This window comes from Mustela nigripes, chromosome 1, assembly GCF_022355385.1.
Source record: "Mustela nigripes isolate SB6536 chromosome 1, MUSNIG.SB6536, whole genome shotgun sequence".
NCBI classification, from domain to species: Eukaryota; Metazoa; Chordata; class Mammalia; order Carnivora; family Mustelidae; genus Mustela; species Mustela nigripes.
Genome location: NC_081557.1, coordinates 60,552,661 through 60,829,416, shown reverse-complemented (window position 1 = coordinate 60,829,416; position 276,756 = coordinate 60,552,661). Strand labels below are relative to the sequence as shown.

At 40.3% G+C, this 276,756-nt stretch overlaps 7 protein-coding genes across 25 annotated transcripts in view; 3 read left to right on the top strand and 4 right to left on the bottom strand.

Moving 5' to 3' along the window:
* CCDC83 (coiled-coil domain containing 83) overlaps window positions 1-26,391 on the bottom strand; it is a 54,834-nt gene extending 28,443 nt beyond the window's left edge. The window contains exons 1-5 of one of the 3 annotated variants that reach the window (XM_059391549.1): window positions 26,310-26,391; window positions 20,249-20,371; window positions 12,000-12,084; window positions 5,932-6,094; window positions 2,613-2,780 (exon numbers count right to left, since the gene is read on the bottom strand). In XM_059391549.1, the coding sequence (XP_059247532.1) occupies window positions 2,613-2,780; window positions 5,932-6,094; window positions 12,000-12,084; window positions 20,249-20,343 (511 nt within the window). In that variant the 5' untranslated portion in view covers window positions 20,344-20,371; window positions 26,310-26,391. Of the gene's footprint in view, window positions 1-2,612; window positions 2,781-5,931; window positions 6,095-11,999; window positions 12,085-20,248; window positions 20,372-25,956; window positions 26,043-26,309 lie in introns of those variants that run through there. The other 2 variants (XM_059391530.1, XM_059391539.1) reach the window with 2 other exon arrangements.
* Window positions 26,392-62,363: 35,972 nt separating this feature from the next.
* SYTL2 (synaptotagmin like 2) lies at window positions 62,364-182,484 on the top strand. 11 transcript variants are annotated; one of them, XM_059412192.1, is made up of 20 exons: window positions 62,364-62,493; window positions 112,321-112,844; window positions 130,148-130,299; window positions 131,935-132,067; window positions 143,107-143,188; window positions 144,086-144,200; window positions 145,796-146,599; window positions 151,437-151,505; window positions 158,226-158,327; window positions 160,374-160,427; window positions 161,689-161,736; window positions 164,674-164,768; window positions 168,094-168,213; window positions 169,677-169,846; window positions 170,941-171,043; window positions 173,125-173,295; window positions 175,534-175,612; window positions 178,620-178,719; window positions 180,346-180,551; window positions 181,418-182,484. In XM_059412192.1, the coding sequence occupies exons 2-20, from the start codon at window positions 112,732-112,734 to the stop codon at window positions 181,561-181,563; spliced, it is 2,862 nt and encodes a 953-aa protein (XP_059268175.1). In that variant the 5' UTR covers window positions 62,364-62,493; window positions 112,321-112,731; the 3' UTR covers window positions 181,564-182,484. The 11 variants fall into 11 exon arrangements, with proteins under 11 accessions (XP_059268175.1, XP_059268167.1, XP_059268179.1 ...); XM_059412184.1 differs by having other exon boundaries at window positions 158,226-158,339; XM_059412196.1 differs by lacking the exon at window positions 161,689-161,736.
* LOC132012031 (heterogeneous nuclear ribonucleoprotein D-like) lies at window positions 114,747-115,958 on the bottom strand. Its single transcript, XM_059391504.1, is given in 1 exon segment — window positions 114,747-115,958. A coding segment is annotated over 1 exon segment (897 nt). The 5' UTR covers window positions 115,944-115,958; the 3' UTR covers window positions 114,747-115,046.
* A 4,553-nt stretch (window positions 182,485-187,037) lies between the features above and the next one.
* CCDC89 (coiled-coil domain containing 89) lies at window positions 187,038-189,606 on the top strand. The gene has a single exon (XM_059391490.1). It carries the CDS (start codon window positions 187,162-187,164, stop codon window positions 188,272-188,274), a length of 1,113 nt encoding a protein of 370 aa, XP_059247473.1. The 5' UTR covers window positions 187,038-187,161; the 3' UTR covers window positions 188,275-189,606.
* Window positions 189,607-205,032: 15,426 nt separating this feature from the next.
* Window positions 205,033-210,315, top strand: CREBZF (CREB/ATF bZIP transcription factor). 7 transcript variants are annotated; one of them, XM_059412148.1, is made up of 4 exons: window positions 205,033-206,195; window positions 206,404-206,481; window positions 207,551-207,619; window positions 209,397-210,315. In XM_059412148.1, the coding sequence occupies exons 1-2, from the start codon at window positions 205,117-205,119 to the stop codon at window positions 206,417-206,419; spliced, it is 1,095 nt and encodes a 364-aa protein (XP_059268131.1). In that variant the 5' UTR covers window positions 205,033-205,116; the 3' UTR covers window positions 206,420-206,481; window positions 207,551-207,619; window positions 209,397-210,315. The 7 variants fall into 7 exon arrangements, with proteins under 7 accessions (XP_059268131.1, XP_059268120.1, XP_059268113.1 ...); XM_059412137.1 differs by having other exon boundaries at window positions 208,245-210,315; XM_059412130.1 differs by having other exon boundaries at window positions 207,551-208,359; window positions 209,397-209,999.
* A 3,644-nt stretch (window positions 210,316-213,959) lies between these two features.
* Window positions 213,960-222,541, bottom strand: TMEM126A (transmembrane protein 126A). The gene is made up of 5 exons (XM_059412119.1): window positions 222,402-222,541; window positions 220,152-220,277; window positions 216,698-216,891; window positions 214,830-214,944; window positions 213,960-214,216 (listed from the first exon to the last, which is right to left on the bottom strand). The coding sequence occupies exons 2-5, from the start codon at window positions 220,241-220,243 to the stop codon at window positions 214,024-214,026; spliced, it is 594 nt and encodes a 197-aa protein (XP_059268102.1). The 5' UTR covers window positions 220,244-220,277; window positions 222,402-222,541; the 3' UTR covers window positions 213,960-214,023.
* A 17,615-nt stretch (window positions 222,542-240,156) lies between these two features.
* On the bottom strand, window positions 240,157-247,049 carry TMEM126B (transmembrane protein 126B). Its single transcript, XM_059391477.1, is given in 6 exon segments — window positions 240,157-240,335; window positions 240,337-240,492; window positions 240,937-241,048; window positions 242,102-242,295; window positions 243,304-243,425; window positions 246,910-247,049. Coding segments are annotated over 6 exon segments (690 nt in total). The 5' UTR covers window positions 246,991-247,049; the 3' UTR covers window positions 240,157-240,310.
* Window positions 247,050-276,756: the final 29,707 nt, after the last annotated feature.

The window sequence follows — 276,756 nt, the reverse complement described above, 5'->3', positions numbered from 1 at the left end:
CATAAAGATCAGAGCAGAAATCAATGAAATAGAAACCAAAAAAACAATAGAACAAATCAACGAAAGTAGGAGCTGGTTCTTTGAAAGAATTAATAAAATTGATAAACCCCTGGCCAGACTTATCAAAAAGAAAAGAGAAAGGACCCAAATAAATAAAATCATGAATGAAAGAGGAGAGATCACAACTAACACCAAAGAAATACAAACTATTATAAGAACATACTATGAGCAACTCTACGGCAATAAATTTGACAATCTGGAAGAAATGGATGCATTCCTAGAAACATATAAACTACCACAACTGAACCAGGAAGAAATAGAAAGCCTGAACAGACCCATAACCAGTAAGGAGATTGAAACAGTCATTAAAAATCTCCAAACAAACAAAAGCCCAGGGCCAGACGGCTTCCCGGGGGAATTCTACCAAACATTTAAAGAAGAACTAATTCCTATTCTCCTGAAACTGTTCCAAAAAATAGAAATGGAAGGAAAACTTCCAAACTCATTTTATGAGGCCAGCATCACCTTGATCCCAAAACCAGACAAGGATCCCACCAAAAAAGAGAGCTATAGACCGATATCCTTGATGAACACAGATGCGAAAATACTCAACAAAATACTAGCCAATAGGATTCAACAGTACATTAAAAAGATTATTCACCACGACCAAGTGGGATTTATTCCAGGGCTGCAAGGTTGGTTCAACATCCGCAAATCAGTCAAAGTGATACAACACATCAATAAAAGTAAGAACAAGAACCATATGATACTCTCAATAGATGCTGAAAAAGCATTTGACAAAGTACAGCATCCCTTCCTGATCAAAACTCTTCAAAGTGTAGGGATAGAGGGCACATACCTCAATATCATCAAAGCTATCTATGAAAAACCCACCGCAATTATCATTCTCAATGGAGAAAAACTGAAAGCTTTTCTGCTAAGGTCAGGAACACGGCAGGGATGTCCATTATCACCACTGCTATTCAACATAGTACTAGAGGTCCTAGCCTCAGCAATCAGACAACAAAAGGAAATTAAAGGCATCCAAATCGGCAAAGAAGAAGTCAAATTATCACTCTTCGCAGATGATATGATACTATATGTGGAAAACCCAAAAGACTCCACTCCAAAACTGCTAGAACTTATACAGGAATTCAGTAAAGTGTCAGGATATAAAATCAATGCACAGAAATCAGTTGCATTTCTCTACACCAACAGCAAGACAGAAGAAAGGGAAATTAAGGAGTCAATCCCATTTACAATTGCACCCAAAACCACAAGATACCTAGGAATAAACCTAACCAAAGAGACACAGAATCTATACTCAGAAAACTATAAAGTACTCATGAAAGAAATTGAGGAAGACACAAAGAAATGGAAAAATGTTCCATGCTCCTGGATTGGAAGAATAAATATTGTGAAAATGTCTATGCTACCTAAAGCAATCTACACATTTAATGCAATTCCTATCAAAGTACCATCCATCTTTTTCAAAGAAATGGAACAAATAATTCTAAAATTTATATGGAACCAGAAAAGACCTCGAATAGCTAAAGGGATATTGAAAAAGAAAGCCAACGTTGGTGGCATCACAATCCCGGACTTCAAGCTCTATTACAAAGCTGTCATCATCAAGACAGCATGGTACTGGCACAAAAACAGACCCATAGATCAATGGAACAGAATAGAGAGCCCAGAAATATTCTCTACTTTTTTTCTGGGGAGGAAAATATTTTGAAAAATTGGAACTCTAAACTCAGACTCATTTGGAACCAAATGTACATTGTCATTGTGGTGCAGAAGCCCTGAGCTGAGAAACTTACAGAATTCTTGGTCCAGTAGTGGAGCATCCCATGACAGGACCCCTGCAGAGAATCATGGAAATGACCCCACATGAATACCTCCACTACTCAGGGCACCATCACCAGCTGTCATCTGGCCAGCGTTCTTCTGAGAAATCCGATTTCTCCATTTATTCTACTCTATGACTTTCCTTTCTCTGGGTCTCTGATTTTTTTTTAAGCCATTGTGCTTAGCCACAATGACAGATAGGTGGCCTCATGGTTCTCAGAACTAGTCCTGGTAAGCTTCATCACCCCTGATGCCATCACACTCCACACTCTCTCCATTTTCCGTCTTGTGTTTGTGTTTCAGTTCTTTCTCACCATAACCTAGCATTTACTTGGGTGTTTCTCTACAATGATTCTGGTTTTATAGCATGGTTAAGTTGTTTTAAGCTTGGTTCACGTAAATTTCTTTTCCATATAACCCTGTCCCTGGACCTTCCTACCTCAGTTGAATTGCCCCAGACCTAGAATAGAAACATGCAGACACCATCCACTGAATGAAGCTTCATTCCCCAAGGCAGTTGGTCTCAGGGATTCTCCACTCCCTACCCACTGCCCCCCCCCCCCCAACACCAGTCCTTCTTCTCCTCAGTTCCATTGGTGGTCCTGGGAGAGTTTCTGCACTTCCTCTCTCCACCTTAGGTTCATAGCTGCTTGTGCTGATAGTAAAGAATGATCCAGGAAGTACACATTATTTTCCATCTACCAAAGGGCTGCTCTCCAAAGATTTTCTATTGAATTTGAACTAGCTTTGTTGCAACTGACCTGACATTTTCTCCGCATTTTCTTTAACTCTACTGATGTCATTCTGCAAGGAGGTGATGAGTTTAGCATGCTGTTCACTGCCTACATTCTTATATTCTTCCCAGTATTCCTTTTCACTGAGTTTCTCAAGAAATAGTTTCTCAGCATTACTTATTTGCATGCGCATATCTGTTGAGAGAAAATCAAGGCACCAAGTTGTTTCCATTGTTCTTACAGCCATGATACATTGCAATTTGATTTTATGAAGTTAAGGCCTGAAAGGTCTGCTACTAAAATGCTGTTAACTCATAAATGCAAATTTTTATCTACAGTGAGAGTGAATCTAAACTATTTCAACTATTGTTTCTCCTCATGATGCATAATCCAAGTAAAATTAAACCTCCAATTATAAAATAGATATGTGGTTTTAGGCTGTGACAGGTAAGTTAATAGACTACCTATATGGGGTAGGAATATGCCTAGGAATGCAGAAGCTTAATTAATCCCATGATAGCTTGATAAGTGTACTATTTTGTACATTATATCACATAGAATTTTTATTAATAAGTTGTCACTTTTCTGACCATTGTGCCTCTGGGCAAAGTGAGCTCAACTTTTATCCTGTGCTGTCCCTGACAACCATTTTTGTAAACAAATAGTTTGCTTCCATCTAAAGTTCAGTGTTTGGGCTTCCCTTGTGTGAGATGACACCATAGGACAGTAATCTCAACATGTCTTCCCTGGGCCCCACTTACAAAGGCCTTCAGAGTGAAAGATAAATTCTCTAGTAAGATACGTACAAACACTGAGCTGTGTTACCCATATAAACCTTCAATTTGTCCTGGTGCACTTGCTAAACATGATATTCTACTCCATCTTTAGGCTGGGTCTCATGCTTCTCAATATTTTAGAACTGGAAGTATTACAAATAGCAGAGTATAAGGAATTTAGGGGCCATTTGGCTCAGTGCCACACACCATCTTGTTTGAGAGCTCCCTAAAGGTAAGACCATATCTTATTCTTCTCTACAAAAGCAGCACTTATCATGGAGTCTGGCAATTAGTTGCTGTTCAATAAATGTTTATGGAATGACCAAAGCATTACAATCAGGACAGAGGGACGTTCTTCAATACAGAGGGCCAGAAGGACTCCAGACATGTCTTTTTCCAAGACAGTAAATAAGATCATATATTTTTAAATCCCTTGATAAATGGCCCTTGTTATTGCCACTGAACAGTGAATACCGCTATAATATGCATGACGAGCTGTCCTCCTGTTTGCTTCGTCGGCTGCTGTCTCAGCCCTGTCCCACAGCCAGCCTTTGAGTGGAGGGTTGGGCAAGGTCACTGAAGACTGAAAGGGAGGTGGAGGGAGCGGCGGCTGTTCTACTTTGCCAGAGCCCGTGTCCCTCCCCTCCTCCCACCCCTTGTCAAACAAGAGGGCCGGTTACAGTGGCCCCTTCTCCTGGCCAGAAGGATTCCCTCGAACTGAGGGAAAACATGTCTCTTTTGTCTCCATTTGAAGGTTAAGAGGATGTATGGTGAGAAGTGTCCATGGTCAGAGTTCCAGCTTCATGGGGACAACGGCCTCAGCAAAAGGAGCCAACTTTCGGGAGTGAGACAGAGGAAGAAGAAGGGTAAAAGACAGGGGTGGGGAGAAAGAAAGAAGGAGAGGCAGAAGAGGTTAAAGAAAAAAGAGAGAGAGAAAAGCTGAGATCAGACAGCCTGTTTTCCGTTTGGTTTTATGAAAAAATTAACACCCTCTTTATGCTTAGGGTAGTTTGGGTTAACTTTTTATCCATGCAACTGAAGAGTCCTAACTAAAAGGTGAAAAACAGGGGTTACATCAGTTCTTCTCGAACCTTCCTGTGCATGGGAGTGCCCCTGGATCTCGTGGCAGTGCAGATTCTAAGTCAGGAGACTGGAATGGGCCTGAGACTCTGCACTGCAACAAGCTGCCAGATGAAGCTGTCGCCGCCGCTCCCCAAACCCAGTCAGGTTACAGTGACTCCCAGGGACACAAGAGAACTGCCTCACAAAGGCTTTTCCCATCCGTCTGTCCTCCTGCTTTCCCTCCCTCCCTCGGCATCTGCGGGCTCCCTTGGTCCTTGGACTGCCTCTGCTGTGCTCAGTCACCCGGTGTCGCCCCAGTCACTCATGATACACGAGTGCTAGCACTCAGCCGAAACTGTAACCAGGACACCAGGGCTAGCTGCGAAGGCACTTTAGTGAGCACATCTAAGTATCGTTTGTGGTCTCACTCCCATCTCAAGGGACTTATTCAAGTCCTCCTTCCGAACAGAAACAGAAGTCTCCTGGAGAGGCACCCTGGGAAATACAGTATCTATTTCCTCGTGAAATCCCCCCTGCCCTCCAAGGGACGGGCAGAACAGGCTTGTGGGAACAGTTGTGGAGACCCCTAAAAATGAAGTTTGCTGGTTGATGGCTGGTCTTGGAAATCATCTCATTCAGAACCACAGCTGTTGACAGATGGTGTGCTTGCTGTGCGTAGAGTGCTTGGGTCAGTGGGCTCTCTGATCTTGGAGATGTTCAGGGGATCACATCCTTGTTTTGCCTTCCAGCTGCTAGGACTGCTTCCTGAGAATACTCACATCTCTCCCTAAGTTTTCCAGCTTCCTAGATGTGATGGTTTATATAGAGGTTCTGGCAGAAGTGGTTTGGGAAATCTTAGCAGAAAGTTTAGGATAAAGGAATACAATTTTTCTTTAAAAAAAAAAAATGCACGTGTTAGAATGATGTATGTCTCACCCACTGACCCATGGTGTTTCCTAAAGTCCATGCAAGAGTAGGCCATGCTCTACCATCTTCTGCACCTAGAATTCTTTCTTTCCACGTCCTCCAACCTTCCCCCTAGCCAACTCTTGTTCCTCTTTTCCCACCAAAATGGGGGGCTTAGCTCCCTTAGTGATACTGGTGCGGGGTGGGGGGCAGCTTCATGGCAATATTCACCCTGTTCCCTAGTCTGAACTGAGCTGGAAGCCAAAGAACGTGTCAGACAAGAGAATTTCCCCGAGGAAAGAACAAATTCACCCTGTGAGGACTTCAGGGTAGCAGCTAACAGGCTCTTGTCCTCTGTTGAGAGCCAGGTGGTTTTCCTCTGCCTTTGTTTTTGGTCAGTGCCCTTCTTCCTCCTCCCACTCCTCCTCCTCACTTGGCTTCAGTAGCTCTGCCCACTCTTACTTCCCTCTCCGGCCCATTTACCCACACGTGTGTGTGCTTGCGGTGCTAATACTCTCATCTGGACATGTTCGCAACACTTTGAACATATTAGGAGACAAAAGCGTGAACACATTCAAGAAATACCTAAGTTCCTAAGTCACCTTTCAAGTTTTCCTCCTGATCTCTTTCAAACTTCCATTTCTCCTTCATTGCATTTTCAACATCTTCTCTTGTTACAACTGGTAACCCGTCTGACTTCTCTTCACTCAGCTCCTTTAGTAGGTTCCGTATGTGCCAAGTCTGTTCGTCCTTCAAGTGTTTGTTCTGCCGTGAAAATCAACAGTGGGTAACTACATCTGCTCGAGTATTTACATTGATTTGCCTCAAAATGGAGTCACATGCTGAGGCTTGCAAAGTGAGAATAAAATATCTAATGAAATAAATTTATATAGTATGTCTAAGAGCTTCTGGAACATGGGAGGTGCAAAGTAAAATTAAACCCATCAACACAGCAACTATTGAATAGAAGGTTACATTTAAAAAATTATTGGGGCACCTGGGTCACTCAGCGGTTAGGCGTCTGCCTTCTGCTCAGGTGGTGATCCTAGCATCCAGGCATCAAGCCCCATGTCCAGCTCCCAGTTCAGTGGGGAGTCTGCTTCTCCCTCTGCCCCTGTCCCTGCTTATGCTCTCTCTCTCTTTCTCTCCCTCTCAAATAAATAAATAAAATCTTTTTAAAAAATTTACAAATTGTGTTATTAACCTACCAGTCTATCACCCTAGCATAGGATCAGTGACATTAAAGTTAGACCTCGGAGGCCAATTTCTTCAGTCTCCCACTAAAACCTTCTTCTCCAGCGATCATCATTCATCTGGTCAGTATTTATGAAGCATCTGCCAGGTGGTCTTCTAGACACTGGGAATATATGAGTGAATGTGATATGCAAAACACAGTGGCCCCTTCTCTTAGCCATAGGGTTTGTCCCGGTAAACCATGTGTCTCAAGCTAAGGACATGCTTAGAGTCCTTCCCTGGAAATACTTATGCTGAAACTAGTGAAAAACATGTCTCTCTTATCTCCATTTTGTGGTTAAAAGGATGTAAGGTGAGAGGTGTTCATGGTCAGAGTCCCAGCCTCATGGGGACAACAACCTTAGAAAATGGATGCTTCCATTGCAAAGATAAAATTTAACCCAAAGTAGCCTAAGTGTGAAGAGAAGTTAATTTTTTCACATAACCGAACAGAAAAAAGCAGGGAGCTACACCTGGACCAAGGCTCACGTGCTGTCAGAGCTCAGCTTTTCCAAATTTTTGAAAATCTGCTCAACCCCTCCTTCTCTCTCCTCCCCTCTCCTCCTCTGCTTCCTTATCCTAACCACCCCCATCCCTCTTCCCTCTCTGCCTTTCCCCATGAATGCTGGCTCCTTTGTAAAACGGTACAGCTACGCTGTTAAAAAGAATGCCAGTTTCTTATAAAACTAAACATTTGCTTACCATACAACTGAGCTCTTAAGCATTCATCTCAGAGAAATGAAAGCTTATATTCACCCAAAAACCCGTACACAAATGTTTCTAAAAGATGTATTTATCATAGCCAAATACAGGAAATAACTCACATGTCTTTCAATAGGTAAATGGTTAAATAAATTGTGGTGCATCCATATCACAAAATAAAAATAAAGAAAAGGAACCAGCTCATGATACATGCAGTTAACTGAGTCTCTAGAAAATTATGCTGAATGAAAAAGTCAGTCTCCAAAGATGACTTACAAAGATTAATTACTAGTAAGTAATTTATATAACATTCTTAGGATAACAAAATTATAAGTCTGGAGAACAGATTAATGGTTTCTAGGAGTTGATGAAGGGGTGGAATCGGGAGGGAGGGAGAGTCTATAAAAGGACAATGTGAGAGATGTTCATGTTGATGGAAACTTTCTGTGTCTTGACTGTATCCATGTCAGTATTGTTAATATTAATATCCTACTTGTGATATTATACTACAGTCCTGTACTGCATTATAGGAAACCACGTTATGGTTATACAGGATCTCTCTGTATTATTCCTTGTAACTGCATGCCAATCTATAATTATTTTTAAAAAGTTTAATTTAAAAATGGAGGTCAATCAGTATTAACAACTGATAAACAATATATTGCTCTTTCATCAATTCCCAAATGTTCCATTTTCTTGAAGGAAATGGATTCATGTTTTGTCTTCTTATAAATAAATTGAATTACTTTGGCTTGACATGAGTTATTTGAAAATGAAATATCTGTAGAAACTTGAATAATACCAGTGGAACTGTCTCTTGCCAAACTATTGCACTGCTAATACTTTTTCCAAATACGGACTTTTCCACTTATTTTTGTTAGAAGTGGAAAATTCCTTTATCAAGTATAATCTGAATACTAAATAAATCTTCACCTGATTTTATTTGTTAGCTAATTTTAGTAAGGCAACAATCACTTCAAAATCAATTCCAACTCGGGTGCCTGAGTGGCTCAGTGGGTTAAGCCTCTGCCTTCGGCTCAGGTCATGATCTCAGGGTCCTGGGATCAAGTCCTATATTGGGCTCTCTGCTCGGCGGGGAGCCTGCTTCCCCCTCTCTCTCTGCCTGCCTCTCTGCCTACTTGTGATCTCTCTGTGTCAAATAAATAAAATCTTTTAAAAAAACTCTATAAAAAAAATCAATTCCAACTCTATAACAGGCAAAAACCCCCAAAGACAGTGATCATTTAAAAACCACTGCATATAATTCATAAAAATAATGTGTAATCAATCAACAGATTTTGCTCTTACTTTCCCTACTTAGCACAATACTTGTCAAAGTGAATGCAGTCTTCTTAGATCAAATTTTTAACACTATGACTATTCTTTTCAAACATATGATATTTTCATTTATAAATTAAAATAGCATCATATGTCCTAAAATGTGAATAATGTTGCATAAATATGACTAAATCACATTTGGCTTTATATGTAAATATATTACAATTTATTAAATATATTTGAATTAAATTAAAATATTAAATATATTTAATAACATCCATATTAAACTTCCCAAATCCCATAGTGAATTTCAAATGGATGGCAAATGTGTCTGGAAACATGTTACAAAATTCACTATATCTGAAAAATTATTTTGAGTGATATACTGAAATACAATTTAGTTAGACATATTCACCAATGTGTTAAAAAAAAAGACCTTTATCCTACGAAGTAGACAACTGTTATTCAAGGTAAGAATAATTGTCACACTATAAAATAGAAGAAAGGAGATTCAATAAATAAACTACAAAGGACTGGTTTGTTTTGTTATAAGGCCATCTCATGGGTTTTACCTTTCTAAGTCTTTAAGATTCATGGGAGCAAGAGCAGAAGTTGCCAAGATAGTACACAGATTTCTCTCTTACTACTTCCCTGCTTTCCCCAACGATGACATCCCATATAACCAGAGCACGTGATCAAACTGGAGAAATGGACATTACAATGTTATTAAGTAAATTAGAGACTTTATTTGGATTTCATCAGTTTTTACATGTGCTCATTTTAATTTCTTTGTGTGGGTATAAGTATTATGAAAATTTGTCACATATACATATGAAAATTCTCACTTATAGATGGCATTTGAAGTTGTGGTATTAAGTAAGATCTTTAGAGTTAAAGAGAAGAGTTGAGATCAGAACCCTGGAAAATACGTTAGGGGTGGGTCCAGGAAAAGAGCAATGAATGAAAACAAGAAATTGTTGGTAAATAGGGGGATATTTAGGGAGAATGATGTCCTGGCAGCCATAGAAAGAGAGTTTCAAGGTGACAGGGACGGCTGCTGAAGGCACAAGGGGTAAAGTGAGGACTACAAAGAGGCCATTGGACCTGGTTACTTGGTCATTAATATCTTCTGCCCTAGCAGTCATGGTGGAATAGAACGAACCAGAGGTAAGGAAGTGGACACAGGGAACTATGAGATGTCTAATGAGGAGCAGTGAATGCAAACGAGAGAAATGGAAGATAATAAATGAAGTAAGAATCCAAACAAAACACACACAAAGGAAGAGATGACGTGTAGGAAGGAGGAGGGCTGTTCCTGATTTTGACCTAACTGAAGAGAAAAGTATGTCTTGCTAATGAGTCATGTTTAACTTAGCAACTAAACATCCATGACCTCAAAAATTTTCCTTTCACAGTTGTTAGTGTGAATCAACTCAATAAATATTTATTGAACACCTATGCACGCTGGGTCCTTCCAGAGAAACAAAGGCAAGTAAGATTTAACTGCTGCTGCCTAACAAGCTTTCAATTTAATAATGGAGTTTTCAGTTTAATATTAGCATTTGTATGCTGCATTCCACCTTAGTTTGGGGGAATGAAAAGGAGCTAGCCAACAGAAGCACATTCCCAGAAGATGAAAGAGTCTGTGTAAAGTACAGTAATGTGCGAGACTGGGTTTTCCAAGTTTTAAAAGAAGCAGTGGTGAACAAAGGGTGGACGAACTAGAGGTGAGTTTGGAGAGGTGAGCAGAGGATACGTTTTGTAGGGCCTCAAAGACTATAGTAAAGCATGGATTTAATTTTCTGTACAATAGGAAGCCACCATAGGGTTTTAAGCACTGAAAAGTTTACAGTGTTTGAAAGGTTGGCCCTTGGAAAAGGTACTGAATTGAAGAAGGATGGCTAAGAGACGGTGGCAGCTTAAATTGGGGCAGTAGCAGCATAAATGGAAAGAAAAAGACACATAGAGTTGGAGCTAGAGTCTGTCTCTCCATGTTCCTCACTGCTGGGTCCACTGATGACCTATCCCATTCTTGGGTGAATCCTCATGAAAATAAGAATTTTGTTTCTGGCTTCAAATAAGGGTCTATGGGAAAATGATTCCTCAGTCCTGATCTGTTCTTTCCACAATCAAATGGAAGTCCAAGGCTGACCCAGGAGTCCCATTGGTGACCCCTGGGGAGTGTGCATTGGTCCCTTGATGGCAGCTCACTCCTCTCCCATGCTGTGGATCTCATCATGTAGAACTGCACCCCAACACCTAGACCAAAGTTCCTGTTCCCATTCTCATCCACAGACCTGAGTTTCTGGTTGAGTCTGATAAACAGATGTTAGTGACCGATTCTGGAGAATCATGACAATGTCAGGGTCACAGTTACGACACCACTGTGGCATGTCTGGCCCTATAAATGTTGCTGAATTAATGGCTAAATTAGCTGTATTTGGAAGACAGGAATTGCCATGTCATAGGAGGGAAATTGATACTCCTACCAGTTTGGGCCAGAATGATACCAGTGCTAAGTGGTACAGTCAGGATGCAAACTCGGGTCTCTGACCCCAGACTCCATGAAAACTTGTATATATAGTCAACTAGACAAAAGCCAAATAAAAACAATTAAATGTGGAAGTTTTAGAGTTCATATGAATGCTTTAATAGGGAATTGTCTCAGTATTTACTCACTTATGAGCTACCTTAAGAGATAAGTTGTGTTAATAATCACTTACTGCTTCCAGACTGTATTTCTGCCAGTCTTTAGTCATGACAGTATACAACATGGCTTTGATACTCATTTTAATCTGATTTTATAAAAACAATATATCATCTTAAACATTAAATGAATCACTTTAACAGTTGAGATTGTACTTTTCAAATAATATTTAACATCTGTACCATCTGAAAATCTAAAAGCAAAAATATAGAAATTAAAAACAGAGGACCAGTGTTCTATCCTTTGGCTAAATAAATTAACAGATAAATGTGGTTTCAGAATTTTAAAATTTTGAGTGTGAGATTCAGGGTCATGATGAACGAAATAACACAGCTCAAGCTGACTTCCTTTGACATGGTAATTAATATAATAGAAACAGCAGTGCCCTCTTGCCTTAAATGTACCGAAAACTGAGATTGTAATTTAATCAATTTCAGGCACTAAGGAGATGATTTCCTGGAATACATGTCATCATAATTTATAATTTTTAAGGCATTTGTGTAAATGTTTAATAACTAGATATAAACTTGATTTTTTAATTTTTTAAAGATTTTATTTATTTGTCAGAGAGAGAGAGAGAGCATAAGCTGGGGAAGGGGGGGGAGGAAGAAGCAGGCTCCCCATGAGCAGAGAGCCTCATGCGGGACTCAATTCCAGGACCCTGGGATCATGACCTAAACTGAAGGCAGATGTTTAACTGACTGAACCACCCAGGTGCCCCTAGATATAAGCTCTAAATGTTATACTTACTCTTTCTTGATACTTTTGGTTCTTTTCTCTAAGTCTTCTTATTTGAGCCATAAATCGTTCTACTGCATTTTCCTTTATTTGACAGCTGATAATAAACAAAGATGTGTTACAATTATTTATCAAGGAAAATTAATGAGACAAATTTAAAAATTAAACTATTTAGAATGAAATAAAGTATTGAATATATTAAAAAAAAAAACCCATTGAGCGATCCGATACCTTCTTAAGTGGATTTTTCTGTTTGCACTTCTGAGTATATTTGACTCACTAAAATATATATTGGAGAGACAACTTCAAGTTTTTTTCCTAAATCACTCCCCATTTGTATTTCACAATCATAATTTTTATACTTTCTAAACATCTATAAATAACTCAGCTTAGAGGGAACCTAGGGAAGGGCATACAGAAAACATGCTTTCTAGAATTCTAAAAAAAAATTCAGACAAAAATGACAAAACACAGGCTTATAAGGGCAGGCACATCTTCTTGAAATAGTAAGATAAATGAGGCACACCTAGGGTTCAAATTCTTTAGTGTGTCGTATCTTCTATGAATAATAAAAGCTTTCCTGACACAAACATATTTCTTTAATATGCAGCAAGCACCTGTTGAGTATCTGTGAGGTACAAAGGAGAGATGGGACAGTGCAGAAAGACTTTGGTGTAGGCCATTTGACAGCTATTTGAAGGGCTAAGTATATCTCTATTACCCAGCAAATCTTGTAACTTTAAATCTGAGACCAAAGTAACATGATGGAAGCAGCTTTGTGTAAACACCCTGCCTCAATTAAAACAGCAAAAATAAAAACACAGCACCCCTGTGGTATAGTGAATAGAGAGGTCATTACAGAATGAGAAACATCGTGTCTCTGTCACCACTCACCTGGATGACCTCAGGCAAGTCACTTCCCAGAGCATCAATTTCCAAGCCATCAGTGGTGAGAACAATACCTAACTCTAATCCTTTGAGGATTAAAATGAGAAATTGCCTGCGAATGTTTCTAGCATAAAGTGAGTGTGGAGTGCTTAGTAAATTTCAGTTGAACTTGAATTTGAATTTGAATCTTAGCTTCTTGGCCCTTCCTCCAAAATACCATTTACATGTGTGACAGCGTGTATTCAGTAGAGAGAAAATGAGGCTCCTTCTTTCCCAGTGATGAGAAAATGCAACATAAAAACAAAACAAGCAATTCCTTTAGTGGCAAAAGTGCTCTGTTGGATGCTATCAAACTTGGACTTCAGTCCTGCTTCTCCACCAACAGCCTAAGGACTCTCAACCTAGTTAGGCCTTGGCTTACTCCTCTGTAGGTAAGAGTATTAAAGAGAATTGAAGGTGAAGACTCTACACTGTTTCAGTTCTCCAGTTCTGCAATTTACATCGATCATCGTTCCCTTTCATGCAGTCACACGGACAACACATACAGCAAATGGGGGATTTAAAGAGCTGCTGCTCCGTGCCCAGTATTGTTTATGGCATTATGGAGATAGGGTTGAACAAGACCTCCATGATCCTTGCCCCCAAGGAGCTTCCGTTTTACTAGGCAATAAAGAAGTAAACACCCAAACATATTACTTACCCATTGTTATGGGGGAAATAACAGGCCATGTTTGACAAGTGACTACTATACACAAGGTGGTTTCCACACAGTAGGAGGTATAAACCTTTTTACTTCTCACCTAAAGTTTCCGGGTGGGGGCACCTGGATGGCTCAGTCAGTTAAATGTCTGCCTTCAGCTCAGGGTCATGATGCCAGGGTTCCAGGGTTGAGCCCCGTGTCAGGCTCCCTGCCCAATGGGGAATCTGCTTTTCCTTCTCCCTCTGCTGTCCCCCCTGCTTGTGCTCTCTCTCTCTCTCCCTCTCTGTGAAATAGATAAATAAAATCTTTTAAAAAAAAATAAAGCTTAGATGTGCAAAAATTCTGAAGGGGTGCCTCCTCTATCTCCCATTTTTAAGGAGAAAAATTAAAGTATTGTAAATGAGAATTATCTGAGAAAGCCCTATGCAAATGTATACAAATTATGCAAGTTCTACAATTATAAATACGGCAAACTAATTCATTCCCTGCATGGGCAAAGCAGGCAAATGAATCTCAAGTATATGGTGGCCCCCCGCTGACACCGAGTCTTTGGGTGGTCTAGTTAATAGACTGCTTCCTGGCTTTGGCTGAGAGGCTTCCTTGGTGAAGACTGAGCATGCAAAAATGGGTCTGGAGACTCCATCCAGCCCCAACCCCAGATACTGCATGGCACACACTTATACTAAAAAAATATTTCTCATTTATTTGAAATTCAAATTTAACCTGGCATTGTGTACCTTTATTTGCTGTATCTGGCAACTTGACACTTAAGTCGACCACCTCTCTGTTCAGAGCAGTTAGGAGCCAGTGACCTGGGGCTTTGTCTCGTGTTCCTTGTGAGCAGTTCAGAAAGATTTTAGTGACACCAGCAGGCCTCGGGGGCAATTCTGAGGGGCCCTAAAGGTTTTGGTGGCTCCATTGCCCCAGTTGTGGCTCACGTGGTAGTTGTAGGTCTAAGTTAGCTGAGCTTTTTCTTGGAATTTACTTCAACCTCCATGCGTCTCATGAAGATGAAACTGAACTTCAGAACTCAACACTATTAGCCACTATGAGAATTCAAGCTTCACTGTTCTCTGTATATTTTTTCCTTTTCAGAACTCCCTCAGAACCCATCGTACATACATGTCACACTAAATACTGAAGCAAGTAGGATGATAAGCCAATGAGGTAATATATATTAAAGTGGTTTGAAAAGGATACACACTATTCTAAAACTCAGTGATGTGAAATGGTTAGTAATACAACAGGTCACATTTCCCCTTCCCTCTCTGTATTATTAAGATGTTACTAATGTGTCAGTTTTCTCCCTTCAGGCAATTTCATTGAAAATTCTGAGAAGGAAAACAAATATATCTGGATTTCTTTCTTTTTTTTTTTTTTTTTTAAGAAAGAGAGAGTGAGAGCTTGGGGTGGGAGGGGCAGAAGGAGAGGGAGAGAGAATTCCAAGCAGACTTGAGCACGGAGCCCGATGTGAGGCTCCATCTCATGACCTGAGTTGAAAGCAAGAGATGGACACTTAACCAACTGTGCCACCCAGGTGCCCCTAAATCTGAATTTAAAAAAAAAAACTATGTTCTTATCTATAAGAACATATCCTATAATCATATCCACCTCTATCTCTATAGCTATGTTCATATTCATTGTAGAAAACTGGGGGAAAAACAAGTATAAGGGACAAAATTAACACCACTGTTACCTAGAGATGGTGATCACCTCAGATTTAGCATTGGTGGTCTCAGCTCTTCAAAAACAACCCCAGAGGTTCATGACTTTATTTTGGGGGGGATAGATAAAAAATGTTTAGTTGGTCAGAAATCACTGACTACCTACTATGTGCTTCTAGCTCTTTATTAGATGAGAACAATCTCATAAGAGAATTATAAGATGCTGCCAGGGGATCCTTGGGCAGTCCTTTCTCAGAAAGTGAGGGGGCTGTTTTGGCTCTTCATCATGTGATAAAATTTCCATCACCTGGGAACACATGGAATGGGTCACGTGTCACTTAGCAGGGCATGGTGCAGCAAGGCTTTTACTCTTGCAGTCCCTGAGATTATTTGTTTATTCTTAACAAAGAGAGAACAAAAGCACGAGATGTTCAATTTATATCTTGCATTAAATCGTGAGAATTTTAAATGTTTGTCTCTTTGTAAACCTCTGTTAAAGAACAGAAATACTGGCCTCTGACTGACCTAGAAGAGAAAGAGACAATTGTATGTGGATGTCATCAACGTAAACCGTAGGCGCAGACTAGAGACCAGGTTGTGTTCGCAGAGCCCGACTTTTTGTCCCCCTCTCCAAAGATGAGATGAGGGAAGTTTCCGTTACGCTGACAAATGAGTGCAAGTGACTTCTGGTTATAACTTAATGTCTCAAGTGGAAAATAAAAGAGAACTTTGTTAAAAGTCCCTTCCTATGGGTGTTTCTCTCTTAGTGTTCTGGCCCGTTCACTCCCTGTCCTCTAAAAAGAACAGACAGATTTGAGAGACTCAAGAAGGAGATGGATTTTCTTTGAATGTTGTTAAAAAACAAATCTCTGGAAGGCCAGTGTCACAGACTGGTCACCAGCATTCCGGGCTCCATCCTTGTTCCCCTCCAGTAAGTAGTTCCCAGTCCCGAATCCCACGTGCTTCACAGGGCGTGGCTTATCTCACCCTTGCTGATAATGCCAGTCTGCTCTTAACCTCTTCTCCCACTCTCTGCCTTCTCTCCGTTCCTAGACTCTGAAAAGCTCTCCCTGACACCAGTGTCTTTCCCATAAGCCTTTGTCTCCAAAACACCTGCTCCTCTGCTGGATATCAGCTTCAACGTCACTCCCTCCAACAAGCTTTTCCTGACCCCTCTGACCATTATCAAGTCCTTTAGTTAAACCATTACACAGGACCATATACTTTTTTTCATAGCAACTTAATGGTAGCTATGCAATTTTTTTAAAAAAGATTTTATTTATTTATTGGACAGAGAGAGAGATCACAAGTAGGCAGAGAGGCAGGCAGAGAGAGAGGAGGAAGCAGGCTTCCCGCTGAGCAGAGAGCCCGATGTGGGGCTCCATCCCAGCACCCTGGGATCATGACCTGAGCCGAAGGCAGAGGCTTAACCCACTGAGCTACCCAGGATCCCCTAGCTATGCAATTAAAAAAAAAAAAAAACTTGAAGTAGTTATCTAATGTCTGTCTCCCATGCCTCATCTGGGTAGGAACTGGATGGTCTGTTTGCTGATGTCCTCTAGCACTTGCCTTGGACTAGGTAAACATTCAAGTACTTGTTCAGTAGATGCAAGAAGTACATGTCTTTTTTTTTAAAAATTTAATTCCAGTATAGTTGGCATACAATATTATATCAGTTTCAGGTGTACAATATGGTGGTTCAGCAATTCTATACATTATTCAGTACTCATCATGGTAAGTGTGCCCTTAATTCCCCACACCTATTTCTCCAATACCCAACTCCCCACCTTCCCTCCGGTAACCATCCTTTTGTTCTCTGTAGTTAAGCGTCTGTTTTGGGCTTGTCTTTCTTTTTTTCTTTATTCATTTGTTTTGTTTCTTAAATTCCACATATTTGTGAAATCATATGGTATTTGTCTTTCTCTGACTGACATTTCACTTAGCATTGTGCTCTGTGGATCTATCCATGTTGTTGCAAATGCTAAGATTTCATTCTTTTTTATGGCTGAGTACTATTTCATTAATTTATATATATATTTATATATCATATTATTTATATTTATAATAATCATTATAGTTATAGTATATAATTATATAATTTTATAAATATACAATTATATATTATATATAATAAAATATGTGTGTATATATATATATATATGATATATATTTATATATTCCACTCATCTATCAGTGGACACCTGGGCTCTTCCATAGTTTGGCTATTGCAAAGAATGCTGCAATAAACATAAAGGTGCATGTATCCCTTTGAATTACTGTTTTTATATTTTTTAGGTAGTGCAATTACTGAATTACAAGGTAGTTCTATTTTTAGTTTTTTGGGGAACCCCCATACTGTTTTCTGTGTGGGGAGATTATTTGCATTCCTACCCACATTTGACGAGGTTCCTTTTTCTTCCTTGTCATCCTCGTCAACACTTAGTCTCTTGTATTTTTTATGTTAGCCACTCTGACGGATGTGAAGTGATATCTTTCTTTTCTTTCTTTTTTTTTTTTAAAGATTTTATTTATTTATTTGACAGAGAGAGATCACAAGTAGGCAGAGAGGCAGAGAGAGAGAGAGGAGGAAGCAGGCTCCCCGCTGAGCAGAGAGCCCCATGCGGGACTCGATTCCAGGACCCCGGGATCATGACCTGAGCCGAAGGCAGCAGCTTAACCCACTGAGCCACCCAGGCACCCGTGAGGTGATATCTTATTATAGTTTTGATTTGCATTTCTCTGCTGATGAGTGATGTTGAGCACCTTTTCGTGTCTTCTGGCCATCTGGGTATCTTCTTTGGAGAAATGTCTGCTCATGTCTTCTGCCAGTTTTCAATTAGATGTGTGTGTGTGTGTGGACTAAGTTGTATCAGTTCTTTATATATCTTGGATACTAACTCCTTTTGGATATGTAATTTGTGAATATCTTCTCACATTTAGTAGGTTGTCTTTTAGTTTTGTTCATTGTTCTTTTGCTGTGAAAGCTTTTTATTTTGATGTAGTCCCAATAGTTTATTTTTGCTTCTGCTTCCTTTGCTTCAGGAGACATATCCAGAAAAATGTTGCTATCACTGATGTCAGAAAAATTACTGTCTCTGCTCTCTTTTAGGATTTTTATGATTTCAGTGTCACCTTAAGTTCCTTAGTCCATTTTGAGTTTACTTTTGTGTATGGTATGAGAAGGTGGCCCAGTTTCCTTCTTTTGCATGTGACTGTGCAGTTTTCTCAACACCATTTATTGAAGAGACTACTTTTTTTTTTCATTGCATATTCTTGCCTCCTTTGTCAAAGATTGGTTGACCTTATAAGCATGGGTTTATTTCTGGGCTTTCCATTCTGTTCTGATGATCTCCATGTCTGTTTTTGTGCCAGTTTCATATTGTTTTGATTACTACTGCTTTGTAGTATATCTTAAAATCTGGGATTGTCATACCTCCAGTGTGGTTCTTTTTCAAGATTGCTTTGGCTCTTTGGGGTCTTTTGTGGTTCCATACAAATTTTAGGATTATTTGTTCTAGTTCTGTGAAAAATGCTATTGGTATTTCGATAGGGATTGCATTAAATATATAGATTGCTTTAGCTGGTATGGACATTTTAACAATATTTGTTCTTCTAATCCATGAGCATTGTTTGTATCACCTACAGTTTCCTTCCTCAGTGTTTTATAGTTTCCTGAGTACAGGTCTTTTACCTCCTTGGTTAAGTGTTATGCCCAGCTATTTAATTCTTTTTGGTGAAATGGGATTGTTTTCTTAATTTTTCTTTCTGCTACTTCATTATTAGTGTGTAGAAATGCAACAGATTTGTGTATATTGATTTCGTATCCTGCAACATTCTTGATTTCATGTATCGGTTCTAGTAGGTTTTTGGTGGAGTCTTTTAGATTTTCCTTTTTTTTTTTCTTTAAGATTTTATCTATTTATTTGACAGACAGAGATCACAAGCAGGCAGAGAAGCAGGCAGAGAGAGAGAGAGAGAGAGAGAGGAGCAGGCTCCCTACTGAGCAGAGAGCCAGACGAGGGGCTTGATCCTGGGACCCTGAGATCATGACCTGAGCCGAAGGCAGAGGTCCAACCCTCTGAGCCACCCAGGTACCCTTGGATTTTCTATAATGGTGTCATCTCATATGCAAATAGTGAAAATTTTACTTCTTCCTTATGAATATAGATGGCTTTTATTTCTTTTTCTTGTCTGATTGTTGTGGCTAGAACTATGTGGAGTAAAACTGGTGAGTGTGGGCATCCTTGCCTTATTGCTGACCTTAGGGGAAAAGCTCTCGGTTTTTCCCCACTGAGTATGATGTTAGCTGCACAGTTTTCATATATGGCCTTTATGACATTGAGGTATATTCCTTCTAAAACTACGTTGTTGAGGGTTATGAAATAAATTCTTATGTGGAAAGGACTGAAATGAACTCATTCACTCCCTAAGAATTACACATTAAGACACTTACCCTCTGCCAAAAGCTGAGGTTCAAAATCTCCTCAGGGATTTGCTATCTATGAATTGGATACATCGTAAACATAGAATAGGTATTACCTCTAGTTTTGTCTCCAGCTCCTGGGAGTAAGACACTGGGGAATATTTTTATTAAAAATAATTGCACAATTTGGATTTGATTTCTATTATCTCTGGAGATATTACTCATTGGAACATCTAGAAATGAAAAATCTCTTACTCTTCTATAAATGTACATGAACTATTCTATGTTGTGCTTTAAGAGGTTAAGTCAGCCAGCTGTTATATACAAATTATATATACAGTATGTGGGAGAGTGACAAATAATACATCAGAGGGAGAGAAGGAGCCAAAACCACATTATTGAATGTTGTTTCATTGCTACTACTTGGAATATGTTATAGTCAAATTTCAAAACTTTGAAAAGTATGCACATGGCTAGCTCTCTTGACAGGTTTTGAGTGTATCACTTTCCATTTGGAATTATAGAAATCTTAACAGTGATTTCCATTTACAGATGGGAACATTTAGATTCCATAATCTAAGCTTACTGGTAGTTGAGAAGTGCTTCACTGGTAGGCAATTTGACTTCTTTGTGTGGCCCATATTGAATATCCTTCTTATTTGCTTTCGCTGTGCTATCCATTGGGTTGCTTAGTTAGTAAGAAGCATACCTGTTTAGAAAAGAAATAGGAGAAGTAAGTAAATTCTGTCCTTGCCCCCTACCTGTACTTATTCAAGATGAAGAACTTCTGGGACTTAATTTAAAACTGTTTTTTCCACTCAGGTTTCGATGTCCCCAGACCTATTATCCACTGCAGTGCTGGGGCATCATGAATTAGTGGGTTCCTGAGTCTGATAAGTTCCATGTTTGGCCAGGTATAGCACTTCCCCACCCAAAACTTTCTAAGAGACTCATCCTCTGTGTTATCCGTCTACATCTGTTGTCCCTATCAAACTTTTTTAAAAACAAGGACTAAACTTTTTCAGTTATTTTATTTCTCCACAGTGTTTGGCAACGTGCACTGCCCATAGTAGCAGATCAGGAAATGTCTGTTAATTTTTTAAAAAATTAAGATAAGACAAAAGCACAATTTTCTATGAGCACCAAGAAACTGGAATTGAAAAGACTTAGGTTTTGCCAGGGTTGTTATAAAGAGCAAATAAAAGCATATTCAAATGGTTTTTTAAATGGCTAAGAGGTTTACAAATGCAAAATAATAGTAATAATAACTTTTATTAATAGTAACTATTCATCAGCTATTAATTGCTTTTTAAATCAGTAATAAAAATTATAAAAAATAACATATTTTAAAAGAAAAAAATCAGGTCACTGTTCAAACATTTTTATAGTAAACAGGAATACCTCATGGATAGATTTTTTTGGTATAGGTACTAAAGTACTTCTTTTCAGATTATATGGTCTTCTGTTACATATTTTTATCTTTTAATTTCAATTAATCTCAAAAAAATGAGTGCCTAAACTTCAATCGGTGTATTAGTAGTTGAGTGTGGTAGAAAGAATTTAGCCTTTGTAATTATTTATTTAAAAGACTGGAAACTCCATGAGAGTGGGAATGATATAATTCTTCTGCATTAATCTATTTCCCAGTAGATTACAGATGGGAACATTTAGATTCCATAATCTAAGCTTACAAGTAGATGTACAAGAAATCCTCATCAGAAGAAAGAAATGGATGGATGAATTAGGCAGACATGTTTTAATCCCAGATCCACCACCTGTTGTCTATGTGACCTTGAGAAGGTACTTAATCTTTCTGAGCTTCAGTTTCATCATCTGTAAAGTGAGAGCAAAAATATTACTCTAAAAGCCATTGTAAGGATTAAATATGGCCATTTGCTTAAAGCTCCAGATCATGCTTCTTCAAACTCCAGGTAACTGTAAAGAAGAGGATGTCTGCTTGCTGCCAAGTATGATGATATGTGGAAAAACTAATGCATGCGGTTTGCTATTGTCAACCCTCATCACTGACTTGGGTCCCTGAACTGGCATCCACATAGATCACTGAGATCCACAGTGGAAAATCTCGCTGAGATGAAACATGTTTTCCTAGACCTCCAGCTCAGTCTTTGTGTCTGAGACTTTTCCAGCCGACTGTGTTCATTTCTCTACATTAACAGATTCGAGTATACCTCAATGCAAACATTCTCTGATACCTTCCAGCTGAAAAGCACACAGATTACACAACAGAAAGATTTAGCACATTAGGACAGAATAATATATTCAGTGGTATCATCTCAGAGGTGAAAGTTTTGTGAACAGTTTCATAAACGACACACTAAAATATGTCATTGTACCATCATGGTTCACAGAAATGTACCAGCTGAAAATAAGTGCTTTCGTTTCAGATGCAGAGTTGAATTTTAATATTATTTTCTATTTTAGAATTGGAATTTTTACCTTGACTATTGCATGAAAAGATAACATGCTGGTCAGTGTTTCATTTTGCAACAGTAGGTTACTATTTAACAGTGATTTTTACTATAAATATTTCATTTATAGTTAAAACAAATGGTAGCCTTGATCTCTCATTTTCTTTCTGAGTCATATGGAAGAGATCAAATGTTAGTGTTTCCACCTACAGTACCCATCTGGTGCTGGGGGGAAAATGACCTCATCTTGTTCAATTACTTCAGTTACCTGGCTCTGAGGTTTTCAACTCTTCTGCCTAAAGTATAATTAGTTACGTAACTGCAGCTCATGGCAAAGGGCTTTAATAAAATATGAGCGAAAATGTGGGTCCATGAAGCACAAATGATTTATGCATAAACTCTATTAATATTCATTGTTTCACTTTCCAGAAAATTAGTAAGCATTGGCTTGCCCTCTTATTAGATGCATTTTTGCAATGAGCTAATAACCTTACTTCAGAAAGTACTTCTACACTTGATAATGTCCCATAAGCAGTGGGGATTTTCATAAACATTTACAAGGATTTACAGTTCCTGACCATCTAGGGGATTTCTAACTCAGCAAAGGGTGAGAATCATGGAAAAAAATTTTCACAAAGTAACATAATCTTTCAGGAAGTTTTTGCATAGACTATTCCTGACAGAGGGACATCTAATCTGTTTATCAGGAACTGAAACTATCTAGTCAGCACTGGCTCTGTGAATGGCTTTACCTGGCCCTTAATTATAAAATAGGGAAAAGACAAGATCTCTACTCAGACAGATGGGAAGAAAGAAGCATACTCCAGCAGAACTTTAAAAAAATAATGAGCAACTTTAAAAGACTAGCAAGATCGTGCAGGTGATGAAGGCTCCAGAGATCTCTGCCCACAGTTCGACCTTTTCTGCATGTTTTTCCTTTCCCAGCGCTGTTGGGGCTTTTAGTAACATAAGCCATGGAGGGAGGGCTGGCGAGGAAGCACGGAGGCTCTATTTGAAAAACTCAGCTCTTTTCAGAGCGCACTCCATAACCACTTTCCATCAGAAAATGTTTCAAAATATATTCTCTGAATGCTTCTCAGTGAAAAGTAAAAAAAATCTGTTTGGGTAAAATGGCTATATAATGTTGTCTGTTTGGCTATATAATAGCCATCTTCTTCAAATGTACTGTTACCCCTTAATGCTTTACTCGGCCCTGCAAAATTACCCAAAAAACAAAGAGTGCATTCTCAGGATCCTGGCTCAATATGTAGAAAGTTCCTAATGACTTTTCTCATGACTTTGCGGAGCCATGAATATCCAGAAGCCTCCTAATGATTCTTTTCAAATTTTGTGGAGGCTGGGAGGGATGGCAGTTCTGCCCCGATACCTTTCTGGGCATTTGGAATGAATTCTGATATTTGTTAGCCAATGTTTTTATATAAATGTAGATTAAAATGGAAGATATTTACTTAATAGCATTAGTAATGGCAAAAGTTCTGAATAAGATTCCCTCAGAGGTTGAGAACAGAGGTTTAGTTAAAAGATCTCTATATGGGTGTTGGAAGTCTTGAGGTCTAGCTATTCCTGGCTCTGCCATGAACTAGCTATAAATACACAAATCTAATAAATAATAATAATGATGTCTACTCTCTCAATATAGTGTTAATTGCAGTATATATTTGAAAACATTTGTGGCATTCATCCTCATCAAAACACAACTCCTTTAATACTGAATAACAACTAATCACTTCAACAAACCATCTTTGGGTTTTCAAAAATATATTTTGGCCCATAGGCCAGCATCTCCCATAGATGCAAACTAGATGTTTAATAAATGTCTAATTTGAATGACCTAGAAATAATGTGTACTCACTTTCTTTACCAATGGCACTATTTACTTGCTCATAATATTGTATATACCCTTAATTTAGAAAGTAAATCTTATTTAAGTAGGCTCTGCGCCCAGCATGGAGCCCAGTGTGGGGCTCAAACCCACAACCCTGAAGTCAAGACCCAAGCCAAGATCAAGAGTTGGATGCTCAACTGACTGAGCCACCCAGGGGCCCTGAAAGTAAATCACCTTTAAATTCAAATTCTCACTTACGGTAAAATATATTTTTAATACTTTTTTAACGTTTTAGAAATACTCTTTAGTATATCATAAAAAGCCCTGAATTCATTTAAAGCCTTTTAGTAGTGAGACTATCACCTAAGAGTTAGCTTAAAACAAATTCATCCTTGCTTTTTTAATCAATTACGTATATACAGCACAAAACAGCTTTAAGCTATAAAACACAGCCAGTCTGGAGATGTGTTAAACCACTATATATTCAAATTGAGGTATTTAAAAAATATCTGGATAGAGGGGGCTGGTTGGCTCAGTCTCTGGATTGTGAGTTCAAGCTCCATGTTGGGTATGGAGCCCACTTAAAAAAAAAAAAAAGTAATAAAGTTAACTATTATTAATGTACCTGATATTTAAAAAATAAATAAAAATCTGGATAAATGATGTTTTTGACTTTCACTTGCCTAATTGATGATTTATATTACATTACCACATATTTTCTTCACCAACACAAATCCTTTGGTCAGTGGCACATTTCTGAACAGCAGTTCTCAAATTATGCTGGACTCTTACGTTAAAAATCAGTCTATCTTCTCCTCCAGAATTGTTCATGACATAGTTTGAAGAGCACTATATTATACTAACTTTTCTAGCAACCAGAACTACATTTCTACCCCCCAACTCCTGGTATCCTTCAAACTTAAAAATGCCACAGAAGAACAGAAACCTGGGCGCCTGGGTGGCTCAGTGGGTTAAGCCGCTGCCTTCGGCTCAGGTCATGATCTCAGGGTCCTGGGATCGAGTCCCGCATCAGGCTCTCTGCTCAGCAGGGAGCCTGCTTCCTCCTCTCTCTCTGCCTGCCTCTCTGCCTACTTGTGATCTCTCTCTGTCAAATAAATAAAATCTTAAAAAAAAAAAAAAAAGAACAGAAACCTAATCATGAAAAAAATATTGTAAGGATAAGGGAAATACATGTAGTATTTTCATCCTCGGGTGGCTCGGGTGGTGGAAGAGAACAAAAAGGCTTCTAGCTTCAAAGAACAGTGGTGAATATGAATCTACTGGAACCAGGTCTTGGGGTGGGGTGGGGAGCGGGATTCAAGGAAATCCATGAACTGTTATCAGACACACAATGATAAATGCCCAATCTTATCACTTTCCTTCTCTGCCTTCACAGAAATATATATGTGTATATATTTCTTTCTTCAGTGGGACATCTTTCCTCTCCCAGCCACTCCTCAACTCTCTCTTGCCAGCACAGAATTAATCATGGAGTCAGAAGGGGAGTGAAGAAGCAAGGTACTATACAAATCTAACAAATTAATCAAAGAAAGAAACTAAGTGTCCTCTTCAGAAGGATGTTTGCAGCCTCCAGCGCCAGGAGCGGAAGCCAGTCTGCGGACCGGGAGGGTGAGGAAGAGACCAGAAACGACACTCAGGGCACTCAGGGAGCACCCCGGCAGGAGGGCTCTGCGCGGGGCCCGAGAAGGATGCAGGCTGTGGGAGCCCTCACTCAAAAGGCATTCACAGAACTGGGAGTGCGGTGAGAAGAGCACTAAGCAGATGGAGACTTGAGTCCCAGCTCCTCCACTAGTGAGTTTTATAACCTCGAACACGCCGCTGAACCCCCTCTGACCCTGGGCGCTCTCCCATCTTTCCTGCCTCCGGTCAGGGTTACAAAGGAAGCTCAAACGCTTTGGGAATACTGTTGAGCCTCAAACTCCATACGAATGGAAGGATTCGTTTCCTGAGCAGGTACGGTGTGCTAGAGGCTGTGAGCGCACCGCGAGAGTTACAAACCTGAATTATATTTAGATGCTGCCCTCCAGGAACAGAAGATCTAGAAGAGAAATTAGCAACGCATCCGGGGGTGCTACTGCAAGGAGGAAAGAGAGAGCAGTGTTTTGAACAGATCAAAAGATCTCCTTCCCTTACTATCTCCTGCGTGAGCAGGGGCGGGCCCATGAGGACCCCTCCTGGCGGTTTTCCAACGGTCCAGGAGCAAGGAGATCGCCAGGAGGACGCGACCCCGGGCCCCTGTGGGCTCGGAGCCAGCTCCGAGGGCTGGTGGGGGTGGGGCGGAGATGTCAAGTCTTAAGTGTCAGACTGGAAGGAGTCAGGGGCCGAGCGAGGAGCCCTGCCAGTCTCCCTACCTCCCCTTGACGGCTTCCAGGTGCGGATGCACTGCAGTGGATTCGCTAGTAGCGCGAGCAACCCGCCCGCGGACCAGGCCCACCCACACCGCGCCCGCAGCAGCGCCTTCCGTTTCCAAGGCGATGCACGCGCGAGGGCGTCCCCCTCCCGCACCCCCTCCCCGCGCAGACGCTACCCGCGGGCCAGGCGCGCCACCTGGTGGCCGCAAGGGGGAAGAGTCGGGGCGAAGGGCCCGCACCGCCCCTGGCGCCGCGGAGATGCGGCCCTCCCGCCTTCTTCCTGAGCGATTCTCACCGCCACGGCTCACCCTGCTGATTGCACAAAACGCCAGCCGCCTCCCTGCCTCCCCCCAGTGGCAAACCCATAAGTAGTGAGTTGTGTGGAGACGTGACATCCGGCTCTGCGCTGTGACCGTGAGACACACTTGGATCTGCGTGTCTGTTTCTTCAGTTTAAAGTGAGACACAGAGGCTGCTCCGTCGATTTCCAGGGGCTCGCAGCGCGGGGTGGGCCGGGGAAGGGGTGTGTGCGCACGCGCGGGTCCTGCCCCACTTGCCCAGGCTTCGCTGCTCTCTTCTCTGTTTTAAGAGTTCCTTTGGGTTTGACTCTAAACAGAACTGCAACCCCCTGGACTAAGTGTTTATATGATCACGTCCAGCTCTGAAAGACCCTTGATCCTAGTTTGCTTCTCGCTTTATTTTTTGCTCCTAAACCTCAAGAAAACCAACACAGATTTTGATTCCATCTTTCCCCTTCTTTCTACTTTTTGCAGCTCCGTCCTAATTCGAGGGGAAAATAGATCACAAGCCTACGACCTTGGAAGTTTCCCTTTTTTCTCCTGCATCTCCCCCTCATTCTCTGCCTCAAGATAGTTTCTTGCATCCTGGCAGCACCTACTTAGGCTAGTAACCCCCGAGTCAAACCGTTCTCTCTCTGTCGGGGAACGGAAGTGAGGCCCTCGCTTGAACAGCCACTCTTCGTAAATCGCCTGTTTGGCATTCTTGAGTTTGATTAACAAAGAATAGATTATCAGGTCGCCTGGGTGGCTCAGTTGGTTAAGCACCTGCCTTTGGCTCAGGTCATGATCCCAGGGTTCTGGGATGGAGCCCCATGTTGGGCTCCTCCTCTGGGAGTCTTCTCCTTCTCCCTCTGTCTCTCCACTGCTTGTGCTCTGTGTGTGTGTGTGTGTCTTGCAAATAAATAAATAAAATATTCTTAAAATTTAAAACATGAAATATTAAAAATACATTATCATGTTTTCTAATTAGATCTGTGTTATATTAATAAACAAATTGAGAACTTTAAAAAATATATATATTTTTTAATTTTTAATTTTTTATAAACATATATTTTTATCCCCAGGGGTACAGGTCTGTGAATCACCAGGTTTACACACTTCACAGCACTCACCAAAGCACATACCCTCCCCAATGTCCATAACCCCACCCCCTTCTCCCAAACCCCCTCCCCCCAGCAACCCTCAGTTTGTTTTGTGAGATTAAGAGTCACTTATGGTTTGTCTCCCTCCCAATCCCATCTTGTTTCATTGATTCTTCTCCTACCCACTTAAGCGCCCATGTTGCATCACCACTTCCTCATATCAGGGAGATCATATGATAGTTGTCTTTCTCTGCTTGACTTATTTCGCTAAGCAACAAATTGAGAACTTCTTAAAAGAAAGGAATGGAAACCATTAATACATATATTAGCTTTTGCTTGAGGGAGTTTTTCTCATCAGTAAAAAGCCATCCAAAAAAAAAAAAAAAAACCAGTTTGAGATAATTTATGTGTTCTACCTCATTTGAAACTTCCTTTATTCCATCAGTGTTATGTATTTGTTAAATGCCTACAGTTTGCTGTGATCCACACATCTGATAACGGATTTTTAGGTACTTTAGTCTTTCTTAGAATAACAACACTGGGATTGTGGGGTAAAATTATTAAATAGACTACAGATGCAGGAGGGGGGAAAAAAGCTACCAACAAAAATTTTTAAGTGTGGGGATTATTTCTGTTAAATGGAAAAACAATTTTGTGATTATTCAGCACTTTGAAATCATTCCCAAATCCTTTCCTATAAATCTTAGACCTGCTTCTCTTATGAGGGCCTGGGCCCTGGGTCAAAAATGTACTTTTACCCTATCATTTATCTCCCGTGCAGTTTTTCTTAAGGTATTTGCCAGTTGGTGGTTAAACAGTGAAGCCAGATAAGCATTTGCCAGGTTTCCGTATTTGATTTTGATTTTCTGTTAGCCTTACCATGTTGAGTGATGTAGAAATACAGGCAGGAGAGGGGCGCCTGGGTGGCTCAGTCAGTTAAGATTCTGACTCTTGATTTTGTCTTGGGTCATGATCTCAGGGTCGTGAGATCCAGCCCAGCCCAGGCTCCACTCTGGGCGCAGAACCTACTTAAGATGGCTCTCTTCCTCTCCCTTTGCCAATCCCTGTCACCCCCCTCTCCCATGCCCAAGAAATGGAGATAGAAGAATTTCTGTGGTAGGAAAAGCTAAATATAATTGTCTGATTTGGCAAAATGCCAAATAACCTGTTTGGAATGCACACTCAACATTTTATACTTTTTTCAAACTTTTCACCTGTTTTCGTTGAGGATCACTATTTCTGCAGATAGACCCTAAAGCAGTCAACTAAACATAATAATATTAAATGTCAGTAATTTTTAGAGACCTGAGCTACTGATTAACCTGTTGACTTCACCAACCACTTCAAATTTCTAGTAAATCAGAAAGTTTACTGACAACCAAGTTGTTTTGAGGAACAGAAAAGCCCTGCTATGACTTCTTATCCAAAAACTTTGTTCTTGACCAATAGGAAACAGTTAAATAGGTGTTTTGGGGGAGAATAAAGGCATGAAGTAAAATATTCTCTTGAGAGGGACAGTTTACATTACCTCTAAGCAGACGCTCTAACATCCATTTGCATGTTTCAATATTATAAAATGGGATTGTTTCCCACTTTATTTTTAAGGGCTACAACTTTTTCTTTTAGGCTGGAGACATGGCTCTGCTGTCTAACCCATCTCTCCATCTCTCCATCTCTTGAAACCAAGTTTAACTTGAATGACCAGAACTCTGGCAAAAAGAAATCACATCACTTTTCCCCCCACATATCTCCTCCTCCTCCTAACTAATTTTTGAAATTACTTTTATGATCTCTTTGTTCTCCCTGAGGGAGAGGAGCCCAGAATGATAACTGGAGCCAGAGTGTCATCTCCCAGAAGCCTGAGCCAGCGCATAAGGACTGTGCCTGAGGGCGTTAGTGTCTGACATCATGGGAGCAGTTCCACGCCAGGAGTTGCTACATGCTTTTGGCAGTTTTAAAATATGACTACATAAGAGAAACATACAGATCAATAGAACGTGACAAAAACATCCAGACATAGATATGTAAAAACATAATACTTATATATTTATGTATATTTGACTGTCATATTTTATTTTATATGTATATACACACAAACATATATAGAGGATTTCTTCAGACAGAAGTGCCAAGATAAATAAATGAGGAAAGGATACTATTTTCAATCAATGCTACTGTAACTATTGCATATGCCTTGTAAAAATGAACCTTGACCTGATTATATACCTATAAAAAATTGACTCAAAGTTAATCATAAATCTGAACATAAAAGCTAAAACTATAAAACTTCTAGAGTAAAACATAAGGGAAAATCATCATGATCTTGGGTAGGTAGGCGAAGATTTTTTTTAGTAGGACACCAAGAGCATGAATTTTTTAAAAAAGAAAATAATAGTTTGAACTTCATAAAAATCAAAAACTTCTGCTCTTTAGTTAGTTTTAAGAAGATAAGAGGTGGGATGCCTGGGTGGCTCTGTTGGTTGGACGACTGCCTTCGGCTCAGGTCATGATCCTGGAGTCCCGGGATCGAGTCCTACATCAGGCTCCTGGCTCCATGGGGAGTCTGCTTCTCCCTCTGACCTCCTCGCTCATGCTCTCTCTCAAATAAATAAATAAAATCTTCAAAAAAAAAAAAAAAAGAAGATAAAAGGCAAGTCATAGTCAGGGGGAAAATATTTCAATATTTTAATTAGTATCCATAATTTATAAACAAATAAAGCTCAATCATGAGAAAATAAAACAACCAATTACAAATGCCCAAAGATTTAATAGACACTCCACAAAAGAAGACATATTAGTGGCCAATTGGTACATGAAAATACGCTCAACAACATTAGTCATCAGGGAAATGCAAATTAAGGCCCAAAGGAGTACCACTACACACCCATTAGAGGGGCTAAGCTTAAAAAGACTGACAATACCGTGTATTAGCAAGAGTGGGGAGCAATGAGGACTTTCCTATGTTGTTGCTGGGAAAGTAAGATGGCACAACCATTTTGGAAAACGATTGAGTGGTCTATTATAAAGTTAAACATATATCTCTTGTATCACCAACTCAGCAACCCCACTCCTAGATACTGTTCAAGAGAGGTGAAAATGACTGTTCATAGACCTTTATCATAATAATCTAAACCTGGAAACAACCCAGATGTCCATCAACAGCTGCCTGCTATAGCCATACAGTAACAACTATTTAGCAATAAAAAAGAAATGAACTATTGATACATGGAACAAACAACATGACGGGTCTCAAAAGAATTTAGCTAACTGAAAAAGCTAAATGTCAAAAGCTATATACTGTATCATACAAAATTCTAGAAGAGCCCGAAAGCAGATGAGTGGTTGCTAAGCACTGAGAGGGAAAGGTCAGGGGCCTGACTGCAAGGAGGCAGAAGGAACTTTGCGAGGAAGGAAATGCTCTGTAACTTCGTGGCGGTAGTGGTTTGAGGGTACAGGCATTTGTTAGAACTTGCCAAAGTACATACTTAAATGGGTGCATTTTATTGCATGCAAATTATACCTTAATAATCAGTTGAGTTTTTTAAAAAAATTACTATAAACTCTCTGATACCCCTCCCATCAAGAGGTGGGGTCTCTCTTTCCTCCTCTTGCGTCTAGGTGGTCTTATGATTCTTTTAACCAAGAGAGTAGAACAGAAATGACTGTATGTTGTTTCCAAGGCTAGGTCATTAAAAAGTCATGCAACTTCTTCTGGGTTTTTTGGGGATACTTGTTCTGAGGGAAGCCAGCTTCCATGTAAAAAGTCCGTCTGCTTTGAGATAGCCATGCCGGAGAGTCCAAATGTAGGCCCTATGGTCATCTGTTCCAGCTAAGTCTACCTTCTACCTCAAAAAGTGCCTGCCATGTGAGTGAAGCTATCTTGGATCTGCCCAACAAACCCACCCATCAGCTGAGTACTGTTGAGTTGTGTCACAGTTGATACCAGAAGGAAAAAGATTGTCAATTACTACCCTGCAGAATCTGGGATATGGTTGTTTAAAGCCACTAAGTTTTGATAGTGTGTTAGTTATCCATTACTACATAACAAATCACTCCAAAATTTAGTGATTCAAGACAATAGCAATCACTTACTGTCTCACAGAATCTATGGATCAGGAGGTTTGGGAGCAAATTGATTGGGAAGTTCTAACTTGGGGTATCTCCTGAGGTCAGATGTTCGGCAGATTCTCTCTCTGCCTGAAGGAGCTTTCAGTATAGGGGGAGTGAGGAGCAGACAAGTTAGTAGGCAGTCACAACACAGTTGGATAACCCAGAGAATAGGGGTAAAAACCACTGGGAAGGGAAAACCTAACCCAATCTTGAGGGTTAGGGAAAGATTCCTAGAGGAATTGAGGTCTGAACTGCAACTTGAGTAGGCATTAGTTTGAAGCGTTGAAAGGGGCTGGAACAGAGGGATAGGCATGGACAAAGGCCTACAGGTAAAAATGAAAATGATGAGTTTCTTGCGGAGCTGAAAGAAATTTACTAATGTTCAGAGAACTGGGTCGCAGAGAGAGGAGAGGAGGAAACCAGTAGGCTAGAGAGAAACGAGCAGAGACAGATCATGATGGGTCTTCTGAATCATCTTTCATGACAAAAGTTCACTCTGGCTTCAGTACGGAGGTGTTGGGAGAGGTCCAGATGGGGACAGGGTCCAGAATGAACTCCACTGGTCACACTTTCCATCTTCTTCTGCCTAAGGGCTTCTCACATAGGTTTAGTTTCTGTCCGGGAAACATGTCACCGCCTCTGCCTTTTGCAAGATTGCAATGGTTGGCAAAATGAATGACCTCATCTCCCTGGCTCAAGTTATCAGCTTGCCCAATCTCTGGAACTTTCTATGACTCAGGTGAGATGTCCACCCCCACACCAGGAAGTAGTCTGTGAAACTCTGCAACAAACATATTAAAGAACTCTCCAACAAACATATTAAAGAATTAGAACATAGGGAGTGACACTACCTCACATCTGGAGAATGACGCAGTAGAGATTCCTACTTCCATCTTTTAAGAACTGTGTTTGTATAATTGTTTTCTGATTGAATTTTTTTTTTTTGACTGTGGTAAGAACATAACATGTGATCTACCCTCTCACAGAGTAAGTGTATATTTTTGTTAACTATAGGCACTGGATTAAATAGTGGAGCTCTACAACATTTATTTATTTATTTTATTTGTTTTGAACATATAATGATCTCTACAATTTATGCATCTGATGTAACTGAAACTTTGTACCTGTTCAGCAGCAATTCCTCATTCTCCCTCCCCGAGCCCCTGGCAACCACCAATCTACCCTCTGCTTCTATGAGTTTGACTGTTTTAGACACCTCGTATACCTGGAATTATGCAGAATTTGTCCTTTTATGACTGGCTTATTTCTCTTATATAATGTCCTCCAGCCTCACCTGTATGGTGGCAAATGGCAGGATTTTCTTCTTTTTCTAAAACTAAATAATATCCACTGTATGAATATACCATGTTTTCTTTATCCATTTATCCATCAATGGACCTTATGGTTGCTTCAATATCGCGGTTATTGTAAATAATGCTGCAGTGAATGTGGGAGTGTAGATATCTCTTTGAGGTCCTGATTTCCATTCTTTTGGATTAAATACTCCAAAATGGGACTGCTGGATCATATGGCAGTCCTGTTTTTTTTTTTTTTTAATCTTTTGAAAAGCCTTAATACTGTTTTCCAAAATGTTTGTATACAATTCAACAGCTTTGTCATCTATCAGAAATAAGGATTTAGGGCGCCTGGGTGGCTCAGTGGGTTAAGCCGCTGCCTTCGGCTCAGGTCATGATCTCAGGGTCCTGGGATCGAGTCCCACGTCGGGCTCTCTGCTCGGCAGGGAGCCTGTTTCCTCCTCCTCTCTCTCTGCCTGCCTTTCTACCTACTTGTGATCTCTCTCTGTCAAATAAATAAATAAAATCTTTAAAAAAAAAAAAGAAAGAAAGAAATAAGGATTTAGAATAGACCGTGTACACAGTTCAACAGCTTTGTCATCTATCAGAAGTAAGGATTTAGAATAGACCGTGAGGAAATGTGCCATATAAAAAGAACACCAGAAAAGACTTTAATATAGATAGTATATGTTCAAAACCTTAATAATATTTTTTTTCAAGTTCTTGAAACTTTTGACTTAACAGACTGGATTGGAAAGGAAATACTATGTGCCTAGAATAGAAAATATATAACATTGAATAATGTCAGTGTTAATCTTTCCAAGTAAATGTATAAATTTAATGAACATTTGCCAAAAAATAACTCTTTGCCGAAGGAAAAATAAGCAAGGCATTTTCAGGACTGTGTATCAGTATTAACTAATCAAAGATGATGTGCTATATTTTTAAATAAAAAGAAATAAGGATGTTTTGGGTGTTGAGGAAATACTAAATATTTTACTTTTTATTCATCACATTAGCTGAGAAAAGGATAGCAAAAGACCACCTTCTATAATCCCATTTAAATGATATGTTCAAAAAAAGCAAATCTACAGAGACAGAAATTGAGAGAAAACTTCCATTGGGACTATACCACAAGAAGTTCATCGGGAGGGGGACCACTTGGAAAGAGAGTTGTCCAAATGAGGGACTTTGGGAATTGCTCATTGTGGAGTCCGGTGAGACTAAGACTCACAGGATATGGTCTGTGCTTTGAGGATGCTTAGTTAACCAAAATTTGGACTTCTTGACCAGCTGTGAACTTGGATACATGACTTCTCCTTTCTGTACCTCAATTTCCTCATCTGTAAATGGAGGTAATATTGCATACCTCTTGGAGCTCTTCTGAAGAATAAACACTTGGTTCAATCGCTGGCAAAGAGTAGGTTCTCGGTAAATATTAATTCTCCTTCATACTCCTTCTAAAATATTATTTTGAGAGTAGGAAAATGTGGACCTCTTCTGGTTACATTTCCCATGTGGCTGGAGAAGGCTTGCTGACTCAGTATCTGTATCTGGTGGGACCCAAGTATGTGTCTCTGACCTAGGTTCAAACCTATATACTCAGCATCAATTAGATGTCTCACAGGTACATCAGGCCCACAACTCATTCTCTCCCACCCCTCCAGCTTCCTGATCCTCAAGGCTATGATCCATACTCAGTAAATAGCACCAACATCCACCTACCTGTTAAAGTCCAAAGACTGGGATTGTTCTTGACTCTCTCTTTTTCCTCAAATCCCAGACATAATCAGTTGTCAAGTTCTGTCAGTCTATCTAGAGGTTTGGTACATAAAACCCATTCATTAATTTTCATCCAAAAATATTTGTTGAGCAGTGACTACAGGCAAGACAGGCACCATGTCTGTCTCTGTCTTTACTGCCTCCTCCTTAGCACAGATCAGTCTTCTCCTGATGTGACTGAAGAAATAGCTTCCCAGTAGTTGCCCTGAATCAGCATTTTACTTCTTTGAATCCTTTCTCCACATGGACTCATTCCTTTGCTTAAGACCTTAAGCGCTTTTCCACCGAGCCCTTAGGAAAGAGCTCCTGACAGAGCTGGTAAGGCTAACATCCAGACCCTCCGGATACAAGTCAGGTCGCTGTTATGGGCTCCAGTCATTGGTGGGGTTCCCTGAGATTGGGATTTGAGTACAAGTGGTTTATTTGGGAGGTAGTCTCAGAAAGCTGTGGTAGGAAGATGGAGGCATGAGGAGGGAAGAAAAAGAAACCCATTGGGAGTGCCCTAGTGAATGGGCTACTGGGAGATGCTACTGGGAGATACCTAACATGTTTAGTCTCACTGGGGAACTCTGGAAGACAGTATATTCCATAGCCTGATTTGTGTTTCCCCAAAATTCATATGTTGAAGCCTATCCCTCAATATGACTTGGAGTTGGGGATAATGAGTAGGTCACTAAAAGTTAAGGAGGCCCTATAATGAGATCGTAAGGGTGGGGCCTTGATACCGTAGGGTTCGTGTATTTATAGGAATTCTTTCTTTCTCTCTCTGAGTGAGCACATATAGAAGAGTCATGTGAGCGTACAGTGATGTGGTGGCGGCCCACAAGCCAGGAACAGAGGCTTCACGAGAAACTACCATCCTGGCATCCTGATCTCAGCCATCCAACCTCTGGAACTGTGAGAAAATACATTTCTGTTGTTTAAGTCACTCAGTGGATGGCATTTTGTTATGGCAGCGCAGGATAAGATGGCGGAGAACACCCCCCAGAGCTGCCCCACCCACAGGGTGAGGAAGCTGGGTGTTTAACTCTCCCTTCTCCCCACCTTTGGTTGAGCACGGTTCCTGAGGGCGTTGCTGATTCCTCAGCACTGTTGGCCTGCACCATGTGGGGGTTGAACATGCTCCTGCCCGCTGTGGGCCAGAGAAGTCTGACAGAGACTCAGCCTGACAGTCTCCTGCAGGAAGAAGCCTTCCGCTTGCCTGGTGAGCGCTGAGGGGATGTGAGCAGGGCGGTGGTGTCCACCACAGCTCCCTCTTTACCTTCCTTCTGTAGTTTTGCTTACTTTCGAAATGACTCATTCAGCTGAGGTGTTAGCTCTGTAAGGTTATAGACAATATCTCTGCTTCACCAATAAGCCGCCAATGCCCAGCACAGCGCCTGACGTGTGAGAGGTGCTCAAGAGATATTTAATGAATGTTTGGATAAAGGAATAAGTGGTGATTCTTTTCAGAAAGTAACCCAGGTATGTCATGCTCTGTATTGGAGAAATAAGTGACATGTGTAGCATAAAATCTCTAAGTTACAATAACACCTAAATCTCCACATTCACAGAAATCACTGAGATTTCTTTACAGTAGCTGATTAAAAGACTTACTAGGCTTTCTAAATAAAGCGTAAGGTGTAAATTTATCCATTTGCAACAAGTACAGTCCTAACACCAGGTTTCTAGACCCAGGCCATTCCACATGCTGTGCTGGGGTCAGGAAAGGTGAAACAGACCCAGCCCAGCCTGGGCGACAGCAGGCCCCGTGACTGTCTGGAGATGGCTCCCGGCTGCCCACGGTAGGAAGCAAACAGGTGGAGCCTGTGAAGATGAAGGTGGCATCAGGGAACTCAGACCTTATCTTGTGAGCCCTGGGGAGCTGTGGAAGGTTTACCAGCACTAATGCAAGACTTCAGAACGGTTAATTAACAGGCACATTTAGGTGGGAATGGAACGGGGAGAGACTGGAGGCTGGGAGACCAGGTGGGAAGGAGAAGCCCTGACTGAGACAACACGGCTGACAGAACCTGTGGGCTGTGTGACACTTTTCTCTCAGTGGTCAGTGGCCTGGGTGGAGACAGAGGAATCGCTGCCGGGAATGAATCAAAGTATAAACAGTACGCAAATGTAGTTTAGGTTTGAATCTAACTCCCTTATAAGCTCTCTTCTGTTACCTTATCTTTGAAGTTATTTTCTAAGGCACCAAAGGGATATATGTTAAAAAAAAATTAAAAAAAGGTCAGAAGCCATCACAAATATCCCTGTAAGTTATCAAGAATGCAAGTTCTCACACCTGTGTAACTTGAAGAGGGAGGTTAAAGGGCATTAAGTTTTGTGCGTTCGTGGGATGATGCTTGAATGTTGTGTGCATACAGCAAACGGCTTTCTCTGAAACGAGGAAAGTGTGTGTTTCCCTTAAGTCTTTGCTTAAGTTTAAAATACTCCTTTTCACATGTTCTGTGTCTTGACGGTAGTGGTGATTACATGATGATATTCATTTATCAAAACTTCTCAAACCCTGCATTTAAAACTGGTTACTTTAATACCTCAAGAAAACTGATTTTTAAAAATTGAATAAAGGTCCAATCTATCCAGAGAGGAATCCAGACAAATAAGAATGCCTATGTGTAATTGCACTTAGAGAAAACTGTCAAAAATGCAAACTAATCCATAGTGACAAAGCAGACCAGTGGTTGCTTCACTGAGGTTAGGGTTCTGTGGAGCTCATAGTGCTATGTCTACACACATACGTGGCACCATGAGGTCGAGAGACTTCCAGTTAGATACAGCTGAGTTTATCTCCTCCTACGGAAACATCACTAAATAGGGAGAGAGGGGGTGGTGTAGGGTTGTAGGGACTTTAAGTCTACAAAGACTGAGAAAATTGGAAGGGAGGTGTGAACAAATGAGAAATTTTCAGGAAAAATTTTTGAAAGGTCGAAAATGAGTGGAGGAGCAAAAGATGAGCTCCAGCAGGGGTGGCTGCTACTGAGAGTCCCCAGAGGATGCAGGACTTGGGGTGATACTGGGTACACAGAAGGTAGGTGAGGTGCAGGAATTGGTTGAAGTTTTTATGTAGATATTCAAGCCAAAGGTTTTCTTCCCCATTCTTTGAAGTCTTTGGAGCTACCTTCCACAGGCAGCCAGAGACATATGCAGATGAGGTGGGGTTGGGCTCCTGGTAGGAGACTGAAACATGCTGATATAAACAGTGGGATCCCCAGACTTCTTTCTTAGATTTCCTCCTACCAAGACCCTTCTCCAGGCGTATGTCCCCTGGCAGGAGACCGGAGGCTGCTTCCCTAGAGACAAAACACCTCCACATACTGACATTTGAAGGATCTGGTGGGGGAAAGCACTAAAGGAAATTCCAGCTGACAGCTGTACCATAAGCCTAGAACATACTTAGCCCAGATAAAGCAGGAGAACTTGAGATTTCTGAGGGAGAGATTGCGGGGGGGGGGGGGGGGGGGGGGTGGGGGGGGGGGGGGGGGGGGGGGGGGGGGGAAGAGAGATTATTTGATGTTTTAGTGTCTGGGAAATCATAACAATAGGTGTTTGACAGGTCCAATCAAGCATTTGAATAGATTCCTTGGAAGCTTTGCAACTGAAAATAACAAAAAGATTGTTAATTCCTAGAAAAACAAAAAGTTGTTCAAGAAAGGAAACATAATCATAGTAATCACCTGCCTCATCAGTATAACATTTGCATGCTTTTTTATTATACAAAAAGGGACTGATGATTTAACCCGAAGTTGGAAGGATGGGGGGAGAGTAAGTAAGGTCAGAAGTCGTAAGAGGGAGCGCCTGGGTGGCTCAGTGGGTTTGGCCTCTGCCTACGGCTCAGGTCATGATCTCGGGGTCCTGGGATCAAGCCCGCATCCGGCTCTCTGCTCAGTGGGGAGCCTGCTTCCCCTTCTCTCTCTGCCTACTTGTGATCTCTGTCTGTCAAATAAATAAATAAAATCTTAAAAAAAAAGTCGTAAGAGAACTAAATTCTCACTGACTTGAACAAGAAATTGATTTATATTAAAAGTGGTATTTCACATTAGTGAGAGAGAAAAATCTATTTCAGAAAGCATCAGAATTTCCAAATGTAATCTGTTAAAAATAATATTAAAATTATATGTGTTAATATAAAATCCAAATTAAAATGAATTAATAAACATTAAAAAATAAGGGTTCTTAAAGTAAGTTTGGAGTAGGAAGCAGGAGGCAAACTGCAAAAGACATAAAGGCAAATGATGGACAGATTTGACCTTGAAACAACAAAGAATATAGATGTGAGTGACAAGGATCTCCACAAATTAAGTTAAACAGAAGCAACAAACCTGGAAGAAAATAGGGAAAATAGGCACAACATATTTAAAAGAGAAAGGATTAATGCTGTCTATCTACATATATAATTTCTAGTAGTTCTCTGTTTTTTTTTTTAATCTATTTGATTAGTCAGTTTGTAAATACCTTTTTTGTTTTGTTTTGTTTTCAGAGGTAGAATTTAGTGATTCATTAGTTGTATATAATGCCCAGTGCTCATTCCGTCATGTGCTGTCCTTAATGCCCATCACCTAATTATCCCATTCCCCCACTCCTTCCCCTCCAGCAGCCCTGTTTGTATCCTAGGGTTAAGAGTCTCTTAGGGTTTGTCTCCCTCTATGATTTCATCAGACTTTATTTTTCCGTCCCTTCCCTGATGATCCTCTGTTTTGTTTCTCAAATTCCAGATATGAATGAAATCATATGTAAAATATCTTGCTTCTTAATTATACTTTTGATGTTCTCATTTCTTTTTTGTTGTTGTTGTTGTTAAAGATTTTATTTATTTATCTGACAGAGAGAGGGAGAGACAGCGAGAGAAGGAACACAAGCTTGGGGAGTGGGAAAAGGAGAAGCAGGCTTCTCAGCAAGCAGGGAGCTCACTGCAGGACTCGATCCCAGGACCCTGAGATCATGACCTGAGCTGAAGGCAGATGCTTAACGACTGAGCCACCTGGGTACCCAATGTTCTTATCTATTTAAATATATCAAAGGAACTTATTTTATATTTTGAATCTGATAGTTCTAACCCTACCTGCCATCTCTGCAATTCTAACTTCGGTACACTTCATTGTTTCTTCCAGTGCCCACTCATGGAAGCTTGTTTCATGTCCGTGGGGTTTTGATTGTGAGTTCATGTTCATTGAAAGCTTATATGGGTGAACTTTTAATTTTTAAAGTTTTTAAAAAGATTTTATTTATCTATTTGACAGAGATCACAAATAGGTGTAGAGGCAGGCAGAGAGAGAGAGAAAGAGAGAGAGAGAGAGGAGGAAGCAGGTTCCCTGCTGAGCAGAGAGCCCAATGCGGGGCTCGATCCCAGGACTCTGAGATCATGACCTGAGCTAAAGGCAGAGGCTTTAACCCACTGAGCCACCTAGGCACCCCTGGGTGAGCTTTTTAAAAGATGGTTTAAAGGTGATTTTTAAAAAAAATTTTCCTGGAAGTTTGCTTTTACTAACCTAAATGCCCGAGAGCATTAAGTAACCCTGAGCCACTTTGGAAAATATTTAGATATGATGAGGTGTTCTTATGCTACCCAGGCAAGTAGGTTCTGGTTCCAACCCTGCCTGAGGATTGAGCTCGCAGTTGCCTCAAGAAAGACATTTCTCCCCCCTTCACTTCCCACTACTGTGTGAGTGGCTTTCCCATAAGTACTCCTGCAAATCTGATCATGTCACTTCCCCTTCTTAAAAAACCATAGATCCACTCAAACTAGAGCAGGACCCCAGTTCATGCTCTTACAGCACCTCCTACTTCTCTCCATAGGCATTCATAAGAATTATAATTGATTATTTGTGTAATATATCAATGAAATAGTAAATTTCTTCATCACTGGCTCTAACTATGATGTTGGGAACCATACCAATCACCTCTACTGTTGCATCTTCAGCATTTAACTTAGGGTCTGGTGTGTATTTGTTGAATAAATAAAAAAATAAACAAACGAACAGTTTGGGAATATTACCTAGTGGAGCAAATCTAGTTCCCAGCTCCATCATGTTCTAATACATCTCGAAGTCTCAGTTGCTCAACAGTAAAATAGAATTGATAACACCTCGTGGGATTGTTGTATGTGTTACAAATGGTATATCTAAAGAACTACAAAATGGCCCTTGGCAATGATACTCATTAAGTGGTAGCTTTTATTATTATTTGTCAGTTATTCCTAAGTTCTAGGGAATTCTGCCAATCCGTTATTTTCAGCATACTATAGCCACTTCAAATAAGGAGTAATGTAAAGAACTTTTAGCCCACAATGAATCACTGGATCAATATGATAATTAATGGGTTATTCAATGGGAATATCCAATGGGAATTTGGATTTCAAAATAATATACTTAAAACTCAATAATATTGCTTTCAAAAGTAAGTCAGCATGATGGTTTCATGGGTGCATATATATGTCAAAATTTATTAAGTTGTACACTGCATTTTTTAAAATATTTTATTTATTTATTTAGAGACCACATAAACAGGGAGAGAGGCAGAGGGAGAGGGAGAAGCAGGCTCCCCGCTGAGCAGGGAGCTGGACGTGGGGCTTGATCCCAGGACCCTGAGATCATGACCTGAACCAAAGGCAGACTTAACCGATTGAGCCACCCAGGTTTCCCTTAAGTTGTACACTTTAGATATGTCAATTATCCCACAATAGGACTATTTTTTAAATAAAAAAATTAAGCCATCAGCAATGAGTGGAATGAAATGCATGTAATAGCTCTATTATTTAGGATGGAGTTTGATTCATTTCACTGTTTATTTAACCAAGGATCTGTCTTTTTTTTTTTTTTTTTTTACTAAATTTAAGAACAACTTAATTGTTTCTCACGTAGTCCTTTTTTTTTCATTGAGAGTTCCACTACAGTTTGACAAATGTCAATGCCATATTTGCTGAAGGTTAATTTTGCTTTAACCGTAGAAAAGGAAATTAACCTCCATTTCAGAATGAACTGTTTTTAAAATATTTATATTTATAGTAATGCCCTGAAAAATATGCATAATGCCACTTTTTTTTAAAGCTGGCATCCTTCACAGATCTGACTGATGAACTTGGGCCTCTTTCTGAAGAGTAACTACTTCAGTATACAGTTAATGAAGGGTGAGTGTCCACACATTCAACCGTGTATATCTGTTCTGCTAAGACAGCAAGAGTCAGTATATCATTTGCTTATTAACACCTATCTAGTACAACCTAACTTTGTGTCATTGGTGTTATTGAAAGACCTGTGGACAAAATCCTGGGGCCTAGATCTGTAAGGTGAGCAGGAACAGGTGTGGGTCAGCTAGGAGGAGATGCTTCTGTGAAGTTGGTGAGAGAGGTGTCTTGGTTTGAGATAGAATGTCTTGGTGTGTGTTTCCCCAAAAGCAGACCTTAAGACAAGAACGTGGGTTGCAGGTAGTTTATATAGGAAGTGATCTCAGGAAGCACAAATGAGGAAGTGGTGGAAGTGGATGGGAAAGGGAGAAATGCCAGGAAAGGGTGATGAATGAGTGAGTTCCTGCTATGTAAAGCTGGGGCACAGTCTCACTAGGGACCGTCTGAGGAGACACTTGAGCAAGCTCCAAAATTATCCCACCAACGGATAGCTTGAGCTGGAGTATATATATCTGCAGATTCATGTCCTCATTGTTTGAAGGATGACTTGAAAATGGGCATTAATTACACACACACACACACACACACACACACACACACACGAGCTGAACAAGCTCCTGTTGGCTAAAGAAAAGTCCTCAGACAGAGATACCAAAGAGAGGCAACCCATTGAGATAGAAAGCTGGTTGGGCGCATGGAAACTGCCTACTGTAGGAGCCAGTGAGCTCAGAGATTGGATGAGGGCGTATGAGCCGGTACATCAACGTCATCTTCTACACAGAGGTTTTGGGATCTTGATGTGATAGAATAGCAACACGAGGTGTTCATGAATGTGTAGCAGCAGCATGGTGAAAGCCACGGGTTTATAAATTCTGGAGGAGAAATTTCCCTTCACCGCTTTTTTTCCAGACTGAAATAAAATTGAGGAAATGCACAATTAACTGGTCAATTCAGTAGACTCTTCAGTTGTTTTGTATCCTGTAGATAGGTGGTTCAGCTATATTAGCATGATCTGGAAATCTGTTAGGAGTACAAATTCCCAGGCCCCAACTCAACTCTATTGAATCAGAACCTCTGGAGGCGGGACCCAGAAATCTGCGACAAGTCCTCTAGGTGATCCTGATACATACTCAGCTTGGGGAACTTCAGCTGGAGACAACCATATGCTGTCTGATCTTAGTTGGGCATGTAGCTGGACAAATTATGTCATCTTTTTTTTTTTAAAAGATTTTATTTATTTATTTGACAGACAGAGATCACAAGTAGGCAGAGAGGCAGGAAGAGAGAGGGAGAGGAGGAAGCAGGATCCCTGCAGAGCAGAGAGCCCGATGTGGGACTCGATCCCAGGACCCTGAGATCATGACCTGAGCTGAAGGCAGCAGCTCAACCCACTGAGCCACCCAGACGCCCAAATTATGTCATCTTTATGGGTCTTTTCCAATATATAAAATGAGAAGTTTGGAGTAGTATACTGGAGTTTCAAAAAAAAATTTTAAACAGAGGAATACTTTTTTCCAAAGAAATTTTACTTGGAACATAAGTATATGAGACAGGAAAACAGAGCTCCTTTTTTAGAGAAGATGTTATTTATCTATTTGAGAGAGAGTGTGTGTGTGTGTGTGAGAGAGAGAGAGAAGGAGAAGGGGAATGGGCAGAAGGGGAGGGAGAAACAGAGTCTCCGCTGAGCAGGGAGCCCTACATGGGGCTCGATCCCAGAACTCCTGGATCATGACCTGAGCCAAAGGCAGAGACTTAACCGACTGAGCCACCCAGGGGCACAACAAAGCTCCTTGACTGGGTTATGAGCCCAGGATCCTGTCTTCTCATTCTCCCTATGGTGGCTTCCTAAGCATCACTATGGATTTGTGGGGCTCTAAGAAGTGTAGTTTGAGAACCACAGCAACAAGAAGACCTTCAAGGGGTCTCTACAATATGATCTAAGACATCAGGCAGACTTAATCACAGTTACCTGCTGATGATAGCTCTGAGATAGTCCCGTGATCACAAACCTTAGATTCAAAGCCCGGCCAAACCCCTCCTAGTTGGGTGACCATGAGCAAGTCTCAAAGATCCCATGGCTTCCATGGCATCCTCATTTCTAAACTGAAGTTAACGCTAGTTCTTGTCATATCTGCCATACAGGGCTGTTGACAGGAACAAATGAAATCTTGTATGGGAATATACTTTATCAGTTGCTAAGTCCTGTATAACTGGAAGGAATTATTGTGGGAGAAATTATCCTTCTAGGTAGTTTTCCTTTGTAACTGGTGCCAAAGATAAGAAGAGATAGAGAGTGTAGATAATGAAATAGTCTGTAGTTTCTCCTGTATCTTCGAGGGATGCAAATGTAATTTTCCTTTTTAATTAAAACCTGTTTACCAGGAAGTGTCATTTTAAATAAAATGATGCTTAAGCAGGGAGTTAGTTGAGTTACCCTGTTGACTCATTCTATAAAACTCGTAAAAATGATGTTTGGGTTAATACTATCTGAAGAGATAATTAGGGGTGCCTGGGTGGCTCAGTCAGTTAAGCATCTGCCTTCAGCTCAGGTCATGCTTCAGGGTCTTGGGATCAAGCCCCGCATCAGGCTTCCTGCTCAGTGGGGAGTCTGTTTCTCCCTCCCTCTGCCTACTGCTCCCCTGCTTGTGCTCTCTCTCTCTGTCAAATAAATAAATTTTTAATAAATAAATAGATAGATAGATAATTAGTTCTTCTTAACAGTTTACTGCTCACATACTAATAGGGAGAGCCAATTTTGGAATATGTTGACTTAGCATTTGTAGCTGCTTGCACACTCAGAAAAATTTTAGTGCATCATTATCTCATATTTATTTGGCTTTTAAAAAAAATCATCAAATGGGTGTTGCAGGAGAGATTCATGCATCTACAACAGAAACACCCGAGATACACCAGGTAGCATGTTTTATGGCTGTAGTTTGTCATCAGCGAAGTTGTGAATAATTTCTTCTTTTTTATTAAAATGTAATGTATTATTTGTTTCAGGGGTATGGGTCTGCGACTCGTCAGTCTTACACAACTCACAGCACTCACCACAGCACATAACCTCCTCAATGTCCGTCACCCAGCCACCCTATCCCTACCATACCCAGCCCTTCCTGCAGCCCTCAGCTTGTTTCCTGAGATTAAGAGTTTCTTATGGTTTGTCTATGGAACTTTTAGAAGATTATCTACTAGTAATGTCAAATACGGTTCCCAGTGTTAGAAGGTAGTCTGATTTAAGATGTTTTATTATTCTTGTTTTTTTCTAAACCTCCAAGGTGGCAGGTCAGGATGGTATCTGAAAACTGTCATCATAAGAAACAGATTTCTGCCATTAACTTGGCAGAAATTAACTTGGCCATTTGGAAGGCTACTATCCCGTGGACCTACCAGTATTTTCTAACTGTGTCTCACTTTGCACTTCCTTCACATTTTTCCCATTCCTAGGATCTTCAGCCTCACTCTGTTGTACACCAGTCAGAACTCCCCGAGGAGAAATGGATGAGGATATGAGGATTTGCTCTCAGCCACCCTGTGTTGGGATGGAGGGTCTGTCAGCATTCCTGCCTCTTCGAGCTGTTTTAATGTTGGGGATCTAACGGTGTTAGCAAATGGGGTTCCATGGATTAAAAAGTGATTGAAAACTACCAAGTCCCCTCTAGCTCTGATATCCTCTGATAGTAAGATTCTGGGCTGCTCCCCTTGAGAGGAGGCTATCCAGGTTACTAGAGGTGTGGGCGTATTGTTTCTTGAGGAGTGGCCCATTCCTTACTGAAAACACACAAGACTGTGGTGTGGGCAAAAAGTTCTGGGATTTCCTGTTCACTGTTTCACAGAACTTTCCAAAACAGTCCCTGAAATTTCCACTTTCCCACAGTGACTGATGTCTCTGTGTTGACAGGTCAGAGGAACTTTCCAGCAAGCGTCTTATCTGCCTTCCCAAGAAGCAAGTGCTTTGTATTTCTGAATCTCCCTCAGCTATAAGTGGCACCATAAGTACGGGTCGAATAGTTTGCTTTTTCTTCCAGACTCTTATTCTTTAGACTCTTATTCTGTAGACCAGCATCACCCTTTTTTTTTTTTTTAAAGATTATTTATTTATTTATTTGACAGACACAGAATACAAGTAAGCAGAGAGGCAGGCAGAGAAAGAGGAGGAAGCAGGCTCCCAGCTGAGCAGAGAGCCCGATGTGGGGCTCGATCCCAGGATCTGGGATCATGACCTGAGCCGAAGGCAGGGGCCTTAACCCACTGAGCCACCCAGGTGCCCCAGCATCACCCATTTTAACTTCTCACTTGCCTGAGTCCCCTGGGCTTGGCTTCTTGCCTCCTTGACTTCTTTTTCAAGTCTAGGCAGAGGCTCTGAAAGTCAACCTTTGCTCATACATCGATGGAATCTGTACCCTATCCCTGCCCAGCCAGCCTGGGGTCCCCGCTCCTCTGAAGCAGAACAGCCTGGCCCTCTGCTCAAACCCCGAGAGAAGGTGGTTACAGTTTAAAGAATCACTTTGAATACTTGCTGGGGGTCCTGCCCTCCCGGGCCCCTCCCAGCTGGAGCCTGGAGAAGCCATTGGCTGGAAGACTCAGACTTCCTCATTCCTCCAGTCAATCTGGACTGAGCAGTACTTCTTAAAGTTTAACGCGCAGACAACTCACCTGGGAACCAGGCCAAAGTGGAAATCTGGTATTTGGGTCTGAGTGGGGTCAGAGAGCCTACATGTCTGAGAAATTCCCAGGTCATGTCAGTGGTTCATGGGCTTCACTTGGAGTCGCAGAATGAGATGGTGTAGACTAGCAACCTCAGTCTCACCTGGACATAACATCTGGAATGCAAATATCCCCCCATTTGTTAGCAAGCATTTATTGAACACATTCTCTCTTTGTGGTCCTTGCTGTGCTGCTAAGATCCTTTCTTTGCTTTCAAGAACAGACTAAAAGCCTATATATTTGGGGCCTCTATACTTTATCAAATTTAATCCTCACCACGTCCTTGTAATGTTCATGTCTTACACCTGAGGAACCTGCATCTTAGAGAAGTTAAGAAGCTTCTTAAAGGCTGCGCTCATAGGAAACGACAGCCCGGATCCCAGCTCACTTCTCTGGCTCTGAGCTTTCATGCTTTCTGGGATATCTCAAGCATCTCTTCCTTAATCTTCTTGTGTTGCCAAAATCCATACAGTTGGGCATCTGCCTCTGCTTCCTTACCTAACACTTGAGTTTCTGGCTTGGGTTGAGTCCTGCTCCAAACCCCGGCCAGCTTGACTAGTGATCACCCATCCCAGCTCTTTCCAGTCCCTCCTCACCTGCCATCTCCTAGTTGGGATTTGGCTACAGATAGTCCAGTTGCCTGGAAACACAAAGCATTGCTCCATGTTGTAAAACAGCTTCTAGGAACTAGAATGTTTTCTTTGCTCTATAACTCACCCTCATGGTGGTTGGAAGTTTCACACCCAGCATAAGCCCTTCAGAAAGTAAATAAGCTACAAAAGAGACACAGTGAAGAAAGGAGAAAGTGGCACTCATTTATGCAAATTTCATTTTCTGACCTCTTAAGCCCAGGGCCGTATTCCTAATGGTCCCAGCATCCTTCTAGAGATAGTTGTAGCAGCTGGTAGAGCTCATGATTTGACCTGTCCCAAACCCTGTCTCTGCTCTGCTGAGGCTCTAGGGCAAGCAGAAAGAGTGGGGAGTTGTCTGCACGGAATGGATGTTACATTGACCACAGAAACTCTGGCCTGTGGTCATGGCTTTGACTTCTCCTAGGGTTCCCCACTCCCTCCCCACCGGCCCCTTTGAGCTGGGCCAGCTTTAAGCAAGGAGCTGACTTCATATTGGCTCATTTACTCCCATTTAATTATCCCGTGCAGGGGAAGGGGAAACGTGCTATGGCTTCAACTGCTTCATCTTTCTTAGAGTGGCAGAATCTAGTAAGAATTAGAAACTGAGGGACGCCTGGGTGGCTCAGTTGGTTAAGTGGCTGCCTTCAGCTCAGGTCATGATCCCAGCGTCCTGGGATCGAGTCCCACATCGGGCTCCTTGCTTGGCGGGGAGCCTGCTTCTCCCTCTGCCTCTGCCTGCCACTCTGTCTGCCTGTGCTTGCTCTCGCTTCTCTCTCTATGACAAATAAATAAATAAAAACTTAAAAAAAAAAAAAGAATTAGAAACTGAAAAGTGTCACGGTCCATTCTCACTGACCCATGCAGTGTTTCTCTCTTTGTTACTCAGTGAAACCCATTCTACCCCAAGCCACTGTGACTTTTAGTGAAAAGTCTTTAACAGCATTTTGTAAACTATTCCCCGTGCTCAGACTGATGCTTTCGATGATCACACACCAGAATTTAGGCAATCTTCTGCCAGCCCTATATCATTTTAAGTGACATCTGTTACTTGTTTACGTGTTCCTTCCCTCTGCCCACATACCCAGCCAATGGCAGTTCCTACCCAACCCAAGCCCAAGATTGTCATGGGGTTTCTGACCCTCTGACTGCGTGTGGGTCCCCTGATGCATATTCCCGGTGCTCTTCCCCTCCACACTGTGTGGCAACTTTAACCACCTCCTGCAGCAGCTCTGTCAGTCACCAAACCCCTCCTGCCCCGCCCCTGGTCAGATGAAATGTAAACATGTTCCTGGTCAGCGGTGTGGTGACTTGTGGTTTCCTTTAATTCAAAGTTCGAGTCCCCCTCAGGGTTTGCCACGGTTTCTGTGCAAGTCCCAGAACTGTTTTTTTGTTTACTCTGAGCATGTGGACGGCAGACGGAGCTCGGCAGGACTAACCACAGTATCCTGCAGTCAGCATGGAGAGTTTACATGCATCTTGAAAACTTTGAGTGCTATTTGATCCAGTGCCCTAAGAAGTATGCCAAAGGAAAATTTCAAAGCTTTGCATCAATATTTTCCTTTTGGCTCTAGAAATTGTGTGATCAAACGCCATTTTTTTTTTTTTTTTTTTTTTTTTTTACCTCCAATGGTGACTGTGTAATTTTTGGCAATCTTCAGGCGTTCTTTGTTGCAAATTCTTTTGAAACCAGTGGCAAATGCTTAGTAATATTGAGAGTAGTGACCAAAAACTAGTTTGGAAATTTAATAAAAGGAAAACATGAATTAGTTAATGTTCTACAACCTGACTTAGCTGTATTTTTACCTTAAGTCTACATGCTCTTTCTTGCCTTAGAAAGTTTTAAATGATCTTAGCATAAGGTATGTCTGATTACAAACTTGACATGCGGACAGTGAAAGCCTGTTTTGTTGTTGGAAAATACAAGCAGACAGCATGTGCCTGGCGCTCTATCTGAGGTTACTGCTGCAACTTGAAAGATGCTTTAGGACACTAAACATTTTTTTTTAATCATTTATCAGTTATTCATTCATTCATCTCATATATATCTAGTGCTTACTATGTGACAAAAATTGTTCTGGATTTTAGATCTTAAAATGATGAAAAAGATAGATAGCACTTTTGCCTCCAAGGAGCTCATATCCTAGTGGGGGCTCGAATGTTTTTTAATCAAGTAAATGAATGAATGTGGGTGCAGTGAGGGCAGAGGCTGGGGTTGGACTGGGTGGTGTTCGGGGCACCTAGCAATCCTGGTAGTGCCCGAGGGCTTAGAGAGAGCCAGGGGGAGGTTGGTGCCAGGTGTGAACCAGCGTTGTGACCTCGCCCATCCTCTCCCTACTCATAGACCCTGTAAGAAGTCCTGCCCCATATTCAGGTGCTTGGGAAGTCGGTGCTGCCAGCACCTCTATCTTTTCTTCTCCACCCACTTGCTCCTTACTGTTGGCTCTAGTGACAGCCTTCTTCCCTGTTGGCTTGTTCCCCTCCTCTGCCAGCTTCCTCTGGATTGATGGTTTTGGGCCCAGATGTTGGTTCTGCTCCTTGCCTTGCTTCCTAGTTTCTCTCCTCAGATTCCTACTTATCTCCACATGCCAAACTATGGGCCAGCTGTACCTCAATCTGAGCCTAGCTCTAGTTTCTAAGTGGGAGCCTTAGACACCCACTGACCTAGCTGGCAAATGGGACCTCAGGGATTTCAAGCGTAGCAGCAGGAATTTTCAGACAGGGCTGGTGCTCAAACCAGGCAGGCAACAAGGCTGGGGGTGCAGAATTTATCTACTTCAGATAAGGACCATGATTGGGGGAAGAGACTGGAGGGAGAAGGTCAAGTGGTTAGGGATTTGGGGTAGGCGCTCTTTGTGGCAGAGTAACTGAAGTGCAAAGCAAAGAATTAAGGAAATTTCCAGTCTTACAGAAAGGCAAGTATGTTCTTGACAGAGGGTTAGGGACAAGCCTGTAATGTGGTGTGCACAGACTCTATATCTGGGGGTCAGAAACATGGATCTGCAGTAGGGTTAGGGGCAAGACTCATAGAGAATATGGGTTCAAAGAGCAGACCTTGAGAGAAGACAGAAGAGGGTATGAATCCCAACTCTGCTACTTACTAACTCTGTGACCTCGGGCAAATTGCCTTACCCCTGAGCCCTCATCTCCTTACTTGTAAAATGGGCTTGGGAGCAGCTACTTCACCTGGATGTGGCGAGGATTAAATGATGACTTTGGGAGGACTTCGTGCCTTCTTCAAAAAGAAGACAAGTCTTTGAGCAGCTGGGGCTCTCCATGAGGCCGAAGGGGTGAGGGGATGACGGTCAGCAGCCCAGCACTGGTGCGGCCGGCTCTGGGGACACAGTAGTCATTCAGGTTTGGCAGCTCAGGAGCAATAATATCCAGGGGGTGTGCTCACCCCTTAGGTCTGGGGGAGTGGTGGGGCGTTGGCTCATTCACCTCTGCCACATGCTCATGTGTGTGTGGTTCTTGTACTTGTTGTGGCTCTGCCAGGAGCTCATCAACTCTGAGTCCTGAGTCAGGGCATCTCCTTCCTTCAAGCTCAAGCAGTGGTGACCAAAAATTGGAAAAAAAAAAAAAAAACCAAACATATAGATAGATAGAGATATAGATAGATAGAGATATAGATCTATCTCCCCTGTTGCTAAGTCCATTTCACATATCAACTTTGGACTTAACCTTTCATTCTTCTGCTCAGAAATCTTTCATCACACCTTTTTTTTTTTTTAAATAAAGATTTTATTTATTTATTTGACAGAGAGAGACAGTGAGAGAGGGAACACAAGCAAGGGTAGAGGGAGAGGGAGAAGCAGGCTTCCCCCTGACCAGGGAGCCCAACACGGGGCTCAATCTCAGGACCCTGTGATCATGACCTGAGCCGAAGGGAGACGCTTCACAACTGAGCCACCCAGGCGCTCCTGCTCCTTACTTTTAACTGCATCATTTGCTTAATTTTCTGGGCTTTTTATAATCTGATTTCAAGTTACTAGCCACTCAGCTCCCTTGCTTCCTAACACCCCCTTCTCTGTCCTACGCAGGCCTGTGCCTTTCAGTTACAGGTTCTTCTTCCCTTTGGAAGCTCCACCTCCACTTGGTCTGTTGTTCCTCCTCTCTTAACATCCGACTCTTTCTCCCACGTGGCTCAGGTCTCACCGTACCCTTGAAGCCCTGTTTGACCCTTGGAATGCTTACAGATCTCCATATCCCTGAATATGGAGAGGAATATGTTTAGAATATGTCAAATTTCACAAACTCTTAAGAGGCCATCGACGGAAGATGCACCATCATTTTATGTACCATTAAGACCCTTCTAATAAAACTGGCAACCATGGAATGTAAGATACATCCTTATTTTGGAAAGATTCAGCTCTGAAAAAGTTTGCCTTGGGCTTGGTGAAATGTCACAGTTATTTGGTCATAGTTCCAATGGACATTACCACTGTTTTATAATCACCTGTTTATTTTCTGAGTCCTCCACTAGAATGTGTACTTCATGAGGACAGATTTCACACCTGGCTCATTCACTGTTGCAGCCCTAACCATCCAGAACACTGTTTGGTCCTTAAGAAATGACCAAAAAAACAGACTCCTAAACCTGAATGGGAAGTTTCTCAAAGGCAGGGATTATGTATTACATGCTTATGTATAGTTATTTTTTATTTATTTTTTAAAAAGATTTTATTTATTTGCTAGAGAGAGAGATCACAAGTAGGCAGAGAGGCAGGCAGAGAGAGAGGGAGAAGCAGGCTCCCTGCAGAGCAGAGAGCCCGATGCAGGCCTTGATCCCAGGACCCTGAGATTATGACCTGAGCCAAAGGCAGAGGCTTAACCCACTGAGCTACCCAGGCGCCCACGTATAGTTATTTTTAAAATTAACATGTAACATACATATCATAAAGTGCGCTAATATTAAGGGTTCAGACTAAAGTCTTTTTTTTTTTTTTTAAGAAATTTTTTCCCCAAGATTTTATTTATTTATTTGACAGGGAGAGACACGAAGAGGGAACACAAGCAGAGAGAGAGGGAGAAGCAGGCTTTCTGCCGAGCAGGGAGCCTGATGTGGGGCTCGATCCCAGGACCCTGAGATCATAACCTGAGCTAAAGGCAGGGGCCCCTGAAGTCTTTTTATCTATGTATATCACTGGATATACATATGTATATGGATATACATATACATACTGGATATACATTGGAATCACTGAAATTAGGATACAAAGCATCTTCCTATAGGACTTTTCTCAGTGCTGAGGAAATTGGAGACATCCATCAGCATTTATCTATACTCACTGACTGGTGAAATGGTTTCCAGCTACACTGTATATAGCTCAGTTCCAATTCACTCTTGTTTATCTCGGTTCAGTGGTTCTCAAATTCTCTCCTGCATCAGAATCACCTACAAAGCTTGTAGAAACACAGATTACTGGGCCCCACCCCTGGACTTCCTGATTTACAAGGTCTGTGGTAGAGCCTGAGAGTTTGCTTTTCAAACAAGATATGTTAATGTGGCTCTAGTGAGGTGGGGAGGGAGGGTCTTCCCACGACTATTAAATGTCTCATTCTAATCAGGGGTTCTTTCCCTTTTCATTCCAAAAGACAGCCTCGATAATGTGGTAAAGCCCATGTACTCCTCAGAAGAATATTTCTCAATGGAATAAAATAGAATACCTAGGACTACAAAGAAAACCAATTATCTTAAAATGGATTGTTCGAACTATTTTAAGGTTATTTTATTTTGTTTTTAAAGATTTTATTTATTTATTTGACAGACAGAGATCACAAGTAGGCAGAGAGGCAGGCACAGAGAGAGGAGGAAGCAGGCTCCCTGCTGAGCAGAGAGCCTGATGTGGGGCTCTATCCCAGGACCCTGGGATCATGACCTGAGGCGAAGGCAGAGGCTTTAACCCACCCAGCCACCCAGGCACCCCTTAAAGTTATTTTATAATTGTAATATTTACAATATCTGCATGGCATCTGTATTGTGATATGAAAAGTTTGTGGTTTCCATCGGTGGTAAGCTCACACATCTACTGGTAACACTGCTGTGGTCGCTGCTTACATTTATAACCGGAGGAAATGACAAATTGCTGGTAGAAGTTAGTGAAAATAAAGAGCCTAGGTTAGGAATCCTTGCCCTAGTGCAGTCTGAAATGAGATGCTCTACTTCTGGCCCTGGCTGGAGTTTCAAAGAATTCAAGTCTCTGTCTTTCACTGTTATTAACTAAATGCCTTCTATGTGGATACGTGTGATGGATGTTTGATATTCGGAGAGGACTAAGACTCCTTCTCTTCCTTTACTCAATGTCCCATTCGGAGAAGGGAAGATCGAAATAGAAACTGATAATTAAAGTAGAGTGTGCCACATGCAGAAAGGGAAGGACATACAAAGCACAGAAGAAAAGAATGGAATGACACTTGCAGGAGCACGAGACAAGGGGGTGAGCTCTCTGCTGACTAGAACTCAGTTGAATAAAAGTTGTGGCGCTAGACTGTGACACTGGTGGTCCCCAGTGACACATGCCTCAGGGTCCCCCATATTGACTCTGAACTTGGCCACGAAGCTTGCTTTGGCCAAAGGCACAATAGCCAGCTTGGCACGAATGTTTGCACCTTGGGGTTTGCCTCTTGTCATGCCTGGGTTTCAGCAGCTTTGGAAGGAGTCCGGGCTTGATTGCCAAATGCAGGGAGGTCACGTGGACCACAGCCCTGGAGGATGAGGGGCCATCTCCGATGTTCCCGCCTCAGCTGAGCACTCAACTGAATGCAGCGGCATAAGGAGCCCCAGCCAGTGAGTGAGAAGCAGCAGAACCACCAACCCACAGAATCATGAGAAGTAATAAATTGTTGTTTTCAACACTGTGTTTTAGAGTGGTTTGCTACCCACCAAACAGTTGTTTTCATTTCTTTACATTTTTTTACTCTTCTATTTGGTTTTTTAATGCAGAGGGCAAAACACCCTATGAAATAAGCTAATGCAGAAATTCTTCTGCAAACAAATAAGCATGATTCCCAGAGAAGCTTCCCGTGTTCCATACACTTAAATCTTTTAAGATCTATGGCTAGAAAATGGTTATAATTATGACTCTTGTAAACTGAAATCTCTGATCTTCAGAGAATGATTACTTTAAAATCATAAACTCCTAAAACCTGGAATTTTCAGCTGGAAGAGATCTTGGAATCTATGTACCCTAACCACTTAACTTCATTTTATTTTTAAGTTTACTTACCTTTTTTTTTTAAGATTTTATTTATTTATTTGACAGAGAGAGATCACAAGTAGGCAGAGAGGCAGGCAGAGAGAGAGAGAGGAGGAAGCAGGCTCCCTGCCGAGCAGAGAGCCCGATGCGGGACTCGATCCCAGGACCCTGAGATCATGACCTGAGCCGAAGGCAGCGGCTTAACCCACTGAGCCACCCAGGTGCCCTACTTACCTTTTTTTAAATAATCTCTACACCCAGCGTGGGGCTCAAACTCATTACTCTGAGGTCAAGAGTCCCATGCTCTTCTGACTAAGCCAACCAGGTGCCCCAACCTCAATTTTAGAGATTAGGACACCAAAGCATGAGAGGTTAAAGCTACAGTGTATTTTGTCAGTAGGGTCCAAAAGGGAAACCAAATCTTCTGGCTTCTGATACAGTGTCATCTAATAAGTCAGAAATAGCATTTTGTAGATTATTATTTCCATTATTTTATTTTTGCAGTATGCAAAGTAGATATTTTTATCCTTTCTAATTTTGTGAGCAAGTTACATTAGAAAAGACTTGCTTATTTCACAAAACTTATAAAACCAGGACTAGACTGTGGGTCTTATGTCCCCTGGGCCAGGGGGCATAGTTTTCATTATATTAGGCTGCCTGTGATGTCAGCATAAAAAACAAGGAAATAAACTAATACACTTTTGAAAGAGAATCAGCAGTGGACACTAATCTGGTTCATCTCTGAATTTCTCATAGCCGTGTACCATGTACATAATGTGTCACTCAATAAATATTTGTAAATAGAATGAATACATGAATGAATAACTGAATAAATAAGGGATAGAACAAGATTATGTTTTATTTTTACCAGGCATTCCATTCCATTCTTTTTTTTTTTTTTTAAAGATTTTATTTATTTATTTGACAGACAGAGATCACAAGCAGGTAGAGAGGCAGGCAGAGAGAGAGAGAGAGAGGAAGAAGCAGGTTCCCTGCTGAGCAGAGACCCCGATGCGGGACTCGATCCCAGGACCCTGAGATCATGACCTGAGCTGAAGGCAGAGGCTTAACCAACCCTCTAAGCCACCCAGGCGCCCCAGGCATTCCATTCTTGAAGTGTATGTTTAATCAAGATTCCTCTGTACCTGAAAAAGGAATAGGGTATAAAAATGCCACTCGGGGCACCTGGATCAGCTCAGGTCATGATCTCGGGGTCCTGGAATTGAGCCTCACATCGGGCTCTCTGCTCAACAGGGAGCCTCCTTCCTCCTCCCTCTGCCTGCCTCTCTGCCTACTTGTGATCTCTCTTTCTGTCAAATAAATAAATAAAATTTTTTAAAAATGCCACTCAGTAGTACTGAAAACATTTTGCAATTTCTGTGCTTTGAAAACGAGTGATGAATACAAAGGCAGGGTCTATCCATATGTGTCTCCTCTCCTGAATGTAGTAACTCAAAAGTTATCTGCTCCTTCTTCCAAGGGGGAACTGTGGTAAAGAAAGGGACTCAGGCAGCCTTGAGCAGCCTTGTCCTGTAGAAATATAATGAGAGCCACATATTTAATTTAAAATGTTCTAGTAGCCACACTAAAAGAGGGTAAAAAGAAATAGATGAAATTAATTTTGATACTATATTGTACTTAATTATGTCCAAAATATTATCTTTCAACATGTAATAATACAGAAATTGTTGATGAGATATTTTAATTTCCTTTTTTCCCCCTTTCTTTCTTTTTTTAGTGGGTGTTTCACACTCATAGTACATCTCAATCCAGACGAGCTACATTTCTAGTGCTCAACAGCCACATGTGGCTAGTGGCTTCCATTTTGGACAGCACATAGAACACCATAATTCTGTAAAGAGAAGGTAACAATAATTACAGCCCAGAGGAAGTAGTAGTGTTTCAAGGATTACTTGAGGAAACTTCCCTGCATAATGAAGACCACTGTACCTTATGGGGGATTCTGTTACACCCTGGGAAGTCAGTTCCAGAGTTTGGACAGCTTTTTGGGAAGATGTAAGTAACTAGTCTTCATATAACTTGGTTTCCCATCTGTTACCATTTAGAGCTGTCCCACGATTATAGGAAATAATAGGAAAAAGCATTTGGTCAATACAGCAGGTAGTAGGCACTTAACTAATAGGAACTCTGATAATCTACTGGGATCTCATGCTATCACACAAAACTTAACCCCATTTTGGATTTTTTAAAAAAAGTTGGGGGACATCTGGGTGGCTCAGTCGGTTAAGCAGCTGCTTTTGTCTCAAGTCATGATCCCAGGGTTCTGGGATCAAGTCCCACTTAGGGCTCCTTGCTCAGTGGGGAGCCTGCTTCTCTCTCTGCCTCTGCCTGCCGCTCTGCCTGCTTGGGCACTCTCTCTCTCTCTTTTTCTGACAAATAAATAAAATCTAAAAAAAAAAAAAAAAAAAAAAGGTTGGTAGGACTCCCTCCAGACCACTATCTTTTCTTCCAAGCAAGTGTAAAGGGGTTCTTAGGTATGGTTAATTTCTGAAAGACAAAGTAAAACAAAAAAGGCCATGAGTTACATTATAACTAGCCTTTTTCTGCTAGAGGGAATCTTATTAATAAAACCAGATGGTCTTCTACTTTTTTTTTTTTTTTACAAGATTATATATTTATTTGTCAGAGAGAGAGAGCACAAGTAGAGGGAGAAGCAGGCAGAGGGAAAAGCAGGCTCCCCACTGAGCAGGGAAACAGATGTAGGACTTGATTCCAGGAAGCTGGGATCATGACCTGAGCAGAAGGTAGACAGTTAACTGGTTAACCCACTGAGCCCCACTGAGCCTCACAGGCATCCCTACACTTTTACTGTGGTAAAGTAGTCACAACATAAGATTTTCCACTTTAACCATTTTGAAATGTGCTGTTCTGTGTCATTAAGTGCATTCACATTGTTCTGCAACCATCCCTATCATACAACTCCAGGACTTTTCCAACATCCCACAGTGAAACTCTGTACCCAGTAACTCCCCCATTAACCCCATCACCCCCTTTCTGCAGCCCCTGGTAAACCCTACTTTCTGTCTCTTTGTTTTTGACTATTCTAGGAATCTCATGTAAATAGAGGTCTTCTGTTTTTGGAAGTAACCTTTGTTCTTTCTTTAAACATTACAATAAGAAAATTTGTTTAAAAATACTGACAGTAGGGGCGCCTGGGTGGCTCAGTGGGTTAAGCCGCTGCCTTCAGCTCAGGTCATGATCTCAGGGTCCTGGGATCGAGGCCCGCATCGGGCTCTCTGCTCAGCAGGGGGCCTGCTTCCCTTCCTCTCTCTCTGTGATCTCTTCCCTTCTTCTCTCCTACTGTGATCTCTCTCTGTCAAATAAATAAATAAAATCTTTAAAAAAAAATACTGACAGTAAACCTAGAGGTTTTTTAAAAAGAATAATTAATGTTGGAATGCATATTGATATGTGCAGATGAAAGGCACTGAAGAAATAAATCACAATTATTACACATAGGTATCTGAGGGAGATGATCACTACAAAGGTTTTTCCTCACTTTGTAAAAGGTTCTCTGCATGAATATATATATATATATGTCAATATAAATGAAGATGTGTCTTCATAAGATTACTGCTCCTAAAGGCCATAAATAATGATGTCAAAATTTTTCATGGATATCAGAAATCTCGCTGATTTAGTACATCCTTGAGTTTGTCCTCGCTTGCCATTTGGCCTGGACTTAGTGCCTGATCCTCTCAAGCCCCTCCTGTCTTCATCGGTAAAATGCAGATTCTAATAAAAGCAGCTCTTCCTACATCATAGAGTTGATGGGAAGATCAAACAAGATAATTAAAGTGAAAGGGTTTTGAAAAATACAAAGCCTTGTGGAAAGGCAGGGCATTATTAAAGACTGTGGAGAGATTGCTAACACAATTTGATTAAAGGCCAAAGTTTTGTACTTCCAAAAGTTAAAAAGATATTCAGTATCTGCAAATTATTTAGAAAACCAAATTCCTGCTTTGGTGACCCAGTACCATGACTGAATTGTGTTCTAAATGCCGTACATTTGATACCTACTGCTCTAGTTAGATGTGGTCATCTAACCACATTACCACACTAGATGTAATTGTACAGCATTTCAGCAGTATCTTCAGTTTTTGGTGGATAAGAAGTTATGAATCCACATAGTTTAAGGATAAAGTCATGTCTCCACAGGAAGTTGTTTTTGTTTTTGTTTTTTGACTTTTCCATGGTGGCAACAGTGCTGCTCTCTGTAAGTTATCTTCTATGGGAAACCGACGCACAATGTGATTGAACAAGCATTTACTGAGTGCCGGTAGTGTGCAAGGCATTTGTGGTAGAGAGGGTTGCCAGGGCAAGGATGGAGGTAGTAAGAAAAAATACAGAGAGAAAAGGGGTAGCCCTGGATTGGGTGAGTTTTAAAGCTGGTGGTGAGTGGCATCCTGTGACAAATAACTAGAAAGAAAATGAAATCAACGCCAAGAAAAGTCTCAAGGACTATACCAGGGGAGTTCCAAAGGATTAATGCATTCAACTTAGGAAGGCAGAATATGACATTTGTCCTACGCCCTGATGCAAGAGAAGGATCCTTGGTTCTCAAATAGAGGGGAGGATATTTCAAGCCCGAGGGAACCACATTTAGTGTCCCACAAATAAATACTTACCTGCTAACTGGCTGGTAAAACCAAAAGACTTGGGTGATGTGCCCGAGACTCTACAAAGTCACAGCTGGGGGGTACTAGAGGTTAAATCCCAGAGTCTCAAGTGAAAGCACCAATCTAATGGGTTTTCACTGTTCCATGAGTGAGCAGTCATACACACCCTGGCAAACAGCACTCTTTTTTAGTTCAGGTCGATAGAGTTGAAAAATTAACAAGATCAGGGTTCCAGATTTAAACACCCCCTGTCCAGCTAGACAACTCTTCCAGACCAGTGTTCCACCTGCATGTTTCTAAGCTCACTTCTACTTCTGTCCCAGTTTTCACAGATCCAGCATCAATCTTTCCATTCAGGTTTTGTTTTTTTCTGGGATTACATTTTCCCCTTCCAGTGCATTACTATTAGATTATTTCCCCCTTTCCCAAGTGTATAAGACCATTCTTTTAACTATGATCCTACTGTTAGCTGACATTATTGAGGTCTTACCTTGGGCCAGGCAATGTGTTTTGTATATTGCAGCATGTCCCTTACATGGGGTGGGTAATATGACTATAGTTGACCAGTTGACCCTTGAACGACTCCGGGATTAAGGCACTTATATTCCCCACTCCTCTCTGCAGAGTAAAAAATCCACCTGTAACTTTTGACTCCTCCCAGGCTTAATTACAAATAGCTCTATTGACTGAAAGCCTTTCCAATAACATAAATGGTGGTTTCACACACATTTCGTACATGTATTGTATACTGTATTCTTACTGTAAAGTAAGCTAGAGAAAAGAAAATGTTAATGGGAAAATTGTAAGGAAGAGAAAATACATTTATCTATACTAATACTGTATTAATAAAAATAAAATCCATGTATTAGTGAACCTGTGCAGTTCAAACCCATGATGTTCAAAGACCAACTATATTTCCATTTTATTAAGAGGAACAGAGGCCTACAGAGTTCAAGTGACTTGTCCCAAGTCAACTGGCTAGTTTAGCGGTGGAGTCCAGGCTTAAGAGTACGGGCACACAGCATCTGTACACTAAACCCTGTACTGCATTATCCCTATGCCCTTGGTTTTCTCCTTCAATATCAACAGAGAATTTTTGTGAAATTTGCATGTCACTTACATGCAAACTATTTTGAAGAATGACAATCTACTCAACGGGTTAAGAGAAACAAGCTTCTGGGGTGCCTGGATGGCTCAGTGGGTTAAGCTTCTGCCTTCTGCTCAGGTCATGATCTCAGGGCGCTCAGATTGAGCCCCGCATCTGGCTCTCCACTCAGCAGGGAGCCTGCTTTCGCGCTGTCTCTCAGCCTACTTGTGATCTCTCTCAGTCTGTCAAATAAATAAAATCTTAAAAAAAAAAAAAAAAAGAAAGAAACAAGGTCCCACTGACTTGATAGGATCATGTTAGCTAAGATTTATTCAGTACTTCCTCTGTGTAAGGAACTCGGCTGTGTATACATGCACTTTCTCATTTTAACCTACACAGTACCTCAGAGAGGAGAATTGTCACCATCTCTTTTACAAATGAACCAAGTGAGGCATAGAGAGGTTAAGCTACTGGCTGAAGGTCCTGTTAGGAAGTGGGGAGAGGGGCAGTATTAGAATTTTTGCCATCTAATGTCCGGGCTCTCGTTTTTAACCTCTGAGCTTTCTGACTTTTGCAATGAGGGGCCCAGCAAGATTCTCCCTCAAAATTTCTCCCCCACCTGTCTTGTGCAGATCCTGAAGGGAGACTCCCTACCCCCTCCCTAGCAGGCGCTGCTGTTTCTCTTCTGGGAGGGGTGACGCTTGGAATAGGGAGAACTGTGTTCCTTTAAAGCCTTATACCAAGAACACAGGGCCCTCAAAAGTCTGCAGATCCAGGGCCTGCCTTCCCCATTGGAGATGGGCAGGAAGGAGATAACCAAGGCAGACACAAACAACGCTGAAAGCCAGGTATCGGACAAATGAGGTCAGACTACTCCGCTGCGTAAAATCCTTCATCCACCGCCTTCACCAACAGCACCGTCCTGCTTCTGCGTCTAACCTCTTTAGCCGCCTCTCTGCCTCACCGTCACACACCCTGTGCAACATAGGACAGGCATCTGTATGTGCTTGCCTGCTTCTCTGCAGCCCTTCCATCTAATTTACAGCCTTCCTTCAAGACTTACTTGCTCACATCTGTATTTAAACTTGCCCTCCTCCCCCAAGGTTTGTGACGCTACAACACTCGGCACACCTATTCTAGCTCTTATTATACTAAATTGAAATTATTTGCAAATATGTCTCCTCAAAGGCACGAGGAGTGGCTATTCCTCTTTTGCATCCCCAGTGCCGCCCCCCACCCCCCCACCCCACCCCGGCACAGGGGCAGAGGAGGCTCTCCAAGCTTGGCTGAAAGCCAGAATACACACATGAGGCAGCGCAAGGATTCCCCGGCCAGGTGAGCATCCCAGCACCCAGCACCGAATGAAGTCCTTGGGGATCAGCACTTGCAAGTTTGAGAGAAGGAAGATTTTTGGAAGCACAGAAGGCGAACCTGGGCCACCCTCAGTTGGCTGGGCAACACAAACGGGAGAGATGAGAAGAAAAAAGAAGGCCTTAAGGTTTGCCTCTTCCAGAAGTTTGATTGAGCTGGCCCCACCATCGGTAACTTTTTAAAACTGACCCTGATGTAATGCCTTCCAGCACCTTCCCGGAGCGAACCTGTCCTCATTGCACACCCATGGGGTGGCTCAGGCAGGAAACAGGGCTCACAACTTATCTAGGTATTATGGGCTACTTTTAAAGCACCACTTCAATTAGTCTTCTTAACAACTTGTGAAGTATTTTACAAGTTTTACCTATTTTACACATTCGAGCGGTTAAAGCATCTTGATCCCACCCCCTTTCGCGGTGGCTGACCTCGTTCTCTGAACGGAGGGTTCCTTGCCCGCCACCTTTTTGGGGTTCAGGGACGCCTAACGCACAGTGGTCAAAAAGTAAGTGCTGAACTCTTTCTCTGCACGGTGAAAAAAGTTGAGGGCAAGGTGCACTTGAGGAGGCCCGGGCGGGGTGGGCCAAGGCGGGAGCGAAGAAACAGGAGGGGCGCAGGGCAGTGCGAGAAGGGCTGGGGAGCCGGCCGGAGCGCCCGGGCGCCGGGAGCGGGGCGGGGCGAGGCACTGGCGCCACGCCATTGGTCCGCGCTCCCGGGAACCGCCCCTGCGTGCCCGCCCGCGGCCCGCAGAGGGGAGCCTGCGGCCGCAGCCGCGGGCGGGCAGCGGTGGAGCAACACCTGGACCGGTGCGGGCTGCAGCGTCCCGCGCGCTTTCTGGGGAGAGGAGGCTCGCCGAGCCGCGTCTGGAGGAAGGTAACGCGCCGCGCCGCGAGTTTCGGGGTTTGCACCACTCCGCTGGGTCTGCGGAGCTGGGGACGCGGGAGGTGGCGAGAAGCTCTCCCTGCCCGGCTGCGACGGACAGCGGCGGGGTTCCAGTCTCGATTTCTCTGCCCGCTCGGCCAACTTTCTTGCCCTCTCCGGGTCTCTCGTAAATGAGGAAGGTGTTGCTGTTGACGATGCTTTGTAGTGTTCTGAGTTCTAAAACGCGAGGAGCGTTTCGGCACCCGGCAAGCTCCCTCCTTCAAAACCCCGCCTGTAAGCCCGCGGAGCCGAGGCTTCAGGAAACCGAGGTACCGGGTAGGCGGGGGTTCTCCTGCTCTGTCGCGTTTCTTGGGGCTTTTGAGGACTGACCTTGGGCTTTGGGCTGGCTGTTGGAGGGACCTGGCCGCAGAGGTACTACCCCCAGATTGCTCAGGTGAAGTCAAGTACGGCGTTAGGACCTATCTACAGGTGGGGTGTTGGGAAGGGGAACTTGGGGACTGATGATTTTTACTTGAAAGCAAGCAGTTTTTGTTTTGGAATTATGTTCCCGCACCCAGACCTGGTCCCGTCGTGAGTTCTAAATCACAGGATTTATCATCCTCCAGGATCAGCAACCAGGGCTCCATCCGCAGTGGGCCTCTCTCTCCGCACCCATCCTGTTTCCTCCCTTTTCCCTTTCCCCCCTCCCGCCTTTATAAATCCCCTTGGACTTCGAGGGGCTCCATTTTCTGTCCGAATGCGAAGTCCTTATTTTCATTTAGTGCTGGTTTGTGACCAGCGGCCTTTAGAGTTTTGGGCTCTGGGTTGAGATGGAAGCCTGGAAGAACAGAGGGTCAGCCTCCTGACCCATACAGCCTGGCAGGGATGTGCGGAGGAAGCCCAGTGGGCTGGACACAGACAGACATGGGAAGGTGGGATGGATTCAAATTGCTGTCCAGCTTCCCTTCTTGGCAGTCATTCTCAGTGAGGGAATGGTGGCCCAGCTGTCAGTTGGATGCAGCAGCCAAACAGAAGATGATTGAAAGGAGGTGACGTCTTTGATAGGGTGTGTGTGTGTGTGGGGGGGTACTATGGAAGGTCTCCGGGTGCTCCCTCCCCTCCCTTTACCCCTGTAGTGCTTCTGTCCCCTTAGCGTGGTGTCTGGATGAAATCAGATGCCAGGACCTGCCCAGAGTGGTAGGGAAGGAGGCAGGGCAGTGACAATACTGACTGTCTTTTTGGGGCATTTATGGGCCATTCTTCTTTGCATATCATATGTCTAGTTCTCACAAAGCCACATGAGGAGAGATATACTGACATTTACCCCATTTTACAAATGAGAAATGGAGGCTCAGAAAGTTTGCTTCCCTTAGTCACATAGCTAGTAAGCAACATAGCTGGGATTCAAATCTAGTCTCTCTGATTCTAAAACCTGTGTTTTTTCCCACCTTTTCTGGTGCTGCTTGAGTAAGGGCAAGTTGGAATTGTAACAGCAAAAATGACTATTACTGAGCTCTTAGTAGGTGCCAGACACTGTTTAAAGCATTTTAGAGGAGTCACGCCATTTATAGTGCAGGAGTTACAGTCATTCTGGTGGGAATAAGTGACTGCCTTAGCCTCTCTCAAACAGCAGTTCTTTTCCAGAATGCCTGCCTGATTCCCCCCAGCTGCTAGTAAGTGAGTGGGGCAGGAGCCCTGTTTGCTTTATCCTAGAAGTGGTTTGAGGTCTAATAAAAGATTGATTGTCCACATCTGATCCGTTAGACATGACCGTTGGCTTGTGAATGATCCCACTGTCCCCTAAGAGGCCTTTCTCAGGCTTTGCTCAATAAACATTTGTGGAATGAATGAATTAGCACCTTGTGCAGAGTGGTCTGCTGTCCTGTCGAAATGGGGCAGCCTGGGCCTCACCATCCTCAGAACCAAGGGTGCCAAGCCAGGCAGTTCTCCCCTCTAGGCAAGGGAGGCAGAGTGAGCTATGCCCCTGTGGCCTTCCAGATTTGCCTGGTAATGTGTTTTCTGCCACCTGTTTTATAAAGAATTTGAAAGTTATTATAGATGAAAAAAAAAAAGATTTTTTTTTTTTTTTGGACTGACAGGTCTCTCCCAAAAAAGAAGGTAGATAAGATGGTAGTGTTTGCCTTAAGGCTTCCCAAACATCTCTGTAGAAGAATCTCCAATAATGAAACTGACAAGGGGTTAGAGTATAGTTCTGATTGATCCCAGCAAGCTTGAAAATTATTTTAAGAATTTATGTGATTTTTTTCCATGCAATTTCATATGTTGAACTTGGTTTCAATATATAAAACAAGTTTTTCCCCTAAAATATTTATGAAAATTGGTGTCCTGACATATTGTTTTCTATTCTTGGGAGCTGACAGTATCCAAATGGAGAAGTAGGGAAAAGATACTGGTCTGGGGGTTTGGATACTATTTACATTTTTTTATGCACATAGTTTTCTGTAATAGAGCTTCCCAACCCCTTGTGGAGACAACCCTTTTCCTATTTATCCAAATGAAGAGTGTGTTTTAAAAATAAAAAGTTCTTTATTGTTTGATCCCCCCACCAGCTTTATTAAGATATAAGTGGAATATAACATTTTACAAGTCCATGATGGTTTCATATGTATATATACTGCTACTATTTTTTTTTGCAATGAGAACATTTAAAAGTTACTCTCTTAGCAAATTTCAAATATATATATATTATATATATATATATAATAGAAAACATGGTGACTGTTTTTAGCAACACTATATATATATGTGTTGCTAAAGTGTATGTGCTATTATATCTTCAGAACTTAAGTCATCTTTTAACTGGAAGTTTGTACCCTTTGACCAACATCTCCCCATTTCTCCCACTCCCTGGTCTCTGGAAACCACCATTCTATTCCCTGGTTCTGTGAGTTCATCTCTTTTTAGATTACACATACAAGTGATGAGATCATTATTTGTTTTCTTATTACCAGTGGGGTGTGTGTGTATGTATGTATATATATATATATATATATATATATATAAATATATTTTCATTGTAGATAAAGACAAAATACAGAATAATAATAATAATAATAGATCCATACTCAGAAACACCCAAGGCAAACCTTGGGAGCTAGCCTTCCAGATCTTTTTCTCTGTATCTATATGAATACAATAATAAAAAAAAAATGAACTAATGATGGGGCACCTGACTGGCTCAGTCAGAAGAGCAGGTAACTCTTGATCTTGGGGTTGTGAGGTTGAGCCCTATGTTGGGTGTAGAGATTGCTAATAAATAAATAAATAAATAAACTTAAAAAAAAAAAAAAAGTCATCTCAAACTCCCTGCGTGTGCCACCATTACTCGTGGCTCAGCGGGGAACCTGCTTCTCCCTTTGCCTGCCTCCTCCTGCTTGTGCTCTTTCTCTCTTTCTGACAAATAAATAAAATGTTTAAAAAAGAACTTATAAAAAATATTTAAAGTCATCATAAGGTTAATATTGTTTGTGAACCCCAAAGTCTACCCTGCCCCATAGTTAATTCCCTGGTGTCATAGAGTTTCCAGCAGAGGGAAGTGCCTGCTGGCAGGTGGCGGGGGAAATGTTACTGGCCTTCAGGATCAAGCTGTGTTTCTTGTGAAATGACTCATGTGCCTCAAGTGTCTTAAAGGTCTCAAATGTAACCAAAAAGGTAGCTCTTCAGTGTTGTTGAAGTGCAAAATGTGAGCAGAAAACTCTAAAAGTAAACTGTGCAAGAAGGAGCCTTCGATAAAGTCATTGCTTCCACAATGCATTTTATTACCCGTGTGACTTCGGGTAACACAGGTAGCTTCTCTGAACCGGTTTTCCCTTCTGTAAATGGGGGATAATGACACCTGCTCTATCTTCCCCTACCAGAGTCACTTTCGAGGACCAAGGGTCGGGTGTGATTATTACTTGAATTGTGTGCAAGTGTATGTGCTATTAAAAAAAAAAAAAGATGTTTAAATGTAGAAAGATCAAAAGGATTAGAGGTCTTTATAAAATGCTGGAATCCAGCTCATGGGTTAACATTTCCGTAGGACTTAACTACAGTGCAAATGCTCTATTGGATTCCTACTCTAAGTTTTCTTCAAAGAATATGATACCTTAATGGCTAGCATCTCGTTGATCATCATCACAGTTCTAAACTGAAGAAAATGACAGGAAATAGTCCCATCTCACAGAATAAAAGGTAGGCTTGCCATTCATGAGAGCTCTTCATTGGCACAGAGAATCCTAGAGTCCCAGGGCTGTCTCTGGTTGCCTTAAGCAGGGGCAGAGGTGTACAAGGAAGAAACAGGGAGAGTAACTGGAAAGGCGGGGTGCCTGTAGGGGCGTGGCTGAACACGGAAGCCACTGCCTCAAGGGCTGCTCCTGGCATGCAAGCACTCAGCTCCTGGCAGTTCTGGAAGGGTCCCTGTATTGGGTGGCAGGCTTCTCGGCTTCTTTTCCTGCCCCAAAGACAAGCTGTGTATTCTTAGTTATGCCTTCTCCTTGAACCTTGGTTTCTTTGTAAAGTAAGGGATTAGGACCAGGGGAGGGAACTTTGAGTCTTAAAAATCTATGATCCTGGTTGTTTTTTCATCTATATCTGCCCACATGGAACTTTGGTAGAGAATTACCGCATCAGATAAATCACATGTGGGGAAAATGTTTCCAATTCCTGTTGCTTCCAGCTTTTAATGCCCCTTATAATATTCTAAGCGTCTCCCCCGTTGACACCCTCACCCAGAACACATGATCCATAGATCAGTGAGAGAAGAATTGTTTCTGCTCATCTCTTTATTACTATTAATCTAGAACCTTCTTAGATTTGGGGGAGGGAGAACTGCTTTCGGGAACTTTGGGGAAGATTGGTTGACAGAAGTGTATAGTAAAAGGTTATTTCTGGTTATGAGGCTCTATGTGTCACTATGTACTGGGTACTTGGCCTTGTGCTGTGACTTCTGCAGAATGTGGGAGAAGCACACTCTTGAATGTCTCAGAACTCAAGGAGAGGGAGATACAGGGAAGGAGGAGGGAGAGGGAGAGAGACAGGAGAGAGCAGAGAGTACCGGGTGGGGCTGGAATATGATGGAGATGAAAAGACCAATTTGGGAAAAGACTGAGCTCCCACAGACTTGGACGGGCTGGTTTCATTCTGCATCTACATTACCTAACACTCAATGGGAACTTAGTAAAGTATTTTTAATGAATTACTAAATGAACAAATGAAAGAATGAATGATTCTTCTGAAATGAAATTTTTGCCGAAATATGGTACGATGACTGTCCGGTAGTTGCACTGATGTCTTTATGTATGTGAAATGCATACTTTAACTTACAAAAACACTTTCCTATGCACTATCCTGCATAATAACAAGATTTTTTTTAAAGGCCAAAATAAAGCCTTTCCTCATGCCACACTTTTTAGACACTTCACAGCTACTACTAATAGAAATGGACTTGGTTTATTATTTTTACATAAGTCCTCTTTCTGTAAAAGCACCAAGAAATACTTGAGGGGTAGGAATATAAGAACCAGTAAACAGTTCCACAAATTTGCATTCCAAGTCAGAGGGAGAAAGACTGGCATTGTTAAACTTCTGGGTGACTAGACATTTCTTTTTTCCCTTGCAGAAGCATTCTTTAACCCTAAGTATTGACAGAACAGATGCCATCAGCTTCTGATTAGACAGATGTGTTTTGTGCCACCATTACTCATGGCCACAGGCGCCTGGGCTCTCCTGCCACTGACTGAGTCAGCTGATTAAAACACAGGGCTTCGGGGTTGAGGGCAGGGGATGGATCGCAGGCCAAGCCATGTGGCTCAGTCAGATCTGTGCCTGCCCCACTCCCACCCCTTCTACCAGCAATCTGCCCTGGGAGAAAGGCTGGACTTTGGCATGTTAGATTTATTAGGGAAGATTCTTTACCATTGCTTGTTTTAGACTAGTCATTGAGTTTTAGGAGTTAAGAGTCTGGGTTTTCAGTTTAATTTTTGGACTCTCGTTAGAGTGGTTCTCCGGTTGTTTCAGGCTTCCCATCTTGGCACGTGATCACAGTGTGCATCCTGAGACCTTTGCTACCCCAAGTCTGCGACTGTCGCCATGGCATTTCATTTCTCCAGTGTGTCTTTAAAATGGGAATGATCATACCTGCCTCATTAAGTTGCTCTGAACATTAAATGAGGTCACATTGAATCAATGAAACCAGCAAAAATGTCTTGAGATATTGTTGCTGGGTGTTTGGTCAAAGACTCTTCAATTAAGGACTCACCTGTCTGGTGCCATATTTGATATAACTACAGTTTCTCTGTGTCATGTATTTGAGGTGCCTTGTGAATAGTTGAAACCTCAAGCATTCAGGGGCAAATGTTACTTGTCTACTGTACTGAAGCCCCTGGGGTCAGTAATGGGTTAGGTAGGACTCATCTTCCTCAAAAGTCATTTCAAAAGTATTTTTGGCATGTTCAAAATTCTGGTATGTCCTTTGTTGCTAATATAATATTTCATTATCGCTCTTTGCTTCAGATTGCTTTTTTAAACCCTGTTAGGCAAGTAAATGATGATGATGATGTCTGCGCCATCACTATGTACTAGGCAGTGTTCTAAGTACTGTACCTATGTCCATTTATTTAATCCTCAGAGTAGTCTCTTATCGATACTATTTTGAGTACTGTTGTTTTCCCCCTTTGATGATGATGAAATTAAGGCACAGATAAGTTGAATAAGTTATCCAAGATGACGTAGCTAGTAAGAAGGCGACTAGGGATTTGAACCCTGGTAGTCTGACTCTAGAGTCCATGCTTTCGATCCTCAGAGAATAATCTTTCCAAACAAAAATGTCACTTTCATTGTAAAATATAAGGACTTCACATTCACCCACAGGGTGTCTGCCTGTACCCTCGTAGCATTCCACTCTGTCGTTCATGGAAGGAAGACGCTGAAAACAGTTCTATATGCAGAATGAGGATACGTAGCTTGGCAGATGCTTTGACCGTACAAGATAATACTTGAAAATGAGCCTGTTGCATGGTATTCAGGAAATTTTATTACCTAGAGACAGTGGTAATTAAGTTGAAGTCTTGCAGGAAATATCTGGGGGTGAGACTAAGTTACAAAGTGATGAGTCAGCAACTTAACGCCCCATTTCAGTATCAGTACTGGGCTGTAATATAGTAGCTGAAGTGCTATGTCTTAGGAAGTAAAGTAGTAGCTCTGTTTCCATCAGGTAGATCACAGCATTTATGGTCTTTGCTTATAAGTGTGAAATTGGGGGTGCCTGGGTGGCTTAGAGGGTTAAAGCCTCTGCCTTCAGCTCAGGTCATGATCCCAGGGTCCTGGGATTGAGCCCTGCATCAGGCTCTCTCCTCGGCAGGGAGCCTGCTTCCTCCTTTCTCTCCGCCTGCCTCTCTGCCTACTTGTGATCTCTGTCTGTCAAATAAATAAATAAAATCTTTAAAAAAATAAAGTGCAAAATTGTATCTTTCTTTTCCATTCCTTTTAGGGATGTTATGAATAGCAAGAATATGGTGATAAAAAGAATGTTTACTGTCAGCTGAGTATGTCCTATGTGTCAGTCCCTTGCCAGGCCTTTGCTCATCTAATTGGAAGGACAGGTCTCTGAACTAGAAGATGATTACCCATTTTACTGATGAGGAAATAGAAGCACGGAAGTTAAGTACATTGCCCAAGGTCAACAGTTAGTGAATGGCAAAACAAACACTTGAATTTTGGTTACTTACCTTCACTGGAAGCCCAAGCTCTGTCCCCTAGTACTGCCTCTTTTGGGGGACTTCTGTAGAGTGAGGATGTTAGATCCACATTTACTCAATGCTGGGTTGAAGCAAATTGCTTGGCATGAGGCTCATAACAGATTATTATATTTGAAATTGGGACTGTTCTAGGAAACTGGGAACATTTCTGTTATCATAGAAGCAGTAATGATGGACTTGATATAAGTCTTTCAGGAGAAAAATCTGGTTTTCCCATCATACCATAGCCTAAGGGGTCAGGTGCCTACCTGGCAATTACAAAGCAGGATTGCCCGGGACAAGAAATATGATCTAGAGAACTGGCAAGTAATTACTTCTTTATGCTTAATTTCTGGAAGACCCCAATTACATTTTATTTGGGGGTATTACAACTTGATAAATGAGAAGGAATATGTGAAGAACGGGAGTAAAAACAAAGTTGGTCCTTGTGTTGTAGAGATTTATGACAGAATTCTTTGTACCAGTAACCCTACTCAGACCACTTGAATATGATACTTTTTTTTACTCTGATAGCATGCACCTGTAGGTGTTTTTCAACTAGCATAATACCCCACCTTTCTGCAAATATAATCCCTATGTTCTTGCTAGAATCCTGCGGATATGTTGCCCTCTGATGGTTAGTAACAGATGGTTGTGAGGTGCAGTCACAGGTGGAGCGTCAGATGCTAGAATCTTGTGAAGCATAGTGGCTGGCAGGGTGGTAGGGGAGGGGCTATTGTGAGGCAAGTGTTTCTGGATTGTGTCCTTGGGCAAGTGTGAGTCTGGAAGTGCATGTTCCCTAGGGAGGCCACAGTAGTGGAATCAAGTTGGCTTTGCAGTCAGACAGCTGTGAGTCTAAACCTCGGATCCATTTATTAATTGTGTGATTGAACAAATAACTTACCCCCTCGGAATCTGAGTTTTCTATTCTGAAAAAATTGCATCTGTCTTCCATTTCTCACAAAGTGGCTCTGAGGAATCCATGAGATAATGGATATATTAAAGTGTCTTACATGGTGTCTTGCACAGGATGGCTGTTGAGCACCCGTTTCCTTCCCTCTCTCTTCTCCTCCTCCTTTCTTCTTGGTTGCCTCTGTTGGCTCATGCTCATGAGAATTCCTGTTGTACAGGAATTCTCATGAGTTTGCCATCATCCAACTGTATTTCATCAAATCCTTTAATTTTACAGATGCTTCCATTTCCCTAGAGAAAATAGGAGCCGATGATATTTGCCCCACTCTTTTAGAGGGTTTTTATCTCATCATTAAGTTGACAACTAGATTCTGTGGATTAAAAAAAGAACAAGAAAATGCCCATGATAAGGCAACAAAGGTAAAGAGTACTTACAGTTCAGTGGAAATGTTCTGGTGGAGATACACACAGCTCATTGTGCAGAAAGCACTGCCTGGGAACGTTGTGGGCAACAGAGGAGGTGGAACCATGGCCCAGGAGGAGTTTGCTAGATTGAGAAGGGGATGGGGTAGAAAGGACAGGTTCAAGGACTTTCATGTTCGATGGCACCGAGGCAGGAAGGGTGTGGGATACCAGGGGAGAAACCATGGTGTTGGCGTATAGGGCCGAGAAGTTGTGGCTGGAGGGACTGCTCAGGTGGTGGGTGGAAGCCCAACAGTGAAACCAGGCCATAAACCTGCCCTTTGCCCTGCAGGCTTCAAGGAACTAATGAAAGTGTCTCAATCTTGTGAATGAGATAACTGGATTTCTTTTTAGGATGAACAGCCTAAATTATGGAAATGATTAACACTGCCCAAGCTATGGAAGATGGATTGACTGACAGCACATTTCTTTGGACTTAGGGGTAGAGATAAAATATATTTTAAGGCTTTCTGCAAAAAATGCTTGTAGAGATGGGGCCACTATTTATTTCAAGACTTCAATAGGAAGGTATATATGTATAGGAAAATAGTGACTCCTATACTAATCTATGGGCTGGACCACTTGGAGCCATATTATTCCAAGAGAATAAATACGCCCTGCTTTGGAGCTAAGCATATTAACCATTTTTCAGTAAAGGACCAGATATGCTTTTGGCAAATGATTGAGGCTTAGATCCAGAAAGATATTAATATATATTTTTTCGAATCTCTGGAATTGACTTTAAGATGCAAGGAGTAGATGACACCGAGTGCATGCTGAATTTGGGTAGTGGTTTATTCAATGTCTTGTGCTCAGCAAGTGCCGCTGCAGTTAGCAGTCCCTGGTTTTCCTCAGTGGACGAGCAGATTGTTTTGCGCCACAAAACAATCATTTATGGGCAAATTGCAAGAAACTGGGTGGCCTTTTACCTTCAGTAGTCAGGTCAAACACAAGTATGTACAACTGTGTTTGTGTGTTTCTAGGTCTGTATTTATGTTTTCCTGAGTGTTGTCTGCTTTATCCATACCAGAGGGAAAACCTGATATATGCCCAGAGTTCCTTGGGGAGAGCCCTTGGGGAGGTTCATCTTGGTTGCTAGAGATACCTAGATGTAGAGAAGACACTTGCTTCCCCACATGATCTGGGCAGTGGCTGGGAACCAAGGGTGTGGGGAGATGTGGCTCCAGCTGCCAGATTCTGCGGGGACACATGTGACCTTACCATGGAGCTGAGCACCAGGGTTTGCTTGGTGTTTGAGGAAGTAAGGCTGGAGTGGATGAGCTTGCTTTTTCCTTCTCTGTTAAGTTTTCCCCAGGATCACTCTCTGAGAAGTCAAGAACTGGAAGCAAGTTTTGGGCTGACATATGGTGCTCAGGGAGCAATATGTAACCAAAAACTCCTGAAGACATCCCTCCTGGGAGTGTTAGCTATAAGTCTTTGAACCTGTCTTCTTCTTCGGCCAGGTGCAGGTCCTTCTCACTGGATTAATGGAGCCTAGGCAGAATCCTTTGATAGATTTGGGATTAGTCTCTTTCCTTTGTGACCAAAGGCACAAGGACTGAGGAACTGTGGGTGGGAGGGGTCAGGTCTTTGAATGGTGTATTTGTGTGTTTCCCTATTTCTAGTTACAGAGACCTAGTGTTAGTTTTAATATTTAAATACTGTATGATTGGTTGGTTTTTGTTTCTCCTCTTTTTAGACTATTACTAAATAGTGAACATTTGTTAATGAAAGGTGAGGTATGCTCTAGTGGGAAAAATATCAGATTTTGAGGCGAGAGTTCATTAGACAAACACATGCTGATTGTTTATCATATGCCAGAAATTGTTTTAGGCTCCGAAATCAGTGGGGAGGGCAGACCTCTGTGATTACCATGCAATGTGATGTTAATAGATACAAGCACAGAGGAAGGAGGTGGGGTCATGAGGGAAGGGGAATCCAGTGCCAAGGGCTCCCTGGAAGAGGCAGCACTTGAGAGGAGATTGATGGCTGACCAAGGATTAGAAAGTTAAGAAGGGCAGGAAATTGTGTGGTGGGCACAATTTTATGTTCAAAACAAGACTTGAAGGAGCTGAGGCCAGAGAGATGTAGTAAGCTGATCAAAGAGAGCTTTGTGTAACTTGTTGAGGAGACTTTTTAAGATCCTGCCTTGTGTCCTGTTCTGTGTGAAAATTATTCATGTTATTTCTTCTCTGAGCCTCAGTGTCCTTGTTAGTAATAAGATATATTAATGATTACCTAGCTTTACTTCATGGAATTATAGTGAGACTCAAATGAGATAGAACAGCTAACGGTTATTGAAAACTTACACAAATTAGCTCATTTAATCCTCACCATGACTTTAGGAGATAGGTACTATTGCTAAGCCCATTTTATAGGTGAGAAAGCACAGAGGTTAAGTGATGTCTCAGATCATAAAGCTAGTAAGTGGAAGAGTCAGGATTTGAACTGAAGTAGTCTATCTAAAGAGAACTTCTCAGTGTGTGTGTGTCTATGTGTTTATAGTGCTCTTTGTCAAGCTCGAGAGCCAAGTTCTGTTGGCTTGAGGTAAAAGAGATGCATAGCTGTGGACTTGCCATGTATAGTCTTTGGCTTTTCCAAAATGCTGATTACCAGTGGGTCTGTGTGTTGGGTGAAAAATATTGTGCCTGCTGCTGGATACCCAACAGGTAAGCTTCTAACAGAAGAGAGGATCACTTTTCCCCAAGAGGAACATTTAGTGACTGGCAAATGATTAATTCTGGAGTGAAATGAACCATCTGCCTCTGATAGGGAGGTTTTTCTGTTGACACATGTGTTACTGAAAATGGAGTCTCCACCACTTTCACACCAGTGTCCCATTGGAAGATCCAGGGCAGTTCTGCCCTTTGAGTCCCCCTTCATTCTGCCATTATCCACTGTGGCTGGCTGAGGAAGTGGCTGCTTTGCACAATCATCACTGTCCTTTTGGACTGTGAGGAGCACCTTTGACTATCCCTGAGCATCTCCTTTCTGCCCATTGGAGGAGAAGGAGCAGGCAGCCACTCCTAGCATCATAGCCAAAGGCACTGTTGTTCAAACATCATGTCTCCACAGTCATCTCTTCTTTCTACTACTCTCTTTCCCCTTTCTACTATTTTCTCTAGTCTCCAGAGCTTCATCTCACCTTCTTTTTCACAGGGACAAGAGGCTTTAGCTCTCACACAGTTTTCTGTGGGACAATTTTCTGTTCCTCCCTGTCTTTGATTGGCAAAGGTCCCTGGTGACATGCCCATTGCCAAGTCTAGGGCTATTTTCTCTGCTCCACTCTGTCTCTGCTCCTTGCGGGACTTGGCTAGGTGGACAGCTCCCTCTTCCCTGAAACTCTTTCCCCAGCTTTGTGACATACTACTGTCTTGTTTTTCCAACCTGACTGCTCTTTCTCTTTTCACTCGACAAGTACAATATCATCTGCTTTCCTCTCTGTGCTCCCCCCCCACCACTTCTCTGTGCTTTTTCATTGCATTCTTTCCCTTGCTGAGTTCAACCATACCCAGCTGAGACTCTAGGTTGGCAACTGCCATGTTTCTAGTTCCAGCCACAGCCTCTCTCCTGAGTACTGGTTCCTCATCTCCCTCTGAGTTCTAGGTATGTCCTCTGAATTGTCTGCTGTGTTATTAGTTTTTGCCTTTAACTTGCCTATCTTTCTGAGCATTCTTGGTTTGGTGCACAAATTAACTCTGTTGAAGAACTCTTTTTTTTTTTTTTTTCCTTTTTAAAGATTTTATTTATTTATTTGACAGACAGAGATCACAAGTAGGCAGAGAGGCAGGCAGAGAGAGAGGAGGAAGCAGGTTCCCCACTGAGCAGAGAGCCTGATGCGGGGCTGGATCCCAGAACCCTGAGATCATGACCTGAGCTGAAGGCAGAGGCCCTAACCCACTGAGCCACCCAGGCGCCCCTGTTGAAGAACTCTTGAGTCTTTTTTGATTCATGCATGTTGCCTGAGGCAAGTTGTTACTGCTTCCTTCCCTGTGTTCTTCCCAAATGATATTTATATTTCACCTCATCTGCTTCTTCCAGCCTTCGTTGGCTATTGCCAAGTTTACTGAAAAAGTCTTGGCCCTATGGCTTATAGTCACTAACCATGCTAAATTTGCATGATTGAAAAAGTAAACACACACACACAACACGTGCTTCCCATTACATATCACATAAAGGACAGACTCAGTCTGACATTTGAGACCTTCACCGATCTGATACCAGCCTTTGTTTTTATTTATTTTTTATTTTTTTTTAAGATTTTGAGAGACAGCAAAATCCAGCACATGAGCAGGGGAAGACATAGGAGGAGAGGAAGAATCTTTTTTTTTTTTTTTTTTTTAGATTTTTATTTATTTATTTGACAGAGAAATCACAAGTAGGCAGAGAGGCAGGCAGAGAGAAAAGGGGAAGCAGGCTCCCTGCTGAGCAGAGAGCCCAATGTGGGGCTCAATCCCAGGACCCTGGGATCATGACCTGGGCCGAAGACAGAGGCTTAACCCACTGAGCCACCGAGGCACCCCCCCTTTTTACAAAAAGATTTTATTTATTTTTTTGAGAGAGAGAGAATACAAGTTTGGGGGAGGACAGAGGGAGAAGACTCCCTGCTGAGCAAGGAGCTTGATATGGGGCTCATTCCCAGGACCCTGACATCATGGCCTGAGTCAAAGGCAGATGCTTAGCTAACTGAGCCACACAGGTGCCCAGGAGAGGGAGAATCTTAAGCAGACTCCCCACCCATTGTGGAACCTGGTGGGGCTCGATCTCACAACACTGTGATCATGATCCAAGCCAAAAACCAAGCCTAATGCTTAACTGACTGTGTCACCCAGTCCCCTCCAGCCTCCGCTTTTAATTCTTATCTTCTGTTACCTCTTTCAATGAACTCTGTCTTCTATTCAAATCATAGCCTCCTTTCTCTCTAGCTGTACTTTTTCCATGTAGCTTCCTGTACCTGGAGTAATACAATCCCCACCCCCGTTGAGTCCTACTCGCCTGTCACTTCCTCCCACATCCTACCTGTCCTTAAAACTGCAGCTCAGTGGCAAGAGATTCTTACCAGAATCTTCCTGGTTCATCATACAGGAAATTTCCTCTCCCTTCTCTACCGGGCCCAGTTTCTACCTCTTTTGCGGCCATCAGCTCATGCCAACTTGTGCTATTACTCTTTACCTACTCCTCTTATCTTCCCTCTTGGTCTGAAAGTTCTTAAAGGAAGGAGACTAAGAGACTTGTTATTTCCTTAATGCCTGGGGTACAGCGGGCTGACACAGTACAAATAATGCTGAATGAATATATTTTGAAGCACCGAATTACGTTCACTATTTTGTTTTTGAAGGATTTCAATACATCAGTTGCTTCTGAGAATTTAGTAGTCAGTGGATGGCTCTTAGATAGATATTTGGAGATTTGTTCCCCTGTGTGCCAGAAAGAATTCACACCACAAGCCCGAGACTGCTTATCCTTAGACAGGCCTGCTTGCAAGCTTGGTCCTTTACTGGGAACTTGGATTTGAGAAGGGTTCATACCACTCTAAATGATAAGAATAACTCACCCGACCTAAATGGTTTGTGCAAACCATGCAGTTGATGCCGAACACCTGCTTTCCTTCTGGGGGTCTGGAATTTGGTTACATGCCAGGTGGGGAGTGTTTACCTGACTAGTCTCCAGTAAAAATCCTGGGCGCTGAATCTCTAATGAGATCCCTCGTTGGTAACATTTCACACATGTTGTCGGAACTTGTGTTCCTGGGTGACTCTTTTGGGAGAGGACTCTTAGAAGTTTATGCTTGGTTCTCTCCAGACTTCACCTCATCTGCCCTTTTTCTTTGCTGATTATGCTTTGTATCCTTTCAGTGTAACAAATTGTAGCTGTGAGGATGGCTGTATGCTGCCTTATGAGTCCTCTTAGTAAAGAGCAAAACCTGGGACTGCTCTTAGGGATCCCCTCAACACACTATGAAATTATTACAGGATTTTTGTTCCCTTAGTGCCTGGGTCCTTGGCCGTGCTCCTTTGAAGAATGAAGAGGTAGACCAGATGAAGAGTGGTGGGCAGCAGCAAAGCAAAGTTTACTGAGCAAGAGTACAAGGCTCCCAGAGAGGGAGGAGGGCCCGAGTGGGTTGCCCCCGGAGTTTCTAAGTTTGGGGGTTTTCATGAGCTCTTTGGCAGAACTTTCTTAAGCAATCAGGGAGTGCAGAGTCGTGCCAATCAGGGCTTTGGTCACGTATCTGTCTACCTATTGGGTTAATGTCCATGTGCTGATGGTTTTTTCTTGTTGACATCTGGGGGCTTAGGTCTTGCCTGCCCCTTGCCCATGATAGTAACAAATGCTTTTGGGGTGAATTGTCTTATTTTAGGATGTTTTGCAGAAGTCATTTCTGCAAAGGCTGCAAAGCAGAATGTTGTTTCAGTCCTGTCTAAGCTGAAAAACGAGAGGTCAGTGCTGTTTTATCTTAGCTGTCCTGACTCTGTGTTTTCTTGTTGGGGACGCCGACCCTGACTACCTAACTGTCAAACTCCCCAAAGATGCTACAGATACAGAACCAATCCATCCATCCATTCTTTCTTTCTTTCTTTCTTTCTTTCTTTCTCTCTCTCTCTCTCTCTCTCTCTCTCTCTTTCTTTCTTTGCTGAGACGTCAGAGATATGAAAGAGTCAGAGAGTCTTATTTTTTACATAAGAGAATCCCGGTTCGTAAGACCAGTGTGTACATGGCCTTGTGAATGCATATGGTGCTCAGAAGAATAGAGCTGAAAGCTTCCTGATGGCCCACTGTAAAATTTGGGCGAGAAAGAGCTATTCAGAAGATTTTGTTGAGTTTTTGTTTTTAATAGCTGTCAGAGTCCCAAAAATTTCAGTTATCAGAACTAGGCTCTTAAAAAATTCTGAGCAATATTTGCCTGGGATCCATTCTCATTACTCCTGTAAATCAAGAGTCGAGTTCCTTGGGACATTTTTTCCTGCCTGAAAATAAAGGGTGGGCGGAGTGTCCATCGTGTTGGGTTTCTAGTGTGTCAGACATCAGCTAGGTGTGTGGTGCAAATCCCTTTAATCCCCACAAAGACCCTCAAAGGCAGGAATTTTGACCCATATACTATAGATAAGGAAAGGAAACTTAGGGAAGTTACTGTTTTCCCAGAGTCACACAGCTATGAAATAGCCCTGGAGCGTCTGACTCCCAAAGGAGTGTTTTGTTTTTGTTTTTGTTTTTTCATCTGTGTGCTGCCTGACCACATGGTGTGACTTTATAAGGTGATAATTAATAATCAAATCATTTCATCATCCTATCACATTTACAAGTGGCTCAATCTTAACTGGGCCTCTGTCAGGGTTAAAATTTGAGAAGCGTTCACCGCTAGTGCCCAGCAGGTAGTTTGAGAGGAAGGTAGCTTTCGCGCATGCACCATACAGGTGTGTGCCCTTCCTACCCAGTCCTGGGGTCTCGGGGCCCAGCCTTCTTGCCTCTGTTCATGTGCCTGCCAAGGAAGGCCAGGGAGGGTCTGCTCCGTCGTTTTGCCAAGTCTGCCTCCTCGACAGATTTTGGGCAAAGATTTATCTGGGAACATTTGGCTTTGTTAGAGTTGAAAGTAAATAGAGTTGGTTTTTCTTTAAATTATTATTAATAGGACTACAGGAAGGAAAATAGAAATAGGTGCGGGCCTCTTGTATTCTTGTTAATTTCATTCTGGGAAATGCTTTTATACAACATTTCTTTCTGATGATTAGCGCACTTCAATAAGGAAACAAGGGCTTGGGTTCCAGAGACGGCCTTGCCAGGTGCTGAACGTGAGCAAATAAAATCAGCATCTTGTACGATGCTTGGTGCAGAAAAGGTACACGGTTAACGTTTGCTGAGTGAATGTGATTGGGCGTAAGTAGCTTCCTTCTCTTGCTGTCCAAAGGACAGTTCCCACGAGTGTGTTCTGGCTGAGGAAGAGAATATTCAATCAGATGTTGAATCTGGGGCCATGCCATCCACCAACTTTCAGAGAATGAAATGCAAATGATGTGTTCATCATAGGACACAATTTTATTTAGATTATGGAGAATAGATTTAGTGGTGGTGATAGTAACAACAGTGAATATGTAGTGTGTAGTCCTCTAGGCTAAGTACTTTATACAAGCAAACTCATCTCATCCTCACCTCACAAGTTCAAGGAGATATTTTGCCAATGAGAAAGCTGACTCGAAGAGAGTCTAAGTCACTTGCCCAAGGACACAGAGTGGGTGGTAATTTGGGAACATGAATATGGATACCTGACAGCCACTTGACCTCTCCCTAGTGGTATTATAAGGAAATAGGAATGTAGGCATTTTCCCCATTTTTCTTAAATTTTGGTAAAATACACATAAAATTTCCCATTGTAACATTTTCTGCCTACACAGTGGCATCACATTCAAAGTGTTGTGTAGCCATCGTCACCATCCCATTTCTATAACTCTGTCACCGGTTAGTCCCCAAGACCTGACCTTACCGCCCACCTGCTTGTACTCACTAAACTTTGTTTTAAGGTTTATCCTAAAACTTTTCTTTCCAGTTGTCCTCTTACCTCAGGCAAATGAAGCCTGAAAACACCTTCAGGTGATGCCAACTGCCTTGATGACACCTGCTAGCTCAGACCTTTGGAGCTAAACCCCTGACTCTGGTGGAGTGACCCCTGGAATGACCAGCAGTTGCCTTCACCTCATTGTAATACTAAACTCTCTGCCCAAAGAGGATCCCTGATCTCATTTACATAATATGAAATATATGTATAGGCATGTTTCCTTAAGGGACAGGTACACCCATATGCCCGCCTCTGCATATGATGACAGAGCTTCCCTTATCTGAATATTCATCCTAACCCTAAACAAAGGTACCCATTCTCTCTCTCTCTCTCTCCTCTCTCTCTCTCTGAGTTATGGCTTTGGAAGCTATTCCAGGTGATCTTCTCATTTGCTGCAAATAAAGTTTTTTCCTTTGTGTGACAACTCACCTTGTGTAGTTTCACCAAGGAGGGAACTCACATTGGTTCAGTTACACTTGCACTGAAATTCTATAGCCACTAAATAATAATTCCCTGTTTTCTTCCTACACCCAGCCCCTGGCAACTATCCTTCTACTTTCTCCTTCTCTGATTTGACGAAGTACCTCATAGAAGTGGAGTCATACAGTATTTCTGCTTTTGTGACTGGCTTATTTCTCTTAGTACAATGTCTTCAAATTCATCTATGTTGTAGCATATACCAAAATTTCCTTCCTTTTTAAGGTTCAATAATATTCAGTTGTATGTATATACCACATTTTGCTTATCCGTTCATCCATCAGTGGACACTTGAGTTGCTTTCGTGTGTTAGCTCTTGTGAATAATATTATGAACAGGAGTGTACACATATGTCTTTGAGACCCTGCTTTCAATTCTTTTGGGTATGTACCTGGAAATGAGACTGCTGGGTCATATGGTACTTCAGTTTTTAATTTTTTTGATAATCTGCCTTTCTGTGTTCCACAGTAGCTCTACCATTTTAGACCCACCAAAGTGCTGAAACAGTGCTGAAACTGAAACAAGGGTTTCAGTTTCTCTATATTCTTGCTATTTGTTATTTTCTGTTTTTTTGTTTTGTTTTGTTTTTTGTTTTTAATAGTAGCCATTCAAATGGATGTGAGGTGGGTAGTCACCCTTTCTGATGGCTGAATAATAGTCCATTATGCACATGGACCACATCTTTTTTGTCCATTCGTCTGTTGAAGGGCATCTTGGCTCCTTCCACAGTTTGGCTATTGTGGACTTCCTTGCTATGATCCTGGGAAACAAACTGAAGGTTTCAAATGTCAGAGGGGTTGGGGGATTGGGTAACAAGATGATGGGTATTAAGGAGGGCATGTGTTGTGATGAGCACTGGGTGTTATATATAATTAATGAAACATTGAATACTATATCAAAAACTAAAGATGTACTATTATACAGTGGCTAACTGAACATAATAAAAAAATTAAAAAAAAACACAAATGGATGTGAGGTGATATCTCACTTGATTTCTCAAGTGATTAGTAATGTTGAGTATCTTTTCATGTGCTTATTGGCCATTTGTAGGTCTCGTTTAGAGAAATGTCCCTTCAAGTACTTTGCTCACTTTGAATCAGGATTTGTTGTTGTTGTTGAATTTTAGGAGTTATCTTTATATCCTAGATAGTAATCCCCTATCAGATACATGATTTTCAGTATTTTCTCCCATTCTGTGGGTTGCCTTTTTACTTTGTTGGTAGTGGGTAGCGTCTTTTGGTACACAAAATCTTTTACTTTCATGAAATCCAATTTGTCTGTTTTTTTTTTTTTTTTTTCTTTTGTTGCTTGTCCTTTGGTGTCATAGCCAAGAGATCATTGGCAAATCCAATATTATGAAGCTTTTCCCCTGTGTTTTCTTCTAAGAGTTTTTTAGTTTTAGGTCTTATATTTAGGCCTTTGATTCATTTTGAGTTAATTTTTGTATATGGTGTTAGGTAAGGGCCCAACTTCATTCTTTTGCATGTGGATATCCTGTTTTCTCAAGACATTTGTTGAAAAGTCTGTCCTTTCCCCACTGAATGGTCTTGGTACTCATGTCAAATATCATTAGAGGGAATCTAGGCATTTTAAAAGGCCATCTATTTCTTGGTATTTCTTGATTTTATTTATTAAAAGGAAAGTGCAGATGAAGGACTCTACTTTTCATGAGTTCCGGAGCAATTTCTGGAAATTCTGCTTTTTTCTTTTGCCTCTATGTAAATCTCAAATAATTATTTAAATTTTTATAGAAAGAAATGGGAATTCATGACTGTGTCTTGTCCTCTCCACTAATAGTATGTTTTTTTTCTTTTCCTAAAATTATGAAATTGTAGAACTCAAGCCCACATAAATAGGTTAGACTTTGTAAACTTAAGTTCCCTCATTGAGGAACCAGTTCATGGAGATCCATGATGCCTGTTTGGGAATTTGGATTCTTCTGAGTTTGGAGCTATGGAAGTCCACTCTGTGACCCTGAGGAAGTAGAAGGTTTACTGCTTGTTCTATTGTCCTTCAGAGTTTAAATCTGTACTTTTGAGTCATTGGAGCAGGGGGATTGAGAAACTGTGAGCTCTTTTCTCTAATGAGTTGTAAAGCACCATCACTTAAAGATGGCAAAGCATTAACTTCTCATTTTGACATGTTTCCAGTTGTGCTGGATGTGTCTTTTAGACCACATAGTTATTTTTAATTAAATATTTTGCAGGGTTCATATTTGTTTTTTTTTTTTTTTTAAAGATTTTATTTATTTATTTGAGAGAGAGACAGTGAGAGAGAGCATGAGCAAGGAGAAGGTCAGAGAGAGAAGCAGACTCCCCATGGAGCTGGGAGCCTGATGTGGGACTCGATCCTGGGACTCCAGGATCATGACCTGAGCCGAAGGCAGTCGTCCAACCAACTGAGCAACCCAGGCGTCCCTGCAGGGTTCATATTTGTATCGAGGAAGCGTATTGAATAAAACAATGTGAAAATGCAATTACTTGCCAACTTCCAGCCACAGATTCTTCAGGCTTTTTTTGGTAATAGGATTTTTCATTTGTGCAGAACTAAATAATCTGACAGCTGTGAGCCCTTAGCCATGGAAATGCCTATTTATTTGCCCATTGGAACACTTTCCATGACAGAAAATGTTGGGAACATGCCCTTGATTTTTAAGGACAAGTTTATAAAACACTGGTTATGAGATATATCAGTTTACATTTCATGGATGTTATCAAACTTTGAGGAGACTGATACTTTTCTCCATGTCTGTATATTAGAGAAGGTTTTTAATTCAGTCTCAAGAGAAAAGAACTCATCTCAAAAACATTGACTTTGATTAATAACAATTCTCAAATGACTTCCTTCCTTACAAAGTATTTATATTTTGTAATGAAGAGGAAAGGTAAAAACAAACTCTGAAACTAAGAATCTGGGTGTGGGGAGATACAGTTTATTAACAAACAGTTCTCTTTTATGATTACTTTTCTTGTGAAATCATTTTGTCTTTTTGATTTACTTTTCTAAAAGGTATTTGAAGAGGAAAAAAAAATCCTTTTGGAGACTTTTCATAGGAGACATTTCATAGGAGCCCCATTTAAAGATGGTTTGGATTAAATGGACTAGAAAATTAAGCTACAGTTTAAGAGAGAAATGAGTAACCCTGAGTTGGACTAGAAGACAGAAAGGCATAGACCATTTGGCTGTCAGCTGCCTCCACTGCTCTGTGAGATAGCTGACTCTGAACTATGCCAGAAGAGTGGATTTGGGGGAGTTCTACTGGCAGAGCCTGGGGTCACAGCTAATTTGAAAACCACTCCCCACTAGAGGCTGGGTTGATGTCACGGTTTCCCTGGCAAGTTAAGTCTTTTTTTTTATGATTCAGAGAGTTTAATCTTCTACAGAACAATAGGCTTTCCCTGGAACAGACTGTACCCCTCATCTGACCTTGTTCAGCTGACCTACTTTGACTCTTACTGGGTATACACCTAAATTGAGTGCATAATAATAATCTGTCCTATAGAATTCCCCAGTTACATACTGTGTGTACATTTGATCTCAGCTAGACTGTTAGCATGGCAGGGTTATTAATCCCCTTCTCTTCTACATGCAGCTTTTGTATTCCTATAACAGTTGGTAGAACTCCCAGGGAATGAGGTTGAGAGTGTTGGGTCTCAGTTTGAAGAAGCTGAGAAAGCAAACAGTTTTTGCTGCATGTATTCTCTTCCTTATGAGCTCAAAAGTTTAGGCATGTGACCCCACACGAGTTACTCTCAATATCTTGCTAACCCTACTTCATCCAGGACTTTGATTTAGGCCAGAGGTGAGACAATGAAGTGGGCACTCGTAAGAGTATTCAAGTGTGTTTTTGAAGAGCTATTGTAGGCGTGGTGGAAAACAGCTGTTTGCTGTGTCCACAGTGGACAGTACAAAGGGAGCAGATGGCAGATTAGATGGTAAAAACATTGATAAAGGGCTGGTCAACCTTTAGAATAGGAAAGATGTGAGGAGATCATTTATCCTGATCTTTCCTCTGCAGATGAGGAAACTGAGGTAGAGGCAAGTTGAATGATAAGCAGAGGCTAGTAGGTAGCACAGCTAGGTATGGAGTCAGCCCCCAGGCCTGCAGTGGCTATTTCTGAAACCCTCCACTCCCAGTCCTCAGTCACTGCAAAGGTTGGAACTAGGTGCTTCAATGCTCCATCCAGCAAAGCTGAGGGCTCTTCCTTTCTGGAGTTTTTGTTTGCTTGATTTTTTTTTTGGGGGGGGGGATTTTATTTAATTATTTGACACAGAGAGAGAGAGATCACAAGTAGGCAGAGAGGCAGGCAGAGAGGGGGGGGGGAAGTAGGCTCCCTGCTGAGCAGAGAGTCCAATGTGGGGTTCAATCCCAGGACCCTGAGATCATGACCTGAGCCGAAGGTAGAGGCTTAACCCATGAGCCATCCAGGTGCCCCTTGTCTGCTCTTTTTAGGTTTTAAACCTAAATTTAATTTAAACTTAAACTTAAATGTCTTCCTGAAAAGGTGCAAGTCAAGTTCCAAAAGGAGTGGAATTTTTAAAAAAATTTTATTTATTTATTTGACAGAGAGGCAGGCAGAGAGAGAGGGGGAAGCAGGCTCCCTGCTGAGCAGAGACCCCCCATTGTGGGGCTCGGTCCTGGACCCTGGGATCATGACCTGAGCCAAGGAGTGGAATATTTTTCAGAAGTTCCTTTGAGCCAGAGTATTTACTGAGTGTTTTTTGCCTTGGAAGATACGCATTTGCTCACATGTCCCATTTCTTCTACATCATACTTCATCTCTCTATCCTAAAGCGATTTCTAGGTCCTTTGGTTTTCTCTTATGCTGTGGAAGTGTGATGGGGCAGGAGCTGCCAACACCACAGGGCACACCTCAGTTTCCCTAAATAGCAGACTAGCAAGGATCGTCAAACTTTTCTTTCTCTCTAACATGTGGGAACCCAGGGATCAGAGGAACCTGCTGGGAGACTGTTCTTGCAATGTAGATGAATTTAGAAAGAGAAAGCACAGTGTTAGACAGGCAGTAGTCATTTAATAAACAATTGTTGGACTGATGGATTACGGTGCTTCTCTCCCTTCTTCCTCTGTAATTATAGAACAGAAAGGGACTAAAGATGCACTCAGCTCAATCTCCTCATTTTATGTGGTCAAGCAAGTGAAGACCACAAATCTTAAATGATTTGCCTAAAGTCCTACAGCTAGTTAGGGTCTGTGCTGGTGCTAGGCACATGCCATTCTGCGTGTTCATTTTATATTAGGTTGAACCAAGTGAAATTGCCAATTCTTTGGGACAGAACATTTGTATATCAACAGTTTGTGCGGTGCAACCTAAATATGTTTGAAAGATCAATACTGTATGCTTTCTTAGTTCAGTAATAGCAATAATAACATTGGCCTTCTCTAAAACAAGCAAGCATATAGTAGTGGAGCTTATTGTAAAGGTCAAGAATACTGGTTCTGAATCAGGTGATTCTGGTTTTATATCCTTGGTTTTTGTAAGCTGAAGTTTCCTTGTCTGCAAAACAGGAAAAGTGTGAAGTATATCACTTTTGATTGTTTTAAAAGTTGAAAGAGCTGATTCTTTGAAGGGCTTAGTATAGTGCCTGGCACATAGTAATTACTTAGTAAGTTTATGCTATCATTCATTGTATAAATAAGGAAAAGAATAAAAATCAGAAAGTTAAAAAATGTATAATCCTTCTGAACCATTGTTTAAGATGGACATACCTTTATATACATACCTTTACATTCTATTTCATGTAGAGAATGTGCTTCGAATGACTTTCAGTTTTTAAGACCTTTGCTTTCACAAAATGTGCTGTCGTGTCATGTGAGATCATTATGGTAGAAGTTAAGCAAACACGTGTGAATATGCAGACTCAGGCACAAGCTCCATAAAGGAAGGGGACCTTTTCTGTCACAGTCATACATGACTCTTCCTCAGTTTTTAGCAGAGGCCAAGTATTTGCTCGAGGCTCAAAATGTTGTTGACTGACCAATTGAGCTAGTATATTCTTTTAAAACCTGGACCCTGGAACCATATTCAGTGTTTGTCCATCTCTGCCTCATGGATCAGCAAATATCTTTACTGCCTGGGCTTGGAGACACCCATGTGTAAAGTATTTCTCAGAGAACTCCTCCTGACCCAATGACACATCCAGAACAAATACACTTTCAGACAGCTGCACACTTAGGGTAAAAGTTATTACCCTCAGGGTAAGACTGGACCAAGGCACTCCCAGCCCTGAGAAGGAAGCGGTAGACTTACCCTGAAAACAAATATTTCCCCAGCAGAGAAAATAAACATAGGTAGTCCCTCCTTCCTTTCAGGACCACTAGCCTACCATTCTTGCGTCTGTAGGTGCTGTGGGTGTCTTCCCCAAGTATCTAAGCTGCCTTTGGGCAGGATCACTGCGTGGAACCATTGGGGAGGGGAACCAGCCCAAGACAAGCCTTCTGTAGTGATTTACAGGGAGAGGGCCTTGTGCTACACTGACAGCTGCCCATACCTGCCCTGATTAGCTTCCACTCAAACTGGCCTCTTCCCATTTAGTGCCCCCTTTGGCTCCATTTACTTTGTCCACGTGCCTTCTGCCCTTGTAAATGGAAGCAAAGTCTGATCTTCAGAGAAAGGTGTGACATGAAGGGAACACTGCTTACTTATTTAAAAAGACATAAACTTACTCAGAATTGGCTACCATTTTGAAGTATGAGGTGAACACCAGTGTGTAGAAGTATCTGTGGAAGAATGTAAACATTTCTTGAATTTCTACGTAGGTTGACATTGAGCTCGGCTGTTGATGTACGACATGTCTCAGTCACATAGCCGCCTTGTAAAAAGAAGTATTATCCTCCATTTTCCTAATGGGAAAACTGAGGTTTAGAGAAATGAGCTGCCACTAGATCATACAGAAAATAATCAGTGCAGCTCTGACAAAAGCTATGTATGTATTAGCTACTATTGTCACCCAGCTGCAGATGACCTTTAATTTTGCGAGGCCTCTAAGGTAGTGGGCACAGCTGTCCCTGACCTCATAATGTTCAGAAAATTGGAGCAGAAGTATTGTGAATTTCTAGTTTGTCCAGCTTGACTATGGGGAGTAGAAAATGTATACATTCTTTCGTTCATTTACTCATTTATTAAAAACCCTTCTATTCAGTCTCTAGGCTCAGCATCGTGCTAGGCACTGAGAGGGTATCACAAAAGGTTTAGGACATGGGCCCTATCTCAGGAGCTTTTAAGTACGGTGAGAAGAGAAGAGTGCTGAAATAGTTACCCGTAATGTAAGAGCAGGTATTAGATTCGGTGATAAAAAAACAGTTGGTACGTTGGGAGTTTAGAGGTGGAGAAATCTGTGTAGGTGGTTAGGAAAGGTTTCATGTGTTACCCCCCCCACACACACACACATACACACAGTTTCAAATTAGTGGTGCTGGTGGTCGCAGAGGAGAGATTGCTTGAAGATTTTTTTTAATTAAACTTTTTATTTTGAGATAACTGTAGATTCCCATGCTGTTATAACAAATTCCTCAGTGGTATAACATGATGCGCAGCTATAGTACAGTAATCACATCCAGGATATTGACGCCCATATCATGTGTGTACCTGTGCCCCTGTGTGTTCTCTTCTGTATAATTTTATCACAGGTATCCAGTGCTATTACCAAGATAATTATCGGTTCCATCCCCACAGGGATTACTCCCATTTTTCTTTTATAACCATATCCATCTCCTGCTTACTCCCCTTTCTGCATCCTTAACCCCTGGCAATGACTTATCTGTTCTTCATTTCTGTAATTTTGCTATTTTAAGAATGTCCTATAGATGGAACAATACAGTCTGTTACCTTTGAGGACTGGCTTTTTACATTCAGCATAACTCCACTGAGATTCACCCAAATTGTACAATTTGTTCCTTTTTATTGCTTAGTAGTAGTATCCAATGATATGGATATCCCACAGTTTCACTCTTCACCTGTTGAAGGACATCAGGGTTATTTTCAGTTTCTGGCTATTATAAACCAAGCTGATATTAATGGGATTTTTTTCTTGCTATTTAGACAGCATGGTTGGGTCCAACATTAGGCCTCAAGGCAATTTTATTTTTTCATTTAGCCCTCCTCATTCAGTGGGTACCTTTTGAGTTAGGCATTGTCTGCTTATATTCTACTAAGAAATAGGTAGATGAAAATTACCTTTGGCTCTTAGACTTCAGTGGCCTAGAGCTCTTAGTATATAACCTATTTGGAGAAAAACTAGAAGTCCAGATCTCATTTAAGCTCCTGTGGCCTCTGATACACCTCACAAATTAAATTTCGGACGTTTTACTCTCTTTAATTCTCCTGGACCAATTTGGGCTTTCTGTAACTTTGCATGATCATTAAAAATCTCATTTATAATCTTAGAAATCAGGGAAATCTGGGTGGCTCAGTTGGTTAAGTGTCTGACTCTTAATCTCAGATCAGGTCTTGATCTCAGCTCAGGTCCTGATCTCACAAGCTCCTTACTGGGCTCCATGCTGGGTGTGGATCCTACTTCATAAAAAATGATCTTAAAAAACAGTCTTTTGCATTATTTCAGAAACAGAAGAATAGAAGAAGTTTCTGCAAAAATTATTTAAGGATCTGCTTTTCTTTTTATAAAAATGGTAGACAAGGACTTTTATGCCTAGGAGGATATTCAACATTTGCCAGATGATACCCATTTAAGGAAGAAATGAAATCCCACTTTTCCTTCTATTTTCTTTCCCTAAAGCGGGTTTTTATTTCTAGCTGCACTCCAACAAACTGTGTTGTTTGCTTGAGCTCATAGTGAAACTCTGTCCTGTCTACTCTGGTATTTAGTAAATATCTTCTTGTTTTCATCTTGTTTCAAATTACAAAAACCTCTATCCTCAGTTGAGATGGAGTCCCACAGAGTAGACCTTCCTGGTGTTTTGTCTTCCAGCTTTCAGGGACACTCTGTGCTTTTCACTGCGTGGGGGAGCCTGCAGAGACTGCAGTGTGGAGTGGGTGTGGGATTTCTCCTGGCTTCAGTGGCCCTTTCCTCACCTCCCCCTTCTTCCCAACCTACCTTGACTTCTGGTTGGCTCAAATGAGAAGTACATGTTACGGCAGGCAGAGGGCTGTGGTATGAGTAACTTCTCATTCCCACGGCTGATGGAAACTGGTTTATAAACCCAGATGATGGAAACATGGTTTTCTTCACCAGCTCTGTAGGATGACAGGAAGAAATGAAAAAGGAAGATTTAAGATGATGGAGTTTTCTTGGGTAGTTCTTTTCTTTTTATTTATTTTTTAATTAATTAATTTTTAAAAAAAGATTTAATTTTTTATTTGAGAGAGAGATTACAAGTACACAGAGAGGTAGGCAGAGAGAGAAATGGGGGAAGCAGGCTCCCCACTGAGCAGAGAGCCTGATGCAGGGCTTGATCCCAGGACCCTGAGACCATGATCTGAGCCAAAGGCAGCGGCTTAACCCGCTGAGCCATCCTGGTGCTCCAGTTCTTTTCTTTTTCTTTTTATTTATTTATTTATTTAGTTAGTTCTTTTCTTTTTAAATGAATGTTGGAGTCTGGTTAATTTTCTGTGCTTCTGATGTGCATAAATTTAATAAAATGAACATGTAATAAAGTTAAGCTTCACGATGGTATCATTTATTTCCCTTGTATCTCAGCCTAGGTAGTAGTGGCATATGAAAGCCATTAATTTTGGGGGGGGGGTAATATAATTATGGGCCCAGTATTGGAAATGAAAAACCATTGCTGGCTGATGAGTTTTCCTTGATCTTCTTGGTATTCTCTTTCACTCCCCCCACCCCCGCCGCCCGCCCCTCGCCTTTCTCTTGTATCTAAGATGAAAAAAAAATGAGCAAGGCAGAGAATATATTTTTAGAGAAGATTTTTGTCTTCACATTTCTGTTGATTTACTTACTCCTTTTTTCAATACATTTGTGAGGTTCACCACACTCTTCTTTTTCCTTTTGGTGGCTTTGGCCTTCCTAATGGAAGAAGAAGGCAGGAGGAAATTGAGGGTTAGCGGTTAAGCAGCTCACCAAGCCTGAGCTCCTATTTTCAGACCACTGTGTTGCACCATCTCTGCCATTAAACTTTTACAAAAGCCTAATCTTAATCTATCTGACTTCATCAAATGCTTTTCTTGGGCAAATGTTTCTTCTTTGGCTGGGTCAGGCTTTCCCTGGATTTAAGAAAGACGATCCCTTTACTTTGCAGGGGGTTGATTGTAGGACATTGTCTCAGGCCACACCAAGAAGTTTGCCCAGGGTCACATGGCTGTTGAGGCTGAGGAATGACCATCTGGAGCTGGAGGAGGCTGGAAGAGACTGGAGGAGGCTTCCACTGCCTCATCTCTTTGGGCTGTTGTGGAGCTGTTCAGAAGAAATCTGTGGGCTGAATCTGCCAGAGATTAGAAAATGAGCCAAGCCAGAGGGTTTGAGAGGATCAAAGAGAAAGAAGCAGGAAGAGTCACAGACTTAAAAATAAAGCTACCTCTGAGACCATCTAGAGAATGACTCTGTGCTTTGTGACGCCATTATCCAAGAGAGATGGGGGGTGTGGAGGGCCAAAGTGTGGACCCTGGAGCTGGGCTGCCTTTGTAGAGTCCTGCACTGCCACTTACTAATTATTTCATTTCTCTATACCTGTTTCCTAAGCTGTAAAATCCTTGTCATGTTGTGAGAAAACATTGAGTGAATGATGTAAAGTGCTTAGAACAATGCCTAGCATATATATAGTAAATGCTTTTGTAGTAATTTTTCAATATTGTTACGATTAACTAATAATAACTGATTTCTCTCAGTTTGCTATTTACTGTCAAGAATGGGGGTACTTAATTTAATTGTACAATACCACACTCTTTAGAGGAGTTTGCATACTACAGAAGGGCTGGCTCTGTTAACTTGCTCCTGCCTGGTTGGGATGGAATTATCCAGGCTTTGAGGTGAAACGAAAGTAGCACTCATGAGGTACTGGGCTGTGGTCCCCATAGCCCAGTAGACATGGTTCATTGTAGCCAAATTCTGCCGTGGTCTGAATTTTGCTCTTTCACCAATATGAACCTGAGCATTGTATTATTGGCAGGGGTCTTTGAGAAAGCTCATCTTCTTGACCCTCATTTTTCAAATGATAACAAAGCTCTAGAAGTTAAGTGATTTACCCCAAATCATAGCGAGGGAGCAACTGAACTGGGAGTAAAATGGACCCTGCCTAAGCTCCAGGATGTTCTTTCTCCGACCCACACGAGTTTTCCACCATCATGGCCCGGTGCAGTGTGAGGCACCTGATGGGTCTCTCTCACCCAGAATGTCTTTAGGAGATATTTATGGTGGATTTTTGTTGATTAAAAATTTGAGAGTGTATCTTCTTCTGACATCAAAATTATGGATAAAGTGTTTTGTCTAAATATTTTCAGTTTTCTGTTATAGATTTACCTCCACTAGGAGGAAAAAAAAGAAAGAATAATGAGATTTTATGAGTATTACCTGACCTATCCGTTTTTAGTTTTCTAAATGAAAACTTGAATTCTGTTATCTCAGTTTGTAATTGATATCTATAATATAGAGATGTACACAAACATGACATAGTATTTAAGAAGACAGACAGGGGTAAAGTTACTCCACTTCTCTGACCGCAGTTCCTCTCCTATAAAGAAGAATGATAATGGCACCTTCCTTCCAATGTGGACCAGAGGGTTTTATGTGGTATCTATGGAAACCTTCCAGCCTGGCAGATCTGCGTAGAGATGACAGCAATAGCAGTGACTTTGCATATAATCCTGCTAGTCCCTCCCAATAAACAACTACATCTGAACCAAAATAAGCCTTTTTAGGACATCTTTTTTGGGAGAGGGTGCCTGGTTTTACCTACTACTTGGGCACCAGAGTCCTGGTTTTACAGTCACTCACTTAGCAACCACCCTGCTTAGCTTTCTCTATGTAAACTTTAGAGCAAAAATTCTCAGGATTTCACAAATTGATTGCAAATGACTGGAAACTCAATATATCTTATCTGTATTATTACATATATCTCTGTATGTATATGTATCTATATCCATCTTCAGTGTTCAGAATATATGTAGTGACAGGTAGAGTCTCTGTGTGTCTTTCCTGTTCCTCTTCAAGTACTTAGTCATCATTAGGCCCTTGCCTAAGGACAAGTCTTCAAATATCCATTGGTGGATGTCTATGGAAGGCTTTGCTGCCTCCTGATGAGGGCCTCAAGATGCCAGAAAATCTGAAAAGATGTTGGAAAAGGTTCTGCACTCTGACTTGGTAGCTCGTTTCTCTTTGGTCATTATATTTGTTCTGCAAATAGCACTAGATTCTGATGTGATGGAAGAGGAGGTTTAAATTCCCTTTGGTGGGGGTGCTGGGATGGTTCAGTCAGTTAAGTGTCTGCCTTCGGCTCAGGTCCTCATCTCAGGGTCTTGGGATCAAACCCCACGTGTTTCTCCCTCTCCTTCTGCCCCTGCCCCTGCTCATGTGACTTCTCTCTCTCTCTTTCCCCCTCCTTCTCTCAAATAAATAAATAAAATCTTAAAAAAAAAAATTCCCTTTGGTGGAATCACTCCCAGCTTCGAGTCCAACCTACAACCCCTTCTTGGGCACTACCATCAATAGTCCCTGCTTTCACCTCCTCACTACTGCTTGTCAGTTACCTGAGTTTGGGGGTAGAGACAGGATTGTTATTCTCATCCTATCCTGTATCCTGTGAATTTCATCTCAGAACCTTTGATGAAATAGATATTATTTGAAATGTTGCCTATTTAAAAAAAAAAAAAAATGGAACCAGAATTCTCTAGGGTTGACTGAAGTCTCATTAGTCAGACCTATAATTCTGCCAGGAGTAACCCTTAGAATCCCACAGACCTGCAGGTCTGTGGTTTAACTTATATCTCACTCTTCTTTGTGCCTGAGGCTTCCCCTCTCAAGGACATCAGCCTAATCTCCCCAGTTCCTGTTTTTTTGGCTCAAATCCCATTCTGTATGAGGTACAGAGCTTGGGCCTGCTTTATTAAGCCCTTCTGTAATTTTAAGGCTCCATCATCACCTTGAAATCTTTCCCAGCCATTTTCTTCTTCTCTTCCCACCTTAGGAACAGGTCCAGGTTGGTCATTAATTACATTCTTGAGCCTTGGTAGCAATGAATGCAGTCTGGGAAGGCCGGCTTGCTGTACAAGCATGTGATTAGTCACACCCACAGAGAAAAATACTTGACTGAGGCCAGTTAGCTCAGGTAGCTAGAGTAATGGTCAAGAGTGCCAAGGTCAGGGATTTTCACCCTAGCTCAGTGGGTACAGATCACATATCCTTAGCACCATGTGGCCCTCTCCGTGCTCCCCACAATGAGTGCCAAAGGACAAGGCCCAGAGCCACTCATTCCCACTCCTGGGAAAAAGTACTCAGAGCACACACATGCTGATTACTGATGACAGCTAAAGAATGTCTACTTCTTAAATGAAAGACAATGTGCTTCTGTGTGTGTATAAATAGAGACATCCTTATGTTTTTCTGCACTCCACCCTCTAAAGTAGTCCTGTGTTGTCTTCTGCATTGAAACCAGTGAGCACAGGGTGTGAACGGTCTAAATCTTCCCTCATTTTCAAAGCTCACCGTAAGTCTTGCTTCTTCCCGGTTCTTGCTCTGATCTCTTCAATTCCCCACTTACCACATGATTGATGTTGAAGTATGCCCCCTGTGTCTGTAGTCTTTTTCCACTTTTGGAAATGTATTCTCTTCCCAGCTCTGTGACTCAGCAGCTGCATGACCTTAGACAAGCCACTTGACCTTGTGGAACCTCAGTTTTCATGTTAGTGAGGGGGTTTATGAGGATGCTTCCTCTTAGCCGCGTTCCCCACCCACCAAGGTTGTTGTGAAGAGTACATGTGCCCTGCGTATAGTGTAAACTCCCAGTGTGGGACACATGGGAGCCATTATTATTGCTATGAGCCAAAGTCTTCTTGACAACACAAGACAGGTCTTACTCCCTAATAGCTGTCTCAGTAGTGCCTAGCCCAGTCCCTGAAACAGGAGATACTCTCAGTGACAAAGGAAGGGAAGGAGGGAGCAACAGAAAGAAGGGGAGAAACACTTTTTTCAGTTTTTGTATTTTATTTTCCTCCATTAACATACCTCTATCTTTCAAAATGTTGAGTTTCTAAAAGGAATTTGCTCTGGACAGCAGAATAACTTTTTTTTCCTCCAGTTGTCCTCCTCTGTGTCTCCTTCCCCCTCAGCTAGCTTGGTTGTGGTGTTGGAATTCATTCTGGCTCTTTGCTTTTATGCTCATGAGGAAAAAATTTATACATTTGGAAGATGTCTGAGTGATTAGAGACCACAGGCTTTGTTTCACAGGTGAGGGCACTGTAAAAGATGAGTGACACCAAAGGGTTTCAGTCACTTGTGGCAGAGCAAGGACCTGCATGAGGTCTTCAGCTGTTCCTCCAGGCAGGGCACAGGCTGACCCCAACTAACAATGTGTTGATGATCATCTTTTAGCTTTGGCTAATCCTCTAAAGCTCTTTCTTAGATCAGTGCAAGGATTTTTTGTTGCTCATGAGGGTTTAGGAAAATAGATTTGCTGATGCTACACCATCATATCTCTGCCTGCTCTACACAATTCAGGAGTTTGTTGTATGCTGATAAATTGGGATCAATATAGAGAATAAAAATCCCTTTGTAACTGGTTGCTTCACACATCAAATTTCATAGCATTCTGTACTGCCAAGCTCAGTGTTTTGTGTGTAGGGGTTGGAGGGGAAATCCTAGCTCCTCTTTGCATCTTTGGATTCCTTCTCAGGGCACTGTGTGCATGGCCCTTCCTTTCTTCACTTTTACCAGAGCTCTTCATGGTGTGTTGGCTAGAACTCAGAGCTAGGCAGCCCTGGTTCAAATGCCAACTCTGCAGCTTAGAGACAAGTCCCCTAACCTCCAGGAACTTCAACTCCCTCATCTGCAAAACACAGATGACATTGCCTACTCTTCTGGTTTCCTAATGCTCTAAAAAGAACGTGTATAAAGATGCAAGAAGGTATTGGAGGAAGATAAAATGTCTGTTTCATCTACTCTTCCATCAAGTCTAACTCCTGCCTCTTAATTTCATTAATTAACTGTTTTTAAATCTTCTATAATACATGCACATATGTGTGCCTTTTAATGTTATTAGTGGTTAATAAGGCATTTTGCTTTTCTGATACAGGATCACATTCTTTCTTGCTGCTTTTCTTTTCTGCTGATTTCCCAGAGCTTGGCTGAGAATTTTGAGAAAGCTTAGTGTATAATTTATCCCTTTGAAAATTTTCCTTCCTTTTGGTAAACACACACACACACAAAACCCCAAAACCCACCAAGCTGCACATCATTTCTAAATTTGAATCTCCTTTTTTTTTTTTTTTAATTGTGGTTCAGATGGTTAAAAGAGAATTTTCTCAGGGAAAATGTAATGTATATTTTTCTACTCTGCAGAGATGATATCACAGTTCCTAACAGCTGTATATGTTTTTTCCTAATAAGGCAAGGGTTTAGAGATAGTTTATTTTCTTGCCTTTTGAATAGAGAAAACAGTACTTAAAAAATCAATTTCTGGTCTTTTGGACTAACACTGTAAAATCACGTGGTACTCTGGTGGAATGCAGTACAGTATCAGCAAGGAGACCGCACAGGGTCAGAGAGTGGGAATATGGAGAAGAACATGTAGTCTCTACTTTCAAGAGGCACTGAGGCTTGTAAGGCTGGTAGATAAGTAAATAGACAATTGTTACAGAATACAGAGCTCGGTGAGACCACAGAGTCCAAGACTGTAACCCAGTTTCTGAGGAAAGGGCTAGACTTACCTTCCCAGAGGAGGTGATACCTGGACTGATTTGAAAGAGAACTAGAAGTTTATGAAGTTGGGGAAAAGCTGTATAGGCAGAGAGGGGTCCATATTCTGAAGATACAAAGGTAAATTTAAGCAACATCTAGGTATAGTGTAGGAGGAAACGGAGAGGAAGCAGGGGGCAGATCTGTGGGGGCCTATGGAACAATGAGGGGTGTGAATGAGGAGCCATGGAATGTACCTTCCAGGGAGTCTTACACCAGGAAAAGGCCTTAGAGGTCAGAACCCAACATTTTATTTCACAGATTTGGAAACTGAGGCTAAGGAAGGGCAAGTGTCCCACTTTTGGCCACAGAGGTAGTTAGTGGCTAATAGTGTTCATCTTTATACAGACTCGGTGGTACCTGGGAAGTGGGACAGGGGGAGCCTTGACTATGAAATTTCAGTGCAGACTTGTAAAGCAGATTCTCATAGGAACATTTGGCCAAGGATCTATCATGGGGACTGTATGGTTTAGGCTAATGACCCCAGCATGCCTTTTTGCATATTATGTCCTTTAAAGGAAAGCCCATCATCAGTAGCTAGAAATGCTCTTTGGCTATTTTTAGGCTGTGTGGTAGGGGGAATTAGTGGAATTCCTAAGGTCAGCTCCAGCTGTTTTTCTCCAAAAGACCAGCTGAATTTTTCATGAGATTTGCTCATTAGAGTTTTTATCCTTCTGTGAGGCATTGCACTGAGTCTGAGTCAGGCTGTCTTTGGAAATAAGTAAAGGGACTAGAGTTTGGGGAAGACTAACCTGGGATTAGGAGAGTTGCTGTCCTTTTTAATGTTAAGTGCTTTCTAAGATGTGGTTGGTCATCTCTCACACCTTCTCAATCATAGTGAAAGTCCTCCTGGATTACAGCAACAAGCTTTAAAGGATGGCTGGATTTTGAAGATTTTAAGGATTTAGGGATGCCATATATGTAAAGAGTCTGGCATGATGCCTGGGCAGAGGTGATATTGACTATATGATAGTTACACTAAATAGCACCTCCCATTCAGCAATGTCAACTCAAAACACTTAATGAATATCAAGACAGATATTCCTTAGAACTCCTATGAGAGGAGCTTACCTTATTTTATTCTCCTGTAGTTATTTGGCATCTAGTTATAATACTACTGTCTGTTGTGTCTCAGGGCAGGTGAAGTGTCTATATGAAGGCAGGCTGAGTGAATACATTCTTCATTTCTTCTAGACTGCACTATGCCCCCTTTCCTCTTTAGTCTGATGGGGTCTGATGGTGCTCATGCTGTGTTAGACAGTGAGTGGATAAATACAATTGTACAGCATTTTGCAGTTCATAAAATGTCTTTCTGTATATGTTGTCATTGGCCCTCTGTAGGGATTTAGTGAGGGAGATGGGCAGTTGTTAGTCTCAATTTGAGAAATGAGGAAACTATGACTCAAGTAAGTGCCACGTTTATGGCCACCAAGCTATTAAGTAGGTAACTAGATTTCAAACCAGTTCTTAAGACTTTAAATCTCACGTTCTTTCTCCTTCATGATGCTGCCAACTGAATTGAGAAATAAAGGACCAAGTTTCCCCTCCATAAAAGGGGTTTACGGGATGCCTTTAAAGGAACGTGATTCTGTTGTGTACCTGACTGAGGAAGGAAGGAGCATCTCCATCATGAGGAATCTGAACATGATGGAGTAAACATGGGCTCTGTCTCACTAGCTCTGGAACAACTGCTGTTTTCTGAGCTAGAGTTCAAGGACATTAAAATAACAATGTGTAACTTATGCTACTGCAAACAATGCTTCCTCTGCTTGTGTTCTGTCTCTCTTGGTCAAATAAATAAAAATCTTAAAAAAAAAAGAAAAGAAAAGAATGCTTTTTGAGTGTTGTTAGTTGGGATGAATAGTAGTTTAGAGGCATTAAATAAAGAGAGTGGGCCTTGCAAAGTTTCCATCTTAAGAAGTCTAACACTGATAATGGTTCTCTCTCAAATGGAAAAAAAAAAAATGAGGCTGTCCTTACTATCCCCAGAACAGGAAGACTGCAGAGATGCTCCTAACATTTTAGTGACTTACTCAGTATTTGAAAGTTTCTTCACTGCTACACGCAAGGTACTATGTGGCTACAAAAGGAAGTAGACGTACATATTTCTCTTAAAGAGATGATGGGAATTTAATATGTGTATAAATTACTATAGTGTTGATGTAATTATTGAATACTTAGTGTGCTGGGTACCTAGATACAAATTTTAATCTCAACAACCCAGTGAGATAGGTAGGACACCCATTAACTGAGGCTCAGTGAAATTAATAACTTGCACAAGAGGGTCACACTGTACCACGGTCTATCTCACTTTAGAGCCTGTGCTCTTTCTAACTTCAGATGGGAGATGTACAAGTAAGTGTCATAAAAGCTCAGTGAGAGAAGTAATTATTGCCAGTATGTGGAAGGGATATTGGTGAGGTAGAAGGAGGCTGCAGGAACAGCTTCATGGAGGAGGAAGTATCATTTAAGCTGGGACTTAGGTGAGGGCTAAGGTTTGGATATATGCAGGTGTAAAGGTGGTAGACCAGAAGGAACAGAGGTGTGGTGGTGTCGAGATGCTATTGAGTAATGCTTTGGCTGGGATTCATGTGGGAGGAAAGGCTCCATGTGAAATTAGGTTGATAGGGAGCTGGGAATGAGAAGAAATTTGGACTTACTCTGCCATTGGGGAAGAGCTGGGAAAAGTTTTTAAATTGTGGTATGGCATGCTCAAAGTAGGGCTTTGGACTATAAATCTAGCTGGATTGTGCGTAGTAATAGACCCAAGTGAGGGAGAACCAGGAATGAGAGAAGCTGTGTTTGGAGACCATTGCAGCCTTCTCAGTGAATGATAGAAAAGGAAAGAAAGGGTCAATCCAGAGGCTGCCTTTGTTCCTTGGTTTATGGCCCCTGCCTCCACCTTCAAAGCACATCACTTCAACCTGTCTTCATTCTCAAGACTGCCCCCTTTCCTCCTGATCATTCTGCTTCCTCCTCTTGAGGATTTTGTGTGTGCACTGGGTCTGCTTAAATGATTCAGGATCATCTCCATATCACAGGATCCTTCACTTAAACACATCCATGAAGTCCCTTTCACCGTGTACCCTATTCATGTGTTCCAGGAAATAAGATGTAAATATCTTTGGAGACCATGATTTTTTTTTTTATTATGTTCAGTTAACCACTGTATAGTACATAATTAGTCCTTGATGCAGTGTTCAGTGATTCAGTAGTTAAGTATAACACCCAGTGTTCATCACAGCATGTGACCTCCTCAATACACATCATCCTGTTACCCCCTCCCCCACCCTCCTCCTCTCTGAAACTCCCAGATTGTTTCTCCGGGTCTGTAGCTTCTAGTGGTTCATCTCCCTCCCTGATTTCTCTCTCTTTGGATTTCCCTCCTTTCCTATTGCTTATGTTCCACATATGAGTAAAAGCATATAATTGTCTTTCTCTGCTTGACTTACTTCACTTAACATAATCCCCTCTAATTCTATCCATGTCAATGCAGATGGTGGGTATTCATTGTTTCTGATAGCAGAATAACATTCCATTGTGTATATGGACCACATCTTCTTTATCCATTCATCTATTGAAGGGCATCTCAGCTCCTTCCACAGTTTGGCTGTGGACATTGTGGACATTGCAGCTATGAACATTGGGGTGCATGTGGCCCTTCTTTTCACTAATCTGTATCTTTGGGGTAAATACTCAGTAGTGCAATTGCTGGGTTGTAGGGTAGCTCTATTCTTAACATCTTAAGGAACCTCCATACTGTTTTCCAAAGTGGCTGTACTAACTTGCTTTCCCAGCAACAGTGCAAGAGGATCCCCCTTTCTCCACATCCTCACCAACATTTGTTGTTTCCTGTCTTGTTAATTCTTGCCATTCTAACTGGTGTAAGGTGGTATCTCATTGTGGTTTAGATTTGTATTTCTTTGATGGTTAGTGATGTAGAACATTTTTTCATGTTTCTGTTAGCCATTTGTATGTCTTTTTTAAAGAAGTGTCTATTCATGTCTTTTTGCCCATTTTGGGCTTTTAGTTTTTTTGAGTGTTAAGTTTGAGAAATTCTTTATAGATCTTGGATATTAGCTCATTTTCTGTAATGTCATTTGCAAACATCTTCCATTTTGTGGACTGCCTCTTAGTGTTTTGACTGTTTCCTTTGCTGTGCAGAAGCTTTTTATCTTGATGAAGTCCCAAAAGTTCATTTTTGCTTTTGTTTCACTTGCCTTTGGAGATATCTCTTGAAAGAAGTTATTGTGGCTGATGTCAAAGAGGTAACTGCTTATGTTCTCCTCTAGGATTTTGAGGGATGGAGGATGATGATTTTGCCAACCTCAGAGAGTTGACAAATAGATCCATAAAAGATAACTTGTCATAGTTTTGTTGTGCCACTCTTGTAAACTTTCTTGGCTTTTTCTCTATGCTGTTAATTGTCTTGCTTTTCTTTCCTAACACCTTTCTTCTTTTCTTCATCCACAAAATGGGGCACCTGTTGTGTGCCAGGCACCATGCTAGGTGCTGGTGCACAGGGATGCCTCTGTCTGCCACCAGAGGAAGCAGAATTAGATGAGGGATGTTAATGCAGACCCAGAGACCAAGATGTCAGACTGTTGACTTTTGGTTTTCTAAAGCTGAGGTCCAGACCTAAGATGAGAAGATTCAGAAGAATTTTTGGTAATTGAAAAATGAGATCCTCCCATCTACCTTCCCTCCCGCCAACCCCCCATCCCAAATTTAGATTTTTTATTTCCTTTGGGGCCCCCTCAGAGGGAGGTTTCCTTTGGAAACCAGGAGTTTGATTCCTTAACATGGGGTGGGAAGTTAGAAGATGGGAAACAGTCTAATGAGGAAAAGAGAAAAACAGCAGTAGTCACACTCTACCTCAAGTGAGCATGGGAAGGTGGCTGAGTTGGTGAAACATGGTTATTGTCAATAGGTATTTATGGAGCATGTACTGTGTCTCAGACCGTTTCACTTATAGCCCAATGTCGTACTTGCTGTGACCCCATAAGGTGGATCTTGCTGCCGCGTAGTACAGAGCAAGCAACAGTATAGACAGAGTCCTCAGGGAGCTGCCAAGGAGCTAATCAAAGGTCAGTTCCCTTCCAGGCATCTTCTGATGCCCAGACCAGTGGGTTCCACTCCATCACAGCAGCATCTGGTATTGGGCAAACTGACTTCCGTAGTCAATGGATATGGTAGACATTATTCACAGTTTCAAAATAAGTGTCTTTGTAGAGGATGGAGAGGAGTGAGGAAGACCTTGTATGTGGTGGGAACTTGATGTATCTTTGATGAGATAACTAATGGCCCGACCAGAGGGATCTGAACAGGCCCCGGGACTGGGGTGAGGTGCCCAGGGCACACATCTGTGGGCCTATGGACATGAGATTATGAAAGTACTGACCCTAGATGTGTGGGCCCTGAGAGTGAGTGTCTTCTTGCAGTTTGTGCCCTCAGTGCCTCACTTGATAAGGAGACCTCTCTCGGGAGGCTGCAGCGGTGGAGTGCTGAGCTCACACAACCATGCCTCCTTGAATTTTGTGCCCTGAACCTCTTGTTTGCCTCTCCCCAAGGTCTTGGAGTTGAGCGGGGGCCAGAGAGATGGAGGACATGTTAGTTCGAGGATCTCATCTCTGGCTGCACCTTACAATCACCTGGGTGGCTGGGGACTGACCCCAGACCAGTTACATCAGTGTCATAAGGGGAGTTAGAGAAGGAAGAGACCTGGGCATGGCTAATTCTTTTTTTTTTTTTTTTTAAGTTTTTCAGGTTGATGCTACTGTATAGTCAGTTTTGGGAATCCCTGAGTTAGTACACTTGCAGAGAACCCCCCACTTTCCCAAGTAGGAATGTACATGATTGTACAGGAGGTGAGGCTTTATGTCTTCCTTCTTCAAGTCTGAGTTGCTGATTGCTCCAGTTCAGTTAACTTTACGATCCTGGTTTAACTCCAGCCTAGTTAATAAATCAGCTTGTTGCTGTACTACCTTCCTCTGAATTTGAAACCTAGAAAATTATTAAATCTGGAATTTACCTGGAGTGCCTGCTGTTATCTGTGTGCCGGTTGAAGGGGCACTCTGAACTGGGGCTCAATCCAATTCTTAGTCCATTTGCAAGGTCTTATTCAGGTGGAAGATGCCCCTGTCCTGGAGGATAGAGGAGGCCCACTTGGGGGTGTCGCTGCTCTCACAATGGGTAGCTGTGTGACCATAGGCTGTTGGTCTGACCTCTTCTGCTCAGCTTCCTCATCTGTACAGAGAACTTGTGATGACTATATTCAGCTATTACTTCCATTTTCAGGTTTGCTGTTGTCACACCCGGAAAACAACTGATATACAATGAACATGTTTCACTTTGACTAGATGCTGTGCTCTTTAACCAGTCATAAGTGGTTTCTGACCTTCGGGAGTCCTTCAAGCTGTGATTCCCAGACCTGGCCAAGCATCTGGCAGCATGTGGGAACATTCTAGAAAATGCAGATTCCTGGGTCTCACCCCTGATTTTGATTCTGTAGGTCTTGAGCAAAGTCTGGGAATCTGCTACTCCTCAACTTACATTTGGATACAGACGATGATGAATTTAATTAAAGTGACTGATCTCCCAAATTTAGAGGTCACTATAGAGCTTAAAGTTGATAGAGGTTGTGTTTCTTCATGGAGGCTTTCCCCAGCCCTCAAAACTACATTAAGCCCCCTGGTTAAGAGTTTTATAGCTTCCTGCTCTTCTGCATTGTAGACATCTCCAGCTTGTTCAACATCTACCCTCCTTTCCAGAACATCGATGCTCTGAGGGCAGGGACTGGGTATACTATCAGAACTTTCAGAGCATACAATTTACCCTTTCCCAGAAGTGATAACTTGGATTGTGGAGGGTGCTGCCCTTTTGAGGGGAGAGAGTGTTTCTCTAGCATTTTGAACTTAGATGAGCCTCGTGGTGCTTCCCAAGCTGGATAATCAATAAAAACCCATGGATATGTTGGCTTTTACCGCAGGTCTGTGCAACATCAGATGAAGCTTGTTCTACTGTGTCTTTTTATGATTATTATTATTATTTTAATTGTGTTATGTTAGTCACCATACAATACATCATTAGTTCTTGATATAGTGTTCTAGGATTCATTGTTCACGTATAACACCCAGTGCTCCATGCAATCCATATCTTAATGCTTCCTATTGATAGCTTGTCAAAGGTAAATCATCCCTTTTGTAGAATGCCATCCTGTTTTAAAGACTTGAGTTTTCTGCCCAAATATGAAGTTTATTTTTTAAAAGATTTTATTCATTTATTTATTTGAGAGAGAGAGAGCGAGAGAAAGCACAAGTAGGGGAGAGAGGGGTAGAGGGAGAAGCAAGGAGTCCAACGTGGGGCTCACCAGGATTATGACCTAAGCTGAAAGCAGATGCAACTGACTGAACCACCCACATGCCCCCAGATATGAAGTTTAAAATGAATTTCAGCTACCCATTTCCCCAGCTCCTTTCTTTCTTCACTGTTTTCATCTTTTGGAATCCTGCTATACAAAGAAAATACAGATTTAGCGGGTGGTTCTGGCCCACTTATCAAGACTGGAAAATGTAAAAAATTCAGGTTCAAATTTCTCTTCCCTGACATTTCAGGCTCTGTGGGGTCTGACCCCAGGTACTGTTTCCCTGTTCATACCCTATACTCTGGTTACCAGCCTTCTTTTTGAGTCACTTCATGGTTTTGTGGCCCAGCACACTGGCCCAGAATTCCTACTCTCCTCTCTAATTCAGCCTTCAAGGCTCACCTCACTTTATTTCCTTCCTAAAGCCCTTGGTTTGGGCCTCCTTTATTAGTACTTCACATGGTACTTGGAGGACGGTTAGTTGGGTGTGACCTTGTCTTCCTCACATGGCTTGTTATCTTGTCTTTGGTTGGGGCTTGATGAAAATATTTTGTTCCTGTGGATACAAGTCCAAACTTTCCTAGGAGTGGCAGAAGTGGGTTTTCAGAAATATGGGGACATTATCATTAGGTTTGAGTGTGAGATTAAGGGGTGGGGGAGTTGTCACATATAAGGAGTCATTCCTTCTCTCTGTCTCTTTCATTCTTAATTTGAGATCACCAAGTTAGTCTGTGGGAAACATGAGCTGTCAGCCACATCAGCCTGGAGCTGGAGGAGAAGAACAAACTACAAAAAATGGCGTCCACCTTTAGAATAATCCTCATGATAGCAAAAGCTTTGTATGTTGAAGATGTCTATCAATTTTGATCTTTCGGTTGTTCCTCTAAGAAAAAACAAAACACATTTGTGATTTGGATAACAAGCTAACATATTCTTTCTTATTCCATCTGTATCATTTGCTCTTTTACTCAGAGGCTCATTTCATTTAATTGTTTTATTTATTCATTCAATTTACATTTTAAAAAAAAGATTTTATTTATTTATTTGTCAGAAGGAGAAAGAGAGCACAAGCAGGGGGAACAGCAGAGGCAGAGGGAGAAGCAGGCTCCTCGATGGGCAAGGAACCTGATGCAGGGCTCAAACCCAGGACCCTGGGATCATGACCTGAACCAAAGGCAGATGCTTAAGCAACTCTACCAACTAGGCATCCCTCAATTTACATTTTTGAGCAGTTACCATGAATCAGTCATAAGACAATAAATTATGCTTTCCCTTTAAGAAGCCCAATTTAGGCAACATATTGGGTTGAGTAATTTGCATATTTTTAAATAGCATGATGAAGGCCCTGACCACACAAAAAAAATATTCATGTAGCATTGTTTCTAGAAAGTGCTGTGGACAGTTTGCTTTTCATGGAAACACATCTCTATGTAAGTATAGGAGAAGGCATTCTGATTGAGTTTAAACACATAAAGGTAGGTTCTGTTAGTAACAATGTCTGGTTCCTAGGGTCTCTACCATTCTAAGGGACTGAGGGCCATGTTATAAATACCTGCATGTTGACACAGGTGCGTTTCTCCCTCCTTCCTATGCTTTTGCCCCTTTCCGTGTCTGTGCATAAAACAAATTGAAAGGGCTCAGTCATTTTCCTGTTCTTACAAGTTGTTCTTAGAGGAGCCTGCCCTGCTTTGAGGGCCAATGCATGTTGCTCATAGCAGATGACAAAGAAGAAAATAGAGCATGTGTGGAAATAGAACAGCAAGGTGAAAACAGACCTGGACTGGGGATCAGGAAACTGGGGTCTAGTCTCATCTTTGTCCCTGACTAGCTTTGTGATCTTTCTGGGAATAAGGGGGTGGTTAGGTAGTGAAAGACGAAAAACAATGTCTTTGGAACCTTCCAGCTCTGGCATCATATCACATTCTGCTTGAGTGACTATAAACAAGTGATTTAACTCCTTGAGCCCAATGTTATCTGCATGAGGTAGAGAATCCCTGCCTTGCTGGGTGGGCAGAGAGATTTGTTGGGATCTTGGAGGTAAAACACGTAGCACCACCTGCTCATTTTTCAGTTCAGAGAAAAAAGAACAAGATCATAAAAAGCTTAGACGACGACATGTGAGGAACAGCTGAGGGAGGAAGGAAGCTCATCTTCCCCTCAGCGAAGGAAACTCAGGAAGAACAAGAAAGCTGCTGTTCTTTTAAATGGCTCTTTGAAAAGGAGAGTGAGGGATGCTCAGTGGGTTAAGCATCTGCCTTAAGTGGGGCTGAAGGGTCTGGGGATCGAGCCCCAAATCAGGTGCCCTGCTCAGTGGGTAACATGCTTCTCCCTCTCCCTCTGCTCCTCCCCACTGCTTGTGCTCTATCTCACTATCTCTGTTGCTATCTTTGTCTCAAATAAATAAATAAAATCTTAAAAAGAATCTTAAAAGATTTTAAGAGATCGAGCACACTTACTTGTGAAGCATAAGGAATAATGTGGAGGACATTGGGAGAGGGAGAGCAAAAATGAGTTGGGGGAAATCGGAGGGGGAGTCAAACCATGAGACACTGTGGACTCTGAGAAACAAACTGAGGGTTTTGGAGGGGAGGGAGATGAGGGGATGGGTGAGCCTAGTGAGTATTATGGAGGGCATGTATTGCATGGAGCACTGGGTGTGGTGCATAAACAATGAATTTTGGAACACTGAAAATAAAATAAAATAAAATAAAATTTTTAAAAAAGAATCTTAAAATCTTAAAAAAATTTTTTAGAAAGCAAGAAAGCAAGCAAACAAGAAAGAAAGAAAGAAAAAGAGAAAAGAAGAAAGAAAGGGTGAGCTGAAGGGGCCAGGGCTAATTGAAGGCAAAGGGTAAAAATTATGGGCAAGTTCAACCATAGGGCCAACTAAGCCTGAGAAGTGGAGCAGCCCCGCTGGGGAATTAGGACTTTGGGCATGGGTGCCCTGGTACAGTGGATTGCGGGTCTGATGACACCAGTGTGGTATGCAGCTAGGAGATCTTCGCGCTGCGCAGGAGGTGAGCAAAGGTTCTCTGATTGTTCCACTCCACTTGTTCCACTCCACTTGTTCCTTCCTAGGCATCCTCTGAGCAATATGTGGGTTATTCCATCTATCCCTTGATGCCACTAGGATCTAGCTTACAGAATACTTGGTTTGATGCATGATGGTTTGTCCCTGCTGGGAGTGAGTCCCTTCATTGATCAAGGCTGTTTCTGTCCAACGTTGTTTTCCCCAACCCCACCCCGGACTCTGGCATATTTATGCCTGCTCTCCTTCTGCCTCCCAGATTTTTCTTTCCAGCCTTCATTCTAGATATCATGGGACTGTCAGGACAATTTGTTTCTATTCTCAAAACCTCATCATGTGAGAGTCACTACTTACTTGAGGTTTCCTCCCCTCGCTTGGGGTCTGCAGGCTTTGGTACAAACAACAACACTCATCTGGGGAAGGAAGAGGTGTTCTGTGGGCCTGCCCTTGCACCAGAGCACAGTGGGGGAACAGGCTCTAAGTAGGGTTTGGCCAGGCACCATGATTGGGATTAGGCCTATATGTCTAGCTCTTCTAGTTGTGATCACCAGCAGGCGCCAACTGTTTGGAACCTTGGTTTTCATCTCTTGCTTAACTTTGGACACTTGACAAGGAGAAGAGTATTGGCTTTCGTAGATGTGGCATAATAGGGCTGACACATGGAAAGCTTGAATTCAGCACTATCTGCACTTGGAGCCCGTAAATTTCCCTCTCATGCTGCTGTTCCCACAGCTGCTCACTCCTTATTTTTTCTCCACAGTGTCCTACCTTCTCACCATAGCTTCAAATAATCTCTGTAAGAAAAGGGAAAGCAGGAGTAATTATATCCATCACATAGTTGAGAAAACTGAGACTTGGGGAAGTCATAAGAAAGATCTGGAGCTGGAACTCCTTGAATCGTTTGGACCTGGTTTTTCAGTCTGGCCCCAGAGCCAGCTTCATGTGAAAGGAGAAGTGGAAGCTCAGGCCTCTTCCATCTGTGTTCATGTATTAAGTATGTGAGTGCCTAGGAGATGCGAGGCACAGTGCAAGGTACTGGGGTCCCAGAGCTCTCAGGTGCCCAGGCCTTGCTCATAAGCGAGTGGAAAATAAGCATGAGTAGATACGGATTCAAGACAGTGTGATGAATATCCTGACTCAGGAAGTCAGGTGCTAATGAACACACCAGAGTGATGCCTAACCTGACCTTGAGAAGTTAGGAAAGACTTCTATTCAGAAAGTGACATCTAACCTGAGGTCCAAGAGGTGTCAACCCAGGAAAAGTATGCCAAGAGGAAGGAATAGCATATACAAAGGCCTGGGGGGCCAAAGGAACTGAAGAGTTGTGTGTGGGGAGCCTCAGGCGAAGCACTTGGGGAAGAAAGCTGGTGCCAGTTCATGTGAGTCCCACAGGCCATGGTAAAGAGCTTGAGCGTTAGCCAATGGGCAATGGGAAGTAGTGGAAGGTTTTAAACCTGGGAATATGGCTTAGTCAGATCTCACTTTTAGAAAGTCACTCAGTAGCATGATGAGAATGGGTGGGAGGGAAGCTGAAGCTTAGAACTTTTTGCTCACCCTGGAAGCTACTCCTTCTGTGAACACGTCGGGAATCCTCGCGGCCAAAATTTATCCCTCCCAATTTTTCCATAGAAATTGCCCTGATTGCTGACTGCCAACTGTGGGCCACTAGTTTTTCTATGCGTAAGCAGAGAATGAAGGTCCATAGTCAGAAGAATTTTGTTCTGCTTCCCAGTTTGAGGAATCTGTGGATGGGAGAATCAAAGGACAGGTCAGCACTGGGGTGGATTAAACTGACAAAACTCCTGGAAGGGGGCGCTTGGGTGGCTCAGTCAGCTAAGCATCTGCTTTGGCTCAGGTCATGATGTCAGGATCCTGGGATGGAGCCCTAGGTCCGACTTCCTGCTCAGCAGGGAGTCTGCTTCTCCCTCTGACCTTCCCAGTTTGTGTGCACTCACTCTCTCTCTCTCTCTCTCTCTCACTCACTCTCTCAAATAAATAAAATCTTAAAAAAGGTGGGGGCTGAGTGTTTCAGTGGGTTAAGCCTCTGCCTTCGGCTCAGGTCATGATCCCAGGGTCCTGGGATTGAGTCCTGAGTTGGGCTCTTTGCTCAGCAGGGAACCTGCTCCCCCCCCCCCCATCTGTCTCTCTGCCTACTTGTGATCTCTCTCTCTCTGTCAAATAAATAAATAAAATCTTTAAAAAGAAAAAAAAAGAAAAGCTACTGGCAAATATCAGCCCTACCACACAAGGGTAGTGGTTGACACTTCCCTGAGCCCTACTCTCCTCATTTGAAAAACACAGATCATAAAATGCTTGCCTTAGATCTCTGTGAGGAGCCCATGAAATGATGTTAAGTGCCAGGCATATAGGACATACCCAGTAAATATTTACTTCCTTCTCTTTTTTCCTGTCTTTCCTTAATGCTGCCCCATCTCAGAGTAAAAGCTGGAAATCGTACAGCACTAATGTAAGGCCTAATATGGATGATCTACTTCTTTCTGACCTGCTCTCTCCTATCCTCTTCCTGGCACACTCTGTTGTCCCAGCCTTGACTTCTTTGATGTTCTTCAAACACGTCAGACCTGCTTCCACCTCTGGACCCCCGATAACAGTGTGGCTTGTTTCCTCACCTCTGTAAAGTTTTTGTTTCCGTGTCATCTTCTCAACAAGACCAACCCTAACCACTCTCTCTAAAACTCCCAACTCCCCCACTCCTTCCCTTCTATGCTCTGTTATATCACCTTCTGGCAAGTTATATAATTTAATTATTTAGGCATTTTAAAATTATTATTTAACTTGATGTCTCCTCTGAGGGTCATGTAGGCTCCACAAAGACAGGACTTTTTCTCTGTCCTATGTATTGCTGTGTCTCCAGTGCTTGCAACAGTGCCAGACGTATACTAAGCTCTCAGTAAATGTTTGCGGAATGAAGTGCGTGATTAGCTTCCATGACCGATAACATCCAGAGTATTGGGAACTGGGAAAGCAGCTGGTATTGAAGAGTCTTGACTGCCATCCAAGGGCTCTGCTGCTCTCTCTCACAATTAGGAGTCAGAGGTTTCGGCCCTTCCCTCCTTCCTCTGTAAAATGAAGACATTGCCCTTTGTCTCACTGATTTTGGGGAAAAACCTTTAACTCTTGGAAGCTCTTATGCAGAAGCACTGGTTAGCTTGTGGTTGTACATGAAGGTGTAGAAACCAGCATTTCCTCCTTCAGCAATGCTCCTAGTTACCACCGCTGGACAACCTGAGTTGTTTCTCTCCTTTTATCTCTTCCTGTCCTGCACTTGTTGACTTTAAAAACAGTCTCTCACTGAACTGTATGTCATCATCCATGGTTCTCCAAAAGTGGCCTAAATTCAGGTCCTTACCGGCCTCTGAGGTCGAAGGAAGTTACTATGCATCAAAGAAGCTATTCTGCAGGAAAGAATAGCCGTCCACTGGTGAACTTGTATACTTGGATGAGGTTCATTCATTTACTTACATTCAGAGACTCCCAGTCAAATGGGAGTGACTGAAGGAAGATAAATAATTATAGCGGTGGAGGTGGGTATATGGAGAAGAAAGTGTTTATGTTGGTCAGGCTCCCACAACAGAAGTATTATAGAACAATCCCAAACTTCAGCGGCTTCCAACAACAAATATTTATTTCTTCCCATAATCTCCAGGTCCACTGGGTTGGCCTTATATACTCTGCATGGCTCAGGTTCTGGTCTGACCTTACATCTCCTTTGCTGGGACTCAGACTAGAAAGGCAGGAGCTACGTGGGGCAGGCTCTTCTTGGAGCCGGTGGCAGGAGTATAAGCAGCCAAGCCAACCCACACAAACCTATGCTTGTATCACATTTGTAGCATTCCATTGACCAAAGTCACAAATCAAGCTCAACAACAGGAAGGTAGGGATGAATAATCTGCTTACTCTCGTGGCATCATGGTTGCATGGCTATTTCAGAGAGGGAGTTAGGAGGAATAAGTGAATCTACTTTTAATTCTAGCTGAGGTAGTTAAGGAAGGCTTCCTGGAGATGGTAACTTTCATCTTTGAAGGGTGAGTATTTTTCAAGATGAACAAACAGGCACTGACTTATATAAATGTATGTACATTTTAGTACATTCTTAATATTTGAGTAGTCAGTGTGAGCTACATGCAGAGAGCCTCAGGAATACAAAACAAAGGTCATCAGAGTACCTGTTTTTGAAGTCTATACTTCATGGGGGTGATTGAAGAGAAATATAACACAAAAGAGAAAAGGGAATGCCATGACCAAGTACACTCTTATTTGGGGGGATAGATCAAAAGTGTGAACTCAGAAAGGAAGCTAGAATATATTTTTAGTTGTTATTTTTGGTAGAGGATGCAAGATATGTGCTGTTTGATTTTCATTATTTCACCTCATCTTTACAATCTGTGAGGGACATCCTACTGGCAGGCAAGTGGGAATGAGAAAACTGAGCCTCAGAGTGGGGGGGGTCACTTGCTAATGTGACCGAGGGGATATTTCCCAGGGGTTCTATTTTGCCAAAGTCCTTCATAAAAAGGACTCAGTGGTACACGTACTGTTTTATTCTTAAATGAGACTGCCTAAAACTTACTGAATACTTGATTCTTAGTGTCTGCTGTCTGTGAAGCACTGTGTTTGTTAAAGCGCCCCCATCCTGGAGTAGGGGACCTCTGAAGCCCCAAATAGCTGTGAAATTCTGCATGTCACCTTCTCATTGCATATAGGTTTGAGTGGCCTCAAAGGAAATAGGATTCTTGCCCAAAGTCCTACTTAAAATTCTCACTTTGGTTGGGGGAGGTTGCCTCTCTTTCCCCCAGTTTGTTTACCCGTACCAGTAAGTGTTTTTCGTCCTCAGAAATGAAGGGAGCAATCTTGGGGAGTTGCTCTAGATCCAGCAAGGGTGAGAGGTGGGACCAGGTGAAGAATAACAGTCCGCCCTTTGTGCACATTACCTTTAGGTGATACCAGCTCATGACCTGTCATTACAGAGCCCAGATATGTTCCCGTGCAACATTCCTACTCACGGAGATGTGAGTGCTTGTGAATTTTTATTTCTAGTGTCTTACCCATGATCCACTTGACAGCTGGAATCACGTCTTCCTGGTCATACTGACCTTGAGTGTGACTTTTTAGCCTAATATCTCATGATTTTGGAGAGCGAGAACTAGCTCTTTTTTGCAGCCATTGCTTTCCCCAGTGAGTTGTCAAACATCAATAGGCATTTTGTGCGCTCTCCATCTTGGCATTCTAGAATTGAGTAGAAGTGTGTTTCATGACCTGTTTTCTCAAGAAGCTGACCAAACTGGTTTCCTTGATCTCAGAGACCATCTCACTGGTCATCTTCTTTCCCCAGGCACGTTTTAAATCTTGTAAAAATGAGCAATGCTTACAGAACTGCCTCGCACTGTCTCACATTCACTGTCTCCTGATTCCCCAGGTATCACGTGATGCTCAGATGTTACTGCTCTCCTCGAGTTGATGACCCGGATGCAAGAAGAATGAACTGAGTCTGATAATAAACTGAGTCTAAGACTGGTCCAGAGTGGGAGTGTGAGTAGGAATGCCACTGTGGGAACAAGTGACCTGGCTGGTAAGGAATGCAACGTCCTTCTGAGAGCCTCCTCTCCACGTCGTCCCACAGACCACTGCTTCCTCACTGGAAAGGGTGTGGAGGACTTTGCAATCAGGCACCTAAAATTTGGCGGAGCCAACATAAGACTTTTGCTGCAGAACTGAACAAGACATTACTTCATTTAATTTTTTTTTGCATCTTCTAATCATTGAGCAACAGGCATAGTCGTTTTGCTTTGAGAACTGTAAGCCAGATTCATTGCTCTTCATTTTGTGTATGATTTTCAAAATGATTGACTTGAGCTTCCTGACAGAGGAGGAGCAAGAAGCCATCATGAAGGTGCTGCAGCGGGATGCTGCCCTGAAGAGAGTTGAAGAGGAGAGAGTCAGGTAAGGGGCTGGTAGGTCCCCTGGCATGGGGGAAGGAGGGACAGTCTGTCAGAAGATGGGACACGTTCTCTTCTCAGCCATAAGTGGAAATTCTGACTTGGAGCTTGAACTTACAGGTTTTAGGTTTTAGGTTATTCCCTGGATGGGGAGTTCTTTCCTTGTTAGTGTCTCTTAATTAATCCCTTAGGACTCCTGCCAGAAATAGTCTTTTTTTTTTTTAAAGATTTTGTTTATTTATTTGACAGACAGAGATCACAAGTAGGCAGAGAGGCAGGCAGAGAGAGAGAGGGGGGAAAGCAGGCTCCCCACTGAGCAGAGAGCCCGATATGGGGCTCGACCCCAGGACCCTGAGATCATGGCCTGAGCCGAAGGCAGAGGCTTTAACCCACTGAGCCATCCAGGTGCCCCTGAAAAATTTTTTTAATTTCTAAGATTTTTAAAAGAAAATAAATCAGGAAGTAGCTCCCATTTCTGCATACTTTGAGAAATGTTTGAATTGGTTTCAACAGCAATTGAAATTGGCTCTGACTGAGCCACTCTTTCATCTGTGTCTCACAAGAAGGAGTGGCAGCTTCGACACGTGCTTGCTGAGAGGAGCCCACATGTTCCATGTCAACATTCCCTCCACTTTCCACTCACCCACAGGGTTGGTAGAAGGAGAGTGAGAGCAGGATGCCAAAGGAGTGGGCTTGAGCCCAGGCCCTGCCATCTGTTACCTGTGTAACCTCGGGCTTTAAAGACCTTGAATGGCTTCTGGAATGTGAGTTGGTGTATTAACTGCATAATCCCCATCCCAGGAGTTATCTGAAAGAAGCATAAGCCATGTTCCTATTTCCTGGGAAACAGGGCCATGAGTAATGGATCTATTGGCACCATTTCCCATATTTTGACCCTAATCAAACATGCTGAAATTCACTCTAAGCCCTTCAGAGCATCTATTTATGGCTAATAATAGCTCGTAGAGACAGTGCTTAACAAACTAATGATTCACAAATGACAGCAATGAACAGAATTGCAAAGGGCATTTTTCTGAGCTCAAACACACTTGTGCAGTTGGTAGGGGCTCAGGGTGGGATATAATTATCCCTCCTTGATGTGTGAGGAAGTTGACTTTGAGACAGGTCAGGTGACTTGCTCAAGCTCATACAACCCATAGGTGTCAGGATTGAGAGTTACATTCTGGTCTTCAGGTCCTCATGCACTAACTCTGCCACTTTTTTTCTGAGAAAACAGTAGCAGACCGGCCATCCTGGCACCTGGCCATGGAGAACGGGGCGGCTGCTTGGTATGAGGTAGGACGCTGAACTGTGATGGTGACAGGTGCTGGAGAGCCTGAGAATGGGACTCTTTACTAGTCATGCACCTCCCTACAAGCTGCCTGTAGTCCTCTATACACCGGGATATTTGGGGGGGGGGGGGTGGCTGTTCTCCATTTTTAGCAAGTGTGGTGTCTTGAGTATGTTTATCCATGAGGGGCAAAATTTACCCTAATCCTCCCTCAGAACCTTTTGGTAACACTGATCCTTTACTGAAATACAGTTTATAAAGCCCTTTCATGAATGATGTCCTACGTTTCCTCACAACCATGCTGAGAGTTGGTGAGGCAGAACTGTTACACCCATTTTAAAAAATAAGGAGTGAGGACAGCACAGAGACAATACTAGCTGATTCTTAAAGCATGGTGGGAATTCCTTTATCCTCTCAGGAGACAAGACAGGGAGACTTGGAAAGAAAGTGGTGGAGCAAAGATGGCCCTGGGCCCCTCTTCCTATGACGTCAGGATGTGCGGACTGTAACTACTGGGTTGCTGAATTCCTTTGATTCCTCCAGTGATCAGTTGTCATGTGTGGTCTGCAACTCTGTGTCCCTCTGGGTTAGGGAGAGAGCTTTGTCTTCCCCCTCTTTTTTTTTTTTTTTTTTTCACATAAGGAAGCATTTACTTGAGGTTTATCATGAAATCATACAAATAAAATTTGTATAAACACAAATCCACATCGAGTCATAACACAGATAGCAAAAGACAAAGTAAAAACAAAGAAAACTAATTGGCGGCTATATACAGTTGGACACAATTGTGTCTTGTACACTAGAAAGTCTTTTACAAAATAATCATCTTAGATCAACAGAAGACCAATCTTCAATGTCATCCTGCAAGATGGGTTAACTTTAGCAATTTCCTCCTGTTTTCTCCAATGTCCTCCTTTAGTATGGCTGGTAATTGTTTTGGTGATTGCCACCCCCTCGAGATGCCTTGCCGTAAGTGCTCTGTTGGCCACTGTAGTCTGCATATCCCTGTCCATATCCATAGTTCCCATAGTTATACCCAGTATAATCATAGCCGCCATAGCCACTATAGTTTTGATCACCACCATAGGCACTATTGTAATTTCCATATCCTTGATCATAATAGTTATTAAATCCTTGGTTCCAGTTTTGGCCCTGACCTCATCCACGACCCCTAGTGCCACCTCGTCCACCAGCTGCAGCACCTCTTCCTCCTTTTTGTTGCTGCTGTTGCTGCCTGTATACCTCTTTGGGTTGTGCAACTTTGATTTCACACTTCCCAGAACCGATTTGATGATATCTGCTTTCTAATAATTTCTTTACTGGCTCTTCATCTGTATATGTGATAAAACAAAATCCTCTTCTTTCATTTGTTTTTGTATCCATGGGAAGTTCAATATTTTCAATCTCTCCAAAGGCTCCAAAATATTCTTTAATTTGTTCTTCCGAAGTATCTGGGCTCAATCCACCCACAAACACCTTTTTGGGCGGTTCTTTCCCTTTTAAAGCTTTGGCCCTTTTGGGGTCTATCAATTTGCCATCCAGTTTGTGTTCCTTCAGTTCCAACACCTTGTCGACACTAGCCGTGTCTTTGAAAAGCACGAATCCGAATCCTCTCGATCTTCCGGTCACCGGGTCCGTCTTAATCGTGCAGTCCACCACTTCCCCAAACCGGGACAGATACTGGGTCACATCTTTCTTGCTCGTATCCCAGCTTAAGCCTCCAATAAACATTTTACCGTCATCCTGCTGGTTCTTGCTCGCGTTGATCTTGGATCCCTCTGCGAACTCCTCTATGTTGCTGAACTCGTTCATGTCCTCCACGGCGGCGGAGCTGTCGGCCGGGGGGTGCTGGCACGCAGTCCGGGTCGCGTTGTATGGAGCTGGATTTAAAATGGCGGCGGAAGAGGTGTCTTCCCCTCTTTTAAATGCACTTAGCCCTAGGGACTGCAGGCTACTGAGTCTTCCCTGGAGTTGTGTGTTTGAGTGGAGGTGTTTTATAGGCATCTGCGTGGCTGATAGAAAAATCCTCCAGAAATGCCAAATTCTGGCAGGAACTTTGTAAGGGGTGTAAGCATATAGCCTCTGGTACCAGCTGTCAGCAGCCCCAGTGACAGGGAGTCCCTTAGTTAAAGCAGTGGGTTTGCAGATTCCCCTTCTGTTCACTGTTTCTCAGGGTGCCCCAGCAGCTGCTGCTGCTGCCTTTTTTTTTTTTTTTTTTTTTTTTTTTTTTTAGGATTATTTATTTATTTATTTATTTGAGAGAGAGTGAGAGAGCATGAGAGCGGAGCGGACTCGATCCTAGGACTCCAGGATCATGACCTGAGCTGAAGGCAGTCACTTAACCAACTGAGCCACCTAGGTGCCCCACAGCTGATGCTTCTGTAAACTGATAGCGAGAAGTCTTGGGATGGCAAAAAAAAAAAAAAAAAATCAAGTGTGAGTCAAGCCCTGTGTACTACCACCACGCTGGGGAAGGCATCAAGCACCTGATGTAGACTCAGCCACAGATAGGTTTAGGACTCTGGTCCTGGGGAGGAGTGATGGTGCATGGTGGATGGGGAATGGGGCGGCCGGTGAGTGTGAAGCCCATAGCGGGTGGACACAAAGAGGTGTAGCCTGTGGCCTGGCCTGCTTCACATAAAGAGGATGGCGCTCTGACCCCTCTTTGATTTAGGACTGAAGGGACTTGTGGTTATAGGTCTGAGGCTTTCTGCCCCTAGGCTGGTGGAACTGGATCTCTGGTCTTTGAAAATACTGTTCCGTAGGCTTTTGCTTGCAGCCCCTTTGCCAGCCTCTGGCTGGTTGTCTTTGACTATGGATTAGCTTTCCCTATAGCCTGACAGCTCTGGAAAGATTTTTTGGTCCCTATCAGTGATTTTACAGAGGAAGAAGGTAAAGCCCAGAGAGGGAAAGTGACTAGCCCAGGGCTAAATAATCCCTGCCAGAGCCGTGGTAAGACAAAGCTCTCATTCTGGTGCTATTCCCTCCACCCCATGCTGCTATTACTGCCCTTTGCAGTTTGGGAAGCTGCAAGCTGTCTTTGTTAATCATTTGTTAATTTGTGAAGCACTGTCTAGGAGGTATTATTAGTAGCCATAATCAGACACTCCAGGGTGCTTGAAGTGAATCTCAGTGGGTTCACAAAGCATCATGTTCAGTTAGGGTCAAAATCATTGGTATTCTTTCTTCACAAGATTAGGGAAGAAGTCCCCTGCTTAGCCTTGGAGTCAAAAGTGACATGAGTCTGAATCCTCTACTCACCACTGATCAATTGTGGTTCACTGGACAAATAACTTAACCTCTCTGAGCCTTAACCCAGAGACTGAGAATGACTGTTAACACCAAACCCAAAGGATTAGAGTGAGGATGAAGTAAGATAATTCTTTATCTTAGCATGTAAGAAGTGATAAACATATTTCCATTCCCTTATTCCCCACTTCACCTCTGCTTCTAAAAAAGGGCAGAATTCTATGCTTGATAATCTGACTTCTTAGGAGGAAATTACTCCCCAAACTCTCCATTATTTAATGCAGTGAAGTTTAATCGAGCATCTACTAAGTACAGGGAACTTCTTTGGACAATGATATGAAGAGAATTCTATGGTAATTAAAATATGGTTCCTGCCCTCAAGGAAACTGACCTTTATCAATAAATTATTCATTATCAATAAACTATTTATTATATATTTATATATAGTATATAAATATTATCAACAAATTATTTATTATCAATAAGTTGATAATCCACTTTGCACATTTAAAATCTCAGCTTTGTTTCCTTAACACGATTTTACAGTTTCCCAATACTTCTCCCTAGCTGGTGTGTGGTTTTAGAAACACAAATCATAATTCTGATATTGGCCTAAGCAAAACATCATTAGAAAGGCAAACCTGCCACTATAAATCAGTCTGATCTTTCGAATGCTAATTTTTTATGGACTGTGGAGTATGATTCTCCTGCAGCTCTGAAAGGATCTCACTAATGCAGTGAAGCACTATTGCCCACTAAGACCAGGTGCTGCCTCCCAGTGCTTTTCGGCCCGGCTCTAGGTGAGATTTCACGTTCACGCTGAAATCTGTTTGCCTTTCCTGACATATCCAGGGCTTCCAGTTGTTCACAACCATGCTCATCTGAGACATTGTGCAGATGACTTCATCTCTGTGTTACCTCCGGTCTGATTTCATGAATGAGAAAGAGGAGTGTCACCCAGGGGAAGTAAACTGTTCGGTTCCCAAATCATTCTACCTGTTTGTGGTAGAACGTGGACTCAACCCAAGGGAACAGCCACTGTGGTGTCTCAAGAGGCAGCTGGAAGATACCCGTCCCAGGTCACGGCCACCCCACAGTTGTGTTTCCCGCTGCCTCTCTGTGCACACTCTTTACCATGCATGGATATTCAGCTTACTCCCTAACTGCTGGAGACATTCCACAGACCAGCTGTGAGGCAGATATCGGGTTAGATTCTTTCTCTCTTCCTACCGCTTCTTCTTTTTAAGAAACACCATACTGCATACACATATGTAATTTTAGTCTTTTATGGTTTGAAAATGAGACACTCTAAAGGTGGTGTTTCCTGTGCTTGGCGTCATACTGTCAGCAGGATATCCCAGCACCACGCCTCCCACCCCCGTGCACACAGAGCCACATCGCCAGGACGGGCATTCTTACCATAGATAGCATCTCAACTATGACCACATCTTATAATTCTTAGCTGTTCCCCTAAGACCTAGTTTTTTATTTTTATTTTTTTCCTAAGTAAAGGCAGTTGGCATTGAAGAACTGCTTCCCAGGACCTCTGGGTCCTGGGTAGAGGAACCAACATTTGTCGAGAAACCATATTGTATACAGAGCTCCACATGCATTTGCCCCTTTCATCTGCATAGCAGTAGTAGCTGAACCTGCTTAACACTGAGGAAGTGAGGTAGAAGAGGTCAAGCTCCCTGCATGATTGAAGCCTTGTGCCTCACACTGCAATGCCTGTGCTTTCCACTTGCTGTGCTGCCTCTCAAGCAGATGGTAGGATTGACGATGTGTCCACAACACAAGGGACACGTGTCCTCCCATCTTCCACTGTGAGGAACATATGCAATTTATTTCATTCTCACATGTGTTGGTTTTCAGATTCTCTTTCAAAGGTTAATTCCTTTGTAGAGTGAAGTGTGATGGTCATCTTAGACACCAACATTATGTTTGGCTCACTCAGGATGGAGTAGCAGAAACAGCCTTGACCAGGAGCCTGCATGGCTTTTGGTCCTGGCTCTGTGTGACTTTGGGCAAACCTCCTAACTTCTTTGGCCCCAGACTACTTTCAATTCACACAGTGTAACCATCTAGTCTAGAATATACTGAGGGGTTTAAAAAAAAAATAAAAATAAAAAAGGCTGGGGAATGGGCCAGTTAGCCTCTCTGGACAGCCTGCTGGTTCTTATCTAGTTGACGAGATGACATCAACCAGATAGGCCTTTGCCAAATCATGATGAGTAGCTGAAAGCTGGGGTGTGTTGTGTAAATAAAAAGGGGGGAAAAGAGGATAGGCTGAGGGAAAACTGTTGAGGCCAGCCTGGAGGGTGTCCCTGCTTTTCTGGCTTTCCTCTGGAAGTGTTCACACTCTCTCTCTGCAACACAGGAATTGAGACAGGCATTGGGCTGTCTAAAATGTTGAATTTTTTAAAAAAGATTTTATTTATTTATTTGACAGAGGTTATGAGTAGGCAGGGAGGTAGGCAGAGAGAGAGGAGGAAGCAGGCTCCCCGCCAAGCAGAAAGCCCGATGTGGGGCTTGATCCCAGGACCCTGGGATCATGACCCAAGCTGAAGGCAGAGGCCTTAACCCACTGAGCCACCCAGGCTCCCCTGAAATGTTGAATTTTTTATGCACAATTCTGAGAATATGGCTGGTATTAGTGGGGATTAATGAACTGTGAGCTATGAACTATAAAGGGGATTAATGAACTAATGAACAAATGAACAGATATGGCCTTTAGCATAAGGAGGAGACAAGATGGCTGTCTTTTACAATTGACTAAATTCTTCGTATGTGATGGTGAGATTGTGGGTATTAAATGAGATGATGCATGTTAGGTGACTTGCACAGGGCTAGTACAAAACATGCTTTGTGTGTATTAGCCAAAAAGAATGGAGGCGTGTCCTGCCTGCAGGGCCAGCAGGACCCTGTCCTGTCTGAGCCGAGGGCTCTTCCTCTAGCTTCACTTAAGCCCACCAGCCTGTGGGTGTTAAGTGGTCTCTTCTCCAGCCTCAGCTCTCTCCTATGCTCCGTGTGCCTACTTGCATAGGATGGTAAGGGATGAAAACTGGGATCTTAAGAAACACCTTTTTCTCACTTCAACTAAGTGGTATAAGAATTAGAGAATCAAATGCCATTTTTTATTGGTACAATTAGAGTTGATGAAAAATGAGACATCAACCCGGGCTGATGGAGAAGATTGTAAGAGCACCATCTAGATGGTGGGATTTTTTTTTTTTTTATGATCCTATATCTTTATAAAACCTGAGTTTTCATGTCACACATACATATTCATCTATGAAATATTCCAAATGACTAAGATAAAAAAAGCAATTGATTGATTAAACCTAGCAGGGATTATCATGTGAGGAAAGACATAAATGGCACTTAGTGAATTGGAGTAGTTTCTTATTCTTTTGCCACTTCAGTGATAAGCTAGAAACCCCCTCCGAATTCCTAATGGCTCCCAGCCTTCCAAGGGACTGCGTGTTTCTGCGGACCTGTCTCAGCCAGCGTGTGCTCACAGTGCACTGAGAGCTTAGCATGGTCAGGGCTTCCAGACAATTGTTTGGGGAGGAGCAGGTCCAAAGTAGCACAGGGGCACCTACAAAATGCCTCTCAGCCAAACACCAAAAATAAGTAAATAAACAGCCTCCTGAAGAGGAATTGAGAGCTGTTAGGTTAGGAAGGTTTGTGATTTCTTTCAACAAGAGGATGGCTGATGCTCGATTTCATGTTTGTGCCTATTCTTCCGAGAGTGAGGTGCCCTGCCTTGTCCGGAGAAGTCACTGCCATTGTGACGGGTATGGTTCACTTAACCCCAGCAGTGGCAGGATCACTCTTATCTCTTGCCTGACTCAGACTGGGGTGGCCATGGAGCATTTATGTGTTCTTTAATTTACCCAAACAATTGTTGGGTATCAGCTCTGCGCCAGGCTCGGAGCTGGGTGCTGGCCCGACAAAGGTGATTAAGACGTAGTCCTCACCTTCAGGGAATTTGCAGAGTTGACAGATTAGTGGGTGAGACAGATGTGCAAATAGATCATTGGAATATTGGTGTGGTCAGTGCTGGGAGTACATGGGGAAGGGCAAGCCGTTGCCCTCTGCCTTGGCAGGGAAGGCTTCCCCCTGGCGGTGGCATATGAGCTGGGTCTGAAGCAATGTGCTGTCCAGTGAAGTGAGGACAGAGATCCTGAGAGACTTCAGGATATAGTGGCCTCCTACCAAGATGGAGACACTGCTAGGGGCTTTTAGGTAAACACCTATTTAATCACCTCAGAAGTCCTGTCAAGTAGGTCATATTTCCCCCTGTCTTTACAAAGAACTGAAGCTTCGAGAGGTGCACTAACCTGCCCAGGTAGCATATAGGAAGGACCTGTTTGAAAGAGTCTAAAGCTCATAGTCTTTCTGCCAGGCCATTCTGTTTCTAATGTTTAGGGAGGTCAGAAAGAGCAATTTGGAAAATAGTAAGAAGTCTAGAGTACTGGCAAGTAGAGTCTGAGGGTAAGTGCTGGAAAATGAACCTGAAAAGACAGCCTGAAGCCAGGCGGTCAGGGGCCTCATATGAAATGCATTCACTCCACAAGTACTAAATAAAATCCCACTATTTTCCAGAGATGACAAGCAAAGATATATGGAGTACAGGCTGCGCTGCTGGGGCTCATTTTCTAATCAGGGAACATGGGAAGGACTTCTCTCTTCTGGAACTGAACTCAAACTTGGTCCTTTGGTTGGAGAAGGCAAAAGCTCCATCAGCAGCCCATAGGGGATTGTTTGCCCCATGGAAAGCCATAGGCAATTAGAAACCATTAGAAATGTTTAGTAATAACCAGGACCTCTCTGGTGATTCCAAATCATGAAGTGATGACTCTCTTTGTCAGGGTTTGGAGATGACAATGTGTGTCCAAGTGTTGTGATTGGGTGTGTTTGGAATGGAGTCACTTCTACCCAGGTAACTGGGAGAGGAGAGAAGGTTCCAGCAGAGAGTTGAACTCTGGGTAAAAAGACACTCCTCAGGCACACTTAGGAGAGAGGAAATGTACTTGCTAGAATCCCTCCTTTTGCCCCACTCCCAGGTATGTCAGTGTGCAGTGCTCACACACGGCCCTGATGTCACCTTGGTGTGGCCATAAAACATGTTCTCTAGCTAAGACACATAGATTTGCTACTTTAGGAAGGGTGCATATTAGCTTGAATGACAATCATGAAACCTTCTTGGACTTCATAGTATAGTACCTTCCAGAAGTTCAAAGTCAGCTTAAGGCTTTTATACCCCTTTATTCTATGACTATGTTCTAGAGTTTGTGATTCTCATTTTATTGAGATGGATGGAGAGATGTGGAGTTTAAAAGACTTGTCAAGTAGAGGGCTGGCTGAGAAGATTGCAGAGTAGGAGGACCCTAAGCCTGCCTCTTCCCAAGGAAACAAGTAGATAACACTCCCATCTGAAGACTGGCAGAACAAATTCCACAACTAAATGGTGAAGAGGCCAGCTCAAAGAAGGTAGAAAGGGCCAAAACCTGGTCTCAGAGTGAAGTGGACTGGGTCCATCTGCAGTACAGAGGGAGCTGGTGGCACAGAAAAGGGTGAAAAACAGACTTTCACACTGGAGAACCCACAAACTGGAGGATGAATCCCCATAATATTTGCCTTTGAAAGTGAGAGGAGCTGAATTTGTGAGTTCTTCAAGTCAGTGGGATTTAAAGCCTGGAATGTTAGAAATCAGGGGCTTCGCTTGGGGGAGAGCCTGGAGGGCATTAGGAAGCCGAGGCCCCAGCATTAAAGAAACAGCACACAAACAGCTAAAACATACAGCTAGAACCAGCAGTTTGAAAAATACCAAAGGAAGACAAGAGGGAGTGATTTGCTCATCTCAGAGCGTGGCTTGTGGCTCCAAGAGACAAGAATCCTGGGGCAACCCCTCCAGGAACAAAGGAGCTGGCAGGTGCCATTTACCTCCCCTGCTCCCCAGCATAAACAACAGCCACCTGCAGGAACCAGCCTGGCTCTGACACTTGTTTACCTAACTTGTTTAAACCAAGACACACCACCCTGCACTTTGCTGGATCCTCCCTTTTCAGTCACACTTGCCGTGGTTTCAGCACTCTGGGCCCCTCCCCAGGAAGACCAGTGCAAATCTGGCCAACAATACATCTCCCCACCCAGGCATTGTGTGGGACATCTTTTCCAGCTACAGAGGGAGCAGATCTCATTATGCAAACAGACAACCACACACTTTGTTAAAATGTGCCCCACTCCTGCTGGGGACCAAACACTGCCCATGATAAGCAAAGAGAGCCTCTGCAGACAACTGGACTAAAGGAAAAAGAGGTCAAGACTCAATAGCAGAGGATACCAACACACCTAGGAAACATTCCCTTTGCCAGGCCCTGGGGAATAGGACATGCAGTGCGGGTCAGACAGGATCTCTTCTTTATAAGGCTACTATTATTAAGAGCAAGAGACGTAGGGGCGCCTGGGTGGCTCAGTGGGTTAAGTCGCTGCCTTTGGCTCATCCTGGGATCGAGCTCCACATCTGGCTCTTTGCTCAGCGGGGAGCCTGCTTCCTCCTCTCTCTCTGCCTGCCTCTGATCTCTCTCTGTCAAATAAATAAATAAAATCTTAAAAAAAAGAGCAAGAGAAGTAGCTGACATATCTAACACAGAAACAGACACAGAAAATCAGTCAAAATGAAGCAGAGAGATATCTTTCAAATGAAAGAAGAGGACCAAACCATAGCAAGAGATGAGTGTGAAATGGGTAAAAGTAATATGCCTGATAGAGAATTTAAATTAATTATTATAAAGATATTTACTGGAGAAAAAGAGCGGGGGACATCAGTGAAACTCTTAACAGAGAGCTAAAGAATCAGATCGAGAACACAATAAATGAAATTAAAAATACATTTGATGGAATAAATAACATGCTAGATGAAGCAGAGGAATAAATTAATGACCCGTAGACAGAGTAATGGTAATTCACCAAGCAGAGCAAAGGAGACGAGAGAAAATTATGCAAATCGAGAACAATCTTAGGGACCTCAATGATTCCATGAACTATAATAACATTCACATGGTAAGGATCTCAGAAGAAGAAGAGAGAGAGAAGGAGGCAGAAAATTTATTTGAAGAAATATCTGAAACTTCCCTAATCTGGTGAGGGAAAGAGAGATCCAGGTCTGGGAGGCACAGAAATCCCCCCAAAATTTCAACTCAAGGAGGTCCACACCAAGGCACATAGTAATTAAAATGGCAAAAAATAGCTATTAAAAAAATGTTAAAAACAGAGAAAAGATGACAGACAGTTACATACAAGGGGAAATCCCATAAAGCTGTCAGTGGATTTTTCAGCAGAAACTTTGCAGGCCAGAAGAGAGAGGCAGGATGTATTCAAAGTGCTGAAAGGGAAAAATCTGCAGCCAAGAATACTCTATCAAGCAAGGCTGGCATTCAGAATAGAAGGAGAGATAAAGAGTTTCTTAGACCAAGAAACTAAAGGGGTTCATGATCATTAAACCAGCCCTGTGAGAAATATTAAAGGGGGCTCTTTGAGTGGAAAGGAAGGACCATAAGTGAGAGTATGAAAAGTAAAAAAAACCACAAAAGTGGTAAAAATAAATATTTCTTTAAAAATTAGACAAAGGATTCATAAAAGGATGTAAAATATAATACCATATACCTAAAACATGGCAGAGAGAGGCGCAAAAAATGGGCTTAAGCTTAAGTGCGTATCAACTTAATATAGATTGCTGTATGAAGAAGATGTATACAAAACAGTAACCACAAATCAAAAACCAGTAATAGATATACAAGAAATAAAGAGAGAGGAATCCAAATATATCACCAAGGAAAGCAACAAGCCATGAGAGAGAACAAGAGAAGAGAAATCAGACAAAGTCTGTAGAAACAACCACAAAACCCCTAACAAAATGGCAATAGATACATATCTATCAATAATTACTCTGAATATAAATGAACACCCAACAAAACACAGGGTGACAGAATGGATAGAAAAACAAGACCCATCTCTATGCTACCTACTGGTGACTTGTTTCCGACTAAAACCATAAGAAAAAAAAAATCTGGAAAGAGCAGAAATACATGAAGGTTAAATAACATGCTACTAAAAAAAATAATAATAATAATAACAAATAACATATGACTAAAGAATGAATGGGTCAACCAAGAAATCAAAGAAGAAATAAAAAATAACATGGAGACAAATGAGAATGAAAACACAATAGTCTAAAATCTTTGGGATGCAACAAAAGTGGGAGTAAGAGGAAAGTTTATAGCAAAACAGGCCTACCTCCAGAAGCAAAAAAAAAAATCTCAAACAACCTAACTTTATACCAAAAGGGGCTAGAAAAAGAACAAATAAAACACAAACTCACCAAATGGAAGGAAATAATAAAGACTAGAGCAGAAACAAATGACATAGAAACTAAAAAAAAAAAAAAAAAAACAAAACAACAACAACAAAAAAAAAAAACAAAAAACCCACCTCAGTAGAACTGATCAATGAAACCAGGTGGTTTTAGTTCTTTGAAAAGATTAAAACAAAATTGATAAACCTCTAGCCAGACTTAAAAAAAAAAAAAAAGTACCCAAAGAAACAAAATCACTAATGAAAAAGGAGAAATAACAATCAACACAACAGAAGTACAAACAAATGTAAAAGAATATTATGAAAACTTGGGGTGCCTGGGTGGCTCAGTTAGTTAAGCATTTGACTCTTGATTACGGCTCAGGTCATGATCTCAGATTTGTATGGTTGAGCCAGGAGTTGGGCTTCACGCTGGGCCTGGAACATGCTTAAGATTCTCTCTCTCCCTTTCCCCTGCCCTCTGCTTGCTCATTCTCTTTCTCTCCCTCAAACAACAACAACAAAAAGAGTATTATGAAAACCTATATGACAATGAATTGGATAACTTAGAAGAAATGGATAATTCCTAGAAACATATAACCAACCAAAACTAAAGCAGGAAGAAATAGAAAAGAGACCAATTACCAGCAGCAGAATTGAATCAGTAATAAAAAAGCTCCCAGCAAAGAGGAGTCCAGGACCAGATGGCTTCACAAGTGAATTCTACCAAACATTCAAAGAAGAGTTAGAGCCGATTCTTCTCAAACTATTCCAAAACATAGAAGAGGAAGGGAAATTTCTACATGTATTCTTTGAGGCCAGTATCACCCTCTTATCAAAGCCAGATAAGAACACCACAAAAAGTGGTGCCCAGGAGGCTCAGTCTGTTAAGCAGCTGCCGTCTGCTCAGGTCATGATCTCAGGGTCCTGGGATTGAGCCCCACATTGGGCTGCCAGCTCAGTGGGGAGTCTGCTTCTCCCTCTGCCTCTGCCCCCTACTTTTTCCTCTCTCTCTGTCTCTCAAATAAATAAAATCTTTAAAAAAAAAAAATCAGAACACCACAAAAAAGAGAACTACAGGCCAATATTTCTCATTAATATAAGTGCAAAAATCCCCAACAAAATAGTAACAAACAAAATGCAACAATACGGGATGCCTGGGTGGCTCAGTTGGTTAAGCCGCTGCCTTCGGCTCAGGTCATGATCCCAGGGTCCTGGGATCGAGTCCCGCATTGGGCTCCTTGCTCAGCGGGGAGCCTGCCTCTCTCTCCGCCTCTGCCTGCCTCTCTGCTTGCTTGTGTGCTTTCTCTCTCTCTCTTTATGACAAATATATAAATAAAATCTTTAAAAAAAAATGCAACAATACATTAAAAAATCATGCACCATAATCAAACGGAATTTTTCCTGGGATACAAGCATGATTCACTATTCACAAAACAATCAACGTGATATGTCACACCAATAAGAGGCAAGGATAAAAACCATATAATTTCAATAGATGCAGGAAAAGCACTGGACAAAGTATAATATCCATTCATGATAAAAACTTACTGTAATGTAGGTCTAGAGGGAACATACCTCAACATAATAAAGATCTTATATGAAAAACCCACATCCAACATCATACTCAATGGTGAAAACCTGAGAACTTTTCCTGTAAGGTCAGGAACAAGACAAGCATGTCCATTATCAGCATTTGTTATTTAACATAATACTGGAAGTCCTAACCACAGCAATTAGACAACATAAAGGCATCCACATTGTTAAGGAGGAAGTAAAACTCTTCACTATTTGCAAATGACATGATACTGTATATACGAAACTGTAGAATTGATAAATGAATTCAGTAGAGTCACAGGATACTAAATGTGCAGAAATCTGTTGCTTTCCTATACACTAATGATGAAGCAGCAGAAATAGCACTTTTCACAGAACTAAAACAAACAATCCTAAAATTTGTATGGAACCACAAATGACCACAACTAGCTAAAGCAGCCTTGGGAAAAAAACAAAAACAAATAAAACAGAACTGGAGGTATCACAAATTCCAGATTTCAAGTTATATTACAAAGCAGTAATAATTTAAACAGTATGATATTGTCATAAAAATAGACACGTAGATCAGTAGAATAGAACAGAAATCTAAAAACCACAGTTTGCTCAATTAATCTTCAACAAAGGAGGAATGAATATCCAATGAGAAAAAGACTTTTCAGCAAATTGTGTTGTGAAAACTAGACAACCACATGCAAAGTAATGAAACTGGACCACTTCTTACACCATACACAAAAATAAACTCAAAATGGATTAAAAGGTCTAAATGTGAGACATGGAATCATAAAAATCCTTGAAGAGAGCACAGGTAGTAATATCTCTGATACTGGCCATAGCAGCATTTTTCTAGGTATGTCTCCAGAGGCAAAAGAAATAAAAGCAAAAATAAACTGTTGGGACTACATTAAAAGAAAAAGAAAAAAGTTTCTGCACAGTGAAGGAAACAATGAAACTAAAAGGCAATCTATGAAATGAGAGAAGATATTTGCAAATGACATAAATGGTTAGTATCCAAAATATATAAAGAACTGATACAACTCAACACCTCAAAAAACAAACAAAAAAAATGGGCAGAAGACATGATTTAAATTTAAAAATGGGCAGAAGACATGAACAGACATTTCTCCAAAGAAGACATACAGAAGGGCATCGGACGCATGAAAAGATGCTCAACATCATTCATCATCAGGGAAATGCAAATCAAAACTACAATGAGATATCACCTCACATCTACGGCCATACCACCCTGAACACGCCCGAACTCGTCTGATCTTGGAAGCTAAGCAGGGTCGGGCCTGGTTAGTACTTGGATGGGAGATATCACCTCACACCTGTCAGAATGGTGAAAATTGAAACGCAAGAAACATCAAGTATTGGTGAGGATGTGGAGGAAAAAGAAATCCTCTTGCACTGTTGGTGGGAATGCAATTAGAACTGCCTCTGTGGAAAACAGTATGGAGCTTCCTCAAAAAATGAAAAATAGAACTACCCTACAACCCAGTAATTGCTTTACTTAGTATTTACCCAAAAAGTACAAAACACTCAGTCAAAAGGATACATGCATCCCTATGTTTGTTACAGTGTTATTTACAATAGCCAAGCTCTGGAAGGAGTCAGGTATCCATTGGTAGCTGAATGGATACAGAACAAGTAGTAAATATATACAATGGAATATTATTCAGTCATAAAAAGAATGAAATATTGCCATTTACAACAACAGGTATAGAGCTAGAGAATATAATACTGAACAGATTAAGTCAGAGAAAAAAATGCCATATGATCTCACCCACATGTGGAATATCTATACAAAAGAAATGAGCAAAGAAAAAAAAGAGATAGAGGGAAAAAAAAAAAAAAAGAAAGAAAGAAACCAAGACACAGACTCTTAACTACAGAGAACAAATTGGTGGTTACCAGAGGGGATGTGGGAAGGATGGGGAAATTAGGGGATGTGGATTAAAGAGTACACGTATCATGACGGGGAGAAAAACAACAAAAATAATGACAACACTTGTCAAGTAGAACACTTTTTTTTTAAAAAGCAAGTGTAGATTAAGGAGATTTAAGGCTATATTTGTTGGTCCTACAGGTGTTAGCTTTTCAGTGAGCATGAATGATTGTGGAAACCTTGAAAGCAAGTAATTGCACAATCGGAATTTGCCTCTGCCTCTATACCTCCCATCCCCCTACTTCCATAAATTTGATCTTGCCTGCCTCTAGCCTACTTTTTCAGTATTCATTTACCTGGCATTAAGAATCAGGGACATCATTCACCATCCCACCCCCGCCTCCTTCTCCCTCCCACTTCCCCTACCACCATCCCCCCTCCTACCAGCATGTCTCTGATATACTCATTTCACTAAAACGGAAAGGATTGATAAGCTGATAACTCCTCCACCAGGTATTCATTGGGTATTAGGTGCCAGGCATTGGCAAAGGGCAGTTTTGCGTGCATTTAGCTAATTTAATCCTCAAAGCAATCCCATGAAGTAAATCAGTATGATGAACCTCTTTTTATAGATACAGGGACGAAGGCTTAGAGACACTTAATATACCATCTTTCTCTTGGGTATTTGCATTTAAACAGTAGACACAGAAGACTGCAGCCAAAAAGTGAACTGGAAAATTCCAAGCATCATGTGGAGGTCATGGGTGAATTCTTTGATTTTTAAAAAGTGTTAGTCTTCCATCAAAGAGGAATATAAATATTTCTTGGTCTTCTAGGAGATGTGTGATGTCTTCTAAAATATTGAGAGCTTTATTTGCGTGTTTACAGATTTCTTAATGCACTGTCTCAGTGAACTCATTTATTTACTGTAGGCTCTCAGCAAAGTAAAGCTCTTTTCCTTTTGTAGACATTTGCCTGAAAAAATTAAGGATGACCAAGAGTTGAAGAACATGAGTGGCCAATGGTTTTATGAAGCCAAGGCAAAAAGGCACAGAGACAGAATTCATGGTGCAGATATCATCAGAGCATCCATGAGAAAGAAGAAACCTCAGGTAGCAGGTGAGTTGATTTGGCTAGGACATTTTGAGCCAGCATTTGTTTGGGAAGTCATTGTCAGGAGTTGGGAAGGGTGTTAGAATCATTACTGAAATCTGCTGAGGGAAGTCATTTAGGGGTATGCTTTGCATATGATTAGTCCTCCAGCTCAATACCTTCTTGCCCTGGATTCAGATGGATGAAGGCAGGGCCAAGGGATTCAGGGTAATATAGAAAAACATCGGAAGTCCTTTAGACACTGTGTTGAGTTGTAGTGGTATAGACAGATGGGTTTATAAGGCATTCCTTTGCTTTTAACTCTGAAGATTTAGAACCATTTCCTCTGAGTAGGATGACAGGAAGAGATTAGCTTCCCTTTCAACAACTTTGACATCTGGTACATCTTTAATCAGCCAAGTGTATCATTTAAGGGACTGTAAAGACAGTATTTTGAGAGCTTCTTTAGAGTTCTGTTGGGTTTTTAAAATAGGTATGGTATGCCCTCTCTTTTACTCTGAGCTAGGCTGTCTCAACTTCTGTCCCTGGGAAGAGCCCCTGTTTATATCTAGTCTGTACCCAATGAGGAAAATAGCTGTCACCTTTTGAACATTTGATACATGATAGGAATTTGCTCTCTATTATTTGTTAACTATAGCAGCTATCTTAAAAAGTAGGTAGCATTGCTCGCATCCCTCTTCATTTTCAAGACCATCCAGGCCTTCAGAAATCTCAGGAGGTAAAGGTTAGTATTGTGGATTCTATTATGTGACAGAAGAAAGTAGACTTCTGTGTAAAGAGACCTGTGGGGAATACCACCCTGGAATGTGAATATTTGGGAGTCGGGAGCCCTCGTATTGCTTCATCTTAACATCAATGTAAAAGCATTCCCGGCACTTACAAGCACTGGGGTCAAAAGCAAGTTTCCTGAGCCTCAGTTTCCAAATCTGTAAACTTGGAAAATAGCAACTTCCTCACAAGGTAGTGCAGGCACAAGAAAATGCTGTGCCTGGCACTTAGCATAATTAATTAATGCTGATTATTTGAAAGGTGCTGGTAAAGAGTCCTGGATGTTCAGAGGCAAGAAGAAGTCACTTCCTGAAGAGGGAGCATGGAGGTTTTATTGGGAAGGCCTTGGCTGGGTATTGAGGAGTATGTAGAATTAGAGACTGGGGGAAGGAAGAGACAGTGGAGAAGAACATTCCAGGCTAGAAACAGTTGTTCCGCTCTGCATTCCAGAGCCCAGCTGCAAGTTGGACACATTGTTGACATCCAGTGAATGCTTGGTAATGATGGTATCTCTGTCCCAAAGAGGACTAGCTGCCCTGAGCATCCCCTGGCCATACATGTTTAGTCCTGACCCCAATTCAGGTGAAATTCACCTAGTGGTGGTCACTCTTTTGCTGGAGTGGTCTCTGGAGTTACCTGCACATGTAAAGGTCCACTCTTAGTCTCAGGAGATTCTGCTTGGGGGAAGCCAAAATCAGGTATAATTTTGCAGTTATAATTCTGACCCTGAGGATTCAGACTCATGAGTGATTGCCTTGTCACTGCAGGAAGACCTGAAGTTCAGGTTTGAGCCTCAGCGATAAGAGCTTTAAGAGTGTTATAGGTCATGGAGGTGAGAGATGACCTTCCTGTCTTCGCTGTTTCTTCTTTCAGCCGAGCAGAGTAAGGAGAGAGCAAATGAGGCAAAGGAAAGTTGGGTAAATAACGTCAACAAGGATGCTTTCCTCCCTCCAGAGCTAACTGGTGCTGTGGGAGAGCCAGAAGATGTAGCCCCAGCAAGCCCAAGGTAAGACCGAGCTCACAAGGACAGTCACTGCATGTGGGATTCATGGCTCAGTGTGCTATGAGCACCAACACCAGACGATTCTCACAGGTACTGTGAAGTACATATGAGAGAAATCTGGGCCTTAACATGGATAAAGCGGAGTACTACTCTTTCCCAGCTTCCAGAATTTCTAATAAATCGGAACATTAAGCAAAACTAAAATGTTGAGGGGGGATTTCTTCTAGCACCAACGATAGCTGGTTTTCCTTTGTATTAATGATTTTACCTTAGAGTAGAATGAAGAGGTACTTCAAAATAAATATAGTCACTTCAGAGAAGAGGTGAGTTATGATCAAATTGTCATAACATGGTGTGATGGCAAAAGCTCAAACACGGGAACCAGACGTGAATTCAAATCCTAAATATGCCATTTATTAGCCATTTAATGATGGGCAAGTCATTTAACCTCTCTTTTCTTAGCTATGGATAGGAATGATAATATAAACCAGGAAAGGCTGTAGTAAGAATTAGTGGTAACATATGTAGAATACCTGACACATAGTAGGTGCTAAGTAAATGGCTCTTCAGGATGCAGGTTGTCCTCAATATTTCAGTCTGATCGTGTTGGTGTTTTCCATACCTGTTACCATCTGCCCGGTCAAAGGGTACATTTGAACCTGATCGTGGAGCTACATTGCCACAGATGTTTTGATGATTTGCTTTCAGGTATGTAGAGATCTTCCCATTAGTGTTCATCCCTTGGGACTGTGGTTGTTATCCTTTGGTGGGAAGACAGATGCATTTTCTCTGTAGCTCCTCAGTGGAGATGATTCAATTCAGAGTCTCCAGCACTGCTGAAGCCCACAATTTTCCTGATGGTACAGCCACCGAGTCAAGTGCCAAGTCTGAGGCACCTGGGGAACAGAGGTGTTCCCAACATAGTTTACAGGTGAGGGAGAGGGTCTGTAATATAGGCATCAATAGACATTTCAGAGCTGAATATGACTAAAGTTACATCACATAGAAAGGGAATACTGATTCTATTAAGGCACCCGTTGTCTATTTCCCTGTTGGAGAGGACTCACTTTGTTTTCCATGGGTGGTAGACTGGACTGCTCCCCCTCTGGGCTGATTTGTAATGTTCTGTTATGTCTGTAGAGGCCATGTTGGCTAGAAGTTAAACAGTAAGTAGCCACTATTTAGCCACTTACTAAAGAGTAAGTAGTCACTATTTTGTGACCTTGTACTAGAAGTGACTTAACTTCTTGAGCCTTTGGTTCCTCAACTGTAAGATGGGATGATAATGATTTGCCAGCAGGATTATTGAGAATTTAATTAGCTAGTAAATGTAGAATTCCTAACATGGTCCACAGCACATAGTAGGCATTCAGTGAATGGAAGTAGGGGCTCTCACAGAGAGTGAGAGCCTATCCCTACCACCTCCCTTTGGTGACTCCCCATTCACCAGCAGTCCCCCAGTGGGATAAAGGATATCCTTCCATAGGGAAAGATGAGACCTGAAGTATTAGAAACTCCAGGAGTGAGAATGAGAGCACAGTCATTTAGAATCACCATCAAGGAGCTGACAGAAGCTCCTAAGAGCCAGTTTGATAGGGGACAAGGATATCAGAACACTGACTGACTAGGTGAGGTGGATACAAGTCCCATAGAAGGAGGAAAGAGATTTGGGGATATCAGAAGACCAACTTAGCTCACTGAACAGTTTTGTGTGGGTCAGACTTCCTGTCCTTCTCCCAAGAACTCATTTCTACCAAAGATCCTGGGGGACAGAGGCACCACTAGCCCAGCTCATTTTCTTCATGACCTCAGGCAGTCTGGTGGGCGTATCTACCCTCTTCCTCAGTTTGAAGCTACTAATACAGCTCCTGCAATTCATGTCTCCAGTATTTCCTGCATTCCTTGTGTGACCTCAGACAAGTCTTTCTGGTCTCATCTATAAATCAGAGCAGAGCTGCCTCACCAGGATATTATGAGATTAAATGAAATGAGATGTAGGAACGACTTAGCATTTCACAGGAAGAAAGAAAATTGGCAATTTCCAGTGGCTTTATAATTATGTGATTGTAACATAGATGAGGTATGGTCGAGAAGGCAAGAATAAAAATGTCAGATGCATCTAGTTTGCTTCCCTCATTACATGACCTGGGTGGTAATCATCCAGAACTGTGGAAGGGGCTGATGTATGCTTCCTCCTTCCCATGTCAGAAACTACTACTTGACTCAGTGTCAGGTCCTTGCGGTGTTTCTCACTTATACTTTAACCTTTGGGAACTGGGTGTGTTAAGTGTATTTTGGGGCTTGTGCTTTTAGAGGAATTGAACTTCAATAGAATGACTCAGTACCTGTCAATATTTTCTTAGCTAGGAGTCAGGTGTCCGGGAGTGTTGTGAGGCAACAGTGACTAGAAATTGAAGTTTCTGAAGGAGTCTTCCTTTTTCTTTCTTTCTTTCTTTTTCTTTCTTTCTTTCTCTTTCTTTCTTTCTTTCTTCCTTTCTTTCTTTCTTTTTTAATTTAAATTCAATTAGCCAATATATAGTACATGTAGTGTTCAATAATTCATCAGTTGCATGTAACACCCAGTGCTCATTAGATCACATGCCCTCCTTAATGCCCATCATCTAGTTACCCCTCCCCCCGACTCACCTCCCCTGCAGCAACGCCCAGTTTGTTTCCCATCATTAAGAGTCTCTCATGGTTTTTCTCCCCTCTCTCATGACTTCCCATTCAGTTTTCCTCCCCTCCCTTATGATCCTCTGCTCTGAAACTAAAAGGTAGTATGCTGAGTGAAATAAGTCAATTGGAAAAAGGCAATTATCATATGGTTTCACTCATATGTGGAATATATGAAGGAGTTTTTCTAATAGACTCTGTGGCAAGATTCCTTCTTTCTATGAGCACAATTCTGTGTGGTCCTGCCTGGGAAGAACTGAATCACTGTGGGTGCCCAGCATGAACTCAACTACCATCCCATACCTGTGTTTTTCACAACTCATCTTTGTTTGCACCTGTCACATGAGGAAGCAGAGAGAGGCTTAATGAACAAAGGATCAGAGAGTGCGGTTTTCTTTAGATTGGCAAAGGAAAGACTCCAAATGCTTACAGTTCCAATGCTGGTTGCTGAATTTTAAGGGCAGTGTTGGTGCCAACTGTGGTAAAAGGCTAGTGAATTCATTTCCTAAAAAGTTTGTATTTCTAGTCATCACAGATCAGTACCTTTTATAAAATATAACAAAAAAAATACAGAAAGCAACAAAGGCATGCAAAATATAAACCCTTGATCATGTGCTAGGATGTCTCAGCAAATTGCTATAAATGATTCTAAATGAATACTCTCAATTTCTGTATTTAGCTCATTGTGAACCAGTAACAATTCTCAGACTGGCACTGGTCCATGAACCACACCTTATATACATGTCCTTTCCATAATAGTCCACAGGGCATGGCTGAGCCAAAGTGGGGAGTACACCATAAAGATGTGAGAAGCTCTTCCCATGGGGTCAGGACCCTACCATAAAGAAGGTATAACATGTCTTGACTATGGAGGGAGACCTGCTCTGGAATGAGAAGACCTTCTTTTGCTACATATTCTATGAAACAAGGTTGGGTGCCCTGAGCAACACTGAAAGTCTAGTAGCATCTCTACTGACAAGGACCATGGATGTTTCTACTGTTGGTGCTTCTTTGGTCTGAAGAAACCTGGAAATGGACTGGTCTTATAGTTTCTGACTCTCTTTAACCTCCTCCTTGAAGATAGTCTCTGTGAAGACTGGAATAGTTTATATTGTCTTAGCTCTGTGGCCTCACATGGGGCCAGTACTCTAAAAAGAAAAAAAAAAAAAAAAGATCGTTTCTCAAGTGTGTCCCAAGCTTCCCAATTCTTTCTTCCTTCTGATTCCTCTTCCCACGCCCTTCCCCTCCCACATCCCTCAGTTGCCTGGTAGCCTCTCCTTTCTCCTCTAAAGGGATACATTCCACTTAAAGGAATACTTGACTTTGTAATAACTTAAGCCTGTGTGGATGGAAATGTTGAGCTTCTTGTCTTTTCTCAGTAGTCACCCTACTGAAACATGAGTCTGAGCATGTTTGTGGCATCCTAACACACAGACCAAGTCGTTCTTATCATGTGTATAATGCAGATGAGGGCATTTCATTGAAAGGAAGCAGAGGTCTGTCATGTAACTGTCTCCAACACTATGTGGATTTTCTGCTGGGAGGACTTCCAGTTCCTCGGGGTTTCTGAAGTTTAAAGAATTACCTTTTGAATACAGAAAGGTCAGAGGCTTCAACCAGGGGAAGCAAGGTGTTAGATGCTGAGAAGACTATGTTAGGGGCTGTGGGCATCTGAGCCAGGGAAGCTTCTAGAAGCTGCTTCTGTAGGGCAGCTCTTGGAAGATGAGAAGGATTATGGCAGGTAGGCATGGGCAAAGAACAATAAAGGCAGACAGGTTGATGTGGGGGTCTGGCATGTTGGAAACGTGGAAAGGGTCTAGTCTGATGGGTCTGCTGTGTGAGTGGTGGGCAGTCAGGCTGGAGGAAGAGGCTGGGCCCAGATTGTCAAGAGCCCTGTGTTGGCCAAAAGGCTGGACTTTTTCCTTAAGTCACAAGAAGCCATTAAATGACTTTTTGATCAAGTTTACTTTTTAGAGTGATCACTCTGGTAACTCTGTGGAAGATGGGGTTAGAAAGTTCAATTAGAACATTGTAACAGAAGGGGTGCCTGGGTCGCTCAGTGGGTTAAGCTTCTACCTTCAGCTCCGGTCATGGTCTCAGAGTCCTGGGATCAAGCCCACATCCGGCTCTCTGCTCAGCAGGGAGTCTGCTTCCCCCTCTCTGCCTGCTTCTCTGCCTACTTGTGATCTCTCTCTGTCAAATAAATAAATAAAATCTTAAAGAGAAAAAAGAACATTATAACAGAAGCTTAGGTGACAGATGGTAAGAACCTAATGAAGGGAATGGAGAAAAGAGCAAAGGTATGGTGAAGCTTTAGAAATGAAATTAGAAGAAATTTGAAGGGTTGGTCGGTTACAGGTATCTGATAATCTATAAAGGATATGTGGGTCATTTGATGAGAAGTTCTCAACTCGGACCTGTAGATCAGAACTGCTCAAGGAACTTTTAAAAATCCAGATACCAAAGGCTGAGTGTCCCTGCATTTCTTTCAGGGCTGAGGACATAGGTACTCTTTACTACCATGTCCCAAGCATCTAACACGTGGTACGTACTTATGAATAAGTACCTGTAGAATGAATGAATGAATGAATGCCAGCACCCTCTCTTACTGTCCTTCAGCACACTTCTCACTACCTGACTTCGTGTTATATATTTATTGTGTGTATGTATTTTCCCTTCCCCCCAGATCCTTGAGGAAAAGGACCTTTTGTTTATTGCTGATTGTTTCACTACACTATTCCTAGCACCTAACAGTGCCCAACAAGTGTCTTGTGGAATGAGTGAATGAATGAATGAAGAATAGTGAGAGTCCAACCAACTAAATGAAAATAGTTGATGAGATAATTATGAAATAAAGAATAATGGTGAATGAGGGTTAACGAACAAATGAATGATTCGATGAAGCAATTTGCAGCTCAGGAAGTGAGTCGAAAGAGGAAAAGGGAAAAAGTTAAACTCCAAGAGCGGGACTGACAGCCTCCAGTCTTCATTGCTGTGCGTTACTGAGAATCTCTCAGTTCAGTGGGCTCTGGTGGTTATACCATGATGATATACCGTGAGCTCCGGTGATTATAAAAGATGGAAGAGATTGGGAGGAGTATTCTCACGTTTGGACGACTACAAGAAAGGGAAGGGCATTCGGGATAGAGAACTGGAAGGCACGGAGGCAGGAGGGAGCTTGGCTGCTCCAGAGATTTGTCATGTCCATTAATCAAAAACATCTTTAGAGAATGAATATCTCCAAAATGAGTTCAGGTAGAACAAGGCAAAGCCTTCCCTGGGGTATTTCTCTCCATGACATTAGCACTTCCCTGTGACGTGGAGAAAGCAATGAGTTTTCTTACAAGGGAAGCTGCGCGTCCTCACATCACTTTGTTTTTGGTGGAATTAAAACACTGTTTTGTTGAACGTTGTAATGAATAAAAAGGCTAGTCTTTAAGCTTCACTGCCCGTGCTTCAGTAATAATTCTGCCACCGATCTCCCTCTTCTCTTCTGCTGAATGGGAACCAGGCAAATTCAAACCATGTCTTAGTTCTGAAATAGTATTTTTTTTTTCTACTAATGTTCTTTTCCCTGGAAGGCTTTTGTTTTATCTCTCTCTCAATCTCAATCTCTGTCTTTCTCCCTCTTCCCGCATTTCTTTCTTACAGAAGGATTAGCTATTTACCTCCATCACCTCAATAACAAGATCAATGTGAGCCTCTTGCTCCCAGGGGCAAGGTAGAGGTGAGCCGATCTATGGACAGCGCATTTGATCTTTTGTTCTTGGATGCACTGCATATCCAGGGAGTGACCGTGGTTCTGCCTCACAGAACCACTTCTATGGAGCTCTTTAAAACAATCTTTCTTCATCCTGTAGGATCTTGGATTTACTCAAATCACTTTTGGTGGAAATAGTTGCACTGTGACATCCGTGTGAGAGCAATGTGTAGCGTGCAGTGTGGTGGCCCCACACAAGTCATGTTTTACTTCAGGAACTATCGACTTGAAAGGCTTGGCCCAGCATATTTTCTAATTTACTTCTCTCCATTTATCCCCAAGCCATTTCTTTTGTTTATTTACGTGATGGGGCTTCACTGAGTGTCACTTGGCCAGCATGGCGCTGGGCGCAGGGGGTGTGACACAGCATTTGCTTCCAAGTTTCTCATCGTCCAAAGGGAGAGGTCAACAACAATGATGACGACACATGACAAAAATCACTTGCAGAATTTGCTTCTGGTTCAATACTGTTAATATGTAAGCTGCAAAATGCCTCAAAAGAAGGCATAAGATGTCGGCTGTAATTTTTAACTTTTTTTTTTTTTTTTTTTTTTTTTTAGAGGGAAAGGTCAGTTAAGGTTCAAAAGCTCTTAAAAGTTGCTTTCATGGGGTGCGTGGGTGGCTCAGAGGGCTAAGCCCCTGCCTTCGGCTCAGGTCATTGTCTCAGGGTCCTGGGATCGAACCCTGCATCAGGCTCCCTACTCAGTGGGGGGCCTGCTTCTCCCTCTCTCTCTGCCTTTCTGCCTACTTGTGATCTCTCTCTCTCTATCTCTGTCAAATAAATAAATAAATAAAATCTTAAAAAAAATTTGCTTTCATGTGCTTTGAAGCACTTTAGGGCTGGACAGAGAAGCAGATGGGGTATCTAGCTGCCTAAGTGGTGTGATCGAAAACCCCACCTCTTTCCCCAGCGTCCCTGCCACAGTACCGAACATGATTATTCTGTAGAGCTGAGTCTTCAGAGACTCGTGTTAAAAAAGCAGATACTTTGAACCTTAATGCCAATATCACAATTTAATACTTTAATAGTTCTCCCCACAAAGTGAGCACATTTTGTCTAAGTGTTCCTTCTGGTATTGCAGATAGTTTTTGAAGGGTGCCTGAGGGAAGAATTACAAGCACAAGGTGTGGAATTTGGCTTGCTCTGGTTTAAAAAGCTCATCTTGTGGAATGTATTGGATATCTTTTATATGCAGGATACAGTCTCCTGCCTCTGAGAGGGATTCCAAGAAACAAAGACACATTATCTGGCTATAAAGCGACTATACTCTCTTAGGATAAACTATGGATCCTTTATGTGAATATCTGATCACATGATAACAAATAGCGCCAGGCAGAGAGCACATTCCTGATCCAAAGTACCAAGGAAATGTGCTGCAAGATTGGAGACAAGGGTACCCACTTCCAGTTGGGCTGATAGAGGAACATCGCATGAGGGTGAAATTTGGCCTGGGCTTGGAGATAACAGCAAGGATTTGGGCGGAAAGCCTAGCAAATACACAAGGGCAGGGCTAGGGGATAGGCTGAGTGCAGATAGCAACCAGGCAAGGAAATTTTGGGGATAATGAGTAGACAGACAACTTCATTTGGCATGAAGGGTCAACAGGAAAGAAGAGGGGGAAAGTACGTTGGGTAGATGGCAGAACATCTCCCGTTGCTTCCGGACAAATTCAGACTTCATTCCACAGGCCTTGGGGATCCAGGGATAGGTAAGGAGCAGTAGAGGGACATGGTGGTCAAAGTTGTGTTTGAGACCATCCCAGCTTAGTGGCAGAATGCTGAGTAGGTTAGAAAAACAGGACTTCAGTATCAGGAGGTCAGATGTGAACCTAATCGAATCAACAGAAATACAGGAGGTGACAGTAGAAGTGGAAAGGAAGTGATGGATGTGAGAGTCACTGGGAAGGAAGAATCACCTGGACCCCAGTCCCCTTGCTATGAACCATTGCTTTATTAATGTGAGAAGTCAGAGGCAGGATAGCCTAGCCATGACAATGTGTGTCTTTGGGGTCACAGTCAGATACCTGCCTCAAATCCCCAGCTCTTCATTAATACATTTTGTGACATTGAACAGATTCCTTAGCTTCCCCAAGCCTCAGTTTTCTCTATGAGTAAAACTCATAGAGGTGTTGCAGAAAGCAGTTGAAAATTCTATGTTTGCTGTAATGGTTCTTGCCAAATAGTAGGCAGGCATGCAAAACATTGCTGTATTCCTCAAGAGAAGCAAAGCCAGACCTTAATCTAAGAAGTTGCTGTATTTTCACAGACAAACTTGGAGGTCTAAGACTCTTATTTTCATTTTTTCAAAGTAAGCAGACTAACCAAGTAGCTAACCCTGTGTCCCACCCCCATTTCACTTTCCCCTCTCCCAGCCACACAGTAACATAGCAAATGCTGTGTGTTTCTGTATTTAGTGACTGGCCCTGTGCTCTGAATGTGTCATTTCTTCCTCTTTTGCTTTCTAAGCAAATACAAACAAAGGCATTTTTTAAAAAAAATCTAAATAATATGCCTCCTTGTTGCTTGGCAAATAACATGAATTTTAAAAGGAAGAGTCATGGTTACGTATCGGCTGCTGCCTTCCCTGGTGCTGGCTCAGTGGCCTTCATCTTTTCAGTCGGTCACTGTAGTTTTGCACGAGCTGCTCTACACAGCATCGCAGGGGGTTATAAAGATGGTCAAGATGGTACTCCTGGAGGATCTCCTGTTTCCTGGGAGAGATGATACGTACACACAGAATGAGGTTGCACAGTAGACATGAGGCACATGGCTGGGTGGAGTCTAGTAAGAGAGAGACTGGTTTCATGTCTGGTTTTATGAGGTGAAATATACACATTCAGAGCTGAGGCCCGGGAGGCCCAGGAACTGGGTTTCCAAGGAGCAGAGAGGGCAAAGCGTCGCGTCCCTGCTTATCCTTTGTTCTTGCTGAGTGGGAGGAGAATGGAGGACCGTGGTAGGAGAAGATGGGTGTTCCATGGACTGCCCCAACCAGCAACACTGGGCTCAGGTCCTCTGATCATGTGATTGCTTTATGTAAATTGTTCTGAGACAGCCTGCCATGTGCTATAAAGTTCCTCATGTCCCTCCATGGTTCCTGAAAATGGCAGTCAAGAGAAATTGCTTTCTAGTCCTGGGCTCTTGGCTGTGCATTCTCTTACTGACCAGGTCTTTTTTTTTTTTTTTTTTTTTAAACATTGGATGACTTGATAGAAATGTGTGCCCACCTGTTGTGAGAATTGCCTTCTGTAATGTGTTTTTCTATTAGTCTTAATTCTGGCTCCACTGTAAATCCCCATTCTTCTTCCCTGCCCTTCCCCTCCCCATCCATTTCCCCTCTTATTCACACCCATGTGATCAAGATGTATCTTACACACATCTGCCTCAGCTGCTGTAATTCTTTTCTGGAACAATGAGGAAGGTAATGAAAGGAAGAACGACTCCTTCTGAAGTTCACCCTCTTCCCGGGATTAAGTCTGTGCAAAAAGAACAACTGAAGCGCAGAAGGAAGGAAGGGAAACAAAGCCGCAGGGAAGTGGAGCTCACGACTGCAGCCACCATATTCTTGGGCCCGGCTCTGTGGCCTGGGGGCAGATGGTTTCCTCCCCAAACTCCAGTTCCTTTGCTGCATGGTGGAAAGCCAGTGCCTTCCTGGGTATTTTCCAAGTTGTTGACTCTGTGATGTCACTAAGAGAACAGGTCTAAGTGGGCACAGTGGTTTCAGCCAATAGTGACTTCACCTGTCATGCCTGAGGCAAGGCCACTGGAGCAGGACGTGGAGCAGGTGCTTCTCCTCCCCCTCTAGAGCCCCTCTGACTCTCCTTGTCCCTTCTTCCTCGGTAGCCATGGGAGTGTCAGCTCAGGAGGGAGCCCTGTGAAACTCACTTTTCTCCATTTACTCTCACCCTGCTCTCATCCTAGGGCTTGGATAGAGACTCTTCTTGCTTCTTCTGAGCCAGCGGCTGCAGTGCTTGGCCTTATCCCTCTTGTGTGTGGACAAGAACTTGCTGGCCAGCCTGGAGGGTGGGGTTGAGAGTCCTCAGCAAGTTGTCGGCCCGCACCAGGCTCCCTGCACGGCATCCCTTAGATCTGCTGTCAAGTTACTGGTCTCACCTGAATCTTTTCTTCAGTCACTTCCTCCTGAGTTAGAGTAAGCACTGCCATTCTGTGAAATCATGCCATAAAAGTCTTTGGGGCTTTATTTAAACAGCAGTGTCTGCCGCTGCACCACCCCCAAACACCTCCCCCACCCCCACCCCTGCCTTGAGATGAGTTCCTCCCTGTCATCCACATCTGATTAGATTCTGACTTGGAGATGAGCCATTTCTACAAATTTACACTGTGCACCTCTTGTGTGCTTGGTACCGTGATAAAAACTGGACAGCTTCTGCTGGATGGTTTTGCTTGTCTCATGCCTGTCTTTTCTTTCTGCTCTGCCCCTGCCTTTGCTTTGCTGCTTACTCATCTCTAGGCCCCAACTCCCTCTCCCTTCCTGGTGTTTGATTTTACAGATTTTCTCTGCTGTCCTGTATTAAGAGCTTTCAGCTTCAGTGGCACAATTTACTCTTTCTCAAAGGCTGAGGGTTTATTCTCTGAATTGTTTCTTTTGCAGTGCTAGCGTGGTCAGTCCAGCCTCAACCGTGATGGATACATTACAGGAAAACAGGAGGAAGTCAGCTGTGTCTCCGGCTAAGGTAGACTGAGCTCAGACTCCGAAGCTCTCATCTTTGGCAAGAATGACATTTTTCTCACTTTAGCAAAGCACCATGAAATAAAGGGGATTTTTTTTTTTTTTTGCACCAAAATCAGATGATTTTTACTATTTAATGTAAGAAGACTCTCTTGTGGTGGAAAAGTTGATGAATACCATGTTTCTGCATTGCTGAAGACTCTAATTTCTTGCCCAGGAGAATAAAAAGTCTCAAGCTACTGGGGGGTGTTTCTTTTTAAGCATTCCGTGACTTGTTAGTCCCATATCAATCCAAATTCTTCCTCTTGACTTCCTGAATCTCTGTTAGAGGTCTGCTTGTGGAAGTGGATTGCCAATTTATGAAACTCTGGACAGCAAACATTGATACTCAGTTTTATATTAATAAAAAATTCTATTTACTGATCCCCTTTCTGTCATTGGAATTGATGATCATAATAGTGATAATGAAACACTTCAAATACTTTGATAAGTGTCTTTTAATTCTTTATAGGAAAGGTCATTTACAATTATATTTAGTTCAGCTTCAGTCTAGCACAGCAAGAGTCTCATGTGGTAAAAAGAGCATACATGAGGCAGGGCGGGGGTGGGGTATGGGGATTCTGCCCTGATTAGTCTCAGATTTACCCTAACCTTGATGATTCTATATTTTGTCTAACTTTATAAGACTCTGGATTATGAGTATATTTTATATAGTTTAATTTTTCTCTGGCATCTATGGTAACTCTTAGCTAGCCACATTAACCAGGACAGTAATTTTTCAAACAGGCCAGGTAGAGTTTACTGGATAAAACTATCAATACTGGTGATAATAAGCATTTGCTAACACTGAGTTGCTGCTATGACATTTAAAATGAGTTTAATAAGCAATCTTTTTCCCCAGCAAAGGAAGAATCCATTTAATAGCTCCAAGTTGCCAGAAGATCAGTTATCTCAACAAACCAAAAGTGAGCCGTCAACAGATGGAAAGGCTGATTTCTTTCAGACTCCAAAAGAAGGTAAATATTATTTTTATGGACTAGATATTTTTATCTTTGTTATCTGTGGACTAAGGGAAATTCTTAGAGTTCCTTTAACTAAAATAACTTCCGAGGGAAAGTGAAAAGTCCTGATGGTTTTCTTATTTTACTATGCCCATTGGTTCCCTGCCTGAGGGAAGGAAGCAGAAATTTTAGAAACTGGAAGTTCATGCATTCCAGTCTTAGAACTGACACTTGTTGTTTGACCTCTGGGCCTTGGGTTCCCCCTCAGTAAACAAGGCAATTTTTGACCAGAGGCATTCAGTCATTCATTTCATGGCACATATTGGATATCTCCCACATGCAGACACACTTCGTGTGAAATTAAGACTTTGCCTCAAGAAAAAAAAAGCCACTTGATAACGTTGTGATTCTCTGATCTGTAATTATCAGCCTGGTCTCTGAGGAGGCATTTGGTCAGGTTTGTGGCTTAATTGATTTAAGTCTGTGTCTTATGGAATTTTACCATTATCCTATGCCATTATGAAGAAATACTAGAAAATTCAGTCTCTTCCAAAGCAACTGTAAAAAGATTCCACAGGCATTAAATATTGGACAAGGGGTAGAAAATTAACATTGAGTAGTGGAGTTGGAGTTGGAGTTATCCTGTTTTAATATTAGCATTTTTCCTTCTCTATTGGATACATATTATGTTATATAGAATATTTTACAGAAAAAAAGGGCACTGGAACATGCTACCTATTTTTTTTAACTTTCTGAAAAAATTAATTTTTGTTTTTATTTTAAATATTTACTTATTTTGAGAGAGAGAGAGAGAAAGAAAGCAGGAAGGTGGGGGTGGAGGGAAAGGAGAGAGAGTCTCAAGCAGACTCCATGCAGAGCACAGAGCCTGACTTGGGGCTTGATCTCACCACCCAGAGATCATGACCAGAGCTGAAACCAAGAGTCAGACACTTCTAACCAACTGCACCACCCAGAGTCCCTGAAAAATTAATTTTTTGTTTTAGAGATTTTCTTTTTAAAAATATTAATTTTTTTTTTTTTTTTTTTTTAGAAAATTAAGTTCCTTAGGGTGCCCGGGTGGCTCAGTCAGTTAAGCATCTGCCTTTAGCTCAGGTCATGATCCGGGGGTCCTGGGATTGAGCCCCGCATTGGCTCCCTGATCAGCAGGGAACCTGCTTCTCCTTCCCCCTCTTGGCATCCCTATGCCCTCTATCTCTCTTTCTCTCAAAAAAATAAATAAAATCTTAAAAAAAAAAAAAGAAAATTAAGTTCCTTTTTCTGGTTTCCATATATAAATTTTTTAAAGTGCCTTCTATGTTTTTCCTTAGCCTCCTTAAGGAGTTTTAAAAATCTTTTCTAAAATTATTTTATTGAATATAAAAATACCACAAAGTATGTATGTAAAGCACAGTAATCTTAAATGTATGGTTCAATGAAGTTTGTGCCTGAATTTTTAAATGTTTTTTAATTAGGTCTGCACTTATGATAATACTTTATTGTCTTTAATATTTTACTACTTTTGCTATATGTAGACTAAGTTTATGTTAGGTGTTTTAAATTATATAGCTATTCTCCATTTGACATGTCAACTAATGTGTTTTAATTTACAGGTGAATTGTCAGAGTCCAAAGAAGACTCATCTATCCCAGAAACTTCAAGCCAAAATTCAGAGAAAACAAAACAGACATTTCCAGGCCCCGAGAACAGATCTCAGGTCAAAGCTCCAATCCCCAAAGCCAGGAAAATGCTCCCCAAATCACATGAGTTAAAGCTCAATGATAACCAGTCTTTTCCCCGACAAAGGACAGACTCCCTGAGCACAAGGGCGCCTCCCAGAGGGATCCTGAAACGCAACTCCAGTTCCAGCAGCACAGACTCAGAAACAGTGCGTTTTCATCAGAACTTGGAACCCAAAACCAAAATGGTGGCCCCTGGCCTCACCATCCATGAGAGAATTTCTGAGAAGGAGCATTCTTTAGAAGGTGACTCCTCCTCAAACTCCCTGGAGCCATTAAAGCATGTGAGATTCTCTGCAGTGAAGGATGAACTCCCCCAGAGACCAGGGCTAAGCCGTGGCCGGGAAGTAGGAGAATTCAGTGTTTTAGAATCTGACAGGTTAAAGAATGGAACAGAAGATGATGTGGATGTCGATGAGTTTTGCAATGACCCTCAGCCTTCTCAATACAGGAAGCCTTTGCCTTTACATCAGTCAGCCTCAAACCTGACAGCATCCAAAAATGAAAAACATCAGCCAATGGCTTCTGGTTCTTTTCCAGTTAATGGACATCATTCTCCCTCAGAAGTTTTAGCTGCAAGACCAGAGTCCATTGAAAATTCATCCACCATCAATGAACACAAAGCTAAACCATCAGAATTATCACAACTTGAATCAGAATTGTCCAAAAGCCCTGCTGGTAAGAAACTTGTTATTACTAGACTATAAAAACCAACCCATGGGCTTAGAATGGCCAGGCCAGGCCTGTAGAAGCCCTGTTTGACCTCCTAGACATTCCAGCTACAGTTCAGACAGGTGCCACTGGGGAATGATTATAGTACCTCTTTTTTTTTTTTTTTTTTAAGATTTTATTTATTTGTGTGAGAGAGAAAGCATGTGCCCAAGCAGGGGGAGTGGCAGGCAGAGGGAGAAGCAAGCTTCCTGGTGAGCAAGAAGCCTAATGTGGGACTCAGTCCTATGACCCTGGGGATCATGACCTGAGCTGAAGGCAGAGGCTTAACTGACTGAGCCTCCCACGCATCCTGATTATACTATCTATTAATGGGTTTGGAAGTTTTCCTCAATCATCAATAGCTAAAGGGCTAACTAAAACAAAAACCAGGATAGCATAGTTTCTGCCTATTATACTTTTCCCTAAAAAATGTAACTATAAATTATTTAACCAAATTACAGTGTTTTGAATTAAATCAAGGTATGTATATAGAGTAAGAATTAAATATATACTAATACCTTTGTACAAAATATATTATCCACCTAATGCATATTTATTAATTACCATTCAATTAAACTTTGGGCTTTTTGAAAGATGTTAAGTAATCGCTACATCCAATGTGAGGCTGGGATTCACAACCCCAAGATCCAGAGTTGCACACCCCACTGGTAGGCCAACTGGGCTCCCCAGTTTTTTTAGTCTCAGAAAAACCTTCTTTTTTTTTTAAAATTTGAGAGAGAGACAGAGCGTGAGTAGGGGGAGGAGCAGAGGGAAAGGGACAAGTAGCCTCCTTGATGAGCACAGAGCCCAGTGCTGGGCTCAATCCAAGGACCCTGAGATCATGACCTGAGCCAGAATCAGATGCTTAACCAACTGAGCCATGCCGGTGCCCCAAACCTTCATTTTCTTAGCCATTTATTCTTAGATGTTAAAAGTGCTGAAGGAACTTTCTCCTTCAGCTGCTGTGAACTGAGAGGCAAAGAGAATACTGCTTTTCCCTGCTGCCTAGCTCACTAGGTCTTGAAGATCTTACACCTCTCAAGGGATGAGACACTGTTTTCCCATACAATAATTCATATGTTTTAAAAAACAAACAATGAAAGAAATCATGCTGTGTTTTCTCTCCCATCTTCAATAAGTGTTCCTCCGGCCCTGTGATAATTTCTTTATAGTCAGGAGAATTTACAGTGGCCGCAGTCCCATGTCCGATGTACTTGTTCTCCCCCTTCCTTACTAGTCAGCAGGAAGTGAACCCTGCGTCACTTTGCTTGGCCCGACAGTTCTATACTTGTTCAGATCAATCCTCTTCTTCAAGAGCAAAGCACTTTCAATTACCCATCCCTGCACTCCAGACATTTTAATCATTTGAACACAAAGGAATTTTTTTTTAATTAAAAATGAGTAGGTGCTTGTTCAATGAAAAAAAACCCTTCATATTAAAGGAACTTACTGAAGTTTGACGAACATGGACAAATAACTGGATGGTGCTCACTTAAGTGCTTATTCAAAAGATGAAAAAAATTCTTTAATGTTTTCCTTTACTATCATCCACAGAAAAAATTTGGTAAACCTTTCCTGTTTTTTGAACTGCACCTGCTTTCCCATGGACTACAGACTATCTTTATACTTTTATATTAACTACTTATTTATGCTTTCTGATTTTTATTTTCAAAGATTTATTTATTTTAGGGGTACCTGGGTGGCTCAGTGGGTTAAAGCCTCTGCCTTTGGCTCAGGTCATGATCTCAAGGTCCTTGGATCGAGCCCTGCATCGGGCTCTCTGCTCAGTGAGGAGCCTGCTTCCTCCTCTCTCTTTATCTGCCTGCCTCTCTGCCTACTTGTGATCTCTGTCTGTCAAATAAATATATAAAATCTTTAAAAAAAAAGATTTATCTATTTTAGAGAGGGAGAGTGAGCACATGAGTGGGGGAGGGGCAGAGAGAGAGGGAGAGAATCTCAGGCAAACTCCTCACTGAGTGCTGAACCCAAAATGGGGTTCAGATTCCGTGACCCTGAGATCATGACCGGCGTGGAAATCAAGAGTGGGAATTTAACCACCTGAGCCATCCAGGCATCCCTGTGCTTTCTGATTTTTAAGTCCCAGTTGACCATGAAATTTGGGAGGAAGGCATCATCAGCTACACGTATTTTTTTTCCTTCTTTGCGGGAGAGAAAGAGCAGGGGCAGAGGGAAAAGCAGACACCTGCTGAGCTGGGAGACCCCCCCACCCGAACATGGGGATTGATCCCAGGACCCCAGGATCACAACCAGATCCCAAGGTTGAGGCTCAACTGACTGAGCCACACAGGCATCCCCAGCTACACCTGTTTTGATTGACAGGACTCCTGGCCTTAGAGCTTATGCACAAAGTTCTGCTTACTTATTAATGCCCTGCTTACCACAAAAATATATACAAGTAAATAATGAAGCATAAAAAGAAAATCAGGCCCCAAAAGTGGTAAATGCAAAGTATGTGAATTATAAGGGTTTGACGTTAGCTCTGATCTCCAGGACAGTCAATATCACATTCATTACTGCACCGCAGAATACAGAAGAATTCCTCAGAGAAAATGGAACACTACCTTGCATCAAATCTTTAAAATAACTCTTCTTATTTTAAAAGAAATACGCTTTTGTTGTAAAACATTATAAAAGAAGAAATGGATATGGAATGAAACAAATACCGTCTGTGTTGTCATCATGCAGCACTAATTACAGTATTGATAACATTTAATTGTAGAGCTTTTCAATAATTTTCAATATAATCTTAAATTATGTTTATACTGCCAGAAGTTTTTTTACTAGTAGTATATTATAATCATTTTTTCATCATTGTCTTCTGTTAAACAAATGAACACAGACTTCTTCAAGATTTCTCAAAAGAACTTTGCAGTTATTGACATCTATTCAGTAGTAAAATGTGTAGTTAAGTGAATCAAGATCTATCACATGCCCATTACTGTATAACCCTTTGTTTTTTTCACACTTAGCCAGAGTTGATGTTTAAAATTAAAGACCATAGAATTTTATTAACTGAATTGTCCTCTAGTGCATTGAAATGTAGCTGACTTCCTAAAAATTCAGCTGACATAATTTTCAGCAACATGCATTGTACAGCTTAGCATCTGTAAGGAAGGAGGAATGCAGAAACACCTGGTGTTAACTTAAGGGGCAGGTGCCTGAGCTCCCTTATCTAAGTCTCCCATGTGCCCTTTGATTAAGGCTCAGAAAGGATTCTTTGCTTTCTTTTTTATTTTTTTAAATAATTTCTTTAAAATATTTTATTTATTTATTTGACAGATCACAAGTAGACAGAGAGGCAGGCAGAGAGAGGGGCGAGAAAAGCAGGCTCCCTGTTGAGCAGAGAGCCCGATGTGGGGCTGGATCCCAGGACCCCGAGATCATGACCTGAGCCGAAGGCAGAGGCTTAACCCACTGAGCCACCCAGGCGCCCCAGATTCTCTGCTTTCTTGATAGTTTACAGCTTAAATAATCTTGTTTAGGTTCTTAGCCATTGGTCAGCCAACATCAGGGAATGGGTGGAGATCACATAATGCATCAGTTTGTTTAGTTTATTTGACTCACAGAAACTACTTCGAAACTCACAGACTGTAGAGGGGAAGTGGGGAATAACAGAGGAGCCCCTTGAGATCATGGTCCTCAAACTGCAGTATGCAGATCAATCACTGATAGTTGTTAGTAAAGATTCCTGGGCCCCTCTTCAGAGATTCTGGTTTAATCTGTTAAGAGGAAGGCCCAGAAATACACATACCATCATTGTACCATTCTAATGTTCCGGAAGGAACTCCAGAAGGTTGTTTTCCCTACTCCTGAAATTCTCCTTGGTCTGTGTTCCTCAAACTTGGTATAAGCCCGTCTAGTGTTTATTAGTATGCCAGTGGGTAGGTGGAGTCATAAAATCAACATGGTGTATCTTCCTACAGTGTAAAGTTCTATGCATAGATTTGAGAGTAGAAGGGAAGTAATACTTAAAATGTAATATGGATCACAGGTGCCTGGGTGGCTCAGTTGGTTAAGGGTCCAACTCTTGGTTTCTGCTGAGGTCGTGATCTCAGGATCATAAGATCCAGTCCCACGTTGGGCTCCATGCTCAGCAGAGAGTCTCTCTCTTTCCCTCTGCTCCTCCTCCCATTATTGCGCACCTGTGTGTACTCTCTCTCTCAAATAAATAAAATCTTTTTAAAAAATGCAACATGGATCAGAATACAAAATCCACATGAGTTTTTTTTAAGTAAGCTCTACACCCCATGTGGGGCTTGAACTCTTGACCCTGAGATCAAATGTTGCATGCTCTACTGACCAAGCCAGCTAGGTGCCCCCATATGAATTTTCAGGATAAATCAGAGACTTCAGAAAAATTTCTCAATTAGGTCCATACCCCATACCTCAGAAGTCTATACTTACCTTCCTTTACTGTCAGAGCAATTCTAGTAGAATATCTTAATTAGGATGGTTTATGTTATAGCCTCTGAAAAATGCTGATAGAAACAGTTAATGGTATGGAAGGTATAAATACAAAGTGCCTATTTAAAAGATAATGTGAGTGATTATAATAATTTTTCTTAAAATTATTTATTTATTTATTTATTTGACAAACAGCAAGAGAGGGAACACAAGCAAGGGGAGTGGGAGAGGGAGAAGTAGGCTTCCTGCTCAGCGGGGGCTCTATCCTATGACCGGAGCCCAAGGCAGAGGCTTAATGGCTGAGCCACTCAGATGCCCGTGAATAATAATTCCTTGAGCATTCTCTTTCCTTATTTAGAAAAGCATTTCTGTGTTGCAGACGGACTGTCTTGTGTTGAGCCTGAGCCATTTCAGGTGCCAGATCACAGTTCTAGAGACCGTCAGCAAGGTAAGCCCCCTCTTCTCAAGGCCCTACAAACTAGGACGTCCTCCCACTCTGGTCCATTTGCCACTGAGATAAGGAAGACAACTGACGATTCCATATCTAAAGTTTTAGACTGGTTTAATCGAAGTTCTCATTCAGAAGACATTAAGTCACCTCTCCAACATCCCCAGAGAATAGAGCTGAAGGAAGAGACAGACTCAGAATCACCGATTGCTACTGCCTTGATGAGAGATGACACCATTCTAAAAGAAAATGGCTCGAAGCCTCTATTACACACCAAAGTTAAACTGAGGTCTATGGAATCTGATTCACCATTCCAGGGAAAGGGAAATACATTGCCTTCAAGAACTTGCCAAAATAATAATGTGAATATCAATCCCAAATCCATTACTTTATCCCAACAAGGCAAGGAAGATCCAGGCATATTGAAACCATGTGAAATCTATGGCCCACATCAAGGGAATAAAACTATGTATTCTAGCCATGGTTCAAAAAACAGAGGAGAAGGAAACTGGGCACTTTCCCCAATCAGTAACTATCCCTACAGTGCTCTCAAAGGACCTGAGAGAGAAGACCAGGTTCCATGCAACATTAAGAATGTTGGCAGCTTAAGTGAAGAAGAGCCTAAGCTTCGTGTTTATGAAAAAAATAGAAGAAACTCAGAAGTAAATTTTGACTCTTCAACACTTGTCAAAGAACCAAGTTTGAAAGAGAACATGAAGGCAGAGCGAGAGAGCAAAGAAGGAGATCCATGCATCCTGAAAACTCCTTTAGAGACAGAGAATATTGAGTCACTACATGGGGCTACCAAAAACAAGTATTCGAAGAAGCCTGAGGTCCAGTTACAAGAAACTACTGAGGTTCCCAAGAACCAAGTGCTAAGAGAAAAATACAAAAGAGTAAGTGAAAGAATATCTTTTTGGGAAGGCGAGAAAACTGCTGCTAAGTTAACTCATAAAGAACCCACATCGTCATGCTGTGAAAGGAAACCTCCTGCTAAAGAATATCAGCCTGTGAAGTCCGTGGACAGTTTATCTACAGGCCAGAGTGAACGTAATCAAGCCACTAGCAGACAAGTGGTCCTAGATGAGAATGGCCACACAGCCCATCTCTCCAGTTTTTATTCCTCAAATAAGCCTGAAGAGACCAGACCCCAGATATCAGGTCCATCCAAAAACTATCCTTCTGTTGACCAATCAGGTGAAGTGTCTCCATTTCAGAATAAGATAAATGAACATATAAAAAGATCGCCAGTGGCAGAGAGTTGCCATTATGAAAGGGACAGTACTTTACCGGCTTGGCAACATTCTTTGAATACTGGGAGTGCAGTACATTTGCCTTTGGAGAAAGACAAACCTCTAATCAGTGAATCAAATCCCAACTTTAAAGTTATGTCCCTAAAACAGAGAATGGATGAACCCAATACAGAACAGGTCTATAATCACTCTCAATTTGAGAATTTAAGAAAGTTTTGGGACTTAGGAGCCAATCCAAACAGTCAAGAAAATGTTGGGAAGAATACTAACACAGTAAGCCAAAAATATGTGGAGCCTTTTTATAGCCAGAAACACAAACAATTCAGTGACATTAAATCATCAGGAAAGCATATCCACGAAATAGGGATGCTTCCAGGTAAAAAAAAAATTCTGGCAAGAGAGGAAATAGAGAAATTAAATTCAAAGCATACACTCCAGGTGTTACCAGATGAAACCACATTTCCATTGGGACCATCCAGAAAGTCTACTCATCATTTGCCAGGAAACGAGTCATCAAAGGAAAATGTGGGAAAGAATATGAAATTGTTTGTTACACCAGTGTTCAAGGAGGAAAAGGATTACTCCGACCAAGAGGTTCAAGAATCCATAGTTAAAACAAGTGCTTTGTCTAAAGACTACAAAGACACTTTTAATGACAGCTTACAGAAGCTACTTTCAGAAGCTTCATCACTAGCCATGCATCCTTTGGGTGGAAAAGTTCATGGAAAACAAAAGTCTGAACCAGATATTTCTGGAAATAAAACATGGCCTCAAGATACAGGTTTTGCTGAGACTGAGGGAGAAGACAAAGGACATAAGGAGAGCATTTATGAGCATGTAGACAAAACAGTAGCTCCTCCAAAGGTTAAGCCGAACACTTTGACTGCTAGTCTAGACAAACTCCTAAAGGAAGCTACTGGAACTTCACCCTGTGCCTTGCCAAGTGTGTTGGAACCTGTTACCACTAGGATCAGCTCTGAACCTGAAGAGGGTAGAGTTTATGAAAAAGGGATAGAAGGGACAGAATGGAGTCACAGCACATCAGCCTATCAGAAAGAGCTAATAGCTCCTTTTCCAAAGGGAAGCGAAACTTTGGTAAATACAGCTCTTTCCCAGAAATCTGGAAGTGGCGAATGCCAGCCAAGCACGGAGGATGGGTGTCAGGTAGCTGCGGAAAGTTCTCACCCATCGGGTCCACCTTCCCATCTTTACAGAAAAGATTCTTTTGGGAATGTGGCCAACTCTCCCCAAGAGAGGCCTTCTTCCAGAGATGCTCATCTTGCTCCCCAGGATGAGGCATTACCTTCACAAAGGGAAATTTCAGAGACTGTAGAAAAAGTCATTCTTTCACCTAAACCTGCCTTGAATGATATAAATGTTGTATTACAAAAGCTACTGAGAGAAGCTTGCTATCCAGTGGGGAGGGAAGTAGTGCCTGGGGAAGTAAAAGCAGAATTTCCTAAAGGAGTCCAGGCAGCAGGTAGCCCACCAAATTCTACACCAGGGGCTACAATGGATGTTACAGTTCCAGACAAAGATGATTTTTGTTCCTTCAATGTCGTCCCTGATAAAACTCACAACGCTGGATCTTATTTAGCTGCTCGAGTGCCTCCATCAGAGCAAACCCGTCACTTATGTGATTCCCCTGTTACTCAGTGTGGCAAAGAGTTACCTCAGGAAGTGGCAGAAATTGTGAGGGAAACAGTTATTCAACCTAAATCAGAGTTCCTAGAATTCAGTGCTGGCTTAGAAAAACTATTGAAGGAAGCAACTGAACCCCCCTCCTCAAAATACGAAAGTGACCCAGGAACTCTTTCTCCATCAAATGTAACAGGTAGGACCGAGGTGTCTAGGCAAGCTGCTTCCGAATTCCATCCTGAGGAAATCAGAGAAACAGTAAAAAAGTCTGAGGCTCCATCAAGAACGGAGAGTGCTTTTGAAATTGGTTTTGAGAAACTTTTTAGAGAAACAACTGAAGCTCCTCCTTACCAGCTCCAGGTGTCAGTGAAGGAAGAAACTCCTGAGAAGGAGGCTTCCCAGTCAGAGCAGGCCAGTTTCTTGAGGACAGTAACCCGTCTTGACTGGACAGCCTCAGAAGCCTCTGAAATGAAGTTTAAGAGTAATGTTTTCCAATCACAAGTCAACCAGTGTGATGAAGTGCTGGGAGGTAACAAAGGTGTAACTGATTTATCAGTAGATCTTTGTGGTTCTGAAAGTTGGGTTGAGATCCCTGGAACCCCGCAGTTCTGTGTGGAATGTAAAATAGGGATCACTAAAACTATAAACCCCATAGAGGACAGGGAGGTTGCAGAGGTTCAAGAAAAGTTTTCTGGGGAGCCTGGCTTGGAAGAGGCTCCTAAAGCAATTAGTGTATCCAGATGTAGGCAACCCATTCCTCTCCTGACAAACAGAGAAAACCCTCCAGAAACAAGTATTGTTGAATTGATTCTGGCATCGCCATGTAAGAGAATAGAGAAAGAAGAAGAAAAAGGAGGTTTCTCTGACTCTGATTTTTCAGGTAGAGACTTGAGTTCCAATGCAGACAGCTGGAGAAAAACCTCCAGGGAGCATTCTGAATTTTTTAACTCATTGGTTTAATGAAATGATTTAGGGAATGCTGATGTAAAAGATGATATGGTTTTTAAAACTGGGAATAATTTGACACACGGAAATAGTGGTAAATTCTTATCATTTTAGGTCTTCCTAGCCTTTCTTAATAAAAAGCTACATTTCCTTTTATGTTCTTTAGTCAATGCATTACATAGAGAAGTTTTACCCATGAGGGAATGTTTCAGAATCTGACTTTATTCTCAGTAACAGAATTGTTAGGTTTTAAGAGTTGTGTTTTTTTTTTTTTTTTAATTTGGGGTTTAGAAAGCACTTCTGAAACATTCAAGCCAGTTTTCCTCCTAGAAATAATTTATCCTGGAAATAATTTTTTTTTCTTAATTGACAATGCACACAGAAGTCTCTAGTAAGATTTGTGGCAAGAAAGTGCCACACACAAATGGGCACAAATTTCCCTTTTAGGATGAATATTTTACCACAGTAGTGGCTAAATTCCAGAAACAGAGGGCAAGACTGGAACCGTCTTTCCTCAGAAAACTTGTGCTGTGGTGTTTTGTTGCCATCCTTTTCCTCTTGTTTTCAATTATCTGCAGAAATCTGCAGAATCTTCTCTAGAGTATGACTTTGGTCAGATGATTTCATCTGACACCACCTGAGGGCATCGCCTGGCTGGCTACATTTCTTTGGCTCCAGCCTTGGCTAGGTGAATGAAGAACTTACTCGATTACCACATTCATCTAAGTGGGCTTCGCGTTGTTGGTTTCAGCCAGGCTGGGAGCTACAGACCTTGTCTCAGTTTGCTATGGTAATCAACATGGGCATTTTAGCAGAGAAACCCAGAAGCAAATAGGAATGCACAACTCCCCGATTATAGGGATGAATGATAATAGATGCCTTCTGGCTGGGACACTTTAACCACAGTTGCAAAACAGCTGGTGTCGGTCATTCTCCTAGCAGTTTAGAAAATTTGTCATTTTCTAGCACCCCTCAGCATTGAGGAGAATTAATAAGCTTTCCTGAGTGGATGACTCGGGAGGTTTGGTTTCCTTTGCAAGTAACTATAGGGTGTCTTCTTGAAAATGAACCGAAGGATCCAACTTTAATCCTGGTTAATCGAATTGAAGCCCCTGTTACAAAGGTTGCTGGTTAGAGGAGGAAAAGTGGAGTATCAGTCTCTGAAACAGGAGTATACATCACCATGTTCAACTTCCTGAAGTAGACTTTCACTAAACCAGCCTGTGAGTGAGGAGGGTAGACTGACCCATAGGAGAGCTTGTACATTTGTCCTTACTCTGGAGACTTACCCCTGATGTATATAGCTTTGTTTATAGGGTATCAGCATAACTGATTGAATAGTAAAAAGCCTGTCTAAAAATGAAATCGTCAGTATTAAATAACCACCCAGTCAGAGCTCAGAGAAGATATTTAAAAGTTACAAGCCAATAAGAGGTACAAAATGGTACAACTGTAGTTTTATATACTCTGACCTAAATTTTTATTTTTAAACAATTGGCTGGTGGTGGACTGGAGGAGGGAGGAATTTGCTTACAATGTACCACAATTTTGGTGAGCAACCTAACATATTTCACTTGGGCTGAGCTCTTATTCAACCAATACCTCAATATGTTCCTTAAAAATTAAAAAAAAAAAATGCTCCATTGTCAAGTACTTAATGTGCTGGGAAATTATGCACATTATTAGCATATTAATGTCTCCAAGAAGATCTATAGTAAGAAACCTTTAAATTGAAACACAGAGCATTCCAAATCCAATTCATCTTAGAATCCATTTGCTCTAGAATGCCTATTAACATTGGGGAGAACTGGGATGCATTTCAGGAAAGTATTGTGTATAGAAGTGGTTCCCAAATTCATTGACTCATTAATGGAATCATTCATTGATTTAGCAACTTCTTTTTTTTTTTTTTTTTTTTTTAAGTAGGCTCCATGCCCAACATGGGGCTTGAACTCATGACCCTGAGATCAAGAGTCACATGCTGTATCAGCTGAGCCAGCCAGGCACCCCTAGCAAACGTTTTTGAAGTGCCTATTGCCAGCCACTGTTCTAGGCACTAATAATGTAACAGTGATGAATGATCATATTCAGACCAGAGCTAATCCATGATGGAGTTTTAACTGTCAAAATGAAAAAGTTAAGATATCTAGAGATTTTTTTTTTGTAACATTAGATATATTTAATTTAAAAAACTGTTCTTATTTTGAGGATATGCCCCCCCTTCTTTTTTCCTTTGGTCCTAACATGCCTTTTTTTCCCCCCTAACATGCCTTTAAAAAAATATGTAGTTATTAGTACATGATATAACCCCCTACACACTTTAAAATGACATAATAAAATAAAAAGTTGACTACCTCATGTCATTTCCCAACATTTTGTTGGAAATTTTACTAGCTCATGAATCCCCAAGGGCCTGCAATCGTTGATTTGGAGAATTCGCCCATCTGTGTACCTGATTATACACAGATGTTAAACATCTGAATCCTGCCTTCTATGGTTTTCAGCTAATTGTTTTAATGCTCCTAAAACCACTTTGTGGTTGTCTTCAAAAGCTAGAAGTGAAGTGGAAAGATTCAAAGTCTGGCATAGAACAAATCATGGGCCTAAAATAGAGGTGTGGATGGCTCAGAGATCACTTTTCTATTCATGTGGTTATCTTGTTCCTTTATGATTTATGCTTGCAAATACTTCTTGACTAGGAAAATGGTTTTTAAAGGATCTGCAAAGAGTGGAGAAATTTTGCTTTTTTTTCTGAGAAGTGTTTCATAGTACAGAGGCTTCTGACTCTCCACCTACAACACCAACGTCCATTGGTTCTTAAGAGTTAGGATTTGGGGGATCTTTTTTGTATTGCGCAGTGTTCAACAATTTTGTCTCGTAACAGGTTCAGAAGAAGAACCCAGTCCTGTCTTGAAAACTTTGGAAAGGAGTGCTGCTAGGAAAATGCCTTCCAAAAGTCTAGAAGACATTTCGTCAGATTCACCAAGTGAGAATAAAGGTTGCCCCATTGTTCACGCCCCCCGTCTAAGCTTTAAAATGCTCATGTGCTTTTCTGTGGCCTCACTGCATGCTTTCGTGCACTGAAGCCCCTGAGGCGGGGGTTAACAGATGACTGTAACCTTTCCAGAGTGAGCAGAAGAAGCTCATCCTACAGTGACTGGAACCTTCAACATAGTGCCTGAGGTTTGGTTACTAGAGCACTAGGTTTCCTTGGATTGAAGAATCCCAGCTCAAGCGTTTCAAGTCCAGTGAGTTTTAAATGACTGGGGTAGCTGGTGGTTCTAGTAAGAATAGCTAACCTTTATTGAGCACTGTGTGCCAAGACGTGGCTAAGTATTTCACATGCATTATTTCATGTAACTGGCATACAGAACCCTGTGAGAGATGATGGTTATTCCCATTTTACAGATGAGGCAAATGAAGCTCAGAGAGGTAAAGTACCTTGTTTAGTGTCACGCAGCAGAGCTGTGAATCCGAATCAATAGTCTGCTATCAAGAACATTTATGAGGTGATCGTCTTATATATGACAGTGTTGGATGTCTGACGAGTTTTGCATGATATGGAGATGAGTTGGTCCCTAGCTTCAAGGACTGTCCTTTCTCTTTTATCCCTTCTCTTCACACATTTCTTTTGGATACTGGAACTAGAAGCCCAAAGACTACCTGGCCTGCAACACATTAGGCACACTGTATGCCCCAGCTGTTGCTGTAATTGGTGAAGGACTTCTTGAGTACTAACATAAAGCATTATACACACACACACACACACACACACACACACACACACACACGACTTGCAAGTTGACTTAGAAATCCTGACTTTTAGAGGGTTTGCTCTTAATCATTTTTAAGCTAAGAGGCACCCCTGGGAGTGCAGAGGGTCATGAGAAAAGTTACTGAATGAAAGTTAGTCATTGCCACACTCATATGCTGGAAAGTTGAACATTGTCATGTTTAGTATATGCTTCGGCTATCTGCATTTGAAACTAAAAAGTCAGAATTTTAAAAGAAAGGGGGGAAAGCCACTCTATTAAATAATTCCTAAAAATCAGAGATTTTCAGGGCTCTGAGGACAGTATTCCCATTTTGGAATGCAGTTCTATCCCTACCAGAGATCTTGGAATCTCAGGGTTGGAAGTGACCTTGAAGATCATCCATTTTAAACATCCCCCAATGCAGGAATTCCCTATAAAGCCTCCTCAACAGGTGGCGAACCTCCCCACATCCGCCTGAATGCTCCCACAGAAAGCGAATCCTGCCCTTTGTTGGACCGCCCTAATTGTTCTTCCTGATGTTGGTGATGGGTCCCCCGGGGGGGGGGGGGGGGGATACCCAAAAAACAAAAAACTCAGCAAAAACTGTCCAGTTTGGCAAACCTCTTGCCTGTGAGGCATGGGGCTATTTCCATGGTGCAGCTTTAAAATACTCAGGAATGTGCAGAGTTAAAAAAAAAAAAAAAAAAAAAAAAAACACCATCAGCTGACGAGTATTCCTGCACGCTCCTTTCCAAATACCGATACCCACTCTCACACTAGCCTGCCAAGATTCCACTTAGCAGCTGGTCCCCAGTTACATCTCTTCAGTTGACTTCCCAAGCAAGGCTCCCAGAGGCATACACAAACGATGATGCATGCACAGAAATATTTGCTAATGACCATGGGTTTGAGAAGGTGTTAGTCATGGCTAGCATCTTACCCTTTCCAGAAGAATAGAGAGGCTGTTGTTGCCGCCCTGTGTTTTCTCCTGCTGCTGGCCGATTGCTTGCTCTTAGCTAACCCTCTAACCCTGGGGAGTCCGTGTGCAGCAGTGTGCTGATGTAAGCTGCATCGGGGCTGAAATGGGAGCTCCCGCTATGGCACTGGTTCAAGTAGCTAATCTAAAGAGAAAGTATTTTGGGGAAGACATCTTGGTTGCACCCCTCACTGCATCTTGACTAATTGCTTCCAACTCCGTGGGCTTCCAGGGACAGTCTCATTGTTCTCTCTCGCCAAGGGTCAGCCGTGTTAACCATTTGTTAATTTCTCCTGAACAGATCAAGCAAAAGTAGATAATCTGCCAGAAGAATTAGTACGTAGTGCTGAAGATGGTAAATATCTTTATGTATTTGCATGTCTGTCTGTGTATTAGGTTCTGGGGCGGTTTGGGCAGTCACTGGGACGCAGCTGTTGGATAAATAGAAGAACGTCATTTGCCACTATGTGATGAATGGTGCCTAAGTTATTATAAAATGGTTCTGACTCAATGCATTTAATACTGTTTATATTCTCAAGTCTTCTGCTGGTGATACTGTTGTAAGGATCGCATCAGAGACCTTTGGAAAGCGAGGGTTTCTATAAATAGGAAATTGTATTTCTATAGGTATGAGCTGATTTTTGCTCTGACTTGCAGAACTCCTTGTGAGGGCAGGAAGCATCGGGTGGGTTCTGGGTTAAGTTATTCCTATATTTTTCTCATGTCTCAGCATTTGGAGCTATCTGGGCATAGCTGATAAAGCTTTAACTTCAAAGGGAAGAGTCCCAGAACCAGAGTCAGGATCCTGCCTTGGCTCATTTAAATAGCTAAATATAGACTGAGGTAAAATTAACTGGTTCAGAATATTAAGGAGCCCAGAAGATCTTGAAGTTTGTCAGTGGATTGAGTATTATGTGGTTCACTTACAAAATATACAGGGTAATAGTGGTATAGTGGGGGAAGGGATGGAAATGAGTCTGATTTTTATAGTTGAGCATTTATGCAAATGTGTAATTTATATTTGTACACCGGAATTGTGTTTTCTAAATTCCCTTTACTATAATAATAAAAAATGTCTATGAACTAAGCTTCCCCCATAAAATGTGGCATTAGCACTCCTCAAAGGTCATTGCTTACTTTTGTGTGATAGTTTTGTCTTTCTCATTTTATGCTTGCAACAACTTCGTGGAAGTGGGTGGGGCAGGGATTTTCATTTGCAGATAAGAAAAGCTCAGAGAAATGAGGTGACTTGTCCAAGATCCTATAGCCAGTAGGTCAGTGGGGGCAGGGGGGTTGAGGGGGTGGTAGCAACTAGAAGTGCAGGTTTGTTACTCCTAATGCAGTGCTCCTTCCATCCCCCAAGCTATGTGGGCTCAGTGACTTAGTAGAAAGATGCCAGACATCTCCTATACTGGATGTTGGATTTTTAGTTGAATAGAAGACCCCTAAAGGAGGTAATGAAGAGTCACTCTGGGGAATAGATAAAAGCACGCTGAAAACCTGTCAGATGTATTCTGCAGACTCTGTTGTGAAACTGACATGTGAGCCTTACTTTCATGTCTCTTTAATCCTTCTTGTAAAATGGTATTTATTCTCAATGTTGCTTTTCTGAGTAGATCAAAAAACAGATCAGGAACCAGACACAAATGAGTGCATACCAGGAAGTGAGTAGCAGGATCTTTCTCACAAATGACTAAATGTTGCCACTTTACATGGTGTTAAATATACTGAAATAACTAACACTATTAATCATGCAGTATTTGTTATTGGTACTAAAACTCTTGCAGCTTACAAAACTATTTCATTCTGACAGGGGTTTTATGAAAAAACATTTTCCTGCCACCAGTGTTGAAAGATTAATCTGTGGTTTCGCTATGGGGGAGTTACATATTTTAACATTTTTTTTGCAGACATATATATGTACTATATAAATGTGTAATTGCTGGATAGTATTATACTTCTGTAAGGCTCTCTGCCCTTTGAGTCTTTTCTTAAAATGAAGTTGGCACCTTCTGTTATCACTTGGCTTTATGTTGCAGTCTGGTCTCAAGTACTCGATTTCTTGTGGCCTTTACATAAGACTGTAGACATAAAACAATTTATAATGTATTTGGACCTAAGAAAGAATTGTGCTTTTACAGTTAGTGAGCATTATGGTTGTATATGCCTCTTTCCCTACCTATGGAAGCAAATTGTATCATGTCCAGGGTTTAAGCTCTGAGGTTCAAAGCAGGATTCAGTCTATATTCAATCTATAAAGCAAGTGAACATCTGAATCTTAAGAAATAAGTATATACTTGTGGTGGCTAATGTCCGTCCACTAATTTATATTCACGACCAGCCAAAGATAATGATTGTTTACTCTTTTCTGTTCAATCTTAAGATTGCTGTACTTAACACTGACTTCTGTCTCTGGGACAAATAGCACATTAAGAATGTATCTGTGGGGCCCAGCAAAGCATGCAGATATGCGTATGTGTCTTCTTAGCTTCCAAGTTTCAGCCCAGTTGCATAATGCTGGGCGCTGGAGGTATGAAGATAATGATACACATGTCTGCCCTTAGGAGATCACGAGATTTATATTAATAGTTGCCCAGTAGTCCGGATGTGCTAATACATCTTAATGAGAAGAGCAGCTAAATGAGGGAGCCATTTGATAGAGAAACAAGGTGCTTTTGCTAGAAGGCCATGACATCCAGCCTGAAATCTGAAACTTTGCTCAAGAGGTCTGCCTGCCAGAGGTGAAGGTGCTGAGCTTTGGCCCATGACCTGAGCAGTTCTGAAGAAGTACATAGGCAAAAAGACAATCCAGGTTTCGGCCCCTGTTGCATGTTCTCTGCCCAGCTGCTGCAGAGGAGCCAAGACTTGTGTCCCTCGGGGCTGTTGGGTACAGAGGTTTCTCCAGTTGCTTTTGAACTGGCAGATACTCAAGTTCGATCATCTTGTTTTTATCTTGTTAGGTTTTGTTCAACATTTAGCCCGAGGAGTGAAAACAATGCATGGGCATGGACATATATGCCAATGTATCTGTGTCTTTGCTCATGACCAAGCTTAGTTAGGTCAGGCCACAAAGGCTATCATGTAGTGAATTCTGGGTGGATTAATTTCTCTCTCTTTTTTTTATGGTATTTTCCAAGATGACTCTTAATGTATGGGCTGAGATTTTTTCTTTCCTCTACTGAAGAGTGTATTTTTACCATAAAACAAAATTGAAATACATGATCAAGACATAAATTACTAGAGCCTAATATTTGTAAAACTGGCTACATTTGAGTAGCAGATATACATTTTGAAAATAATAGGCAGCAGTACTATGATAAAAAGTTTTTGCATTCTTATTGGGCTCTACTGTGTCCTCATGGGACCTAACCTTATACTACTGCAGTGCAAGTCACCCAAATATACCCACATACACATTACTGTTTAATGGGTTGTGATTAAAGTAGGTATCATCTTGTGAGTCACTGTAAATGGATTTTGATACATTTGAGAGCCAAAGGCTAGAGGCGAACTACTATGTGAATAAACAAATATTTATTATGTATAGTTCAATTTTCAGTTTTTCTTCATTAATTTTCTTTTAACTGAAGATGAATTTAGCTAATGCTTAGGGCTTAATTTGAGCCTCTTGAGTTATATATAGAAATATAATTTTATTTTTATTTATTTTTCTGGTATCTGTTTCACTGGTAAAAACCAAGACAGTATATTTGTATCACATCGAAAAGGTAACTTAAACATTATCAGATAATATTAATTTTTAGCACATAATTATATAGAGCATGCTCTGTGCTGGGCACTGTTCTTAGGGCCTTGAAACATACTAACTCATTCAGTATGCAAGCTCTGATTCACCATAAGAAAAGCTTAGACACCAATTTTTAGATAAAGGAGATAGGTTTCTAACTAGAGTTATGCAAATGAGGAATAGAATTCATCATCTCATTGTGACTTCCACACATATCCTTACTGTATCAAAAGGTACCTAAATAAGGTGTCTGATACCTTTCTATCACTAAAGTATCTAAATAATCTGTTTTCAAAAGATAAATAGTTTGAGCTCATAGTCTTTCATAATTCTGAGTGAGAAACATTATCAGAGAAGTAATCCCCACAATCACAGAACAAACAAGCCTTCCCTTCCATACTCAATAGCCAGGACACTGTTATGATTGAGTTGTGTCCAGAGATCCTTGCTGTCCAATGAAATAGTTTTCCAGCCTGTGGCATGTTTTAAAAATACATCCCAAGGAGATGAACCAATAAATCACACATCTTGTGGTTCCAATCTCTGGTGTGGGAAATAAGTGAGTGCCCATTCACAATGGCAGTATGTTTTAATATAATTCAAATCCAGCTCTGGATTAATGAAACTAACAGTCTTGATTGTTACTTTCCATTGGTTCAACTCCTTGCCAGTTCTCTGTATAATTTATGAAAACTGCATGTTGCTTATCTTATCCTGTGCATGTAAACTATTGTACCTTTAATCTTTTTGCAAAAATATCTCGTTCATAGAAGAAACAAAAGTGTTTTCAACTTATGCTTTATGTTTGTTTGATAATGTGAGGATAATTTTGAATGGAAATGCTGCTGTTTAGTTTCCACAGTGCCTTCACCACCTGATAATCCATTTTCCCACCCTGACAAACTCAAAAGGATGAGCAAGTCCGTTCCAGCATTTCTCCAAGATGAGGCAAGTCTGTCTTCTGTAATTTCAGAAAAATAGAACCAAATAGGTGCATTTGCTATGCCAAGGTTGGTGTGTTTGTATTCAGCGGTGGCAGAGACCAAAGAGGTCAGCAGGACTGACCCCTGCCTTTCCTATCAATAGAGGCAGTGTTGTTGATCCTGGAACAGGCAAGGCATGTCTCATTTGACTCAAACAGTAAGTCATTTTGGTGGTGAAGTCAAATTGCATTGATTTTTGGAATGTGACTTTTGTTTCAAAGTGGGTACAAAATAAGAAATCCAGGCAGAAATATGTTGGCGTGAGCTAACCACTCTGTAGTTTCCAGTAGAGCTGATCTGTGAGAGCTTCATCTAGGTAGCATGAATAGCTTGGAAGCATTTGTTAAACTGGTAAAGTGACAAGGACATAACAGACTTTAAGGATATCTGTTGGGTGTAGGTCGTTGACGTACATTATCTCATTTCATCATCCACCATGCCTGGAAGGTAGGCCCCATCATTGTTACCAGGTATTACAGATAAGGAGGTACTGCGAGAGGTGAGTAAACTTACTCGGCTAGAAAGGGGTTGAACCACGATGGAGTCTGCATCTGATTGCCGTGGTTAGCCATTATACCTGCTGTCTCAGGCTGGAGCAGGACTATTATCTTGCTATTCACTCAGTACTTTGTAAACACCAGACACTTAATATTCCTTCTGACTTCTAACTCTCACCAACTAAACGTGGTTGGTACAATTTTCTCCATTTTTTATAAGTGGGAAGTGCTTGCGAGAGCTTTCCCCCACTTTCTCCCAAATCCAACAGCTGCTAAGAAGTAGATCTAGGACTTCAACTCAGGTCCTTTGACTTAATTAAGATTCCGTGTTATGGGTGGAGGGATGGGGAAGGAGTGCACTTGTAATGAGTCCCGGGTGATGTATGGAATTGTTGAATCACTATATTGAACACCCGAAACTAATATAGCACTGGATGTTAACTAATCAGAATTAAATAAAAACTTAAAAAGCAAAAAAAAAAAAAAAATTTTTTTTTAAATTCCATGTTCTAGCCAGAGTAGTTAGGATCTTGGAGTCAGACATTCCTAGCACTGGCTGTGCTACTAATTTGGTGTGTGTGACTCCAGGCGAGTTCCTTAATGTCCCTGAGTCTGGTTTCCTAGTCCTGTCTCATTAGGCTATGAGGAGTCAGCAAGATAATGTGGGGGAAACATACAGCAGAGTGCCTGACACAGGGTGAATACCAGTAAATCCTAGCTGTTACTCTTTGCAGTTTGGGTCTGATTTTTGAGGGTGAAGTAAAAAGCATTATCCTCAAACATTCTCTTAGTAGATGAAAGGTGAAGAAAGTTCTAGACAACACACAAATTAGGTACCACCTCCCTGACCTCCCGGGCAACCCTCTGTCTATTCTTGGGCCTTAGAGGAGCTATATCTGCAAATGCATAGCCTTCCATATGCTTACCAGCCCAGGTTACAGTTCCTTTGAAAGGAATCCCTCATTCTTTGAAACTAAATCCTTAGTTGGAAGCCAACAGTAGGCAGCCTCAATGAGTTCCTGCTTTCACACCTTTGTAAATAGGCTTTGGTCTTGGTTGGCCATATGAATGAGGTGTGTAATTACTTAAAAGGCAAGCGACCCCAGTTCCTGGTCTTCCATTTTTCTCCTCTTTCAGTTTTAATGTGCCACCTCATCACTCTACACAATAGAGAGTCCAAATTGAGTTTGTGTATCAAAGATGCCAAATGAAGCTGTAGAATTTTACCTTTCAAAGCACGTGGGTCAGACTGAATGTTAAAGGAAATGGTCATGAAGCCAGGCCTTGCTCCTCCGTCCACTCTTTCTTCGAGGCTTAGCATCAGTCACGTTCCTTGAATTCCTGCTACGTGGATATCGGCGTTCCAGTTCAACAAGACAGGATCCCATCCCTCAGCAATTTACTCGTGTCCTGATACACTAGATAGAGCATAGTACATGCTGAAATAGAGGGAAACAGTACATGCTGCCAGCATGTGGGGAGAGAAGGTCATAATGGACACATGGTGGTGTGGGGTTTTTTTAATCCTTGAGGGAGGGTTTCTTATCCATATAAGTGATAAATTTTATTTTTCTTTAACTCCTTCCTTAATCTGCATTAGAATTGGCATCTGTTTTATGATACATAATTGCATGGCCCTGGGAGACGTTGGCATGTACTAACTCCTCCATAAAGGTATTTCCCTAACTCCACTGAACTGCTCCAAAAACCCTCTAACCCCCAAAGGAGCTCATTCTGAATCATAGATTTTTAAAGCTACCATCTAGTAAACTTTAGCTCTAAAGATAATTAAATGTATTATTGCCCCCCCCTTTTTTAAAGATTTTATTTATTTATTTGACAGAGAGAGATCACAAGTAGGCAGAGAGGCAGGCAGAGAGAGAGGAGGAAGCAGGCTCCCTGCTGAGCAGAGAGGCCTATTCGGGGCTTGATCCCAGGACCCTGAGATCATGACCTGAGCCAAAGGCAGAGGCTTTAACCCACTGAGCCACCCAGGCGCCCCATCCCCCCTTTTTTTTTTGAACTAGGAAAATATTTCCTGGGACATATTTAAAATAAGTATCTTTGGGTTTTTTTGGGGTTTTTTTTGTTTTTTTCAAAAAATGTATTAAAATCTACTGTGGGTAGAATTGAATATACTTGAATAAATATAATTTAGTATATACTTCCTTATAGCATTAAAAATATAAACACAATAGCACTATAGAATTACATTAGAGGTGGTTTAAAATTTTTAAAATTTGTGTGTATATAACTTTTAGTTTAAACAGGTCAGTCACACTAACATTTATTTTTTTCTAGTTTAATAGTGTCTCCAGTAAAAGATTTGATTTTTAGGGATGTTAAGGCTGTGTTAATAACAAGAGGAATTAAGCATGACATTTTATATTTTGACAGTAAATCTTAGACCGTTTGTTTTCTGGGTAAAGTTAATTTCTCATATATATCAATAAAGTTCTCCGCGTAACAGAAATGCACAATATTAAAAGAGTGACAAGAAAGCTCACAGCAGTGCTGACTTCTGTAGCGTCCTGGGCCCACTTTGGAGGTAAAAAAACAAATCACTTTGTTCTTTGCATAGCAAAGCCCTGCTGTCCTCCTTTGGTGAGGTCCATGATAGACCATCACTTCATCCCGACTCCCATTTCCTGGTGATTAGCACCAGAGTCCTTTGAGCTTCAGAAATGTTCACAGATCTCTGGGATACCAAGGTATCATGTTTTTCCAAGGAGAGATGCTGACCTTTGCTCATTCTGAATTTAAATTTTGTGTATCTTATATGATGTTTTGTAGAGTGATGACAGAGAAACAGATACAGCCTCAGAGAGCAGTTACCAGTTCAGCAGACACAAGAAGAGCCCGAGCTCTTTAACCAATCTTAGCAGCTCCTCTGGCATGACGTCCCTGTCTTCTGTATGTAAACAAAGCCTCTATGTTAATATCTCTCTGCTTCTCTGAACCTTGCTCTGCGGTGCTCCATGCTTGCTATAAAGTAGCCTCCTGTTGTATTTCCCAGATATCAAGGGCACAAGTTTTTTCTCTAACCTGCAATTAGCTTTTGGCTAGCTAAATCTTTTTCTTTTTTTAAGCACAAAAAGAGTTCATATCCTTAGAAATGAATTTTTTTATGTAAGTACTTAAAAAATAAACCCAAATTTCTAACAAGATGAACAGCTACATTGTTCCGTGCAACAAATGGGGTAACTTGTGTAAAGTCTACTTGTATCAGATATGTTTTATATTTGTTTGCAGGTATAGAATTGTGCCTGTCTTTTGGCAAACCTGATGAATAAAAGCACTGATTCACATAAGAATAGAAGTGATTCTTTGCCTTATGGAAGGATTCAGAACAGGATTTGTATTTTTATTAATATTTTTAAGATTTGTATCTATTGATTTGACAAAGAAAGACACAGCGAGAGAAGAAACACAAGCAGGGAGAGTGAGAGAGGGAGAAGCAGGCTTCCCACCGAGCAGGTCCCAGGACCCTGGGATCATGACCTGAGCCAGAGGCAGACGCTTAACTACTGAGCCACCCAGGCGCCCCTCACAAAAGGATTTTAAAAGGAAAGCTCCTTAACTATAGTTGTTCAGGTTCAATGTAGAAAATTTGACTTTACCTGGAACTTCTTTCATAACATGAGGTCATTGTGTGCATGGAGTATGTGTGTAGAAATATATCCACATACACTTATCCAGATAGTTCTCTGATATACACACCATCTCACAAGGTATGCTAACCAAATGATAAAGCTGCCCTAAAATTTTACTAGCCTGCCGTTTTTCAAACTTAAAAAAAAAAAAAAATCTGTTTAAACTGAATTTCTGCTGATGATACTTAAATGTATGGCCTTGGGAAGGCTTTCAACTGTCTTCATCAATCATCCATTCTTTACCCTTCCTGACCTCTAAAGGCGTATGGTCCACTAAGCATTTTCCTAGATTCAGTGGATGGGTAACATAGTAAGATTCCTTTTTAGTGCCTTGGAAATTTGATAGAGCAATGTGTCACTGTGATTTGTGTCCCTGGGGTTTCTCACATCCTCTTTCTTTACGATCTTAAATACTAAGCATGCCTAAAAATGGAACTCTGAATGCCCCCTACCATAAAATCCCCTGCTTTGGAAATGAGCCAGCATCTAAATAACTTTGCATTTTCACTTGTCATCTGTATCTTTTACAGGCAACTTTTTCTTAAAACATTAGTCGTGTCATATATCACGTCAGGTTGTTGGTTTTGGTCTATCTTTATGCCCTATCACCTGCTTTAAATGTAAACTAGAGAAATAGTAGCAAGCCCACATCATATTTGTGATTCTTGCACTGGGTCCATGAACAAGATAGGAAAAAACACTGCATGTTTCTAATGCCTTCAGGTAAGCGGCAGTGTGATGAGTGTTTACAGTGGAGACTTTGGCAATCTGGAAGTGAAAGGAAATATTCAGTTTGCCATCGACTATGTGGACTCACTGAAGGAGTTACACGTCTTTGTGGCCCAGTGTAAAGACTTAGCAGCAGCAGATGTTAAAAAACAGCGCTCAGACCCGTAAGTACAATTTGGAGTCACTGTTTTCTCTCAGTTATTTGTAATCTTGTAGAAATTGAGAAAGAAAGAAATTAAAGAGTGGATATGTGTGGGACTGTGCCAAAAAGAAATGTTTGAGAAGAAAAATTGGGGGAAATGATGTTTTATTTACTCTATAAATATGCCAAACTTAATAAGCTATAAAAATGTCAGAGAAGCAGAAAATATTTCAAGTGGAGGGGACCTTTGAGGCCATCTTGTCCCATTCATTCTTCTAACAGATAAGGAAACCAGGGCCAGAGAAGATAAATGACCTATTTATATAAATTCAGAGAGTCAGCTTCAAAATGGAGAATGAGGTCTTGAACCCCAATCTCTTTCCATGACTCTCAAACTTCTCTAAAATTAGAGACATGTCAGGCCATACTTGAAAATGTTCAGTGGTGTGGAAACAGTTAAGATTCTAGAATGAGGTAGTTTCTAAATTTAAATTACATTTTACAGAAGAACTTTAGGGGGAATTACCAGCTCATCTTTTAGATCATAGACTTAATTGAATTTCAGTTTATTTGCAAAAGTTAAATGGTATTCTTTGCTTTCCCTGTGCAGAAGTCAGATTCTTAGTTATTTTGCTAGCATAGGCCCAATCCTTTATGCTTTTATTATCAAAACAGCTGGGGTCAGTATCCTTTTCTTCCCCACTGAATATGGCTTGCTTATGTGTGTGCTGAGATCAATTTTTGTTTTCAAAAATCAGTAACAATACTTTTTAAATAAGTTCTTCAAGCACCAAAGCCTTTTCTCAATAGGAAACAAGCCGGTATAATTAAGCACCACATTAGAGGTCTGTCCGCCACACCCCCTACGTCAGGTAAGGCCAAAGGAAGAAAGGGTTCAGGAAATAGTCTTTAAAATTTTTCAAAACAGTATAAAATGACCAGTTCTGTTGCATGTGTTTATAATTTTAAGTATAAAAGGTGTTGCCTTACTTAACTGCTCTTCTTACTGTCATGAAATAATTATTTCTGTCAATTACCAATGCATATTTCAAGGCAGAGATGGAAACATCACTTTTATTTTCTCTGACCTTCTTGTCTGTCTACTTCTCATTTTAGATATGTGAAGACCTATTTGTTACCAGACAAGGGCAAAATGGGCAAGAAGAAAACACTTGTAGTGAAGAAGACTTTGAATCCTGTGTATAACGAGATACTGAGGGTATTTATGAACTGTCTGTCTAGGAAAATCCTAAATGATGAGCTGTCACTGTGATTTTCATGTCGATAGCTGTGTCTTCTTGGGTAGTATCTCTACAGATGAAGTCAGTCATGGAGAGAGAAGAAGGGAAAGGATAAACGTGTTCTGAGACACTGCTTTGCATGAGACCATACACCATGAACATTGGATGCCTTCTCTCCCTCACTCCCTCCATACCCACCAGGAGGGTATATTACCTGCCCCTCACACATGAGACTTAGAGAAACAAAGGAGTTTGCTCGAAGATACATAACTGAAAACATGGACCACTATAACTAAAAGAGCTAGCAGAATTGTAATTCTGATCATGTTATTGCTCTGCCCACAGTCTTTTAGGATTTCCATTGCCCTTAGAAGCATGTCCCACTTTACCGTGCCACCAGTCCCTTCACAACCCAAGCTCTGGCCTCCTCTTTCCATTTTCAGAGTCTCAGTTCAGGTCACCCTGATTGCTTTCTGTTCTTTGGAGGAACGAAGCACATTTTCTCACACTCCTGGACCTGGCGTTCTATCAGACTGGAGAACTCTTTCCCACATTCTATCCTGAACTACCTCCTCCAGCCTTAAATGCCTCTTCCTGTGAGAGGCTGTCCTTAACCCCTCCTCAGGCACCTTGTTTTATATAAGGCTTTGTTAACACTCCACACTTTAACTACTGGCTTCGTTGTCTGTTTTCCCTTTAAACTGTAAGTTCCAGGCAGGCGGACAGGGACCAGCTCCATGTCATTTAACAGCTGTGTGCTTTTGGGCAAATGACTTAACCTGTCTGTTCCTCAGATCTGCCAAAAGCAGGTAATATTAGTACCTGCCTCTGTGCTTCAGTAGTTGTGAACATTAAGAGTTAATAGGTGGAAAGTGATTAGGATACATTAAACACATGAACATTGACCTTTAGTATAGTGTCTAGATAGATACTCAAAAAATGTTTCTTGGAAGAAGAGATGGATGGACAGATGCATAGAAAGTGTGCCTGGCTCAAATACCCATATTCCTTTTTCCCCCAGACTGCTTAAGGCTGCCTTAGTCATGATAATGTAAAACTACAAATATACGAAGTGGTCCTCATTTCCCCTGTCTGAAAAGTCTGTCCCACTATTGGATTATCCTCTGAGAAAAGAGTCAGAATTAAATTAATTTTCAGTCCTTCATGGGTCAGTTTTTTATGGATTTCCTTTAGCCACTTTTTAATTACAGTTTGACTATGATATACCTCAGTACCCTAGCTATTTCTGGGTCAGCTACTTCAACCCTATACTCAGGAAAAGCCAGCTAATTTAACTGGTAAACTCAGAGAAAGGCAAGCCCGCTACAACCAAAATGGATATTCAAGTAGTACATCATAAAGCCAAATAGAGATTATTTTTAGATTAGAAGTACTATTATCCCTTCCATAATTATATATAATCTGGGATTGACTGTATTTTAGATAAAAACTGTAAGGATGCCAAATATTTTCCACTTAACCATATGAAGCAGGAAAAAACAAATATATCTTCTCTTTAAAAAAATACCTTGTTGCAGGATATCTATAGTGGGAGATGTTGTGTGTAAATGGGAGCAAGTGGCATATGGGAATTCTCTGTACTTTCTGTTTAATTTTGCTGTAAATCTAAAACTGTTCTAAAAAATAGAGTCTGTTAGAAAAAATACCTTGTCCTTCGGTAGAAAACAGACCACAGGATTAAGCTTCATTAGTGTTTTTAGGCTGAATTGGGTTTATGTTATATCTAGTTTGAACTAAAAACATCCAGCAAAAATGAATAATTGGCTTTTGTTTTCAGAGACCTATTACTGGCTATGATATTTGAACTGTGGTTTGCTTTTCCAGAAGCAGAAAGAAAATCAGCTTTTGTGAAAGATGGATTTAGCTCTTTGAAACAAGATACTTAGAATAAGATGACTTTGCAATGTTTTTGAGACTTGAAACCTAACAAATGAGAAAACCTGATCTGCGCAGATGATTTTTCTCTTCATCTCTGTGTCATAACTTCGGTTATAAAATAATAACATTCACCACTTTAATTTCCTTCTTTGATCTGCAGTATAAAATCGAAAAACAAATCTTAAAAACACAAAAGTTGAACCTCTCCGTTTGGCATCGGGATACATTTAAGCGCAATAGTTTTCTAGGGGAAGTGGAACTTGACTTGGAAACTTGGGACTGGGACAACAAACAAAATAAACAACTGAAATGGTACCCTCTGAAGCGAAAGGTATGTGCAGACTTGGTTGGTTGGCTGGTTGGCTGGTTGGCTGGTTGGGAATCTAATGTATAAGAGAAAGCTACTATAATTGCATTTAATTCACAATGGTTATCCATAGTTTGGTTTAATTGTATCTTTTCACTTTGTACCATATGTCTCTCTTTTTATTTTATTGTTTTTTTAAAGAGAGGGAGCCTGTGCAAGTGTGTGGAGCTAAGAGGGATAGGGGAGAGAGAGAATCTTAAGCGGGTTTCACGCTCAGTGTGGAACCCTACACAGGACTCAGTCTCACAGCCCTGAGATCATGACCTGAGCCAAAATCTAGAGTGGGATGTTTAGCTGACTGAGCCACCCAGACAACCCTGTACCATATGTCTGTTATGCTCTTTCCAATATTTTCTATTCTTTTTCTTTTTTCCTCTCTAGATTTCAGGCTAGATTTCCTCTCTAGATTTCTAGATTTTTGCTAACTTATCTTTCAGTTTAATAATTTTCTTATCTGCTATGTCTAAAACACCCATCTTACAAGTTCTCAACATTATATTTTACAGCTTTATATTTTCATTTGATTTTTTATAGACTTCTTCTCTGCTAAAATTCTCCATCTTTATATTAATCAAAGTTATTTAAGGTATATTTCTGAAAACCCAGTATCTTAAACATTTGCAAGTTTCTTTTATCTAATTTTTTTATCTTAGTTTGGTCATTTGGTCCTTTATCCTGGTATGCCTGTTTATTTTTTATTGCACACTAGACATTGTATATTAAAAACTTTAGAGTTTTTAAAAATCCTTTTGAGAGGATTTTCTTTTGTTTCTGACACACAGAGTAGGGATAGACAATCTAATCTGAGAATAAACTGACTGGAAGCTGGTGTTCAGTTTTCATGTGGTCCAATGTAGTTTTTGCTTGCCCATATTCCTAGGCTACAACCCTTTGGAACTTCTAAGTGAAAGCCTAGAGAAGTAGTTCTCAAATTTTACCATCCGTCCAGTTCTACTGAAGGACTTACTAGAGCACAGATTTTCAGGTCCTATTCCCAAGGTGTCTGAGCTGATAAGACTGGGGCCCAAGAACATGCATTTCCAAGAAGTTCCTAGGCATTGCTGATTGCTGAGGTAGAGTATGGCCTGGAGACCATACGTTGAGAGCGGCTGATCAGGGGTATTTTCTAAGACTATTCCTTGCTGGCTGCGGACTCCAATTTTTGTCTCCCCAGCCCTACAAGACAGGCAAAAACTCTGCTTGAGCTTCTTCGTCTCTTTCATTAGGCTTTTTTCTAGTTTGGCACTACTTAAAAATAGCTGATGCCTCAACATGAAAAGCAGAGAATGTCAGGCTCAAATATTTTGTCCACTTGAGTCCTGTCTATATTAATAATTCTTCAGCTCCTTCCAATAAATTTGTTTAATCCAGTTTTAAAAAATACTCTTAGTGTGAGGGTGAGTTTGAGCCTAGCTAAAAGTCATAAATAGCAACAATACAAATCATTGTTTAGTATCTACATAATATAGCGCCTTGACTTAAGAAATGGCTCCCAAATATTGCATCAAAAATCACCTGAAGCACTTATTTCTAGTCTTACCCAAGACTCACTGGGTGTGAATTCCTTAGAAGATGTCAAGACCTTTTCCTTTTAAACTAATGTCAGTTGCATTTCTGATTCATGACCATGCTTTGACAATAAGGCTCTAAAGAACCAGAATCTGAAAATAAAACCATCTCTCTTATACTCAAAAACAATAGACATAAGTTTTTAAAATTATTGTCCAGTCTTTGTTATTTTTAGAGACCTCACATCATGTGATCTGAAATAATCAGGTTAATGCAGCTTTGAAAATGTAATGTTTGGCTTTTCTTCACCCTACTTTCCCACATTCATCTTACTCAAAGAGAATAATACAAATAAATAGTTTTATGTGCTGGCTGGGTGACCAATAGAAAAATGTGTGTTTTTATAAAAAGCAAAGCATCCCAGAACATTTCTCTTCTCCCTAAGAAAGCCATTCTGATTTCTCTACTATCTGTGAGACTAAAGGCTAAGAGCTGTTTTTTCAAGATACACAACATAGCTTTCCCAGATATAAAAGCAACAGTTTAGCTCTGTTGGGGAAGGAAATTTTAATCCAGGGCACTCATGGTTAATACATAGTTGCAGAATTGGGGCAGTTATGCTCTCATAACAGAACATCAACAAACAGTAAAGTCGTTTGTGTCTCACACCTACTAACAGCCTTCATTTTCCAGACAGCACCGATTGCCCTTGAAGCGGAAAACAGAGGTGAAATGAAGTTAGCTCTCCAGTACGTCCCAGAGCCAATTCCTGGTATGTAATGACTTTCATCCAGGTTTGTGCCCCTTCCTGATTCTTTCCCTCTCCAAGGATTTCTTTGGACTCTGTGATATTTTCAAAGGTGAAACCCTAAGCAAATTTGTTAACTTAGTAATACTGTGGACCAAATGAGTTAATTTACAGTAGACAAATTCATATTTTTTTATTGTGGCAAAAACACAAAACATAAAATTTGCCATCTAAGCCATTTTTAAGTGTACCCTTTGTGGTCAACAACAATGTGTTACGTATATTCACATTGCTATGAAGCAGAGCTCTAGAAATTTTTCACCTTGCATCTCTGAAACTCTGTACCCATTAAACTATACCCTCACCTTGTCCTTCTCCCAACCCCCTCCCAACTACTATTCTACCTTCTGTTTCCATGAAAAAAAAATCCTCATCTTACAAAATTCTCTAGTTTACAGATCTTGTTTTAATTTTCACCTCACTCTCCAAAAAGTTGGTAACTGCACAAAGTGAGTGGCCTTTTCCATATTCAGAATTTGGACCTATTGGTAGTGTTAGCGTAAGAATGGACACTGAGTGTTTTTTACAGGTGAGAATTAGAAAGATTCTTACAGAGCCCCTAGGAAATTGGAACTCATTGGTTCTCTGTTCTCAAGGCCTCAGTAGGGCAGAAATCTTTTTCCTCAAGGTTACCAATTGTACCTTAATGTAAGGGCCTTGGGTCTACAGCTCCATTAAAGAGCAAGAGACTGGAAAGAAATGCATGCCAGCCCCCTCTCACTTTCCAAGAAGTTCTACAAGTTTTTCTCCTTAAGAATCTATATGAATGGGGTGCCTGGGTGACTCAGATGGTTAAACATCTGCCTTTGGCTCAGGTTGTGATCCCAGGGTCCTGGGATCCCCAGGCTCCTGCTCAGCGGAAAGCCTGGTTTCCCTCTTCCACTCTCCGTGCTTGTGTTCCTGCTCTCACTGTCTCTCTCTCTCTGTCAAATAAATAAATAAAATCTTAAAAAAAAAAAAAAAAAGAATCTATATGAACGTTATGACTGAAATCAGAGGTTGCAACTCATATGTTTTTAGTAACCAAGCAGTGAAACTTGTAGGATGAAAGAAATAATGGATGGTAACGGCAGTGATTGAACTGGAGAAAGGCATTCTAATTCGGTTAAAAAAAAAAAAGAATTGGCTGGTAAGCAAAACCTATCTTTAGGCCCATATGGCTGCCAAACCACCTTGTTGTTACTTCTGGATCTTCCTAAAAGGCAGATTTCCTTAATATATATAATTTGTATCCTATCATTTATGGTCCACGTGCATAGAAATTCTGCCAATATCTTTTCCTCTACTATCATTTCTTGGTTGGGGAGAGGGCAAAGGGGACCATGTGTTGTGATGGGCTCTACCTTGTCTGACCTTTTGCTCATGAGGATTTTCTACCCTGGAATGGCTTCCTTTTCTCCAGATCTTTGGAGAGCTTGAGAAGAAGTCCCATCTTTTCCATAAAGCTTTTCCTGGCTATATCCTTTCACCCTCACTGACTGCATCATTATTTAGAATATTACAGTGAGGGGCGCCTGGGTGGCTCAGTGGGTTAAAGCCTCTGCCTTTGGATCAGGTCATGATCCCAGGGTTCTGGGATTGAGCCCTGCATCGGGCTCTCTGCTCGGCAGGGAGCCTGCTTCCCCCTCTCTCTCTGCCTCCCTCTCTGCCTACTTGTCATCTCTGTCAAATAAATAAATAAAATCTTTAAAAAACAAAAAACATTACAGTGAGAACTTGGCATTTCATTCTGTATTACATTTTTGTAGTTTTTATATGAATTACTCTGTTTAGTAATTTGATGAGACATAGATTTCTCATATCTCTTGTATATCCAATGACATTCCTAGCATAGGCCTGAGTACATCAGAGATACTCATTAAATACTGATTGGTCGACCAGGTTAAACTATTCAGAAAACTATGGCAGTGGCCCTCTGTCCATGTGCACCCATTCTAGTCAACAAGTGAAGAGTAAGCCAACTGCTCAGGAATTCATTATCATTAGTTGCTATTTGTATGTATACAATGTTCCCGTAAAGTATGTAACCACATTTAACAAGAGTGGTACCTTAGCTAGTACTTATTTTGATTACTTTATATTCAGTAGGTTTCAAATGCCTCCCATTAACAGCAATTGAAATTAGTATTAATATTTGAAAGGGAGATGCATTTCATTGAGATGTATTGAATATGACTATAACTGGATGATTTACATACCTGATATCTTTAATTTGTCCTGAAACAAGCCAAACCCAGAAAGAATGATACAGTATTCTGTACTTAGAATCGGTATGATTTTTTCTTTTTTTTTTTTAATTTTTAAAAGATTGTATTTATTTATTTAGAGAGCAAGCATGAGCCGGGGGAGGGGCAGAGTTGGAGAGAAAGAATCTCAAGCAGACTCCACACTGAGCAGGGACCCCAGTGCCATGACTCTGAGATCATGACCTAAGCTGAAATCAGGAGTCAGATCCTAATCCAAGTGAGCCACCCAGGCACCTCTGGGCTGGCTTTAAGTACTGTATGATACAGGAGTTCAAATGATATCCCTTAAACCTTCTTCCTTTCTCTCTCTCTCTCTCCATTTCTCAATTCACTTCCTTTGGGTTTTTACCATTCTTTTTTTTAAGGGTTTATTTATTTATTTGACAGAGAGCACAAGCAAGGGGAGTGGGAGAAAGAGAAGCAGGCTCCCCACTGAGCAGGGAGCCCAATGTGGATCATGACCTGAGCCAAAAGCAAGTGCTTAACCAACTGAGGCTCCGATCTTCCCCAATGTAAATTATTTTCATAGAACTCTCTGAGCACAATGTAGCCAGACTAGGGAGGATTTAGGTAAGAATGTATAGATTTAACCAATTAGGATCATATCCTCAAGCTCTAGCTAGTATCACTGTGCCAGACCATTTTTAGATTGGCATTTTTGGATGTAGTATTGCCAAGAGAAGAATGGCAGTGAAATTTTATTTTCTGTGCTTTTCCCATTACAGGTAAAAAGCTTCCGACAACGGGAGAGGTGCACATCTGGGTGAAGGAATGTCTTGATCTACCACAGCTAAGGGGCAGCCATCTAAATTCTTTTGTTAAATGGTAACACCATCTGTAACTCTGCTTCTCTCAGTTCTACCAGATCCTGGTCTTTGCTCATTGTTTTAGGTCTCAATATCTGTGATGCTGAAACTCATCATTCATGGTTTAAATGACATAACTCGAGACAGTAGTGACATGAACTAGAGGAATCTTTGACATGAACCCCTAAGCATTTGCTTAGTTTTAAAACCATAAAGAGGGCATACATACAAATGAAACTGGGACCATGTACTCAGATATGGAATGTCTTCTAGGAGATATATTTGCTGGTGGATAATAGTCAGTATAAAAAAACTCATCAGATTTCTAATGGTGAGATGCCATGCCCCTGACTCCTTTGTGGTGCAGGTGAATTCTTCCTTCTGTCCCTTGTCCCACCTTTGTGAACTATTTGCAGAAGTTCTTGTGCCTCATCCTGCAAATATGTAGAAAATGACTTGCTAAACAGACCCTTACTAATAGTTTGTCATAGGACCTTAAGACAATTTGAGTTTAAAGTGGCAAACTTTTTTTCTCTGTTCTATATATAAATGCCTGGCATCTGTCAGTTGTAACTCAACAGATATTAGTGCATGTTCTCTTAGCTCCCCCTGACTAATTTCATCTACATAGATTCTCCCAGAAGATCAGCTAGAGCTGTTTAGATTTTTATGGCAGTATTTGTGATTTTCGCTATACGAATTATTCATAGATGTCAACTGGCATGATTTTTCAGCTCAGGTCAGTCTCTCATTCTGAGACTGCTCACAGACCTTCTTGTGTTTATAAGAGATATCATGGGTTAAAAGCAGAAAATAGATAATCAAGAATGTTTCCAAATGCTAAAGGAATCCTCAAGCAATTGCTACCATATTAAGCATTTACTAAATGAAAGCACTAAACTAAGTTGTTTGCTTCATATGTAATTCTAATATTAACCTTATGAAATAGGCATCAGCATTCTCATTTTAAAGATGAAGAAGCAAGAGTCTGAGAAATTATGTGACTTCCCCTGTAATACACAGCCAATGAGTAACAGAGTCAGGATTCAAAGCAAGTCTGGTCCACTGTAATACAGAGTCTCTCCAGCAGGATGCCGCTGTTAATCACCACGGTCACTGCCATTATCACCACCACCAACACATCAACATCATCACAACCGTTACCACCATCATCACTACTGCCACCACCACTGCCATCACCACAACCATCATTACCACCATTGCTGCCATTATCACCAACACCGTCGCCACCACTGCCACCAGCATATCAATATCACCATCACTGCCATCATCACTACCACCACCACCTGTGCCACCATCACCACCATTGCCGCTGCCACCACTATCAAGGCTGCCACCCCTGCCGCCATCACCACCACCACCACCACAGTCACCACCACCATCAACATCACCATTACTATTACCGCCATCATCACTACCACCATCACCGCTGCCGCTGCCACCCCCACCACCATCATCTCCACCACCATCACCACCCCACCAACACCACCACCACTACTGCTTCTCTATACTCTACACTTCCATTTCCTTCGGCCAGTCTTCAGTAGTTGTATTGAAATTCAATGAAAGCACAAATGTTCACCATCTTATTAAAATGCTTTCACAATAATGATTCCTTTTATAGTATCATCCTTCCAGATACAAGTAGGAAAAGTCGTCAAAAAACCAGAGCTGTAGGGAAAACCACCAATCCTGTCTTCAACCACACCATGGTGTATGACGGGTTCAGGCCTGAAGATCTGACAGAAGCCTGTGTAGAGCTTACTGTCTGGGACCATTACAAATTAACCAACCAGTTTTTGGGAGGTCTTCGGATTGGCTTTGGAACAGGTAATATTTGTTACACTTTTAATCCTTTACGAGCCAAGTGCTTCTGGGGATGCTTGGAGTTTGTCTGTTTTTTCCTAATGAAAACAGATACTCTATTTCTATTAGTATAATGAAATGAATGAGTGAAGGAATGTCAGGCTGTATGCCAAAGGCTCTAGATATGAAGATTAACAGGATGTAGTATCTGTCCACACAGAACTTAAGTTATTGTGTGTGGGAGGCACAAAAAAGCCTTCTTCACTACTCTTCCCTGAAAAAACATTTATATCTTTTCATGACTAAAAGTGTGCTTTAAATAATCATAGTAAATAGTATTTATGGGGCACTAGTCACTGTACTGAGTGCTTCACTTATATTATTTTGTTGAATCCTCACAGAAATCTTGTGAGTAATTACTGATGTTATCCCCAGAGGAACTGATGTTCCAAGAAATGATGTAACAGAACTCATCAGTATGAGGGCCAAGATTCAAAGTTGAGTCTGTTAGACACTAAACCCCAAACTACACTTTCTTAGAGATCATCTGGTGTTACTTCCCACCCAATGCCAGGCTTTACCCCTACTACCTCACTGTGTCCCTGACAGATTGTCAGCCAGCTTTTCTATGAACACGAAGAGAGATCATTACTCTCTGAGTAGAGGGAATAGTCCCAATTATGGACTCCTTTGTTAACAGACATTTCAGGTGATTAAACAATTCTTTCTTATAATGAGCCCCACATATGCCCTTCTGGTGATATTAAAACTATCCCTTGCTGTCTTCCATTGATGATTGTAATTAGGGGATGATCCATTTTTTCCCTCCAATGAACTATTCCTTTCTAACTGCAAAGCTTCCTTTTTTTTTTTTTTTTCCCCTTTTGCAGGTAAAAGCTATGGTACTGAAGTGGATTGGATGGACTCTACTTCAGAGGAAGTTGCTCTCTGGGAAAAGATGGTAAATTCCCCCAACACTTGGATTGAAGCAACTCTGCCTCTCAGAATGCTGCTGATTGCCAAGATTTCAAAATGAACCCAAATTCGACTGGCTCCCACTGAAAACTACTAAGCAGGTGGAATCTGATCTTGCAAATCTAACTGTGCAGACAGATTTTCATCTGCTGCCTCTTGCCACTAACGGAGGCTACACAGCATGTTAAAGTCAACCTGCATATGGTTCTTTGGTTAGAAGTCCCAAGAGATTTAAGCAAGAATAACGTGTGTAACTTATGACTTCGGCATGAGAGAAGATATTTGAGAAAGTTAGGAAAATCAAACAGTTGCTGCTGCTTCAGAGAAAAAGCCATCAAAAAATATTAAATGTGGGGTGTTTCTACCCAGTAAAATATTCTAGTTTGCTGTCCCGTGTTTCACACCACATGCCATGCAGTTAGAAGGGCCTGCTTGCTACTCAGTGGTTGAAAACCCTCGCAGGAACTGAAAATATGCAGTTTTTGGAAGAGAGGGACAGGAAAAAAACTCCTAGAAGGGGGCTAAAGGCAGAATATCTGTGATAGTAAAGAACTGACCATAGGAAAACTATTTACTCTGTAATCTCTGTTAAAATACGGAATTCCGGGTTAGGCCCGGAAGACTCAATCTACTGCATGTATTCCTGCCTTTGAAAGTGCTTTCCCCTGTCCCACTGTCAAAGTCTCCTTTGTGCTTTGGTGCCACCCACTGGCTCATCGGTGGAATTCAGCTTTTGGCTTAATTGTCTCCTAAGATCTCAAGCCTGTATTTTGTAATAGACTGTGTAAAACTAAACCAAAAACAAAAACCTTGCATATATAAGATTCTGTCGTTCCTGTAACTCTATGAAATTAGCATGAGAGTGTTCACAGAGAAGCTTTGCAATGAAGTTTTAATTAGAATGTAAACTGTACTTCCTATGTATGTAAAATTTCATAAAGTATTTTGTAAAAACCCTTACAGTAAATTACTATATGATTTAGTTGTGTTGTCCAATTAATCTGACTTCTTATTTTGAATGAAATACTTTATGGTAGGAATCCTCAGATTTAAATTTCCTAGCAAGGCTAAAGAACTGCTTAGCTAATATTTCTCAAGTCTTTACTGGAACTCTGGACATCATTTCCTCTAAGTGGGAAGCTCTGACTATGTTATTGAAACTGGAATTTTTATTTTTAAGAAATAGTTGAAAAGCATTGAAGGGAAGTAAACATTTATTTTTGGAAAGTTTCCCATGGAGGCATTTTTGGGCTTATTTTAATATATAAAGCATTACATCCTCCTTAGGACCCAACTTGCTTGCCTTCCTCAAAACAAGCAGTGATTTTAATGTAGGTTAGGGGGAGCCTGGATGGTCAGGAGTGTGAGACCTTACAATAGGTGTCTATCAAATATCACTGAAAATGACCAGTCTGCTTGCTTCCTCTAAAGATGTTAGAATCTTCTACCCATTTGCCAGTAAGAGTGGCTAACCTAGAACAATGTCCTTCCCATTGTCTCGCAAGGTCTTTTAGGAAGACGTGCAGTCCAGCTCTATGCCCCAATTCTGTTCTGGCCACAGAGGAGGAACAAGATTAGCTGAGTGGAGACACACCTCCTAGGTCGGCCAGGGATAGTAGCCAAAGTCCAAATCTTGTTCCAGCTCCTTCACATCAAGGTACAAGCTCCTTTCTCAGCCCTTCTTTCAGTTACCTGCTCTGCCACCTTCCAACATCCAGCCAGCTATGAAACAGTGCGATTGGTTCTAGTATCTCCCTCTGGGATTGCCTGCCTCCTCCTGTTCTCAAATCCCTGGCATTTGGAACACCAGAGTGAACAACAGAACCACCTTTGGTATCAAAATGATTTGGGTTTGAGTTCTGGCTCTATCACTCTCTGGGTGACATGGGATAACTTGCTTAACTGCTCTGTGCCTTGGGTTCTTTGTTCCCTATAAAGTATAAAATGTAGATAACAATGCCTACCTTTCAAGACTATTGTTAGAGTTAAATGACAGAAGATGTAGAAATGCCTAGTCCTGCTGTATAGACAAACTCTGTAAGTAGTAGCTTCAAAGAAAGAGACATCAAAAGACTCAACAAAGGCAAGTAGGGGGGACTCGGGTCATCACTAGGGAGAGCATCGGCCCAGTTTTATGCCTCAGACGCCTGGGGAGGAAGTATACTGGATATTTTCAGATTCAATAGTAGGTGGGGGAAAATGATAGAACAAGAAAAACAACCATGCAGAGAGGAGCCCAAAGTCTTTATTACTAAACTGAAAATTCTCTAAGACAGATGTTATTTAACTTATTTGTTAGCATCTTACACCACATTATACATAGTAACTGTTTGTTGAGTAAATCAGTGAATGTATATTGATTAGGGTCTTGGGAGATTAGAGTCAGAGATTCTTAGATTTGACAAGTAATCTATGGACTTACTTATTTAAAATAATTTTAACATTTAGGGGTGTCTGGGTGGCTCAGTGGGCTAGGCCTCTGCCATCAGCTCAGGTCATGATCTCAGAGTCCTGTGATCGAGCCCTGAATTGGGCTCTCTGTTCAGCAGGGAGCCTGCTTCCTCCTCTTTCTCTGCCTGCCTCTCTGCCTACTTGTGATCTCTCTCTCTCTCTCTCGCTCTCTCTCTCTCTCTCTGTGTCAAATAAATAAATAAAATATTTAAATAAAATAAAATAATTTTAACATTTAATGTAAAATATTTTTAGTGTGGAAAATCTGTTTAATCAACAAGTATCATCGAGCATCCACCACGCGTAAAGGACATAGAAAGGTGGAGAGAGAGGAGAAAACATCCAGAAGCTCATCCCTCAAGAAACAACTGCTGTTAACACTTTCAGTACTTTTCCTGTTATCTTTTTCTTTTCTTAGGAAATATGCTCTGTGAATTCACTTTAGCACATCAGACAACCGTACGTGGTAATCAGCAAATAATACATTCAATATATGTGAGACCCTTTATGCTTAAATGAAGAGGACTGTTCTAATTTTATAGTCACTTGTCTCTTCTTTACAAGTTTCATTTTAGTATATGAGCTTGAAATTTTTTTTTTTAAAGATTTTATTTATTTTATTTGACAGACAGAGATCACAAGTAGGCAGAGAGGCAGGCAGAGAGAGAGAGAGAGAGGAGGAAGCAGGCTCCCCGCTAAGCAGAGAGCCCGATGTGGGACTCGATCCCAGGACCCTGAGATCATGACCCGAGCCGAAGGCAGCGGCTTAACCTACTGAGCCACCCAGGTGCCCCTATGAGCTTGAAATTTAAGGAAAAGAAGAGAAATGAGGGGAAAATACAGGTAAGTTTAATCATATTTTTGAAGTCTTTGGAATCCACTTTCATAAAACTTCAATACCCTATAATTTCAGAAGTTATTAAAATTTAAGTTCAAAAAATTTCCCCAGTCTTCCAACATCACTTTCCTTTTGTAGACATGAGACCCTGATCTTTGAGACCAAAGCGAAAACCCGAAACTTCTTTCTGATCTGTTTTGCTTCCAGTGAAATCTGAGGCATTGAAAATCCACCCAACATCTGTAATGACACCCAGACTTCTTCCTTTTCATCATGACTTGAGAGACTAAGTCTGAACATCAGAAACAGTGCCTGTGGGAACAGTCAACTTTTCATTCTGTGCTTAAGTTTTCCCAGCATTTAAGATCATTCTGAATTTTAAATTTTTTACCTTTTTTCAGTTCTCTTTTCAGCATAAAATTACATTCCATTGCCATTAAATTCCTTATAAACATGATAATGTTTAGCAGCTGCATAATATTCTAAGAAAATATAATTTCTTAACATTGTCTCTTTTTTGGACATTTAGATTTCCAGCTTTTAGTTGTTATAAACCAAAGTGCCATGAAAAGCTTTGAGCAACATTTTTTCTTTTGGATTATTTCCTAAACAAAACTCTTCCCCAAAAGGGCAACCATTAGTTCAAAAGGCATAAACATGTTTCAAGTCCTGAATACCTACTGTCAACTCACTTTCACTAAGTATGAGAGAGCACCTATTTTGTTGTACCGTCGTCAGTCCTGGGTAGTTTTAAAATAGGGGAAAATTTTTGACTGGACTGGTAGATGAAATATCTAATTTTAACTTCTATTTCTCCGATCACTGATAGCACTCAATACTTGGCCATTTCCATCCTCTTACCTGTGAACTTAATTGTTCATTTCTCTTTTACGATGTTAATGCTTTATGGATTTGTTCAGGCTCTCTACAAAAATATAAATCTATTGTCTGTTATCTTTATGGTGGGTATTTTTCCCAGTTTGAAATTCAGCACATGTTTAAAGTGCCAGGCACTGGTCAAGAATCCAGGATGGCCCAGACGCAGCTCCTGCCCTTAATGATCTCAGGGCTTAATAAAGGGAGGCAGGCAGGTGACCACGGAGTACAATAAGGCTTTTCCAGTTTCCATTAAAAATGTGAGCAGTCTACAGCAGATGCACCCAAAGTGAGTGGTCAGTTCTCATGTAAATGCAGGGAAAGGCTTTACAGAGAAGATGATTCTGAGTATTGATGCTAAGTAAATTAGTGCAGCAACAAGGGACAAGGGGGGGGAAAGGCATTCCAGGCAGAGAGAATGCCTCGGAGGAGAGAGCGCTGGTCCCTTCGGGGAACTTCAGTAGTTGGGTTGGACTAAGGCGTAAAATGTCAGGTCCTGAGACATAAGAGGCTGGAGAGACGTCAGAGCTCACAATTTCAAAAAGTGAAAATAACTTGAGCTGTTCAGCAAAGTCAAACTAAGCTTTTCCTTACTCATCTTTTACATAATGTTTAAGCTGAGAAAGTCCCTTCTGACCCAGGGTTTTTATGCTTACCTTAATTTTCTTCTAGTTTCCATTTTTTAATACTTTAATTTTATTTTACTCGTGACATGTAACTGTTTAATACCTCCAGAATTGACCTTGGTATATGACCGTAAGCCTCATTTGGATCTTTTTTCCGTTGTAATGTTTATCACATCTTTGCTGTTCGTTAAGCTTCTTTCTGTAACCTTATTTGGCTAATGGGTAAAAACAGGGAATGCTACATATCTAATAAGAGGTATTCCAAGCCGAGGACCATGGGAAGGGAAACGAAAGAAATTTCGTTGGGGTTTGCTCTTTTACTGAGCTGTGTTGAACACTGCAGGTACAACTCACAAAGCCCTTAGGATCCTGACTCCCCCGGGTCGAGCTGCTGTTTTGTTTTTATAGATTGCAGATTTTTAAGGAGCAAAGGTGTTTCCACACGACAGTTGGAGTGGGGAGAGGGAGAAAAAATACGTCCCCGCAGCTTAATTTGTTTACTCCTCCCAGAAATTAGGTAGAGTCGGGTTTTCTTCCCCCGAGGCTGTGTGGAAACCCAGTGGGGTTGGCATATCCTCTCCGTCCAGTACAGGCAAGATCCCGGGCTGGAGCTGAGAGCTGAGAGCTGAGAGCTGTGATTGGTGATTTTTTGAAAAGGCAAGCATAACCCGACTGGATTGGTTCTGGACTCCCCCAGACCCCCCTGTTACTTCACAGCAGTCTGGAGACCTGCCCACCAATCACAGGGCTCCTTACTGGAAAAAACAACTGCAGGAGCGTGCTGGGAGTCCCTAGCAACACCCTGAGAATTTTGAATCTGACAGGGAAGGAGTGTGCAGTCAGCCGATGGTGGAGGAGAGCAGCGTCTATGCCTCAGGAAGAGGAGCCTCTCAACATGGATCCTCCAGCCCCGGAAGAGCCCTTAGAGGAGCAAACCAAAAAACTAGAAAAGCAGGAAGAGGAGATGGAGTTTAAGGAACTGGATGGTCTCAGGGACGCTTTGGCAAACCTCCGGGGTCTGTCCGAGGAGGAGAAGAGCGAGAAGGCGATGCTTTGCTCCCGCATCCAAGAGCAGTCCCAGCTCATCTGCATCCTGAAGCGGAGGTCAGACGAGGCCCTGGAGCGCTGCCAGATCCTGGAGCTGCTCAACACAGAGCTGGAGGAGAAGATGGTGCTGGAGGCTGAGAAGCTGAAGGCCAAGAGCGCGCACGCCCAGCAGCTGGAGGAACGCTTTATGACCTTGGCAGCCAACCACGAGTTGATGATCCGCTTCAAGGACGAACACAAGAGTCAGAACGTGAAGCTCAGGGAGGAGAATGAGAAGCTGAGGCTGGAGAACCGCAACCTCTTCAGCCAGGCTCTGAAGGACCAGGAGGCCAAAGTGTCGCAGCTCACCGCGCGGAGCGAGGCCCTGTCCAAGGACCTGGAAACGGTGAAACAGAGATGCGCTCAGGAGGCCCACCAGGCGCAAACCAGAGAGAAGGAGCTGCTGGAGCTGCAGAGCCAGCGGGCCGGCGCCCACACCAAGGAGATGGAGCAGCTGCGCAGCCAGCTGCAGAGCCTCAAGCAGAAACACCGGCAGGCCGTTGAGCAGCTGGCCAAGGCCGAGCAGGCGCACGGCAGCCTGAACCAGGAGCTGCAGGCCAGGCTGCAGACAGTCACTCGCGAGAAAGATGAGCTGTTGCAGCTGGCCATGGAGAGAGGCCGGGTGCTTCAGAACAAGCAAGCAGAGATCCGGCAGCTCGAGGAGAAGCTGGAGACAGCCGAAGTGGCCCGGAGGCATGCCCTGGAGAGGTTCGAACAAGAGGCAGTGGCCGTGGACAGTAACTTGAGAGTCCGAGAACTTCAGCGCAGGGTCGACGGGATCCAGAAGGCCTATGATGAACTCAGGCTGCAGTCTGAAGCCTTCAAAAAGCACAGCCTGGATCTTTTAAGCAAGGAGAGAGAGCTCAATGCCAAACTCCGCCATCTCTTTCCATAGGAAGCTTCTGTTTCCTATTTCCTCTAATTTAGAATTTAACTTTGTGCCTTAGCATTATGACAAGAGTAAAGTTGGTTTTCCATTTATTATACTTTTAAGCACAAAAGAGAATTCAAAGAAAAGCTATTTTACTGTGGTGATGTGGTTGTTAACTGTTGTAAGGCTAGCACTAACTTTCAGCCCTACCACCTAAAATACACACGGCATACCAGGTGTCTTTCTGTGCCTTGGAATTCCTCCTAAATTTGCTATCATTAACTCCATCTTCCCCATAATTTATTCATTCTCAATCCCAGATATCTTCAGATAGCCCGAGACTTTAAATTAGCAGCTCCTGTGGACTTAAATCTTAAAAGTGCAAGGAGATGTACTATTGTGAAAACAGTTTTGCATAGTTCCCCCTTGTAGCTAAGCAGGTCTGTAGTCTCCCTTAGTTGAAAATAGAAACTCTAACAGTTTAATAGCATAGAGAGCTTGCAGAAGAAAGTGTCCAATTTTGCAACTGACAAACAATTGCTTGCTTCACCTGCTTTACAGCAGTATCCTTTTGATTTTTATTTTACTTGTACTAGCTTGGAAAAACAAAGATTGAAATCATTAAATTTTTCACCAAAATGGGCAAACTTTATTACAGTCATTCTATATGAGCAGTAAGATTCAAATAAGTGAAATCATCCAGTGTTTATGTTTCCTGCAAGCTTAGATCACATTCCATTTTCTTGCCCTTTTTTCCCTTAATAAAAACAGGATTTAGTGGTGCAAGTATGCAAGTATCAGTGTGCATAATATGCTAATAGGCAAAAGGCCCCAATTTAGGGTAACAAGTCAGAGCAGACCAGCTATGATACATAAAGCAACACATAGTGATTGTTTTGTTTCTATTAGCATTATTTCCTTGCAATTACCTTTTCCTTTTTAATTTTTTAAAACTTTTCCTTATTTAAAAAAACATCTAAATGAAATATATATGTATAATTACAGCATGGTTTGTAGGAATACCTAAATATCTAGCTATTTAAAAACATTATAGTTATTACATCTATTTATAGAAAGTTTTTAAAGAGGCAATTATAAAAAACACTTTATGCTTCCTTATTTCTGTATTTTTAGTCAATACATAAACATTATAAATATCTCTCAAAATAGATTGTAATTCTGTATTTTTCTTACCCATTTGGTGCCAAGGGTCCCAAGAGTTACCTAATAATTTGGATGTATTAACTATACTTGGTATCTTTTTGATAAACAATTTTTGAGGGTTACTCTACCTCGGGCAGTTTTTTAAACCTATTTTCTCACAGTCCTATTAAGATTGTGGTATTAAATACAAATTCCAAGAAACCATGATTTTGGCTCAAAAAGACTATTTACTTCCTCTTACACATTCAAGAATCAGAATATAGGAGCTAATTAAATTAAAGTTATCCTTTATTGGGGTCATACTATTTATCATTGTGCTAAAGCAGTTTGGATGGCTTGTTTACTTATTTAATCTGTAGGGCCATGTGAGAAGGTAATTATGTTTACTTCTGTCGCAAAGAAGAGGAAACTGGGATTCAGTAATTTTTCCAAGGCCATTTGATCCCTGGGGGTGCTGGGATTTTGATGACAACATCCCACTGAGATTCCTTGACTATTTACAGAGTGCCAAGCTCAGGGTTTAGGCACTAAGAAGCAGCATGAAGAAGCACTTTTTCTACCCTGGCAGAGCTCCCACACTAGTCTAGGAGCAAAAAAAACAAGTACATACAATGTGCTATGTCTTACTGAAGGTGTTACCAGATCTCGGTAGGTAACACACACACACACACACACACACACACACACACACACACACACAGCAGTTGACTCGCCCTGGGGTAAAGATCAGGAAGGTAAAGAGGATTAATTGGCAGGGATGACTAACACAGGAGTTGATATGTAAGTCGGTTCTTAAATAACTAGAATTTCATCCGTGTAGAAAGGGAAAAGTCTCATCTACACGATGAGACAGCATCGTGTAGAAAGTCCATGGTGTTAATTTTTAAAAATGTACAGGATATTTGTGGACATAATAGGTAGTTGGGAGGAGGTTCGGAGAAACATCATCTACAGATAAGACTAGAAGATTAAGTTGTGGACAGAACACAGGGAGCCTCAAAGGCTACGCAGACCCCTTATAGTAGAGGGTGAAAAGGAAGAGAGGGGCAAGCGTACAAACGCAGCCACAGAAGCCCTCCTTTCCCCAGCCGGGTTTGGGCTGCTTCGCCTGTGGTCTGGTGCGCATGCGTGCCTGGTGGGCATGTGTGCATAGAGAATCCTTGCCTTTATCCCATCATTGCCCCCAACCCTTTCTGCCTGTCCAAGCTCCACCCACTGGGCCCAACCCGTGTCTGGAGGTGGGGTAGTTCGCCCAGATTTTACGCCCAACCTCCGTGGAGGAGGCCTCTCCTGGGCAGAGACAAGGTGAGTCTTAAAAGCGGGCTAAGAGCAGTTTGGGCAACGAATCTTGACGTCCTCGTACTGAAATGTGGTCTAGTGGAGGATTTAGCCCATGGTACTTTCTTTAGATGGGGAAAGGTGTATCTGGAAGAGTGTGGGGGTAGGTAAGGTAGGGGGACACGGGCATGTGTCCCCTAAAACGTGGGCACAAAGGCATGGTCTCAGGTGCCCGGGTCTGAGGACAGTCCTGTTCAGTCATGCTAAGGCTTTTGTATTAGGTTGTATGACATGAAATTGTCACTCTGTGGGTTATAAATGATTAGATAGTGACTGTTTTGTGATGTTCACTCTAATACCCCTTTGAAAGATATTAAAAGGATAGGATAGTGGCTAATGAGAAGATGGATGCCTACAGAATTGATGGAGGAGACTGATGTGGAGAACAAAGATAAAAGAAATGTAGGAAAAATTAAATTTCCTTACAACTTAGAACCCATTGACAAGTACTTGGGATAGGCATAATAACTTTCTTCCAGGAATTCAACTGCCTCAAAACTTTGCTGAAGGCATAAGGTAACCTTAGCTTGACAGTAGTCCGACCTCCAGGATCCTGTAAGTCTTTAACATATAAAAATCCCTTTGGAAACCTCCTTTATATCTACACTGCCCTTTGCCCATGCCAGGATATATGTTAGCAATCATCCTCTAAGCATATGGTCCACTGATAAATATCTGAAGGGTCTCATGATTAAGGTTCTACTAGACAGTAGTGAATGACATTATCCTAGGGGTAGCTAGCTCCTCGGGGTCCTGGAAGCCTTGCTTCCAAATTCCTTGGAGACTTAAGCTATCTCTAACACACTCCAAACTTACAAGTATATAATCAGTCTCTTATCATGATCTCAGTGCAGCTTTTTGCCCATGGTCCTGTCTCATGCTTTAATAAAACCACATATTTTTGCACCAAAAACATCTCAAGAATCCTTTTTTTTTTTTTAATTTATTTATTTGACAGAGAGAGATCAACAAGTAGACATAGAGGCAGACAGAGAGAGAAGCAGGTTCCCCACCGAGCAGAGAGCCTGATGCGGGACTCGATCCTAGGACCCTGAGATCATGACCTGAGTTGAAGGCAGCAGTTTAACCCACTGAGCCACCCAGGCGCCCTCAAGAATCCTTTCTTAACCTTTAGTTTCTGAACCCTAATATTTCACATCAGAGCCCACAATACAGAATAGAAAGTAAGAGGATTGTGAACCTATCGTGTCAAGTGCTTTTCATTTCAGCCATATTCCAACACCAGAAGGGAGGTTCATTTATCACTGTTTTAGAGATGAGAAAAGTGAGACTCAGGAAAGTGACTTGCTCAAAAACCAGAAGGCTTTGGTGGGGGCAGAGGGGGCAGGGACAGGAGAAAGGTTTGAACTCAGGCTCCTCCGGCAGGCTCAGCTTCATAGGTGTGTCACCTGCATAGAGGCCCCACATTTGGTTAAATGCTCTGCTGTCAGTGTCTTGAGATTGTTTTTGTTGTTGTTGTTGTTTTTAGAGAGAGTGAGCGGGACTAGGGGTAGTTGAGGGGCAGATGGAGGGAGAGAGGCTTCAACTGACTGGACACCCACCGAGAGCCCGACTTGTGGCTCAGTCTCACAACTCTGAGATCATGATCTGAGCCAAATCAAGAGTTGGATGCTTAACCGACTGAGCCATCCAGGTGCCCCAAGATTCCTAATAATTGTGACAAGGAGTTCCATGTTCTTCTTTTGTGCTGGGCACTGCAAATTATGTGGTTGGGCCTGTTTTCTGGCTCAAAAGTCCATGCTTTCTCCCACTATACAGACTACCTTCTAAATGGCCACAAAAAAGCATTATTGTTTTCCCCCTCTGTGCTCCACAGCACTTTGCATTCCACTGTCTCAGTGCTTATCTTGTTTTAATCTGTGACCCACAGATTTGGGGATGAGTGACAAGTGTAGTTATTGTGGTATGCTGATGTATAAAATGATGCTTATCACTGGAACAAATTTAATAAAAGTAAAAAGTCGCCACCTCTAGACTACTGCCCTTGAGGGGAAATTTGAAAAACAACAAAACTCTTTTCCAAAGCAGACCTGTAACCCTGGTGAATTTTTTCTGCAACATCCACAAGTAACCCTGAAGTGAAAGTCAGCAGGACAGAGACTCTAAAAACAAATAGTGTGTGAATAGTGCTGTGTAGATAGTGTGATCTTTTGTGTTATGTTTTTGTAATCTCAGTGTGCCTCTAAGGAACTTCTTTAGTTAAAAAACAAAACAAAACAAACAAAAAAACCATGGTGAAAAGGGCTAGAAAAGGAAGGAGAGCTATAGAAAAGGTGAACAGGCTGATGTTTTCATACTCACTCTGCTTCCATTAGGGAATATTCATTCAGGTTAATTTGTTTTTAGTAAGGTATTAATAAAAAATTTATTTCTTCCCAACTCCACTATATAAAACAGCTATTTATTTATTTATTTATTTATAGGCCCCACACCCAGCATGGAGCCCAATGAGGGGCTTGAATTCATGATACTGAGATCAAAAGTTTGATGCTCACCAGACTGAGCCACCCAGGCACCCCAGGTTAAGTAGTTCTTTAAAGAACATTGAAGGCGTACCTGCCTGGGCACTTGCTGTTCTATACAGGCCTTGTTGACCCAGATACCTCTGGGTGGAAGGAGATGCCTATTGGGTAAGCCATTGACAGTGCTGTTGCACTACATCTACTGAGATTAACAGAACCTTATCAAGCAGGGAGTCTTTTTTTTTTTTATCTTGGTCTCCTAAAAAAAGTTGGAATTTTGGGGAGGTGGCCAAGAATTGGCTTTTCTAATCATGTGCCCATCTCCCTAAGGAGAAGCTCAATTTTATTTTCTAAACACTAAAAACATCTGATTAAATTTAAGGGCCTAAGGCTGTACAGATGAGTCTTGCTACCTGATGCAGTTCTCTCTAAGCCTTCTGTTTATTTCACTTTGAAAAAATTAATCCAAGAAAACTTTTCCCTTGGACAGATCTCCCTGGTCGTTCATTACACATTCAACTAACCACAGTGCCGCCTTCCTCAACCACCTCACTCCTCAGTTCTACAAAGGGACTCATCTTAGCTATTTGCCAGATTGTGCCTATTGAATGCTATAATCCACTCCTATTTGTATTAGTTTAAAATAATCTTCTCTTTCATGTTTGAGATTGTTCATTACAGCATTGTTTGTAATAGCAAAATATTGGAAACAGCTTAAATACCATCAATAAAACACTGGTTAAATAAACTGTGGGCCCTTTATACTAGAGAATATATTGCAAATGTATTTTTTTAATAAAAGAAAACAGGGGCGCCTGGGTGGCTCAGTGCGTTATAGCCTCTGCCTTTGGCTCAGGTCATGATCCCAGGGTCCCAGAATCGAGCCTCACATTGGGCTCTCTGCTCAGCAGGGAGCCTTCTTCCCCCTCTCTCTCTGCTTGCCTCTCTGCCTACTTGTGATCTCTGTCTGTCAAATAAATAAATAAAATCTTAAAAAAAAAAACAAAAAAAAACAAGGGGCGCCTGGGTGGCTCAGTGGGTTAAGCCTCTGCCTTCAGCTCAGGTCATGATCCCAGTGTTCTGGGATTGAGCCCCACATCAGGCTCTCTGCTCAGCAGGGAGCCTGCTCCCCCCCCCCCTTCTGCCTCTCTGCCTACTTGTGATCTTTCTCTCTCTGTCAAATAAATAAATAAAATCTTTAAAAAAAAAAAAAAGGAAAAGGAAAGCTCTTTGTATATGGATATGAAAATATCTCCAGGATACAAGTAGGGAAAAAAACCAAACAGGGTACAGAATAATACCTGTAGCAACCTGTAGCATACTGTCTTCCACATAAGAGGAAAAGAGGAATAAGAATGCAAACATAGGGGCGCCTGGGTGGCTCAGTGGTTTTAAGTCTCTGCCTTCAGCTCAGGTCGTGATCTCAGGGTCCTGGGATTGAGCCCCACATTGGGCTCTCTACTCAGCAGGGAGCCTGCTTCCCCTTCTCTCTCTGCCTGCCTCTCTGCCTACTTGTGATCTCTCTCTGTCTATCAAATAAATAAATAAATAAAAATCTTAAAAAAAAAGAATGCAAACATATATTTAATTCCTTGTGCTTAAATACATATTGAAAATAATAAATACTAATAAAAGTGGTTATTAGTAGTATGGAGGGGTATGGGGACTGGAATGGTGAGGTATAGGACTGGGAAGGAAACTCAGTATATACCTCAGTATATACCGTTTTATGTCATTTGACTTTTTTTTTTTAAACGTATTATTTGTTTCAGGGTACGGGTCTATGATTCATCAGTCTTACACAATTCACAGTGCTCACCATAGCTCATACCCTCCCCAGTGCCCATCACCAGCAAACTTTAATTTGTTTCCTGAGATTAAGGGTCTCTTATGGGTTTTCTCCCTCTCTGGTTTTGTCTTATTTCATTTTTCTCTCCCCTCCCCTAGGATCCTCTGTCTTGTTATTCAAATTCCTTATATCAGTGATATGATACATGCATCATATGATAATTGTCTCTCTCAGACTTATTTCACTTAGCATAATGCCCTCTAGTTCCATCCACATCATTGCAAATGGCAAGATTTCAATTGTTTTGATGGCTGTGTAATATCCCATTATATATTTATACCACATCTTCTTTATCCATTCATCTGCTAATGGACATCTAGGCTCTTACCACAGGTTAGTTATGTGGACATTGTTGCTATAAACATTCGGGTGCATGTGCCCCTTCGGATCACTACATTTGTATCTTTAGGGTAAATACCCAGTAGTGCGATTGCTGGGTCATAGGGTAGCTCTATTTTCAACTTTCTGAGGAACCTCCATGCTGTTTTCCAGAGTGGCTGCACCAGCTTGCTTCCCACCAACAGTGTAGGAGGGTTCGTTCCCCTTTATCCACATCCTCACCAACATCTGTCGTTTCCTGACTTGTTAATTTTAGCCATTTTGACTGGTATGGGGTGGTATCTCATTGTGGTTTTGATTTGTATTTCCCTGTATATCATTTGACTTTTAAGCCATCTGAATGTATTACCTATTCAAAAAGACAACATAATTAAAAACAAAGAATCTTCCATTTTAACTGTTTAACTTCCTAGTAAGCTCTGTTTCTGTGTAGATGACTTAGAAGGCCTGCAGATTTTTCTCTCTCCAAGAGTTAAGTAGACAAAACATATTTTATATAGAGCCAAATATGGCCTGACAGATTTAGGTCAGGCCATTCAATTGAAAGCTGCTGCACTCACAAATGTTCAACAACACATGGCTAATAACAATTTCTTTCCCCCCCCGAATGCCATCTAAAGATGACTATTTCTCTCCCGAATTTAAAGGTTTGAATGTATTAACTTTTCTCATGGATTTTCTTATGTCTGTGTGACATGAATTTTAGATCTTAGAGAGAGTATTTTCTCATATATTAAAGCCTTTAGGCTGGTATTGGTTTTGCCCAAACAGACAAACAAGAGATGGTAGAGGGTAGGGCAAGCTAAGCAATTCTGATCTTTCCGTTTTAATAAGTTACTCATCTAATGTACCTCATTATTTATTGAAAGCCGTTAATTGGCCAGGTACTGTACCAGGTTCTGGGACACAATGTGAGCAAGGCAGAGACCTTATCCTCCTGATTCTCCCTCCTGGTGGGTGAAGTGGCAGTTAAGCTAAAGCCTGTTAAATGTGGTAAGAATTGCCCAAAACAAGAGATGAGGAAAACAGTAGACTATGGTAGCTCAGCAGCCTTCAGAGCATGTCCTGTTGCTGGTAAGAAACTGCCTTTCCCAGTAGTCATGCCACCCAGGGCTGCAGACTAAGCAGTCGCAGTAGACTCTTACCGCAGACCCTGCAGTCAGATTAATCTCATTATACTCACATCCATGTTTACCTCCGTCCCTGGCAGAAGTCTGAGCCTTCATAATCTGGCCCAGTCCTCCCCCCGCCTCCATCCCCACTCAAATCCTGCCACTAGGTCCTTTGAAAACCTAGATCTGTGATCAGCAAACTACCAAGGTATTAGAGCAGTGAATGAAGGAATGTACTGGCATCAGACCGTCTGGTCATTTACTGGGGGACCTCATACTGGATGAAGCTAGAGAACAGAGCTAAAACTTTCAGTGAATGAGAGATATGACCAGAAGATGGCATGAATTTCACACTGGTGTAACCATAAAGAGAAAAAATTATCTGAATTTAGGAAAGAGGTTTTTGGTTTTTTTTTAAGATTTTATTTATTTATTAGAGAGAGGAGTAATAGCACAAAGGGAGAATGAGAAGGAAGAGCAGACTCCCTGCTGAGTGCAGAGAGCCTGATATGGGGCTCTATCCCAGGACCCTGAGATTATGACATGAGCTGAAGGCAGATGCTTCACCAACTGAGCCACCCAGGCATCCTAGAAAACAGCTTTTTTAAAGGAATATCCTTAATAGGCAATATTCCAAGGAAAACTAGAATCACAACCAAATCATTAGTTTTATGGTTAGTTGTAATATTGGCATTATTTTAAAACTATTATATTTTTAAAGTATTTTTTAAACTGTCATACATATGAGTTTTGTATATCATATGTATGAGAGAGAATGAGGCTAAAGCAAAACTAATTATATTCGTGTTGCTAGGCACAAAATTTTCAGTGTGCCTGTTAAGATAGTAAAAAGTAGAGTAAAGCATTTGATGTTAAATTTGAATAAAAAATATCAGTCTAAATCTATGGGCAGTTTTTCTTTGAAAAAATAGATATGTCCCAGCTCTGTCAACTGAAAGGCCTAATTTCAGTGACAGTCTGATATGAGCATCCCTCAGGCCCAGTTTGTGGCTTCCAAAAACTCTTTTCCATTAAAACGAAGGACTCTTTGGAGAAAGGGCTAATTCCAGATCTGTAGCTGGAAACGTACACAATGAACCTGATACAGTTAGTTGTACCAGCAAGCAAGTAAACTGTCAAAGACTAACACAGTTCTCTTAACAAGACCTGAGAATCAAGTTGGAGAGGTTCCCAATGGCTAAAAATGAATAATTTGACTACAAAAACAACTGCAATTGAGTGAAACAAAACTGAATATTTTAAAATCTGTGAGTTCATTATGATACATAAAAAAGACAAACAGTAGCAATAATAAAAACAACAACAAATGCAAAGCTCATTCGTTACTAACTGAAAAGTCACTATTAAAAGGAATTAATTGATCATTTATCTTCCTTTTCCTGTTCCCTGTATTTTAGGGTGACAAAATGGCCCCTATGTGATGAAACATAGTTGTTTTTCAGAGAATCCCAGGTAATTAAAGGAATAAAAGAAGTTAAAAGGCATTATTTTATAACCCGTAGTGAAATAATTTATTCAGGCACTGATCATCATTAGGTGAAACTATTAAGAGAAAGGTTAATGGAGACTTTTACAAGGGAGGAGGAATTAGAGTGTCGCCATTTGAAAACTCCATCATTCTTAGTGTCACTAAAAACAGGAAAGCTAAACATGCATGTGCTGTCGGATGCCTGAGAATGTGCACCTTTTCTTCTAGGAAGCGTTCTGGCCATAAATGTGTGAAGCGAACTAGGCCTGGAAGTAATTTCCCACTTACAGGACTGATGGGGCTAATGGGAGAATTAAAATGGCACCACAAGAAGGCAAACAAACAAATCTAGAATATGGGATATTCAGTAAAACAACTGGCCTGATTCTTCAGTCAAATGGCACTGGGGAAAAGGGGTGGAGGGGATGCCGTCCTAGAACAAAAGAGAATTAAGAGACATACGAGGAAATGGAATGCATAGAATTGTTTGGATCCTGATTTAACCAAGCCATCTATAGATAGAAATTGTGGAACAACTGAATATTGACTGGGTTCAAATGATACCAAGAAATCCATAGTAATGTTACTGGTTGCAATCATGACATTGTGGTTATAGGAAAAAATGACCTTAGAGTTAAAAATGCGTAGTGACACATGTAAGGATAAAAATGACATGATTTCTAGGGGAGTCTGGGTGGCTCAGTTAGGTCATGATCTCGGCATCCTGGGATTGAGCCCTGCATTGGGCTCTCTGCTCGGCCGGAAGCCTGCTTCCCCTCCACCCTCCCTGCCTGTCTGCCTACTTGTGATCTCTGTCTGTCAAGTAAATAAATAAAATCTTTTTAAAAAAGGACATGATGTCTGGAATTTTTACCTTAAAATACTTGAGCAAAAAGAGGCAGGGAGATTGCACAAGTGTGGCAAAATCCTGATAGTACTTAAACCTGGATGAGGAATATATAGGGATTCGGTATACCCTTTACTTTTGCCTATGATTGCAAATTGTAAATATTTAAAAAAAGATTTTAAAAGGCTGAGGTTTCTGAAGGAATGAAGAAGAGAAATAATTTGGAATTGGCAATAGAAAACTAGGAGAGCTCAGCCAAGTTTCAGCTCTGGGGTGCCTGGGGTGAGAGATGAGGAGTGGAGTCTTTCCTATCAGCACATGAAAAGTCCTGCTTTTGCCCTTCCAAATCTCTATCCTTGAAACTTCTACACCTGCTGTCCCTTCCCCCCAAAGCAGTAATTCTCAACTTCAGTGGCAGCAACTGTGGGGCTTGATTAATTGGGAGACATCCCAGTACTTTGTTACTATTTTAGTTGATTATAAATGTTGGTCATTTTTAAAGAAAACAAATCTGATTCCAAGATTAGTCCACGATAGTGTTACTTTCATCCATTTGCATTTAGAAATGCTCTCTTGAGAGGAGGACAAAGGAATGGAAATATAGCTAGCACACTGGGGATTGCACATAAGCCATGCGAATATGCAGCGCTTGTAAAGATAATCCTGCAATGCCCAAACACTGTCAATCCCACAGTCTTCAATTTTCATTCAGTAAGAGCTTCTCATGGTTTTACTTCCTGCTCCTCACAGATTATACTTTCATGGATGAATAGGCAAACTAGATTAAAACGAGCGTTTGGGCCTCTGTAGCGCTACTATCCAATTCTGATTTACCTGCATTCCCTAACATCTCTGCTCCAATCCTCTGCCATAGAAAATCCAGTAAATGCAGGCATTAGTGCTGAAGTCATGGTCTTCATAGAGGACTTGATAGATCGGTATTCATCATTTATTTCAATCCCTCTTTTAAAGTGCTTTCCCCCCTATTACAAAAATGGAAAAGCTGTAACAAAAGAAACACAGGAGCAAACTCTATTTGCCAGACCTCGCTGCAGTGCTGTTATATTTGGAAGATGCAAATAAGGTAGGGGCCCTCCCCCTGGCCCCCCTCCCTCCCTGCTTTGGCTGTTGTTGCTGCCAGGCGTATTCTTAGAAACACTGGGTATTTCTGCAACAACATCCCTATATTCATTCACTAGTTTTATGGGATAGAGTTTTATATATAGCTAGCTCCCTAATCATTAGATAGTACCTAATGATTCTTGTCTCCTAGTATTCAATTCTCGTGTAGTCCCCTTTCACGGGAAGTAAAGTCTGTGTGACCAATAGATTACTAAAGAAGTGATTGCATGTGACTTCTGAGGCCAGGTCATAAAAGACATTGCTGCCTCTTCCTTGGTGTCTGGGACCATTCACTCTGGGGGAAGCCAGCCACCATGCAGTGTTGATATTCACTCAACCAATGGAGAGGCCCACATTGGAAGGGGACCTGAATTTTCCTCCAGCCATCTCAGAGGTCGATATCTAGCCCCAGTCAAGCCCACAGATGACTGCCTCTCCAGCCAAAATCTGAATTCCATGAAAATTCTAGAGCCAAACTGCATAACAAAAGCACTTGAAAATTTCTGACCAACAGAAACTTCAAGAGATAATGTTTATTATGAGTTTAAGCCACAGCCATAAGCAAATATCTACTGTTGTTTTAAGATTTTGGGTAATTTGTTAGGCTGCAATAGATAATACAGGGGGTGGAGAGTGTGGGCAGTAGTCATGCACTTGGACCCAAATCCCAGTTTTCTATTTTACCACTTTCCCAACTGGGGCAGAGATAGCAGGTCCCTATCAGGCCTGTTTGGCTACTTTGTACTGAGAAGCATTCTTGGTCATGCAGCATAGTGTCTACTCCTCCAGTCCTCCCAATGACTTCATGTGCACACATTCTCAGCATTACTAAGTTTTCTGCTTAAAATAGCCAGGTTGGTTTCTCCATCTGAAATTAACAGCGAGACACTAGAGACATTCCTGTTAAAGTCAGAAATAAGACAATTGACAGTATTATTTAACATCAAGGCAGAAGTATTTCATGATCAGTCAAGATAATAAAAAGAGTATTGCAAAGGAGGAGGCGAAATTGTTATTATATATAATAAGGTGATGTAACCGTCTACCAGGAATAAATTGAAAATAAAAACTATCAAGAATTTTCAGTGGAATAATCAGTAAAAAATTTAACAAGGAAGATCAAAAAGATTTCCTTTGCAGCAACAATAACCACTTAGAAAATATAAAGAAATAATGCAGCCCAGTAGCAAAAAGTACATAAAATAACTTGGAAAAATAAACTAATAAGTTCAATGCAATGTCCATGAAAATTCCAGCTCTTTTTGAACTTGGAAAAGTCCATGTTATGATGTTATCTGGAAGGTTCTTTCTTTATTATTCTAGATACCATAGGCTTTTTTTTTTTTTTTTTTTTTTTTTTTTTTGCCCTTTGCGGAATTGTTGTCTTTTAGTTGAGCTTTGTGTTATGCCTTCCACTGAAACTGGAGACCTTCATTTATTCATTCAACAAATATTTATTGAAGTCTAAGCTGTGGCAGGTACTATTCTGGAGATTTGGGATCTATCAGAGTCCAACTTCCCTGACATTTGATTTCTAAGAAACAACCATATAAACATAGCTATTCGTTGAGGCTCTTTGCTACTTTATTCATTATCCCAAAGAGAAGTTTCTTAAGACCGTAGAACTGGAAAAGTGGCTAAGGAATTCATATAAAGTTTACTCATGAGCAAACAAAGTAAAATTTCTTCTTTTGATTTGCCATGGAAGCTTAGTTTATTATTAGCTCAACTTGAGTAACTATAAGATTTTATGTCTATCTTATTCCAATACAAGCTTTCCCCTCTTTGGAACTCCTTATCTTCCTATTTCATCTAGATTTTCACTAGCTTTGCTTTTTAAAATTTTGAATTTTTTTGTTTCATTGTATTTTACTGTACTTCTGAACTGCTTCAAATCTCAAATACCTTGTGCAATTAGAGGAACAATATTACACCAAGAAGAAACAGAAATATCCAGAATGTGGTGCCCTTTTTTTTTTTTTTTTAAGATTTTATTTATTTACTTGAGGGGGAGAGAGTGTGAGAGAGAGCATTAGAGGGGAAAAGGTCAGAGGGAGAAGCAGACTTCCCACCAAGCTGGGACCCAGATTCAGGACGGGATCCTGGGACTCCAGAGTCATGACCTGAGTAGAAGGCAGTCGCTTAACCAACCAAGCCACCCAGGCGCCCCAGAATGTGGTGCATTTTTAAGACAACTAACTGCTCTTGTCTCTTCAAAAAGCCAATATTAAGAAAAGCTAAATAATACAAAGGACTCTTTTAGAGTGAGAAATGGGGGGAAAAGAAAAACTTTATAAAAACATAACCAAATGCAGTACATGACACTTGATTGGATCCTGGCTCAAAGTAAAGTATCCTCTATAAAAGATTATTATGAGGAAAGCTGAAGGAATTTGAATATGGCATGGATAATAGATAATGTTAGCAAATGATCGTTAATTTTCTCAAGACCTTATATTAGTGTTATGATTATGAAAGAGAATGTTCTTCTTCTTCTTCTTTTTTTTTTTTTTTAAAGATTTTATTTATTTATTTGACAGAGAGAGATCACAAGTAGGCAGAGAGGCAGGGAAGCAGCCTCCCTGCCCAGCAGAGAGCCGGATGCGGGGCTCCATCCCAAGACCCCAGGATCATGACCTGAGTGGAAGGCAGAGGCTTTAACCAACTGAGCCACCCAGGTGCCCCGAGAATGTTCTTATTCTTAAAGATATATAATTAAGTATGTTGGGGTCATGTGTCTGGTCTGCAACTTTGGGATGACTCGGCAAAAAAAAATTGTATTTTACAAACATTTACAAACAGATCAAGCATATGTGGCAAATGTTAATTGTTGAATTGTTGTGTCTGGGTATTGGATAGTATTGCAGAATTAGTGTGGATACCGTATTGTTGTTCACATATTCTGTGAAATATTTGGAAATTTTTAAAGTTATATATATCTTTTTATTATGCACAGATAAAAGATATAAAACTTCTGTTATTATAAAACTGAGAATACTTAAGTGATTTCCTATGCAGTAACACGTCTAGGGAAAGAGACTGATACTTTAACTTTCTATGGGGTTTAAATTTAGAGACCCTATTATTATGGTTCAACTATCACTAGAACCACTAGAGATGATTGCTAGAATTTTGATGTCCAATGTTACACAGACCCATTTTTGGGTAATTTACATATTCATTACTCCCTGAGTAGTAGTTTCACACACCTGATTTTGAGAATCATTATCTTAGATTTTATATTCTGCATTTACACTTCCTAACATATTCGTCTCAGATGGCAATTTTTTTTTTTTTAAGATTTTATTTATTTTTCAGAGAGAGAGAGTATGTGCGTGGGTGAGCATAAGCAGGGGCAGGGGTGAGGGAGAGGAAGGAGGGTCTCTGCTGAGCAAGGAGCCTGAGGCAGGATTAGGACACTAGGACACTAGGATCAGGACCTGAGCTGAAGGTGAGCTGAAGGCAGACGTTTAACCAGATGAGCCACCCAGGTGTCCCTCAAATGGCAATTTTCTTATATTTGGAAAATATGCTTCAGGAATAATTTTTTAAATGAATCAATAAAACCTTATGTTAAAACCATTTCAAGGAATTATAAACTCTACCTGACAGAGATGTATCTTTTGTTCGTTATATTTTAGTATGGAGAAGAGATCACAGCATTGTCACAAGACTTAAGGGGGAAGAAACTTCTGAAATTCCTAAAGAACATTTAGTTGAAACCCCAGAGTTCTAAGGAGAAGAGTTTCCCTCTATAGCCCATTTCAGTATTTATTTTTTAAATCAGAATTTTTTATGATTTCAAGTAAAGTCAATGTCAGAGAAAATATGATCCTGAAACCCTGATCAGAATAAATAAAATATAAAATGTAAAAAACTAATTTAAAAACCCGTGGTTATCAAAACTAAGCACGTTCATAAAATGGCCAACGCAATACAGAAAAGAATACAACAGAGCTGTTCAACCTGGCCGCGGGGTTTTTAAGGGTACTCTTTTTACCCTGATAGATGAAAAACAGCAACAAAATCAGGCTCACTCAGGAAAAACCAGAAACTATTCTATTTAGAATGTGATTAATAGTCCTTTTCAGAAAAACAAAAAACAAAAAAAATGTCGGTTTCATGACACCCGCCCCCCAGCCCCCGCCATACAACAAACAGGAAAAAAGTCACACACACCATTCACTCAACAAAACGACCTCTGTTAACACAACCGGCAATACAACCATCACTCACACCGTGAGATGGTGGCATTACAAAGACTGGCACGCATGTGCGCACCCACGCGTGCTCACGATCACGCCCACTACAGAACACACACAGAAAATAGGTTTGCAATATTATCACCGACAAGGACAAGACGATTTTTTGGTTGTTGTTTAGAAAATGCATAGAAATGGCTTAGACATTTTAATAAAATTAGTATGATAAAAATTTGGAAAAATTATGTTGAATGACTTATTTACCTCTCTCTCTCTTTTTTTTCCCCTGGTACTCTGTTGGGTGAAAGGATTGCGCGTTACAAACGGAAAGGGAAAGGAGCAATTTCAGGCGGTATCTGATCACCAGTCGTAAAATTCCAGGGAAAAGCAGGATAACTTTAAGATTATTTGTAAATTTGGTATTTAAAAGTTCAATTCTGAGAGAGAGTAGTTTCACTTGAAGTTGGAAGCCTGAATACGGAAGCTCGAAAAGCGAAGGCGGAGAGAGTAGACTGTCTCTCAATAAATTCAGGTTTTGTTATTTTTGCCGCTTGCGGACTATGACATCACTGGAAAGCTGAAATTACTCCCATTCCAGACCTCACTGAACTCTCGCGATACTAGAGCCCTGTGGAGCGCGAAACGCCGTGGGAGGGGCTGGGGTGAGATCGACTGACTTCCGGCCAGGCCGTTGTCTGGGTGGCGCGGTCGAGTCATCGCTGGGCCTCGCAGCTTCGATCTCCCATCCCTCCCCCCCGCCCCGGCGCGGGGGGTCGACCAGCCGAGTGGGGTGGGAGGTGACTCGGACCTTCCCCTTCGTTCCGCTCTGGTCAGCTCCCTGGCCCCCCGCGCTGGGGTCCCTGGGGCCCGCGAGGCCCGGTCTGAGGGGCCGGGGCCTACGTGGGCCCGCCGCTGGGCCCCATGAGGCATAGCCTGACCAAACTGCTGGCGGCCTCGGGCAGCGACTCCCCAACCCGCAGCGAGAGCCCGGCTCCAGCCGCGACCTGCTTGCTGCCCCCGGACTTGACCCGGGCGGCGGCGACAGCGGCAGCGGCGGCGGCAGAGGAGGAAGAGACGGCGGCGGCCGGATCTCCCGGCCGCAAACAGCCGTGCGGCGACGAGGGCGAGTTGGAGGCCGGGAGGGGGGGCCGCGGCGGCGTGGCCGTGCGCGCGCCCTCGCCCGAGGAGATGGAGGAGGAGGCGATCGCCAGCGTCCCGGGGGAGGAGACGGAGGACATGGACTTTCTCTCCGGGCTGGAACTGGCAGATCTGCTGGACCCCCGGCAGCCGGACTGGCACCTGGAGCCCGGGCTCAGCTCGCCCGGGCCTCTCTCCTCGTCCGGCGGAGGCTCGGATAGCGGCGGCCTGTGGAGAGGGGACGACGACGACGAGGCCGCGGCTGCCGAGATGCAGCGCTTTTCCGACCTGCTGCAGAGGCTATTAAACGGCATCGGAGGCTGCAGCAGCGGCAGTGACAGTGGCAGCGGCGAAAAGAGGCGGAGAAAGTCCCCAGGAGGAGGCGGCGGCAGCAGCGGCAACGACAGCAACCAGGCGGCGACAAAGAGTCCCCGGAAGGCGGCGGCGGCTGCTGCCCGTCTTAATCGGCTGAAGAAGAAGGAGTACGTGATGGGGCTGGAAAGTCGAGTCCGGGGTCTGGCAGCCGAGAACCAGGAGCTGCGGGCCGAGAATCGGGAGCTGGGCAAGCGCGTGCAGGCACTGCAGGAGGAGAGTCGCTACCTACGGGCCGTCTTAGCCAACGAGACCGGACTGGCTCGCTTGCTGAGCCGGCTGAGCGGCGTGGGACTGCGGCTGACTACCTCGCTCTTCAGAGACTCGCCCGCCGGTGACCATGACTACGCTCTGCCCGTGGGAAAGCAGCAGCAGGACCTGCTGGAAGAGGACGACTCAGCGGGAGGAGTGTGTCTTCATGTGGACAAGGATAAGGTGTCGGTGGAGTTCTGCTCGGCGTGCGCTCGGAAGGCGTCGTCTTCTCTTAAAATGTAGGGTCAAGTAATCTGCTCTTTATCCGCGTTTACCCCTTTCAACTCCCTTACACCATGTAAAACACCTTAGTGGGACATCTTCACTGGACACATTTCAGAGGAGGAAAAAGTAATATTGAATCTTTAAGTGTTTAGCTAAAAGCATGAATGTGACACTGTAACCAACTCCTAATGATAACATGTGACTATTAAATCTCTCTGACAGTTTCTTTTTTAGGTGATTTCCTTCCTGCCAGGCTCCGTTGTAGGGGTTACAGAACAGTCGTTCCCGCCTCACAACCTGGTAAGGATCCATCTCTTCACGTAACGCTCATGCTCTGCTGCTTAGTCTACTTTAATGGGCAACATCTCAATTTGTGTGCGTGTGGGGTTTTTTTTTTTTTTTTCTTTTTTCGAAGGTGGGAGGGGAAATCTAATTTGGGCCCTGTCCACCCTGGAAACAGACTTGTGCTGGTCAATAATGTATTTAAGATGCTTTTTATGGTTGAAATAGCTGTTAATGTGTCCCCTTGTTCAGACTTGCGTGTACCTAGCTCTTCTGTCCCCAGTGTGGACATGGCCTTGGATGACATCGGTTCCAACTGTACACTGAAAGCTGCTAATAGAGATACAGTTTGGAGACAGTGAAACAGGTGAAGTTGAATGGAAGTTCCGAGTTGTACAAGGTGCAAATTGGAATTCCAATTTTAGAGCAACTTTTTAGAGGTTGACAATAAGTATTTGGGCTTGCACAAATGTGATAGTTATTTTGCTGGAGATGACAGAAATATCTTAAAATATTTGGGTATGCCTTTTAGTTTTCAGTAGGAGATCTAGAAATACAATCTAGAGTAAAAGATTTTAATATCTCACCACTAAAGAAGTTGGAAAATAACATGCATCTCTGTTAATTAATTGAAGGAGAATGAGAATGGATAATGAAATGTTTCTTTGAGGACCAGCACAGTGATTACCCTATCACTGACTATAAATAAATTGTTGAACACCTTTACTTTTGTTGTATTAAAATTTAGGTTAAATTTATGTATGATTAGATATTGAACGTTGTGAAATGTGAATGAAAACGTGTAAAGTGAGGCTTCACAAAGAATCTTACTCTCCTTATTTCAAAGGTTTTTGTCCTATTTAAAAATAATTTTTGAAATTGAGTGGTTCTGGCTACCTAAGGACACGATTGACACTTTTTCCAAAGATGGGACATATTCTTCCCTTGAAGTACTGTATTATTCATTGTCCAATTGTATAGATTTAGTGTCCTTCAGTGTAAGAGGCATTAAGAAATTCTTTGTGAAACATCACTGTTTGATAAAGTATATACATATTTAGCATCCTTGTTTTTCTTTGTGCTAAAGTGGATACAGCTGTTGGGGCAGAAGAGACGGGACCAGCTGCTGGCCACATTTCCTGCTTTATTTTAAAAGGTAGTATAAGAAATGAGGAAAAAGAGGTAATATCAGGGCTTCTGCTGTCTTTTATTTTAAAATGTTCATAATTAAAAAGTATTTTCCAGCAGTCCAAAGATGTAAGTTATCTTACACATGTTTTATTTTGTTGTTATTTGGTTATAAAAATGGAATCCTTGTTCTTGCACAACTGTAAATGTTTTGTTGCTAGATAACACAATTTGAGACCTAACTCGGTCTCTGGTTTCCAGTGCATTACAGCATATTTTGTAAAATCACCTACTGCACTTGAGCATGAATGGGTAGTAGCCAAATTCACAACCTGGAGTGATGAACCTGCTTATACCTAAGTGCAGGAGCAAGCCCCTCACAATGCAGCTGCATGGATTTTTAGTGCCTACTGAATTATATATATATATATATATATAAACCAAAAGTAGTTGGAAAAATTATTTGAAATGACTAATTTGTGCTATCTCTATGGAATATGTTAAATGTAGCTTTTTGAAACAGAAGCCTTGAATTGAAATTTAATTAATACTTGAACGAACATTTTTGTATATATTTCTTTGTATATAATTTTGTGCAGTACCAATGACAAAAATACGGTGTCATAATAAAACCAGGTTTGTTGATCTTTCAGTTATGGGCTCAAAGAATTTATTCATCTCTAACATGACATTGGAAAATAATGGATGAAAATAGGAAAAATGATTGTTGTTAATGCTGACTGTGGGTCTTAAAAGGTTCTGGAAGCAGTAAGTGTGTTTTTCTAAAACCATTCCCTTGGAATATTTTCTTCTAATGTCAGTGCTTTTCCTGCATTATTTGAAGTTCGGGGCTGGGGAGAAACAGTAGTCAAAGCTTTCTGAATTGGGATGCTTTGAAAATTCCAAGTGTAGATTTTTAGGATGTCATTTTATAAATGGCAGTTTTTGGAATTACTTGATTAAGAACTTTTGAAAATGGAGATTAGGATTGCCTATTTTTAAAGCTGCTTTGTTAGGCTCCTTGTTTTAACTGTCTTTTCTTAGTTTCCATTTCATTCTTTTTTTTTTTCCTTTTCTAATTTTGGTGACTTAGTGATTTTGTCATTTTTTACATCAACTTCATGGTCTTGTTTTTACATGGTATTGCATGTATTTAGGACCTATTTAACAGGGGGTTTAAATAAATTTGATCATATTTATGTGTAAGCACATTTTACTGTAAATGTTTGGGTTTCTGAATTTACAACAGATCTGTTTATTTCAGTATGTAGTAAACAATATCTTAAAGTGTCCTATTCACTACTTGTTAATTAAAAAAAGTTATGATTAATATGAAACTGTTGTCTTACTATTTTTAGAAAATTGTGTTCTAAATGATTAGTAGTTGGATAAAGGAGATTTCTGGAATATATGGATTGCGTTGAAATTTTAAGGTTTGGCTCTATTTACTGTAGAGGTTGAAAACATCTTAGTATTTGGGGAACTTTTTTTTTTTTCATCATCTTTCCTAATTGCCTCTATGGCAAAATGATACAGAATTAGTGTAAAGAGGGTAGCTTTTTGATACTTGTTTTCTGATGGTGACAGGAATTCATACATTAATTGAACTAACACACCATATTGACCTCCTATTTCTATCATATTGACTTACTGTTTCTGCACTTTCTTGACCAGTTCTAACTAAAAAGGTCCACGTTTGTTAAAATGTCACACCTCTGATATCCGGCAAAAAGTGTTCGAAATATTTTAAATATTTGTGCATTTTGTAATCACTAAATTAATCTCTTTCTCTTCTCTTTAAACAGCTTAGCAGTGTCTGCAAAAACGAATCTTTTCCTACAACCTGTTAACTGACTGGACTGATGGTAACAAAGTAATTGTGGGAGCCATGTCGGTCAAAAATTTGGCATCTGCTGAAAAAAAATGAATGCCATTTTCAAGTTCCCAAATTACTTCTATACTGATTTCACTTTCCAGATTTCACTTTCCAGAAATGGAGATATGAAAAGATTCTCTGGAATCCTTGAAAGACTTACTAGAAATACATGAGACTAAGTTAATTTTGGAACAAAATTATACTTTTTTTTTTTTTTTTTTTTTGGTCTTTCATGGGAGTGATGATCAGTTCTTTGCATAACTTAAAAATTGTAACTGTTGGAGAAGAGAATTGCAGTATTTCATCAAGGAATATTAGATTCTTTACATAATCAAGAACACATTCTATGGAATAACATTCAGTGGTGTAGAATTACATAAACAGGCCATCAGGGATCACAAAGCATATCATGAGTCTGTATTTATTTCCTGGAACTTGAGAGCTAATCTTCAGTATAGGCAGACCTTGCTGAGTAGAATATAAAAGTTAATGTAAAGTCCTTAACTATAAAGAGTAGTCTTTTTAAAATAGATGCATTGATGTGTCATGTGTATCTTTGAAAAAATTATGACTGAATATGTGAGTAGTTATTTGCAATTCAGGGTAATAGGATGTTCGCATTCTGAGGTTTTGGCTTCTTGAGTTTTCTCTGAGTACTTGACACTTTTTGACTATTTTGAGGTTTCTAATGAATGGTATCCTAGTTTCTGATGTTATATATTAAAATGTCACCAGTGTTATGTAAGGGCTTTAGTATTTTGGATGATGGGAGTGTTTTTTTTCCACATAATATGGTTGTTTTACTTAATTGAAACATTTTTCCAGTTTATTACAAGTGTGAAAAAACACTCAACTCTGGATTGTTTATTTCATTTTTGTTGGATTATGTTAATGCATTCTTTCGTCTGGTCTAGACTGAGTCATTTTATCTTAATTGACTCATTGGGAAGTGTGCAGATGAGAGGTGGGAGGGGTAGGAGATTGGCCCAGAATGATTTATCATAATAACTATACAGTTTGGTTATTGTATGATACTATACTAAACCTATTAAACCCACTCTGTTTCTTATAATCTAAATTTAGTCAGTGTCTGTGATGCGAGGCAGCAAAGAGCATGCCCACTGGCTTATACTTAGCTGATGGATGCTTCTAGGATACAAACGCTACAGCTAGTGTAATTCTACAACCAAAGATTTGGCATTAACAATAGTTGATGACAATTAAGAATGGAGTGATTCACTGACAATGAGTAATTACCTTTAAAAATTTGTGATCACCTAGTTCAGCATTTTGAAGTACTAGTTTAAGGTCTCACTAATTTAATCAGATTTTTAAAGCTAACTAATCTGATTCTTGAAAGTTGAATAGGCAGTAAAATACTTTGAAGTGTTTTTTCCCCCACACTCATTGTCAACACAAAGTTTTGAGACCTTTCCAAATGTTTATATTTTTATATTTTACTGTGCAGCTTTTCCTTCAGAAACCAGTTAGTTACCACCTAAGCAAGGGACAAAATGGGGAGGTCTTCCACTAGAAACTTGGAAAATGTTTTGTGTGGCCAACACAGTATTTTTCACATATTTGAATTTGACTGTCTCAGTCCTCTCTGGCAGTTACTTGTTATTGTCTTACCATACCATACTGCTCTCAGCTATGACCTAGACTACAATGGTCATTTACTTTCAGTTTTGAAATGGAGAAAAATGAAACTGGAAGTAATTTAAATTCAGAAAGTAAATGACTATTATTAGGAATATAGATTCAATCCCTCTAAGAAGTTGGGAAGGAATATAGATTCAATATTAGAGGAATATAGATTCAATATTAGAGAAAAATAAGTATTTTAAAAAACACATAGATTATAATAGTTGCTTGTGACCTTGGCTTTGCTCCTTTCATTGCTTTGGTTACTAATAAGTGTTTTTATTCCTTTTTTACCTTTCCCGGATTTGTACACTCAAGATTTCGTAGAGCCATTTTCCCCACTTTTTTAAAAGGAAACCAGCTCACAGTGGACTTTGGTAACTTTTATAGTTTTGTTGAACCAAAATAATTTTTGTTGCAAATTATTCTGCTTAATTTTCAACCTAATTTAAAAACGTAGTCTTTAGTGGTGTTTTGAAAAATTGTGTAATTATGTTAATATGCAGATTTGATTTTTATTGGTGGCCCAACTTTTTTTTACACTGCCTCTGAATTTTGCATCTTTGCTGTATACCCACAGAGGTCAATTTCCTAGACCCCTCTGGCTTCTAATGTCCTGCATGCAGTTTGGGGTTTACAAATTATATCAGTATCTGAAGTACAATATAATGAGTCCTCCTAAAGCCAGATAACTACACCACGTAATTGTAAGATGGATTTAAATAGTTTGTTTAGTATTGCTGAACTATTAAAAGCTGTCTTCCTGACTGAGGCTGTGTTCTTTAGGTCTTAGCTACAAATGACTGTTCCCTAAATTGTAATGCAGATCACAGTAAGTTTACATGTATTTACCTGCCCCCAGGCAAAAATTTTGGTCTACAAGGAGACTTGTAGCAATAGATGTAAAATAATAATAGTCTTTTGCTTACATTGCCCATTTACTAATTGGAAAGATGATTTAAAAAATACATGGTAGAGGACAGATTCTAGAATCCTTTTTAGTTACAGAAACCATTGCAAACTCTTCTCTTTATAGATGGTAATATGCTAGGAATGTATCAGGATAGGAAAACAATTTGTACTGAATTACCAACTTAGTTATATCAGTGGTTTTGAATTGTCCAAGTTGATAGCACCATTCTGAAGGAATCTAATTTAGTAATTTGGGTTTCTTACTTTTGAAGTCAGAAACTACTTTCTCATCTTTTTCTCTGCTGTGATAAGTAGAGCTTTCTTTTAAATAAAAATGATAGACTATACATATAAGTGTATAATTTTGGGTCAGAGAGCTTTAAGTAAAGCATATCCATTATAGAAAGCAGAAAATTCAGCAAGAAATCAAAACATAAAAATCACCCCTAATTCTCTAACCAAGAGAATATTTTCAGCAAAATAAAATTTTTTTTTGCTCATAATTGGGATCATTTCATATATAAACTTGCTAGGGAATACATTTCAAGGCACTTGCTGAATATCAGCTTTGCTTCCTGAAAAATTTTAAATGTATTTTGTTAATTTCATTTAATTTTAAAATCTTTAGCTGGACTGCTTTCTCTTTGAACAGACCCTGAAAGCCTCACTCATGAGGCTGCCTCTTCTAGGTGACAAGCTAAATTAAATTCTCCTTTCATATAATTAAGTAGCATAAGATTATTTAAGTATGTCACTGTACTTGAATAATGAAGATGCTTGTCAATATGATCTGGGATAGTACTTATTTTATTTGGTATGATTGGCTTATTTCATTAGAAAGTGTTGATCTAAATCTGTATTGTTGTCCAATATTGTACCTCTTAGCCATATGTAGCTAAAAAATTTAATTTAAAAAATTCACTTATTTAGTTGGAGTAGCTACATTTCAGGTGCTCAGTAGCCACATACCACTAGTAGCTAACACTGTCAGTCATGTATAGAACATTTATTTCCATCATCGAGTTCTGTTGGGCAATGCTGATTGAGATGCTGTCACATAAGAAAATGGTTGAAAGAACTGAAATGAAAAGTTTTACAAAGGGGAACACAAAAAGTCACTTCAAAAATTTAAATGATCTGTCTTGGGAAATGAAGGCTATTAGACTAGGCTATTTTAGAAAACAAAAGCAGGAATATAGGAAGAATATAGCTTCCATTTAAGCGCTACCATTTAGTCAAGTGCTATGTTAGTCAACTTCCCTATATTATGTAATACCAGTCCTGAGTGAGGTTACTGAGGACCAGAGAATAGAGGTTAACTTGCTTAACATCACACAGCTGAAAAGAAGAGTCCTAGGTATGTGATCCCCAAAGAACTGTCCCAACTAATGGAAGCTTCAAAAATAGAATTTGCCTTAATTTTCCAAGAATATAGTTTTCCAAAGACAAATAAGAGGACTCTTGAAGTAGGTAACTGTATCATTGTACCACTGCATCAGCTTTATCAGTCAGTATATCGGCTCTAGCTGAGCCTACCATTTTTTAGGACTATTGGAATTGATTCCTCTGTGAGGAAGGTTGTTATATATGTTCTAAATTTCTATTAAGAGATTAATAATATCTATGAAAACAGTAAATTAGGAAAACTTAGTGAACTGATCCTCATCCCTACCTCGCATTTTCATTCCTGCCTGGATTCTTTGAGGTTTTCAGTAAAAACTGCTGTATGGTTATTTTTCCCGTTAACCCAAATATGCTTAATGTCAAGGAGTGGAGCAAGCATAGTAGAAGAGACTATTAGGCAAACTAGAGAAGTTAAGCTCTTGTTTAAAGCGATAGCCCTTACTAATATTCACCCTTTGGTTGCTGCCCTGTGTAGCCATATGTTAAAGGTCCCAGAACTATACCTCATATGATTAAAAGTCTACGTTTATTCATACACTAAACACATTTATTCAAACATTATAATTTTATTTTTGTGTACACATGTGTTTTAACAGTCACTGAATTTCTAGGCCAGGTTCAGGTAACTGAAGGGCCTTTATAAATAGTTTATATTGTTTAGATCCAAGGTATCCTGCGAACATAGTCTGGAGCAAAATGGGAAATAACATCTTTCTAAAGATAGGCTTAGAAACTCTAGTCCAGTAAGTTAAGATGTTTCCTTTCTCTGGTAGCGGGGCTGACTCATACCTATGAGAAAAGATTGAGACAGTTCTATAAAGATATTTAATCAAATGGCAAATCCATGTACAATATATATTAATCCCAGAAGTCTTAAGATAAAAGTAGTTAGGTAAAGATTAAGTTAATCCAGTTACTCTCTTTGATAAATATTGTTGGTCCTGAAAACTGTACTTTTGTTTTGTCCCTTTCTCCACTTCACCTCTGAAGGCTCATACAGCTTAGGTTGCTTGGTAAGGTTCTATCAGAAAATAATTGAATTCTACTTTATAGCCGACCATTTTGTGATGGAATTTTCCTATAGTGGAATTGCTCAAACTCTAAACACAGAACATATAATTAGCTATCATGTAAGGCACAGTACTGTTTGTAGCTTGTAGATGGCATTCAATACACAAATTAAGGTAAAGAACGTGAACTACACATGCAAGAGGTATGATGGGATCAATTTCTAGAACTGTTTTCAAATTCTTAAGTTATACTATAAGAAAAAAAAAAGCCTAACTCTTTCAAATTAAAAAACATTGCCTTAAAAGCAGAAAATTATCTATGTTAATTTGTGCATTTTCTAGGTAATCATTTAAATATTGAAGTTTTTCATTGATTATGAGAACAATCTTACCTGGCTGCTAAGCCACCATTCACAGGTATAGCCAAGATAATAGGGTACAGACCACCCAGAACAAGACCAACCAGTCCACCCCGTGTTATGGTACAGGTTTCACAATTCAAATCACCTAGGAAATAAATCAGTTCTGAAAATGAAGGTCATGATAGTCAAGCAAACATGATATAAAGAATGCAAGGTCATCTTAAACGTATCGCAGATACTCAATTTTTAGGCAGCAAATGCAAATCTATAAGGCATGTTAGAAGGTACAATTATATGTACAGATAACCTAAAATGCTAGAGGATTTTTAATCTCAGTTTGCACTGCTTTTATCTTTCTGCACTTGTATTGGCAAACCTGAGCTAATATTTTTCTGTCTGCAGAAAACGTTTCACCCATGGGAATTTTTTGATTTATTTATTTATTTAACAGAGAGAGCACAAGCAGGCAGAGAGGCAGGCACAGATAGGGTGGGTTGCGGGGGAGCAGGCTCCCTGCCGAGCAGAGAGCCCGATGCGGGGCTCGATCCCAGAACCCCGGGATCATGACCCAAGCCGAAGGCAGAGGCTTTAACCCACTGAGCCACCCAGGGACCCCAACCCATGGGAATTAAAAAAAAAAAATTTGTACTTCATCTTTTGTTTTTACATTCTATAGTGTGACTATTTTTACAAAATTATGTATTTCCAAGTTAGTGTAAGCTGCATTAAGAATAGAAAGCTAAGTTTTACTCAGTCTGTTCAGTTGACTGGATGGTAGCTTTCCCTAGATCATAAAAATTCTTTCTACAGTGATCATGGGGATTCAAGCAAAATATTCATCCAGTTTTGAAACCAATTTGGAACAGCACTTCAGAGAATTTAAATGGACTGTCTTCCTGCTATCCCACCATTACCTGTGGTAATATTTTTCTGTGAAATCAGTCAGATTTTTCATGTTTCCCTGTGCTGCACTACTGCCCTTCACAGATTATACACTTTTTTTTTTTAATTGAAGGTTTGTGGTAGCCTTGTTTTGGTCAAGTGTGTAGGCACCAATTTGCAAGCAGCATTTGCCCACGTCATGTCTCTTGTCACATTTTGGTAATTCTCGTATTTCAAACTTTTTCATTATTACTATATTTGTAACCATGATCTGTAATAAGTGATTACCACACACTGGAAATCGAAATGATGGTTAGCACTTTTTAGCAATATTTTTTAAGGTATGTACATTGGTTTTTTTAGACATAATACTATTATTGTACCCTTTAAACAGACCATAGCATATTTTAAACATAACTTTTATATGCACTGGGAAATCAAAAAATCAATAAAATCAATAAAAAATTAATATGACTTTACTGCAACAGACACTTTATTGCAGTAGTGTGGCAAACCTGCAGTATCTCCAAGGTATGCCTGTACTCAAAGCACTCAGCATATATGGTAAACTGTCGAAAGGAAATCAGGTCTCCATATATTTGATAATTCTTGTATATACATTTAGTGCTTTGAGAGATTTTCTATGTAAGTAGACTCCTCTTCCCGTAACTGTTTTCTCTTTTGAGGGACTTAACTAAATTTTTTTTTTTTTTTAAACCCAAGGCAGTCATCTTTAAAAAAAAAAAAAAAAGTTTGCAAATACTTCTTTATGTACTGTGGGAAAGATAAGTTAGATTACGTATTTAGAACTGTCATGTATGTGTATTTTACTTGTACAAAAGATTTTGCTAATATGACCTGCCACTTTACATAGGCTAGCAAGTTTCAGTCTTATCCATGCATTCACTACGATATAGCATAACAGCTAGCTACCTGATGTTAATATTTAAGGATTAGTGAAAGGTGCAAATAATATATACTAAAGCAAATTCTGGTGATAGTGAAATAGAATTTACCTGTAATCAAAGGTAAACTTACAAAACCTCTGTAAGATAAGTCTGCAGTCAAAAATGGGATCACTGACATTGGTAAGCCAGCAGCTATACGAGCCTGGGTCACATTTAAGACGCGTCGAAAAAGACTATTTGCTATTAGACCACAGAGACCAGCGTTAAGTCCAACATATGCTGAGCCATGTTCGAGCAGATTCCTGAGTGGAGACAAAAAAGAGAATATTTTGGGAGGTACTATATTTTGTGTGTGAGTTGTCCAACAATTCTGGTGTATGTCTGAAGAGTCTGATATGAATGCTTCTCCTTTGGGTGAAAGTACCAGTATCCTCTCTAGCACAATAGATAATAAGGTGGTACTATCTTATAATCACTGATTTTTATGTCAGGCTTCTCCACTAGTCTTTAAGTGAATAACCTGAAGATAGTGGATACAAAGATACATTCATCTTGTGGTTTCAGTAGCACCTGACACCTAAAAGGCATTCAGTAAGGTGGAGTTAATTATGTTTCCTTTCACTTTACTCTGAAGCATTAGTCAGAATAGGGGGGTGGAGGAGTGCTAACATTTAAGGGATGCTTTATGCTAGGTACTTTAAACAACTCACTGAAATAAAGAATAAATTGATGATTGAGTTACTAAGTGGTTTTTAGTCAAGGTATATATGAGTTTTAAAATACATGTTCTGTGCTAGCTTTAGTTTTGGAAAAAATAATACCTAAATTTAATGCTAGATACTGAAAGTATTCTAAACTCTTCAGCCGAGTACTTAACTTTATTTTTCTACCTGCCTTGCTATCTACAACAAAAGCATCAGTCTCTTAAATTTTCATTACTTACTAGCCAGAATAGCCACACAGTATCTCCTTAACTTCTATGGTTAACACTTAAAACAGCTTTTCTAGGAATTCCTAACTAAGCTTCCTGCATTGCATAAAGCATTACTTTTCTTACCTGTCACTTTGCAATCATAATGGTGCTTGTCATTCAATCACTGACCACTACATGCAGCAGACTTGATGCTGAAGTCACAAAAAATTTTCTACCTTCAGTGTTTTCATAGTTTATTATTGGAGGATGAAAGACATGTGAGCATGAGATACAACAAATCTACTGAAATGGTAATGGAAGTACAAAAGAGAGTTTAAAAACTTAGGGTACACAAGATAGTATTTACAAAGTGAGGAGAGCCTACAGAACCTACCAAACAGTAACAACAGAAAACACGAATGTGAAAGACCTGTATGTTTTTGGTTTTAAAAGATTTTATTTATTTGTCAGAGAGAGCGAGTGAGCGAGCACAGGCAGGCAGAGTGGCAGGCAGAGACAGAGAGAGAAGCAGGCTCCCTGAAAAGCAAGAAGCCCGATGCGGGACTCGATTCTGGGACCCTGGGATCACGATCTGAGCCGAAGGCAGCCGCTTAACCAAGTGAGCCACCCAGGTGTCCTAAGACCTGTATGTTTTTGTGGGCACTGAGGGAATGGGAAACTTGAGCGTGTCTTCTGAAATACTTTTATCTTCATAACAATCTGGTGAAGTATACATTATCTCAACTTTAGTCCTAGCAACCAAATGCTCAAAGGTAAACAGTTTGCCCATATATATTTTTATATATTATTATAATTATTTTGAATATATAAATTAGGCTATAGGCTGATGTGAAGTATTTTAAAAACAATGAATATGTAAATAAAAAGGAGTGCAACTAGAATCTGAACAGCAGTTTGTGGTCTCCCAAATTTTAATTTCCTATGGCTTAGAGTCACATTTTTTTAGTTAATAATTCAGTAGGTACAAAACTTACTATCTAATAGCTCCTTTCCAAGTCAGTTTTCCAAAAAAGTGCCTTTACTAATAGAGACTCATGATTGTTTGGCAACACACACACACATTCAAAACTAGACACATGAGTGAAACACAACTATAATATATTTAACAAGTGGCAATGAAATATATGGTACATAAAATTATTTTATAGATCAGAAAGGTTTTTGATATTAAAGTTTCATACACCTAAGGGCTTTTCAAATAACTACTAAGTATATCAAATGATAATGCAAGAAGGGATGAGGATTCAAAGCTGGAAGGACAAGGATAATAGGAGCAAAGGAAAATAGGGAGTAAGGCAAAGATGAGACACTATCATCTGCTCTGTTTAGGTACCAGTGTTTGAGAGCAATTTACTATTTCCAAACCAAAGCTTACTTTGCAGTTCCAGCTTGCTTCCCCACTGCTTGTTGATTCTAATTTGGTTAAAGTACCAGTGATATAGCCTGCTCTTTTCTCTTCAAAGCTGCCACCATCTACTCTATTCCTTGTGTCAGTCTTTCTGGCGCTTTACCTTACTGACCTGGCAACATGGACACAGGCCCTTTGGGGCTTGAAAAGTTTTTCTGTTATCTACCTCAGGAAAATAACAAAAAGGATGTATAATGTGTGTGTGGTGGGGGAAGAGACTTCAGCTTATGAAATCTCACCAAGTTCTTACTGCATCCTGAGTTTATAGGTTCTCTCTTGTTCAGAGGGTAAGTGGCAGCAAGGCTGAAATTTACTCAGGACAGTTAAGATTATGATTCTAAAACATATTCCTTACCATCACCACTTCCAGACTACCATGCCAGTTTTCCTACTGTCTTTTTTTTTTCTCTGCTACCTTAAATCTAATTCCCAGAAGCAACTGGAATGTTCTTTAGAAATGTTAGCTGGATCATCTCATTTCTGGCTTAAAATTCTTCCTGTTCCTTCAGCCTTATGCCTACTTCCCTGTACTTCAGTAACACTGGTTCCTCAGATATGATCAACTTTTTGCTATCCTGTGGCTTAGGCATATGCCAACCAGTCTGCCTGTGACAACTGTTCCCCTACCCACTCCCTAGGCTGGCTCTTTTTTTTTTTTAAATCCGTTTTGGCCTCATAATTTCTCTTTAAACGGAACCTAGTCAGAGAGGTCTTCTTGCTAAGGAAGTGCACTATAGTTCACTCAGTGTTGTCCTCAAAGATCAGTATGGTTCTTATATAGCATTTTTCTATTTAATGATAAAGATCTTTTAGCCATGATCCCATTTCTGTGGCATTCCTTGTCTAATTATATGTGTTACAAAGCACTCTCTTGGACTGTTAGACATAATAGAAATGCACTGACAAGACAATTTAAAAGCAATCTTAAAGGACTGTTACTTAGATGAGTCCATAAATGTTCACATTGAACAGTACTCTAAGCCAAATGGAAAAACTGAGAATGATCATATAATTTGATCCAAAGACATGAATTCTAGCCTCAACTTTCAGCAAAATGGTTAATCTCTTGGTCTCAGGTTTTCTCAATAAGAAAAGAAAAAGAGCTCAGTTTCCTTCTGATATTCTACGTTTATGTTCAAACCAAATAAATGTGGGATAATGAACCAATGATGAAAATCTACCTGGTAAAAAATATTTTTAAGTTATGAAGGGAGTCTTACCTTTCTGCTTCTGGGAGTTGGTTAATTTTCCTGGTTATGATATTGAAGATTAAGTTTTCCTTGACAGTATCATGTGGTTCATGATTTTCCATCTTGAGCCTTAAAATATTTTTCAATAATATATATCTATAGAAAAACAAAAGGGCTCATAAAAAGCTTTCTAAATACCATGAACAGTTCATTTAAAAAATTAGCTATAGCTTGATTCATAATCTTAAAAATCAATGCATACACATACACCAAAAAAAAATACTGTAAGTGAAACAAACCAGAACATGAAAAACACCCCATAAGGCTTCTAAGAAATACAGAATATCTTTATAAGCCTTAAAAATATTTCTTAATTTACAAAAAGCACTGAACATAAAACTAATATTAACTAATTAAAATTAAGAACTTGTGTTGATCAATAAATACTATAAAGGTAAGCCAGTGTGGGAGAAAATGTCTGCAGTATAACTGACAAAGGAGCAGTTAGTACCCAGAAAATGTAAAGAAGTGCACATCATCAAGAAGAAGGCAAGCAACCCAACAGAAAAACTGGCAAAAGGTTTGAACAGGTACTTTCCCAAAGAGGGAAGCAAATAGCCAATAAACAGAAAATATGCTTAGCCTCATTATAATCAAGGGGAAAACAAAACAAAACACAACAGTGAGATATCCATACGTAGGTTAGCTAAATTAAAACCTGACAATTTCAGTTTCTGGCAAAAATGTAGGGTAACTGAAACTCTGGTGTGCTGCTGGTAGAAGTATATGGGTATAAACACTTTGGAAGAGAATTTGGTATTATTTAGTAGGTAGAAGAAACATACTACCAATTTCACTTACGGGTATACCCTGAAATAGGAACTAGCAAAATTTCTCTGAAGGGCCACAAAGTAAATATTTTAGGCTTTGCATGTCCAACATGTTCTTCATCTAATAGCCCAGTAGTTTCTTGATCCTTGCACTAGTTGGAATGAATGCAGAGTAGGCGCAGGATGGTGAATGATGAGTTTTAACCCAAAGATTTAGCTCATTAAGATTTCAGGGTAGGAAAGTTAAGGAAAGCACAAGTTTCAGAAATCACAGCAAAATACATGATCTTATGAAATTAGATTTTCATGGTTATCTATTTGCTATAAGGTTAATTTACAACACTGATTTACTGCTGGGTAATAAAGGTCATTGGGAACATGTTAAGTGAGATTTCATATCCTTAGACGCAAAATTAAAAAGTACAATGTAGGCGTAGAAATTTACATGTAGGTTTCCTGGACTCAAACTTCTTAAGAGCCTTGGTTACCATATCATGACAGACACAATCTCTGCCCTACGCGTGTGTGTAGATACAAAATCCGGTATACACAGAAAGTGTACAGTGTACATACTGGAGGCAGGTGTGTGCACACGTGTGTGTATAGAGCCATAAATTCAGGATATAGACAAAGTGTATGGTGTATATATCTGAAATAAAAGTTACTTCCTCAGAAAATCCTGCCTAATGCTATCACTAGTTTTCTGCTCTACGCTCTGCATAATGGTGAGGTTCCGAGTTCTGTGAACTAGCTTTTTTTTTTTTTTTTTTTTTTTTAAAGATTTTATTTATTTGACAGAGATCACAAGTAGGCAGAGAGGCAGGCAGAGACTGAGGAGGAAGCAGGCTCCCTGCTGGGCAGAGAGCCCAATTCGGGCTCGATCTCAAGATCCTGAGATCATGACCTGAGCCCAAGGCAGAGGTTTTAAGCCACCCAGGCTGAGCCACCCAGGCACCCCAATGAACTAGCTATGTCTAAAGTGTACCTATTAAAAGTCTCCCTTAATTCGGTAAAAGTTTGACACGGCAACCTGCAGTAAGACGTTGTGTGTCTGTTACTAATAATAAATCCTAATCCAAGATAAAACCAGTATCTAAGATAATGTATTTAAATACTACAAACATTTCAAAAGGCGCTTGCATTAGCTAGCTCACGTCCCTCAGGTTAACCATGAAACAAGTCAAGTGGGGACTCTTTAAATTAGGCCAAGGTCACTCTGGATATTGGTAGTAAAACCTGGATTAAACCCAAGCGCAGACATTTATTTTCTCTCTTGGTTTAAATATAAGATCTTTTCTTCTGGGTGGAAAGTGAAGAGACCGTAGGTGCCGTCTCCCCTCCCCCGCTTCCGACTCAGTCCCGGAATTTCATTCCCGCACTGCCGGCAGACAGCGTGTCACCGCGCTTTACTTCTCTGGATACCCGGCCACTTTTTCAGGGATACCAGTACCTTGTGCTCTCCTCACAGCATTCGGTGCCTGCACCGGTCCTCTGCAGGCCACGCTGGGAGCTCACTCCAACTTTTGCTCTCCTACCCTGAACGCAGCCATCTTTGGCTGGCACGTGACTCGAGCCAGGCAGGCGCGGGGGCGCGGCCGCTGATTGGGCTGCCAGAACGCAGGCTGCCTGCCCGGGCGACGCCCTGCGGAGGTGTTTCCCGCCGAGAAAGTGCTGGGCTCCCGGGTGAGGAGTTTTCGGCGAGCGCGGAGGGTACCCTTTACACCCTCCCCGCTGCTTTCGAGGACTGATCTTGTGGAAATTGTGAAGTGTTGATTTCCTGTTCCTTCACTGAAAAGTAACCTTTAGACGCATTACCTCAGTGCCTGGCCCATAGAGCCTCTCTACCTCATGAGCTGACCTGTGGGGCATACGGAAACTGCACAGCCGTCCGCGTTCAATGGGGATGCGGTTCAATTGAAGTCGGAACCAGCTGAGGTTTCTTTGCGCCGTCAGTTTTTCATTGTCCCTACCATCTTGAGCTCCGTGTGCTATTTTATAATCTGGCTAGTTGTCCTGAGACCTGAGACAACCTGAGACCCTCAAGAGTCAGCAAGAGCTTTTCCTGAGGATCGCTCGTGCTCTGCCAAGTACTGCTTATAGAAACAGGTTTGGTTAAATTAAAACCTGAGAGCGAAGGAGCTGGTGGCTTCGTAAATCGGAACAATTGAGAACCAAAGTTTTGGAACAAGCCTCTGAAGGCCTCTCAGTTCTCATTCCCACAGCTTCCTTTATCATCTATAAAACCGGGAGGGGGGCAGGGGGGCGCAACTACACTCTCTTTGATTATTGTGTAAAGTTGTGAGGATCCTAAAAGTGCTTATCCGGGTTTCTTTGGAAACCACTGAGCTTTGTCAAGGAGAAAGAGGTATTTCAGGTAGAGGGGGAAATTTTCATTGGCGAGGTGAGCAATAGAGCACCCCAAACTGCTTTGGCTGCGAGGAATTTATCCCATGTCAAATCGTCACTTGTCCGTAAACCCGAAAATTAAAACAGATCCTCAGATTCCGAGGAAGGTCAGCATACGCCCCAGCTGGAAAGTTTCCGAGGTAAATGCAGGGACGGTTTGAGAAAACCAGTTTATTAAGATGCTAACTATAACATGTGTCCGTGCGCATGTGAATATTTTGTTTGCATTTCATAATCTTATTCCAATTTAATTGTTAATGGTTTGAAGCTTATTTTGAGATTTATTAATGTTCATTGTACAGTATCTGTAGCATGCCTTTCTGGAGTAATAAAAGCAATTTAGTATATTGAGATTTTATTTAAAAAATCAGTTCTTCACAAGACAAGAAGAAATGTCCATTTCATCTAAGTTCTCAAATTACAAGCTTAAATTGTTCACAGTTGTTTCCTTATTAGCCTTTAAAACCTGGAGAATCTGTAGTGAGGTCATATCTCTCATGATACCTGTCATTTGTATCTTCTCTTTTTTTTATATTGGATCAGTTTGGCTAATGGTTTATTATTTGATTTTCTCAAGTAACCGGGCTTCTTTATTGCTTTTTTTCATGTTGTTTTCTGTTCTGATCTCTATTATTTGTTTTCTTTTTCCTACCTGGAATTTAAGTTGCTCCTCTATTTGTAATTTCTAAGGAAGAAGCTGAGGTCATTTGATGTAAGATCTCCCCCAACCCCAGCTTGTGTCGAGTGGTGTGAATTTCCCTCCAAAGACGGTTTTAACTCTGTCCGACAGATTTTGAAATGTTTATTATTTCGATTTGGTTCAAAACACTTTCTAATTTCTCTTTGCTTTTTTCTTTGACCCATGAGTTACTTAGAAGTGAGTTAGTTTTCTAATAGTTACAATTTTCTGGGTAACTTTCTGTTACAGATTTCGAAGTTAATTCCATTGTGGTCACAGGATATAGTTTATATGACTTGAATTCTTTAAAATTTATTGGTATTTATAGCCCAGATTCTGGTCCATGTTGATACATGTTCCATATATAATCAAACAAAATGTATGTGCTGCTGTTGTTGTGCCAAGTGTTCTAAAACATCAATTATCACAAGTTGGTTCATAGTACTGTTTAAGACTTTTTTTATCCTTTCTGAATTGCTACCGACTTGTTCTATCAATTACCGAGAGGTTATTGAAATCAACTATAATGGACATTTTCCTACTTCTCCTTTCATTTCTAACAGCTCTTGCTTCATGTATTCTGAAGATCCATATGAAATGATTAAACATTTAAGATAAACTGATCCATCATTGATTAGGAAATAACCTTCTTAGATCTTGGTAATACCTTTTGCTTTGCAATTTACTTTTTCTAATATTAATATACCCACTACAATAGCTTTTTTTGATTAGTGTTAGCATAACATAGCTTTTTCCATCCTTTTACTTTTAACTTATTTGCGTCTTTATCTTTAATGCAGGTTTCATTTTTAAAAAAAAGATGTTATTTATTTAATTGAGAGAGAGAGAGTGAGTGAGAGAGACAGAGAGAGAGTGAGCAGGAGCAGGGGGAGAGGGTAGGGCAGAGGAGAAGCAGACTCCCCACTGAGCAGGGAGCTCTATGCAGGGTTCAATGCCAGGACCCTGGCATCATGACCTGAGCCAAAGGCAGCTGCTTAACTGACTAAGCCACTCAGGTACCTTAATGCAGGCTTCTTATAGGCAGTATAACTGGATTTTTAAAATCCGAATTGACAATTTCTGACTTTTAATGAAGGAGGTGTTTAGATCATTTATATTTAATGTGATTTTTATATCCCAGGGTTTACAATCTATCATCTTGAGATCTGTTTTCTGTTTTTCCCATCTGTTCTACATTTCCCTTTTCCTTCTATTTCTTTTTGTTTTGTTTTGACTAATTGAATTTTTTTATTCCATTTGATTCACTTTGTTGGCCTATTAGCTACAATTCTTAATAATAATTACAATGATTGCTTTAACATGTATATTATACATCTTTTTTAGTTTCCTCAGGCTACTCTAAGAAAAGACCAGAAACTGGGTGGCTTACAACAACAAATTTATTTGCTCACTGTTTTGGAGGCAAGAAGTCTGAAATCAACATATTGGTAGTATTGGTTTCTACTGGAGGTGTTGAAGGACAATTTGTTCTTTGGTTCTCTCCTAGCTTCTGGTGGTTTCTGACAATCCTTGGTGGCTCTTGGTGTCTTGTCAATGCATTGCTCCAATATCATCTTCTGTCTTAATATGGCATTTAATGCTGTGTCTTTGTGCCTTCACGGAGCCATTTCCCCTTTGTCTATGTCTGTGTACCAAATTTCTGTAGTCTTGTGAGTACACCAGTTGTTCATCAAGGGCTTGTCCTAATCGAATATACCTCATCTTAACTTGATTACATCTGCAAAACCTCTATTTGCAAATAAGGGTACATTCATGGGTATGGAGGATTAGAACTTGCAAATATGTTTTGGAGGAACCGAGTTATACCTGCAACACTATTTTTAATTTATCACAATCTATCTTCAAGTAATATTATACCATTTTATGTATGGTAAAAGAGTGTTACAACAGTATGCTTTTCTATCTTCTTGGTCTTTATGTTATTATTATCACACATTTACTTCTAAGTATGTTATAAACCACACAATACATAGTTACTTTTTTTATTTCAATAGTCATTTGTCTCTGAAAGAATTTTTAAAACTAAGAAAATTTATATTTATCCACATATTTTCAGTCTCTGGTACTTTTCATTCTTTTTATAGATCAATATTCCATCTGGTATCATTTTCTTTCTACCTGAATTATTCTGTAACATTTCTTAGAATGCAAATCTTCTGGTAATGAATTCTTTCATATTTTCCCAACTCTATAAAGTATTTAGCCTTAGTTTTAAAATTGTGGTTAAAAACACATAACATTAAATTTACCATGTTAACCATTTTTAAATGAATGGTTCAGTAATGTTAAGTATATTCATAGTGTTATACAACAGATCTCTATAACTTTTCGTCTTGCAGCATTGAAACTCTTTATCCACTAAATACTAATTATTCCTTTCCACACCCCCAGCCTTTGGTAACCAACTTTCTATTTTCTGCGTCTCTGGGGTTGGCTTCTTTAGACACTTGATATAAGTGAAGTCAAACATTATTTGTTCTTTTGTGACTGGCTTATTTTATTTAACAAATGTTCATTTGTTTTGTAGCTTGTTACAGGATTTCCTGCTTTTCAAAGAATGCACAATATCCCAATATATGTATATGTATATATTACATTTTATTTACCTGTTTGATCATGAAGATTTGGATTGCTTCCATCACTCAGCTATTGTGAATAATGCTGCAATGAACATGGGTGTGCAAATACCATTTCAAGAGTCTCTTTTGAGTGCTATTGGATACATACCCAGAAGTGAGATTGTTGGATCATGTGCTACTGTTTTCCATGATGGTACTGTTTTCCATACTGTTTTCCATTATGGCTGTACCATTTTACACTCTTACCAATGGGGCGGTAAGTGTTCCAACTTCTTTTCCTCACCAGCACTTTTTATTTTCTGTTCTTTTGATAGTTGCCATCCTGATGAGTATGAGAGGGCGTCTCATAGTGATTTTGATTTGTATGTCCCTAATGATTAGTGATGTTGAACATCATTTTGTGTGCTTCTTGGCCATTTGTGTATATTCTGTAGAAAAATGTCTATTCAAGTCATTTCTCCACATTTTAATTGGATTTATTTGTTGTTACTGAGTTGGAGAAGTTCCTTATATATTCTGGATTAGCCCCATATCACCTATATGACTTGCAGATATTTTCTCCCATTCCATAGGTTGCCTTTTTATTCTGTTGTTTTATTGACATGTAGAAGATTTTAAGTTCGATGTACTTCTGTTTATCTACTTTGATTTTGCTGCCTGTGATTTTGATGTCATAGCCAAGGAATCATTGCCAAACACAATGTACTGAAGTGTTTTTCTATGTCTCCTTCTAGGAGTTGTGTAGTTTCCGTCTTATATTATTCGGTCTTTAATCCATTTGAGTTAGCTGCGGACATGTAGTATGGAACAAATCCAACTTTATTTATTTATTTATTTTTGTATGTGGATATCCAGTTTTCAAAACACCATTTGTTGAAGAGACCATCCTTTTCCCCATTATGTAGTTTTGGCACCCTTGTCAATAATCATTTGTGCATATACGCAAGGATTTATTTCTGAACTATCTATCGTATTCTATTAGTTGATAGATCTATGTTTGTGACAGTGCATCATCTTAATTACTCTTGCTTTGTATCATGTTTTAAGATCAAGAAGTGTGAGGCCTCTAGCCTTGTTCTTTTCCAAGAATGTTTTGGCTAGTCAGGTTACCTTGAGATTCCTATGAATCTTAAGATTTTTTTTTCCTGTTTCTATAAAAAATTGCCATTGTGATTTTGATAGCAATTTCATTAAATCTATGGATCAATTTGGGTCATATTGGCTTTTGAACAATACTGAGTCTTCCAACCCACAAGCACAGGGTCTCTTTCCATGTGTCTTCTTTGGTACTTTTAGCAGTGTTTTGTAGTTTTGAGTCTGAGTCTTTTACCTCCTTGGGTAAGTGTATTCCTAAGTATTTTATCCTTTTTGGTGCCATAGTAAATGTGTTTGTTTTCTTAATTTCTTGTTTTGGCATTGATAGTGTAGAGAAAAACAACTAATTCTTATGTGTTGATTTTGTATCCTGCAACTTTGTTTAAATAGATTTTAGTTGTAACAGTTCCCCCCTGCCCTTCCTGGGATTTTAGGGTTTTTATGTATATAAGGTTATGCCATTTGAGAACAGAGGTAATTTTACTTTTTTTCCAATTTCTTTTCTTATCTAATTACTTTTGCTAGAACTCTCAGTACTATATTGAATAGTATTGTCAAGCGTGGACTTGGTTACCTTGTTCATCTCAGTGAAGAAGCTTTCAATCTTCTGCCATTGAATATGTTAGCTATGGACTTTTCATGTGTGGCTTTTATTAAACTGAGGTAGTTTCCTTTTTCCCCCCAAGGTTCATTTATTTATTTGAGAAAGAGAAAGAGAAAGAATACAGGGTGGGCAGGGGATGGGGGCAGGCAGAGGGAGAAGGATAGAGACTCCCAAGCAGACTCTGCGCTGAACACTGACCCGGACATCATGACTGGAGCCGAAACCAAGAGTCAGGCACTCAACCAACTACACAACCCAGGCACCCCAAGATAGTTTCCTTTATTTCTAAGTTGTTGAGTAACTTTCATCATAAAAGGTAGTTAATTTTTCTGTTGAGATGATCAGTGGTTTTATCCTTAATTTTGTTAATGAGGTATATTACATTAATTGATATTTTTATATTGAACCATCCTTGCTTTCCAAGTATAAATTCCACTTGGTTACTGTAGATGATCTTTTTAATGTTCTGTTGAATTCAGTTTTCTAGTATTTTGTTTAGGATCTTTGCATCAATATTAATCAAGAATACTAGTATATAGTTTCTTTTCTGGGATCATTAACTTTCTTGGTTTTGATATCAGGATAATGCTGTAATGCTGGCCTTATAAAGTGACTTTGGGAGTATTCCATCCTCCTAAATTCATAAGCAGAGTTTGAGGGGGATTGGTGTTAATTCCTTAAATGTTTGGTACAATTCTTCAGTGGAACCATTTGGTTCTAAGCTTTTCTTTGTGGGGAACTTTTCAATTACAGCTTGAATTGCCTTATTAGTTGTAAGTATGTTTGGATTTTTATTTCTTTGTGATTCAGTCTTGTTGGGTTAGATGCTTCTAGGAATTTGTCCATTTTTTCTAGGTTACCCAATTTGTTGGCATATAATTATTGATAGTAGTTCCTTAGGTTCCTTTTTATTTCTGGGACATCAGTTATAAAAAACCTGCTTTCATTTCTAATTTTAGCTATTTGGGTCTTCTTTCTTATTTTCTTAGTTAATCTAGCACCATCATCAACCAGGCTCAGAAAGAGCACCTCAGGAAATTATGCAGGTGTAAGAAGTACAAGCCCTTGGATCTGCAACCCAAGAAGGCAGGTGCCATGTGCTGTGACTGAATGAGCACCAGGGATCCTGAAGATCAAGGAGAGGCTATAACCACTGCAGAAGTACCTGGTTAAGGCCCAAGCATCAGCATCAATAAGACAAAATGGGAAAAAAATACAACTACCATATGATCTGACAATTCTACTTCTTGGTATTTTTCTGAAGGAAACAAAAATGCTATCTCCAAAAGAGATATGCATCCCCATGTTCATTGCAGCACTTCATAATAGCCAAGACATGGACTCAACCTAAATGTTTACTGATGGATGAATGGATAAAGAAAATGTGATATATATATATATATTCAATGGATATTATTCAGCCACAAAAAGATGGAAATCTTGCAATTTATGACATGGATGGGCCTTGAGGGCATTATGCTAAATGAAATAAGTCAGACAAAGAAAGACAAATACCACTGATCTCACTTATATGGGTTATCTACAAACAAACAGCAACAGCAACATCAAAACCAAGTCATAGATACAAATAATGGATTGCCGATTGCCAGAGGTGGGGGATAAAGGATGGGTGAAATGGTGACAGTGATCAAAAGGTACAAACATTTAGATACAAATAAGTAAGTCATGGGACTATAATGTGACCACACGATGACCACAGTTAATAACACTGTATAGTATATTGAAAGTTGCTAACACATTAAATCTTGAAAGTTCTCATCGCAAGAAAAAGATGTTTGTAATTATGTGTGGTGATAAATGTTAATTCAGCTTACTGTGATTGTTTTGAAATACACGCATATATTTGATCATTATGTTATACACCTGAAACTAATTTATGTTAATTATTACTCAGCAAAAAAGAAACCAACATATAAATACCTAAAAGTAATTAAAACTTTGTATTTTATAAAAATAATCTAAATAAATAGGCTTTTTTATGTGTGAAAAAAAATGAAGGGAGTTGTATGATAGTCAACTGTGTTGGACTTGACATTAATTTGCTGTATGACTAACTACAGAAAGGGTGCAGGTCAAAGGACTGTATGGGTTGCAGTCTGACACACTCAGCAAGGACTTGCAGGAGGGCATATAGGAGGACCAGTAGTGGTCTGACTTTTCTGACGCTGATGTCAATTGAGTCTAAACATAGAGGGATTTGGTTTTACTAACTGAATTGAATATATTTGAACTATAATCTGAGGGATTTTAGTTATGCCTATTGAGGTAACAGTTTTAGTTACTATATGGAATAATATATATTTGAGTAATAATTTAAAAAGAATACATTGTTTAGTTTCCACATATTTGTGGATTGTCTGGTTTTCCTTCTATTTCTAATTTCATTGTGGTTAGAGAAGATAGTTTGAATGGTTTGAATCTTCTTGAATTTTTAAGACTTGTTTTGTGGTTTAACATGTCTCCCTTGGGGGTATGTTTCAAACTTTGGTTTTCTTTTCATATTCCTTTGTGTGTATTATGTGGATATTTTCTTTGTGACTACCACCACAATAACATGAAACATTTTGAAGTTATAACAATCTATATTAAACTGATCACTGGAAGTATGATAATCATTTCAGTCATGTGTAGAATCTACTCCTTTACATCTCCACTTTTCCCGTTATATGTTACTGATGATATATAGTTACATCTTTTTGTATTTCATATTCATTAACATAAATTTATAGCTGTTATGTTTTTCTTAAATTCTATACTAGATTGTAAAATGATTTGCTTATAAACTTAAAGGTTCTGTATTTGTCTAAATATTTACCTTTACCAGGGAGTTTCACATTTTTGTGTTACTGTTTATTTTTTGCTTTTGCATTTTATCTTTTAAAAAGATTTATTTTAGAGAGAAGGGGGGAGAGAGAGAGAGAGAGCAAGAGCAGGAGGAGGGGCAGAGGGAGAAAGAGTGAGGGAATCCTGAAGTAGGCTCCCCACTCAGTGTGGAGCACTTTGCGGCATTTGATCTTACAACCCTGAGATCATGACCTGAGCCAGAATCAAGAGTTGGTTACATAACTGACTGAACCACCTAGGCACCCCTGTGATACTCTTTATAGTACTCTTGCTTCAATCTGAAGGAGTCCCTTCAGCATATCTTATAGGGCAAGTCTAGGGATGATGAATTCCTTCAACTTATGTTTGTCTGAAAAATTCTTTAATTACTTGTAATTGTAATTATGTGTGGTGATAAATGCTAATTCAGCTTATTGTGAAGGGTTCTGGCAGGGTTCTCTCGGGAGCCAGCCATGAACCCCAGGATGAGGACCTTCTCAGACCGCGTATTTCTGAAGGATAGATTTTTCAGATATAATATCCTTGGTTGCCATTTTTTTTCTTTCAATACTTTGAACATGTCATCCTATTCCCTTCCAGCTTACAAGGTTTCCACTGAGAAATCTGCTAATAATCTAGTAGTAGCTCTTTTGTACATAATGATTGCTTTCAAGATTCTCTCTTCATGACTCTTGACAGTTTGATTATGATGTCTTTTGGTTCCCAAACTGGCTTCTGTACATGAAGGGCAAGGAGAGACCAAAGCAAGAAGCAGACCACTCCAGATTTCTAGGTAGGAGTTTTAATAAGGAACTTACATAAAAGGTTTGTCTGGGTGGCCACAAGACAAGTAGATCTCCGCCCTCAATCACCAGAAACTTAATTGGTTCAGTCACATAGACTGTCCAGGTGGCCTCAGTAACACATTTCTCTCTGAAGGCTGTGTCCTTGAAGAAAGCTCCCACTATGAGAATTGTGGATAGAATGTATATTCTAGGGACAGGGGAGGGTATAAGGAGCCTCTGATTGTCCAGATCCAGCTTGCAGGTCAACCGGTCATCACATCTTCTTGATTACTTCCTTCCCACAATTTATCTCATTGTAAATCCTGTTGGATTTTTCTTAATTGGAGTTCCTTAAGCTTCTTGAATTTGTATGTCCATTATTTTCTCAGATTTGAGAAGATTTTGGCAATTATTTCCTCAAAGAGTTTCTCTTTCTTTTCATTCTGGGACTCACATAACGCATATATGGTTCCATTTGATGATATTCCAAAAGTGCCTTAAGCTTGCTTCATTTGTCTTCATTCTTTTTTTCTTTTTGCTATTCTGCCACAATAATTTTAAAAGTCTTTTTTTTTTTTAAGATTTTATTTATTTATTTGACAGAGAACACAAGTAGGCAGAGAGGCAGGCAGAGAGAGAGGAGGAAGCAGGCTCCCTGCTGAGCAGAGAGCCCGATGCGGGACTCGATCCCAGGACCCTGAGATCATGACCTGAGCCGAAGGCAGTGGCTTAACCCACTGAGCCACCCAGGCGCCCTAATTTTAAAAGTCTTGTCTTTGATTTCATTGATTCATTCTTCAGATTATTATCTTTAGTGAGTTTTTCAATCCAGATATTATATTCCTAAATTCCAGATTTCTATTTGGTTCTTCTTCATAGTTTCTATCTCTGTTGATATGCTCATTTTATTCATGTGTTATTTTCTTGATTTCCTCTTGTCTATTGGTGCTGTCTTTTAATTCATTGAGCATCTTTATGACAATAATTTGTAATTGTTTTTCTGGTATATCTCTATTTCTTGAGGGTTAATTTCTGGAGATAAATTTTTTTCCTTTAAATGTGCCATTTTTCTTGTTTCTCTGTGGGTCATTGTTTTTTGTTGGGATTTCAGCATTTGAAGAATCACTCCATGCTCCCAGGTTTTTCAATTTGCTTTTTTGATACTCTGTCCTTTTTGGTGCTGTGGTAGGCTGCAATATTTAAGTTTTACCTAATGTTTCTGTGGTAAACAGAAACTGCATGTTTATGGTTTTTTTTTTTTTTTTTTTTCTCAGACATCCCTATCCTGGCACTCCATTTCTGTCAGTATTTGGATTCAGGTAAGAGAAAATGGTTCCTTGTGCAGCCCCCTGAAAGTCAGAATGATGGACATAGGTTTCACTCCTTTCTCTCACCAGGGAGAAGGAAGTTGGGGGTTTTCTCCTAATTGTGCCACACTATGTTGGAGTAATAGTTTCTGGATTTCTTATAAAGGTACTTGGACTGTATTTTGTTAAATCTCTATCTTCATGGTTGACTTTTTAAAAAGTAATCTCTATGCCCAACATAGGGCTTGAACTTATAACCCTGAGACCAAGAGTCTCATGCTCCACTACCTGAGGCAGCCAGGTGCCCTGACTTTTTTTTTTTTTTAATGTTAGTACTTAATTTTTTTTTAAAGATTTTATTTATTTGAGAGAGAGGGAAAGAGAGAGAGAGAGGCAGCACACAAGCAGGGGGCAGGGCAGAGGGAGAGGGACAAGCTCACTCCCTGCTGAGAAGGGAGCCTGATGTGGAACTCCCTCCCAAGATCCTGAGATCATGACCTGAGCCAAAGTCAGATACTTAACTGACTGAGCCACCCAGGTACCCCTTAAAGTTAGTACTTTATAAGTTTTGTTCTACTGTTTTCTGGCTAGCACTGTTACCAGTGAGAGGTCTACTGTCATTCTTACTTCTGTGGGTAATTCTCAGGCTTCTACAAAGATTCTCTTTTTCTTACTGGTTTTAAGGAAGTTGTTTATGACGTAGTGTGGGGATATATTTTCTGGATTTCTTTTAGTTGTAATTCATTGAACTTGAATCTGGGGTTTTTAAAAATTTCAGTTTTTCTGTGGTATAATTAACATATAAAATTATAAGATATTTAAAGTGTCCATTATGGTGACTTGATATATGTATATGTTGTAAGAGGATTTCCTTCCATCCATTTAATTGACATACCCATCAGCTCACATAATTACTATTTTGTGTGTGAGAACATTTAAGTTCTAATCACTTAGCAAGTTTCAATTATATAGTAGAGTATTATCAATTATAGTCTCTAGGTTTTACATTAGATCATCAGATCTATTCATCTTATAGCTGCAGGTTTGTACCCTTTTACACACTGCTCCCTATTTTCTCACCCTAGCCCCTGGCAATGACTTCTCTTTTTCTCTTCTTTTCTTCTTCTTTTTTAAAAATCTTATTTATTTAGGGGCGCCTAGGTGGCTCAGATGGTTAAGTATCTGCTGTTGGCTCAGGTCATGATCCTGGAGCCCTGCATCAGACTCCCTGCTCTGTGGGGAGCCTGTTTCTCCCACCCCTTTGCCTTTCTCCCTACTTGTGCTCTTGCTCTCTCTCTCTCCCTTCTCTCAAATAAATAAAACTTCAAAAAAAAAGATTTTATTTATTTGATAGTGCATACATATGTGCCCATGAGAGAGAGAGAGAGGGAGAGTGAGTGTACATGTGCAGGGGGAGGGGTAGAGGGAGAGGGAGAACAAACTCCCTCCTGAGCAGAAAGCCTGACCTGAGGCTCCATCCCTTGGATCATGATATGAGCAGAAGAGCAGAAGCTTAACTGACTGAGCCACCCAGGTGCCCAGTAACCACTTTTCTACTCTACGATTTATGAGTTTGACTTTTTTTTTTTTTAAAGGATTCCACTTATAAATATCATGATACTATGAAGTATTTTTCTTTTTCTGTCTTATTTCACTTAACATAATGCCCATAATTAGGTCCACCCATGTTGTTGCATATAGCAGGATTTCCTCCTTTCGCATGGCTGAAGAATATTACTATATATGTATATAGACACATATATAGTATATTATTTGTATGTTATTATTTATAATATAATTATTCAATGATAATTGTATATATTAGTTTTAAAGATTTGTTTAGAGAGAGAGTGCGAGCACGAGTTGGGGACGGGCAGAGGGAGAGAGAGGGAGATAATCTCAAGCATACTCCACACTGAGTGTAGAGCCTGATGCAGGGTTTGATCTCATGACTCAGAGATCATGACCTGAGCCAAAATCGAGAGCGGGATGCTTAATGGACTGAGCCACCCAGGTGCAGTCCAGTATTCCAATAATATTCCAATATTATTATATTGGAACATATATATACAGTGTATATAGAAAAAATAGAGTGTATATCTCTCTCTCATCTTAATCCATCCATCCACTGATGGACATTAAAGTTGTTTCCATATCTTGACTCTTGTGAATAATGCTGCATTAAACATGGGAATATAGATTCCTTTAATAATCACGTTTTCAATTGTTTTGGATATATATCTAGGAGTGGGGTTGCTGGATAATATGGTAGTTCTATTTTTAATTTTTTGAGAAAACTCCATACTGTTTTCCATAGTGGCTGCACTAATTTACATACCCACCAACACCGCACAAGGATTCCCTTTTCTCTACATCCTCACCAACATTTTTTATCTCTTGTCTTTTTGATGGTAGTCATTCTAATAGGTATGAGTTGCTACCTCATTGTGATTTGGGTTTGCATTTCCCTGATGATTAGAAATGTTGAGCACCTTTTTGGGTACCTGCTGGCCATTTATGTCTTTCTGGAAAAATATATATTAGGTTCCTTTGCCCATTTTAAAAATCATATCATTTGCTTTTTGCTTTGAGTTGTATGAATTCCTTAATACTTTGGATGTTAGGCTACCAGATATATGGTTTGCAAATATTTTCTACTCAGAGGTTGTCTTCATTTTGTTGATAGTTTACTTTGTTGTGTAGAAACTTTCTAATTTGATATGGTCCCTTTTTTTTATTTTTGCTTTTGTTGCCTTTGCTTAAGGTATCAAATAGAAGAAAAAAATCATTGCCAAGACTGTCATGAACTTTACCCCCTGTGTTTTCTTCTAAGAGTTTTAGGACTTTAGGTCTTAAGTCTTTAATCTGTTTGAATTGATTTCTTTTTATATGGTGTGAGAGAGGGGTCTAATTTTATTCTTTTGCACGTGGCTTTCCATGGTCCTGTGTAGGAGATGAATCTCATCAATTGACCTGGCTTGTTTTCCTCATTGTCTCTGAAATCTGTGATTTTCCAAGTCACCTTCCTTGTTCTTAGTGGTTTCCAGGAGTTGAACCTGTGTCGAAATCCATCAGTGTCTCAGGGGAGGATTTCAGTCCTAAATGTAGGTTGTTTGAAGGCTGAAGGCTGGACCTCATAGGCAGGAGCTAGAAAAATATATAGACTATCTCCAGGGAGAAAGTGGTAGTCTGAGTTTTTGCCCATTACCCAAGCACTGGGCTGGGGTATATAGCCACAGGAGGTGTTCGTGAGCTCATTAAGAACTTATTTACTACAATCCTGTGAGACTACTGAATGCAAGTCCCATCGGCTCTCTGAGCAAGGCAATCAGGTGCCCATATCTTTGGTGGCAACTGATAAAAGCAGAGAGAAAATCAATACAATACATTGAAGGCAATGCAATGTGATACAATCCAATACAAAGCAGGAGGGAAAATCACATGGTTAAGGCAGTTGGGGGAAATGGAGGAGAAAAGGGAAGAAAGAAGGTAACTTCCCACAGTAGGAACCGTATCTTTTTTATGTTTTTTAAATTTAAGTTTTTCAGTGTTCCAATATTGTTTATACACACACCCAGTGCTCCATGCAATACATACCCTCCTTGATACCCACAACCAGGCTCATCCATCCCATCCCCCTCTCTTCCAACATCCTCAGTTTGATTCTGAGTCCAGTCTCTCATGGTTCATCTCCTCCTCTGATTTCCCCCAGTTTGCTTTTCCTTTCCTTCTAATATCCTCCATGTTATTCCTTACGTTCCACAAGTGAGTGAAATCATATGATAATTGACTTTCTCTGCTTGACTTATTTCACTTGGCATAATCTCCTCAGTCCCATCCATGTTGATAACAAAAGTTGGGTATTCATCCTTTCTGATGGAGGTGTAATATTCCATTGTACATGTGAACCATATCTTTATCCATTTTGTCTGTTGAAGGGCATCTTGTTTCTTTCCATAGTTTGGCTATTGTGGTCATTGCTGCTATGAACATTGGGGTACATATGGCCCATCTTTTCAATGTATCTGTATTTTTGAGGTAAATATCCGGTAGTGCAATTGTAGGGTCATAGGGAAGATCTATTTTTAATTTCTTAAGGAATCTCCACACTATTTTCCAAAGTGGCTGCACCAACTTGCATTCCCACCAACAGTATCTTAGTCATTGTTATATACCAAGCAGGGAAAAACAATGTAAACACATTTATTGAGTACCACCTATAGCCAGTTATCGGATTACGTATTGTTCCATGTACTTTAATCTTTGTAATCTCAGTGCAAAGTGGTTATTAGTATATCTTGAGGAAACATAGGTTAGATAACTTGCCCAATGTGTGAAATACAATGTGTTTCATATACTAGGTCTTGAATCAATATTAGCTGAATAAATGAATACATATTTATTCATATGAGAGATATCTTGTGGATTTTTTTTTTTTTTTTTTTTTTTTTGCTGTGCTTCTTCTTTCTAGTCTTTCCTAGAAAAATGCTAAAATCTCTAACTGCAGCTAGGGAAAGGACTGTGATCATTGGTATGATATCCCAGCAACAATAACAGTAGCAGCAGTAACACAAGTAGACTTCCTGTGAGTTGGCCACTGTTTCATTTAATCTCAACAACACTGTAAAGTCAGTAAAATCTTTATTCTTTATTTTATAGATGAGGAAATAGAGGTCCAGAGAGGTGAAATAGCTTGTTAAAATCATCCTGTTGGTAAGTAGTAAAACCGAGATTTGAACCCGAGAGATGAGCCCAGGCTGTACTTGACACCCCTGACCTATCTTGTCTCTAGATACTGCCTTTTACCTAGTGTCAACTTTGGGTTCAAGCCTGGATCAAGGTTTCCCTAATTTCCTCCTTCAGGCCTCTTACAGCCACTCTGGCAATTACTGCTTTCCAACACTGGAGGAAATTATCAGTAGACTTCCCAACTTTTCTATTGTAGGAAAGGCAAAATGAAGTCATGGAGTAAGGTACCGATCTCCTCAGCTTTCAGGAGGCAGGGAAGGGGAACATAAGTTAACCTCCAAGATTACTATCTCATCATTTGAACAAATAAAACACAGAATTTATAGAGCTTCTGCAAATCAAATATGCCAAAGACATAAATAGAGAACTCAAAAAGGAAGCCAATATTTTTATTTAAAAATGAGTTTTAACTAGATTTTTATTTTTTAATTTTTAATTTTTGCCTTGCGATTGGCAACCTTTAAAAAGATTGATGTGGCTGAATCCAGGGAACAACAGTGAAAATGTGAAGGGCATGTTGGGCAGTAAGAAGGTAGTAGAATTGATGGACTATAGGTTCTGATGAGGTCAAAGTAATGCTAGAATTGTGGAAAGTGAATGAACAGGAAGAACAGGAGGTAGTGATCAGGAAATGAGATTTTAAAATTGAGAATGTAGAGAATTTGAATTTAATGATAATGACTAAAGCTACAGCAACATAGTCCAATAAAAATATATAAATCATGTATGAAATATTTTAATGAGGTATTTAACTTTTTTACATAGTTCTTCAAAACTTGTGTATTTTACACTTACAATGCATCTTAACTTAAACTAGTCACATTTCAAATGCTCAGTTGCCACAAGTGGTCTAGTGACTATTGGATGGCACAGTTCCAGAGTATGACCATGGGAGTTAAGCAGTTGGGTAGATAGACCAGGGTGTTAGAAAGATTACCTATATGAATACTGGAATCACCAAGAATGTTTCTCAGGCACTGAAAAAAAACATGTCAGACCTATACATAATGAGTTGGAAATACCTCCAAGACACTGAAGTGAAAATTAATTTGCAGTATACAAAAAAGTACTGCAAGGAGAGGCATGCTAACTTGATAGTGGTGCCCTCTGGAGAACAGGATGTGGGAGTGAAGGGGAACTTTCAAATCTTGCTCTATATATTTCTGGGTCAATCAAGTATGTTACATTGAGATGGCATTCATGTATCATCTTTGTATTAGAATTTTTTTAAAGAGTTGAAATATGAATACCATTGATCCAGTTATCAGTTTGACTTAGTTCCCCTTAGTCATTTGCCCTTTCCTCAGTTTTGTGAATTATTCTGAGAACACCAAGTTGGACACCTAACTAGCTAGTTTTATTTTTTTCATAAGCACTAAGGTATATCCCACTTTGTTATCTATGATGTCATAAAGCACCCTGGTAAGACTTCCATTTTGCTTTGTGCTGTTTGGAGCCTCAGATGACTGAATCTTATCTCAAATTATACATGGTTAAGACAAGGAGAATGAACTGTGGGGCTCCATTCTGTGCCTTATTCATCAGACAGTGCTCATTTCCTGAACTAAGATAAAGAAATGTTCTCAAAGATTTAAAGTGTTGTAATCTCTTTCCTTAAATTTTGAGCTTCCTGAGGGTAGGGACTGAATCTTTGGACCCCTGGTATCTATAATAATGCACAGCATAAAAGGCACCTAATAAAGTTCCTTTAACAGCACATTTGTTAATGATAAGAGGCTAGAAAGTATACAGAATAAGAGTGCAGGAGAGAGGAATGGGCTGTACGTTAATTTCTGTGTTGTTTTCTTATGAACTGTCAACTACTCCTTCAAAATATAGGTCAAATGTCACTTTCTTCCCTTAGTTTTTACCACTAACCAAGTAGTTAAAAGCCATATCCGCTGTGCCCACAGAATTATTTGTGTACTTCTCAAACCTCCTCTTGCTATGTGTTCACATTTTAAATTTCTCTTCTAATTATGAGTTCCTTCTGGGTTAAGGACCATTCCTTATTACATGTTACATGGTACTTGAGATATAAGATACTTAAATGTCTCATGAATATATAAATTTGTAGAGCAGACCTTGATGTCTCAAACTCATTTCCACACACAATAAAGAAAGATGAAACTTACATTTAAATACTGAATTACTGAATATTTATTGAGTACGTTGTATACCAGGCAAAGGAACAGAAACAAATTGTCCAGTTACTTTTAACTGCTTCAGCAATGCCTGAGTCCTCATCATAAAAAAACCCCATTGTGCTGATTTAGTATCCACTCACTCTTTAATCTTCATGTACAGTTTTCTCGTCTACTTTCAAATCTTGCATAATGCTGTAGACCATTAAATATCCCAAAGGCCGTATCTAAGACTAGAGGAATCATCATTGCTTTTATCTCTGTCTGACAAAGCAGCAGCCAGTAAAGTAAAACCCTTCCTTTTGGTGGCAATGGAACAGTATGGTACCTAAAAAGGAAAAATAATCAAGAGCTTCTTTCGGATGTATTTTCTATGAAAAGTTCATTGATATCCCCCAAATGGATAATTTCTATTCTATGGTCTTTCATATACATAGCAAAAAGGTTCAAAGCCAGCTATTTGAAGTACCAAACTACATTATAATTAAAGTGTGTCATTCGCAGCTAAAGAATAAGAAAAGTTTATGTACATTTAAAAAAAATGGGGGTGCCCGGGTGGCATCTGCCTTCTGCTCAGGTCATAACCCCAGGATGCTGGGATCAAGCCCCACATCAGGCTCCCTGCTTGGCGGGAGCCTGCTTCTCCCTCTTCCACTCCCCCTGCTTGTGTTCCCTCTCCTGCTGTGTCTCTTTCTGTCAAATAAATAAATAAAATCTTTTTAAAAAAAAATGGAGAAAGGAAGTAAGAAAAGGAACAAACAGACAGACTTACTTGACTGCAAGGCGTCCATTTTTAGAGAAAGCCAAACCACAGGGATATAAAACACCACATATTATGCTAATCAGTGAACTTCTCAGAACACAATTTTCCTGGCTTATATTGCCTGGAAAACAAAAGTAAATTTGGTTTCTTTTTAAAATTCAGGATAAGAGTTATTAAGACAGTCTTGTATCCTCACAGAGTAGTTATCTGTACTGTCCTCAATCACAGTGAAACAACAGAAAGAATATTAGAAACTCAGTCTAAGGCACATGATAGACTAAATGCACCATGTTTAAAAAAATGCTTTTATTATACTTAAGTTATCTCTTATATATATAATTGTTGCAGAAAGCAATTCCATAAGGAAAATATTAAACAAGTAGACCCAGACATCTGGATTCTAGGTTAATACATTTTTATTGCTATGTGTCAGGCATGTATTAGTGATATGTTGCAAAAAAGAGACCCTTTAAGTGAGTCTACAAGGAAAGAAGGACTAGGACAAATATTTAAATACATAATTTTTAATTCTGCACAATGCTTTGAATGTAAAATGAACAGAAGATTTATCTAGAAACCTAACCTACCCTGAGGGAATCAGAGATTTTCCTGGGAAAGAGATACTTGAGCAGGGACCTGATAAATAGGATTCAGAGGTTCCATCAATGACTAGTTATAAAACTTAAGGTAAGAGGAGGAGGCAGGAAATAACATTAGAAGCCCACAATAGGCTAGCTACCTCATTAGGCATTTAACATACAGTACTTTAATCATCACAGCAGTCCTGAGAAGTAGGTATTGGTAGTCCTGATTTATAGAATGGAGTCTCAGATATTCAATGACTTGTGCATTGTCACAAAACTTAAGTGGGGGGAAGCAGAATCTGAAATCATGTGTGCAGTATGCCAAAACTTGCTTTTTCTCCAGTATGTTGTCTCTTAGCATACATGAACATGTCTTACCTTTGGTTGTGTATCTGTAAAGAGGACATGACACGACGTGCCCTGCCTAATCATGAGGACTGTGGTGGGGATGAACTAGGATAATGTATGTGAACGTCCTTTCTAAGTGGCAAAGCAATATACGAGCATTAGTGATCATTATCAACAGTATATATTAATGTCTAATTTTACTTAAACATAAACACATTATATATTAATGAATTTAAATTTACCCAAATACAAAGCATCCGTTACAAGGAGCTTATAAGTGACTACAGTAGACAAAAACGGAAGTGTTGTCAGTGATGCATATGTCTTCAAAGCATCATGTTTAACCTTGAAGCAATGTCTGAAAATGAAGTTGGCCATTATTCCAGAGAAACTAGCTGCTGTTCCAAGGAATGCTGTGCCATATATATTTAAAGTCCTATAGGAAAAACAAAGAGAAAAATTACATTCAACATAATATTCTCTTAATAGAGATACCCTTTCCTGGGTAGTCATTTATTATTATGTTTTTACTCAACATCAAGTATTTCTTCAACACTTACTATGCAAAAGACATCTTCTGTGTGTTGAGGATGGGGCAATGAATAAAGAAAAAACATCCCCCCTCTCATGGAATTTGCATTCTAATGAGAGGATAGAAGCCTCTTTCTGAAATCACTTAGAGTAGTTCTAAAATGGAACTCTTTTAAGAGATAAAATTTTGGCCACAAATAAAAATGAGTATGTTCCAATATATAGGCAAATTTATGAGATACCTAAGAATACTGCTTTTGCTACTAAAAAAATTAATTTGCTTAAGTCAAAGTTGTTTACATTTGGTTAGGCCCTCTAACAAATAACTATTTCTTAATTAGGGCAAATATATTTAAAACAATTTGTCTAGGATATGCAAAGAGATTTGACACATCTAGTTTTACTGATTCTGACTCAAACCTAAATTCAAAATGTCTGAGGTCTAAGATTAATGTCCTTTTATTTTATTCTTGAGCTCTGTTAATCTAAGTTGAAATGGTAATATGAAACTATACGTACATCATGGAATCTATATTTCTTTTTGAATTCAGTACTATGCTGAGTTAATCAATTCTAAACTGAATGTAATTATAATTAAATACCAATTAAATATAAATAGCTCCCAAAATGGTGTTCTCCTAATTGCTTTTAATTTAAAAATGTTTACTGTATAAATAACATTTCAACAATAGTTTTGGACATTTTCTTTCTAAGAAGCAAAAGAAATTATCCACGGTCTCAATATTCCAACAAACTACTATTTTCATCTGTGTATTTTTTCCCTCAAGTTTTTTCATAAACTCTCTATAACCAACTCAATAAAGTTAATAGGATCTTAGATACTCAGAAACAATGGCAATATAGAAGATGTGCAAATAAAGTTAGAGACTTTCGGTCTGGGTATGTCTCTTACTTTTCTTTTCTAAGATATTCAATTTTTTTTCCTATGATTTCGATGATCATTGGTTTTCTGAGTTTTGCATCTTCCAGAGAAAGACTGGGCTGACCAGGTGTGTATGTTGCCATTCTGATGTCCTGGAAAACACAAAATTTCAGAACCATAATAGCTAATGATATTAATAATAAATCTTATAAATTTTAGGTTCAGATTAAAAACGATTTAGATCCTAGTAAAACTGTCATCTGCTTTCACATACTTTTGTCAATGATTCAGTCAATATTTAGTAGCTCTTATTATCTGCTAGATAATGACTTTTTGTGAAATTTATAGAATACTGATCATCTCTATTTTTACACTTTTATAGATGAGAAAAATAAGGTTCAGAAAGATTGACTTGTCTTAGGACCTAGTGTAGAAGGATAACTTTCTGAGATACAGAATTTTTGTTTTCTTTTTTTTTTTTTTTTTAAAGATTTTATTTATTTATTTGACAGAGAGAGATCACAAGTAGGCAGAGAGGCAGGCAGAGAGAGAGAGAGAGGAGGAAGCAGGCTCCCTGCTGAGCAGAGAGCCTGATGCGGGACTCGATCCCAGGACCCTGAGATCATGACCTGAGCCGAAGGCAGCGGCTTAACCCACTGAGCCACCCAGGCGCCCAGAATTTTTGTTTTCTTACAGTTTTCCCCAAAGGTAGACAAACTTTGTATTCTTGCTCTAGCTTTTTCAGAGCTAGAAGGAAACAACAGCACTTGTTAACAACTGTCTCCTGAAAGCCTGAGATCATTTTGGAGAGTATGCTGAGTTTCCTGGAGAAGGAGGAGAGCAGGGATTGCCTCACTTAGTGAGAGAGGGATACTCTTCCAGGCTAGGAAGAGGTAATGCTTATGGATACCCTGGATTATGTAAATTATATATCCAGTTCCCTAGGAGCACCTGCGGCAGAAGCACAGCATTTGCTGGAAACTATATGTAGTATACCAGGGAATCTGGACCCATGGCACGGGGCTCCACTGTGGGAAAGTTCCTATGTCCCAAGTGTGATATCTGAATAGACAGTTGCCAATGTCAAGGGACCACAACAATTTATACAGCAGCACCTTAAAAGAAAGTAAAAAACAGTGATAAAGAAAACAAAACAAAATTGGATCTTAAGAAAGGATCCTTTCTAATCTTTTGCTCTGGGTAAGACTCTTGCGTCTCTGTGAAAACTCTTAACAATAACATTTGTTAAATCTTTTGCCATGCTAGCATTATGGGAGTCCAGATTAGCCAACAAATAGATTAAAAAAATTAAGGCCCTTCACAGTTTATACTGACCTCCACTTTACATTAAGGGCATAGACTAGATCTCAAATTTCAAGAGTCCCGGGCAAAAGAATTAGAGTGGAATAAGCATAATGAACTCAGAAGATAATAAATCAGTGATTCTCAACCTTTAGTTTGCACCAGAATCATACACGGGGTTTATTTGAAATGCAGTTTTTTGAGCTCCCTCCTGATATTTGGATTCAATAGGAGTAGGATGAAGTCTAGAAATCTGCATTTTAATAAACCAAGTGATTCTGACACTGGTAATTAGTGGACACATGCTGTAATTGTTAAACATCACCGTAATACTCATTTGTTGAATAAGTGATATGTACCAATCTTAACCCTAACTAATGAAAGGTTAAGTTATCCATGGCATAAACATTCTGAAGGTATGGGCTCCTTTAACTTTCATACATTATTACAAAATGAGTAATAATGGACAAGCTTCTTGCCCTGCATCATTGTAGAAATGGACTCCGGCCAGTACTATTTTTTTCTTTAAAATATCTGAGGGGACAGGTAAAAAATGATAAATTATACTTTCTTATGGATTAGATTTAATCTTCTGGCTCTTTTGGACATCTAAATGGAAAACAGAAGATATAGTAGTATCTAAGGGAGACTCTATATCTAATCCATCTAATATACTATGAAGGCAGATACCAGTAACATGGTAATTTATCATATGTTTATTTAAAATAAATGTTTATTTTGCTGTCATCCAATTCCTTTAATTCCCTTATTTCCCACAAAGAAAACTCTAAGGCAATGCCTTGTACCAACCTTATACCTGTCTACACTATCAATACAGACGGAACCCAAACACCCAGTATTATGATTCTAAAACACTGAAACAAGACAAATGCTTACTGAGTGCAAACATTAATCTTCCATCTAGTCTTTGGAAGGCACTGTTACTAAAGCAGAGAAAGAGATCAGTAATTTTCTGATAGACTTTTAAAAATATATATATATTTATTTATTTCACAGAGATCACAAGTAGGCAGAGAAGCAGGCAGAGAGAGAATGAGGGGAAGCAGACTCCCTGCTGAGCAGAGAACCCGATGTATGGCTCGCTCCCAGAACCCTGGGATCATGACCTGAGCTGAAGGCAGAGGCTTTAACCCACTGAACCACCTAGGTGTCCCTTGATAGACTTTTTAACAAGTACTGAAATGTAAAGACTTTGTGATAACTGACTTTTTTTAATTTTAATTTTTTTCAAAAATTTTATTTAAATTCCAGTTATTTAACACAGAGTCTAATATTGATTTCAGAAGAATTTAGTGATCCATCAGTTACATTAAACATCCTGTGCTGGGGCGCCTGGGTGGCTCAGTGGGTTAAGCCGCTGCCTTCGGCTTGGATCATGATCTCAGGGTCCTGGGATCGAGGCCCCGCATCCAGCTCTCTGCTCAGCAGGGAGCCTGCTTCCCTCTCTCTCTCTCTGCCTGCCTCTCCATTTACTTGTGATTTCTCTCTGTCAAATAAATAAATAAAATCTTAAAAAAAAAAACCAAAACAAAACATCCTGTGCTCATCATAAGAAGTGCCCTCCTTAATACTCATTACTTATTTAGCCCATCTCCCCACCCACCTCCCTCCATCAACTGTAACAAGCATTTTATCTAAAAATTGACTTGTCCAAGGCCACTCAACTGGTCACCACGATTATCTCAGTAAGAGTGTTATGTATTCAAGTTTATAGTCTGCAAAGTAGTTCTGTACTGCTTTTATGTGTATTATTTTACCTGGCTTTTCAGAATTTCATTTAATATCCATCATTTACATAGCACCTGGTATCTGAAAGACCTTAGGATCATTAAAAAGCAGTTGTGTCCTCTGGAATCCATAACCCAACCGAGGTCAGGACAAAAAGGTAGGTAATTTAAAGGCAGAATTAGTGTGCCATAAAAATGAAACCAAACCAAACAAAAAACATGAGAAAAGCCTTAACCTAGCCAGAAGAAGTGTGGGAAGGTTTCCCAGAGTAGTGACGTTTAAAGGAATATCTAAAAGAGAGTTTAGTAGGGGTGGGGTAAGGTGTGGAAGAAACTACACGGAAGTAATTCAAGTTGAAAGCCAGCGAAAGGCCTGGAGACAAGAGAAAAGAAACTGCAAGCAATCGGGACTAGACTTTAAGTCTATTTTCTCTCCGCCTCCTTCCATAACAACTGGGGGCTTCACTGCGTCCCGCGTGGGCTTGGAGGCTGTTCTCTTTAGGTTTTAAAATTCCATCATTTCAGAAGAGCCCGTCAATAGAGGCTGCAGAAATCACGACTCATACGGCCACGGGTTTCCGCCTACCTTGGGCGCTTCCCCGGGTCTCGCCGGCACCACACCTGCATCCTTCAGGTCAGTCCCAGCCTCACGCCCGAGCGCCGCCATTTTGGTGGCTCACATGACTAGCGGTGGGCGGGGACCCAGAGCGCCCGGAGCGGGAAGTGGTGCCGGCTCACGCCTCCAGCCTGCAGCCCCGGCCCTCCCCGGTCCAGTCAAAAGCCGCGCCCTCCCTCCCGGCTGTGATTGGGCGTGGCGTCCAGAAATGAGGGCCACTCATTGGCTTCGAGGCGGTCCAGAGGGCCGTGGGCCCGCCTTCTTGCCAGCCCTACATTCCCTTACCCTGCTATTTGTTAACCTAGCTCCCTCTTCACTCATGCTGAGGGCGTGCGTGGGGCGGTCCGAGCGCAGGGATGTTGCTGCGCGCTTTCCTCTCTTCTGGGCACCTCGGTTAGCTGGGGCCGACCTGCCGGCCCTTTCACTCCTTGAAGGAGTTCTCCCCTTTGGCCTGGTTCGTGTGTTAAGGCTTCGGCTTCCTGGGCACCGCCTCCCTTGAGCCCCCAACCGGCCGCCAGAGCAGCCCCGACTACCTCCTCCCCCCGCAGCGGTCTGACTCCTCTCCCAGTCTCTAGTTCCCTGGTATTCCATCCTTTCACCCCGCTTGGAAAGGGACCAGAGAGAAAATTTCCCTCACTTCCCAAGAAGAGCCCTCTGCCAGCCGATATTTCGAGGTGGGGGCGCTGCGAGGAGGCCTGGCGCCCTTTTGTGCACGTTCAGTGCCCAGCAGTATCTCCCAGACCAGCAACCCCCGACCCTCCAGGCTCCATGTCTTAGAGAAGCCAAATTCGAGAGTTATATAATTTCTAGTGCTGCTGTTTCTCCTGCCTGAGGAAACATTTCATCGCGTGGAGGGTGCAGGACATTTCTGTGCACTTCTATATAAGAACGGGGTGTGGGCAGGGGTGGCCAGCGGTAGCAGAGAGATTTCTTGTCTTTTCTGCAAAAGGAAGGTGGGTAGTTTGGAGAGAGATTGAGAGAAAGGGTGGATGTGGAAGCCAAGCAGCAGAACTCTCATTTAGGAAATCGCGAACCGTTTGCACAGCTTGTGCTCACATGCCTAATACTACTACATCGTCTCAGAAAACACCTTTGGGGGAAGGTTTGACTTCTCTTGAACAGTCTCGGTGTTTTTCCTCGCCGGCTAGGGAGCTGCTCGGATGCGAAGAGATGGCATGATGTGAATGACTCCAGTGTGAAGAAATCTGCTTCGCCAACTCATCCTGCATCAAGTGCCCATTGAGTAGCACTGTCACTTTAATGTCTCCATGCCAAGGGATTGCTTTCCTTCTTTTCAATCCTCTCGTTAATACATGGGAGGATCAGAATCAGAGAGGCATTAAGGATTAAGCCCGAGGGGCTTGGAGAGCACAGAAGAAAAAAAATGAAAGTGACAACAAGCTGGATCCTGTCTTACTGAGGGGGTGAGATCTGGAACTCTGGTCCAGTAAATAAAAAGGGGCCTTTCAGTCAGCCTGTGTTCTGCCCCAGAAAACTGTTCAAACTCACCCACCTTTCTAGAGACCAGAGGCAAAAAGGTTTTTAAAAGTATTTTTTTTGTTGTTGTTGTTGGGGAGGGGGTTACATTTTTCTTTAAAGAATTGAGGATCTTTATCATCAATCAGTTCATCTTTGAATTTGATCATGTACGGAGTAATGAGACAGCTGTGTAAATTTGGTTTGTGCCTTAATTGAATTAGTCACTAAATTCCAAAAATGTTGATGTCTGAAGAGGAGTTTTAATAACATTTTCTATGCTTACAATAATTTTCTCAGTTTTTTTAAACAGAATAAATATTTTATAAAAATTGAAAAACTCAAGGTTATTTTTCTCTGAACTCTGTGGGCAGTGTCAAAAGTTTAATTGTGGGAAAAACACATAATTTTTTCCCTCTATCTGGAGGAGAAGACAGCCTGGATTTCAAAATTGAGCAGTGAAGTGGTTTGCAACAGTTACCTGGCTCTTGGCCTCAGTCCAGCTGAATCAAGTTGAGACCTGAAAAGAGATCTTGGATCCTGTGGCAGTGCAAAGACCCAAGAATGCCAGTCAAGAAGAAAGGTGGGCTATGAGGCTTCCTATATAATATATGTTTCCCCCTTTTCTTGGCTCTGGTGTTTGCTGTTTAAACTGTATTCCATTTGAGAGTAAAATTTTGCTTGGGTTTTGGGAAATATTTATTGTGATACTGTCTTTTCTGTGGTACTCATTCAGTAATATTTTGCTAAAGTATAATGAAGTAAGACTATAGTAATTAATTACAGACATTGTGATTTCATAACTCAGGTTGTCTAAATTACTGTTTATAATCAGCATAGATTTGATACCATAGATTTGAGCTTTTGTTTAGCTTGTTTTTTTTTAGCTCGTCAACGGATACTTTTGAACAGACTTTAAAAATGAAACTTGTACAGTGGAGCTCTTCTTCATGGACTTAATATTTACTTATTTAAAGGTTTTATTTATTTATTTGAGATAGTGAGAAGAGAGCATGAGTGAGGGCGGTGGGGCAGAGGAAGAGGGAGAAGCAGACTCCCTGCTGAGCAAGGAGCCCAACGACGTGGGGCCGGATCCCAGAACCCTAGAATCATGACCTGAGCTGAAGGCAGACACCTAACTGACTGAGATGCTCAGGCACCCTGGACTTAATATTTATCAAGTGAATCACATAGTTGTAAAAGATAACAAAATTGTACTGAACACAGTTGCAGATTTGCTAATCATTTGATTAGAAATAAATTTCATACTTGGGTTTGCTCTAGGGTAAATATTCACTTTCGTGATAAAGCACTGGTAAGCTGCCGTGCTTTTCCAAATTCATGCATTGGCGAGTTTCCCAAGTCAGGTAAACCCCTGATTCCCTCTTCTCTCCCCAGAATTGATCAAGATCCAGTGGCTTTCTAAAGTATAGTTTGTTACAGGTTGGACCATGGAATTCACTTTAACCTAGATCTATCCCAGGTTAACTTTGGGATCCTAATGAAACCAGTTTTGTTTTTTTTTTCTTGTTTCTGGTTTTTTTTTTTTTTCCCCCTGACATGGTGTGGAAAATCAGACCAACTATAAAGACTTTTCTCAAGAGTTTTGAACAAAAATTTTTTCACAGTTATATGAGTTTGCTACAAACTGAAACTAAAGTTCAGGGTAAATGTTTAAGGGCAACCTCACTCTGCATGATGTTTACTCCTTCTACCTGTGGATTTGGAAGGTGCATTGAGGAAACTTATTATCAGTGAGATGTTTTATCCAACAGGTTTCTGTAGAAATGGACAGTGATATATATAAAACCTCAGAAACACATAGAAACGTTCCTTTGTACATTGGATTTGAGACTGGGATTGTTTCCTTCTCCTGATCTCTCCTGTAATATCACTGAGATAAATAAACTGTCTGTCAGATTTTGGAGCCATACCTGTCTAGACCTGACACAGTTGGTTTATCTGGATCAAGAATGGTTTTGGCAATATAGCCAATAAATGGCATGGCTCTTAGACTTACTTACCATGTGTTTTTATTCTCTCTACCACTTATTGTTCTCTGGATGTTGTCCCTTCTGGACTGCCTTATTTTAGATTAATAATTGATTTTAAACACATTGTGTATGTGTGTATGTAGCAGGGAGAGAAGATGAGGAGGCGAGAGAAAGGAGAGAGGCGGGGAGAGAATTGGAAAAAAAGTTACCTGGGAGGGAGGTGGAGGATGAGCAATTGATATTCTAGGTATCACTTAACTAAGCAGGTGTCTTTTTTTAATGAAGTCCTTAAAAAATATTATTGAAGTAAAATTGATAACACGATGTTACATTAGTTTCAGGTTCACAACATAGTGACTGGACAAGTATATACATGATGCTATGTTCACAAGTGTGGCTACTATCAGTCACCGTACAAAACTATTATAATACCGTTGACTATATTCCCTGTGCTGTACCTTTTTTCCTCGTGACTTCCTCATTCCATAGCTGGAAGCCTGTACCTCCTACTCACTATTTACCTATTTTGTCCATTGTCCCTACCCCCACCACCTGTCTGGCAACCATCAGTTTGTTCTCTGTATTTATGGGTCTCTTTCTGTTTTTTGTTTGTTTATTCAATTGTTTTGTTTTTAAGATTCCACATATTAGTGAAATCATATGGTATTTGTCTTTTTCTCTGACTTATTCACTCAGCATAGTACTCTCTAAATCCATTCATGTTGTCAGATGGCAAGATTTCATTCTTTCTATGGCTGCATAGTATTCTAGTTTGTGCATGTGTGTGTGTGTATGTGTGTGTGTGTCTGTTTACTATATCTTCTCCATCCATTCATGTACTGATGAATACTTGGGTTGCTTCCCTGTCTTGGGCATTGTAAATAATGCTGCAATAAGCATAGGAGTGCATATATCTTCTTGAATTAGTGTTTTTGTTTCCCTTGAGTACACACCCAGTAGTGGAATTCCCGGATCATATAGTATTTCTGTTTTTAAATTTTGAGGAACCTCCATAATGTTTTCTATAGTGACTGCACCTGTTTGCATTCCTACCAACAGTAAGCAGGTTGCTCTTAAGGTTTCTAGCCCCAACAGGCTGAGTTTCTTAAAACGTTCCTACCCTTGAAGGATGTTTTAAAAATTGTAGTGACATGATTGAAAATTATAAATTATGAGAAATAATTTAATGTTTATTTCCTTCCGTATTTCTTCCTTCTTTTCTCCCTCTTTTTCCCTTCCCTCTCGCTTCCTCCATCTCTTCTTTCCTTCTTTAATAATGGATTGATGGTAATGGTCAACTTTTTAAAGGAATCAACAAGTTCTAATTAGCAAGGCAAGTATATATTTGGGTTATGCTAAAATCTATGCATTATGTAATTTGTGAATTGATCTACTTAGAAAAACAATTTATGTTGTTTTTAATCTTTTAAAACTACAGCATTAATATGTATATTTTTGGATCTTATAGTAAACTAGCCAAATAAATTATGACATATGCATTATATTTTTAATTGGCTAAACTTACTATTTGTATTACATATAAAATATAAGTAAAACAAAAATTTTAAAGTATAACCTAGATTTTTTCTTCAGAGATTAGTGTCTTTTGTAATCTTTTTTTTTTTAAAGATTTTTATTTATTTATTTGACAGACAGATCATAAGTAGGCGGAGAGGCAGGCAGAGAGGCAGGCAGAGAGAGGAGGAAGCAGGCTCCCTGCTGAGCAGAGGGCCCAATGTAGGACTCGATCCCAGGACCCTGAGATCATGACCTGAGCCAAAGGCAGAGGCTTTAACCCACTGATCCACCCAGGTGCCCAGTATCTTTTGTAATCTTGAATCATTTTTCTTTCTTCATTGTTACATGGGGTAGATATGATGAAGGAATTAAATTAAATGTAATTTTAACAGTAGCTATCCATTTGAACCAAGTGTTTATTCATTGCTGAATATATTCTTATTAAAACATAAATTTTCATAAGATATTCATCTGGTTTTTATTTTATATTTTACTGTAAAAGTAGAGAGGAGACTGGTCTGGGTAGCAACATAAAACCATGGTGGGAAGTGAGAATGGGTGTGACATCTTACTAAGTCCATTTTTAGGTTCTTTCCTTGAACTAGGTCTTAGATAAGCTGAAACCCTCATATTCACTGCCTTTTGGTTTAAGACATTATTTCCTATCTCTTCTACTCCATTCTTCATGTTTTTATAGATTTCAGGGTTTTTTTGTTTGTTTGTTTGTTTTATAAAGATTCTTCATTTCTTCATTAGAGATTTTTCCCCCCAACAGTTGCTTTTCATTCAGGATTCTCTTATCTATTGTAGTATCTTGATTTGCTCCCACATGAACCTTTAGGACATTTTTGACCTATCTGTGAGAATTCAGGGCTAATCCAAGATATTGTATTAGCGTTGTCTCACGTGATGCAGGATCATGGAGTATCAGATGGGGCTAATTTGACAAGACTTGTTGAATTGCTCCAATCTGATTTCATGTTGGATTAATGTAAGAAATAAAAGTTAATGATAGATGAGTCCCTCTCAATGTTTTCAGTAGGAAATTGCTATTTTAATGATAAAATACACTTCAACAGAATTTTCTTAGTATATTGCAGTTTTTTTCTCTGTAATATCATTAAATGTGGGTAAGAAATCTTGCTTTTAATACATTGAGGTTGATGTTCACTTTATTTCTGTGCTTAAAAACCCATCTTATTAACTATCCTCTAGCTTCTTTTAAAGTCATATAGAAGTCTGTCTGATGTTTTTAATTTATATAACACTTTATTTCCTTTAAATTCTTTTTATGGCTATTTTCAGTAATATAATAGAGTATGTATAAACTTATTTTTATCAAGTACCTAAAGTTAAATACTATCATTTTCATAATCATATGTTTTGACATTATTCTTTTTAAAGGAATCCAAAGAGTGTTGTGTAATTAGAATTCTAAGACTTGATATTGCCATGTATCTCACTGGAATCCTTGAAATTTAGATTATTATTTACTGAGTTCACAGTCTTTCCTTTTGGTTGACCATACTTTTTAAAAAGTGACTGTTTTTTCTTCCTCTCTTAAAACTCTCTTGTTCATTCCTTCCTCATTCGAAGTTTTCTTCTTTCATTATCTGTTTCTTGTACTTTGTGGCTTAATTTCTTTTTTATGGTATCTTAATAATTTATATTTACCTTTTGTTATCTGGATACATTCTCTTCACAGCTCTAGCTGTACTTAAATTCCTAGAGTATATATATATTTTTTCAGTTTCTTTAAAGGGGAAAATGTGTGCCTGAATAACTGTACCTGAGTGGCTATTTTATTTCTTTTGCAGCATATATTTTACTAAATTTGTTTGAACTTTCATATTTGCCATACCAGTATTACCTCTAGACAGTTTTTCCATTTCACAAAACTTTGCGTTTTTTTTCCAGCCAATAAAGCTCAAAAGAGTTAAGAACTGAATCTTCCCGGAGAGGCATAGGAAAAAATAGTTTTCAAACTTCCCCAATTTCTGTAAGTTAAAGTAAAATAGATAATTTACTAAAGATTTTGTTAGATTTAAAAACCCCTCAAAAGGGTCATATTGACCTTGGTTATGAGAGTTATTGGAAATCATGACACTACAGACTCTTGATGTTGGAAAATACTCATCAATCCAGGATGCATAAAGAGAAAGCAATCTGGAGGGAGAAACAGCAGAATACTTTTTGTATTCCATGACTGATTAAGAGTATACCATGAAGCAAACAATAGACATGGTATTAAAATGATCTGTTAATTGAATTTATTTTATAAATCTTATGTTTTGGGAAAGTGTGAAAATGATAAGCTAATGACTTGATACTACAAAATATTTGAACTGTTAGGTTTTTGGGAAACTGCCCGAGTGTTCCATATATGGTAGAATATTTTCTCCTTTAGGCCTATCCTTGATTACTTCTTCTTTTTTTTAAGATTTTATTTATTTCTTTGACAGAGAAAGATCACAAGCAGACAGAGAGGAAGACAGAGAGAGGGAAGCAGGCTCCCTGCTGAGCAGAGAGCCCGATGCGGGACTCGATCCCAGGAGATGGAGATCATGAGATCATGACCTCAGCCAAAGGCAGCGGCTTAACCCACTGAGCCACCCAGGCGCCCCCTTGGTTACTTCTTGAATAGAAGAGTCTAGTCAGTGGGACGATGTACACAAGATACTGGATTTTTTTTAAAGATTTTATTTATTTATTTGACAGAGAGAGAGAGAGAGATCACAAGCAGTCATAGCAGCAGGCAGAGAGAGAAGGGGAAGCAGGCTCCCTGCTGAGCAGAGAGCCCGATGCAGGGCTCGATGCAGGGCTTGATGCAGGGCTCGATCCCATGACCCTGGGATCATGATCTGAGCTGAAGGCAGAGGCTTAACCCACTGAGCGACCCAGGTGCCCCAAGATACTTGGGATTTTTAAAACATGGACTTAAGTCTTTTACTTCAGGCATGCCTTTGATCAGCCAATCAATCAATTGCTCATTTATTTTATTTTACTTTTTCAGTGTTCCAAGATTCATTGTTTATGCAATTGCTCACTCTTTTTTTTTTTTAAAGATTTTATTTATTTATTTGACAGAGAGAAATCACAAGTAGATGGAGAGGCAGGCAGAGAGAGAGAGAGGGAAGCAGGCTCCCTGCTGAGAAGAGAGCCCGATGCGGGACTCGATCCCAGGACCCTGAGATCATGACCTGAGCAGAAGGCAGTGGCTTAACCCACTGAACCACCCAGGCGCCCCTGCTCACACTTTTATAACAGTATATTCACTAAACTACGAGAATGTCCTTTATTCTTAATTATATACTCTCATTATATGCTTGCATTAAAATTTACTGTATAATCATTTTAGTGATTATGAAATATTTTTTATTATGAGCATAAGATGTATAAAATCTTTTTTTTTTTTTTTTAACTGGTGGAGGAGGACCTCTTCTCCAGCTAGAATTCCTGCTCAGGAATTTGTATCTGTCAAGGCACGAGGACTCTGTATCCTCAATGTAGGTTGCCTTGTCAGCAAAGGGTCATGAGTTTTACCCGGTCTCTTCTGTCCAGTCAGTCATTCTGAATTCCAAGTAGTAAGCTTTCTGCATAGGTTCAGTTTTTAATAAATTTCTCAAAGCTATTTCAAGAATTATGGCCAAACTACCTATATTATGAAACAGTTCTCCTGACCTGATTTGTTTTAGCATTTAAGACCAAGAGGAATGATGTTCTATAAAGTAGAAAGTCCTATGAAAATGAACTAAGTTAAAACTTTCAAAGATTATGGGTAAGTATGGCAAGATTCTGTATCCTATTTCTTCTGATGACATTATTTTACTAGCCACTGAGGCCCTAACTCTGTTAGATAAGATTTTGAAGTTTCTGTAGGGGGCCTATCATTTTGGAGAGCTATGACATCTTTATCATCTACAGTGTGATAAGACTTGGAATAAATCATTAAGTTCTGTTCTATTTAAGTTCCTTATAGGTAAGCAACCACAAATTCTCTTAAAAGCTAAGTGTGTATGTATTTAAGGCAATAGCTTTTCTTCCATTTTTTATTCTATCATTTATCCACTCACCAAAGATTTCTGAGTGCCTGCAATATACCAGACACCATGCTAGGTGTGTTTTTTTACAGTCAGAAATGATATTTAGTATATCCTTTATGATGTTTAAAATTATTAAGGAGGTAAATGTGGAAACAGGCAATTTCATTGTTGTGCAGCGAGGTTAACACACTGTCATGTCATAGAGCACCCAAAATTATCTAGAGGAATCAGGGAATTCTTTCTGGAGAGGTGACAATTAAGATGAGACACAGAAGACCAGTAGAGGTTTACCAATGTGGGAGATGGTAAGATGCTGTTTTAGGTCATTATTTATTTTCTTTGCCTTCAGCTTACCATGATGACCTCTATCATCATCATCATCATCATCATCATCAACAGCAGTGATTGTGAGAAAAAAACTTAGACCAGCAGTCAGACTGGCTTCTAGAAGGGACAAGATTAGATAATCATTGAGATGGGTTCTTAGTCTATAAATTCAGTCTTGTAAGGAATATCTGTTTTCTGTAGCTTAACTTTATTTTTTAAATTTTTAATTATTTATTTAAAAGATTTTATTTATTTATTTGAGGGAGAGAGAGTGTGAGAGAGAGCAGACCCCCTGCTGAGCTGGGAGCCCGATACAGAGCTCCATCCCAGGAGCCCAGGACCACGACCAGAGCTGAAGGCAGATCATCAACGGACCCAGCCACCCAGGCGCCTGGTCAACTTTATTTTTGATTCGTGGTCACTGAGTAGTGGACAAAGTCACTCTAGTCACTTTTGAGGTTTCCCTACTTTTCTGGGATTGTGGTAGAGTTCCACCCGGAAAGGCGGTATAATCTGGTCATTGATCATCCTATATATAACAGCTTACCCCTAAGACATGAGTTGTGTCTGGATAGTTCTTTCTGGTCTGGTAGTGATTTGCTACTTCCCAGACATGTTTTTTTTTTTTTTTTTTTTTTTTTTTTTTTTTTTAAGAGACAGAGATCACAAGTAGGCAGAGAGGCAGGCAGAGAGAGAGGGGGAAGCAGACTCCCTGCTATGCAGAGAGCCCGACGTGAGGCTTGATCCCAGGACCCCAAGATCATGACCTGAGCCGAAGAGAGAGGATTAACCCACTGAGCCACCCAGGCGCCCCCAGACATGGGTTTTTTTTACCCCAGAATTTCAGTATTTCTCTTTACCTAGATGGAAGTATGATGCCATTCCTTGCTGGGTTCTTTCTGCCTTCCAGGCAATGGTATAAGGAAGCAGAGCCTAGATCCCTGCTGCCTTGGAAACCAGAGACTTTTCTCTCTCTTCTTCAGCTGAGGAAACCTTTTTCTAGACTGGGGAGGAGTTAAAATATCTCTCTATGTCTCTCTGTAAATACATGTGAATCTTTCTTTCATCGCTGTAGCAAACCCTTTTATTCTGAGAGTTTAGGCTATAGGAAAGCAAAGTGGGAATGATTTAAAAATCTTTCTGTTTTTGTCCTGGCGCATACCTGCCTTGAGGTAATCAAATACAATACCAGTTACCTGCTTAGATGAGAAGAAAGAAAATGGGCAAGTTTAGGGAGAGAATAAAATTGATATCTCAAAGTGCCAGTCTCCCACATGTACAAAAGAGTTTACATGCCTCCTTATGATGATGCTACCAGGTGACCTTGTGAAAATCAAGTAATTCTCCTGAATTTCAGTTTCCTTTTCTAAAAGGGGTTTAATATGTTCCCTACCTCTTAATGTGTGTTATTTCTTTTCTACATCAAATAAGGTAATGTATCTGAACTTTACTTTTATAAAGTTAGTTAGTGATAGAATTATCACTTCCAATGTTCTTTTCATTGTATGAGTATGGTGTTCCTGTAACAAATGAATGGCATCTTAGTGCAGTGGAGAAGAGCCCAGGGATGGAATCCAGTCTTTACCATTGGCTGGCTAAGTTATCTAAAGAAAGTTAACAGATTGAGCTTCAAATTCCTTATCTTAAAACATAACTGTACTAATAATACTCACCTCTTAGGATTAATGTGTTGGCCAAATAAAAACATCTAGTCCATGTAAAAGTTGTAAGTAGGAAGTGCTACAGAAATGCTTATCATCAGAATAATTTTTTTCTTTGGTCCACTGAAGAGGAAAGGTGTGTTCAGAGTCAGTCCCCTTCTGTTAGTGGTCTAGGTCTAGCTTCCTGGTCAGCTTTTGGAGCAAGCCTGCTCAGATATGACAAGGACACATCTGCTTGCAGACAGGAAATGCCATACTATGCTTTTTAAAAATATTTTTTGGTTACACTTCTTCTGGGTATTATCTCTTTCATTGGTGCTAAAATAATTCATAAACCTTCCTTTATCTACAGAATGGTTATAATCTTTAGATTTGCTCTAAGTCTGGTCATTTTTTCCACTGTTCAAATTTGAAGTTTTATCTCTTTTTTCATTTTCTTTTTCTAGTTTGCTACAACTGGAATATTTCAATATTCAGCTGTAGGTGAAATTTGCTCTAGTCTTGCTTTCTATTTATTACTAATTAACCTTGCAATTTCCCCATTTCTCTTTAACAATTCTATAGAACTGAACAATTATAGAATTTAACAATTCTATAGAAAATCTGAAAACATGGCTTATTTGAAAGGTAGTAATAAAAATTTGCCTCTTTGTATAATATCTTTTTGTTTCAACAGTGGAAATACCATATCAACAGGTGTTTGTTGAAGTATATTAAAACAATTTTTTTGGGGGGAGGGAGTAAAGTGTAATTGCCAAACTTACAGAAAGAAGAAATACTATGATCTTTCCCAGGAAGTCAGGTTTCATTATGGCATAATATTTTAAAATAGGCTTTGGTGCTGGACTGATTAGGATTTGAATCCTGATTTCAGCACTTACTGGTTGTGTAGCCCTGGGCAAGTTACTACATTTCTCTCAGTTTATGTTTCTTCATTTGCAAAATGTATAAAATATTATTTCTTAGGTGGTACCTGGGTGGCTTCGGTTAAGCGTCTGACCTTTGGTTTGGGCTCAGGTCATGACCTCAGGGTCCTGATATCCAGCCCCAGGCTTCATGCTCGACAGGGAGTCTGCTTGAGGATTCTCTCTGTCCCTCCCCCTGCTTGCATGCATACTCTCTCTTGAAAAATACATAAAATCTTAAAAAAAAATTCTTCCAGGGCTTATTACTCTTCCTTGGGTAGAAGGCCAAATTTAACATGGTCTCTATTGACATCAGCTTCTCTCCTCTCATGATACCTGGTACCTCATCATAGCATTCTTACACTCTATTTTAATCTTTTACTTTGTTAAAATTTCCTGTTGAATTACATTTACTTTCATTCAGAAATCTTTGCGAGTGTAGAATATTGCCTATATTGAGTTTCCAATTTCTGGAGCATAGTAAAGATACTCACTCAATAAATAGCTGATTGGGGTGTCTGGGTGGCTCAGTTGGTTCAGTCATTGCCTTTGGCTCAGGTCATGATCCCAGGGTCCTGAGATAGAGTCCTGCATTGGACTCTCTGCTTAGCATGGGGTCTGCTCCTCTCTCTGCCTCTGCCCATCTTGCCTGCTCATGATTTCTCTCTCTCAAATAAAGAAAATCTTTTAAAAAATAAAAAAATAAATAGCTGATTAATGAAAGAAAGAACTTACTATTTTGATCTGCCAGACTTCTAAAGGTAAGGCTATTTATATGTTATAAATACAATTTTTATGTTAATTAAACTTGGAAAATTTAATTCAACATTTAATGCTAGATTCTAAAGTTCACTGATACGATTTATGTCTGATTCCAAGTTCTTTTTTTTTTTCCCCCAATAAAAAATTACTCAATTCTTTTTCTGGAGGATTAAGGGAGGTAGTATGGAGAGAAGGCTATAGCAATCAAAGGTTTTAGCATTAAGTTCTAAATGTGTTATTTAGTAGCTCTGTGCTCTTGGTCAAGCTACTATGGATTTCAGTTTCATGTGTGATAGACATGATACGAGTTCTCAATGGTGAAAATCGGAGAAGATAATACATGTAGAATTTCTTTTTAAACTGCAAAAAATGTTGCATAAATTTATGTAAAGAAATTTCATTATTCTAACAGCTTTGTTCTCTGAGATTTGTGTATTAAGTTCGCCTTTTCTTCTACTATAATTTCATCTTTTTTTTTCTTAACAACACTATATATTCAAAAATTGTTCCATTTTTAAGTTGTTGCAAATAATTTTATGTGTCATCTTTTCCTTGATTTTTTTTCTTTTTTAAAAATTAAAAAAAAAATTTTAAATAAACATATAATATGTTTTTAGCCCCAGGGGTACAGGTCTATGAATCGTCAGGTTTATACACTTCACAGCACTCACCACAGCACACACTGCCCCCCACCCAATGTCCATAACCCCACCACCCTCTGCTGACTTTTCCTTGTTTTTAAAATTCATTTTTTAGCACTATTGCCATTCACTGTTTCAGATTTAAATTACATGTCTCAAATTATTTATAACTTCTGGCAAAGAGTTGGACCTTAATTAAGAGACACATGACTTCCCACAATTCCAATTATGTAACAGTCACCATATCCTTTGCATTGCGTATTTCCTGTAAAAAAATTTATTTTAATAAATTATTTCCCCCTCTCCCCATTTCTTCCTGTGCCTGCCTTCAGGTAATCCAAATTTACTTTCCTTCTTTCAGTAGTTGAGGAGGCCTATGAAAATAGATTTGTTTTAAGAATGAAGAAAATAGGAGATGGGGCACCTGGGTAGCTCAGTCAGTTAAGTGTCTGCTTTCAGCTCAGGTGATGATCCCAGAGTCCTGGAATCAAGCCCTGTGTCAGGCTCCCTGCTCAGCAGGGAGTCTGCTTCTCCCTCTCCTTCCTTCTGCTTTCTCTCTCTCTTACTTTCTCTTTCAAATAAATAAATAAAATCCTTAAAAAAAAAAAAGAAAATAGGAGAATTGAGGTCATTACATTGGCAATTCAAGTGAAAAATTCTCCACTTATAACTGGTTACTTGAATATCAATTAAAATATTAGTGCTGACTTGGATAATGATCTCAACTTTCCACTTTATTCAACTTGTCAACATCTGTCTAGGGATTTTTGTCCTGTACAACAGGATCCTTGTTATCTTATCTTTTTTATTTTTTTGCTTAATTTTTAGTCTGTACAAAGGTATCTAGTTTTATATTACCCTCAGGCTCTAGCTTTGATTAATTAGAAATAAGAATCTAAGTAGAGATAGATAAAGGGCATAATGGAATTGACACAAGAATGTGATCATTACTGATAATCAAAAGAAGCAAGAAAGGCAGCCATAATTCCAGTGCTAGATGCTGGCATGCAAAAGTCTAAATTGTCTAAGAGACACTTGACCATATTGACCACTTGTTTTTTTCTTATATTCTAGCATCTTATTTTATGTGTCAGATTTTTCTTATACAGAGATGAGAAGCATAATAAGTTCTGTTGGTTTGGAGAATACCTAGCTGCTCTAATCAATACAATGTCTTCCCTGGGTAGTTAGTAGGTAAATATGTATTGAATGAGTTAGTGAAAGTCCTCTTATCTAGCAAATTACATTTATAGATATGATTATGGAAATGCTGTTGATACATTTTTAAGAATTGTCACTCATAAGCATAAAAGAATCAGAGTATGTGAATACCTACAAAAGTGACACAGAAGTGAAAAAGAGCTGAAAAATGATAATTGTTGGGGCATGTGGGTGGCTCAGTAGGTTAATGCCTCTGCCTTTGGCTCAGGTCATGGTCTCAGGGTCCTGGAATCGAGCCCCACATCGGCCTCTCTGCTCAGCAGAGAGCCTGCTTCCCCCCTCTCTCTGCCTGCCTCTCTGCCTCCTTGTGATCTCTCTCTGTCAAATAAATACATAAAAAATCTTTAAAAAAATTATAATTGCGGGCGCCTGGGTGGCTCAGTGGGTTAAAGCCTCTGCCTTCAGCTCAGGTCATGGTCTCAGGGTCCTGGGATCGAGCCCCGCCTTGGGCTCTCTGCTCAGCAGCAAGCCTGCTTCCTCCTCTTTCCGTCTCTGCCTGCCTCTCTGCCTAGTTGTGATCTCTCTCTGTCAAATAAATAAATAAATAAAATCTTTTAAAAAATTATAATTGTTAAAGAGAGAGAATAAAAAGAAAAAGATGTCTGGTACCTAGTGGATTTTCAAAATTAATGAATGAAGGGATAAAAAACACTAAATCATGATGCATTAGAGATAACAGAACTTTAGGGCCCAAAGATGCATGCAAGTACTGAGGAAGACATACGATAATTATGGTATTGTTTATTACTTATGTTAGTGATTAGGAATGGGTTCAAAAGTGAGGTCAGTAAGCCATAATCATTTCAGGGAAATTACTGATTTTTTAACTTGGTCAAAATGTGAATTCAAATAGTTGTTTTTTACTCAAAGAGTCTAAATATTATATTTAAATGAAGTATTTTACCATGCAAAGTATGAAAAATTTTAAAAAGTTAAAGTTCTGCCCAATGTATTAGCATATGCTTATATCTTGTTCTAAAATTGGAGAAGGCTCCCTTTGTATCCACATTCATTTATGTTTATAACCTTTTTAGGTAAAAAATTGATTACATGACATTCTTCTCCATTTATTATTGCCTATTGAAATTCTCCTTTCTTTCATTGGAGTAAGCTTGAGGTTTGCTATGATATATAGGAAAACTGGGGAAGGCCTCATTTGTACAGTGGTATAAGAAGTGCTTCTTCCCAAGTCTGTGTTCAATGACATCATGTTGGCATCTTGAAATTGGCCATGATGGGAATATTTACACCTTGGAAATTGCACATGCTACAAATCAGGGCTTGATTTATTATTTTGCTAAAAATGTGGTAAAGAAAATGTTAATAATGTAAGTGTAAGTTAAAAGTATATTCCTTTGGGCCACCTGGGTGGCTTAGTCAGTTAAGCATCCAGTTCTTAGTCTGGGCTCAGGTCACAATCTCAGATCAGGCTCATGAAATCGAGTCCCACATCAGACTCAGCATTGGGCCTGGAGGCTGTCTGAGATTCTCTTTCCCTGGGGTGCCTGGGTGGCTCAGTTGGTTAAGCAGCTGCCTTTGGCTCAAAGCCCCGTGTCCCACTCTGTGCTCAGCGGGGAGTCTGCTTCTTTCTTTCCCTGCTTATGTCTGATCTCTCTTTCTCAAAAAAATAAATACAATTTTTTTTTAAAGATTGTATTTATTTATTTGACAGAGAGAAAGAGCAAGAGCAGAAACACAAGCGGGAGGAGTGGGAGAGGGAGAAGCTGGCTTCTCCCTGAGCAGGGAGCCCAATGCAGGGCTTGATCCCAGGACCCTGAGATCATGACCTGAGCCAAAGGCAGATGTTAATGACTGAGCCATCCAGGGGCCCCATTATATAATCTTAATTAAAAAAAAAAAAGATTCTTTTTCTTTCTGTCTCCCTCTGCTCCCCCCAACTCATATGTGCATGCACTCTCTTTCTCTCTCAAAAAGCAAAACTATATTATGTCTCTAGCAATTATACTGTGATTAGCATAGAAGTTGAGGAAGTATTTGTCCACTCTTCAAAAATTATTTGATTCAGTACAGAAATCACAAAATTGATGAAGGAGTGAGTGAAGGTTTATCACATAAGCCATCTTGTTTCATTTTCATCTTATTAATGTAACAAAAAAATCAACCAATATTTATGTCAGAACTACTCATTCATCAATTATATCTGTAAGTTGGCTATTATTATAAGAACTGGGCAAAAATCAACAAAATATTCTTTTTTTTTTTTTTTTTAATTTTATTTATTTATTTGACAGACAGAGATCACAAGTAGGCAGAGAGGCAGGGAGAGAGAGAGAGAGAGAGGAGGAAGCAGGCTCTCCGCGGAGCAGACAGCCCGATGTGGGGCTCGATCCCAGGACACTGGGAACATGACCCGAGCCGAAGGCAGAGGCTTTAACCCACTGAGCCACCCAGGCGCCCCACCAACAAAATATTCTTAAGAATCACTTGATTATATGGAATTTATAATGGAAAGTTACATATCTTATTTTTTGTACATTTCATGTTAAATATTATGTTTCAATTTTAAGATAGAATTTTAAAATCATGTTTTTCAGATACTGACCGAGCTTTATCATTACTGGAAGAATACTGCAAAAAATTAAGGAAACCAGAGGAACAACAGTTGAAAAATGCTGTTAAAAAGGTGATGGGTATCTTTAAGAGCAGCTTATTCCAAGCTTTGCTAGGTATGTATTACAAATTTATTTATCATCTTAATGGTCAGAATGTGCTTAACAGTTTGAGTAATGACCTAATGTTAACTAAATTAAAAACTGGAATAATTTTCCTTGTTGGTGGAAAGAATGATTTTTTTTTTCTTACTTAAGGCTAACCTAAAGAAGAACTGTGATGAAATAGAAAAAAAAGTGTAGGTTATTAAAAATATAAATATTGAGGGGTACTTGGGTGGCTCAGTTAAGTGTCTGCCTTCAGCTCAGGTCATAACCCCAGGGTTCTTGGATTGAGCTCCACACTGGGCTCTCTGCTTAGCCGGCAGCCTGCTTCTCCCTCTTGCTCTCCCTCTGCCTGCTGCTCCCTGTACTTGTGTGCAGGGAAATAAATCTTTAGAAATAAAATCTTTAAATAAATAAATATTGAAGGAATGTTTTATATAGGAAAAAGTTTACACAGGAATAAACCTGAACAGTCAATGGTAAAAAAATTGAAGACAAATGCCTTCCTTTAGAGAAGGAATTGGCTAGCACAAAAAACAATGGGCCATTTCTGTTCAGAATCATAGTTCTACTTTTACTCTCCTCTTAAAACAAAATTAAAATATTCCTTTCATGTTTTGCTTCTCTTGTGAAGGTTTATGATCCATATTGAAAAGTTTGTTGGTGAGAATCTCAGTGCTCTGGGGTGCCTGGAGTGGCTCAATTGGTTAAGCGACTGCCTTTGGCTATGGTCATGATCCTGGAGAACTGGGATTGAGTCCTGAGTCAAGCTCCCAGCTCCGCGGGGAGTCTTCTTCTTCTGGTTCACCTTCTCCCCTCTCATGTTTTCTCTCACTTTCTCTCTCTCTCTCAAATTAAAAAAAAAAAAATCTTAAAAAAAAAATCTCAATGCTTTGGAATTTTAGTCAGTTTGTCATAAATTTCACCATATAATGTCAAGCTTAGTTTAATCTCTCATATTAAAAATTGTGAAGAAATTCAAGGATTTAGCTTATGTATCTGTGTCTTTTTATATGTATCTTTTGTATTTATGCAGATAATCTAATTCTTCACATAATATTTTGTTAGTCAAAATAAACTAGCAAAAGATATAAACAAATACCTCCCCTCAACAAAAAATCAACTAAACAATTAAAAAAACCCCATTCAATTATACTATAGTTTACTAAACTTAAACAGTACTTTTTTTTTTTAACAGTACGTTTAAAAGATTAACTGAGTCTACTACACATTATTACTTTCTCAGGTCTGGTGGTTTATATATAAAATATAAAAATGGGAACTTATGAGGATTAATTTTGAAAATATTTTATCTATGGTTTTATTATGTCGACACTTGTTGACAAAAACTCCAACCTTAGGGTGTGACTATAAAAAAACCATTAAATTTTGAAAATTTAAAATTCATCTGTTGAATAAAAATAGAAGTAAAATGCTTTAAAGGATTGTTTTGCCCGTGGATTAATTTCTTTAAAATATTTTTCTATGGCTGGTAAGATTTAATGACACAAATAACTATAATCATCTTAGTTGGTATTAAATAAAAACAACTCTAAATGGAGTCTTACAGAATTTAAATAAATCCTGTCATTAGAGAATAGTATTTTAGAGAACATTTTTAAGCCCCAAGTTTCTCAATTAAAAGATAATGGTTTCATCTAGTTGATAATTAGTAAAGGCTGTTAACTGAATGGCAGTATCTCTGAGTAGATTTGTGTGATATGCTTAGTTGAGACTGACCAAGTCTTTTGAGAGCTTGAATTTCTGAGAGCTTGATTTAGGAAGAACATTGTTGATGCTTTAGATAATTTTACTATATTTCGGTAATGTTGCCATTTGGTATCACAATATCATTACATGGGAAATAAAAGGGCAAATGAATGACAGAGAATTGCATTTTGCTATTGTTTTGGGTGAATTATAAATATCTTGGCAAAAAGCCTATAGCATAGTTTGAATTTCTCTAACAAGATGAAAGGCAACAATAATCTGTAAAAAGCTGTTATATAAGTAATCCTGGTGTCCAGCTTTGAATGGATAGATTTGCTCTGGCTGGTCTTTAGAAGTCATTTTGGAATAAACCAGACCACAAAGAATGGAGCAACATTATACAACAAAACACAATTTTCATTTCAATTCCATGTGTGTTGCTAACTACTGATAACTAATTTATTATTGTTGAATGTTTGAGTGTTCTCACTGTTTTTCTTTAAGCACTCAAAAGAAGAAAAGCTATATAGCCCTTTGCATCCTGGAAGGGATTATATTATTATCAAAAGATAAGCAGAAAGCTATTGATAAATAGAGTATTATTTATGGTCTACAACTTCCTATTTGGACCAACTACCTCCTACCCCACCACCTGCCCTTTTTTCTGTTACAAGTAATGGAACATAGTGGCTTTACCCATTGTTCTGATATTCAGATAGCCAGTATATTGAAGTAACACCTTTCATGAATCTCAGTTGACTAGAAATAGAAGGGAGTCATAATGCAGAAAAACCAGTAGAAATACATAGTAAAGTAAAATATTATTATTGAAAGATATACTGTAATATTTACGTATCACTCGGCAACCAACCCTTCTCTTGACAGATGAAAAGCATCACTTCAAAAATTAACACAGCGTCTTTCAGTGATCCTTCCATCATATTGCTTAAAAAAAATCCCAAACACTGTTATGTCTTAGTTGTGTAATCTGTGAGGGAAGAATTCTGTCTATGTAATTTTGACCATTATTATAGTGCATTAAAGCATTTTATAAATGAGTTCTGTAATAGTAGGGTAGAAAGTGATGACAAAGATATTGTGTTTTTAGTTTTTAAAATAGAACTTTACCTGATTACAAAAATAATATATGTTCATTCTTTAAAATTTAAAAATAAAGTAAAAGAAGAATATAAAATTTTATGGTAAGACACATTCCTCTTATGGTAAATAGCAGGATGTATGATAAACAGAATGGTGAATACTTTAGTTAACTTTCTCCCTCTTTCCTCCTACAGTTTCTGTATCCTTTGCTTTAATTTCCCATTTATCAACAACTGACAGTGAAAAAAGACACTTAACTTTTAAAAAGTTAGTAATTAATGTTCATCAATATACAAAAAAGGGAAAAATACCTAAAATAGCAATGCACATTTCAATGTTGGGCTTAGGGTGACATCTTGTGGTGAAACTAAGGAAAAATTTTGTCCAATGGATAATTACATTATATTACATTATTAGTAGTACAGATTTTGAATATAAGTGAATTGGAATTCTGTGGTATTTTACAAAATAATTTAGCTCTGTCTTATTTAGTATGGCTAAAACATTTAGATTTTCAAGATACGCTGGTTATTATTCTTCATTTAGGTAATGAAGAAGCAAGATGGAAATGTTTTTATTATTTTGAAACTTCTCTTCCAGATCTCCTTTGAATAGTTAAAGATTTGTATTACCACCATAATATTTGTAAAAATTATTTTAATAATATAATGGGCCAGCTCATTTTCAGATATATACCACAAATGTTCTTTGTTTTTATACCTTATTGAATTTTTATTATCTTTTTTAAAAAAGATTTTACTTATTCGAGAGAGAGAGAGACAGAGAGTGAGCATGAGGGGGGAAGGTCAGAGGGAGAAGCAGACCTCCTACTGAAGCAGGGACCCAGATGAGGGACTCGATCCCTGGACCCCAGGATCATGACCTGAGCTGAAGGCAGTCACTCAACCAACTGGCGCCCTTTATTTTTATTCTTTATTCTTATACAATTGTGGACAGAACTATGTATATATTAATGAGTTTGAACTCCTTTTAAAAATCTTGTTAATCTTGTTTCTGATTTCATTTCCTTTTATTTCTTTTTTTAAAATTTATTTTTTAAATTCAATTAATTAAAATGGAGTATATTATTAGTTTCAGAGGTAGAGGTCAGTGATTCATCAGTCTTATATAACACCCAGTGCTCATTACATCACGTGCCCTCCTTTTTTTTTTTTTTTTAAAGATTTTATTTATTTATTTGACAGAGAAAGAGATCACAAGTAGGCAAAGCAGCAGGCCGAGAGGAGGGAGAAGCAGCCTCTGTGCTGAGCAGAGAGCCTGATGCCGGGCTCGATCTCAGGACCCTGAGATCATGACCTGAACTGAAAGCAGAGGCTTTAACCCACTGAGCCACCCAGGTGTCCCATCACGTGCCCTCCTTAATGCCCATCACCCAGTTACCTCATCCCTCTAGCCCCACCCTTCAGCAACTTTTAGTTTGTTTCCTATGATTAAGAGTCTCTTATGGTTTGTCTCCCTCTCTGATTTTTTCTTAGTTTATTCCCCCCACTTCCCCTATAATCCTCTATTTTATTTCTTAAATTCCTCCTGTATACTACAACTTCTTTTTCCATTCATCTGTCATGGACATCTGGGTTCTTTTCATATTTCCTTTTGTTTCACTGCAGTGTTTGAGGGGGACTTTTGGGGAAAGATTTAGGACAGAATGGTCAGTAAAGTGGTATTTTCCTTAAAACCTTGCCAGCAGTAAAATCTTAGAAAAATGTATATCCCTTGCATGTCAGACTTTGCGTTAGAGTAGAATACTTTCATTTCCATAAATTTTAATGTAGAACCCTATGGACTCATAGGGGTGATATAGTAGATAGAATATATATTGGAATATATTGGATATTGGGATATAAAGGAGATATACTACTGAATTGATAATTACCACCTCCTTGTTGAAGCCTTCTCTCATATCCCTATCTGGTAGCAGCTTTAGCCAGTCCTTTTATTATGTCTCACAGGGTTTTTTCAGATTACTATAAAACATTTGTTGTATTGCCTTTCGATACCGCCAGTATATGGGCCTTAATAATAGTAGACCTTCAATACAACATTTTCCTTGTTCATTTACTCAGTAATTATTTTAAAAATATCTGGTATGTATTAGACATTGTGCCAGGAAATGGGGATATAACGGTAAACTATAGAGGAGAGGATAGTCCTTGCCCTTATGGAGAAGTGAGAGAACTCAAGTGGGCAAAAGATATATTAGCTATGTGATTAGGTAATTATTTAAATGTAATGCTGGGAAGTGCTCTAAAATCAATGTATTTAAAAGTTTTATCACATTTACTTTGAGTAAAAAAGCCCCACATATTTTTCCAATACAGTAATTTCAATTTAATATTTTATTTCAAATAACATTTATTTGAAAACATCATGGCTATTTTGGTCTTAATCATTCATCATCATGTATAATTTTTACCAGCAGATCATAAGGTAGTCATAGGATTTTTTTAATAGATTATAGTGAATGTGAAAGTCCACATAGTTATTATGAATTTGGGAAAACTTGGCTCTAATCTTCCAAAGGAGATGTTCTCAGAGTGTGGTTTTTGGACCAGCAGCATCAGCATCACGTGGAAACTTGCTAACATTGTAAATTCTTGGGCCTTACTCCAAACCCACTGAATCAGAAACTCAGGAAGTAGGGCTCAGCAAATAGTGTTTTACTAAAACTTCCAGGTGATTCTGAGGCATGCTAAAGTTTGAGAACATATTCAAAATGATTAGATACTTGGCTACTAAGGAGAGTAATGTAGTTTGTGAATATTATAATAAATTTGGTGAGATAGGACTGTGGCATTTCTTTATTCTTGGGTTTAATAAAGATTTGATTTGGTCTTTAATGAGTATAATGAGCCATTATTATTCTGGGATATAATTTGAGTACTTTAAGAACCCAAATTAAAGAATATAATTATGGTATCTAATTTTCTTTTTAAAGTACAATGATATATCTTAAACACTTAAGTGATTTTTTTTTTTCATTTGGATACTTGATGATAGTATCTACTTATGAGGCTATGGATAGAGAACAGCAAAGCTACACTGAGATGTTGCTATTGGCATACACGAGGCTCACTCAGTAGGTAAGCGCTTACTGCCACTTACAGCCTCAAAGCAGGTGCTCCAGTAAAACAAATACATTACTGCATGTCATGCACCTTCAAATAAGTCTTAACTAGTGCAAGCAGTGCATGTTAGATTCTTAGACACTAAGTTCTACTATGTATGTACTTACTTGCTTACAGGACCCATTTACATAAAGAATGCAAGTATTCCAGCTATTACAATTGCATAATTAATAATTAATAAAGTATTTATGACATGTTTAATTTACATGGGTATATACAGATGGATGTTACTAGAAACAAAGTTCATACCCTTAAGGAGGTTAAGCAACTGGGAAGGTAACATTTATATACATACAAGGACAAGATAGGATATAATCAAGGGCTAAATTTTGAAGGCTAGACCAAAATGTTATAGGAATTCAGAGAAACATGGGGTCATTGCAGATTGATGTTACTAGGAAAACTTTTCTGTGAAAGGTAAGCTTGATCTGGGTCTTGTCAGTGATAGGATTTGGGTAAGAAGAGGACAGAAAAGGACGTTTTTTTCCCATCCATCCATTCATTCAAGAGATGTATACTGAACACTGAGTTAGGCATTGTAATATATACTGGGGAGAAAAGCATTAAACAAAATTGCATAAATAGTTTATATTTACAATTGTGATAAATGTTACAAAGGGGAAGGAGAGAGTGCTATGAGCAAGAGGCTTAACCTTCACAGTGGAATCAGGGAAAGCTTTCTTAGGGAAGTGGCATTTGAGATGATAAAAATTGTACTGATTGATAGAGGTCAGAAGGAGAGTAAGAAAATGGATACGACAAAAACAAGGGTTCAGGATGCTCTTGATACTTAGTTTTTAAACTGTCTTATAGGAATTAGATAAAGCATCATATTAAACTTAAGTCTTTTCCAAAGACTTGTTTAAATTTGAAGGTAAACTTGAAGGACACCTGAATGACTCCGTTAAGTGTCTGCCTTCCTCTTAGGTCATGATCCCAGGACCCTGGGATCGAGCCCTGTGTTGGACTCTCTCTCCCTTTGCCCCTCCTCTCTACTGTGCTCTCGCTCTGTTCTCACTTTCTTTCTCAAATAACCAAATAAATAAAAATAAATATGAAGGTAAACTTGAGAAACAAGAGTGGTAAGCATAAAAATGTGGCCCTCGTGGAGCACCTGGGTGGCTCAGTGGGTTAAGCCTCTGCCTTTGGCTCAGGTCACAATCCCAGGGTCCTGGGGTGGAGCCCCACATCAGACTCCCTGCTCAGCAGGGAGCCTGCTTCCTCCTTTTTCTTTCTCTCTCTCTGCCTACTTGTGATCTGTCTGCCAAATAAATAAATAAAATCTTTAAAAAAAAGAAAAAAAAATGTGGCCCTCGTAATCCTTATCATCGCCCTTTGTTAAACTGTTGCGTACTGAGTGTGGTTAGTTGTGTTTCATGTCATGTGGGATCCGTATATCTTAAGTTAAATTTGACACTTTACATCGGATGCCATCAAAAGGGTTGGATGCCATTCTTGGCTCTGGACTTTTTATACTTGCTGTAGGATTTATGTCACCAGATGGCACCATTTAACTAAATTTATGTACTTTGGATGCTTATAAGCCTGGTTGTTTTTAAATGAAAGATACTTTTATTTGTGCTAAAGCTGAATCAGAAAAAATTAATTTATTTTGGTGGCATATGAGACTTCTATACAGAGTAAGGTAATGAAACCCCATAAGGTTCTTGAGAACATGAAAGGATTGGGCTGTTTCTGCTAAGTACATAATAAATAAAAGTTTCGTAATAATCACTGTCACTAATATATGGCAGCTGGCAAAAAAGCAGAACACAATAGGTTTCCCCATCTAGGTTTTTGTATAGCCAGCATAATGATAGTATGAATATTTTAAAATTAAATGTAATTTATAGATGTAGGGATTTTATATATATATATATATATATACATATATATATATATATATATATATAATGCAAACATGGAGAAAATTCTAAAAGATTATTTTAGGAATAGGCCTTTCAAGATGTCTTCAAATATTATGATAATAATATGTTAAAAAATGTTGTCAATAGGATATATGTTCTATTGAACCATGGAACTAAATATTAATAGAACATCATATAGATGTTTTTTTCTTAGTGTCATCTAAAGGAAATGAGTATTTATTACTTTCTTGGTTAAAAAGTTCCTTAATATTTTCCTCATCTTTAAGCAGAATTAGTCACTTTCTTCCTTATGTTCCTGTATTTGTTCATTTTTATGGTACAGTAGTTATTACAGTATATTATTGTTAATTAATTACATGTTAGTTTCCTCAGTAGACTGTGAGCTTCTTGAATGCAGGCATGGATTCTAATTCAGACTGATTCTAAGTGTGTAGCACATTGTCATGGAATATTCTATCATTAAATTTCTTTCATTTGACAAAATATATTTTGAACTCCTACTGTCCAAGAAGTACTGTATTAGGCTCTGGGAATTAGGTGACAAGAGACATGTGGACCTGTTTTTGTGGAGTTCATGATCTGCTGTGAGAGAGAGACATTAAACAAATATGTACAATAATGAGAGTACTTTGAAAAGTTATTTGGATTAAACAGTAAAATCATAAGCAATTACTTGAACTGGCCAAATTCATAGTATTGTACTGTGTGTGTTTAAAAATGTTTATTCTTTTTAAAAAAAGTTATTCATTTAAGTATTCTTTACATTCAACATGGGGCTTGACCTCATGACCCTGAGATCAAGATTCACATACACTACCAACTGAAGCAGCCAGGTGCCCCATTAAAAATGTTTAAATTCTGTATATTTAGGGTACCTGACTGGCTCAGTCAGTTAAGCATCGTACTCTTGATTTTGGGTTGGGTCATGATCTAATCGTGAGCTTGAACTTCCTGTCATGCTGGATGCTCAGCAGGGAGTCTGCTGGAGATTCTCTCCCTTGCCCTCACCATCTGCCCCACCCCCCAATAAATAAATAGATTTTAATTTTTAACTATTTTTTAAAATTATATTCAATTAGCCAACATATCATTTATCATTAGTTGATGTAGTTTTCAATGATTCATTAGTTGTGTATAATAACACCCAGTACTCATCACAACACATGCCTTCCTTAATACCCATCACCTGGTTACCCTTTCCTTCCATCCCCCTCCCTTCTGTAACCCTCAGATTGTTTCCCAGTGTCCAGTCTCTCATGATTTGTCTCCCTCTCTGATTTCTTCCCATTCAGTTTTCCCTCCTTCTCCAAGCAGTCCTCTATGCTCTTCCTTATAGTCCATTTTCTGAGTGAAATCATATGATAATTGTCTTTCTCTGCTTGACTTAGTTCATTTAGCATAATACCCTCCAGTTCCACCCATTTCAATGTAAATGATAGGTATACTTCCTTTCCGTTGGCTGAGAAATACTCCATCCATCTCCTTCTTTATCCATTCATCTGTTGAAGGATATCTTGGCTCCTTCCATAGTTTGGCTATTATGGACACTGCTGCTAAGAACATTGGGGTGCATGTGCCCCTTCTTTTCACTATATCTGTATCTTTCGGTTAAATACCTAGTAGTGCAATTGCTGGGTCATAGGGTAGCTCTATTTTTAATGTCTTGAGGAACCTCCATACTGTTTTCCAGAGTGGCTGTACCAGCTTGCATTCCCACCGACAGTGTAAGAGGTTTTCCCTTTCTCCACATCCTCACCAACATTTGTTGTTTCTTGACTTAATTTTACCCATTCTGACTGGTGTGAGGTGATATCTCATTGTGGTTTTGATTTGAATTTCCCTGATGGCTAGTGATGTTGAACCTTTTTTCATGTGTCTTTTAGCCATTTGCATATCTTCTTTGGAGAAGTGTCTGTTCGTGTCTTCTCTGCCCATTTCTTGACTAGATTCTTTGTTTTTTGGTGTTGAGTTTGAGATGTTCTTTATAGATCATGGATACCATCCCTTTATCTGGTATGTCTTTTTTTTTTTTTTAAGGATTTTATTTATTCATTTGAGAGAGAGAGAGAGAGAGAGAGATCACAAATAGGCAGAGAGGTAGGCAGAGGGGGAGGGGAAGCAGGTCCCCTGCTGAGCAGGGAGCCTGATGCGGGGCTCCATCCAAGGACGCTGAGATCATGACCTGAGCTGAAGGCAGAGGCTTAACCCACTGAGCCACCCAGGTACCCCTGTCTGGTATGTCTTAAGAACAAGTTTAAATACTGTGTATTTATTGAAACCTTCTAGTAATATCTATTATTGTTGGAATTTCAAACTTCTCACCTGTGAGATTCTCCATCTCCTCTGCCTACCTCTCATCTCATCTCTTCCCCACTCACTATACTCCAGCCACATGGCCTTCTTTCTTTTCCTAGATGACATTTTCACTTGCTTTTCTTTTGTTTGGGAGTACCTTTCTACCTAAATCTACCCAAATCTGCCTTATTGGCTTATGTCATCATTTAGGTCCAGTGCCTCTAAAGTGCCTTTCTGTTTCACTCCCCATTTCCCCCCCATCCCCAAGTCACATCTATCACATTTCCTGCTTTATTTTTGTGACTATATGGATCACAATAAGAAATTCTGTTTATGAGATTTAAAAAAAATTTTTAAATTTCTTTTCAGCATAACAGTATTCATTGTTTTTGCACTATACCCAGTGCTCCATGCAATCCATGCCCTCCCTAATACCCACCACCTGGTTCCCCCAACCTCCTAGCCACCCCCCTTCAAAACCCTCAGATTGTTTTTCAGGGTCCATAGTCTCTCATGGTTCACCTCCCCTTCCAATTTCCCTCAACTCCCTTCTCCTCTCCATCTCCCCTTGTTCTCCATGGTATTTGTTATGCTCCACAAATAAGCAAAACCATATGATAATTGACTCTCTCTGCTTGACTTATTTCACTCAGCATAATCTTTTCCAGTCCAGTCCATGTTGATACAAAAGTTGGGTGTTCATCCTTTCCGATGGAGGCATAATACTCCATAGTGTATATGGACCACATCTTCCTTATCCATTTGTCCATTAAAGGGCATCTTGGTTCTTCCCACAGTTTGGCAACCGTGGCCATTGCTGCTATAAACATTGGGGTACAGATGGCCCTTCTTTTCACTACATCAGTATGTTTGGGGTAAATACCCAGTAGTGCAATGGCAGGATCTTAGGGAAGCTCTATTTTTAATTTCTTGAAGAATCTCCACACTTCTCCAAAGTGGCTGCACCAACTTGCATTCCCACCAACAGTGTAAGAGGGTTCCCCTTTCTCCATATCCTTTCCAACACACATTGTTTCCCGTTTTGCTAATTTTGGCCATTCTAACTGGTATAAGGTGGTATCTCAATGTGGTTTTAAATTGAATCTCCCTGATGGCTAGTGATGATGAATATTTTTTCATGTGTCTTTTAGTCATTTGTATGTCTTCATTGGAGAAGTGTCTGTTCATATCTTCTGCCCTTTTTTTAAATATGATTGTCTGTTTTGTGTGTGTTGGGTTTGAGAAGTTCTTTATAGGTCCTGGATATCAACCTTTTGTCTGTACTGTCATTTACAAATATCTTCTCCCATTCTGTGGGTTGCCTCTTTGTTTTCTTGACTGTTTCCTTTGCTGTGCAGAAGCTTTTGATTTTGATGAAGTTCCAAAAGTTCACTTTCGCTTTTGTTTCCTTTGCCTTTGGAGACATATCTTGAAAGAAGTTGCTGTGGCTGATATCGAAGAGATTACTGCCTATGTTCTCCTCTAGGATTCTGATGGATTCCTGGTTCATGTTGAGGTCTTTTACCCTTTTTGAGTTTATTTTTGTGTACAGTGTAAGAGAATGGTCGAGTTTCGTTCTTCTACATATAGCTGTCCAGTTTTCCCAGCACCATTTATTGAAGAGACTGTCTTTTATCCACTGTATGTTTTTTCCTGTTTTGTCAAAGATTATTTGACCATAGAGTTGAGAGTCCATATCTGGGACTCTACTCTGTTCCACTGGTCTATGTGTCTGTTTTTATGCCAGTACCATGCTGTCTTTGTGATCACAGCTTTGTAGTAAAGCTTGAAATCAGGTAACGTGATGCCCCCAGTTTTGTTTTTGTTTTTCAACATTTCCTTGGCGATTCAGGGTCTCTTCTGATTCCATACAAATTTTTGGATTATTTGCTCTAGCTCTTTGAAAAATACTGGTAGAATTTTGATCGGAATGGCATTAAAAGTATCGATCGCTCTAGGCAGTATAGACATTTTAACAATGTTTATTCTTCTGATCCAAGAGTATGGAATGGTCTTCCATCTTTTTTGTCTTCTTCAATTTCTTTCATGAGTGTTTTGTAGTTCCTCGAGTACAGATCCTTTACCTCTTTGGTTAGGTTTATTCCCAGGTATCTTATGGTTCTTGGTGCTATAGTAAATGGAATCGATTCTCTAATTTCCTTTTCTGTATTTTCATTGTTAGTGTATAAGAAAGTCACTGATTTCTGTACATTGACTTTATATCCTGCCACGTTACTGAATTGCTGTATGAGTTCTAGTAGTTTGGGGGTGGAGTCTTTTGGGTTTTCCATATAAAGAATCACGTCATCTGCGAAGAGAGAGAGTTTGACTTCTTCATTGCCAATTTGGATACCTTTTATTTCTCTTTGTTGTCTGATTGCTGTTGCTAGGACTTCTAATACTATGTTGAACAAGAGTGGTGAGAGTGGGCATCCTTGTTGTGTTCCTGACCT

What these genes read in the sequence shown, in the direction of transcription:
- SYTL2 (XM_059412163.1), top strand. Translation starts at nt 151,727, where the DNA reads ATGAGAGATGACACCATTCTAAAAGAAAATGGCTCGAAGCCTCTATTA. An exon ending in CAGCATTTCTCCAAGATGAG is followed by an intron (nt 164,769 to 168,093) that starts GCAAGTCTGTCT and finishes GATGTTTTGTAG; the next exon opens with AGTGATGACAGAGAAACAGA. An exon ending in CTAAATTCTTTTGTTAAATG is followed by an intron (nt 178,720 to 180,345) that starts GTAACACCATCT and finishes TTCCTTTTATAG; the next exon opens with TATCATCCTTCCAGATACAA.
- CCDC89 (XM_059391490.1), top strand. Translation starts at nt 187,162, where the DNA reads ATGCCTCAGGAAGAGGAGCCTCTCAACATGGATCCTCCAGCCCCGGAA.
- CREBZF (XM_059412148.1), top strand. Translation starts at nt 205,117, where the DNA reads ATGAGGCATAGCCTGACCAAACTGCTGGCGGCCTCGGGCAGCGACTCC.
- TMEM126A (XM_059412119.1), bottom strand. Translation starts at nt 220,243, where the DNA reads ATGGAAAATCATGAACCACATGATACTGTCAAGGAAAACTTAATCTTC. An exon ending in AAGTTTACCTTTGATTACAG is followed by an intron (nt 214,945 to 216,697) that starts GTAAATTCTATT and finishes TTTATTTCCTAG; the next exon opens with GTGATTTGAATTGTGAAACC. An exon ending in AATGGTGGCTTAGCAGCCAG is followed by an intron (nt 214,217 to 214,829) that starts GTAAGATTGTTC and finishes CTTTTCTCATAG; the next exon opens with GTATGAGTCAGCCCCGCTAC.